This window comes from Agelaius phoeniceus, chromosome 5 (assembly GCF_051311805.1).
Source record: "Agelaius phoeniceus isolate bAgePho1 chromosome 5, bAgePho1.hap1, whole genome shotgun sequence".
Classification (NCBI taxonomy): domain Eukaryota; kingdom Metazoa; phylum Chordata; class Aves; order Passeriformes; family Icteridae; genus Agelaius; species Agelaius phoeniceus.
Genome location: NC_135269.1, coordinates 37,962,349 through 38,250,706, shown reverse-complemented (window position 1 = coordinate 38,250,706; position 288,358 = coordinate 37,962,349). Strand labels below are relative to the sequence as shown.

General features: G+C 38.7%; 4 protein-coding genes and 1 long non-coding RNA gene across 9 annotated transcripts; 4 read left to right on the top strand and 1 right to left on the bottom strand.

Moving 5' to 3' along the window:
* The first annotated feature begins 64,545 nt into the window (after positions 1 to 64,545).
* Positions 64,546 to 165,507, top strand: LGR5 (leucine rich repeat containing G protein-coupled receptor 5). Its single transcript, XM_054630778.2, has 18 exons — positions 64,546 to 64,990; positions 110,846 to 110,917; positions 125,391 to 125,462; positions 127,035 to 127,106; positions 138,014 to 138,229; positions 140,585 to 140,656; positions 143,040 to 143,108; positions 145,559 to 145,630; positions 146,445 to 146,516; positions 146,623 to 146,691; positions 146,822 to 146,893; positions 149,818 to 149,883; positions 150,080 to 150,151; positions 151,021 to 151,092; positions 152,977 to 153,102; positions 157,928 to 158,073; positions 159,721 to 159,804; positions 161,492 to 165,507. The coding sequence occupies exons 1-18, from the start codon at positions 64,773 to 64,775 to the stop codon at positions 162,580 to 162,582; spliced, it is 2,733 nt and encodes a 910-aa protein (XP_054486753.1). The 5' UTR covers positions 64,546 to 64,772; the 3' UTR covers positions 162,583 to 165,507.
* Positions 165,508 to 183,355: 17,848 nt separating this feature from the next.
* On the bottom strand, positions 183,356 to 225,037 carry ZFC3H1 (zinc finger C3H1-type containing). 4 transcript variants are annotated; one of them, XM_054630773.2, is made up of 35 exons: positions 224,366 to 225,037; positions 219,637 to 220,056; positions 216,025 to 216,089; positions 215,573 to 215,771; positions 215,163 to 215,389; positions 213,483 to 213,606; positions 211,825 to 211,922; positions 210,683 to 210,886; positions 209,878 to 210,042; positions 208,196 to 208,333; positions 207,694 to 207,812; positions 207,204 to 207,350; positions 206,099 to 206,273; positions 205,750 to 205,881; positions 204,506 to 205,054; positions 204,313 to 204,422; positions 202,947 to 203,078; positions 201,883 to 202,004; positions 201,238 to 201,339; positions 200,764 to 200,880; positions 199,678 to 199,861; positions 197,754 to 197,940; positions 197,160 to 197,351; positions 195,002 to 195,239; positions 193,738 to 193,843; positions 193,452 to 193,650; positions 192,836 to 192,930; positions 191,831 to 191,941; positions 189,721 to 189,825; positions 189,463 to 189,628; positions 188,694 to 188,794; positions 187,472 to 187,573; positions 186,841 to 186,880; positions 184,347 to 184,409; positions 183,356 to 184,221 (listed from the first exon to the last, which is right to left on the bottom strand). In XM_054630773.2, the coding sequence occupies exons 1-35, from the start codon at positions 224,952 to 224,954 to the stop codon at positions 184,084 to 184,086; spliced, it is 5,961 nt and encodes a 1,986-aa protein (XP_054486748.2). In that variant the 5' UTR covers positions 224,955 to 225,037; the 3' UTR covers positions 183,356 to 184,083. The 4 variants fall into 4 exon arrangements, with proteins under 4 accessions (XP_054486748.2, XP_054486749.2, XP_054486750.2 ...); XM_054630774.2 differs by having other exon boundaries at positions 215,573 to 215,768; XM_054630775.2 differs by having other exon boundaries at positions 216,025 to 216,083.
* A 3,155-nt stretch (positions 225,038 to 228,192) lies between these two features.
* On the top strand, positions 228,193 to 231,346 carry LOC143694052 (uncharacterized). Its single transcript, XR_013182227.1, has 3 exons — positions 228,193 to 228,262; positions 230,272 to 230,405; positions 231,248 to 231,346. It is a non-coding gene; the product is annotated as an uncharacterized LOC143694052 (long non-coding RNA).
* Positions 231,347 to 244,665: 13,319 nt separating this feature from the next.
* On the top strand, positions 244,666 to 255,956 carry TMEM19 (transmembrane protein 19). 2 transcript variants are annotated; one of them, XM_054631339.2, is made up of 7 exons: positions 244,666 to 244,789; positions 245,042 to 245,192; positions 247,901 to 248,014; positions 249,477 to 249,614; positions 249,923 to 250,177; positions 251,179 to 251,388; positions 254,175 to 255,956. In XM_054631339.2, the coding sequence occupies exons 1-7, from the start codon at positions 244,733 to 244,735 to the stop codon at positions 254,336 to 254,338; spliced, it is 1,089 nt and encodes a 362-aa protein (XP_054487314.2). In that variant the 5' UTR covers positions 244,666 to 244,732; the 3' UTR covers positions 254,339 to 255,956. The 2 variants fall into 2 exon arrangements, with proteins under 2 accessions (XP_054487314.2, XP_054487313.2); XM_054631338.2 differs by having other exon boundaries at positions 244,718 to 245,192.
* A 10,409-nt stretch (positions 255,957 to 266,365) lies between these two features.
* On the top strand, positions 266,366 to 279,096 carry RAB21 (RAB21, member RAS oncogene family). Its single transcript, XM_054632423.2, has 7 exons — positions 266,366 to 266,739; positions 273,356 to 273,415; positions 273,587 to 273,694; positions 275,294 to 275,357; positions 276,112 to 276,166; positions 276,618 to 276,706; positions 277,608 to 279,096. Exons 1-7 carry the CDS (start codon positions 266,593 to 266,595, stop codon positions 277,745 to 277,747), a joined length of 663 nt encoding a protein of 220 aa, XP_054488398.1. The 5' UTR covers positions 266,366 to 266,592; the 3' UTR covers positions 277,748 to 279,096.
* Positions 279,097 to 288,358: the final 9,262 nt, after the last annotated feature.

Below are 288,358 nucleotides of genomic sequence, written 5' to 3'. Positions count from 1 at the left end.
CCCTGGTGTGCCCACCCAGCATTCTGCCTGCTGACACTCTTGTCCTGGCTCTCACTGCCCTGATAAACTGTGGTACAAATTGCAGTTGTTTGGGTTGTTAAATAAGACCAGCTGTGTTAATTTTATCTCCACTCAAAACAAAGCAAAACAAACACACACAGAAAGGGTTTGACAAGGGGAAAGAGAAGAAGGAAATCAATAGGGAAATAAATAATAGGTTTTAAGCTTCTAAGAGGGTATTAATGCAGATTAAAGAGCAAACAAAAACTCTGAAGCATGCTGACGGTGTCCTTTTAAGTGAACATGTGTGGGTTTATACATTCACATATGCCCTACAGGTGCACTTGCCAGCTATCCAACCAGACTGAATAAAAAGTATGCATGATTTTTCCTCCCCTACCTCAACCCACCAGTCATGTTTGCTATAAAAGAAGCTGAACAAGTTTGGTTTCTTCCTAATAAAAACTCTTAATAATTATTTCAGATATACAAAGACTTGCCTCTTTTCTTTTTCTCTTAAGCCAAAAAGATTGGTAAGATGTTCTGTTTGTCAGTCTTGGCACTCCAGCCATCACTTTGATTTTTAGGCATTGTCAATAATTTTTTTTGTGGGAAGAAATAACTACTCCTATCTCTTCAAATAGTTTCTGTGAGGTTTCTCAGAAAAAATCTCTGAGAATGTTGTTGAAACTCTTTGGTGGAGTTAAAACCTGGAGTCAATTTGCCATGTAACCACTGCACAGCCTGTTGTAGGATTGAGAAAAACTTAAAAAATTTAGCAAATTATGCTTTTAGTAAGCAAATACTTGGTGATGCCCATGACTTTTCCAGCTGCCTAGACAACAGGAGAAGTTGGGGATGCAGAAAGATTTCTTTAAAGATCTTAGCTCTATTCCATTTGTAGGTGCCTGTCTCCTAAAAATTTACGTCTGCAAATCTCTCTCTCTTCCTCTATATAATCCTCATTCTAACAGTTCACTTCCACATCTCTGACAATCATTAATGTCTAAAACGAAATCCATGGTAAATTTTTCCCAATTTTTTCACTGTTCTTAACCTCTACTTCCTCTTGCCCACAATCAGGGAAAATTTTAGGTTCTCCTCCCTCTTTCAGTCACTGTATGAGCCATGTCAATTTGCCACCTCTAACATAATAGCTCACAGATTCATCCTTTCTTGCAGCAGCCAGCTAATGCTTGTAGGAGCATCTCATCTTTTTTGTCTTTTGTCTGTAATAATCTGGTCTCCAGCCATGTTTCAGCACTATTTCTGCCTTCAATTCAATCTAAAATAGCAGGATTAGAACCCTGTTCCCAGCTCATGGCTTTGGCTGCATCACCACTTTCTTTGTGTCCTTGCAGTGGTTTTGCATTTTTGAACACAAGCAACTTACCTTTGCCTTTAAGATCCTTCACATTTAGCCTCACCCTACCTGTCAAATATATTGGCCTATCAAACTGTCAGCTTCTGCCTGTGATCTGGCAAAGATGATAGCCTTGATCACCACTTCTGCTTCTTCCTTAGTCCCCTCTATGCTTTCATCTGCCCATCCCCTGCAAAAAGAATAGTACTATGGAAAATACTTAATTTCACCTCCCATCAAGCTTCTTTATCTGGGGACAGACAAATAAACTCTGTAACTCCCTTCCTGCACTGGTCCAGCAAAGGCAAGGCTGGGATTTCAGCCTGCCTGCTAAATCTTATTCAATTTGTACTTCTTGTATACTTTCATCTAACTCGCACTGAGCTCATCCACCACGACTGATGTTCAGAAGAGTTGTAGCTTTTGCTGCCTGCCTCTGACCTGCACATCACATGGGAGCCCTTGCTACTTTTAAAAGTGTTATCAGTGACTGTGAGGAATCTCTCTTTGGAATTGTTAATAAGGAATCCAAGTCATCTTATTTTTGTAAGGATAAGGGGCCATGTCCATGAAAGGTATTAGGTGCCTAACCTAATGTTTAGATGCCTAATCTGTGGAAATCAGTAACAAATTTTATAGGAACTTCATACAAACTAGGCAGTCTCCTCCCTCCAGCTCTGCAGATATGTCTTTGAGGCCTCAAGCCTCAAATGGCTGCAGCAGAGAGTGTGGGTGGTCAGCTCTGCCTACACTGAACTACAGTGCAAGGGGTTCCCTATAACTGCGCCTCTTCCCAGCAAGGGAAGCTCAGTTTCTGGGTCACTGCTGTGTTAGCCTCTGCTGCTTCATCCATTTTGTCTGTCTCCATGTACTGTCGTTGCCTTCTCATCTCTTCCCCTGCCAGTTAGTGAACACAAGCTCTACCAGTATTCCTGCCTACACCACTGACATGCTGGCCAGATCTAGCTCATATTTTCACTCATAAGGTCTTCCTCCCTTGGCCTAGTTATGAGCTAGGAAAGAACAGTTTCATGCCCTCTGCATATGAGCTTTTTCATCATGGTTGCTCAGCTGCCACATCAAGACCTGCCTTTAAGGTAGTGACCTGGTCACAGACTCTAGCATTGCAACGATTAATTTTACTGAACAAAGGTGTTTATTCTCAGCTATCATTATTATTCTGCTTGCTTAGGTCTTGGGAACCTCTTTGGGCTATTGACTTGATGCACTTTGGGAGAGGTTATGGCATTGGACTGCTCAGGACTTTGAGACAGCTAAAATGGATATTAATGACTAGACTCATTGTTACATAATTGCATAATATCAGGAGGCTGTTACACTCAAGTAGTTTTGGCCACCTCCCCTTCTTTCACAGAAGCCAAAATCTTGTACCTGGACTGTGTTGCCTAACAAAACTGAGCTTTTTCTGGCCATTTTTCATTTGCTGCTTCTACTACTATGAATTCTTGGCAATGAACCTTAGTGTAACAAGAATTATGATATGGAGTTACATGACAGGCTTTGGAAGAGGATTTAACTTTATTAACTCTTAGCCACCAAAGTGGAATGGTGTTGTATTTGGACATTTTATTCTTTTGATGTTTCTAGAAATCCCACTGAAACACTGTTGACTAAAGTTCAGCCACTCATAAAACTTTATAGATGGTTAAATTTTTTGGTTTTTCCAGCTCTGAGGGAGATGTAGGTTATACTATTTTAGACATTACTAACTTCTGATGTTACTTAATGACCAACAAAAATCAGGTCCAAATTAAAACCCAGAGATTTAGTTTAGAGGTCAATTTTGCCAGTGGACAGCCTGGAAAATAAAATTTTGTCCCAAAGAAATAATATTAATTTATGTTTAATTTCATCCCCTTGAATGTGGAAAATAGACCAAAAGTGAAGTAGAAGGGAATCATGGGTTGTTCTCAATTCCTTATAGGAGGAGATGTTTTTTAGTCTAAAATAGTAAGTTGAATTCACTTACTTCACTTTCCATTTCATAGGGCCTTGTACCGTGATTGCTCACTTTGAACACACACAAGTTTACTCTGGTCCCATTTTGGAAGAACTAAGTCCCTGAAAATCAAAATCTTTGAAATTGCTGAATTACAAATATTGTTCAAATAAATGTATAAACTGTGTTGTGCTGTTATGGAAAAAAGGTCTGTCCCATGCCTTGTGGGTTCTTTGGACAACCCCAACAAGGTTCTTGAGTCCAACAAAGGTTTTTTTCAGCAGAATGTTCTGATGAAGAAATTCTGACCTCAACAAAGGGATCCATCATAAGACAGTGAAATTAATCATTGACTTCTCTTGCATTACGCTGTGTATATATGCCCATTTTTCTCCCTATCCATAATTATATGTCATTTTGTTTGCTCCTGTTTCCCGTACTCCTCTGGTATACTGGCTTCCATATCTATGCAGACCCGTCCCAGGACAGTGCTTTGACACTAACCTTCAGCCTGTGAACTGCCTCAGCAGACTTCAGCTTGTGCTTAAATGTAATGAATCAGGATATTCAAACACTGAAATGCTGGAAAATATTCAGACAGAAGTATCAGGTAATTTTCTTCAGGCTCCTGCTCCCTTAGCGCAAGTGTTTCAGGGTAGTTATTTTTAGGTGCTGTCTGCATATAAAACTGAAAAGTGTCAGTGATTTTCCATGCTAAATCATCTTCTTGGTCAGTGGGCTGCTTTCCTTTCTCAGGTTTCAGTGGTGACCAAGATCATAGAGAAATCTTCAGCTACTCTGAGGCCAAAAGATCTCCATTGGAATCTCTAATATTTAGAATGCTCTGTTGATGCTACACTTCCCTATAGAAAGCTTTTTAAAGCTTTGCATAGTAAATGAGAGATTTACACATTGTCTGTAACTCACCCATTTCAAAGGATCTGCTTCTCAGTTCAAGAGCTGCATAAATACGTTTTTCTTTTTTTTGTAAGATTACTTTAGAACAAACACATTGTGTTATGATTGGTAATTAAATCAATAAATCTCTGAAACAATTCACAGCTTTTTGATTTATTTCAATGGTCAGTGCAACATCTTGTGCTCACATTGAGCTCTTTGAAAATTATATATGGCTATGTTGACAAGTTAATTTTTTCCATTCCATCTCTTTCTCACTTCCTAATGAGACTGAAGACTGCATATAGCTCAACTATTTTTTCATAATGTATTTTCTGGAGTACTTAGCACTTATGTTTCATATCAGCTTTTATTTTAAGTAATGAATTAGCACTTCAACCCCGAAATCCCTCTGACAAGAACTTGAATGTACATGTATTTTCCCAAGTATCACAAATAACACATCCAAATATGCACACAATATAAATGTGTGCCTATCAAGGAGGGGAAGGAAGGTCTATAAAAACATTTGGTTATTCATTTCAGGCAGGCATGCTGAATTTTGGATGTTTGTTCAAAGTCAATCCAAATGTATCTGAATCTTTTGGCTTTGGAAATCAATCGGAAATCTTGCAAGGTCAAACTTTCTCATGAGATTACCTCTAATACCTCTTCAGCTTCAGTCAGGCCAGTAAAAATACCACAAAATGCTCTCTCGTCCCCTTTTTCTCCCAGCCGAAAATGGAAAAGATGAGGAATGTGAAAATTAAACAATTAATCAAATTTTTTCCAACCCTCAGGAAAAGGTTTGGTTCAGTTCAAGTTTGGTTTGGGTTTTTTTCTTTTTTTACAAGGTTTCAGGTTTGCTCTTGTTTTATGCAAACTTTTTCAGAGAACCCAAGTCTGTATGTGAATTGTATTAATTCTCATGGTCAGAACTGCTCCTGTCTATTTAAATGGGCTTAATAACTGCTCCACGGTCTTTCAGTTTCAGAGTACAGTGTTTACTAGGAGTTTCTATCCTTACATGCAACCTCATTCCCAGTTTTTTCCCACTTCCTGATATTATGGGGTACTTTTTTTCAACAGGTCTCCTGACACATAAGGAAAACACTGATCTATAAATCTATTTTAACTGTGCAGAGGCGTAGTCAAGCCTATACATCACACACATTATACTGGGCTAATGTGGAATTTAATGTGATACAGACACAGTGTTCAGGGATGTTGTTCATCAATGTACAATACATGTTTTTGACTCAGTGATGATTTCCTGAAACACTATCTTCTGCTGAGAAGGAGTTCCAGGAACACTTTTGCTTTGATCCTGATACTGCAAAGACCTTCTTCAGAACTGGTGAGTTCCTGAAGTTCTTTTTAGTTTCTAAAGCCTGTATCTCACACAGATTAGGAGCAGTTTCAAATGATTCATCAAACAAAATGCCTTAGGATGACTGTGAGCTGTTACCTCAAAGTTACATGCAAATAAACCATAACTGTAAAAAATTACATAGCATAGCATAGCATAACATAGCATAACATAACATAACATAACATATATTATTAACATGCAAATATAATTTTCTCTTGTAACTGAGGAAGATTTTGAATAGCTGCTGGTTGTCACAGAATAATGGCAGCATCAAAGAAAATGCTTCCAGGTGGGAATTCTTCTTTGCCCCTCTTCATTCTTCTTTACACTCGTCAGTGAAATGTCAAGGAAGTTATTCCAAAATTAAGTTTTTGACAAAATGTTCTGCAGTGAAAATAGAATAAACATGCCCTTTTTGACCACTTCACAAGAAAGGAAGTTAAAACCATGAAATGACACCAATTTTATTCTTGGATTGTTAGTTTTTCGCTGTAAAAAAGTTCATGATACAATAGATGAAAGGTCTGAAATAATAAGAAAAAATAATACAGTTGCAAGTATAAATTTGGATTTTATCTTTGTTTCAACAAGTGTGAGAATGCCAAATTTGCACTTCTGAAGGCATCCATGTTGCAATATGCAAAATAGAGTTACTTTTCTTTTAGGTTTTAATGGAATTTGTTCATTTTCCCATGGGGACTGAAAATTAATTATAAAGAGAGTTGCATGTTTTCCAGTCCTCTTGCTTTGTTCTGAACACTATTGTTCATTTAATCTGGAGTTTGATGGTTAAGTTCATTTTAAGTCCTCACACACTGTAAAGAAGAAAGAAATAAAAAGGATTTATCCCAATAAGAAGCCTTCACTTTTCCAAGAGGTCTGTTGAATAGAAGGTGTTTCAGACACTCATGATGCAATTAAAATTACTCATTGTACTGAAGTCAATAGCTGGCATGAGGCAAGTAACTTTACAGGGATTAGTCCCCATTGCATTTCAATTCAGCTCCCAAATTTCAGCTGTACTGACTTATTCCTGGTTAGACAAAGGAATAAAGTTAAGGGAAAAAATGAAGGGATAATATTATTTCAGCAGTCTTGAGAGATGTCCATCAGTTGTTTTAAAAGCTACATAGATACATTTATTAAACATTTTCAAAGGCTTCCATTTATTTCTTAATGCTGTTCTTACTTGTCATCACCGTTTTTCCTCTGTTCCCAAATTACCACTAACAGGCAATATTGAGTAAGGCTTCAGTTTAAGTTAGAAAGACCAATGAGAACTCATACCACACTAGGATTTCTGTTTGCCATGCAAACCAGTTTAAGTGTACTCCTTAATTTAACGGGGTGGACTGGAGATATTTTGGACTATGTTTATGCAAGTAAAACAATTACAGTTGGGACATCAGTTTGAACATTTTCCCAGGATAGTCTGTTAAATGTAATTGTTAGAATACTTCCCAGTTTTTACATAAGACAATTAATACTCTTACAAATAATGCAAAGAGGTTAGCACCGGGCAGAGACTTTTCCCAGGAGGAGTAGAGACAAGGTTGTCCTGTTCTGAGAAAACATTTTTAGCAATCACAAAGTCTGCCATGGCACTTGTCCCTGAGTTTGCCATCTGTGACATTTTCTCTACTGTAGGTGTCTACTGTCCATGTGCAGGGCAGGGAGTCCATGTGCCTGCTCAGCATGCAGTGGTCAGTGTAGCCAAAGAGGAAACTTAAGTGAGTTGCCACAAAGAGAACTTGAACTGCATTCTCTACCAGCAAAGACCAAGATGCATCTGAATTGGACATGTCTGGAAGAGTAGTGGCAGGTCCTTTACATGTCAGTTATTTGAAAAATTATCTAAGTATCTTTACTTATGCCCAAGAACACAAATTCAGTCATAGCAGGTTAAACCTGAACTGATGGAAATGGGATTTCTTGCATATGAAAAGCAAATCTGATACTACTTTTATACTGAAAACTAAAGAGTATCTATATAGAGGAGAATGAAATTACGTAAGACAGCAAGAAGCTGAATTCCTCATGGGACTATATTTTTTACCCTGAAGACTGGCATAATGTCTCTGTTATATTGTGTTAAACAGCTATAAAATTCTTCTTCCAGTAGTTTGTGCATTCCTTGGCCACAATAAATAGTTCTTTTTCTCTTTTTCTTATTTTTCTTTAAGGGAATTTAATAATTATGAGTGGTTCCAGATTTGTAGCACTGGAAAAGGAAGATTTCAGCTTTATGGAAGGTAAGCCAGTGGGTAGCAAAAATGCAAATATATTCATGATGCACTTCCACTTTTTCACTTCACAAGGAAAAATAGTTTCTGGGGCATTCTCGTTTTCACACTTCATGAAAAGCTTCTACTATGCTCTAAATACACCTTTCTATGTGTATAAGCATGTGACAGAGTAGAGGATGGAAATATTTACGTACCCTTTCTTTAGTGTTTCCTTTTCTTTCTTCAGCCAGAATGAGTGGTTGGACAGCAGAGGAGTGTCTCCCCAAACCAACAGCTCTCTCACTATCTGGTATTTGGGGGGTTGCACCAAAATCAAAAGACTACAGGTAGAGAAACCATGGGAACTCAACATTGGTTCCCAGGTCAGATTGCAGGCAGCTTTTTTGCCACCAGGAGAGTCTGTCTATTCTTCCCTGGAACTTTCCTTCCTGATTCTTCCTGGGAACCTGCACCACAAAGGTGAAAGGCAACTTTATGAGCCATGGCAATCTCAGCATCCACCAGCTCCAAGGGTACAGACAATGGCTCAAATGGATCAACTAACAGTCTTTATTTCATAGTCATCTGTCCTCAAACCAGCTGCACAGAAGGACAGGAGGGAGGGCTGAGGCTGAAGACAAAGGACAGGACAGCACAGCTGACAATCTTGTCTCTGCACACGCAGTACAACATGTATGGCAGCCTGTATCTTACACTGGGAACTGTACCAAACTGCACCAGGAAAACTGAAATTTATGTGATGGGAACAAAAAATACAATGAATTTAAGAGCTGGACTAGAACCAGCTACATATTTCGCTGGGTAATGTCAATGATAAATTACCAGATTCGGTAACTAGATTTTACAGAAGTATGAATCTTGTGCGTGTCCAGAAGAGAAGATTTAAAGTGAAATGGGATACAGTGTGGTAGGAAAGAATTCCAAATGGCTGCCACTAGTAAAAACACAGTTTGAATCTGTTGTCTAAGCAGAAACATGCGATTTTCCAGGGTATAAATAGAGTTGGTGAATTTCTGTGTCAACAAAAGGGCAAAAATAGTTTAAGGTAAGTTAATAAAAAGGCCATAGTTCAGTGCCAATCATTTCAAGCCGGAGTCCTCTGACTGCATATCGAATGTATACAGACTGCTCTAGTTTCAAGCTAATTGGTTTGGGATTTTCCAGTGCTCTGTACTGCTTGATCGGGAACACATGAGACCATAGAAGTGTCAAAGGATATCGCTGGCAATACCCCAGTAGCAAATCTTTCCTCTTTTCTTCCATGGTCCATTTAATTGAACACTCATATCAGTGGCAGATTCATTGCAAAACACATTTTTCATTTTTATGCCCTTTTTATGAAAGCTGTAAAGTTATATGCTTAAAAGACTTTGGCTAAAAACCTATGTGAAAATGGATAACATTTACTTTTCCTCAGCTTGGGGTGGAGTAAGCAGTTCACATTTATGAATTTCCCTGAATGTGATGCATTTTTATTAACATTTCTACTTACAAGCTATTACCATATGTCTGATTTAAAATGCATTTTGAAAGATTAAATTCAAAATTCCTGCTATCTTTATGCATATGAGAAGATCCAACAATTCATACAAGATGCATTAGGGAAGACTGAAAAAAAGCCTGCTGATGACTAGTTTTTCCTTACTTTACCTCTTTATGCAACCTGAGGATATCTTAAATACATTACAGAGGCATTCTGCCCATCAATGGGTGTTTAGAATAATGGCATTATCCAAAGTGGTCCAAGCTGACAAAACAATCAGGGCCAAACCTGAGCCCCCATTTTTTATGGAAGGAAAATTCCTATTGACGTCAATGGGAGTTTTGCCTGACTACAGAATAAGGAAATTGGCCCCAAACGATATCTCCAAAGGGGGCTTTACGGCACAGCAGCTGTATCTCATGAGCCAAATCTCCAGGTTTCCATTATTCTTCTCCCAGCCATTAGTGAAATTACTAAGTGAGCCAAAGTAAGAATAATACCTCTGCTCTGGGAAGTGAGGCTAAAGCACGCACCACATATTCTGTATGTACACACACAGCTTAGAGTCATGTTCTCAGAAAGTTACAGTAACAGGCCACCGTGCTTGCTACAGTAAAACCAAGGGAATTCACTGCAGGGGCACCAAAGAGATAGAGCACCATGAAAGTTAGCAATGAAAGGACCTATGGTTAGATTCAAAATTACTTAGGCCACTGAAAAGGATTTGGTTTGGGTTTTTTTAATTCAGTTCTTTTTATGCAGTGACTTCTTGATATAATAAACAGGAATAGTTATCTGAAAGTACAGATCAAAAGTCCAGGACTCCCTCCTTCAGGAAATTGCCTATATCTCCCTCTTTTTGGGTCTCAGCTCTCTTTTTTTGCATTCACTTTGACAAAATGAACTAAGTTCACTTTCCTTTGCTTCCCCATAGCCAGGGTTTAAGGCACTCAAGTGGGAGATCTGAATCTTCATGTCTTTAAGATGAAGAGGGTCTGAATCCAGATTTTCTAGACCTCAAAGCTGAAGGCTCACACCATTGCATTGCTATGTAGAGGAGGATGGGAAGGATGACTTCATGCTCTAGCTTGATGATGAGGGTGGCACCCACAAAGTAATTCTGTGAGGAATGCCTTTGCTCATACATTTTGAGTAGATCCTGATTTCCAGATGAAGTATCTCAGTGCTCTTTGGGTGAGGAGGTGGCAAGCTTATGCACAACATCTGGCCAAGACTACTTAGTTTACAGAGGTAGTCTTCTCTCACATACTCCATTTCTGTCCCTTACCACCCCTGACCCATGTAGCAATGTGCCAAATGACCATCAGCAGCTGAACAAGAAGATTCAAACAGCAGTCCTTTCTCACCAGTACAAAGCCATGAAGCCTTGGTGAATTAGCCTATTTACATACTCTCTGTTTAATAAATTGTGCTCCACAAATGGACCATGCTAAGCCACCATGCCTGTTACATGAGATCTTATCCAATATCCCCCTGACAGAGATCCTATGATGCAACATGTGTTCTGGGCCATGCATCCAGCACACTGGTGTTTCAATGAGCAAAGTACTGAATGCAGTTTGTGGAGAATGCAGGCCACAGCTGAGCAACAAGATTGCCGAGTAATGATTTTTGGGGTTTTTCCTGATCTTGACATCTTCTGGCATCAGCAGCTAGAATAACATTAAAATAAAAGTATTAAAGAAGTGGAAAGGCAAGAGATCTTTTCAAAGGTCATTGAAAATTCACCTTGAAAATGTGTGTGCCAGGATGTTCATTATGGATTAAAGCACGGCATTCCATTAATTTCAGCAGCTGAATGGGCTGTAGCCACAGTCATGCTGGCACTTTCCTGGTCAGGAAGTGGGCCATAATGGCACAATCCAAAGAGCTAACACACATGTGCCACACAAACATGTTCAGCATTACTCTCAGGCCATCCTTGCAGAGCAGTCCAATAAGCCTGGTGTATAAGTCACTCTTCCTGGTTTTATGCCATGAATGAACTTGAGGATACACTCTGGATACACCCAGATCTCCAGAGTTCCTCTCTTCATAGGGTGAAAAAACTTTGCAGTTTTTCAAACTGTGATCTGATTTTCATATTCTATTCATGAATTATCAACTATGGCATAAGTTTAAAATAAGTTTCTAGCTAAAGTTAGGTATCTGCCAAAGAGAAAAAGCAATTAATACATAGAGTTATACTTTTAAAATTGATACAAAAATTTCCCTGACATTGAAATGAACATCAGAAATGCTGTGATCAAACTGATCTCCCAAAGACAAAGTAACAACACGTGTTTCACCTTCACCAGGCTTCTTTCACAACATGCTTCTTGCAGAAAAACAACTTTTGTCAGTTTTCTGGAGTCAATGAGCCTATACTGCAGCAGGCCTGGGTGACAGCCAGAAAGTGATTGTCTTCAGAGGATTATGGGTAATGCCTTACTAATTAACTATAATGGTAACCTGGTAATGTTTAATAGTGGGTTAGGCATTGCTTTCCCCTCCGTCAGATGTTATCCGTTCAAGGAGAAAAATATTTGTAAGGTGATTTCACTTACGGTTTCAACATATTCTAAATGAACAATCTTTGTTCTCCCACAAATGGTATTGTGTTGGATAACACAACTGACAAGGTTTCATAAATCCTTTTCCAAGTTCAGCTTAATTGCAATTCAATATTCTTTTGTTTCTATTAACCCAGGTAAATAAATAGAGTGAAATGGCAATTTTGGACTGTGATCTATGGCACAGTCCCCAATGTACTGGCACACATTGAATTCTTGCAGATCACAAATCTGCAAGAAACATGTTTGTGTCTTCCAACAAAATGTCATCAAACCTCTAAAGGAATCCATATTTATACTTCACAGGGTGTGCTACAGCTTCACATTAGAAGCCGGCAGGCAGGCTCTAAAGCAGCAGGCTTGAAACAGGGAGAGGAAAGATTCCTCCTTCGAACCTTGCCCTTCCAAGTACTAGTGTTATAACTTATTGAAACTAATGTATTGTATAACGAAAGCAATTCTCTTTTTTCCCCTAGTCTTCTCTCTTTTCACACAGTTCCTCTGTAACTTATTATAAGATGATCTTCTGTGCTTTTCCTCCACTACCTAAAGCCCCAGTTCTCTAATACAATGTATATTTTACAATTCACTTTATCCCTCTTTAGTAAAACTTCTTTCAATCCCTAACTTGCAAATTCTCACCATAAAATTTAACAGACTATGGTGAGGTCCTCTATTAAAGAATTTATAGAAAACCTCAGCTGTTGTACTATAAATAACTGCTTCAAATACACAAAGCAAAGATTGAGGCTAAGAGGTCACTTTTCATAGAAGTATATCTCTGTTGTCCTATATCAAACTGTTCTGAAATCTGTCCTGTTTAACATATTTATACAGGAACTGGATGAACAAGAAGGCAGCAGTATTTGCAGACCATATAAAATGGACCAGAGTAGCCATAATCAAGATAAATGCAAAGAATTGCAGAAGAAACATCTAGGGCTAAGGGACAAAATAGAATTTGGAGTTTATTTGACAAGTGTAAAACAATGCATACAGGCAAAAAATAACTTATGGTCCATTTATTTATTAATCGCCACTATTAAGGAGCCCAGTTCTGTAGTAATGGTGAATAATTACCTCTAAAAATACTGTAATACACACTAGTGGTCAAAAAGACAGCTAGGACTTTAGGAAATATCAGGAAAGAAAATAAGAATAAAATACATCAATATGATCCATGCTGCACATATGTGATGAATACAATAATAGAAATAGAGAAAGTACAGAGGAATTAGACTGAAACAGTTTCCGTATGTGGGCAGATTAGGAGTAATAAAACACTTTTAATCCTGGACAAGAATCCTGAAGCCTCAGAGGACAGTTTGATGGGGAAGACCAGTAGGATACATTAATTCACTGGTCTAAATAAATGCATAGAAGACATCATAATACGAAATTACTCAGAGGGAAACCTCTGGCACATGGAGGCTGTAATCTGCTGACTACCGGAAGCTGGGAGAGCATAATAAAGAAAGATAATACTTGCCTTGGTCTTACATTATTCTTTAAGTATCTTGTCTCAGGCATCAGGCTCTGGTGGCACTAAGCTAGATGGTCTGGCCTCATGTGGTAGTTTATCTCTTTTTAGCATCTCCTTATGTGAGATTCACTTCATCTCCCTTTGGATAAGGATTTTTAAAGTGAAGAAACCTACACCTGAAGCTGTCATCAGAAGCTCCTATTATGTTGAGAATCGGCCATTTTTAGGACATGATTCATGCAAACTAGTTTAGACACTGTATAAAAACCACTGTCATGGTTTAACCCCAGCCAGAAGCCAGCCCCACGACATCACTCCAAAGATCTCCTCCTTCTTCTTCCCCCCACTTTATATCATATGGTCTGGAATATCCCTTTGGTTGACTGGTATCACGTGTCCTGGCTCTGTCTCCTCCCATCCTTACACACACCTCCAATCTCCTCACCTGTGCAGCAGTTCAAAAGGAGAACGAAAAGCCCTTGGTTCTGTGTAAGCCCTGCTCAGCAATAACAAAAATTTCTCTATATTATCAACCCTGTGCTCAGCATAAATCCAAAACACAGCCCCACACCAGCCACTGTGAAGAAAATTAACTCTACGCCAGCCGAAACCAGCATAGACACCTACCTCAGAATGAGATGAATCATACTTTGTAAATGTTTGTTTCCCTCCATTGACTAAAAAGGCAGCCAGAAGTGATTATTTTTATTGTAGATGTTTATATTTAGTCAGATGAATCTCATCTTTTTTTTTCTCCACTGCTATTAGAATACCGTTTAGGAGTGCAGCAGAGCAGAAACAAGGCAAATTAAGCACTGTAGATGCCCATTCATGACAATTTCCCAAACACATTCTGAACTCTGATTTCCAGGAATTCAGGAGAAGTTAATGGGCTCCTATGGCAGTTCAATTCTTGTCATGGCTTACCCATGATAGACAGCTAAGTACCATGCAGTCACTCGCTCATGCCCTCACAGCAAGGTGGAGGGAGAATCAGAAGGGTAAAGGTGAGAAAATATGTGTTCAGATAAACACAGTTTAATTATTTGAAAAACTGTAGGGAAAAATTGACAACTGAAAAAAAAAGGTATGACACAAAAGAAACATAATTGCATGCCACCAATCTAATGATGCCCAGCCAGCACCATAGTAATGTCAGCCCTCAAGAAACTTCCACCCCCCCCAGCCTTTATTGCTGAGGGTGATGCCATATGGTCTGGAAAATCCCTTTGGTCACCTGGGGTTGACTGTCCTGGCTGTGTCCCTTCCCAAATTCTTGTACATTCCCAGCCTACTCACAGGTGGGGCAGTCTAAGAAGCAGAAAAGGCCCTGACCCTGTGTAATCACTCAACAGTAACGAAAACATCCCGATAGTATCAACACCATTTTCATCAGAAATCCAAAACACAACCCCGCACCATCCTCTATGAATCAATTTAACTCTCTCCCAACCAAACCCAGTACCAATCAGAATACTGAAAACCTCCAATAGACAACCAGGAGGCACCATCTACATAATTCTCTAAAGAAATTTTGTAGCTAAATTTCTGATCAGGATATCTATGGCACAAGGAAGCCCTTCCTACAACTCCTCCAACAGCTATTGGGGAAAGGATGAGAGCAGTCCATTTTGGCAAAACCTGTCAGCTAGCACTGGTGGCAAGCTGTTTAGTGATCATCTATCTGTCTATCTATCTATCTATCTATCTATCTATCTATCTATCTATCTAACAATTTATACTATGCATATAATGCACAGAAGTGAGAAGGCATTCTTGCCATGGACAGGTTCAAGCAGGTACCTCCCAGGATTTGCTTTTCACATGTAACACTACCTGCACATAGGTTGCCAACATGCAAGCAAAGAGCTGTAAAAATATTTTATCGTGCACATTTAAATGCAAACAACCAAAACTTCCCAAGTGCTAAACAGTCCTCTGTTTTAAGCAAAACACTTCACTAAACACTTCCCTTGTTTTTCTGCTTAAAAATATGACAATAAGGTCAGGTATGTAGAATTTCCACCTTCAGTGGTGGTCCAAATTTCTCTTGTGCTTGAGTTTAAGGCAAAAAAGATGTGGTGCTGTTTATTCTGGTTTTGATTAAAAAATGAAAAATAAATATTTTTCATGGAGTCTTACGGGGCTTTTGGCCTTCCTGAATGGCATTGTATCTGGATTTCTCCACCCTTTCATTTGGGTGGGAGACCCAAATGGAACTCACTAGCACAACCTTTGGCATCTCCAAAGTTTTGGCAATCTGTTTGGATTAAATAGATCAACAGGGTGGAGATAGCTCTTAAAGTTTCAAACTGTTCTTGAAAGTTAAAACGGCCCCAGCTATTTCTATGAACACGTAGGTTAAGATCAGAGTCACGTGAAGCATAAGTAAGACCTGCTTTGCCAATGTACAAAGGGGTCAGCAACTCCAAATTGGAGAGAGGTGGGGGAAAGATGGCCAGCTGAAGGCCCAGAACAAATGTTAAAAGGTTTAAAAGGATGAACTAAGAATGATAAGGAGAGTATTCTGGACTGTAGTGTTGGCTGCACCACTAGAGGCAGGCAGGCAAAGGCAGAAGAGGTGCGGCTGAGCCCCGTAGACATGTATGATGTGACTCCAATGTTTATGGAAAGAGAACTGCAGCCAAATATTTGGAACCTGATGAGCATTCTCAGCTGCAAATAGCAGTTATTTCGACAGGCAAGGGGTTTTATACTAGGCTTTCTGGACTTCAGGGTTCTCTGTGCCCTGTCTTACTTCCTCATTCAGAAAACCTTCTTCCACCATTAACACTTTGTAAAAACTATGCCACAAACACTATCAATATGTGAAATTTAAAAATTTCCAGATGCATGGGGGTAGGAGTACAACAGAGAGCCTACTCTTTCCTCCATCTTTAACAGTATTCTTGCAGTAATCCTGCAAAAAACCCCTATTTTCTGCGCAAATTGCAGTTTCAGGATTTACATGCTACAAGGTAGCGATAATCCAAATCATCGTGTATGCCAGCAAAATACCAACTGAGGGTAAATGACATCTGAGTAAACTTGCTCCTGTAGCATTACCATTCATCCCAAATGCCTCTGTTTTAACAAGCAGAATGAGGACTACAAGGCCATTCCAAATTTCTTCAAACCTTCATAAAAACTCTTTGTACAAACACTCACAATCTTTGTTCATCAACAGCAAGTGTGGTCACACGATGTGTAAGTTTCGTACAGCTTTTTAAAAGCTACAGCATTCAGATATTTGAGTAGCTAACAATTTTAACAAAGGAGACAAACACAGATGAATTTGAATTCTTGGATTGTAAATTATTAGCAAAATTTAAAAGAGAGGTCAGTGATATCTCTCTACATATAAATGCAAATATGTGAGAAAACATATTAATAGTAAAAAAGTGAGTAATTATGGGAGGGTAATTTTGTTTTTAAATGGCACATGGCTAAATATCATAGAGAACTTGGGATGTTCATGGGCACTATAGAATGAAGGAACTGATGTTGCTGGTATTGCTTACACTTTCAATATCATCCAACATAAACATTTCCATTTTTATTTTAAAGTCTCTGGTGTTTTTTGTCGAGAATCCTGCTGATTTTATACACTCTCAGACTTAACTTTGTTCATCTCATTTGATTAACTTATGAGTTCAGTGCTGTCACATGTACAGAATTTTGTATTGGCTGCACATGTTTATATAAATTAATTTATATTTTAAACTGGCTGTATGAACTTGCATACCTCTAAATTATGTGAGAAATCCCAGCACATAAATAGCTGTCTGAGTACATGTGTCTAGAAGTCCCAGTAGGGCATGAAAAGTGGTTAACCTACCAATATATAGGCACATACCAATTTTGTGTACTCAATATATTGCACTAAGAGTTAGATTTTCCACTCTAACTGGTCTATATTTGGAGATGGTAGAGAAAAGGGTGGAAAAAATAAAAAAGTTGATTTTAATTCCTTAACCCCAGGAGATCTGCTTTTAGAAGTAGGTCCTTTTATTTTCCACTGCATGAAGAGCCTCAGTGTTATATTAATATACCTCAGTGTTAGTCTGATCTACTGTTCACATAAGGCAAATGGCTTTTATCTATTTCAAGGGTGGAAACATGACCAATGCACAAAATGCTTCCATAATGCCATGATCTTTCTGCAGGCAGAGAACTCTATCGCAACTGGAAAAGTTCTGCTGGTTACTCCAGCAATTTTGAAATCAGTTTGTACTATATAAGCAGGCAGAAGAATTTAACCAAGCCTGTTCTAGATAAAGCATTGAATACCAGAGTGAGCTGAGGTTATGTGTTGCTAGGAGAGATGGAGGGGAGGCATATCCTCAGCTGGCACAGGCCATTCCAAAAGCTACACTCATTTAAATTATCAAAGGATATGATATTCAGTTCATTTAAAAATGGAAAACTGAATCAACTGAGTCCTTGTACAGAAAGTTCTGATCAGATTTATTAAAAATGTAATTCAGGGAACGTGTTCCCCAGCACTGAGTCATACTGCCAGGGAAGTATCAACAGGAAAATTAATGGATATAGCTCTTACTTTTAAGTGCATGCAAGACACAGATGATATGCTGTGTCGTGCAACAGGATACATGCCTGGTTCCCATCACATATTCTGATGGAGGGTTTTACAATCCTCCATTACAGCACTGCAAGAGAGTTTATTTCCTGCAAGGGACAGGAAAAAGTGTTGCCTTCAGGCAAAGGCAAAAGAAATAAGCATTTGAAGGAGTTTCAGCCAAATACAGGGAATAGATTCTTTTCCTGAGGCCCCCCAGACCAATTTGGCAATTAGCTCAATGACTGATTTTTCTAAACTTTCTAAAAGACATTTTTATTACCAACACAAGTATTATTTTTCTTCCAATCTAGGCATTGCCATCAAAAACTTAAATCTGATGTCAATGACATTATTATTTATATGGTTATTTAGCATGTTGCACCCTGGACAAAGCATTGACGCAGCCTCCAGGCCTGGTTTTCACCCTCTGTGGAACAGGCTACCCTAAGAAATGGAGTATCTCTCTCAAAGTCTCTCCAAGCAGATGTTGTACAGACCCCCAGATCAGCTCCTCGGGAAGAGCTCAGTTCTGCTTCAGTCTCTGTCCCCACTGTGCTGGGGGGCCTCTGAGTTCCTGGCTGCTGTTTCTCCAACCAGAAAATATCTGCACTGCTATTGATCTCTTTAGAATGGCCATGAAGCCAGTGAAGAAATTACAACCAGGGAATTACAGAAAATGTTAGCACAACCCAAAGTGAATAATTACTTTGTAATTGTCACTTTTATTAGAATTTTAGGATCTGGATCAATATTTTCATAGGCTCTGTAACACTCCTTGGGTTGGATGACAGGTTTTCCTTGTTCTAGGAATGCCCCAGAGGACAGAATCACCATGGACCAGTGAAGTGCCCACTCAGGCGAGTCAGGAGCTGCATCCACCATACACACACAGTCCAGGCAGGTGTCTTCTGCTGGGTGAAGCTCTGCAGCCCCCAAGCAGGTTGGTGGTGGTGGCAGGGACAGCATTGCCACCCACCCGACCATCACTGGGGACAGTGAGGGAAGGCAGCAGGGCAGGACTCCACCCTGACTGCCCCACCAGGCTCTGCAGGGCCTGAGCTGGCCACAGGGCTGCTGGCAACATGGTCACAGTCAACCTTGGGGCCCAGGTGGTGGATCTAGGGTGCTGGCTGACCACTGAGGGACAGGAACATCTGGGTCACTGAGTCCCCTACGTGGCAGACATCTTGCATTCATTAAGCTCCTCTTAAAACTGTTAGCATCTTGCCTGGTGTACTAGCAGGACTGCTCCACAATCTTGCAATTTTGTGACTAAAATGCTTCTTTTTCCTTCCCAGTTTGATTTGAACACATAGTGTATTTACCATGACATTTTCTTTCAGTCTTCTTCCTCTTTAGAATTTATTTTAAATTTTCTTCTAAGCAGAATCTCAACCCCCATCAATAAAACACCCTTCTTCTGTTTTGGGGCAGCTCACTTCCACAGGCATGCGTGAGGGCAGTTGCTCAGCCTAGGATTGCCTTGCTTCCCCTCTCAGAAATAGCATGACCTATGGTCACTTGTCTTCTCCAACTTCTGCATTTCAGGGTGGTCCTGTGATCAGCCAGTGTTCCTGATTCTTCTCAGCCCTAAGTTAGCATTTGCACATCTTTCAATGTGTCTGTTGTCTTCAACTAATGAATCCCTGGTTCAAGTGTTTAAGAAACATTTGCACATTTTCCTTGTAATATACACCCATTTCTATCTATCATTGTAATTCTCAAAGTATTTCAATCCTTCTCATATGATAGTCTGATCATGCTGAATATTGGCAATACATCTTCCCTTTATAGCATCACGAAACCTCATGATCATCTTCCAGACTTTTGTACCACTTTCTACTGTGAAACTGCTAAATAAAATCTGTCCCCAAATGTGCTGCATTGTTCTCTTCTCAGCACTGCTGGTGGTCTTACAATTACCAATAGCATTTGCTCTCCAATTTGGAGATTAAGATCCCCCAACACAACACCCAGCAAAATCATTTGTACATTAATGTTAAAGGAAACACTCGCAGCATATAAAACTGACCTTCAAGATCTGTTCATAAAATAATTTTCTTAATTTCTTCCCCAGATTGAATATCTAATGTCTTCTATGTATGTTCCTTTATCACATTATTTTTCAGCATTCTACATCTAAACATGTGTCATGCCTGCCTGGTGCATTTGCTTTCTTCTCTGAGTACTGTAAATCCTTCAACAGGTATTTCACAGCCTTCTGGATCTTCTATTACAATCCTTTTTTCTCTATAATACTTAAATTCATGTAATGTATCCACTGTTCATATTCCTTCACTTTGAGCTTTTTTTCTTTATATTATCATTGCTTTTTTCTGTCTCACTAGAAAAGATAGCAATGCTATTGCAGTTCCCTAGTTTGCTTCTCTTAAAATGCTACCTGTCTGGCCTAGTGCAAATACAGTAATGCTGTATTTTTCTCACAATAAAGACTTTTTGTCAGTTTGTCTCAACTTCTATGCATCCCAGAGCCTGAAAATCAATATGCCTTTCTGTCTTCTGGGCCTCTTCAGGAGAAAAGCCCATTGATTCTTCTCAGTGGGTAATAGCAATCACACCATCCATTTTCCACGAGGGTCTAAAGAGGATTCTTCTACTTGTTTGAAACTTATTTCATCTCATCTATAACTCTTTTTCAAATCAGATATGTATTGTCTATTTTCTCCATTGAGTTCTAGTCCACAGCCATCCTTCATACTCATATGTTATTTTCTTGCATCAGCGCTCTCTTCCTCTCTTCTGCCTTTTTGTTCCACCTTTCATGTTTTCTTTTCTGTAGCAGCTGTATTCTGTTACCCTATATCTCTTCTGGTATCCTCTTTCTCTTCTGCTACTTGTTGTTGGATGTTTCTTTGGATCTTCCTTTCCACCAAACTCTGTTTTCTACATCTTCATCATCAGAAGTTACCTGAACCTCCGCAATTTCTTGTGCCGTATTCTCCTGCTCCATCATGTCCCATCCCTGATGCTGGAATTGACTTATGGTTGCTCTTCTAGTAGTCCCAAGTTCTCTTCAAGGAGTGGGAGTAACTTTTTGGCCAAAAGTACCTTCTGCCATAAGTAGTCTGGAAGATACTACTCATCCCACAAATTCTCCAGCTGGTAATCTTTGTCTCCTCTCTTACTTGAGGCACTAACATCTTTTCATTCCCAACCCATAGCATTAGCAAAATATTAGGGCAAAATGCAGACCTCAACACTCAATCTTTTCCTGTATCTTCTTCAATTTTTTTGCACATTTTCCATTATCTAGAAGAGCAAGGACATAGAGTGGTCCCTCTGCATAAATCAAAATCTCTAATTAAATTTGGTCAAAATTTTCAAAAATAGGAATTTAAACTCCCAAGTCTGTATTCGGACAATGGCTTGAATTTCCTTAATTCATGGCTCTCCACATTTCCCAGTGACCGAACTGGAGCAAAATGGAGACTTCAGGCTTCACTTTAGGCACCTCAAAACAAATCTTGACCAAAGACTATGTGCCAAAATCCTTATAACTTAAAAGAATAAACATCCTCCATATAAAATGTGGAAGTGAAGAAGTGCCTGCAACAATGGACAGGTATAGACTTAGAAAGGATCTGTAGGAAAACACAGATCAAAAAAATGCAAAATTCACTTCTATAATATTACTGGGAAGCTCTGCATTTACAAGGACTGCAAATTAATTATACAGTCTAGCAGTAGTTGAAACTGCAGTTTACAGGGAAATGAAATATGATATGAACCTGATTATCACTGTATCCACATGATCCTTGACCAGACAAAGGTAGTTATGATAAATTTACACAAATAGCATTATATTAGCAATACCTCATTATGATGTGAAGAAGGAGTGACATTTTCAGGAGAAAATTTACCGAATATTGGAACAGACACCTTCAGGAGTTCCCAAAGTGTAATTGGGAAGCAAACAGTGCCAAAAAGACCATAAACACCATGATACAGCGGTGAGATGTCTACATTATATAGAGAAAGCATCCTACTAGGAAAAGAGGATAATCCTTGCCACAGAGGTTTATAGACACTGTATTTTTAGCATGTCTGGAGTTCCCTAGAAACTTAGTGGAAATTTCCACCCAATAAGAAGGGCTACCAGTGCCTTTCCCCAAAGAAAACTTCAGAACGACTTGGTAATGAGTAAATGTGTTTAAAAAATTCATTCTTAGTATTATTTTCTTTCCCCTAGTAGAGCAAAGTTATAATTACTTGGTGAGAAATCAGAGCTGTGAATAGCTAGTTATTGTTGGCATCACACCCAAGCACCACCACATTTTTTCCCACCTACTGTGTAGCTGGCATGTCCCTGAAAATTAATGACCTACTCAGAAACAGATATTTGGATTTTATTTTGTGAAGGCTGGAATGGTCTTTACTGCTAATATTGAGGGATAAGCAGCTATACAGAACCAAGAGAACTCCAGGAAAGACTACATAAGTGTAACCATCAATCCTCTCCATCTTTCCTTCTCCCCAGCATAGTCAGTCATTGACTCCTGACTTCCAATGTGAGTTACTAAATTTCTGTATAAAGCTAATATTCTAGTAAAACTTAAAATCAAATTTCTGGTGAAAAGTGGTGAAAAAGAAGTCTAGAGGGCCGTTTTTTTTTAGTTATGTTCGCTCACTTTTGCTTGTTTTTCCTTACTATATCCAGAATATTTTTTTTTTCACACACACAAATCCTGAGAGTAGAAAATGCTATTTAGCAAGGCATCAAAATTCTTTTTTCAGGCAGAGTTATGTTCAGGATCTTGTGCTGGTTATAGTATGATGCATTAATATTGCACAATGGTATTAACCTGTCCAACATTCTTTGTGTGAATAGAATAGCTGCCTTTGGTTGCAAAACTCTTCACAAGAACTGCAGTGGCACAGAAACTGAGCAGACAGATCTCTCTAAAAAGAGAGTGAAATAAAGAAATTACCTTCTTTCGAGGGAAATTGTTGCTATTAACATCACTACATTGAACATTTACAGAAAAACTGCATTACATGATTGTTAAATCATGTAAAATAACTTAATTGGAAATTTAAGTATTCAGGTCTCATATCCTGGCAAAAATATTTCAAATTCATTGTAACAGACATTCTATGTAAATCAGAATCTGTTCATTTACCTAGTACACCTCCTTATACCTTCAAAGCTGTAAATTACTGTATCCGTTACCAGGAAGAGGGGACCCAGGCTCAAAAACTAAGTACAGGAACATGTGAGGGTATATGCACAATCTGAAACATTTTCAAATTTTCTGAAATCTAATGAGTTCAAATAATTATGGACTTGAGAAGCAAATTATCAATCTGTTTTCTATCAGGAAGACAATTGCAGCAAGAAGATTCACTTGGAGCCCAATGCTGAGTAATAAACCACCCATGCAGTTTCCATTTTTGACTTCTTGCTTTTGGGGGAGTGTGTGAAATAAGCTGCAGATGACAGTCAAAAGCACAGACTTTGGTAGCTTCTTTCCAATGAATGTATTTTCCTGGACACTTGCTGTTCTGGATTTTTACAGTGTGAAAGTAAAAAGAAACAGTTGTGCAGTTTAACTGAGATTTCATTTGAAGGAATTGCATGATGGTTTCATTACTGAGATGGCAAGTACAGCTCAATCTAGTCAATATGGAATTTCCTTTTTCCATTCTCTGGATATAACAGGATACAACAGGCAGTGAAATAGGCACTTAGTCACTGGGTTTTTTTACAAATCATTTAAATTCCCTTATTGCCCAATCTTGCAGTTGTGAACTTGCCAACATTTTTCTTGACATAATTCCTGCAAAAGCAGGCCCTTAAAAGTGAATTATAATTAAAATAACCTTCAGCTTCTATCTGTAGACTGCCAACCATAAATACTAGAAACAGTATACATATCTATCTATCTATATATATATATATATATAGATAATGTGACATTTCTTTAAAGACATCACCTAATAGGCTAACTAAATGTGATAACTATCAGCCTGGTCCATGACATTACATCATTTTACTCCTCACAAGTCCTACCACCACAAGAAAGTGCCATTGACAGAACGTGCTTTCCTATACCCAACATATGCTTTAAGTACTTCAGGAACTAACTTTTGAGTACTCTCTGAAGGGTATTCAGAAGTCTGGTCATAATTTCCAAGAAAGTGCAGAAGCAATGAGATTTGCAGCCATAGGCTAAACTCTGGCTGCATAGAGATAATTACATGGAATTTGATTCAGAGTCTTGAAGTTACCTTCTCAGTGACTGAACATCTACTGTGTATAGTCAGGTCTGCACACCTGTGTCTTAGGAATGGATATCTGTCTCACCTTTCCCCTTCTCTGAAGAAATCTCATATTTTTTGCTGGGCCTTTTACAGGTCCTTTCACACCCTCTCTTTGGAGTTAAGTCTACTGAAGTTTTTGTCTTTGTACTTAGGTCTTTCCTGACATTATGTAAATGTACATTCAGATGAACTCCAAACTACTAGTTTCATGAATAATAAATACTGATGATGAATAACAGGATGAAAGAGAAATATAAACACTTAAGAAAAGACTGAAAAATTACTATACACAAATTTTCTAGTGGTTATTTTGCAACCTTTTCTAATGCTGTGGAAACAGAACAGACCAAAGCCAACCACGGGGGAAAAAAAAGGCAGTTATTTTTTCCAAGTAAAACTAGCAGAATTTGACCGGTAACATTCAAACTTGAGCAACATCGATGATATCGTACAAAATTAATGATTTGTATCAGAAATAGTGTGGCCAGTAGAACTAGGCAAGTGATCATCTCCCTGTACTCAGCACTGGTGAGGTTGCAGATTGAGTCCTGTGTTCAGTTTTGGGCCTTACACTGCAGAAAAGAAATTGAGATGCTGGAGCCAGTCCAGAGAAGGGCAACACAGCTGGTAAAGGGTCTGGAGCACAAGTCTGATGATGAGTAGGTGAGGAAGCTGGGGTTCTTTAGTGTAAGAAAAGGAAGCTCAGGGAAGATTTTATTGGCCTCTACACCTACCTAAAAGGAGCTTGTGTGAGTTGGGAGTCAGTGTCTGCTCCAGATAAGAAGCGACAGGATGAGAAGAAGTGGCCCCACGTTGCACAAGGGGAGGTTTACATTAGATATTAGGAAAAATTTCTTCATGGAAAATGTTTTCAAGCATTGGAAGAGGTTTTCCAAGGAAATGGTTGAGCCACCATTCCTGGAAGTGCTCAAAAAATATGTGGATATTGCATTTGAGGACATGGTTTAGTGGTGAACATGGTGGTGGTGTTGATGAACTTACAGGCCTTTTCTACCCTTAAGAATTCTAAAATTCTTTTTTTTTTTGAACAAACCAGTCATCTCTTGAAGTTATTGGGAAATTGCATTGTGCGACCTGGTACTGGATCCACAATGAGATATAATTACCAAATATAATTATTTTTAAATAGTTAATATAGACTTTCATTAATGATGTCACCAGTGTCTGTCTTTTAAAACACCATATTTCTTCTGAGGATGAAAAAGAATAGGGAAAAGAATCCTCATGCAAGAAGAAACAAGACCTCATCTCTGATTGTTCCAGATTGTTCCCCCTTTCATACATCTTTATGCTGTACTGTACCTTCTCAGCATTTGCGTTAGTTCACTTTACAGTCTATTAAAATCTGTATATTCAATGAAGTTGTACAAACACATTGCTTCCATTACTTACTCTTTTCACACCCATGTCAATGATCAGCAAGAGCTTCATCAGGATTGCAAAAGAACAGATTCATTCTCTAAATCAAAGGCAGTATTCAATGTTTATTGAATCAACATTTTAGGCCATTCTTTTTACCAATGGCAAGTTTATGTATGTTTGATTCTAAAGACAGATAATGTATGCGAGCATTCAGACTTGTTTTGCACACTCCAAATACATTCTGAAAAACAGAGTATGGAATTTTTTCTTCTTTCACTTGCCTGCAGCCCCCTCTTCTCAATCTCTCACCTTCATACATTTTTTATTAGTGCTGTAATTTAAATATAAAATGAGCTTACCATTCACCTAGGCTAATCAGATGTGACTACATATGAATGATATTTGGGATTATGCCCTGCATGAGGACATTTGCTAACTCCCTGAGGTCATAATTTTACTGCTGAGGTTTATGATCAGGAAGACTAATCAGTCTTGTGATGCAGACTTCAGGATTTCATTATTATAAGAATAAGTTTTTTCTCCAACTGTTGAAAGAAACTAGAAGTAGAATTCACTGTTTTATATCCATTTGATGGATTATCTCATATTTATTTTTCCTTACTCTACTTTAGGAGCCAGAAGTGTGTTTTAAGAAAAGAAAGAAGAAAAAATTTAAAAGATTTTATGAAGTGTAGAAAGTGCTCCAGCCTTTTTAATCATGTGACATGCACATAAGACAAGAGCATATGCCCACAAAATTTCACAATGGTAGCACAAAAGAATCTTCAACAGTAGTTGAAGTGGGACAGTTGCTTGCCTGGCTACATTCTCAGGTGATCTACATTTAGAAATGCTTGAAGAATCAAATTCTTTTTAAGATCCCTGAAGTCCAGAGATCTCATCCATGCATTCAGATGCACAGTTTTGGAAAGAGGAAGCAAACAGCTTGCATTTTCTTTCCATACTTAATGGTTGGTCTCAATTTGCCTAACAAATATATTTTCCTATGTTATGAATCCAGTGCCCTGTTTCTCCATCTTTTCCAGGGAAAAAAATACTTATTGCATAATGTCTTGTGGGTAAAGGGCCTGAATTGATAGTACACTTTTACATCATAGGATTTTAATGGCTTTTAAGCATAGTAAGACCCATGGCAGTGAAGCTCTGAAACCATGCTGACTTTTAAGCAGATGTCTGGCATCACAGCTTAGCACAACACATAACTATGCACTGAAACATGTATTGGACTGGTTCCTAGCAGTGACATGCTATACACACTTGAAGTGCAGTCTGCTTGCATGCCTTGCTAAATCTCATTTACTTATCTTTGGGGAAAAAATACTATTTCAGGGTGCCACCTGAAACCTCATTGGCAAAGAAAAATAAGGTATTTAGCATATGTGAGCAAACGTGACATATCTTCTCAGGGAGTAGAATGCATAAAAATGTTCCACTTAGATTAACTTAACAAATAGGAACCCTAGGAATCCATGGATCATGTCTGTAGAATGCAACAGAAACACAGTCTCTCCTCCAAAAACCTTACTCTAAAAGAATGAGAAAAGTGATAGAGATTTTAAAAAGGCTTGAAAATATTTCCAATGGTGATAAGTGGTGAAATGAATCTTCGCCTGCTCTACAGTTATGGTTGCACCCTAGCAGTCTACCCACTGATGGTTTTTGCAGGTATTGTTTAGAAGAGAGCTGTGAAAGAGAAAACACAAAGGGGCTGGGCTTTGCAAGTTTTACAGGGTGCTCTTCCCAACTGTATCCTGCAGCATCGCTTGACAAACTTTGATTAGAAACATTAACAACTGCAAAAGCCCTTTGCAGTGAAATTTCATAGGATGACAATTGGCGATTCTGCTTCCTTTCCTGATTAGCTATTAGTGCTGATAGCCAGCTCTATACAAGACTTAAATTTATTACAATCTTGAGGGAAATCATCAGAGAGGAAGAAATAATTTATAAAATTCACATTACCACTGGGTAATTTTTTGTATTTTTCCTGAATCTTTCAGTAACTTTCCTAACTTATTCTTCATTTGATAATTTTTATTTACCTTTTCTTTCCTCAGTAAACTCAAGTAAATTTACTTCTAATCAAGTAAGCAATCTAGCATTAATTTTGTTTTCAGCATTTTTAAGTGTAACTCAGCATGAGGTTTTTTGTACAAAAATTTACAGAAGTTGTCTATAGAACATTTATTCTTCAATATCCAAATACTTTAGCAGAAAAAAAAAATGTTTCTTTCTGGGCCTGTCAATACAGGCTGAATTCAGTGGCAGAAACCAAGCAGCTAAAATTGACTTCAATATATGAAATATTTACAGTAGAAAAACAGCACTCTTTGTTAGTTCCAGAAATAATAATAAAAGTTTTCCTCATACACATTTTTTAATTACAAACTGGTATCATATTCTAAAAAATATTTTAAAACTGCAGGCATCTGTATTTGAAATATCTCCAGGCTTATATTATGATACACAGCTTGGCAGGTTTTTTCTTTGATACATATGATTTACAAATATGCCACATCAGCTCTGTGTTCCTTGTTTTAAAATTATTTCTAGTTTTATAGCTCGTACTTACAATGTTATGCCAGTAGAAATGGCTTTCACCAAAGGGCTTAATCCTCTCCATACTTAGCATAAAAGTCAGTAAAAGACAGAAGAGCTCAATGGTTCTTCATATTTATGTATGCAAAGGCACTGAATATGCAAGTGTTCCTCACTTGAAAAGTGTTGCATAAAATTAGTTTACAGAAAGGATGTATAACGGGTCTCTGTTTTGTTCACCTGTTGGTCAGGTCTGTAGTCTGCAGTGTCATGTCCAGCAGCTTTATTTGATTTGAGTGTGATTCATGTTCATGTAAATATGAAGTTTGATAATACCAGGGCTTATTCAGAAATGTTCAATTGGATTTTGTTTCAATAAGAAAGGTGGTGGAAAAAAATCAAGAATATCAAGAGTTGGCACAAAAACTGTATATGCAAAACTACAAGTTTGAAAAGTACATGATTGAAAGGTTGGATTCAAGCTCTTTTGAGCAGCAAACCAGTTTAATCTGGAGGAATCTTGATCACATAATGGCAACTAATTTGAAAACTCATTCACTCCTAAGGATTATGGTAGAGGAAATTATTTGGGGCCAAGGGATCTTAGAGTGTGTGAGATTTTATCACCATCAGTACATATTATCCTCAGTAAAGACCAGCAGGATTTAGCAAAATACAAAGAATCTCTTACAATGTTTTCTTAGCAAAATGTATTACTTTTTAAAGGGAAAAAAAGAAAAAAGCTTTGGGTACCCAGGCAGTTTTGGAGATAGTAATCCGTATCCCAAACCCAGCTAGTAAAGTACATGGAAAGATGGAATGCAGAGGCTGACAGAAAAGATTTAGAACTTCAAACAGGAAGGTAAATGAAGCAGTGCAAGGACAGCAAAGCAATTTCCACTGACTGATCACCACAGTCTAATTAGAGCACCAGCATTGTATCCAGTTCCCTCACCTAACAGCCACTGAGGCAGAACGACATGAAAGAAATCACCGGTAGAGTAGGAAAGCAACGCAGTGGAAAGTTCCACAAAGTGCTCCTGCTGCAGATGGCTCACAGGGATGCTCAGAAATGGACACTTCACATGTATTTTCTCATAAATACATCACTCAGGAGATCTGAATTAAAATCAATGACATCTGTATTGTCATTACTTTGGCAGTAATGAGCTGCTTAGTACTTTAACCTTTAACATAGAAAATTATTTCCAGAGTAGTTTTTGGACACCAGTTCAAAACATTTTTAATTGTCTAACTAAGGTATACATCTCACAGTGCAAATTGCCAGTAAAACTGTTTTTCTGAAGCTTTGTTGTGACTGTTTCCCATTTTAATGACATGGAAAAGTTGGATTGTTTTTCCAAGAATCTGTTGCTTGGCATAACAGATAGTAAGTTACTCAATCACGCATTACATGAAATGTACATAATTACATAAAAATGAAGGGCCTAATCCACATAATGACTTATAGCTCCAATTTGGTGTCCTAAAGAGTACCATATTTTATTGGTATGACCTTGTAATGGTCATTCATGGTGATAGAATGTGGCATATTTAGGAGAAATGTATGAATGCTGAACCACAGACACAGTGGCATTTGACTTACAGGGAATTGGTTAGCTGTGCCTCCTTGTCCACTGTGAAACATGAGCCCTTCATTCTCACTTCCCTGTGACAATCTTTTGTTCTCCATCTTCCCTTTTAATGGTTGTCTTCCCTTTTTTTCTTGGTATAACCTATCTTTTGTCTGAGTTGCTGCTTGCAGGAAAAGTGTTGGGCTTAGGCACAGATCATGTAGGTTGTTGGACATGGCATGAGTTTCAGGGAGTGGAAGGACAGTGTCAGCCTTATTCTTCACCTTCTCTCTATTCCTGGGAGGAATTGTGGCACTAAGAAATATTTGGGCAGAGAAAACCACCTTATTTCCTGTGCCAGCAAAGAGACCTGTAAAAGGTCAATGGCTCAATGGCTCTATCACTACGACCCGGCCCAGGTCACTTCCACTTCCCTTTAGAGCAGCAAACAGTAAAGGTGTCCACTTTCCAGGGGTACTCTGGGCAGTGCAGCAAAAGGTATTTCAAGCCAATTCTTGCCTTGCTATGATGTTAATTGTATTTTGGCTTCCTCTCATTTTCCATTTCATCTGTCTCCAGAGCCTTACATTTGTGATTAGTTTTTGGGCACTGGTCTAAATGTACCAGAGCCAGCCTAGAGCTATGGTTTATAGAGAAGTGGAGTTCAGGTAGTAGCAGCTTTCATGCAACTTCTTGTTGCACTGCCATACAGTAAAACAGATTTTTAAATGGTAGAAGTATATAGGATTTACTTTTGAGGGCAAGATTTCTGTTTCTGCATGGTGTATAGTTCTTGCTATTCTAGCCTTAACATTAGTTCATAATAACTTACTCTATTTTTTAAATTCCTGTAGGATTAATTTACTGGATTTACTTTTTAAGGACCTATTAATTAATCCCATTATTGATGCTTATAATTTTTAATACTAGGGATTTGCTAATAAACAAGATCAAAATCTCTTGATTTTGGTGCTTTATAATGGGGGTGTCTATGAAGACCTACACACATCAACACTGTTTTTTAATTATGTATGCATAAAATATATAAAGACATAGCCATGTATATGTGTAGATACACATACAAAAGATGCTGAAATATATATATAATTTGTTCATAAAGATATCGACAATTTTGGATTCTTACTTTGTCACCAGTAGAGTCAATTTCTAACAAAGCCAAGAAAAATGCCTTTTTATCCAAGCTGGCATTTCATTTTCACAACTTATTGCAAATAACCTTCCACTTAGTATAGGAATAACATGTAAGAGTAGGGTCGAACCATCTCTACAGACTGCTCTTTATTGCTTCATAAACAAACAAATGGTTTAGTATGACTAAATACAAGGAGAGAGATATGAGGAATGAAGACAGCAAGTCAAATTGAGAAGACCAAGGTTATTATCCTAAACCACAGCATCACTGGAAGATTTGTCAAAATCATGATTATTGACTAATGTCCATTTCCAGTGCAGTGTATATAGAGAACAGTCCTTCAACAGAGGGATGCATAACTGTGTTAGAGTGGTAATTTCTGAGTAATACAGTATTAATTAGATCATTGCTGAAACACACCGCTGTCTGCATTTCTAAAGGAATCTTGGTGGTAGGGTGTCAGAAAATAACTACAAGAACAGAAAATGGTCTGGGAATAGTTTATTTGCAGTGACAGAGTGGCAGAATCTCTATTCATTTAGTTAATTAAGAAAGTGACTAGATCATATTCTACAAATATCCACGTGGGGAAGAGATTTTTGGTAATAAATCAATTTTTAGCTCAGCAAAGGAAGGCATAATAAGATCCAAAGGTTACACGGAAAATGGTGAATGGAGTTTTCCAGCCATATAGTATTTTGATTAACAGAAATCAGGTCTCTTATAATCTCCATTTCCAGCTGGTGACTTTTCAGTTTACAACAGCATATTTTCTCTATAGTACCTTTCTGAAATACTGTGTAGTTCCCTGGTTCTCAAGGCAATGCAGTTATTTCCATTGGCCAAGCTTCCCAATTCTATACTATCAGAATACTCCATTCCCACTTTTCTTTTATGACTATCAGGGAAAAGATTTCTCTTAATACAGGTAATAGTTTCCTAAATCACCTACCATGGTCATCTCACAGTTGTGCTCTTAAATTCCACTTTCTCCAAGCAAGTAAGCAATTTTCTTTTCAGCAGCATAATGAGTGCTTTGTAAAAGGACATACAGAATATGCCCCCTTTATTTCGTTTCTTTAGAAAATTAAGTCAATCTATTTAAAAGAAAAAAAAAAAGAAGAAAGAAAACAGAACAGATTAAGTTAGTTTGGCACATCCTGCTTTGGTAAACCCATATTCCACTTCCCTTTAATCTCTAGCTTTAATGGTCTTTCCCTTCAAAACCTGTTTTAAAACTACATGCACTACTGAGCCAGACTGACAAACCTGCAGTTGCACACGGCAGCTTCCTCTTCTTACACACAGGTGAAGCTCTTGTCTTTGGACCTAGTACTATCACTAATTCAGTAAATGTGATTTATAATAGTTACTACTAGGTCTGTATTTTGATGCAAGTTCTCTAAAAGGATAGCAACTGCTGTATTTGTTGCACTTTTAGTAAAATCACCTGTAATTTTTTTTTTATTTCTGTTATAGTTATTTCCATTATTTTGATCCCATTTACACTTCATTTTTCTCCTGTTGCCAGTAATAATCAATTTACTGAAAAGCAGAGCAAATTACTCTTTTGTTTTGTGTCAACAGCTATGGTTTCTTTAACCTTTTTGCCATTCAGCTAATTATTTTAGGTTTTTAGCTTTTCTTCATCCCTAGGTGTCTCTATCCTTCTGTTTAGTGCATGAACAAAGTGAAGAATTGCTGCAAAGTAATAATCTTTTTAACCTATAGTTTGTTATAGATGCTTCTCTGTGGTCATCTATGCCCATCTGGTGGTTAAATGAAAGGCAGCTGATTACTTTCAGTGAGGCTTGAGCTAGTGTGTTTTTTCATGACTGAGGTATGTTTACAGATAATTTCTGTGCTTCAGATGACAGGTGGTCACTTGTATAGCTGTTGGTGTTCACTAAATGAAACTTGCCAAACTCTGGCCTTTTGAGATACTAATTCCACATAAAGATCTAAATCTCTGCATCCTTCTAACTAATTTTCCAATTGCCCAGTTTAAAGTTATTTTTTATAATGCCTTCCTTAAATGCAAACTGCTCCATCTACTTATAAATTTATTAACTCTTTCAAATGCTCTCCAGTTGTGTCAGAAATTGTCGGTGAAGAAATGTGTAACAGTGCAGTAACAGCACAGAGATGTGATTCTGTCTTCAGAATGGTATTTTCTAAAATACAACTAAATGAAATGTAAAATGAAAGTCTGTCATAATGACATATTCCCACTTAAATTTCTTTCTCTAGTGTGCGCAATGAACCAGATTATTTGAGAAAACAATATTTTTCTGCAAGTAAGAGGGCTAAAACCCATGATTACTTGCACTTTTATTCAGAATTATGGCAATTAATGAAAAAACTCCCACACTGTTGGGGAAATGATTGACTTACATGCAGTTTTCTAAATGTTTTGACCTCCGTGTATCCAGGAGTTATCACATTGCACTGAATAAAGAACACAAGCTATAATCCAGTCTAGAAGCTGCCTCCTTTTAGTAAATACTTCCTTTTGTCACCTTTGCATGCTTGTATGTGGAGTCTGTGGAACCCAAAACTCTGAAGTTTTGAACTAAAATTCCTTGTGATCTCCTCTTGTGATCGCTCCCTGCCTTTTATTTAAGTGAAGTGATTCCAGAACAAAAGTCAACCAAACATTCTGCACTTTTTGACAGTGGAAGGTGAAACACACTTTGGGCTGCAATTTTTAAGCATAACCTTGACAATGGCTTCTGTTTATTTCCAGAACTAAAAGAACATCTAAGATTAACTATAAAACTTTATTAGTTGCCTCTCAGTTATTGACTAATACTCTCCCCAGGCATGCATTTTTTCATACTTTGACAAAAGTACCTACCTGAGTGAAACCATGGCCCTTTTGATGTCAAAGGCAAAACTCAATTTCATGACTGGATTTTAGCCTCTGGTTATATTTTCAAAATATACACTTCAACAGTATAAAATGTCCTGTAAATCCCATGCCAACACAACCAGCACCCCAAATAGTAGGACATTTTTACATTGGCATGAATAACCCTGGCCCCTCCCTTCCTGTGGGTTTGCTTTTTCTGTACACAGGCATTTCATTTTAAATTGTGGGAGGAAATGTTATTTATAATTCTATCTACATAACATCTACATCAGTAGAAACAACACTGGTAATAAATAACAATACAATTATGTTTGGTTTGCTTTTTACATTTCCGTTATGTTAGCCCTAACCAATGCTGTATTGATTTTACATTTCTTAAGTGTTTTTCTATTTTAAACCCCTCTGCAATGCAGGCCTCTATTACAGCAGAGTGCTTCTTGACCCTCATCATAATGGGCATGTTCTCAATACCAGCAGCCTTTCCAGCACTCTCACTGGAGTGGAGGATGTGCTCATCATGCATTCACTGCAGTGTGGTGAGTAATACACATTTAGAATTTGGCTTACTCCATTATATTTCACATCACTGTAAAACCCACCAGAAATAAGTAAAGTACTTTTTAATGGACATTGAATTGTTTCTACAATGTACATCCTTCTTGAGAAAAGATTGTTTCTTTTCCCTGTTAGACTGAAGGGTTCCTTTTGATGGCAATTCCCTCTTGATTTGACTGACTGTGGATTCCTACTTACCAAAAATTCTCATGGGCTTGGCTCACCACGATATCAGAGAACACAAGCCCTCTTCAATGCATTAAAGATACAGCAGCCAAGGAATAATAAAATGTAATTCAGAGAGGAAAACTTACAGGTTTGAACACAAGGATCACATAAAGATAGACCCAGAGAATCAGGGATGATGGACAGTGCTCTTTCTCCAGTCTTTTTTTTTTTGACAGAATCCTTCTACTTAGGAAAAGCAATACACATTTTATGAAAACAAGGAAAGAAAGCTTCTATTCTATCAGAAGGATTTATTTTAATAAATATAAGTTGAATAACAGGTAACCATGTTTCTTAAAGAAAAAACAGCATTTGAAAATTATTCTGAAATACCTGCCTGTGGTAAAAGACACTCATAAAACTAGACATGAACAACAGGCACAAGAGCTTTTGGCATGCATAGAACATAGTTATAGGAATAGCACTGAAAGGATTACTTGGCTTTTGGGAAAACTTGTTCCTTGCAAGCATAGGTAATCCTCACCAGACTTGAATAATAGAAAATTTTATTTAATATGCAGTCCATGGTTCCTATGTTTAGAGATGTTATCTTTTTTTACAGATCCCCTTGTGTGAGCATGAATATATGGAAAATATAGATGGAAAATGTAAAAACTGAAATGCAATATTAAACTCATCCAGTTTTTATAACAAACAAACAAATAAACAAAAATTATACATGGGATTTAAACAGATGTCTAACATGTGGAGACTGCTTATATTTTCCCACTCCCTACAGTGTTTCTGTATGTAGTTGTGCTGCATGATATACAATTCTAATATGCCAGAGAGCTGTCATACACCACTCTTGTTTTCCTTAGGTGAACAACCTATGCCAGAACTCCTTGCTCAAACACCATTCAACAGTCACACAAAATTCTATTAAACAGAACAGAAAAAACTTTATTATCAACACTCACACTTACTATAAATATTATCTTCTTACTCAACTGATCTGCTTCCCTTCTGATTATTAGGTTGGTATCAACTGACTTTATTGACATAAAAATCTTTGCTTAATTTTATTTCTATAAGCCCCACAAACCTAAAAACTGCTTATTACTAGATTTACTCACATTTGTACAAAACTAAAGAGTTGCTTGTTTGTTCTAATCAGACTCAAGTTTTTCAATTCTATTAAGAAAATAGAATTAAATAGAAATCACCAAGAGACTAACTTATCCAATTTTATAAATGTTGAGAAAATGTAGTCAAGAAAGATCTCGTTTTCATTGTTTGCTCTCACAATTTGCAGCTTTGGCAGTTTACACAATACTTTTTTTTTTTTTTACTTTATAGACTGAGTTCTTTTATTTTTGTATTTTTGGACTGTTGAGACTCAGCAAACATGAAACATAAGGATATCAGTTTTATTCGCTTTTCAGATTAAAAGTAAGCTTTAACTGTTCTTGAAAATCCATTCCCGATCCTATGGTTCATGAAGCACAAACTGCCCCCCCATGTGAGCTGTGCCTTCCTGCACACCTGACCTACTCCAGTTTCCTGGCCTATCTTCACAGCTCACGGAGAATTACAGAAGATAAGTTCTGATGCAGTCGAGTGGCTACAGGGTACTGAAAGCAGCATTAAATAAATGAACTATTGTTAGCTATCAGTTTGACTCTCTGCCAACCAGCTAAATGAATCACTTTGAAAAATTAAACAAAAAGAGGTTTAATTTGACATGACTGTTGTTTGACTTTCCGCTTTTTTCTTTTAGTGGGGACCCAAGGCTGATACCATGCCATGCTAGGCAGAGAATAAGCACCACATATATGTCCATTGCCAACCCATAACTAATGCATTAAACCCTCTTATTTTTCACTTCTATTGTTTGCTATTAGAAATCTGTAGTGCAGACTCGTAAGACTACAATAAAGGCCCTGGATATTTTTCAATTAAAACTTCTCTATCCTTTTAAAATATTTAGCTGGTTTTCTTTGCTCTTTATGTAGTAACTAAACCTGTAGGGATGCTGAATACAGATAGCTAAACAATTTTGGGTCTTTTAGCAGTTTATGTGTGCCCTTCAATCTCTTAGAAAAGGCAAAGGGCAGGAGAGGCAATAAAATGTTTTACACAGCGAATTTGGCTTGGTTGCATAAACTGTTAATGTTGGAGTAAACCACCAGTTTGGCAAATGAAGTTAGCATGAGGCCTTTTGCCTGGTCATTTACAGTTTTGTGTTTCTTCTCTTCAATAGGTTTCTTTTCCTTGTTGCTACTTACAATAAACACTCTTGGCCAAATTTTCCACCCTGCTGCAGCATGTGACCACATTGGCACTAATTCAGTAACACTGGTATAACCAAGGCAGAAGAATTTGCTCTTCACGTTTATAGTCTCCCTTTCATCTGAGGATATCAAAGAACAATCCTGACCAAAATCAGGTTCCAAGATCTAAACCCTCCAAAGCTTTGTGAGGGTGTAGAGCCAACCTTTGCAGGCAGATCCATTTCTGATCCATATTTAATGTACTTCTGCCTTGATCTGAGAGATGTGATTAGTTACAACACTCCCTACACAGAATGGGAACCTGAAGGGAACATTGAGAATTATTAAAACCTGCGGCTTATTTCAAAATCAACTTCTTGTTTAGAGACATAATTGTGGTTCTAGAGGGCATAAGCCCAAAACAGGTTGGAATATTTTATTTTCGGCTTAGTGCAAACCCAATTGCATGAATAGTTTTGCCTGAAAGAAAAAAAAGCCTATCTAAGGAATTTGAAAACTAAGTTCAAGTTGCCTGCAGAAAGAATTAAAAATAAACTGTTACTATGAAACACATTATTCCATGCCTTCTAATCAAAACAGCAGAAAACCATTTCAGTTCCTTCAGTCAATCAATCAATTCAGTCAATGCAATACATTTCCTGCAACATTCAGAAACTAAAAAATACAGAAATGTCATCGCTACAGAAGAGAAATAATTCATAATTTTAAAATAACCTGCAGTAGGGGTCATTTGGATTGAGCTGGCTTCCATTATGAGGGTTTCTTTAAAACATGCCCTGTCCTTCTTAGGGACCCTGGCTTTGCCAGATACAGACTTCACCTGAGCAGATGGCTGGGCTGATCACAGCCCGTTTCAACTTGTGAGGGTGAAAGTAACAGGCACAACTCTTTTTCCCTCTTTGCAGAAGAAGCCAGGGAGGTCAGTGAAGTTTTCTATGACCATGTTCATGAGCAGACACTAAACTCACAAGTTTTTCAAGCTACTATAAATTGTATTTATTTAAAAAAAAAAAAAAGTAAATATGAACATAGGCTGGGAAATTACTTGGTAGAAGTAAATCCTAAAATGAATTTATGGCCTTTAATTTTTCTCATTGATTTCTAAAAGCTGGGGGGAAGGCACAGGGGGCAGGGGGGGGAAGAAAAGAATAATTACTAGAAAATACACAGCTAAGAAATTTAAATGCCCCCAGCCTTAGCATGGCACAACACCCCGTCTCTACAGAGAATTCAGCTGTGGGGCAGATGAGGGCAAAACAGCATTTTTAAAAGCTGTAAGTCTGCTTATGCTGTTCTAAAGTATGACCAGAATGCTAATGGGGCAGAGCCAGGCTCTGTTTCATGGACCTCCCACTGAGTTTATGCTTCACGCACTACAAAAAAAAGACAAGTTTTGCATGTTAGACCAAAATTAACTCTCCCTTTTCCTCCCTCTAAATGAAGGACAGCATCACTATGTTGATGCTGCGGTGGGCCTGGGAATCCAGTGCCCCCAGCTGCTCTCAGCACCACCAGCCAGACTGTGAGGAGCAGCGCCACAATCAACAGCAGCTTCTCTGCCCTCAGTGCTGCAAGCTAGGCAGTGCTTCTAGTAAAAGTATTCCAGTCACAGATTTCTGCCTTATCACCCCTGTGAGCTGCTGGAAAGCCATGTCAGAGATGAATTCTTTGGCACAGGTATTTATGGATATACAACAGGCAAGTCCTCTTGACAGAGTACTTAATTCACATTAAAGTGAATTTTAATTTTGGGTTGGAAATGAATGGATGTAAACTAACATAAGTATCAGACACACTCTCTCAGAATGGGTGATTGAAAAAAGGTACCTATCTTTTTGCAGTCTTTTCTATGACTCAAATATCTGTTCCTCTACTACTTGTATTTTACAGGCTGAAATTTCTCATTGAATAATTGCCAACAGGCAACTGCTACCTTTTTATTTTCTGTGGTTTATAAAATGACCCTGAGCTGTAAACTCTTAAACTCAAATCAGCTACTTTCACCATTTCAGTGTTTAGAGTTTGAGAGCAACCTAAAGGTCGATGATAGCTGTCTAAAGGTTTAGTGCTCCTCACAGATTAACTGCAGGTTCTCTGCTTTGACAGGTGGGAGAGATTTAAGGGAAGTTTTAGGAGCAAGAATATTCTTTTCAAGTTACTGAATGTAACACATTTTCCATTTAATATATATACAGATAATTTTGAATAGTAGTAATATAATTGTTACTTGAAGTTTCCCCTGAGAAAGTACAGAACTGTTGTATTCACCTTTTAGAACATTTCTTCTAACAAAAGAAATATGTGTACACAGCTTCTAGGTCAACATTATTCAAAAGAAGGTCCCTGTGTATTTTTGTAACAACTGCCCTTTCTTTTCACTTCATTCACTCTACAAATCTCAGGTTAGTAAATGCTAAGAAATGAAGATTTTTTGGTATTTGAAATTAGATTAATTAGCTCAGACAAATAAGATTTACATGCACAGAAACACATATTATACACTCTTCTAACTTACACCTTACTTCACAAAAGCAATAATGAGACCTCAACAAAATCACATTGGAGAAACCAAAGACCTCCAAACATTTTCTTCAGAGTAGCTGATCCCTAAGCATAGAGGAAGGAGAAAACTAATTACATTTGAGATCTGTACAGACCACCATAAACTTATCAGGCTTTTTTAGTCAAAAGTGAAAAAGACACAACACATACCATAGTACAGAGCCTGAGGAACACTAAAGAATATCATCTTTTCCTCATGCAAAAGCACACTTGAACAGAGGCACTAGTGCTCTCTAAAGCCTTTATGTTATATCCAGGAGGGATGCAGACACTTAAAGCAAAGCTGAAGTTGGACCTGAGACCCTGAGACTAAAATTGGAATCCAAATAAGACTCATCAATTCTTTCAACTGTTGCCTAATCTTGAAGTTGCCTAAATTTACCCAGTATATATATATGACTGATTCAGTGCTTTTTCTGATATTTCCAGCCTATTTATGGTCAGGATCCAGGAAAAACATGTTCCACTAGCTTAAAACCTCTAAGTAACTAAATGCAACAGACATTCAGAGAGACATTTAACATATATTCATGGAACTCAGCTTTCTAGACACAGGAGTTGTGAGACATTGTGCTTATTTTTTCTGGTATTTTTGTTGGAATAAGGACAAAAATCCAGAAATATCTGTGATGTATGTAAAGAGGAAGCACACAAACAGATTTTTTCTTGGCTTTTTTGGATCAAATACTTAGAGTGCTGGATGGTGTCGCAACTTCAGTAGTATAGGCAGGGTGTAGTTTAAATGCATTTTGTGGGAAGTACGAAATTATCGTTTCCTGCCCTTGGTTATATGGAACTCCTGACTCTCTGTAAATGCCCTCCCACATCAACAACCCAAAGTGGAACAAACTGCAGCTCTACACCATCACCTTCATGTCCGCCTGGCACAACAAAACTGATGAGGACAGCCTGAACTCAAAGCCTCTGTGTGTTATGGCCAAGTTCCTGATGAGATCACAAAGAGACCAAGAGTGCAATGTTCATTTCAGAATCCAGTTGCCTGCATGCAGATTTGCCCCTCTGACAAATGACAGAGTCAAAAGACAATGGCTGTGATCTCAACTCTTTCAAGGCCTCAGATTGTTAGTCCTTAAGCTGTCAACCAATTAAGAAAGCAGATGGCTGTCACACTATCAATAAATAAGTAATCAAATATGCTGAAATTTGAGGGTCTTTCATGAAAAGGGTTCTAGACAGGCATCCAAGGTTACAAATATAAACCCTTTGAAGCTGTAAGTCAGATTTGTTCCTTCAGAAGAAAACCAAGATTTCTAATGTTTCATTCTGGCCCTCTGCAGAATGTTGCCTGTACAGGTCTCTTGCAGATGTTTTTTTTTGTTTATCCCTTCTCCCCGTGCTTAGCACAGCTAACCTTGGCACTTTGCACAGGATGTGGGATACAGTCTAGAGTGCCTAATTTAAAAGTGCCTAATTTCTGGGCTGAACCAATTATTTACTCTCATGAAAGTATAACTGTGTTCAAAAATGCTCTTTAAATAAGAATCTGTGGATAAATTCAATGCTCTTTTGTTTTGGCTTAACTAGATAGTGTTCACAGTACTCTGTGAGACTTCTTATACAAAAAGCTTTGAAAACCTTTCTATTTCAGGTCACTAAGTCAGGAACCTATCTCATATTTAAACTAAGGGAAATATCCTCACAGAGTTCTTATCTGAAATCTATTTTAAAATTTAAGTTAAATGAATGCAACTTGTTTCTACAAGCTCAGGGCACACTGCCCTGCATTTATTCTGCATATACAGACTTCTCCAAAGGGAGCACAGGGCATAAGATCCCAAGTTTGAGAACAGTCCATTCCATATAATCCCAAATTGGCTCGCAAAAAGGCCAGCCAGTGTTGGTTAATGCCATTCTGGCTATGGGTTTAGTACATGCTGTTCCCTCTAATCCCTCATTGCTCTGCATTCTTAATTCACTTGAGCACAGGGCATGCTCAGTTTTGATGCAACATTCATATATCACCTATCATGCAAAATTGCCCCTGCCATCACTAGCAGGCCTACCAGGAGATCAGGAGCTATTATAGCCCTGATTCGTAGTCCTAACAAAAGGCAGCTTGGTTTATTGCCCTGTCCCTATCAAAGTCTTTACATTGAAAGCCATTATGTGCCAGAAAGCAGGCACAAAGTGGACAGTCCTTATTTCACCAAAGAATAGGTGGCTATATGAGAAGGGAACTAAGGTGGATATAGCAAAGGACACATCCTCTTCTATGTGTCACCAGTTGTCACCCTATGCTTGCATGATCTGAAATGCAAATTTAAGATAGAAATAAAAAAATAAATGGAAATAAAAAAATCTGCTCACTTTTAAACTGAAACTAAACTCAAGTTTCATGTGTGGAATTAGGAGACTTTCATAAAACCTCGTCTGGCCTTGGATAATTCTGAGGTATTTTTGTTGGGCCCCAAACTCTATAAACTAGTCACTACTAACAGCTTCCTTCTGTGAAAGGCTCTGGTTCAAACTACAGCAAAACTCAAAGACTAAGTCCAAAATAAACAGTTCCTGTAAAAGTAAATTGATAAATAGCTCCCCTGTAATCATATAATTAGTGGTACAATGTGCTAACCACTTTTGTGAAAGCAATTTTAATGCTTGCCATTCACATTGTCAAAAATATCATTGACCCAGTTGCTTAAAAACAATTGCTGAAATGAATGTTGGTCTCTACTGTGGTTATTAATGCTGGGGCAGATCTTGCTATATACAGACAGCAACAGATCCTTCACTGGTACACATCCATGCTGTGTTTTTTTTATTATTTCCTAAGAAAATTTGGAGATTGAGGCAGGGTGGCCTGCTCTGGCCTGCTCCCTTATCCCCAGTCACTGATCCACTAGCCAAACTTCCTACATACTGAGGATCAGTAGCTGGTAAGAAAAATTGGGCGACAACAAATACAAAACTTTCGATAAGTAAAGCTTCAGTTATCCAATCATACTTCATAGAACATAGATGTGACCCCCTCCCTAAAGGCTTTCTTATCATAGACTCCTACATTCGCAAATGAGGTAAAACCCAGGGTAACAAGAGGGACTTAAGGGAAATTTTGCACCCCTTACTGGGAAATAGAGATCAAGATATTTAGAGCTATGTACAATTAGGTCTAAATAAATGTTGGAATTCAATCAATAGAACTCCTTTTAACTTTATCCAAGATCATCATCAAGACTGCAAAACTTCTGCAGTCTGCAAAATGTTTTATCTTTCTAAAAGCTCTAGTCCTTATCTGTGAAAAGAATTTTTCACTTGCTTACCATTAAGTCAGTAATTACAGAACATTTCTCATGATGTAGACCATTCCTTAGGAAATAGACTAACTTTGGTGGGCAACTTTCCTAACAGAAGCTAAGAAGACATTATTTAAAATCAAAGCTCTAACTCTTGTGGCTGTGATAGGTGCCTCCAAAAAAATGGAGCAATTGGGTCAGAAGAATGTACCTGCAGCTCTTATTCCTAGACATGCACTAAATCCACCAAATGCGAGAGGTTCTAATGCCAGTACTGCTCACTATTTCACTACTAATGCAAGTAAAAATGAAAAAGTGCCTTAGAAGGAGTTCTTAACCCAGTGATTCTGAGTCCAAACAGTAGAAAATGGCATATAATAAGGAAAAAACAGAATATACATATGCTAAGGTGTTTGAAGTAAAAAGCTCATGAAAAAGCAATGAGATTGATTGATTTCACTTTGGAAATGAGCTCAGCTTTTAAAAGACTAAGTACTGTTACAGGAAGATGTAAAGATTTTACAGTAACAACAGATGCCCAAATAGCAACAAAGGCCTACAGACAAAACTCCTGACTTGCAAGTAAACAGCTGTGCAGCCCTTGCCTATTATTTTCAGCTCTCAATTTTCAACTCCTTGCCTCCTGAGCTTAAAAGAAAATTCTTTACTAATAAACCAATAAACCTTCTTATAAATATTATCTTCCATTCAAATGTTGTTTAACCATAGTTTGACCTATATAAATGGCTCCCAAGCTTTCTTTTTCAGCACACCTAATTTCAGGACAATAAACCCAATGCTGGCAGATCACTCCCTATGAATGATACAGCTTCCCTGTCTGGGAAACACTAACCTTGATCATAAGACTTATAGAAGAATGAGCAGAAGTGTCACCACCTTCAGAAATTGGTGTATAATCATTATACCTTTCACTTTGAGTTCTCAGCATAAATACAGACACACTTAATTTCATATGCAGGTACTCAAATGTTCATTTGGCCAATCTATAAAATAAGAATCTTTTTCCTACACCCTGGACCAAGTAAAAGGAAAAAAGGAGAAGCTTATATTGGTACAGATATTTTTATTTCTAAATACTCATGAAGAACTTTGATACTTCAGTAGTGGACTAGATGGACTGTAGAACTAATTGTGCAAAAAAAAAATCATATCCAGGGCAGCAGCATCAGGGTTTGATGTCTAAATAAAACAGTATTCTGGCACGTGCAGCTCCTGTGATGGTCTTGGAAGAAGACAAACTAAATTTCAAAGGAATAGCAAGCCAAACGTATTAAATACAAACATGGTGTTGAAGCCAGTCATTCAGTCCTCTCTAGTTCAAATGTTCTTCCATACTGATGGGACTTGGAACCCAAGTTATAACAAACAAAGCCATTTAGCATCAGTGGTGGAAATAAGGAAAATTAAGACTGGAGCTGTAAAAGCAAATGGAAATATGTGATGTGAGGATCAGGATTGTCATGTGCTGTTTGTTGTGGAAAATATTTCAAAAGTAACTTTGTCTATAAAATGGACAGTATATAAACTTTTACAAGAGAGACACTAAAAAAATAGCTATAAATCAACCAGAAACACTGAGAAGGCTGGAATTTGGATTTGTATTCAGCCCTTCAATGAGTTCCATTCTACAACTGATCTTGTTCAGAACAACTCCTTTTCTACATGTCCATACTATTAAAAAGCACAATGACTCCCAAAGACTATCACCTGGAGGCTGGATGTCAGCTCCACTCACAGATCATACTGTGCAAACACTGTAATTTTCATCCAGTCTTGAGAAATGCAGCTCTGCACAGATCTAGGAATAGATGCTAAAGGCAAAACCAGCACACTGTTACATTAGGCAGGTAGTACTTCTTCTTGTTTGCTTTCTATTCCCTTTCTCACTTTGAGCACATACAGCCTTTTAAAAAAGGAGAATTAGAATCCATTCAGTCTTCATCTTTCTGTTCTTTTAAAAGAAAACAAGAGTTAAATCCCTTCATGATACAGCTATGTGGAACAGAGTAGAAGAAAACTTGATCATGTTGGAGAAGGCATGGGGAGAAGAGGAGGCAATAGTCTCTCATTGCTTTGTTCTGGACATGCAGGAAGAAAGACAAGATGCAAGGGATGTGGTTTATTTTGGCTGCAGCTTTATTAACTCAGCTCCTCTGGGAAGTACCATCAATAATTTGTACAGTACAGGTCGTCATTCTTTCTGTAATCATTCCCACCTGCTGGGAAGCTGCAGTTGGCCTCCTTTCTACCATCACTCCTCCCACCCCCACCTCCACAGCTGGTCACCAGCTCACCACTGACCACCATATCCCCCCAAAAGAGAGTAAAGGGGCTGCAAGAGACAATTTATTCCTTGCTGATACAGACTTAAGCAATTCTTACTCTCAGCTTTTTACCTTTCTCCAGTTCTTCCTTCAGTTCCATTTTATCAGAGATTCAGATCTTTGTGGAACAAATGCCTATACTGCACATCTGCCTTATGGAGGAGACAGCAACTAGCTTGGCTGAGCTTGTCCACCCCTCCATCCTGTTTCCCAGAGTGTTAACAGTGCAGATTTGTGTCTAAGCATAAAGCTGCTATCTCACACTGTGTATACAGACACAGCAAAGTCCCTCAAATAGAAATAAATGCCTTTTATCCCAAATTCTGATTATCATGATATTTACAATTGCTGTAACAGTTTGAAAATACCATTTTAAATAGCAATGGAAGTGAGTTTCTACACTGGTCAACAAAAGTGAGAAGCAGAGAACAATTTAATTTCCAAGTTTTTTATGCACACATAAGAAGATCTCTTTCACTCACACACAGTCTTTGTAAGAACGGATATAACTGCAAAGAGGGAGACCAGAGGGCTTGGAATGAGAGGGACAATGCGCTTCACAAGTGTCAAGACTGCAGGTAAGGGGGGATGTGCCTACTGACTATCTGCACACACAATCAATCCCTTGGGCTGTTCACACATCAAGTTTATATGAAATGTGTGTCTGCATGTGGACCTGTTCCCCACATTTCCTGGCAGGAAGATGGGCCCAGTGTGTGCAAATTCTGTGTGGAGGAATGAAGGATGAACAAATGCAGCAAGAATTACACTCCTACCAATAGTCTGTCTTTTGAGAAAATAGCAAATATACAATCAAAAGAACACAGAGAAAAGGTTTTCTGATACAATGCCAGCCATTTATCGGGTAAAAGCCACAAAAGTGTCTATGGAAAATTCCATCTGGTATTCCAATGTTATGACTGCTGCATCTTAAAAAGCAATCAGTCTATTTTTGTACTTCTGTTCATCTAAGATTTTTTTATTTGTTTTGGCAATGTATCTACATTTTCTATGAATTATCAGTGAATGTGGGAAAGGCTTTCTAAGACCTTCAGTGCAACAAATGTGTTTGGAAATACTTATATTTCTTAAGCCATTAAAATGCAGTTGTAAGCAGTAGCTATGCTATCACTGCCATGTCATTTTAGATAATTATCTCCTTTCTACAAATAACAGCTAGTGCAGACCCATTGACCCTTCTCCCTTCTGAACTAATTCTCTTTTCTCCTATCTTACTGCTTCAGTAACCAAATTGAAATAATTAAACACTATAGCAGTTTTAGAGGCAGTGTAAGACAAGAAATGGATCTACTCCCACTGACTTTAGAGAAAATGGAACATCAGTATGCATGATGCTGGCTCCAGGAATAAAAAATAAGAAGGACTTTGCATTTCTGCTTTCATATTTATTTATTTTTCACACAAAATTCACTAGTAAAATCAGCTACATAAACAAAAAATGCATTAATAAAAATGGAACACATTTTCATCTAGGTTTTATGTTTTCTAAATTGATTCCCTTGAAAATGAAATACATAATTGAAACAGAAATGATATATTTATTGCTCACAAAAATATATCATGTGCAAGATGTTGAATGTTGAACTACTTAGAGAAATTTACTCCTTTGCATTTTTCACATGAAATTGCATTATTGGAACTGATGGATCTTTTCTGGAATCAAGGACATTTGTCTCCGTTCCCAAATGCCGAAGAATGGAAATATAGTATTCTATCATTATGCTGTGCTTGGTCCAGGTCCATTCAATTTTTTTTCCTCATGTTTTGGAAACATACAGACATGAAAACCAATGTCTGCCTGGCCCAGCAGGAGATAGTAAAATGCTTCACAAACACCAGATGGGATTTTAACAATGTTTGTAAAACATAAAACGCTTGAAGCATTCTCTACAAACCGAAAAACTGAGCGTGTTTCATCTCATTATAAGTCTTTTTTTTCACCTAGTGGATTTTTTAACGTTTTTATTATAAGACTGACATTAACAGATCTTTGATGTTTAAAAGAGACCTAAAAATCAATTACTTTGGAAACTAATATTGATACAGATACTTATGTGATACCACTAGTGTAAATACTACGTAATCTCTATAATGTGACATGCATGGTCTCAATGCTGGAAAAAGAAAACAAACTGTATTTTTGTTTCATTCTTCTATTAAATAACAAAGGCATTTGTGGGTTTCAAGATACTGTATTATGTTGATGTTTCTAACCATCAGATAACATTTTAAAAGTACAAAAGTAGACTGCCTATCCATCATCACATCGGAAGAAATAATAATGAGCTCCTACTCCTCCAGGACTAGGAATGCTGCTGAATGGAAAATTTAAGAAAGCTGCTTTTACCACAAGATACAAAATGATTTAAACTGAAATTGTCTGGGGGAGATGAGCCAAAGGCACTGAATTTCTTTTTAAAAAAGGAAAGCATTTCAAAAGTATTGAGAATAGTTATTTAGACTATTTTCTAACTCATTTTCTGTTAGTTCAGTCTTCCTTTCTAAGTTATCATCTTAAAATGTATGGCAGCAATAGCTGAAATACTATCTTTAAAATGGAATTATATATTTAGAAACAATCAAAAAGAACAATTCATGTCAAAGTAATAGTTAAGTTCACAACCATTCTGAAATTTCAACATAGTGCCCTAATAATGGATGAACAGAACCATCACAATCTTGAAAGTCTTCCCAGGATGGAAAATAATTTTAAGCTATATGAAACAATTAAGTTAATTTTCATATCATATCATATCATATCATATCATATCATATCATTCTCAAAAAGGAGAGATTATTTGTTCTCTTAAATTCAAACATAATCTGAATTAACGAAATAGTTGAAAGCATACTGTACAGAAGTATTCTTACTTCTCTTGCTAAACATGTCTTTGCCAAACAAAGGATATGCAGCTCTTGTACAATCTGACAATTTGCTGCCTCCATCAGACAAAGCAGTTATTCCAAGCCTAGATCTGTTGCTAGCATTAATTGGTGTGTGCTCCCCTGATCGAGGAGACCTGGTCTCCCCAGTTTGGCAAGCTGCAAAGTGATGCTTTATGTTTCCCCTTAGATGCAATCTCTTGCATCCCCAGGAGCACAGGAGCACTCCCAGGGGAAGTGACAGCCAGTGACTCCAGAGAGCCTGCAGCTCCTCTTTCTCCCCTCCTGGCAGAATACTGTGAGCACACAGGACAGTAGCACTGGTGTTGCTCTAGAGGACAAGAGGCCAGGGTGCAACCACTAAGTGTCAATGGAAGGGTGGCTTTGTATGAGGCAGGAATTCCAAAGCCCTGCAAGCCAGCAGAACTCAGATGGGGCCAACTCCCACTCACTCTGGGGGGCACTTCTGCAAGGGCCTGGTGGCAACTTCAAGGCAATCAGGGTCACACTGAAGAATATTAAGCAGCACGAGATGTAATCGTGGTAATGGTGCAAAATAGCTTTTTTGGCTGCTTCTTCAGGAACTAGACACCTCATTTAATGCAGTTTCAGCAATCTTCAGCTTAGGGAACTAAGTGGTGGTAATGCAAAATAGCTTAGCTTAGAAATACTTAGTTCCAGAAATGCCTATTGCCATCTGAAGGTACTTAGGAGAGTGTGGAAGTCTAGATATTTTTGCATCAGGTTTACCAGATCCCCTCAGTTGCAGTTTATATTTATCGTATCATTTTAAAGATGTGTCAAAGGAATTGTGGCCCCTAGAATATGTCCCTTTTAGTTGTGACTCTTGGATGACTTTATGCATAAAAGGGCAGGGTGTTGAATGAAGTAAAGCCACAAATGAGTAATGCATGGTCATCTTTAAACCAGAAGTGCCTTTAAGTATTTAGTGCCTTTAAGTTTCCCTATCCCTTTGCACTGCAGGGCAGATTTTCATAAGGTGAAGCTTGATAGCCATATATTTTATGAGCATAACTTTTGCATCAGAAAATGCTACAATTGCATCCTTAAACACAGGTTTATTTCAAGAAAACACATGGATATTTGTGTGACTGAAGGACTAGTGAGGTCTTACTGAAATCAGTATGAACACTTCCACCAACTTCAGTAGGATTAATGTCAACAATAAAATCATACTTTTATTAAGAAATGAAAGATTTCTGTAGACACTTGCATAAAACAAACAACAAAAGGATGGAGTCAGATATGTCAGGATGTCTGGCTTGCTTTGTGAAAATCCTACACTGAAGGTCATCCAAGAATGATTTCAGGAGAGGCAGTGCTGGCATAACATTTTTGTTATATTTTTTGTAGAGTCGGTTGTTCATTAATTTCATAGCAGATATGGCTTTAGCAACCTAAATGTTATGAATTATTAATTCATTATTTTCATTTTCTTTTTCCTGTGGTGCATTATTGTATTTTCTGAGGATTTCATGTGAAGTGCAGTTTGTGCATTTTGGTTAAATGTTTTTAAACCAGTAACACTATCAGGATAAAGAAAAGACAAAGTAAATTCTACTCATGAAAATTTTATTTTGGTGAAGTAACATATATTTATGTACACATGCTACACATTTGGCTGCATCCATTTACAGACAAAATCTGCCTTCATAGAAATTTATGTGCTGAAACAAGGGACAAGCTTTAAAAGCTGGAACATTTCAATAGAGATCTTTTTATAACAATCCTATAATTTGAGTTACTCAGTTCCACATGTGGCACCCCCTTGACAACTACAGCAATTGTGAGTCTACAGTCACAGAATTAGGAATATTGCATATATTCCTTAGTGATAAAGATATAAACAGTCAGTGTCCTGAAGGAATTCACAGGATAAAACATATCTCACTATGCAGTCCTTTATTAAAATACTCCCTGTAAAACTCTGGTCTTTGAGTGTTTTTATTTCACAAAGACCTTGTAGATTTTGTATCAATTTTATTCAGTTTACAAGTTAAATATGCTTGTGCTTCCTTTTGTAAATGGCACCCCTCCAAACTAGGCCTAAAATGTAAAAGTCAAAATAGATTTTCTTAAGTTTATACTCACCAGTATCACCAGTAGAAGATGCTTCACAGCTGATGCTCCATTAGAAATGCTAGTATGCAGACTGAAAATAAATCAAATCCCTCTCACTAAATTTTTTGTGTCTTCAGGAAAAAAAAAAAAAAAGATGCAACTAAAAGATACTGGCAATGGCTGTGCTACCTTTGGAACAGCTGCAGGCACCACTTCTCACAAATGGCTGCAGAAGGATCTGCTGTAGGCTGCTTACCAGGGCCTGCCTGGTGGTGCCTCAGCTTGTATTCTGCCCTGCTCTGGCTTGCTTTGTGTGTCATTTTAGGCTGCAAGGTTCCTTAATCGGTGCTTCCATGCCTTCACAAACCCTGAAGAAGCCCATAACTATAGAGCATGACTGTTGTGGCCCTCTGGCTTCGATGAGAATGACCCTCTAGGGACCACACTCATCCTTAACATCAGCACAGCAAGTAGGCAAAGCTCAGGAGATAACAGAGGCAAACAATCAGAGGAAAAATTAATCATTTTTAGTGCACAATTACTGAGAATTTGAGTTTATTGACAGTCATTTTCCTCAGAATTGCTTGCATGCAGAGAAGTAGGCTCTGAATTTCAGGGGGAAATGCGAAGCTGTGTCTCCCTTTGCCTCCTTTGAAAACAGCTCTCTGTACATTGGTTTTGATGCAGCAAGGAAAAAAGTCAGCTTGAAAGAACTTTTTTTTTCCAATTTCTTTTTGGCCGTAGATTACTGTAGATTACTTTTGCTGTGTGTGTATGTGTCCAGATGCTGCTTTTCAAGTAACACATCCTACCCAAGCTCCACATTAGGACTCCATCCATGCCTAGAGCCTTCAACTGTACTAAATTCTCATTCCTGCCTTCCCTTTCTCATCCAAAAGAGAGCATGAGGCTGCATGAGTCCTGAACTACATCACTTTTAATGAACTCAAATGCTAACTGCCCTTTCTGAATTTAAAAATTTACATCTGGAAACAATAATAAAGTAACTTTGTAAGTAACTCTATCCATGCTACTTACAACTTAAAGAACATTTTATTTGTATTTCTATTTAAATATTTTGAGTAAGGTATCTCTGAGAAGCTGGCCGGTTCTCCTTGCCTTGGCTGAAGGATGCAGTGCACACTTTCAACCTCCAAATGTGATCTTTCTTTCTCTTCTGAATAAAGTTACTTAGGAAAGCCAGTGGTGTTGGTTCACCTGCCTTCTTCCATAAAACCTATTATTCATAATTTGGAACACCTACTTGATGACTGTAAAGGCACAAGCTACTGGCTGGGATTCAGTACATTTCAGCAAACATTATCCCATGTTATTATTACAGCTGACAAACACAATGTGCAAAAGAAATTATTTCAAAAGTATTTACGATGGCAAAGAAGATACACCTAATATAAAACGAAGCTAGAAAAAACCTTAGATTTCATAGAATGTAGACTGTATTTTAATGAACAGTGCATGCTTCTCACAGGATTTTTTTTCAGGCAGCATATGCATTTGCATTTTGTGATAGGACCAAATATGCTAAAACACAGATAGAACTGAGAGTGGGGTAATCATATTCATATTTTTACAACACATCTTGAAAACCCAGGATTCATGTCAACACAGTATGGTGTTCTGCAGTACATCAAAAATGTGCCAGAAAATAAAAAGCCAAATAAATCTAATGGCTAAAGCTGTGCTCCTTTTCTTGTTTCAGAAAGCAATGTCTTTGATTTTTCAGGTGCATCTCCACTCTGCAGAACTATTTAATGCAGCCACTTGGCAATTTGCACAACTTGTGGATGTGGTGCTTAGGGACATCATTTAGAGGGACTTGGCAGTGTTAGGTTAATGGTTAGACTCAATGATTTTAAGAGTGTTTTGCAATCTAAATGATTCTACAATTCTACGGTGTGAGCTAGCTCAGTTTTGCATTTGTCCTGAGAGATTTGTCTGCTCAAAGCCAGCTCAGGTATTTCAATATAGAAATACAGAGGCATTTAAACACCTCTATTCTGTGTCATAATACAGCCCTTGTGAGTTAGAATTTCCACAGATGTAAATTAAAATTAGCATAATAGAGTATGGCCTGAAAGATTGACACTTATAGAGTTAAGAAGACTATGGAAGGAAATGTTTCCTTGAACTTGCATTTTTCTCAAAGTGAGCTCTACCATTCATAACTACAACCCACCTCAGTTATTAGATTTTTTTTCCCTTTGGTGACAGAAAAACAAAACCTTGAAACCTCACCCTTCAAATTCCAGTATTTTCCATCATGTGTCTCAAAACCAGGTATAATGGCAGAGAAGTACCTAAGGTGAGGGTGCTTTCAAAGCAGATTTTTTTCTCCATTCATTGCCTGCATAGAGCTTAGAGTGGTAAATGGTGCCTTAAGGGTTTGAATGTAAGTGAAATGATTCACAGCTATCTAATAAATGCTGTTTATATGGGAAGCTTCTATGGTAATCACATAGCAGCAATGAGTTCTAAAAATCTCCAGTTTTATAAATCCATATATACATATAAGAAATGTGCAGACTAACTATATCTATATTCTGTTGTCCTGGCAACATCTGGGTGCCTGCTGAGATATTGAAGATGCAGGTGGTTTGTAAACCTGTAAACCAGTATTCTCTGGTTTCTGTGTACTATCAACTGCTATCATGCCAATTTAAGTATCAAAAGGATAAAAAATTTACAGATGTGCTATTATAACTAAAATGATTTTTAGTGCATTTACATTATACTACAAAGTCAATCCAAGAACTGTTGTGGCAGGTGTTACAACAGCATCTGGAAATGGTAATATCAGCTGCACACCTCTCTTCACGCTTCTGACAGGCTCAATTTGGGGCCAGAACTACCATAAATCCTGTAGACTACATTGTAGGTTCAGCATTTTCAACAAGTATCTCTGAACAAAGCAACATGTAAAACATACACTGACTTCAAAGCCAGTCTTAAAAATGACATTTGCAATGCCAGTTCCTCCAGGTAGATAGAAGGGTAACTTGGAAAAATAATCTCATGAGGTTTCTCCAAATTACCTCTGTATCTTCTGATTGTGATTTTTTTCTATTTTCTGAAAAACCGTCCAATAAATCAAATGTATTTTGATCAGGCTATCTGAAGATACAGTGCTCTCATCAGTACTATCATCATAGAACTACCAGGGTGTTTTCTAACCTTCCTTCTCATATCTGCTTATATTGTAGCTGGGTTCATCACTGCTAATATGTGACAGATTTAGTCACCCAGTTTGTTAAAAAGTTCAGAGCGTTCCTTCAGAATTGTCCCTTGTAGACTGGGCTTTAGTAACTTCCCAAAAAACCCATCTTGAAATACATCTCATAAGAACTGTGGTATCATGTTTGTAAAGGAAGTTTTCCAGAAGATTAGTTCAAAAAGCATGTCCTTTCTTTGACAGTTACCCTTAATGGAAATCACAGCACAGGCCCAAATACACCTGTAACCTGACATGTCCATGGCAGAATGATGGGAATCTGTTGTGTCAAGATGATCTCACTGCTTTTTCACATGTCATTCAAACTCATCAGGTGAAAAACAAACTAAAGAAATGAGAAAATCACACTGGACACTGGAGTGAGAGAAGGGAAGGAAACATTCACAAACTTTAAGCTTAGCCTTCAAAGACCAGATTTTCAAACTAATTCCATTGTTAATAGAAAGAGGTGAGCTGTACAGGAGGGAAATATCAAGAATGCCTAGATAATGCTTCTTCTCTGTACCATCTTCTCACTCTTGGTGTATTCTATGTTGCCCTGCTTTCCTCTGACTCTGAAAAGTTCTCTTTCAAACAAATTATGTACTTCTGTTCACAATTTTGGGGGAGTAAGGGTCTGCTGTCTCTCCCATGCAGTGAACAGTTGTGTCAAGCAGCTCTGTGATAACTGTTGGTCACAATGAAGGGTGTTAAAACCATTCCTTGTCATCTTGACTGTGATGCCTTTGCTCAGTGTAGAAGCATGTTAGAGACCACTACCACTCTGTCTAAGAGATGATGTGTAAGATTGATTTTAAAATGAGCTGTATGTGGTTTTCCACAGATTTATTAATAGATGGCAGTTAGTACAGGGGACATGCAGCCATTTTCCTTAATGCCCAGGGAAGTGCCCAAGTGCCTTGTCCTCTGCACTTGTATCACACCTCTCCTCTAGGAAAGGCCTGCTGGTATGTAAAGGGTCAAAGTGCAGAAAGGGGACGTGGGCTTTCTCTTTACACAAGCAGAATACCATTTTTTACCCTGGAATCTGAAAGGCCTTTCAAGATGAACATGGAGTTAAAAGCTATATTATACAAACTCATTTTCAAAAGTTTAATCTTTATCTCACGTGTAGAACAGAAACACAGAGCAATGTAGGCTGGAAGGACTTAAAGAGGTTACCTTGTTTAATCTCCAGCTTAAGGACCAAATTTGGATTAGGTTTCTCATAGATTATTCAGTTGATATCTAAAAAAAAATCAATGAATCAATGAAACATGACATAAATTATGCCTAGAATTAGGGGGTGGCTAAAAAGAAGTGAGATAGGAATATTAGTTTACTGCTAAGTTTTACGAAAGAACTAGGATTATTTAATCTGAATCCTCACTTCTCCACTTCTCGCTCCTCTCTTTTAGTGATGACCTGAAATCACAGAAAGTAAAAACTTGTTTCTGTTGAGTATTTTCTTTTCTGGTTCATCTGATGCTCTTTCACCATAACACTACTGTTACTTCAGAGCACCCGAGCATTTCAAGTGCAAGTTTTATACTTCTGATGCATTTTGAAGATTATACCTAATGTATTTTAATAGACGCTTGATTGTATTTTTGCTTCAAAGTGTAATTGGTTGAAAAAAGCTGCAACTCGAATCTTCTCAATTCTACTGCCCGGAACGCCTGGAGGCGAGGGGCTCAGAGCTCCAGCAGCAACCAGGAGAGGGAGCTCAAGCTTTTGGCTTGGTCTTGTCTCGCTGACGGCGGGAGCGGTGCGAAGGCAACATCAAGCGTACAGATTCCGTACAGATAAACTCAAGTTTTGATAAGAGATGGTAGTTAAATTACTTTTTAATTCAAGCAGAAGTATCTGTGTCTTGGGTGTGTGTGATTTTGGCAAAACAATAAATAAAATCCACAGCTTCCAGTAATAAGCAGTTAAAAAAATTAATTGGTATGAATACACAAACATATGGGAAACCATTCAACTTCTTCATGGGGATATGGGGATATGGTTGGAATGTATTAATTAGCCCTTGGCCTCATATGCCTTTTCATCTGTCACTTCTTTTTCAAAAGTCAAACTAATGACTTCAGCTACTGCTTCAACTTCTTCAGTTCAACCACAGCTTTAGTCTCCAGTGCTGCAAGAAAATCTGTGCACTTATATTGTCCATATGACTCCCAAAAGTCATACAAAGTACAAGAAACAGATTTATAATAGATATCTGTGACTTTCCCAAGAACTAGTTCATCCTTGTAATGTGTTACTGAAATCGAATTGCTTGTGCTGTTTGGTTTTAAGTTGGTTGGGGTTTTTTTCAAATACCCCTTTTGCAACACAGTCTTTGTGTAAAAGCAACAATAAACATATTTCTCATGCATTATGGGTATACTTTTACAGAGATTTATCTGAACAGTTTCAATTCACTTAAACACAATTCTAAACTTGCTAGGTTTTACTCTGGCAAGCTACTGAGATAGAAAGATTGGCTTTGCACACCAAACCTTATGGCACTACCACAAAAGCCTCTTTAATTTAGATGGACTGCAGTAAATAGTAAGTTGTATTTGAGAAACATCTATGTACCTGTTATAACATTTTCTTTGTATCTGTCAGCTCAAAGCAGCTGTAAGAGATGAAATAACTCACATTACTCCAAACTCCTACACATCAAAATAATTTTATGATAAAATTAACTTAGTGTTAAATTTAATGCAGTCCCTTAGAGACATATTCTCAAAAAATATAAATTAAGAGTTCTTACTGCATAGAAGAAGCTTCTCTTCAGCAATGCTTTTGGAAAAAGTTTTTTGATGTACTGCTGGACAACTGTAAAACAGGAGGAAATTCTAAACATTAAAGCTCCAAAATAAAATATATCATAAATAATCTAATTCAATCAGTGTAGTAAATCTGAATTTAGGATTTCAAAATACCTTTACCTTGTCTAACTTTTGAAACTCTTTTTAAGTTGTTCTCAATTTTTAATTAAGTTGTTCAAAGTTAGAAAGCAAAAACTGCTTGTGTCAAAATTAGCAGTTAGATTTTAAAAGTCCAAATAAATAGTAATACCATACTCAGAAGATTTCTGAGCACAAACGAGCATTACTAAAGAGTGGTATCTGATTTGAAACCTGTATTCACCTCTAAATTCACCTGTAAATAATATGCTTCAGTCCTAAATAAAGTTTAACACAATGTTAATATATATACATATTATAATGCATAATTGGACCATTTATCCTTGACCTCTGACACTGTATAGAAGGGCAAACAAATTTTGCTCTCTGTTACAAATGGGTCAAGCTGTAAGCTGTTGAGGGGATAGAAGTCTGAAGGAAAATAATAGGATAGTTGAATTCTGTTGCATGGACACAAGCAACACAATACCCCTCCTGCAGTCTTCCTCTCCTTCCAAATCATTTCAACTGTAATAAGCGCCCATGCCCAAAGAAATAATTCCTCAGATCATTAGCCAACAGACCTGACAATTCTTACTTTTTCTCTAATAAGATTTACTAAAAATCTGGATGAGTACTAGTAGTAGTAGTGATAGTTGTTGTTGCTATAATTATTATCATTAGTGCATTAAGTATGTGTTTGTTTTATACATAAAGATGTGTTTCCTGAAAAGGAAAACTTAAAATGGAAATTAAAGTGGAAACATACAAATACATTGTTTTTGACTTGTTGCATTCGAAATCCATTCCAAGGGGCCAAAGTGAAAAGTAATCATTTTTCAATACCATGCATTGCTCTCTTCTTTTGTAATTTTCTTTCTCTTTTTCAATTCTCAATCCCATCTGTTTTTACCACAGTTCACAGAAATATTTCAGAGAAAAAATAAACCTGACCAACTGCTCCTTTCTATAGCACTGCTGCTCCTGCCAGATTCCAAGTGACTTTAGACCAAAATGATAAGTACTGATTTACTTTCAATCATTTGTTTCACCAGTCTCAGGGGCTCATGAGTTAAAATTTCCACAGACGTAAATTAAAATTAGCATAATAGAGTATGGCCTGATGCGGTTCAAAATGCAAATGCAGATCAAAAAATATGCATAAACAGAACATACTAAACCTGAGCTTTTCATATACATCCTTGTTTGTCAGTGTTTCGTGCATGTAACTTCTCAGGGTTCTGATCCTATTGCAGCAGTAACACTAATTGTAACCAATGCCAGGATACTTTTGCATAGTGATTTAACTATCCACAAATACATGAAATCATTAATGTAGGTGCTTTGAACCACTTTCTGGAGGGGTCTATTACACTTAATCAGCTTCAGAAAGATGCCTGGGAGATTAAACTTGGGTGGTACAAACATTTTCTCCTCATATCCTACTGTCTCCATTAATTGCTAAAGAAATGTAGCCAAACCCTCAGAGGCCCAAGTTGTTAGCAGAAATAGATACACTGGTTTCTGTGGTCCAGGTCCACATAAATTTGGATTTCTTCCAGGCAGTCTTTTAAAACAAAATTCCTGCAGCAACTAGGCATTAGGAAATTTCAATTCTCATGACAGCAATTGGAGGGATATCCAAACCATCCAAGCATGGGACACTGTAATAGCCTTGAAGAGCCTGTAAGGTTCCCTGGGAGATCTCAATGGACAGAGAAAAGGGTTCTTCCAGCTTGAAGCCAGAAGCCAGAAACTGCCTTGAGCAGGTACCTCTTTGTCTTCAATGATCACAGATGAAGACAAATGAAGCCACATCCTGTTCTCTGTTTTGTGGAGATGTTAGTGTCATGGGTCTGTGCTGACTCTCTGTTGACATGGGATTCATAAATATAAAACTCTCACAAATAAGTAGCTTGCTTCAAAGACAAACACATCCCCAAACAAATGTGCCTGCCCTGAAGTCAGCTAACCAGCCTTGCCAAGGAACAGAAGAGCAATGCAATGCAAAGCATGTTATAAACGTGTTGATGTTGTGTAAGGCCCTGATTCTGACATTCAGTCCAGAAATATATCTCTACATCTTTCAAAAAAGTTTAGCCCAAATACATAGCAATTCATAGAGTAGTAACACTATCAGGGTAGCTTAGTAGAAGAAGATCATAGAAACTTGAGAGTTGTGTATTTCAGCTGACTGAATTTACTGCAGGTAACAAGGCCTCTTGCGTCTTTCTCTTGCAAGTTTTTTCAAGGTGGGCCACCTTCCCTCCTCTTCTCTGTAAAGACCTCCCTGTCATTCCCCTGCTCTAAAGCTCCTGTTTGCTCTGAGTGTCCCCATTCTCTTTTTTCCAAATACAAGGATTCATTGCACTCACTCTCATCTTCCTATCAACATCTGTGCTGCAATCTTCTTCCCTTTGCTTCATACCCCCCTTCATAAGGCTCCTTCTCTCTTCAGCTTCTTGGCAGCTGTAGAAATCCCACTTTTCCTTTCTGATTTTTGGTCTATTCAAATCCTTGACCAGTTCCCTTCCTCCACCTACAATAAAGGCTTTGCATGATTGCCAGCCATGCAGAAGAAATAGCATTCCTTGTACATCCATGTAACTCTGGCAGGCAATGTGTTGAAGGTCACAGATCTGTATTTTGCTCCTTCCCCCTCTTTGTCTCATTTTATACTACTGCAGATGGGACTGGATCAACTTCAGAGACTCAGCAGAGGTTGATAAGGTATCCTGACAGTTTATCACCATGGTACAAAGTGGATGAAGCACGTGAGCCACAGAAACAAGGACGCATCAACAACTGTTCTGATTAACTATAAAGCTTTGGGAATTAATTTTGCACTGGGCAGTATGCAAATAGTTTTCAAAAACTTCTTGAAAAATGGAGTCCCATTAGGCTTTCCATCTGATTTATTCCAGAGTTCCAGTCAATGACAGAAAAAGCTCTGCTGTCAAGAGGACAGAGATGTTTGAAATCTTTGAAGTCTTTGAAGTTTGAAGTCTTACTCATCAAAATTTTCAGAGGATTTCCCTCTCTGCAAAGAAATTTGCGTTTTCTGTGCTTACACCTCAGGTGACAAACACACAGAGAAAGAAATAAAAATACAGGCCTCTCCCTCCTCTGTAGGGAAATTTACAGGAAAACACAGTATTACACCACATCTAAAGCCTTCTGACAATTTGTCACAATTAGGTGATTCTTTCCTACATACATTTCTTCCTTTTGCAAGGCAGCTGATCCCAGAATGACTAAAGCTATTACAACCACCACAAAAAAGAAAAAGAAGTACAAAAAATATTATTGTGACCTCCTTCAAACAACTAAAAAACAATGTAATCACTCATTATACAGTATCATGCAAATACACTTCAAAACCGCAGGAACCCCAGGGTGTTTGCCACACAGACACAGAGGGGGAAGGAGGAAAGAATTGGACAGAATTTCTATTGGTGCTGCTAAGTTAAAAAATTATTCATGCACATGTACTCTTGTCTTTTACCCAGAGCAGAGAGCAGATGATCATAGCACATACAGGACACAGTAATACATCATGCCTCTCCACACTAACACATATTCAAAGGTTTGACATTTTACGAGCATTTAAGGAAAACAAAAACAATCCTGCAACCCTCTGTGAACTGGAGTCAACTTCCTCACAGAAGTGGAGGGATTGACTTCCATGGGGTGAACTTCTGCTGCATTAAGTGAGCAATACTTTAAAGACCTCCCTCAAAGTTCAGCTGATAAACACCACAGAATGCAGAGCTCTCTGAACTTAAACTACAGAGCTAAAATGCACAGTAGTGTGTTTCTAAATGTTTGGTTCTGACACTTGCTATTATAAGGAACAGGTAGTTATTGATTACTTTTGTGGGGTGAGAAAGTAGGGACCCAAGGCTATGCAATTCAGGAGACAGAGATTGTCTGGGGCTACAAGTGAGACAATCTTTGAATGGGTAGTTAAATATATTTTGATAAAATAAGATTTAGCGAGGCAAAAAGGGAGCTCTTGTTTGTTTTCAAAGATTAGTTGTTCTGGTAAAAAATCTTACTTAATGACTACCATTCTTCATGCATCTTTAGACACAACTTACATGTTGTCCTCCTTCTTCTTCTGGCTTTACCTGAGACATATAAGGACAAGGTAACAGACCAGTAAGTGCTAGAATTTAAAAGCTTCATTTAAAGTAAAGTTTAAAGCACATAGTTTCTGTGTTGGTGAAATACTCAATGTTTTTTCAGCCTGGCTGTGATTCTCTGAATGATGTCACATCCACTCCAACTCAAAATAATAGGAGGTTCTTTTCATATACCTTATTTTCACATTTTCACCTTAACACACATATTTTATTTGCTAAACAGAGAATTACTGTGACAATTAGTTTTCATTTACTCCAAAAAACATTCAGTAAATCTGCAGCCTTCATATTTATATTTTCCCCTTGCTTCTTTCTCGAATTTCTAACTATTAAAATGTGTCTGGGTAATCCTGACTTTTGCATTAACATTGCCAACTTTGTTATCAGATATTTTCAGATTAATGTTCATGCCAGCATTTGCTTCAAAATTATACATATAAGACAGCTGTCACCATATGAATTGCAACAGTAAAAATACCTTTTTTCTAGTTTTGTCCCTTCTTCCCATTAGAAACTCAACTATTGAAGCATATTTCAGATGAATCCAAGTAAATCCTTGCTGTCAGATGTTTCACCACATCTCTTCCACCACCCTGAGTTCAGAACTGCTGAGTAAAGTGTGCAGCTAGATGGCAGTATGCCAAATTAAAGAATCAATATGAAATTGACTATTTCTAATAAGGCATGATATAGGATGTTTTAAATAGCATGAAAACCTAAAAAATCAAATCCATAACGATAAAATAAAACCATCCATAATATTGTTGTGACTGAAAAGCTGTAGTCAGGTGGTAAATTGAGCCAGGGCAACTAAAAAATCCTGTATTTCATTCTGCCTCAAAGAGCCACTCTACCCTAACCACCCTACATTTCAGGTACCAGCTCTTATCACTATGTAAAACAGAAACAGTGCCATCTGCCTTGGTGTGAAGAGCATTGTATGGCTTAATAAAGGGATGTAAGTACTTGTGTTAGTTCAAGGTCCTCCATGAAATGGGACAGATAATATGATGCAAATGAACAGGAACATACACCAATAGGTAAATATGGGACCAACTGAACACAGCACATAAATACCCTTCTGCTGAATAAAAGGCCTCTAGAGCAATAAAACTTAAGGCACCATTCTCCAAGGCTAGCTGGCATAAAAGGACAAAGGAGGTCTTCTGCAAGGAGGAAAGGATCCTTCTGCTCAGATCACTGAGCAGTTGCTGTACTGTTCACCAGCAAAACAGCCTCAGGGCTGTGGAGCTGCACACTTGCCCACTGGACCCTTTCAATGCAAGGATCTCAGTACATTCGATGAAGAATTTCTTATCCCAATAGGCAGAAAAAGAATTCCCACCCCGCACAGGATCTTTGTTTTCTCCACAGTCTAAACACACAATTGTACTTACTGCCTTCTAGGAACCTACCCTAAATCCACAGGCAGGAAAGGAAAAAACATGCTACACTCAGCTATAAACTAGTTTTCTTTGCTGCTGTGCTTTTTACTTTGGCTCTGTATTGGACTTGCCTTAATATTTAAACTAGCTGCTACCTTTTGCTAGTGCAAGATCTGTTAGCACTTCTGATATAAACTCCATTTTGACTGGGACAACCAAACATTTCAGGATTAAGCATGATTTTTCCATTGTCAAATGTTTTAGCCACACTTTTAAAAAATTATTTTATTAATTTTACAATATGGAAGTAGCAGGGAATAGTTTAGATGGATAGTTTTCTTTTTACAGTCCTATATTTTAAACCCAAATTTCACATAAGTCTAAAATCTGTCATGCTGTAAGTAATGATGTTAATATATATATATATATATATATATATTTGCTGTGCATTCTCAACATATGAATTGTTACACTTTTTGTGTGCTAAGAATATATAACACAACACATAATTTTGTTTACTTGTAGGTAATATTTCATTAAGATTCTTTTTATACTGGTAAACCTTAGGCTAGAGCATCACCACATCTTATATCATATTCAAAAGATCAGGGGTTTTGCCTGAGTATCAGGAAGACAGGCTCAAGAGAACATTCTGCTGAGATCCCTGAGGGATTTTGATTATTGCCTTGATGAAAGCCAAAGACCATTGATGGCTGTACCATGGATGTCACTTCAAGTGACCAGGACATTATGGTGAGATGATGGAACCTGCAGGAAATCTTACAGTCCCAATGGCCCTTTGGAACAGTAACAGCACCTCCCAGAGATGTCACCAAACAGGCTCTTGTTTTCCTTTTTCCCTTCATGGAGAACCAGAGACCTGTGAGAAACATGAAAAGGAAAAAACTGTACAGCCTAGTTTATCTGTACAAAGGCAGGAATTATCCACATCCATTCCTACAAAATCCTTCTTTTCATTTTCAAGCTACTTTACTTTCAAAAAATCTTTAAGTAAAACTGTATAGAAGTACATTAAGTATTTTAAAGAAAGCTACTATCTCAACAAACATATTTATTCAAAACAACATACAGAGGATGACTGTTGCAGTTGAACTCTCACTACTAATTAATGTATGACTGTCTAACTTGGCTTTCTAGAACAACAACAACCACAAAAAAAACCCAAGTGTATTAAAGCCTCAAGTTACATAAATACTGTTTTACTACACTTATGAAAAATATAAACTTACAGACGTGGGCAAAAGAAGGCCAGAATTTTTGGGGAAAGAGGTCTCCTAGACACATAGCATGACACAGAATGAAAAATCCTCTTCCTGGAGAATTTCTCTCTTCGGGCACTTCTCACAGGCACTTTATGCTTTCAACCACTGTTTTTTGTTATCTTTAGGACAAGGTGATGTTTGGGGAAAAGTTTCACAGCAGCCCCATAGGCCAAAACATTCTGGCCTAACTAGCCAGACAGCAGATTCCTTTTTTACTATTTCAAATAAAACACTTGAGTTCCAGTACAAGATCATTCTTCAACTCAGATTATACCAGATTATAGTCCAGAGGTGAAAACAGGTGTTATAAACTGGGTAAAATATAAAAGCATGTATTTTGCTGACCTTTTCATTAGGCTCTCATTTCAGACTTAATTGTAGATTCAAAGAGAGTGTAGCAGAAAACCTTTAACTAATGTTCTCCAAAGCATATTGAGTAGCCTGACCAACAATTTAGTTACCTGCCTTAACAGGAATTGGGCTGGGACTGGGTTCTAGCACTCACAGCTAGTCTCAAATTTGGAGTTTGTGGCCAACTTTGTTCACAGTGAAAAGTGATTTGGAGGAAAAAGTTTTTAAAAACCTTGCTATCCTCACCTTTTCCTCACTCGTTCACAGACACGTAGCACAAAGGCAAGTTTGTGCACTCCCTGAGGAGAACCTCTGGCAAGAAGCTGGATGAGGGACATCTCAAGAGCTTTCAATGGCAGCCTCACTGTGAGCTCAGTTTCCCTCAGCAGCCAGTCTCCTTTAGAAAATTGTTGTCTGTTGGCAAGCCTGTGATTGAACTATGTGGTGAGGGAAGAGACTGGATCCCCATCAATGACCATGACTATGGTCTGCATGGGACCACCAACTAAATAAGGTCTTGAAAGATTAGATCTCCCAACAGATCTAGCCCACTAGAGCACCCAATCCTTTGTCCCATCACCCTAGAGACCCCCGCCCCCTCACCCCATGGCCTCAGGGCCATATCCCCACTTCCACAACTGCCTGGTCTCCCACCTCCTAGAAATGTCCACCAGGTGCATCCCTACCCCAAGGAAGGATTCCCCCTCAAGAAGAAAGGACTGAGAGGGCACCTCATAAATGTGTATAAATACCCAGTGGGCAGGAGGGAGTGCCAAAAAAAATGAAGGCAGGCTTTTCTCACTGGTGCCAACCACTAGGACACAAGGCAATGGGCAGAAGCTGAACAATATGTGATTCTTGCGGTGCCTTGTGAAAGGCTAGAATTAAGCCTCGATGATCCCAAGGGATCCCTTCCAACTCAGTTATTGTACGGTTCTATGATTGTATGATGCACAGGAAGTTCCACATGAGTATGAGGAAGAACTTCTTTACCGAGCAGGGGACCGCTCATTGGAACAGGTTGTGGAGTCCCCCTCACTGGAGGTACTCAGGAACTGCCTGGGTGCAATCCTGTGCCATGCGCTCTGGGATGACTGCCTGGGCAGGGTGACCCACAGCGGTGCCCCGCAGCCTGACCCGCTCGGCGAATGTGAGATGAGGGCCCGAGGCGAGGGCCGAGGCGCGGCCCGCACGGAGGGCAGGCTGAGGGCGGCGTTCCCCCGCTCCCTCCTCCCGCCCGCCCGCCCGCCCGCCGGGCCCGCGGCCGCCCCCGCCCGCCCGCTCTCTCGCACGGCGGCGCGGGCAGGGCCCGCTGCGCTACGGCGGGCAAGGCTGGGGCGGCGTCAGCGGGCGCGCGGTGCCGGCTCCAGGGCTTTAAAGCAGCGTGTAAGCTGAGATGCTACCACAGACAGCGGCGCGGCGGCGGCGGCCGCAGGAGCTCCTCGAGCCCAGACGGGCGCCCTCCTTTCGCCCCCGCCGCGCCCCGGAGCATGAGAGCGGCCGCCCCGCGGCTCTAGGTACCCCCCGGGCCCCATGGCGACGACCCGCGCTGCCCGCGCCCTGCTGCTGCTGCTGCTGCTGCTGCTGTGCCCGCCGGGGCTGCGGCGGGGGGCGCGGGGCGGCGGGCAGCGCCCGCGGGGCTGTCCGGCGCCGTGCCGCTGCGAGCTGGACGGAGTGCTGCTCCGCGCCGACTGCTCCGACCTCGGGCTCACCGCCGTGCCCGCCAACCTCAGCGTCTTCACCTCCTACCTGTAAGTGCGGGCCGGCCGGCCAGGGCGCACCGGCGGCGGCGGAGGGAGGGCTCGGGCCGGCCTCCGGCGCTGACAGGAGGCGCTCCGTGCCCGGAGAGAACACCCGACTTCAAATAAGTTTCTAATCGCTTTTTAATCAGCGGGCGCGTTGTAAAGCGTTTATAGTTGTCTGGCTATCGCGGTGCCCGCTCCGGCGCCCGGAGGATCGCTGTGTGATGTGCCGTTTGGAGGGTAATTAAAAGCGATTGCAACAGCAGAAACTCGATGCGATCCTCCGGGACGTTATCTTCACCTTTGCTTCCCGGGACAGGGCTTTGAACTGCGGCCGCTGCCGATTTAATCGTTAACAGATCTCCCCTCGGGTGGAGCGAAGGCAGTGAGTGAATAAAGCGCGCTCCCCGGGGAGAGCGCTCGGGGACCGCAGTGCCGGTGTCCGGACACAGGTGCCGGTGTCCAGATCCGGGCTCTGGCCGGCGCACCCCGCCCCTCGGGAGGCTCCCCGGGCCTCGCAGGGCCCGCCTGACAGGGCATCCCCGCCGGCACGGGCTGCGCTCCTTGCGGGCTGCGCTGCATCCCGGGCGCGCTGAGCTACAGCGTGCAGGGACAGAGCCGGAGAGAACGGAGAAACTCTGCATTAGCAAAAAATCCACCCAAAACCCTGGTGAAACTTTGTTTGCTTGCTTTTTTTTTGGCTCAGTGTTCGTCAATTAGCCTCTCGTGGTGTCGTGTCTTGAAAGTGCTGGTGCTCTAAGTGTTCCTTTGCTGTTCTCCTTACTGATTGCGTAGTTTTTGTGGTTGTTCATTTACAGCTTATTCTTCATGCCCAGCATAAAGTATGTCTGGTTTTGAACGTGTTTGTCCAGTCTCCATATTTTGACATGCTGTAAACATGCTTGCTACTATAGTTACTGTGAAGATGCTTTCACAGCATTCTGTGTCTGGCATACTAAGGTAATCGTTCTGAGCACACTTCTCTGTTAGCACCATGCTTCAAAGGACATAAAACATATCTTACATCTGAAAGACAGAATAAAGTAAGCTAGAAATTGATTTCTATGCAAAGTATAAACATGGCAACATGGACAAGGTGGAAATTAAGTGCAATCAACCAAATCTAAGTATATATTAGGTGAAAACCTAAGTTAAAGAAAATAACATACATTTATAACTAAGGTGAGCAGCTGAAAGACCTATTTTATATATACTATGCATGTAAATACTATTCTGAAATTTTTCTTAAGACCATTTTTAGCTTATTTTATCAGAAACATTTCAAAACAAAGCTATTGATAATGTTAGGAGGCGGGAGTCAGCAGTCAGCATTACTGAACAACCACTTACAGTAGAGCGAAACTTTGGCTATGTGTAATAAAGATACAGTCCTAAGACATGTACAAGGTCTGTCACTAGTTCCAGAAGTAGCAGGTCCTGATTTTGGGTATACATAAGATACAGTGTTTTCTGGTGCTTTGGAAAGCCATAAGCAGAAGGGTAGACAGTGATGGTATAAAGGCATACTTAAGCTGTACACATCCCAAGATAAGAAGTAGACACTCTAAATTCCTCACTGCTTGGAGGAATGCTAAAACCAGAAAAACATGAGACTGTTTGACTGTTTTATGAAAAAAAAGAGAGCATATGTGTGGTAATGTCAAAATACCATTGCTGGGGTTCTTCTGCCTCTGGTAACCTGCTTCATGGGAGGATTGTGATCTAGTCTGCCCTTTTGTTTCTAAATCCTTCTGTCCTTCAGAAGGAATGTCTTTCTTCAGTCAAAAATCCTCTGTTGTTCAGTGACATACACTCTGAAGTGAAAAAATGTTATTTGGATAGGCAGACTTTTAAATGACCAGGGCTGCATGCAGGCAGTATAAAGGATAAAAGACCAATTTATACACATAAGCAGCTACACTTACCATTTTCCAAATTTACAAGGCTGCTATCCTTGGATTGATTAATTATTGCCTAATTATGCAGAACTATGGCTCCTGCCTGCCTTCCCTAAAGAACTGTCAGGTCTCATTGTCTGTAGATGGCTAAGCAATGGCAAATTTTAAAACATGCCTGCTTGTTATAGGCATGTTTGCTTCCCCGAGCTTGGTAATGGCCAATCAGCTGCTTCTTGATTATTCTCCTTTCTGGTTTGGTTTTTTTTTTCCCCAAAAAACTCAAAAATATCTTTTTCTGCTGTGACAACGTTTACCTCAAATCAAACCAAGAGATTAAAATTGTGTACTCACAGTTAATCTCTTTCAAGAAAAAAATAATCTTCTTCAGTCAATTATGTTCTCGCACCATAGATTCATCTGACCAAAACCAGTGTTTAGTACTGCCTTGGATTAAGTTTGAGTTTTTAAAGCTTTGGGTTGTTTTGGGTTTTGGGTATTTTTTTTATTTCTGAACTTTTTATCTTAATTTAAAACGCACATATGAGAAAAAGGTTTTCTTGGTGTGCACTGGAGATAGTGGAAAAAGCTGAAATGCTGAGGCCATTAAAGATTTGTTTTATTTTGAAACAAATGTCTGTAGAGCATGATGTATTATGGCGACTGAATTTTACATGTACCATCATTTTTTTTATGATGGTGCTCTTGCAGCAGAGCTAAATGTACTCTACAGATGGACCTGCTACAATTTTCTCCATTCTCATTTATAATCCCAGGCAGCAATTCTTTCCTCCCATCAAAAATATTTATATTTATGATTATGTGTCTGCTGCCATGAACTGTTAGACTTTTTAAGAGCAGGCAAGGAGAATCCATGAGTTTCTTTCCATTCCTTTTTCTTCATTTACTTTTAGGCTAAGAAATGTATTTGGTGTATTCAATGCAACTCCTGTTGACATAAATGAGAATTCCATGTGCTGATGAAGGGCAGGACTGAGTCTCTGTTTCAAATTAAGAACAGGTCACTTTCCTATCAGTTCACAGTGGAAAGAAGAAGACAGAATCTACGGGTCTTTTGCACACAGGACCCTCATTAATTCTCAAACCAAACCCATGAGTTAGTGAAATATTGTTACCATTTACTGTGATGTGGAAAATTGAAGTGGAGAAGGGCTTGCTCAAAGTTAGAGGTAAAGTTTATGACAAGCCAGCCATTAAAGAAATTCTAACTCCATTGTTTAACCACAGGCTTGTCCTGCTTTACTTATATAACCCTAGAATAACCCTAATTATTTATTACTCCTTAAAAATTGTGTGAAAGTTGGAAACTCCGGGTCAAGAATATTTAGTATGACAAGTAATGAAAACAGATTTTCTTTTCAATCTCTTCTGATGACAATATAGAAGACAGCACTTACAGATTTTTAGGTTGTTTTGGGCCTGGACAATACAAAAAAGTAAATTTATTTTAACTGCCAGGGCTGTCTAACAATTTGTATACTGTGTTTGTGATCAAAACCTGTCAATAATAAGCAGAATGCTTGCAAAATAAAAGCATCATGGATTGACAGAGATATGCATGAATATAAATATTGCAGCATGTTGCCTTTTACATTATAGTTGACATAAAAAGTCTAAATTTAGGTATATTGTAAATATCATGCTAACACTTGGTGAAATACAATTCATATAATTTTTAAATTTTCATAGAAATAATTTATTACGAAAAATTATTTCTCAAAACATTGATAACATTGATATTATTGCAGTAGAACCTATGAAGAAGATATCAATGCCTGTTAAAAGGTTTCAAATCTCTCAATCTTCAAGTATATTTTGTCCTTCCACTTCATTCATTGCTATGCTATTGTATTTGATGATAACTGTTCTTGTAGAGCACAGTCAAAAAAGACTCTGAAAGTGTTTAAGATGAATAAACATAAAAAATGGAAAGGAAAAAAAAATTGCAATGAACCTGAATGAAAAGATTGCTTGCTATTTTGGAGGTAAAGAAGTATGTTCCCAGAAACTGACAATGCTTCTGAAATAAGAAATATAGCAATTTTTGTGTCAGGAATACCCAAAATCATTAAGAACAATCCTTTGGGGTAAATTTGCATCCTTTTAGTCATTCTGATCTCACAATGCAAATTCAGGTCTTGTCTGTGTCTTCATCAGAGGTATTTTGGGAATGACCATGGTTTTTCAAAGAGACCAAACAGCAGCATGAGTTATAAAGTCTCTTACACCTTCCAGATCCCTTGACAAGATTTAGGAGTTAGATATTTCATAAAATGTCTGTCTTTTCTTAGGAAGTACTTCTTTACACAGCTACAAACTTTATAGACCTTAAATTAATTAATTGGCATGTTGTTTCAGTTAGTAATCTGAATCTTGTCCTGATTGAGGATGAAGGTGAATCCAGGTTCTGGATTTAGAATTTGGTGCTAAATCTCCCTTTTGAAAAGGAAACATAACATTTCCTCTCTACTCGTGGCAATAGCACATATGCAAAGGTGAAATATACCTGACAATAAATTAGAGGTAAACAAAAACTGAAGTAACACACTATGCAAAGTATCATGTTTGCCAGTTTTCAAGAGATTTGCTTTAAATTTCAAAACATAGTATGTCAAGTCAAAGTCAGTTTCTTTGAGAAAAATTTTGATCGAAAATGTTTTTTGAACTATCATTCTTCTCACTTGAGAATACTGTGTTAAAAATAACTCTTTACACTGCTTCCTAAAGAGCCTTTTGCTGCTCTGAAAGAAAGAAAGGCTCTCACACATTACCTCTCTCCTTTAGCATTTGCTCTGTGGAAACACTGCATAAATTGACAGGGAAAAGGAAGCAGTTTTTAAGCTGGGAGAACACAAGGCGCTGACAGAGTGAAGGCACCTTTGCTTTGGTTGGTGTCTGAAGCACAGCGGACAATTGGCCGGGCAGAGGGAGCCTGACTCCAGCTGAGAACGCGTGCACTGGCCTGACCTTCCCAGTCAGCATGCCAGCAGAGATTAGGCTTCCCTCAAGGGCTCCCTTGTTAACCCAGCTTTTTCTGCAATGTCATTTGTCTCTCAAATGCTTCAAATTGCTACCAATCTTTCAGTAGTCCAGATCACTTTCTTTTATTCTGTGTGTTGGCCAAGATAATATTTCATCTGCATGCGCTGCTTTCTTAATTCTCTGTTGGCTATTTAAATAGTCATGATTAATACAATTTATGGTGTTGTCCCTGATTTCCATACTTGAACTGTCCAGCAGATCTGCTTATTTTCCCAGGAAAAATCATGGTAAATAAGGTGTGGTTCCTTTGGCTCCAAGTTAGCTGATTGAAGGCAGAACATGATGTGGTGTTTTTGACATACCAGAACAGCTTTAGACTTTGGTTAGAAGAAAATACCCTAACATTGTTAAAAAAAAATAAGATGTGATCAAAGCATGCTTACTCCTCAGAGATTTAGCAATTCATGTGGCAAATCCATATGCTTTTTTCTCTGTAATGTTTGCTGAGAAAAGCTGAGAATCTTCTGTACAATTTTACTGATCAGATGTGAGAAATTTATCACCTGGAGAACCATAAAAGACATAAATATGGCTGGGGAGAGGTAGGGCCTGAAATGATGTTACTGACACTTGCTGAAGGAGTGCTACCTTTTTCTGTCTCTCGGAATTGAGGTTTAAACAAAAAAAAGTACAAAGATAGTGAACTGTTTCAGCTGTATAGGGCAGCAACTCATGGTACCCCTGACTTTGTCCTAGCGCTTTTTTATTTCCTGAAACTCTACAGGCAATATCTGGTAATTTTTGAATTAGAGACCTTAAAATGAGTATTAAAGAAGCAGCAGCACCCAAGTAGAAATACTGTCCTGGAATGTCTTTGCCATTTAGGTGGAAAAGACCCCCAGCCAGCTCATATTATACTAAGCACCAGCAATCCCCGGATCTCTAAGCAGTAATGAAATGGGATTGCAATGCAAGTTCCCAGGAACTGGTGCCATTTTATCCAGCTTTGCTCAGACAGTACATTCTGTATCACCTTCCAGATTTATTATTTTGCTGCGTTTTTCTAATTTTTCGCTATGAGCTTTGGGTTTTAGGGGCTGTGGCCACAGCGCTGAGGTCATTCCCTGAAAGGACAAGCTATATTTTCATGTCTAGTCACTGCTGCAAAAAATAATTAATCTGAAGTGTAGTGTTATCCAACAATGATAATTATAATAATCAGCCACTCCCAAACTGGGATTTTATTGGTAACAAATGGGCTCTTAGTTTGCGTCCAATTGTATGATTTGGCTTCAGTCCTGCAAATACTTATCCAGATACTTAACTTCAGTGTCAGGAATGGTTCCACTGAAATCACATGTGCAAATGTTTGTTGATCAAGGCCTTTAATAATTCTAAAACAATCATCCCTTTCCCACATGTCAGCTCGTTTGTGGGGAATAGTTTCATTAAGCTGTTCTCCACCACTGTCTCATTGCACAGCCTAAAGCATTATGCATATCATAAATCATTTAATACCATTGTTTTCAAAAATGGACTGATTTGAATATTTATTTTTATCTGGAATGCACCATTCTCCAATGATATTAAATTATTTAGTTGCAGTGAAATAATTTTAAGGACATATTTGGATTAAAAATTGGTGAAACTTTTTGCATTATACTTCAGAGGTATAGTTGGCTTTGTACAGTGATATAGTATTGTGTGCATGGAAATGTCTGTGCATAGACAGATGTCAGACAAATTTTTAAAAATATCTATCAGTCTAAAGCAGCACAAACAACTATAATTCCCACTGTACAAAATCTCTCCCTGCTTTTGATTAAAAACACTTGATTAAATGTTTTCTATTTTGTTGAGAGTAACCATGCTTAATGAAATAACTAAACTTGAATTCTAATTACTTAAGTAATGTAGAAGTATTTTTTGGGTTGGGACTCAATGTGCATAATGATTGTGAATAAACTTAACCCTTTTTTTTGTGCTTGTGTCATACAGATTTTCCCATGAAAAGTGTACAATAATTTGATGCTGTTATTTATGAAGGGGAGGTAGGAGGTAGAAAAGTAAAGCTGGTGTTCGGTACTACTACTTGTCTTTCTTTTTTTATTCTGTTAGTTTTTTCACCTAACACTTCAGCCTGTTTTGTTTGAGGATAGAACAGTTAGAGCACTGATATTACACAGAAATAGGACTTTCTTAGCCCTCGTTTCTGCAGCAGTAGGCATCTTACAATGCCAGTTGAACCATGCCTTCTGGATCCTGTGATAATAAAAATGCTAGTGTAAGTGAATGAAAGAACAGATGTGAGATGATGTCAGCATCAAGGGAAGTGTAGCTGCACTGATTTGGCATTCACTGAGTTTGTAAATGAGTCTCTGTGTACCCTGAGGGGAGAAGGTCACAGCTGGCAAAGGAAGCAAGTAAGATAAGACAAAGTTCTCTCTCATCCACGATTGAAAGTTACATGTTCTGAACCACCTTGATGAGTAACTTGCCTTTGAGCTTGATCCTTAATCAGCTTGGTGTGGAGGCTGCCTCAAAAATTAAATATTTCTCCTGTTGGTCTCACATATGATGAGGCTGCATTTATGTTTGTAGTGGAGGGTGAGACCAAGTTGTCCAGTGTCCAGAAATAAGATTTATCCTTATGAAGACCCGGAAACCAAAGTTTCTTAAACACCCTAATTCAAGAGATTGTCATTTTGGGAGCATGAGAAAAAGACAGAAACTGCTTCTGGGAACAAAGACTATAATCAGTTAGCCATAACTGGGATTCAGGTAAAGAGATCTTAAGTCCTTCTGCTCCTGGATATAGTAATTTATGGATTCAAGTAAATCATGCGGCTTTTCTCTAGTCTTACTCCTTATATGTGATGGCTGGGACAACTACCTGCATCTGAATTTGACTAATCTGGTGGTGGCTGAAAAAAGCTGGAGGTCTGTAGATTAAGAATACTTAATTATGTGCTAATTGTGAGTATGACATGGTAAAATAAGGGAGATCCCAAGAAAATTTCTTCTCTTCAAAAGGGTATATGCCTGCCTTTCAGTTTTGCTCCTGGCTGTCTATGTGACCTGAATTCTGTGATATGTAAGTTTCTTGTTGGAATAAGTAAGCCTGTGCAGGCATCTGAGAGTAATATTTGACCTGCTGACAAGGAAATACAGGATCCATACGCTTGGTGCAATATGAAAATATTGCCTGCAATATTTTCTGCTGAAGTTGTGCAAAGACAAGGAACTGGAAGCAGTCCAAAAGAGGTGCAGGTTCAACTTTGTGACCTGACAAGGGTCTCAGGGAGTACATTCCTGTCCTAGAGTGTCCCTGCATAAAGCCTCACTGTATTGACTGTAACCTGCAACAGGCACACACAATTACAGGAAGCTTAATAGAGCAACAAAAAGTAGATGGAGAACAAAGAGACAGCAGGTTGCTTGGGAATCTGCCTGTATCTGTGCCGTAGAGTAGTGACTTGTACCTCTCATCAGGCAGCTCAACCAATTCTAAACATTGTAAACCCCCAGGAGAAGTGGCACTCTTGTCTAGCACTAAATTCTAAATTCACAATTCACATTTGTGCCATGTGTATGCAGTAAGACTTTGCAGTGTACAGTTACTGTGGCAGAGTTATCATCAGAAATGTTTGTTTCCTTAGTGGAGATAAGACCTGAGGATATAGTTATGGTGGGGTGAAGAGTAAAGGTGTGCAGTGCTGCTGGTAGGTGTTTTTAAAACTTGAGTGTGAGGCACTGTTGGAAGAGTAACTGGTAGCAGGAAAAGGGTCTTGTGGTCTTTTTTAGGCCTAGCACTGGAAAGGGAAAATGTGGAAGCTCTTGATCAAAGAATAGCATCTGGGAAGACTGTAAGCTCCTCAGCATATGGAGGCTTCACTGTGTCTCATACCTGCACATATAAAGTAGTGTGAACTGTCAAGTGCCAGAACTTTACTTCCTTCTGGCCAAGACAGAAGATGTGAAAAGAAAGACCAGGACAACCCCTTTGGAACATGCTAACTACCTGGAGGCCAGAGACAGTACAGAACATAGTTAAACACATTCTTGGAATCTTGAGGTACGTGTTTTTAGAATTAAAAAAATGTTTACTGAATATGCACTATGATCTCAGAGATGCTTGATAGCCCACAGCCTTGATGAACAGCACTTGGGCTAACCTTTTTTTCTTATCAGAAACCCTGTCTGCTCCCAGGAACTAGTTCTGTCTAATGAGCTCCTGTTTTTTAGTGAACAGCCATGGAAATTTATTTTTCTTTCTTGAATGACAATTCAAGTGGAACAACATTTTTGCTATCAAACTTTCAAAGAAGGTTACCAACCCGAATTTTGACCACAACAGAAAATTACTGAAGCCAACTAAAGCAATTACCAAAGTGACTAAAGCCAGCTCCCTTGCGGCCCTATAAACAGCAGTCCTAAGTAAGACCCTCTGAGCTCTCCATGTTCACAGCAGGCTCTGATCAGGAAATTCCCTCTGTGTGGGACACCTCTCAGAGCCAGCGAACTCCCAAGTTTGCTATACTTGGAGGATCACTGCCAAGTGCCACCCATAGAACCTGGGTCAATATCCCCACTCCTTGAGGCTCAAATCTTCACCTGTAGAGAAGATGCAAAGGCATCTGATATGAGTACTGCACTTAAACAGGAATTTTTCACAGACCTATACCTTGTCCATACTCCTTTAGGTGTTTGTGTGAATGTGCCTATGCTATAGCAAATGTGCTGTGAATGTTTCTCCCTTAGATTTTTAAGTGGCTTAGATTCATAAGGTACCTCTATAAATGAGTTGCTATTGTGCTTATAGCAAATTCTACTGAATCTTTTGACAAATTGTTTAAATTAGGCTATTAAGTGCTGCTAAATTTAAATGTGCTTAAAATCTTTAGGTGCAAGCCATTGGTCAAGTCTAGGGCTAAGATTGGCAGGCAGATTTGCTCTAAACTTTGGGACTAAGAGGAAGAGTCTCTGTTACTCCTTTTAATCCTTACCCTTTTTTTCATCCTCAGCCTCCACAGAGAAAAGTTTTGTTGATTTTTATGTTTTAGTCTGATTTTTCTCTGTGTGCTTTAACCATCTAGTTAGCAGTAGAGTGAACCTTGCCAATGAGCTTTGTCATGCTTTCACTTTAATGTTAAACCTGCTTTTGCTAGTGATTCTTTGAACAACCTAAGACACCCATTCACACAGATTTCTGTGTGCCATTCCATGTAGGTAAATTAGTAGATTTATGCCAAGGAAGATTTCATGTAGCTTCTGCTATGCTTATACTAATGGAACTAACTTAATTGTGTGGAATTTGTATTGCTAAAATAAATTTAATTTGAAAATTTTAAAGATTTTGAAAAGTAATAATTAATATAATTAAATTTAAGCATTTGCTTTGGTTTTAAAGTACCAACTCTTGACAGAAAAGCTTCTATTGTATCATTAGTATGCACACTGTCCATCTTTTTTAAATAAACAAAAGTCAGTTTTTTCTTTTGAAAAAAAGATTTTTGGCATACCATTGAGTGATCATTGTTATTGCCTTGTTTGCATCAGGGTGCAGACTCTGGCATGTGAGTTGTGTTGTGTCAGGGAGTTGTGTCAACTGTACAAATTTTGCAGGAGTTTCAAGAAGGAAGGAACTTCTTTTGTTTTTCAGTTATTTTGCGGCCATTGTTGATAGCATTAAGTGAACAGAGCAACAGGGTTTTTTGGAGGATGCTTACACAGTGCTGTAGTACATTCATTACACTCATAGTTAGAAACAACTGTCATACCAAATAGAGTTATCAGAATCACATTTCTGTACATATTGGTGCCTCAGCTGTTCTGCCTTCAATGGCTGCCTCTGGTCAATTTGTGAAGAATCCCATAAACCTGAATCCAGATGTGGTCTGTTTTCTACATTTGTCATCAATCATGGATATGGTGTCTTGTAGTCATGCAGCTCTATGTTCCTGCCTGTCTTTCCATAATGCAGTGCTGGAAGAGCATCAGATTTCACAAGGAATTTGTAATATCCAGATTTAGTGGATGGTATTATTTGCAGTGTTGTATCTCTGTGTGGGAAGTCTATAAGGAAATGCTCCCTGCTCTCAATGTGCTGCTGGTTTAATCACTTCTGATAAGGGTTTATGAAAACTAATTATGAGCTAATTTGGTCTCCAATGAAGCTAGAACTGAAGCTTCTTTCAATGATGTGGATGGAACCCCTGGTATGTCACAGTTAGTTTATTGTAGAGGATTCTGTTGGGATGTGATGAGTCTAATCTAAGGGAAATTACTCACTCTTTATCCAAATATCTCCATATGGTGAGTACACAAGCAGGTTTTTTTTTAGTATTTAGTGAATGAGTAATTACCAAAGTATCAATGATAGTAATTAAGTGTTAAAGACATTCATTAGTGGTTTGGATTATTTTAGCATGGAGAGCTTCCATTAAGTTGTATTCACATTTTTTATAGAGCAGTATTAAGATGGTTGTTCAATAATGACCAAATGAAAATAAGAAATCTGTGAATCATCATATAACAATAGGATTTTGGTAAATGAATGGATGTCCCAGCCACAGGAGAATTTTAACAGAAAAACATACAGGAAAAAAATACACCTTACCAGCAAAGGATTATGTCTATGTTTTTTTCAGTTAGTAATATCACTGCTAGTGTTATAAATAAATGGGTTTTTCTTTACCTGTAAATAGCTTATCAGAAAAAATTCTAGAAATTAAAGTACTTAGTAATTTAACATTTATTAGGAGGTTTAGACATTAACTGAGTGTTCTTCTGTGCTGCTGAGTCTTTTTACAATGGAATGCCTTGGGCCAGCACTGACCAATAGGACACTTTAGAGGATGGGTCTAAGGAGTAGACGAAGCGGCTGGTGTATCTGTACGCTGTTTAACTCTCAGAGCTGCTCCTGGATCATTGAAATCTTCAAGCAGAGTGACAAGCAAATGCCCAAGTCAGTCCCCTCAGGTGCAATTAGAGCAGGCCTGTTGCTCCTGCAGTGACCCTGGGTGCACTTTGGGAATGCACGGTCCAAGGCTGTGCAAGCTGACCCAAAACAAACAGGGCTGCATCAAGTGGAAGAATGACAGAGGACAAAGGGAGTTCAAATTTTTTCTTTATACACTATGGCACAGTTATTGATGAAGATGAAATATGAGGTGGAATTTTTCAGTAGTTTGAGTATGAGATAGAAGCTTTGAAGTTGCATCATAAGATGATTCTGCAGTGTTGCTTCAGAGCATATAATTCTTGAGCTAGTATTTTAATGATGTACTCTATGTATCTCTTCACTTGTAGTTAAAAAAGATATATTGAATGTTTTGTTCTGTGTCAGGGGAAGTATAAAGAAAGAACTACGGGGATTGATTTCAGTAACACTTGGTTTTAAAAGTATAGAAAGAAACCCCAACAACATTAATTTATGTTTTCTTTTATATCATGCACCAAAATAGAGAATACAGACCATGTAAAATTGAGAGTTTTATTTCCTGTGAATACTGGTTTTATTTCCTGTGAATACTGGTTTTATTTCTTTTTTCATATTAGTCTTGTTCATGCAGTTGTCTCTGACTGCCAATTTTAGTAAAAAATACGCAATTAAATGTTTTGATAAGAAGATAATTGTTATATTTACTGCTAACATGACATCATAAACTAACTTTAAAATTATTTTCAAGCACTCAGAAAATAAATTAACATAATATTTTGAGTATTAACATATTAATTAACATGATGCACAATATTGATGGAGAAATATTCAAACTGGACTATTGGAATATCACACTGCAACACTGGACAAATGAAAGTGCATGTTAAACCAATGGAATAATATCTTCAAACATATGACATTAAATAAATGCGCAGTTTTCTGTGAATAAATTAATAAAATGCAAGATTCCTGCTGTAGAGAAACAAGTCTGGGATGTCACTGAGTAAGTATATGCATAAGGTTGAGTGATATTAAAATGAATAAAAGGCTGATTACCAGTTTGAATACCTGTTCTGTCCCTCATGCTACTCTATCAGTATTTCACAGAGCATGTGATGCTGTTGGCTGTGCTACTCACAAAGAAGAATTCAGCAAGGGATACTGGAGTAGAGTTTATGCAGCTTCTGAAATTCAGGGAAGAGGTGGCTTGAGGTAAATTTCACTATTTTAAAATATCTTTCTCCATAGCTTACTTAAGACAGAGACACAGCTCACAAAGAAAGGCCTTACACCGCTTCTTAGAAAAGCAGTCAGCTCGTGTATAGATAGGGAATTGTTCCACTAATCAGAACTGTCAAACAGAGAATTTAAAATGTCTGTGGCTTCTGAGGAGGTTTGCCATATACCATTGTATTGTCCCAAGGGGGCTGGAGGTGGATGAGGGCTGTTCAGACTGATCCAGTCCTCCTCAGTTCTGTTAAAAATGACAGTCCGTCAGGACTGTGAGTTTAGTTCAGCTGTTTGAGTCATTGGCTGTTCTTGGATCTTAAAAAAAATTACGTCTATGTTCTTAACTATCACATGCAGAAGACATGACAATATAACTACAAGCTTTGCTAGCTCTATTTAAATCTCACCAGTAAAATTATTTGATTTTTTATACATACTATGTTTTCTGGAGACATAAGTTTAGGCTAATGCCAGTGTGTGCATCTTCAGGGTAATGATTTCTGTTGCAGTGCTTCTCTATAGTGCAGTGCCTCCACACACCAATTAAGTCCTATCTTTCAAGTGTAAAATATGTTAAGATACAAAAATTAGTGTATTTTTTCTCAGTATCTGAATCTTTCATTCTGACAAAGTGGAAATACTGCTCAGCTAGCTGTACATTAAATTTTTCCTTGGATACAAAGATATCCTGCATTCAGGGGAGTCTGGCAGTGATATTACTTTGGATACAGCTGTTAACCTAGCTGGTTTGTGTCTGGAAGGAAAGATGGATTGTGCTGTGACTGGGGTGACATCAGGCAGTCAGCTGTGAGACAATTACCCCCATATCTTCTGCTCCCTTCCTAGTATGTCTGTTTGTCCTTTGCATCTCAAAGTGCCTACACAGATTTTATGAAATTTATCCTTACAATCTTTATTGCCTTACACCAAACAACAAAGCTTTTTCAAGCTTCTCAGATTACTACTCCAGATCTAGGAAGAGACTTTTCCAAAGGTTTTTGTATCTGAATCTGAATCTGAATTAGATGTCTTATTTTTTAGACATTACCTGAGAAGATAAACACTATTTCCTTTCTAAGTTGCACTTGATAGAATACATAGAGATCTTGTGTGTGCCTGTATACAGGCTTGGAAAGAGCTTCTTGGCATATGTTTGAGCCTTATAATATTTATTTTGTTGTATGCTCTTACAGTGAATTGTTTGAGATTTTTTAAATTCCTTTAAATTAAAGTTCTCAAAAAAGATAGTGAGTGTCTAGCGAATATATTTTTTAAAAAATTTTTGACTTACCAAAAGGAAAAAAATACAGAGTAATTGAAATCAGTGCCATCATTGCAGAAGCTACCTTTGAGAGCCAATTTGTTCTTTACTCCAATTACTCTGCCTGAAAGAACAACAGAATGAAGACATTGAGGACACATAGGGTTCAGTCCAAAGATTGTAATTGAGGGTATGTAATGAAATCTTGCAGTATTAGTGCTTTAGTGAAAGAAATGAGAAGGAGGGCAGGAAAAGGGTGATTTGTATGCTTTATTTTCTAATATGTTTAATCTATATGCTTTCACTTTTGGTCCCACAAGCACAGAATTTCATCTTTCAAAAACAGAAGAAACCAAAATGAGCTCTTTCTCCAAGATGTGAAAGGAAACAGATTTAGGACTGGCTAGATCTGTGAGGAGAAAAAACTTTGAAAATGTAGATCACCAAAAGTGAACTTCCAAGGTGCCAGCATGTGTGCTGACTTCTGAGAGTCCTGGCTCAAGTGCCGTTGATGATTTTGCTTAGCAGGGCAGAGCACTGGGAAAAGAACTTGCTTTCTGCAGCAGAATTCCCTGTGTAGGAGTTACTTGTCTTTGCTAGTTAAGTTTCTGTATTCACAGAATTGGAAGAAGACAGTGCTCAAAGTTTTCTGGAAGATTGGACTTGGAAGAGGAAACTCAGGAAAAAATGTACTTCCATATTAAGAATCTCTCTGAAAAAGAGACTTGTTTAGACATTCATATTGGCCTTCCCCTCCCCTTGGAGCCAGTTGTTCCCCCACTCCTGCTCTAGGCTTCATGTCTTTCAGCTGCGCTGATTCAGCTGTTTGTTGGACTGTGCTCCCAACCAGTTCTGTGAAATCTAGTTAAAAAGAAACACATTTCTGGTTGAGAAGTATATATCTCATTTCACTGATGCACTTTAGAATGTGGCCACAGAAACAGCCAGACCAGTGGAGCTAAATGGACAGAGACAACAGACTGGGAGCTCAGTGAGCTGATGAAGGGGATCAGAAAACTTTTCAAGTGCCCTTGCACCATTCCAGGTTCCTATGCAAAAATGACCCTACAGAAAACCATAAGGACAGGATTTTCTTATCTTTGATTTAGTTGTAGTCATGTGCTCATTAACAAAAGTCTTTTCCCTTGATTAATTTGGTATATTTGATAAACAATATGTTGTAAAAATTTCATTGGGGATGCTTATAACAGACACAATATAAATTCATATTCCAGATGAATCTAGAATTTAGCAAAACTGAGCACCCAAACGTTCTCAGAGAATCTGAGTTCATTTACAGTGCTTCAATTTAGTAGTCAAACGAGAGAAAATTTTTCATCCAGACATGTCTCTAAAAGTCTTGAATACTCACAGTTCTTGAATTTGTGAGTCTAGTAAATGTGAAGTATATACACCAAATTTCAGATATATATACACAGATAATTTCAAAATAATGACTGGGTAAAAAGCTTGTAGAGCACACAAGGCCACATTTAAGAAAGTGAAAGATTCATTAGATATGACCTTACCATTGAAAATGTCACCTCACTCTGAAAAAGCCATGAAATATATCATCCAGAACAAATTATTAACATTGATAATAATTATTAACTCTATAGAAAGAAGTATGGCTTATGTATAGATACTTGATATCTTGCTACAAAACTAATTCCATTCCTTTGGATGCGATGGCACTATTATGCTACAACAACAGAACAAAAGCATTGTAAGAAGTGATTGCAGCAGCAAATTTCAAATATATTTTCTGGTTTTACCATATTCCATATGCAGAAAGACAATATTCTCTTCTGTCTTCCAGCTGCCATTGCTTGCTGTGAAAATCAACCAAATTGTACATCCACAACCAATGCTCAACAAGTAAAACAGATAAAATTACAGCAACCAACCAAATTAATAGGTTATCATCTTATATTATCCCTTTACAAAAGAAAAAAGGCAAACATATTTGTTTTTTACAAAAATCCCCTAAATCTTCCAATTTTATGTTTTGCTTTTCTAAAATTCCAGAATGAAAGAAATGGTACTCTTGGGGCACTAAAGAACATGTGCCTTTATAACTGAATCATGTCAATATGAGTCTCTTACAGTAGCCAGAAACTGCACTTTACATGAGACATACAGCATGACAGCATTCATCAGAACTTATTTTTCTTGCTAAGATTTGTACTTTAACATTTTTAAGGAAGTTCTGTATTTCTGGATTATCAAATATCAAAACCCTCAGATATGTTTTAGAATCACCGCCCTCTATATATACTTAACATTATAAGAAACTATATTAAATGTTTAACCAGGTAAGTAGAGCTGGATGTTTCTCTTATGTGGTGTTTAAAGCAAAAAAAACCTTATATATGCTTCTGTAAAAAGTGTTTATTAAAATTGACTTTGTTTTACATTTTAGCAAACTCTGCAGGTAACCTTAAGAGCCTGCTCAATTCATTATCATTAAATCAATAACCAGATCTTCTTTCTGCCATTCCCTGGCAGAACTGATGGATTTTGGCATGATTTGTGTATTTTACAGTGAAAGCTCTTGCTGGGTAAGCTAGCAAGCTTGACTAATTCTCAGTTGTACTAACTTCATAAACCTATTTTAAGGTTTTAACTTTGTCTAAAGATTAAAGATAGTGACGCATACTTCTACCTTTAAATGCATCTAACATGATTATGGTTAGTAAGTGTAACTAAAACATCAAATACGTATTGTATGGTATGTGTGACTATATGTATGTTTCAGATATTTTTCAATATTTTGTGGTTTAAAGTGAGATTCCACAAAAGAATTGATGTACTAATATTAAAACATCTGCATAACATCTAATGGCTTGAAACTTTAAATGATACTTTTTAATTAAAGAATTACTAAACTCTGTAACAGGAACAGCTCATTTTTATTTCAAAACAACTTACACCTGAATCAGAAAAGTGAGCAATTATTTTATTTGATCTAAAGCTGGCTTTCTCAGCAAACCCATTTTAAACCATCAAGCATTCCAGTTTCTATCATTTTTTTCACCTTTTCAGACAATCCTGGAATCAGTATTCAGAAAAGCTTGAAGAAAGGAGAAAAGAGAGGAAAAAATATTTTCAGCCTGTCTGACAAGACTACATAAAAAGCTTGTGATCAAAGGATCTTAAATACACGTTACTGGTGTGACAAACAACATTTTTGTCCTTTTATTAGATTTATTTTCCTTCTGAAAACTGGAATGGCCAGAGTATAGTTTGTGAAAGAAAGCCGGCAGGGTTGTATTCTTTGATTCCTAATTAACACCTTCAGTCTCAAAAGAGAACTAACAGAAATACCATAAAATGTTGCAGCTGCATTGTTATTCCGCTTGGTTGGTTTGTTAAAAGTCAGCTGGGCATTGGCAGCTGCAATAAAGGAGAAGCTCAATGGATGTTTTGTATTGTGCCCACTGAAGTGAAAAAAGGCAACCATTTTATTTTCAAATGGGCAGCTGCATAGTGATGTTTAAATGGAGCTAAATGTGAGATTTACTGTTAATTTATAGTAATTGGTTATAAATAAAGTGGCCATATAGCTTGGCTTTCATCTAAGAAAGCCATAGAACACAAACTGAAGGGGAATGAGTTATGAAGGGTAAAAAGTGAAGAGTAAAATACTAGAGTGATGAAAAATGCAGTTACTTAGAAGGAGCAAGGGTATTCAGTTTTGCAATGTGATGCAGCAGCCACCTTGGAAACAAGTATTCAAGCCTTCTTTAGATAGTGCTTTGAAAAGTAAAGGTAGACATCCCTTTGTCCCAGTGTAGAGGAAACCAGTGTTTTAATGCCATGGTTAGAACCAAGTGCAGCTCTGCCTGAAAAGCATAGGCTTGTATTTTCAGTAGTCTAATGAAGGAGATGTTTAACTCTGGTCAGATAAATCTCACTCACATTCAAAAAAAGCAATTAGGGAAATATGTAAATCTAGATGTTTCATCTAATGCTAGCTAAGGGGTTACCAGTTCTTTCCTTGCACAATGACTGAACTAAAGAACTTCAGTGTCTGTGTAAGAACCATTGTCCCAGCCCCAGAGCCCGTTGGAAACCGAGTCCAGACTGGTCGTGGGAAATACCTACATATTTGACACAGGCCCCATTTCTGAGAGAAAAGGGGGTGGAATAGAAAGTATGGAGATTTTACTGTTGCATTCTAATCAGCCATGATCTGCCTAATTTGCTTTGATCAGGAAGATAAACTAATTTTCCTATAGGCTAGATAGAAGTAATTAGCAATCCAGTGCTTTCATGCTTTTGTAAAGGGTAAAGAAAAGAATAGCAGAAATTATAATGGTGGGAGCAAAGTACCCCTTTTCGGCTCATCTGAAAACATTGTTAACTGAAAATAGGATGGTGCCATAGGAGAGAGGCCCTGATTAAGGTGCCTTTTTGGGCTGGGATATCATTGTTCAACAGGATCTATAATGTTACACAGCTGCATATTTCTGAAGACTAATTTCACAGGAGTTTTTGTATATTTAGCTTCTGTTCTCTTTTATGGAAAAAGCATATTCCATGTAAACAGTGCATCTGCCATTCTGAGAGGATGGTGTTTGATTTCACAAGGCATTTTAATATCTTTTTCCACAATTGCATTAGAATAATTCAGTGGTTTATAAATATCTAGATCTGCTGCTGCCATAAGACTTCAGGATGAAGCTTTCTGAGGCCATAATAGTGAAATCAAAAACTCTGTAACCATAGCCAAAGCCAAATTACTGGATATCCCAGTCTCCTGATTCTATTAGGTAACAATTGCATGGTTCTGTGGGCCTGAGCTGTGACTGGTAGCCTGACAAATGTGCTGTGCTGTAGTATGCCTCAGCTGAGTTTCCTGGGAGCTGTCACTCCTCCTTGGCTTTGGCCATTCTACTTCAGTATAAATCAAGATGTCTTGCAAAAGTTTCACAGTAAACCCCTTAATATGCAGACACAATGGCATGCCATCTTTATCCAGGCAAACTGCTCATTCAGATCTTACTGAATTCCATAGGCTGCAGAATCCCTCATTCTTAATATCTGTCTTCCCCTACATTTCCTCGTCTTTATATGAATTGATTAGTTCAACAGGCAGTTACAACCAGCTTGCTTAATAATTCTGTCCACCTACCTCTTTGTATTTTCAAAGTTTTATTTAAAAAGTCAGATAAGCTTAAGGACTCTACTTATCATTTATGTTACTGTTGTATTGCAGTCCACAACCATAATTGGGATTGTGGATCCACTATGTCAGGAACAGCTAAAGTATAGGGGCAGGCTTTATAAAAGCTTTCATAGGAAAAAAAAAAGAAAAGCAGCTATTGGTGATGAATGGGAAAAACATTTTATGGTGTGGATAGAGAAACAGGGGCATGTGTTCTATCTCAAAGACGCTCCTATTAAAAAAATAATATCCTTTAAAGACAGAGTTTGGAAAATTAACTTCCCCTGCCAGCAAGATGCATTGAATAGTATTTGGAGGAAAAATAAAAGCTCTGTTCACATATGATCGCAGGCTTAAACTGAAGTATATAAAAAATTTTTCAGTTGTCTTTCTACATCCTAAAATATGTTGACATTGTAATAATCTGCCGTGTTTGTATTCCAACATATGATGGCAAAAGCTATGTTAGTTTCTATGTGAAAACCTGGTAACAAAAAATTAAAACTGATGTAAGAATTATAAAAAAAGTAGAAGTATTCATTGAAATAGCACTGAGAGTTGTGTTTAGCCTGGGAATATTTATTTGTTTTGCTTAAGGAGGCAGCACTGCCTCACAGATAAAGCATTGATTTGGTATTCAAACCTATATTTTCGTTTCCTTATTGCATTGCTAAGGGCCACAGCAAAATTGTCTCCCACTCTACAATCTCCTCAACTCCTACTTAGCAAAAGTTTCTTGTGCTGTTCCTTGCAAAGTATTGCATAATTCAATATTGTTGTACAAAAAGGGCAGCAGGGAAAAGACAGCAGGCATGCAATTCCCCCCACCTGTTGCCAATAAACATCCTTCTTGCACATGGGTGGGCAGAAGTTGCTCCCCTGGCCCTCTCAAGAGAAGACATAGCAATTCTGTTTCAGACTTCTGAATTACATCACTTTTTCTGTGAGATGTGAGCTAGAGTTTAGATTCCTACAGCTGTTATTCTTAAACCTGAGGAAGGACTGGAGACTGCTTTTGTGCCTCTTTTTGAGGTACACAGAAATTAGTTTCCTAAATCCTTAGAGTTTTTTGACATGAAAAGCATGAGGAAATCAGATTATCTGTAGCTCTTACAGGAGGAAAACAATGACTCTAATTATGAATGTCTTTTTTCCATAGTGTTCTGTTCATTGTGAGGCTGAGCTGTTACCACTTTCTTGTGCTAATATGGAAATAGACAATTGGCAAAATGGTGAAGAAAAACAGTTTCACAAGTTTCACAATTTTGCAATATCACTCCTACTCCTGAAGAGCTCCACACACATATGAAGTCAGATCTATGTAGATTTTTTTAGGAAGATAGTGTGAGCTCTGCCCTTGTTCTGAGCCATCTGGAAACCATCAGCAAAGCACTGAGCCTGACCTTACCTGAGCACTAACCTTACCAAAAAGGATGGTTTTTGTCTGGAGACACCTAAGAAACTGCATGGGAGAAAAACTTGTTCCACCTCATTGAGCCTAAAGGAGTCTGAATACAAGATTGAAACCTACATGAAACTGGACTCTCTAAGCTCTGCTTTCAGGAAACACATTCTGATTTACAGAGATCAAAGATTTCAAAATTGTTTCAATTGTTCTTACAGCCTAAATCTCATTCACCTTGATTAGGGTTTTAGTAATTTTTATTAAGTCCTCCTTACTGTTTTCTGTATTTCTAGAAAGATCTACCTATTTATATTTTATAAAAGAAGGCCAAACAATCAAGTCACAAGTCTTAAAAGTCTTTACTTTGTCCTGACAAAAGTAAAGACAGCTTCTCACTTTTCCATGTAAAGAAAACTAGTTTCTTTCACTAAAAGAAAAGCTTGAATAACCAATCAGGCACTACAGTATACTTCTGATGTCAGAAAACTTGTCTTGGTGCAAATTTTGAATCATGTTTCTTCATTTATTTTCCTTGTTCTCCCTCTAGTATAAATATTGTGCATACATTTTTTCTTCTAATTTAATTGGTCATCCATACCCGCCTTAAGCCATTTAAGACACTCCAGGTTATCTGGGATGTCTCCATGGGATACACATGATATGGGCTCTACAGGAAGTGCATCCTCTACTGTGCAAGCAGCGTTGGTTGGGAGCCAGGCAAGCGATCTCAAGTGATGAACCACAGCTAAAACAATCTGGCGGTTTAGTTTACTTTTAGTCAGCCCAGAGCCATGGCATGGTTCCCCAAGAAATCTTAAAGACACACAGAGAATTGCAGTATTGTTAATACAGTAACCTTTGTGAAGGGGGAGATTTGGAGTAGAAAACACCTTTTTCAATTTGTGTGACAGGCTTCATATGAGGTTTAGAGTGAGCTGGGCTGAGTGTGGATGATCTGTGATGCCATATCCAAGTTGCAGAGAGTTTTCAAATTTAAATTACAAGGTTTCTTCCTTTGATAGTAAAAAAAGTCTGGGACATTGTGACAAGGAAGGGGAGGGGAGGAAGGAAGGAAGGAAGGAAGGAAGGAAGGAAGGAAGGAAGGAAGGAAGGAAGGAAGGAAGGAAGGAAGGAAGGAAGGAAGGAAGGAAGGAAGGAAGGAAGGAAGGAAGGAAGGAAGGAAGGAAGGAAGGAAGGAAGGAAGGAAGGAAGGAAGGAAGGAAGGAAGGAAGGAAGGAAGGAAGGAAGGAAGGAAGGAAGGAAGGAAGGAAGGAAGGAAGGAAGGAAGGAAGGAAGGAAGGAAGGAAGGAAGGACTTGACTAAGCTTCTCCCTTCCAAAACCACTAGTGGGAAGGATAATCTTTGTGTATCCTGGTGAGGGTTATCCAGTGATCCCCAGTCTATGTGTTCTTGACATTCAGAGTAAATTTTCTAATACAGTGGACAAGTCTATTTGTTCAAACAATGAGATCTGTCTGGATTGGGGGAAATTTGACAGGGGTCTGAATTTTTTTTTCTTTTAATATAAAAAAATTTGACTAGCATTGCATTACTGGCATCTCAAACTTTGCCTAGGGTCTCCAATGTGTGATGTTGTTCTGTTTTTCTTCTTTTCTTTGGTGCCTAAACATTTTGACCATACTATTTCAATAATAATAATAATAATAATAATAATAATAATAATAATAGTATGCCTTGGGCCTGTCAAAGTAGGTCATACCTTGGCTCTGGTTTAAGCTATTGGATACAAAATGCCAAAAAAAAAAATTCCCTGGGATGTAAGAGCAGCCTAAAATATGTTTGTGTGAAAGCAGCACAGGTTTTGAGGGTTTAAAGCCTGTCCGTTAGCTTTACTTGAAGAAAGTTACATTAAAACTGCATTGTCCTAAAGAAACACAAAGCAGTATGTAACATGTTAGAAATTATAAACCTTTTAATTATATAAAGGTTTTGTAAAATACCATAAATTATGAATGTTTAATAAGGATTAATATAAATTTCTTGTCTATACTTCAAATATACAAAAAAAAAAAAAACTTCTGTTTAAGGGAAATTTTAGACTGTTTCTTTAGATAAAGCAATCAAGTTGTGTTTTAATCAATTTCTTTGTTGAATTAAAAGAGACATACCTTCCAGTCTTAAAATAGTAACATAATTGTAAAGTTGTCAGTCTACGGTTTCTGTTTGAACTGATTACACTTGATAAAAATAACAAACCATGACAAATAGTGGGGCTAGGTTTCAGTAATTCACTGAAGAATGTCTCTACCAAGTCTTTGTGGCAAAATGTCTTGTTTGCAGGACAAATGCAGAGTTGAAATAACAACCCATGAATACCACTGGTGAAATGGCTATGTACACAAGGTGAATGCTAAAGTTTTCCCTTCTGAATGGACCTTTTAATCCAGGCATTATCTAGGCTCTGAAAAAGTCTTCAGTGGCCTTACGTACAGATTAATGAGAAAATCTGAGACTTGGAGTTGGGCTATTTGCAGAAACAGTTTTCAAGATTTACTGATGGTTTACAAATGCCATTTAAGCTTTCAAAGCCATCAATATGCTATTGAAAGGGATTTAGAGGGAAATCCTCCCACTATAGAGAACGAGGACTTTGAAGGATCTCGGTGGAAGCCCTTGGTCTCCCCACCCCTTCAAACCTTTCACTGGCTTCCTTCAGCATATAGAGCCTTGAAACGCGTGGCTATGGGAAAGGGGGGGTGGCCCCTTTGAAAGGCGTTTGTATATAACTGAATGTGCCAATCTGCTTTTGTTCAGGCATGAGAACTGAATAGAAGTGTTTCCAGAAAAAGTCTCTTGTGCTCATGATCAGTTTTTCAATGGGCTTTCTGCTAATAGAGTTTTAATATGGGAGCTGGAAATGGTGAAATACGAGTTTAAAAATTCTAGTGAATTGAAAAATTGCCCAAGAAAGTCTCTCTGCCCTATAGCATTTGTTAACCATGCAACCATATCCTTCTCTAGTAGTGGCTTTCAAAGAAAAGGAACTTCATACATTATACATGTGACAAGACAAATCACCTGAGTTTAACTTTTTAAAATAATGTCCTTTAATCCACAGAAATTCTAAAACCTGTTTCTATGTTATTTCTTTTCTTTGGTTATTTAAAAATTCATTTTCAAACCATATGTTTTATTTTTTAAAATATCCATTATGGGATTGAGTTAGGAAAAAAATATGATGAACCTTAGATGATCATGTTTTAGTTAAAGGAGTTGTAATTTAAGATCAGGATGGCTTAAGTCCTTGCTTTTGCCCATGCTATTCAGAATCAGCAGGATTCAAGATGAAAATTCTGAAGATCTTAATGAAATTGTACAAATGAAAAGTGGCAGAACCTGCTGCACAGCTCTGGAAAAAGGGATCTCAGAATCTCTTGTGGATTATGCAATGATATACTGGGGCTTTATCCATTAGGTTCCTGAGAGATTTGTGGTTTTCGGTCAGAACAAATGCCCACAAAATCTCCTCTGTGTTCCTTTTAATAGCAACAGTATTTATGCATGTAAAACTGTGGTGCTGTCTTCCAGTCTGTCACAAGTATGTGAAAGTTGAGATTGAAATGCCAAGGCCATGACTGAGGGGGCATTCTTCACCTCTAATCTTGACATTACTCCCCACATAGGACAGGAGAACAAAGCCAGGATGTGAGCTGCTGTAGTCTCTTTATACCCAGTATATGATGTGAAGGACATCATTGTGCATCCCACCAACTCCAAACTCCTCATGAAGGGAAAGGAAGGCTGACTGGATTCTGCAGAATGTGGAAAATAGGATAATACATCTCAGCAGAAGACCTGCTTCTGCTTAGTGCTTTGATTTCTGTCCCATATTTCATTTCTATCTGCACCATTTTGATGCTGGCATCCACTTTGCCACCATCTGGGGAAGGAGAGCAGCAGTAGAAGCATGTGGCAGGTACTATCTCATGTGAGGTGATCAGTGTCATAAGAAGCCAATATCACGTAGCAATTGGGTGTTGTGGGGCTCATCTGTGCTACTTGTTCATTGCAAAGCAAATGAAACCTATAGAAGAGCTCCCAGATTTTCTAAGGCTTCTAGTTCTTAAAAAAGGATGGTGAATCTTCACCAGAAAGAACCATCTGTTACATCCCACTCCTCTCCACAGGTTAAGGGGAATGTTGTTTGAGTCACTTTACATGATGCACAGGAGAAAACAATTCTCCAGACATTCAATACCAAACTTCTACTTGCAAACTTTAGAACACTAAGATAGAATAAGGTACTTGGCAAATTTTAAATAAACTTAGGCAACTTGAACTTATTCAGATATGGATAAGAGGCACTTACAAGGCATCGAATGGAATTTTTTTTTTCTAGCTTACAATATATTTTGAGAAGTTAGAAGAAAGAGAGAAAGAAAGAGTAAGAGTAAAAAGAACTTACCATGTGTTGATCCAGCAATGAAACTTGATTGTTGCAATTTAGATGTCTGCTGATAGAAGTGATGGTCACAGTCTTGGTCTGCCAGGGATGGGGGAAGCCCATGAAACACAAAGTTCAATGGATTAAGAAATGGTGAGGTTCAAGTGGGAATGCCCAGGTACCTCCTCTGGCGGGGGGGGAGGTGGGAATGGAATTTTACACTGTCGGATGCAACACTGTGGATCACGTACAGTCTTCTGGTGGAAGGACCTAGAAATGAGTCTGGGGGTGCTTTGGGGGTCTTTGATGGTTTATGACGCCTAAGACATGACAATTGCCTCTCGGTAGAGTAGTTGAGCCAATTATGCCCATCAGAGAAGATAAACTCCTTCAGACCTACATGCGAATGTCCCAGTATCTCTCCCCAGAGGGAAGTTTTCCACAGGAGCCAGTTGCATAAAGAAGGACATGATAAAGAGCACTCTCAGGATCTGCTTCTTATCAGCCTCTTCCAGGCTCAAATCCCAGCTTCTTGCTAAACAAAAGTTGATTTGTGGTGGTCATCCTCTGGTGCTCACACCCACTGCACCTGGGCTGTTACCTTGCACACTGTCAGCAAAACACCCACTGCTTTTTGCAAATGGCCAATTGTTTGAGCCTTTAACCATTAACATTTCAGTCTCTCACTCCATCACGATGTACATTATTCTGAGTAATCCTACTGGTTTTCTGATGGAGCTGATTGGAAACCTGAACTTGATGTTAAAGAAAAATTGAGCAAAGACTATGGAAAAGAGAGGGTGAGAAAGGAAAGTTGACCAGAATCAGCTCATCACTTTGAAAAAATACCAGGAATGAAAAGTTAAGTACCAAAAAACATTGGATCAGGCATGACAACCAAACAGAAAACAAAGAAAGGCTCTAACAGCTGAAAGTGCTACACTTTCCATTCCTTAGTGACCTACATGATATCTTGCCTTCAACAGATTTTAGAAATTATAAAATGATTAAAAAAACACATTGAAAAATTCCCCGTGAACCTATGAGTACTACATGCACTATTTCAGGCAAGCCAGTATGCTGTTGCATAATTTCCACAACCATGAAATACTGCCTATTGGGTAGAACATGGCATTAGGAGCTGATAGGCCTGGGATGATGTCTCCCATCCATGGGAGTCACTGGGGGTTTTGCTGCCAATGGAGCCAGGTGTTTTCCCCAGGCACTGTTCTAGTGCTGACATTGACTTGCTGTATTAGAGGTATTAAGACTTGTAAATAAGAGGGCAACTGATTGTTTTCAACATTTTTATAATTTGGAACAGAAAAAGAGATCTTGGAAAGTTCATTTTGTGAGCAAAATAGGCAGACCAGACAGGTGCAGTAAGGACACAATATTTCACATGTGCACACAGGTGCAATACAGTTGGCAGCAACAGTTTACATTGGGTAAAGGTTTGTTTTGGCTACTGATGTTTTGTGATATTGTCTCCAGGAAGATCCAAAACTCATATTTGAAGCGTGAATTAGAGACAGGGCAGAGGATTAGGCAGAACAGCACGAGTTAGTTGCTTGCCCTGAAAAGATTTTTTGTTGATCATCGTAACAATCACAAGAAGTGCCCTCAAAATGAGGTTGCCAAACAGTGGACTATGTAAGATCTGTGAATAAAAGGAAGGAAACAGGGATCACTTTTTCTGGATCAAGGTGCTGCCTCTGCTCCTACTAAATATTGGCTTATCCCCTGAACAGCCGAACTAAGCTCAATAGAAATAGTTCTGAAGTATTTTGCCTCCATATATTAATTGTAAAGCTCTGATCCCATTAATTTAAGTTGTAAAAGGAAATAATTTCTCAAAAGAGAACACATTTTTATACTAGAAAGAGTACAGCTCTTTCCAGTTATGATTATGCTGGTATAAGCACATGAAAAATATGTGCCAGGCCAATACAAAACATGAAGTCTCTCTACTGGAGATTTCTCCTTGTTAGGGTGGCTTAGAACATCTCAACCCTGCTCCTTGACCTGATTGTTTAAAGCCAGCTTGGGTATTTCAGTAGTCTGCCTATCTGAAGGGCAGCCAATCAGTTACGAGCAAAGAAAATGTGTGGAGACTAGATACAAGTAATGTGAGTATAAGATTAAGGATCTGGTATTTATTTATATTAAGACTGTTTTATACCAGTCCATGTGAAGGTATCTCATGATGAATATGAATTTTTATTACTTAAGAAAAAATAAATCATTACTTGATGGAGAAATACAGTGGTTTTATGTGCATTATCTTTGTGAGAATCGAGCTACGTATTTCTTGGCACTTACTGTTGCAGAAAAGTGGATGTACAACCAGTCAGGGAAAGATCTGACAGCTTTGTCATTCCTCTGAGCTCTATAGGAAGTGTTGGAAGAGACTGTCAGCCAGCCAGGAGCTGGCACATCTAAATGCTTTTTGTGTTTCAGCAAACAAGTTCTGTCAGAGACATAAAGGGAAGATGTGTATATAAAAAAAATCCACAACTTCCTATGTCTGAGGAATGTTTACAATATTTACATCCTAAGTATAAGATCAGTCTGCATTAGTCCAAGCCAAAACTTCCGACTGAAATAAACCAGTTCTGCTTCACCTTTCTTATGTGTTTCTCCTCTGTATTTACACTTGTGGAGGCACAAACACCAACATAGTGAACCAATTCAGGAAACTGGTTTCAGTTAAAACCAATTTTTTTTCCTGCTGGATATTTTTTTAAATATAGATCAGTTGCAAACTCTGGTTAAAGAGCATCATTACAAAGAATGAGCAGTTCTAGATTAGGGGAGAGATCAGGAGAAATTCTTTTGGTAGCAACATTGAATGAAACCAAGTACGTTGATGATACGATATCTGGAGCGGTGGCCAGATGATAGAGGTGCCCAGGCTAGAGAAGAGAATGTCCAGCCAGCCTCCAGCCAACAGAGCACTGTCCAGGCGCGAAGCCCAGACCCTGTGCCCAAGCGATGGTATGCTTTGGGGCAGATGGCCGCGGGTAGTAAACTCCAAAGCCGCAGGATGCAGAGGAAAGGGCGACTCAGGTCTCCGTGGGGTAGGAGGTTTTATTGGAAAGGGGTGTTGGTGGGTCGGGGAGCTGGAGTCTGAGCCCTGAGGCAAGGAAAAGCCTCAGGTTTTATAGGGGATAGGCGTGGTTGGGAACAACAAATCGGGAGAGGGGTACAAAAGATACATGGAAGATTGATAACATCAAACAACCAACAGGGAACAGTTGCGGGTGGGGCCCTGGCCCCTGAACCAATCACCCAACACCCCAGCCAGAAGCTTCTGGAAGAAGAGGCAGGGGTGCTGGATGACAGGCAGGCAGCCAGGGGAGGGGAACAGATGAGATACATTGGGGTAACCAGGACAACGTGGGAGGGGTATAGGGATTGACATTTACTGGGAACGAGGGGTGCAGGGACTGACAATTTCTGGAAACTTCGGGCAGAACCATTACAATAACAGGGGGGAGAACTGAACAAACATAGAACAAACCACAACATCTCCCCCTTTTTTGTTTAAAAAAGAAAAAGAACGGTAAAGGAGTAACAAAACTTAAACTGAAGTCTGGGCCTGCTCTATGTCACAGGGGTCTGGGCAGGAGTCTTCAGGGTCGGAGTGCTCCGAGGAATCGGAGTCCCAGTCCTTCATCTGTCCCTGGACTTCTAGGCGATTGACTTCGGGAGTGCCGATGGCTCGTAAAATCAGTCTCTTCACCAGCCCCCAGACAATAGAGCAGGCAATCACAACCACAAATAAAACTAACAGGATAGTAAAAACAGTTTTCAAAATGGAGCCCGCCCAGCCCGACAGTCCCCATTTCTGGAAGAGGTCCCCCAGCCAGTCTGATGTTTGGTGTTTTATATCATGGACAAGGCCCCTCATCTTGGCTATGGACACCCTCGCGTCCTCGGCCCGTGATGTCAAGTTCATGCAGCAGAGGCCCTCAAACTCCTCACAGTGATGGTTATGCAAGAGCAGCAAAAAGTCGATTGCTGCTCTGTTCTGGAGGGTCGCCTTTCTCGTTGTTTCCTCGTCTGCTAGGAGGTCTGACAGCGTCGCTGATGTCAAATTCGCTTGCTTAGCAACCCAACACTCCAGGTGGGCCAATTCACCTAGAGACTTGGCTATTGACACCCAGGGTAAAAACAGGGTGACAGCCACACTTTTGGGTTTGGACCAATGAACAATTTCGGAGTCGCAATCTGGGTCGAGATCCCTGAGATCTCTTTTGGCACGGGTCGAATTAGATTGCGCTCTCTTTACCTTCCAATCCTGAATTTGTGTGTTGTTGGGTGTAAACAGCGTCAGCCGCCCTATGGTGCAAGGGCCTCCGACCAGGCGAGAGGGGATGCCTGCCCATGCTCGGTCTCCGCAAATAAAAAAGATCCCCCGGGGCAGAGACAGTGGCTGTCCGGCGTAGGTGGAAGGGTTATAAATGTGGAAGACAGAGTCGCACCACAAGCCGGCGGTGTACTCATCTTTGAACTGCCTCATGTGCTCGAAACGTTTGTCCCCGGGGGTGGGGGAGTAAACAAATTGAAAGCAAAAAGAGGCATTGGCGGAGCCGAGCAACTCGAGTTGGGATGGTTCGGTGTCTAGGGGAGCTAAGTTGTTAATTGCATCCCGCCACACGAACCTGGGGTCAACGGAAGAATGGAGAGGTTTAGTGGTCAGGGCAATAAGGGGAGGACCAATAGGGTAGGGAATCTGAACGGGAGAAAGAGGGATCCCCACGAGGCAGGTCGACATCGGGTCCTCTGCTGATGCTAAGTTGAGGCAAATGTGCTCTTGGCCGAGGGCGCTCGCGAGGGTGCGCCAGACATTGGCCTTTGGCTGGGGGATGATCCAGGGGTCTGCGGATGGTGCGATCGACCCAATGAGGATGGCTGCCAGGGCGATGGTACGACGGGCCTGGTCCATGTCGGTGAATGAATAACTAAAACAAACAAGAGGGAGAAAACGTAAGAAACACAAAATAAACTCAAACTTGGTTCTGCCCAGGGCAGGGAGGGATTCAGGATGTGGATGGCTCCATCCCCCTAGGGTTTCCGCCGCCGCCGCCAACACGCTTCTGTGACCTGGCCTACGTTTTCTGCCCCTGGAGCCTTCCCAGGGCGGAAGGGCTTGACCCACTTGGCTGGGATCCACCTCGGACCTGAGGGGGTGGACACGCAAGCGTATCCCCTTCCCCAAGTCACGAGGTCGAAGGGCCCTTCCGTTTTCCAGGTCTCCGGATCCTTAATGAGGACAGGAGGCCTGGCCCTGAGTTGCAGCTGCTCGTGTCGCCCGAAGTGTCGCACAATGGGCGGGTTCAAGTTCTCAAATGAGCAGTTCAAAAAATTGATAGTGTAAAGCGCCCTTGCGAGACGGATATGGGGGGACTCCACCTTCACGGCCACACGTTGTTGTTCTAGAACTCTTTTGAGGCTCTGGTGGGTCCTTTCCACCACGGCTTGGCCTGTCGGGGAATAGGGGATGCCGGTCTTATGTTCTATTCCCCATTGCTGCAGGAAGCTTCGCAGCTCCCTGGACTTGTACGCTGGGCCGTTATCTGTTTTAAGAACCTTGGGGATGCCCAGGACAGCGAATGCTTGAAGCAGATGCTTCTCGCAATCCGCTGCCCTTTCCCCTGTGTGGGCAGAGGCATAGACTGCGCCAGAGAAAGTGTCCACTGATACATGAATGTACTGAAGGCGGCCGAAAGGTGGAAAATGGGTGACATCCATCTGCCACACCTCGCAACTGGATAGACCTCGGGGGTTAGCTCCCAAAGGTATGGACGGGAGCTGATGGGACTGGCAGTGGGGACATGTAGCCACGATCGCCTTGGCCTGTTCGCGGGTTAGATGGAACTGACGAACCAGGCCTGGGGCGTTTTGATGGAATCGCTGGTGGCTGATCTTTGCCTGACCGAATAGATCAGGGAGAGGGGCAGCTTGAACGGGAGCGGCAAGGGCGTCAGCGCGCCTGTTGCCCTCCGCAATGAACCCCGGCAAATCAGTGTGAGATCTGACATGCATCACATAATATGGTTGCTCTCGGTGGGAGACTAAATGCACGAGCTTTGAGAGCAAATTAAACAAAGAAATGTTTGATACCTCCTGCAAGATGGCATTTTCAGCTCTGGACACCACACCTGCTACGTAAGCCGAATCTGTAACAAGATTGAACGGCTCCGAGAACCTCTCAAAAGCTCTGACGACTGCGTCTAACTCAGCAATCTGAGGCGATCCTTCTACCTCAGTGATGTCGGCCTCCCACCGCTGAGTCTGAGGATCCTTCCAAGTCATGACTGACTTGTGGGATGCTCCAGACGCGTCTGTAAAAACTGTCAAGGCTTTCAAAGGGGTTCTACTTTGAACCGTTTTGGTAGATAATGTAAATTCTTGATTGAATAATTTATGGGCCGGCCGATCAACTGCAATTTGGCCGGTGTAACTGTCCAAAGCGAATTGGAGCATTTCATTGGACTCAAGGAGGTGATCAAGCATTTTTCTTTTTAGGTGGCCCGAATCGAATTTTAATGGAATGTGAATGCACTCAAAATCCACACCTGCCAGCTCCCTGATCCGCGATCTGGCCTTTCGGATCAGTTCTGCCACCAGCTCGGCGGGCTGTGTCATCCTCTTGGACCTGTGATGGCTGAGGAATACCCACTCTATGATTAAGAGGGGATCCCCCAAGCCCCGGTCCTTGCCTTTGATGGTTTTGTCCCATTGAAAAATCACCCCATGGAGGTGTGGCAGTTTACCCAAGATAATGAATTTAAATGGCAGGCCCGGATGACATCTGTGGGCCTGCCTGGCCGAGATGGAATTTTGGATTTTCTCCAGCGCTGCCTGAGCCTCTGGAGTAAGGGACCTTGGAGAACTAAGCTCCTCTCCCCCTTTCAATAAATTGAAAAGGGGGGCTAGGTCTTCAGTTGGAATGCCTAGCCAAGGCCTTACCCAATTCAAAGACCCACACAGCTGGTGGACATCCGCCAGGTTTTTAATGTTGGTTTTAATAGCCAATTTTTGCGGCACAACGGTCCGCTTTGTTATTTCGAGACCCAGGTACTTCCAGGGTGGCATCCGTTGAATCTTTTCATGCTGGAGCTCAAACCCTGCACCAACCAACGCATCGGTTGTCAGGTCAAGCGCGTGGGTAAGTAGGTCGCTGGTCGGGGCACACACCAAGATATCGTCCATATAATGATAGATGATGGTGTCTTTGGTGGCCGCACGTATCGGGGACAGCAAGGAAGCGACGTACCATTGACAGATCACTGGGCTGTTCTTCATGCCCTGTGGAAGGACCCGCCAATGGTAGCGCTTGCTTGGGGCTTCACGGTTGATGGAGGGAACCGTGAAGGCGAAACGCGGAGCATCGTCCGGGTGCAGAGGAATTTGGAAGAAACAATCCTTTATGTCAATCACAGCCAAATTCCAATTTTGGGGGAGCATTGTAGGGGACGGCATCCCTGGTTGGAGAGGCCCCATATCTTCAATGATGTTATTAATTTGGCGGAGGTCGTGAAGGAGCCGCCACTTGTCTTTGTTGGGCTTTTTGATCACAAACACTGGGGAGTTCCACGGAGACGTGGTCTCCACCAGGTTGCCCTTAAGTAGCTGCTCCTTGACGAGCTCGTTGAGCGCCGCCAATTTTTGTTTGTTGAGCGGCCACTGCACTACCTGTACTGGTTTATCTGATTTCCAATTCAGCTTCCAGGTAGGGCGCTCATCAGTGACCGCTGCCCGAAAAACCTGGGGAGCCGCTGGAAGGTCAATTCGGGCTCCCCATTGGGCCAGGAGGTCTCTCCCCCACAGGGGTTCCGCATAGTCCAAAATGAATGGGCGTACTGACGCCAATTGCCCATCCGGCCCCGTAATTTGCACAACGCTCTTCGATTGTCTTGCCAATTGCAAGCCCCCTACACCACGAACATGACCTGGCGCGTTTTGCAACTCCCAATGTGACGGCCATTCCCGGGAGGGAATGATCGTCACATCTGCCCCGGTGTCCAACAAGCCCTGAAGAGGCTTGCCTTCTCCCCCCTTTGAGATGTAGCAATTGAGATGGGGTCTTTCCCGCCCCAGGACTTGGGCCCACGCGACCGTTGGAGTGATGGTTTCTGCCGGTGGATGTTCAATGGCCCAAGTCATCTCAGGGACAGGGATCGCTTGCGCAATCACCTGTCCTTGAGGCAGGAAAATGGGGGGTTGGACACAGTGCAGCCCCACGGCGAACCGTCCCGGGTCCGATGGTAGGAGACCCGGGATTATGTTCACCTCGTGTGGTGTGTGTTTAGTGTCTCCGACAACGACGTACTTACACCTTATCCGCCCCCAGTTACCTGGGCACTCCGGGTCAACTGACACGAGCCGAAAGTTGGAGTCCTTAAGGTGGAGAGGCTCCGTCAGCTGCAACCTGAAGGGTTCAAAGGCAGAAAAGGTGGTTAGAGTCGGTATCGGTTTCGGAGTATAGGTGGAAGTCAAGTCCGGTATGAAATTGTCTCTTTTGGCAGACGGCGGTCCCTGATTTCTCCCCTCCCTGCGTGATGTTTCGTGTCCCGCCTTATTTTTGTCTTTGCGCAGGGGGGAACTGCGCTGCGCTGTTAGTTTTTTGGCGGGACTACCCCCTTTTGCCCCTGCCCCCTCTTGAATTCATAGAACTCCCGCCTCAGCGGGCAGTCGGGCATCCAGTGCCCGACTTTGCCACACAGATGGCATGGGGCGGTTGAAGGTCCAGGAGCGGATGGACGTCCTGCGGCTCCGACGAAGGCATCTTCTGCGGGTTCCATGGCGGTGCTGACTCGGGGCGGTGGTGTTTTTCTCCTCTCTCCCTCCCTAGGTGGTACGGCTCGGACCTTCCGGACGCAGACCTCGATCAAGTCGTGCAGCAAGGGGGGCGGGTGCACCGGGAGGCTGAGGATGGCGTCTCGGCATGCGCTGTTACAGTTGGACGCCGCCACTTCCTTGATTATGTGCTCCCGGGCCACTTCGTCCTCCACTTGCTGCTCGACTGCTTTCCGCAGCTTTTCAACGAAATCGAGGAATGGTTCCTCTGCGCCCTGGAAGATCTTAGCAAAGGGGAGAAGAGGAGCCGCCCCCGGCAGTGCCAGGAAGGCCTTCTCGGCCGCCCGAGCCGACTCCCGGAGTGCCTCCCGGGGTATGGTACTCGCCTGCGAGTACCCATCTGCCCAGGCCCCGGTCCCCAAGAGCTGGTCGATGGCCAGGACATTGCCCATGAGGTCCACCCCGGTATGGGGTTGACCCCACAGGCCTGGGAGAGCTTCTGTCACTCCCCTCTTCCAAGCCGCCTCCCACAAGGCCCGCTCACTGGGATTGAGCAGGCACTTGAAGAGGCGCCGGATATCATAGGGGGTGACATCGGCTTCAGAGAGTGTTGCCTGCAACACTCCCTGGAAGTACTCGCTGTCCCGGCCATATTCTTTTTGCGCCTTGACCAGCTCTTTTATCTGGGCGTGGTTGAGGGGGACCCACTGTCGGCGCACCCCACCATCTCCCTCCGGGTGGTAAATGACCGGGGCTGCGGATGGTATGGCAGCAGGCCCCGGTTCCTGGCTCCCGACCCCCCCCCCCCGGACCCCGAAGCGTGGGAACCGGAAGGAGGAGCGTGGGAACCGGAAGAGAGGGAGGCAGGGGCGTGACTGGGAACCTGGGCAGGGAGGTCCGATGTTGCGGGACCCTCCCAGGAGGTGGAGTCAAGGGGTGGGACACACTGATTGGCAGGGGGTGGAGCAACGGGGGGTGGAGCGATGGGAGGTGGTCTGGGAGGGACCATGGGAGGAGTTACGGTGGGAAACGGGGGAGGAGAGGTGGGCGGGTAGGTGGGAGGAGGAATGGGAGGTACCGAGGGAAAGGAGGGGTCTGGGAGGGAGGAAGGGCTAGAAAAGGGGCAGGACGAAGAGGCGGGACATGGGGAGTGGCTGAGTGGCAGGAAGGGGTTGGGATTTATGAAGGGGTTCTGGGAAGAAGGAGAAGGGGGTTTTCCCGCCAACTCAGCCATGTGGTTGCCTCCATCTTGTGCTCCCTGGGAGCCATTTTGAGTCATTGGAGGCAACCGGGGATAAACTGGGGACTTTGCAACAGGGGGACAAGAACATGGGGACTTAGAAACTGGGGATGGTGAACACGGGGGTTTAGAAACTGGGGATTTCGGGACAGGAACAGGGGAAGCAGGAAAAGGCGAGGAGCTCCTAGGAGTCTGGCCAGGACTCCTAGGGCAGGGGGACGGAGGATTCCGAAGGGGGCCAGGGGACGGCTGAACCTCCTGCGCCTGGCTGGAAGGGCGAGCTGCGCCCTTCAGAATCCCCGACTTGCTTTTAGGGTGACGGGAAGGAGGGTTAGGGGTAGAGGGAGCCGAACTTGAACTGGGGTTGCAACTAAACGTAACTCTTGGTCTCTCTGAGTCCCCTTTTGCTTTCAAAATGTTTTTAACTTGAGATGATAAAAACGCCAATTGTGAGAGCGAGGCATCCCCTGACTTAACCAACTCCGAGAGTCTCTTAGAGACCCTCCGCCAAAAGGCAGGATCTTTGACTAAGGCGGGGGAGACCTCGGGGAACTCAGAGGAGATCCATTTAATCAACTTCTTAACTTCCTTTTTATCAAACGAAACACCCCCCCCAACAAGGGTACCCGCAACTTGGAAGTAAAGCCCTTTCTGGGCTGCTGAGAGCTTAGCACCCATAGCTCTATTAGATGTTGTAAATCAGCAGCCTCAGCTGAGCCCTCCCCGCACCGGCTAAGGAAAACGAAAAAGCGAAAAAAGGTGCCACCCACCGGCCCCTGTCTGGATACCAAAGGGATGGTGACAAAACACCAGGGGAAGGGAAAGGCGACAGGGAGAGTGACGGAACACTCACCAGTCCGGGGGGTGACAAACGGAAAGCCGGGGCAGAGAAGGTCCTGCAGCAGGGACGACTCCGGGTGCTGGAGCTGCCGTCCGGGGTCCCCGGGGAGCGCCGCCTCAGGATTGAGGTCTGCTCAACCTCGGGGTAGTTCCGCGTCCAGGTGGATTTAAAATCCTGCCCGTGGGGTCCGTGCGCCGATGGTCCGAGCTCTACTGACCCCAACGCCGGTCAGGAGCTGTCCGGAGAGGGGCCCCACGTTGGGCGCCAGAACTGGAGCGGTGGCCAGATGATAGAGGTGCCCAGGCTAGAGAAGAGAATGTCCAGCCAGCCTCCAGCCAACAGAGCACTGTCCAGGCGCGAAGCCCAGACCCTGTGCCCAAGCGATGGTATGCTTTGGGGCAGATGGCCGCGGGTAGTAAACTCCAAAGCCGCAGGATGCAGAGGAAAGGGCGACTCAGGTCTCCGTGGGGTAGGAGGTTTTATTGGAAAGGGGTGTTGGTGGGTCGGGGAGCTGGAGTCTGAGCCCTGAGGCAAGGAAAAGCCTCAGGTTTTATAGGGGATAGGCATGGTTGGGAACAACAAATCGGGAGAGGGGTACAAAAGATACATGGAAGATTGATAACATCAAACAACCAACAGGGAACAGTTGCGGGTGGGGCCCTGGCCCCTGAACCAATCACCCAACACCCCAGCCAGAAGCTTCTGGAAGAAGAGGCAGGGGTGCTGGATGACAGGCAGGCAGCCAGGGGAGGGGAACAGATGAGATACATTGGGGTAACCAGGACAACGTGGGAGGGGTATAGGGATTGACATTTACTGGGAACGAGGGGTGCAGGGACTGACAATTTCTGGAAACTTCGGGCAGAACCATTACAATAACAGGGGGGAGAACTGAACAAACATAGAACAAACCACAACAGATATCCATTGGGTTGTCCATGCAATAAAGAGAAGATTCTGTAGATAATTATTTCAGCTAAGCAACAGCATAAAAATGATCAAATCAGTACTTCAAGTGGAACTCTAGTAGGTGTAATGTAGCATAGCATCAGTTTCTTGGCTGGAACTCTTCAATTACTGTTCAACAACACAAGGTATAACTAAGCGATAGTAAAAGCAGAAGTGACAGTGCTCTGCTAAAATGATTGGACATCATAATATTAATGGTGTTCTCCAACCTAAACAGTTCTATGATTCTGAGTCTGATTCAGCACCAATGCATAGGAAAATGGAAACTTGTAGGAGAAGAGTAGCGAAGAAACTTACCAGCATTTTACTGCTAAATCATCTGAAAAAAGAAAAAAAAAGAGCTGTTGAGATTAAAGGCATGGGCTCATGCTGAGTTTTACTTTTGCTATCTCATTTACTTAACCAGAATTTTACCCAGAGTATGTGTAATTTGCAGTGAGCTATTTTGGGAATACTCAGTGTATATACCCATGACACCTGCTACATTATGTCACACAAAGTGGAATTGTGCAGAGATCTGGTGCTGTAGAATTGGAACAGCCATAGCATCATCCTGCTGTACCTGGGATAATTAGTCTCTCTGAAGATACCTAATGTGGTAATGCATCTTCCAGCTCTGGACCCAGCTCACTCAGCTGTACCTTGGGGACCTTTGCACTGTGCAATGTAGATGTATTTCCTGTCCTGAATGCACAGATCTGTTGTGCACCGATCTTTGTATACTCATGCTTACATCATCACTGTTGAAATGTGTTTATAGTAGATGGTCTCAAAGCTCTTTGGGTTTAAATTCTTCAAATCCGTGCTGTGGAATTGAGTTGAGGCAAGTTAGGATGCACAAAATAAATTACTTACACTGTATCTTATTACAAATGAAATCAGGCTAATAATAATTAATTTTCACTCTCAGCAGGCTCACAGAAGTTGTCTTGGGTATTTTGGTGAAGATGAGTTTTAAAATTGGTTTAAATAACATATAATCTGTGATGTACATAATTTATGGTTAGCTATTCAGACCAATTCACTACTGGTGAGTCATAATAGTTAATTTAGAAATTTGCACTTTATACTTTAGGTTTATATTTTGAATCTTTGTTTACACCCAGATATATTTTGAATTAGTTTCTGCTGTAGACAAGGTGTAGCATGTCAATAATCAAACTATGCTGTGCTTTTTGTGCATGTTCTCTTCTCATATAAATAACCATAATTTAGAAACAGCCTCATTGAAATCAGAAGGATGAAATTATAGACAGGGAATTAGAAGAAAACTGGACACCCTGTTTCTAAAATGGATGAATGTGTCCAATCATTCAGGAGAAGAAAAAAAAAAACCAAAAAATAATAAAAAGAAAAAAAATGGTTTTTTGTTATTTATATAACAAATAGTTGTAAAAATAAGCAACATCTGGAGTGGCAGAAAATATTCTGAAACCAAGGATTTCTTTTCCCCAGACTTGGTTACATCTCATACATATCTCTTGTCAATTTAATTATGCTATTCTTCATCAAAATAAGATAAACAGTACTTGAAAAACAAACAAGTAATGAAAAACACAATAAATATGCCAGTAGTTGTCTTCATAAATTACAGTAAAAACTGATATTATTTTCCTGTTGTATATTGTTTCAGTATTTGAACAAGATTAATCATGTATGCAGTACTCATATAATGTGTTTGACCTAGTGCAGCAGAAACAAGCAGTAACTCACAAAGTAAAAATGTACTAATACAATCTGTGGGCATGGGTGGAAGAGGAATTCCATCCAGTCCTCTTTTAACTGCCTCTGCTGGCTTCTGTATTATAAAATACTCCTTTAGTTATTCAAGTTTTTTAATATGTGAGCTAAGTATAGTAAATGATTGGCATCTTGGAATGTTTTTGTAAATTACCCTGGTAATTATTCCTTAGCAAACTGAGTCTTCAATCTCATATGAACGGCCATTAATCAGCTTTGAAATGAAATGGTTAATTTTATCTAGTGGGCATCATGAATTTGATATTAGAAAAAAAACCCAGAGAGCCAGAATCTTTTTACCTAAAATGATATGTCAGGTACTTGTCAGATTAATTCAGCACTGGGCGTGTATCTTTGATCTTTACTTTCTTTTTTTGACCCTAATTGTTTGCTCTGACCTGCTCCCTCTGCTGGAGTCTTGGATAAACTGAATGGCAAAATTGTTTCCTGAAAAGATTAATCATGCACATACTGTTTGCTTTACAAATGTTCTGCAGTCCAGATATAAGTAAGACTTTGATGGTTGTTTATATGGAAGAATTGCCTGTGTTCAGGAATAATGCATGGTGTTTAAAATCACTGTGTTACAGAGCTTCTGCGGTAATAAGCCAAATTTTGCTGTCTGTGACATCAGAGGAACTCAGTGACAGGTGTTGGGAACACAAAAGTCTGGCCAAAGCATTTTGTTACTTTGTGTTGAATCCAGATGTGACCTATCAGCCTGTTTGCCAGGATCCAGTATTATATGTGCCAATGCACAACAGCACAGAAGAGATGTAGATGGAGCCCTCCTGACCTTGCTGGATCACCTTTGAGTTTTCCCTAAATTCAAGGTGCTTGATCCTTACCATATATATCTATTTACAATTGTGGTGGCTGGAACCAGCACCACAGGTGTGACTAGGAAGCGTATGAGATGGACAGAGGGCGTACTGTCCCTTTACTGGCATGAAGCTCTGTGAGGTGTGCAGGCACACAGGCTCACTGCATGTAACCACACAAGATCATTTGCTTGTGGCAGGGCATGTTTTAATACGAAGGAGTTGGGTCTCTGGAAGGAGTGAGCTTCGATCTCAAGTAACAAAATTTTCTGTAACAAATGTGTAACGAGCAATCAATCCTCTTTTGGCCTTATACCCCTTCCATGCATGCCTGTAGCATGGGATCTGTAGCTGTTAATTTGCTATTGCAAATAATATTACACAGGGTAATGGATTCTTTAATATTTAATAATAGCATTTGTCATTATCAATATGCAGAAGGGCAGAAATATCCATGCTACTGTCACTTGTTATTTACCTTGAATACCTTGATTGTGAGATTTCCTATTCTGTGTTATGTCCATGATGGCTCTCTCTACTGCTTCTTCCTACTAATGTACTACTTCTTCCAGAAGATTTTTCCAAATACAAAGATGTACTCTTCAAACGTGAATCATTTAGTGGAAATTCATATCTTAATCATAGTTTGCTATAGCATCCTTCAAAGAATCACAGATGAAATTTGAAGCTAATTATGAAAAGTGCTATGGTTTAATGTCAGAAAACACAGTGCTTATTTATGCATGCTCATACTCTGTCCTGTGCTGCTCTGCATGGGTATATTACACATGCAAATGCATAACTAGCAATTTTCATGTTGACTTTGAAAAATAATGTAATCTAGGAACATTAAAATGAAAATATAGTCTTTTTTTTCTTAGTCTATTGACAGCTTATGCATTGAACTTTGGGAAATTGGTGTAAAGGCCATGATTGGACAGTGTGATCTAATGAAAACAGTGCTGGACAACTCATCATCAGTGTCATTTTCCTCTATGTTGTATAAACATCTGTTTGACTGTGAACATGTCACTTAGCATTAGATGTCTTAGTTTCCTTTCTGTAAAATGATAGTAATTATTATTCTATTTATTTATTGATATTCTCAAAAGAAAACATCTATAGTAATTTATTTGTAAGCAGCTTCTATTACTACAGTGTTGGCAAATAGGCTTATGTCCTTAATGTAGCTGTAGCATATGAGGATATTTTCCATACAGGATGAAGCATTTGCATCAGTAGATGCCATGCAGTCAATAGCCAACATGTTCTTCCATTGTACCGTGGAGCTAATACTGCCTATATTCCTGCCAGTGCTAGAAACAAGAGTGCTGTGTTGAAAGGATAGGCAGAGCAAGGGAAGAGCAGATGTAGGATTCACCTGATTTCATTATTTTGTGTTACTACATGTAGGCAAGTGTCAAATTTTGTTCTAAACGAATTAAGGAAATTGTCTTAGTTTAGAAACTGTTCTCAACTGGTAACAACTAGGGGACAACATTCAGTCTATTGACAATATTTTATGAGAGTGCTTTATCTTTCAAAGACTTCCATAAAAAGAATTGTTAATACATGTTGGATGAGGCAAGCTTAGAAGAATCAAAATCAATAATAAGTTTTGATATTTTTTTTAATCAAACAGGTTGCAACTGTTTAAATAATTTGGCTACAGAATTAATTATGTTTAATATTGGATTTTTGTTTTAGACCTAGAATGGATAGACAAGTTAGTACCATTCAGTATAATAGATATTTAGCCTAGTAGAAGTTTAGCATGTATCCCTAGGCATACTTTTGTTCTCCTTTAAAAGACATAAATATAACGTGATAAACCAATCTTCCATGATGAATAGTCACTGAAATGTCTCTTGTAATAACAGTTAATAAAAGCTTAGTAATGTGGCCTGCAGACTCATCTATTATATGTTAAGAACTAATTCACTTAACTTGTTTTACTGGCTTTCTGGAATTCATTGTGAACTACTCACTGTTAAGATGGTAACTGGACGTTTTCTCAGTGTGTTTGTTCACGGACAATAAAACTGGGAGAAACAAAGACCTGCCGTATTTGCCTTCTTGGATGCTGTTTTGCAAATGCTCATTTACTCATCCACTCACCCAGAAAAAAAAACAGGTAGATGCATGGTGCAGTTCTCAATATTTTCTGGTCTTCAAAGATTTAATCAGAGCTAGGATTCCTTTAACAAGTCACCACAGACACTGCATGGTGATTGATTGGTACAGAGTATGAATAAGATATCATTATAGTGAGCCGTGTTGCCAAAGCAGTCACTAAAGCAAAGCTCCTTATCTTTTGAAAAGATGAAAGTTTCATTTGAAGGTGTGTTGCCTTTATAGTCAGCAGCTGGAATCAGGCTGCAGAAATGCTGATGAGAGAGGGGACAATGCATTCATCTCACTGTTCAAAATAGCATATTACCTTTTCAGTATGATATGGCAGCTCATGGTGGTTTTCACCAAGGTGGGGCTATGGCTGTCTCTATTCAGAGCATTTGTAAATTTAGGGAATCTTCTTACCATTTTGCTCCTACTGTCATCAGTGGAATTTGTATGCGCTGTGATGCTGGGAGATGGGTGCAGGTCTGTTACACTGAGTTATTTAAAGGCTTTGCATATTCAAATTATTCTAAGTTTTTCATCACTGTAGTTTGTAAGAGACTACCAAGATTTGATAGAAAATCAGAACCATTCCACTGAGGATAGTTAAAGTTCCAATACCTTGATTTTAATATTTTTAAGCACTATGTTGCAAATGCTGATGTGCAAGCCAGCTTTCATGACCTTCTCTTTCCTAGAGAGAGCAAATTGCTAGTTTTTACAGGCCAGCACTGAAAGGAGATATCAGAAAACCCATTTGAAGGAAAGAAACCATCATATGTGCAGGACATAGGACATATTCTCTGCAATTGTTATTGGTTTTCACAGTGATGATATGTAACCCTAGAGTTTACCACCTAGCTGTTTCCGGCTGTTAGCTGTGCTTGATCTAGCTAATGGCTGTAATCTCATCCTAACCATGTCTTCTTGGCAGGTGTAAAATGCTAGCAAGCCAAAATTCTGAGAACCTCCTTTATTTGTCTCTAGAGCACTGTGAGGAATTTCTGTTCAGAAGTCCAAATTTTACAGTATTGTTCACACAAGACCCAGTGACTGATTGCATTGCATTACCTCTTTGTTTGTCTCACCTCTCTGAGCATCACCCCAGAAGTAACTTCATGCCATGGCACTTCTCTCTCTTCTCTCACTCATTCCAGTGAACAAAAATCTGATTAAATGCATTCATGGTAATTCTGAAACAAAAGAATATTCTGAATCTAAAAACTGTGAGCACAGACGAACCACTGCTTTGCCAGTGTAAGGGATATGTGGGTTTTTTGGGAGAAATAATGTCACCTATTTAGCTAACTGGTACAGCTGGAAGTAGAGAACTTTGATTTCTGTGCCTGAAAGTTTCTCAGTTTTTCCAACTGTGTCAGCTAGCCTCATCAAATATATTACCTCTCACTACCATAGTCTGCCTTATATTCTTAAACCATTACAGCTACAAGAATAGCACATTGCCAACACAGACTGTAATGCCCTGTGTATTAGTTGCTGGTATCTTAAAAGCTACTTTAAAAAGAGGTTATTGAGTTATCTTGGGAAATAATTCCTGTTACCTCCACCATCCCTGGAAATATTTAAGAGATACGTAGACGTGGCACTTAGGGACATGGTTTAGTGATAAACTCATGGCAGTGCTGGGTTGAAGATTGGACTGGATGACCTGAAGGGTCTTTTCCAACCCAAACAATTCCATGATTCTGTGAAATATGCATAGGTAATGTTTAGTAGTTCGGTTGCACAAAAACACCTTTGTATGTTATGTCCCAAGAAAAGAATCATGTGGGGCAAAAAAATTAACCAATCTAACAGAAGGAAATTATTTAACTGGTAGGTTTAAAAAGAGTTAGAAATCGCTGCAGCGTACACTGGGAAAAAGGAGAGGCTGTCCTCCATCATATGATGTGATACACATCCTTTACCACATGAGTGGAGTCTGAAAAGGAGAATAGGACCTAGCAGTTCACTGTTGGCAAATCCACCTCTGGGGTCTAAAGATGTTATTAAGGAAAATGCACTTATTGTTGATTTTCTCTTTGGTCATCAAAGCACATAATGAAAGCCACCATCTCTTGTTCTAATCCTCTTAAAATATTAGGGTCTGTGTAGGCTGCTTCTGACTGCTTCATCATGGGGTCCTGTGGGTGATACAAGCAGACAAGTACTGCCTGCTAGTAACAGAAGTTAATATGCTAGAAGAGCAGACTTCAGGTTTGTCTCATCAGCCAGAGCACTGGTTAATGCTGGGTTTGTAGAATGCCCTAAATATGTGTGTGTCTGAAGATGAATCATTCCCATCTTCCACCAGGGCTGGCTTTTTTAGTCTAAAATGTGATTTGGCATGTTTTCAAAAACCCATTAAGACATGCGTTGAAAATATCATAATCAAAATGATCTTGTTAAAATATTGGGTTTATCTTAATATTCAGTAGTATATAATTCACTACCTGGATGAGTTTTTCTTTTGCCAAATAAATCCATGTTTTTTTTCCTTTGCCAGAACAAATCCTTTGAGCCTTTATCAAAGTGAAAGGGCAATAACCTGCTACACAGTACGAAAGAATTAGGTGATAAAGTGTTACAATAAAAAATGAATTTAATAAGTACACATTTCTCAAATTATGCTTTGATTTTTGAAGTGAATGCAGAAACCTTACTCAACATTGATTTGATAATTGTTGTAAAGTATTAACACATTTCCTTTATTTTAAAATCTCTATGTGAAGTATGTTTTTAAATTATACATTTTAAAATTCACCAAAAGATCAAACATCTAAATTAACTATGCTGAGTAAAAGCATATATTCTGTAATGTGAAACAGACTGTGAGTAATAAGAACTAGATGGAGTAGGAATAGGATGCCTACCCACCAAAGTACAGATAACTTATTTACCTTGTAAGCTCTCAACAGCTGGAAGAAATAAAGTTATCTAAATAGTACCCAAAGTAGCTGGAAACTATAAGCACTGCTACAAATGTGTAGATATGTTTAAATAGTGGGGAGTCTTAAATTACTGTATAATGCTTGCATAAAGTATGCAGGTCTCCTAATTTTGTTTTAAGAATCTACAGAAATTTTGATACAGTTGTGTAAATTGTATCATCCACACAGAATTTTATTATGCAATTTGTTTACAGTCTTGGCCCTCAGTGAAAAGCAATTATAATGATACTGTAGGGCATGGGGAAGACAGTGGAAAACAGTGAATAGGCAAGTTAAGAATAAAAGGGTATTATATTAAATTTAGTCTAAAACATAGCTTGAATGAGCTCTGACAGAGCTGATATTGGTGGTTGTTTCCTGTACCAGGAACTACCATGGAAGCCCACCAGGAAGTGTGTTACAGAGCAGGATCACATTACACCCTTGTTTTATGGTTCGTTTCACTTATTTAATGCAATATGAGTACCTGTAACAAAAGAGCACTCAAAAAGGGAATGTTTATTATTTGGAAATATGTCATTTCTGTAAGTCAAGTTGGGTTTTGGGGACACCTGATGTGCCTGTGTGAGGCAAGGCAGATCAGTATGACCATGCAACAGGCTGTATGGCAAAAGCAAAGCGTTTCCATATTCATGAAATTTTAAGGATGATGCAGGTCCTTTGTATATGTTTGCTTTTGTCTGTCTACTTTAGTAAATCAAGTGTACTACAGTGCTACAACAACAAAAAGCATAGTAATTTTCCCTTACTACTCCAAGTACATTTTAATATAGTACAGTGGTTTATTAAAATAATGTCGACTAAAAGTGTTGTTTAGTGTTCTAGCTGATTTATAGAGCGTGATAAAACATTCCAAAATCTCTGGAAATGAGGAACATGCTACAGCCTGTACTGGTCTGACATATGAAAAAGGAATGTTTAATGTGCTAAGTAGATAATGATTCATCAATTCTGGCAGAGGAACTAATTTTTATTAATGCAGTACTTAAAAATGTGTGGAATGAACAGCTGGATGCCACAGTTGTGGCTTGCCATATTAAGTCTCTGTCTGTTTTCCCCTACAGTGATCTCAGTATGAACAACATTACTAAGCTGCCCTCAAACCCTGTGCACAATCTGCGCTTCCTGGAAGAGCTGTAAGTATCATTGTATCCTTGATGGGCCTAGTCAGCACTAGACACATTCCTGTGTTTGTCTCTCCTGCTTACTGTGGGAACCAGATAAAACGGTGCAGGAAAGCTGTCAGCCTGACACTTTTGGCACATGCGGAAACACTTAGTTGAAAAAAAAAAACAATTGCTGTGATTCTGGAAATGAACTTATAAAAGAGTTACCATGAGGCTACAACTTCTCTAAGCAGAGACAGAGCCAAACAAATTAAAATTTTTAAACAAGGACTGTTTAAAAGAGCTGGATTGCTTTTTGGAAATAGTTAAGCAGCAGGATATTAAAAGTTTGAATGCTGGCTCATGTTTATTAAAATCCCAAGTAAAGCTGTAATCAAAACCAAAACCTGCTGCCTTGTTCTGCCAGTGTCAAGGACAATTGAGTCCACATTTCATAGTATGGAGGCTTCTTGCCCTAATCACTTTTAATTACTGTTTCCTTGCTCTTAAACTTAGCATCCCTGAAGGCTGACTGTGGAGTACAGAATCCTGCAAAGAGCTTAGTTACGCTATCTACTACATTCACCGTGGGGAAAAAAGAGCATTGGGAAAACTAGCTGATCAAGCACAACATCAAAAGAGGAATGTTGGCTTGAAGTGATTGTGACTAACCAAAAGTGAAAAGTATTGTGCATTCATGAGACCTGGATTTGGCAGTGACTCTAGTTATAATGGCCGAAGCTTAAAAGAAAATTTAGGTTTCTGAGGAGTGATGGAGACTCCATAAATGATGCACCATAGATCTTGTGAAAAAAAGCTGGCACCTGTATTTTCCTGAGTAGCTCTAAATATTGATTAAAAGCCTTTTATGAAATGTGACTTTTAAGTTTTTAGAACTGAAAACCTTTTTTTTTTAGCGCACTTAGCTGCTAACATGCCATAAAATCCATATAAGATGTGTGCAAAGTCATGGTGCTACCCTTCTTGCAAAGATGTTATCTGTTTTAAGCTATGAAATGTGTACAGTCCACTGCAATTTAGGTAGGTATTGCACTGACAACTTTCAGTGTCCTAGCTTACTCTCAATTGAATTTTGCCACTTGGTCTTTCAAGTCAGCATCTACCAAAAAAAACCAAAAAACCCCAAAAAAAGTAACAACTGACCAAACCAAACCAAAAAAATTGAAACCATTTTATATGTTAACTTCAGACAATACCCTATTTGCAAGCAGGTTTTCCTTTCCTGTCTTATTTCTATTACTCTCAGTACTTCTATTTGGAAAGCTTTATTTCATTTTATTCTGTCTCTCTTCCTTTACTTACTCCTTTTCTTTGGTTATCAATATCTGTCTTGCCATTAGTGCAACTTTCAAATAATGCAACAAACAGGAACACAACACAGAGGAATTTCACACACCAAGTGCTAAGAATATTAGTTGCATATGGAGTGAATCATGCCTCAAAGCCCCTGCTTGTGGAGTTCTTCATCATGTTCTTGTTTGCTTGTCCAATCTCCTGTCAGTTGTAATAACCCTACTAAAACCTGCCAACCCAATTGCTTTCTGGCCATTAAAGGAAAGAAATTAAATGAAAGTTTGGGTTTTTCCTGGAAGGAAATTCTAATACATCCAGGTTACCTTCACTATTTAATTTTATGATTAGATCACAGAATCACAGAATCAGCAGGGTTGGAAAAGACTTTTGAGATCATCAAGTCCAACCTATGACCTAACACTACCTTATCAACTAAACCATGGCACTGAGTGCCACATGCATTATTTTTTTTAAACACCTCCAGAGATGGTGACTCCACCTCCCTGGGCAGGTAAATGGCCCAAATTGTAAGAGTTAAGTCACTGCCTGGAGAACTGTTGTGTGGTGTATATCAGCTTCCTCCTAATCAAGACCTTTGAACGTGTTCTTGCCTTCTCCTTGTGCTGGGCCTACCTTTTTCACTGGAAATATTAAACCTTTATTCTTACAAGCCTCTGCTCCAAATTAAGTAATTCCAGTCTTTCACCTGCTGGTAATACCAGCAAGGTATTTATTTTTTTACTGTGTTTTGTTCTACATATATATAATTAACTCTTCCATTTGTTTCACACCAGCCAATCACTTCTATTTCTCATTAGTTTAGTGCTGTTTCATTAATTCCTTCTAGTTTGTATTCACTTTTAAAATAAGCTTAAAAAATGGAAGCCTTGGAAGATGGAAGGCAACTGATGTGAGGCAACTTCTCATTGTGCTGAGAGATTGTTTGGTGTTCAGAGGCAAGCAAGGCAATTCAGCCTAGTAGTATATAGAAAAATGTATAGACAATAGAAAGGGAATTTTTGATTTTATTCAGTTTTGAAGTGGAGGAGAACTGGCATTGTAGTTCTCATGCTCCCCTATATTAATTTTTGAGCAGTGATTATACATATGAATTTTTTTTTCCCATCCATGTGATTTTTTTTTCCAGTTTACCTGAGAAATCTGTGCTTTGTTTGTGTGGCTCAGTTAAAAGGTACTCTTGAAAACAAAACCTAGCCCACAATTCAGACATTGTTGAAGTAAGTTTTTATATGATCTTTACTAAAGCAATGTTTCATAAAATTAAAATCCATCTTAGAAATGTTCATCTGTTCTTTGAAGTACACAACAGCAGGAGCTTGAAATCCAGCTTTTAGGGTTTTTCTAGTGCTGAAAGAGTCTCATTAATCCCTTTATTAGAGATCTGGTTCAAATATCTGATAAAAGCTCATGACTGAACCCTGCATTTTAGCTTAGATGTTACATCCTTACTGCCTGGTTTGGCAATACTATTAAGTGATTATCCTGAAAGAACTGAGGTTTTGTTAAAGCAGTTAAACTAATTGTTTTGATTCCAAAACAGCAGCATATAAGACAGATCTGTTTAGCCAGTTCTGACCTTCCAGGCTAAGTCTGGTCCACTTTTACAGCCAAGGTTAGACACCTCTCCATGCAGCATTCTTGCAAACCTGATGATCATGACTGGTACTTATTCTTAACCAAAGACTATGATCACCAAAGTAAAACATATTGAAAGTGGTTTTTGGGTGCATGTTCCTCCAAAAATTTTGGAAAGCGTTGTACTTGAGACTTTCTAACTCTCAAAATAATGAATTCTGAGCAAATCTTCTATTTGTGAAAATGATGGGCCTTTCAGATTTAATTTTCTCTTAAAGCATATATGACAGAACTCCCACCAAGAAAGAAGTATGTTTCAGTTGCTTGATTATCAGCAAGTTGCTCTGCATGAACTTGTACAACACTATTAAGTCAAATTCTTCATTATAAATTCAAAATAACTGCAGATATTTATCAGTCTGACCGAATCCAAGACTCACTCTCATGTGGATTATTTCTAGACATATGTCATTATACAGGATGTGTAGAATGCCTGTTCTAATAGAGTGGTGAATTAGAGTAATGAATGGAAAAAACATTTTTTAAAAAATCTAAAGGGTGGGACTCTTAACAGTTTTAGAGGCAACTACATCTGAGTGGAGACCTAATATTTGTGATTACTTGCACTTCAAAGCAGTGCCTGAAACTATTTTATTTTAGAAATTAATGTCTCAATGAAACACGAGGAAGAAAGCCAATAATGATTTAAACCTATTTGAACCAAACCTACCTACAAAATTTCTCCAACTAGATATAAATCCACATATAAATATATATGCATAAGTATATGCACAGACACCCACACATGCACATATATAAAGCTTTAATTTTAATTTTAAACCCAGGAACATTCCACAGATAAGCAAACCTTCAAGTGATATTTAGTAAATTGCTATTTTTCAGCAACTTCAATTGGGTGTTTTAGTAAAAGAGCACCAAAAGGCTGTTGTATTACAATTATTTTCCTACAGAGCAGTACAGTCCCAAATAACCTCTTTTCTACAAAATCAAGTAATGAAGTCACCCCAAATAATTTTCAATCTACTTGCACTGCAAGAATGTTTTCTGGCACATATGGTTATTTTAAAATAATCTTGAAAATAAATAAATATATCTACAAAGTTTTTAGATTGATCTTGGCATTATTATAGCAATCTCTCAGGCAAAAGTGCCTTTAAAAGCACAGTTTACTCTAATACAGAAGTACAAAACTGCAGATACAGTACATAAGAGATGTATTATGTGCATCTTACCATGATTTGTGTTGAAATCCCTTTACACTCCAAAAATGGTCAAGAAGCCACTGTATATGTGAAAAAGTCCTGAATTATCAGGCATGATCTGTTATGAGCTGGTTGGTTTTTGTTTTTTCTTTTCACTTCTCCCTCTGTTTGCTCTTTCTTGCTGCAAAGAGGTTTTCAAAGGATTAATGAGAACTAGGTGTTCTTTTCCCCACTGACTCTGAGTCGTGGGACTGAGATCTCTGGTCATGTACATTTTTAAAGACTGAAAGCATTTGCTCTTGGAGTCCAGTACAGTCTTTCATTTTGTACTGGTGTAGGCATATTAGGACTAGCATTGAAAACAGATTCTGGACTTTAAACTATAACATAAGCTGGTAGAAAACATGAAAGTGCTGCAGCCGTAGTCCAAAACTTTTTTCAGAAAGTGGGAGAATCATGTAATTTACTTCAACAATCTTGGAACATTAACATTAAATACTAAAATATTTCCTAAAGGTTAATCTGCATACATTTAAAAACCCCTAAGGCAAGAGTAAAACTGCTGGCAATTGACATGCAGAGCTAAAATAAAAAGAGAGTATCATCTAGTGGTCTCAAACTACCCACACATTCCAATGTCACTTCAATACCAGTTTTACAGTTCTTGCACAGCAGGGTTTAGCAGAGCTGGTCCTGGTGGAAATTGGTTTGTGTCACCTCCATCAGCTAAAGTTTCAAGAACTGTTACTGCTAAATGACTTGTGATCCCCCAGATAAATTCAGACCCATGCGCAATCTAACACCTAAGTTGTGAATTCAGCTTCTTCACATAAATTGCAAATTTGTTTTCTTCACTTCATGTGTGCATCATGCAGATCAGACTGTGTCACTGTGTTCAATACATGGTGTTTGTCAGTGAGAAATATCTGTCACCAGCCCAGCAAATGGCCCACGGCACACTGTAAATTCTGTTGCTGCAAGACAGATTTTGTTCATACCTGGGGACTGTGGTTTCCCAACTTTGCTTTAATATAGAGCTGCACCCAAAGTCCTGACAGAGGGAAGTGCACCAGTTGTCTTGAAATAAGTTGGTAAAAACAGTAAGGAGATGTTTACCTAGTTAATCAGTTGGAAAGAATGACAAGTTTTCTCCCCTAGTTTTGCATGCACAGTTTAGGTTTACTAAAAAAGAACAAACCCAAGCACAGGGGATTCCTACTGTATGAGCTAACAGCTTGTAACCTTTACATCCACAAAGCAAGGGCCCTGGTATTCTGGAGCTCTCACTGCCTTTGATGCCATCCCTTTGATGCCACCAAAGCAAGCAGCAGCAAAGAACTTGCCCACGTGGATGTGTCAGCCTGACATCCTCCAAACCACCCTTTTGGCCATCTTATCAAGAATAACAAGATGATGAACAGGGAAAAAAAAAAAAGAGGGAGAGAGAAAAACAACAGAGCAAATGCCTTACTAAATCAGAGCTGCTTGCATTGCTTATTGTGTAGCTTGTGCTGACAGATAATTATTCTGGAAATGTTAATGCAAATTGCACAGAGCAACCTTGACACTGAAACTGCTCTGCATCTGTGGGGTAAAGGGGAAGAAGGGGAGATGGTGGGATAGGGAAAAGATAAAAGAAAACCAAAAACATTCAGATATGCTTGCAAGAAGAAGCAATAAATGTTCTAGGTTGAAATCCAAGAAACCTTGTCAGTGCTACTGCATTACTCTTATTGAGTGTCTGTTGAAGTTAGGTTTTGGCTTGTAGGTTATAAATGCTTTCTGGTACTGTAATTTATTATCCAGCAATATTCATTAGGAACTAGTTTAGAACATCAAAAAGAGTCATTGGAAGTGCTTATTGTGTTTTGTGATCAATACAGATAGTGACATTACACTTAATTAAACTAGGGTGAAGCGTGCTATATATCTATAGATCCTGAGGCAGGATTTTAATTTAAGTCTTACACATGCTGTGTGTGCTGCAGTAGCAAGTATGCAGAAATAATTTCCTTCTTTTTGTCAGTGGAAGTTCAGCCTGTTTGTAGACTGCTTAATTTCAGTGCAGTGAGAACTTTTGGTACCTACATGGGTCAATTTTTTTCACTTGCTTAGGATGATGGGTAAGGAATTCAGACCACATCACATTTATGTCTAATAGGTTCTCGAGCACAGTAGAACCAAATTCTTCCCTCTAAGTTGTTTATTTGAATTTTCAAAGAGACGGAATTCCTCCAGTAATTAATTGCTGTGGCCTCACTGAACCACTCAGAAGACAGCAGCAATCTCAAAACCTGGATCTACACAATTTCTTTGCCTATCACACTGAAATTACTAAACAGCTAACACATTTTTCATTATTTTCAGTTTGATCATACTGCAGGGTGCTGCAGTACACTTCAGCCAGTTCCTGCTATTAATGATTATTATTTCCTGCCTTTTCTGATGATACTGACACTACTGGGATGAAACCAAAACCAGCATCAGATTTGTAAATGACACTTGGGAGACCCAGCCTAGGAAATATTATGTATATGATCCACCATTTATTGCTCCATCTTGCTGTCACATTTAAATACTGAGAAAGAAATTTTAACAATTTTAAGATCATTCTGAGGGTTGTGATTTGATGACAACATTCTTCAGCCATAGAGGTACTGCCTCTTGATGATTGTATCCGTGAGATCCACAGCTGGGAGTCAGTGTGGGATGTCCTGGCCATGCTGGAGTCCCTCCTGACAGTTGTCCTTGCTGCAATTGGAAGGCAGGTACTTGGAAACCTGCTCAGCAGAAGGAGCTGCTGCTGCCAGTGCTGGCTAGGGACAGCTTCACAAAGGAACAGATCAGTTGTCTTTAGCGGTGATTGGATCACAACCATGCCGGATGCAGAAAGAGTCTGTGCCTTTTTTAAGTGGAGAAAGAAACCGTATGTTTTGAACCATATTCTTAACTGACAAAAATCTATGATCTGTTTCATCAAAGCCAGTTCAAGATCAAATACACACTGATTTCATTCCAATTGCTTTAGGTCTGTTGGAGTTATTCCAGTTTACACCCTGTGAGAATTTGGCACATGCATTTTAAAAGGCAATTAGGCCCTAAAGCAAGAGCAGACTGTGTTGTATTTGAATTTCCAACTAAATTCTAAGTAGCAATAAACGTAACATGCAGCACAATTATGACTTGCACACTCTTTTCCCCTTATTTAAAGAAAGGAGAATATCTTTACATTTTCTTCTTTGATCTCTCTGACCATCAGATTTTTAACAGATCATTTGACTCACATTTCTTTTTATATTACTGTAATTTTATAGTTTTAATTAACATGACAGATAGAAATATAAAAAGAGAATTAAAATACACACTATCATTTAAATTCCTTGGCTAGCAAAGTAACTCTTAAAAAACATTTTGAAATATGCTCTGATATCATCTGTGAATTATTAACACTGCAATTAATCATCTATTAATTAATACATTTCTATTGCATTAGCCTGAGAATAATCATTAATACATATAAAATCAAACTCTTAACTCAATGTTTTAGTTGACTTTGGTTAAGTGCTATATGAATATCCATATTGCCATAGCTTTTTTGATGTAAGCAGCAGGAATGTTTCATGTTACCTATTTATCGATGTATATGTAAGCTGAAGAAAATTAGAAATAAAAATATATAAATTACATATTTGCTATATATTTATATAAGTGGAGTAAATATATATGTAGTCATGTGCTTGTGTACCTTTAACAAAGTTTAACAGGAACAAAATTGAGGCAAGATTCAAGATTGGTAAATTCTTCCTTGAATAAAGGCAATTTTTTATACTGGAACAAGTTGTTCTAGAAAAAGATTTCAAAATTTATGGTTTTTTGTTATACTTCCATGTTGTTCCTCCCCAAGTAGCCATTTCCTCCATTAGAAATTGGGTTGTAGGTTTAGGATTGATAGAAGTGTTATTGGTGCAGCTCCTCAGAGAGAAGTAAATTACTGGCAAATATGATACTGTGGCAGGATGCAAATGAGAGCCCCACTTCTACTTGTGTCAGCACAAATTTTTCCCCTGACTTCAATGAGACTGATATTTCATCATGGATCTTTATCAGGTATTCAGAACAATTATGGCAGTTGGAGGAGGCAGAGCAGGCTTTTAAGAAAGAAGTTTCAAATTACAAAAGAGAGTTTCTTATCTGTACACAAGGTATAAAAGACACAGTCCATGATTACATTAATTTTAATGGAATTTTCTACATACTATTGTTTTAGCACCAAATTCAGGAAGGTACCACATACAGCAGAACAGTCCCATCTTTTGGGGTTTTTCACTGTCTCAGGCCTTGTGAATTTTCAATTTATATTCACAAAAAGAAGATTCTTCTATGTAATTTCTTTTCAATTTTTTGTCTGGAGAGGTTGTTAGCTGGAGCATATAATGGAGTAAGTGATGAGTGGAACATCTGTTTTCCAAAAATCTTATAAAGCTGACTGGATTGTGACTCTGTTGATATTAACTTAGTCATAGATATAGATACAGAAATAGATATATGGATGTAGACCTATCCATGATAACATTGTTTTAACATGTGCAGTCTTTGCTCTTATTCCTTAAATAAAATCAGCAAACCAATTAGTGAACAGAAGTAAAATGCAGAGTCAGAGACATACAGAAAGGATTTCAGTTCACAGAATTATTCTTGTAGAAATCCCTCTGTAGCTTCACACAGTTGAAGATTTCAGATTGAACTCACCATTCCATTCTGTATAACATATTGCACTACATGGGGACTGATTAAATATAATCATGCACTACTAACTGATTAAATATAATGCAACACAAGTGATGCAATGACATATAACCTAATCTGTATTAAAGGGCATGCACTGGCATTAGCCTAGAAACATTAAGTCAGTCTGGTATTCATATCATAGTTTACTGGCAAATACTATGAGTCAAATATATTTATCAGAAATTTGAGTGTGATTAATTTCTACTTAATTGTATCTGTTCTGAAATACAACAGTTTCACTTTGTAATAGTGAATTTTGACTCCTTTTCCATTGTTTATTCCCGTTATATGTTGAGTCACACTGAGATCCAGTGTCATCTATTCTCCTATGTTTCAACACCTTGCAATATTTGATAAGTAACTTGTCCCAGAAAACTCCATTGTGCTAATCCTCTTAGAACACATGAATATTGATCAATGTAAATATATGCTTTTTCCCAAGGAGACAGTTGCCTCCCTTTCATGTCTTTTCTTTAGTTTTGATACTACTAGATTTGGAAATACACTCCACAGATGCTTGATCAGCATTTGCTGGACTAGATCTTACTTAAGCAGAGAAGGAAAGCAGCCACTACCAATATTGTACTGTCAATGTCTTCTGTAGACTGAGAAGTAGATGGGTTAGATTTCCCACAGGTTCTTCCTACAGAAATGTGTTGTCTATTAAATTCCAGTTTTTTATCTGTAGAGAAGATTTTGTAGTGTTTCAAGTTCACCTTCATCCCAGAAGTTACAGAGGAGATGCTTGGTACCAGGTAAAGTTTGTCCTGGTGCAGAAAACTTCCACACAAAAAGCTGTTTAGAGCTGGCAAAGAAAAATTACTGTACTAGAAATGTAAAATTGACTGTTCTCAGTCACAACTCATATTTATTTGCTTCCTTCTGATGAATGAAGTTTTTTCTTTTCAGACAATCAAAGGAAAATGAGAACAAAGTTTCTGATAATTTTTGGAGCTTTCGTTCTCTTGTCTGGGAATATTCTTTTGACTGGATGACCACCATTTCTCAGAACTATGACACTGCAGGAGAGGTCAGAATATGTCAAAGGGGTCAACAGATGGGGAGCACTCAAAGGAGAGCCAGACACACCTTTTCTTAGAGCTGACCACAGGCCATGAACATGACCTCTAGCACTACAACTATTCCAGCAGTGAGCACTGATTGCCAGTGGCAGCTCTGTGGCATTGAAGATATTTTATAAACTACTGTCATTTAAAAGTATGGAGGTCACCTGCTTTTAGAAAGAAACTTGCAGTAGTATAAAAACTATGCATAAGACAAAAGTATTCTGACTCTAAGCATAGCAAGTAACAGGTGCTGAAGGAGATATGTGGTGGCTCTTCTCTGTAAACTTTTCCAGCCTCCATTAATTTGCAAGATTATTCAAAGCAGTGCAAGTAAAATCTAAATCTGAAACAACATAATGCAAAAAATAGGATCCTTTTGGATTACTTTTTCATTAAAGAGATGTGATATATTTAAGTCTGAATGTACTTAATGAGATATCTCTAATATGAGAGATTTTTAAACTAATGTCAGATGTGCTTAAAATAAAAGAACTTTTTAAAATGGATATTCAAAATTGTTCAAACAAAAAGAGTAAACCATTTGGTTATGTAAGTTCTAAAAACAACCGATTTCATTCCTGCTCTCAGAAATTATTAACTAAATACTCAGCTATAGAAACACGTACTGTGTCCATTTTCATTCGTTCAGGGAAAATTATGCTTACCCATTCAGACAAAAATTACTATCTGAAGTACATCCAAAATTCAGTAAAATACTGAGCAGTTTCCCTGAAGTAATTTAGATAATAGAAAACAAAATAGCTGAAGTGGATAAGAGTGTAGACACTTGATACATACTGTAGTGTCAACAATGGGATAAATTTTCCCTTATTCCAAGGCTGAGAATAGAAACACAGTAATAGCAAGAAATTTCTAAAAGGAAGACATTAAAAATTATCAGGAACAAATAAACCCAATTTCCTGAGCTTTGAGGCATGCCATAAAGGACTGATACACTAACTTTTATCCAAGAATACTAAAAGAATTAGACAACCATCCAAATGAATAATTTTTGATTATTTCTACCAAATACTGCAGTAATGGGGAATTCTAATGGGCTGGGAAGATGCTACGATTGTGCCAGAAGTGGTTTCATAGTGTGTCTTGGGGATAGATAGGTGCTTTTGCTGAGCTTGTTCCAGAGACAATCATGAAAAGTGCATCATGGAAAAGGGTTTAGCATGGTAAATGAGTCCAGACAACATTGTTACATCAAAAATAATTGTTGCCAGATGTCTGCTTTTCCTGATGCTGTCAGGTTGTTTGGTGAGACAGCTACAAGGACATACATATCCATACATGGCATTTGTGATATACTTGATGTAACCCTGTGCTGAAGTACGTAGGGTTGTACATGAAGAGCATCATCTGCTGCTGCATCAGCAGAGGAATATCATATAAGATAGCACTAATTACTGTCTGCAAAATTAGTGAGAGCTCTTTTCAAATTGAAAAATATTCAAAGCAGAACTTCAAGAACGACCTGAGGTTGAAAAACACTCATAAGGAGTAAATACGGAAGCTGTGCCTACCAAAGAGTTTAACATGTTTTTTCTACATCTATCTAAATTGTTTGTACAAGACATTTTGAATAATTAAGTAGTGATCTAAAAGGAAAAGAAGCAAAAATTTTTTTAAAGGGTTGGAGTCTGAAAAAAACCCCAAGTATCAAAAATTACATTTTGGTTTAACAGTTTGGGTAACTACCACTCAGAACAGCTCAGGAACACAGCTGTACATTTTCAAAAAACGCCAAACATTAAGGCTTGCTGTGGAGAGCCACTAAGAAGCTCCAAAGCTGGGAAAAGTGAGTATTTAGCCATTGAAAAAAAATTTCAAGCTGCACAGTGTCATTGCCACAGTCCTGCATTTAGTCAGGTGATGCATGCTTGGTAATTGGCACAGCCCTCCTCCAGGAGCTTTTAAATAGGTCTGATTTTCTCATCTAGCCCACTTTGTGAAGAGTATTAAGTCCAAACAGGGGGTATTAACATGTAGTGCGTTGGGCAGTTTGCTTTGCCTCAATTGTGAGTGAAGAAGGAGTGGAGGCCTGAAAGAGCATGCTCTTGAGTCTTCAGACAGGTGGGTTTAGTTCTCTGCTCTTTACCAAGTTTTCCATGACACTCATATCAGTAACTGAAGTGAAAATCTCAATACCTTCACCTTCTTTTTTTTCCAATAAGGTTTTGGAAACCCATAACTTTCTGGCCCATGCCAAGCTCAAGTCCAGAATTGTGTCCAATCATGTTGTTAAAATGGCAGAGCAAAATGGTGCTGTAGGGATGAAGTACTCTTTAGGTTTTCTTTTAAACAATCATATCACAAGAACTGAAATCAGAATTAAACAGGTCTCAGCCTCTTCTGGTTAGTGATCCACAAAAGGCATTTACTTCCAGGAGCACAATCTGTTGTTCCTAACCTAATGCATGCCTGCTTGATCCAAGAACAACCCAAAAGTCATTGCCATTTGTGTTCAGCATGAAAGCTAAAGCTTGCAGAGGGCCCTCACACATCTGAAAAAAGGCCCTCACATCTGAGCCTGTAAGTGCCTCCTCTTGGAGCAGGAGCAAACCAGGTTTAGTTTGCACATCTGCCTGCAGGAATTCAGCTGCATATGCCCAGTTCTCAGATGTCTGGAGATCAGACTCCACTACAGTCTGCAGTGAGAGACAAGCCCAGCAGCTCTGCCTGATGCTGATTGTCATTGCAGAGCACAATCACCTTCATGTAACAGAGAGAACTAGCTCAACATTGCAGGTTACGTAGCTCAGCAGGGATGTCTGTACAGGAAAGAACCTCTTCCACTGACTGAAAATTCCTGAAAAATCTCTGGAGCTAAGATCTAGATCTTTTCTTTTTCTTTTTCTTTTTCTTTTTCTTTTTCTTTTTCTTTTTCTTTTTCTTTTTCTTTTTCTTTTTCTTTCTTTTTTTTCTTTCTTTTTTTTCTTTCTTTTTTTTTTTTTTCAACATGTAGTCAATGTATCTTTTAATTTTCTGTATGAAAGTGGTGGCTAAAAACAAGGTGTGCACAGGACCCTGTAGTTAGCTCCAGGAAAACTCAGCCCCAAAAGATGACAGCATTTAAGGGCCAGTCAGTGCTGGATCTTTGGCACTCCAGTCAAAAGTACCTGGCCTTCTCCATAAACAGTATTGGTAAATCTGGTGCCTATTTCAGCACTGTAGGTTCCTCTCTTGCAGCTTGGTACCTAAGAAAATTCCTGGAACTAATCCTGTGTTCTTTCCTGAGGGGCCAGGGGCTGAATCAAATGTCAGCTCTAGTATCACATCAGCTGGGCTCTGCAATCCTGGTGTGCAATATCTTGGCTGAGGGAGCATACAGTTCCACTTGGCTTAACTTGTTCTGCAAAGGGGTTACATCATATCAGTTTGTGGGTTTTGTCAGCCAGGAGTGTACACTGGGGCCCTACTGACTCAAAGTAACTTTACTAGGAAGTTGTCCCTCACCAGTGAGATTTCCAGGTAGGGTACAGGTATCACAGCAAATTCAGGCAGAGTTGTGATGTCAGAAGGCTGAATGCAAGATCATAGAGTGGGTTGGGTTGGGTTGGAAGGGGCTTTAAAGACCATCTAATTTCAACCCCTTGCCATGGGCAGGGACACCTTCCACTATACCATGTTGCTCAAAACCCCATCCAACCTCGCTTTGATTAATTTCCAGGATCCTCTTGAGTTGCACTGATGGGGAACATGGAAATGCCATTATTTCATTTCACATAGATTCTCTCTTTCTTAGACACAAACCTTACAGCAGAACGATGCAGTCAGTAATATGCTTTACAGAGTTATTTGGTGTAACCTAGGTCTGTTTACCCAGGTCTGTAAAATACCTTCAGGCAATCTGAAAGCAAGATGCAGTAGAAGTAGGGGAGGAAAAGCCCTACAAATTTTAACAAATATACTTTTTGCCAACCTATTACACATGTGCTCACAGAGAAACCTGTTATTCCACCAGTACAGTAGTTTTACATGTAGTTATTTCATAATGAACTCTAATCATTGCTATGTGGATATATTTTTGTATTTGTGCAAATGAGTTAAATGTTCACAGAAATCATACATGCACAGTTCCAAAAGTTCATGCCTGTAAATCCTATGATGCTAATGGTTGTCTATGTCTGTATTTTAGTTGCTGCGGTTGTTCTAAACCCTGAAAAGAATATGAATAATTCAATTATAAACCATAAGCCAAATTTGCAATGAAATTGAATATTTTTGCTGCAGTCCAGCTCTCAGTGAATCAACAGTGCAGTTACAGACTTCTCTTTTTATGTTGTTGTCTTTTGGGGGGTTTGTTTTGGGTTTGTTTTGTTGTTTGGGGTGGGGGGGGGGGTTGTTGGGGTTTTTTTAAAGTGTTTTAATGAAAAAAATAGGCTCTTAAACTACTGCCTCTGGCATCAGTTGCTCAAACATAGCTGTGTTGCACTTTTTAGCACCCAAATTAATTCCACATGAAGAGAGAAGCTATTCACTCTTTTCCTTTTTCAAACTTTGCAGACGTCTTGCAGGAAATGGCTTGACATACATTCCTAAGGGAGCATTTGCTGGCCTTTTCAGTCTTAAAGTGCTGTAAGTAAACTGTGTGTTGTTTGATATATTTCTGATTTCCTAAATGCTCTAGGGAACTAATTAACCAGTGAAGTTTTGATCAAGTAAATTACATATTTTGATCAGCTCATTTTGAACAATTCAATTGAAGATACATATGAACATCATTAAATCTTTGTTTTTTCACATAGAAAGTATCCTAAACAAAAGTTGGAAAACATTAATAGCCTTCTAAAAACAACTTGCCCATCAAGTTGTAGATGTCTCTGTACAATATCAAAGGTAAAAATTGATTCAGTTAATAGTTTCTTTAATTATCTCAAAAGTCCTGATTTGAGCTGAATTTTTCATCATCACACAAAACTGGGGGTTTCCTTTTCTTGAGAGACATGGGGGGGAAAATGTTATTGTATACAACACAATGTAATTTAAAACAGTTTACATTTCATATATTTTTCTTTGCATTGTAATGACTATTATATAAAGTATTAAAAATATTATAAAATTGTATCATTTGGAGTAATAAGACAGTACATATAGTTACTAAAACTACTAGCAGGCTACATCTCACAGTGTTTACACTAGAGGGAATCTTTGCCCATGTAAAGTTCACAGAAACTGTATTATTAGCAAGAGCACCAGCCTCTTAAGCAGTGTCAAGCCTGGCCTGGTGCTACTGTACAAATCTCTACTGAAAAAACACTTAGCAGGAAAAGAAGTATGAAGAGATTCCTGCTCCACCTACTTCTAAGTTGGCAAGCTCTACCTCTTATTGGCCCAAGCAGATTTAGGCCTGCCAGAAATTATTTCATTTACAATGTCCCATTGAATATGCCTCCTTTTGAAGGCAGCATGTACTACTTTGGACTTATCCACATAGAATATTTATATATATAGGAGCTGGTCCAAACAAGAGTGTTAGGTAGTATGAATGAAACCATATTCAAAAGGAGGAATATTCTTTAGGAGTGGAAAGCAATTTTTCAATCTTTGCAAGGTAAATGATGTGATATTTGAGAAAAAAGATTAGTCAAGTCATTGCTAGCAACCTTTGGTTTGGGAAAATTTATTTAACTAAAAAAAAATTAGCAGTTTATTTATAGAGATAAAATTTTATTCAAACTAAATCATAAATGTTTCACACAGTTAAGAGTTGATTTGCCATTGTTGCATTTTCCTGAGTAAGGATTTCAAGATTCGGTCTTCCACAGCTTTATCAGAATAGAATCACTTCAGAAGGGGAACAATATCAGTGCATGAGAATGAAAATATCAGAATCACTGGAGGCAATTAGGAAGTTAAAAGCCCTACTGAAAGCAAATCAGATTTATTCTTTCAGCTTCCTTAGCTGCTTTGAAAATCCTGCTCAGAGCTGATATCTAGCTGTTAACAAAGCTAAAATGCTACAGGTATTTGTTTGCCTTGAAGAGAGCAGGCCTTTGACAGGGGCAGGGGAATGAACTGTTTGTCTAACTTTCTTTGTAATCTTGAAGTAAGACCAGCACAATGAAGGTAAGCTTGTAAGGCAATTTGCAATAGAAAGAAATGATCTTTACTGTGTTGATTCTGGCTTTTGTGCTGCTCACAATGTAGGATGCTGCAGAACAACCAGCTACGGCAGGTTCCTACCGAAGCGCTCCAGAACCTGCGCAGCCTGCAGTCTCTGTGAGTATCCCTGGTTAATCAATTTCCAGCCTTGCATGAGCAGTAATATACAATTACCTAATAATTATCTGTTAATATTGCTTTGTAATGTGCTGAATCAACTTTTTCTTTTAATTCTCTTTGAGCTGCTATTCAAGAGAATTGTACTGTCAATTAAACATCAAAAGCAATTGATTTCAATCCAGTAATTTCATTACACTTGGCAGCTTCTTTGCAGCATTATAGACTGGTTCAACATCTGAGAAGACACTCATTGGCTTGCAATGCTTTCTGTCAAAAACATGGCTTCTTGTTAGTATTCTTTACCAGGGAAGAGAAGGAATCCCAAATTACTCCCTTCTTTTTTTTCATTTGGTGTAATTTTTTTTCTTTTTAAGCACTATGGAAAACACTAATAACTCATGAAACAAAGTGTACTAGAGGATACTTAATTATATTCTGTGCTTCAGGCAGGCCTCTGCATTTATAGCTCTTGACTGTCCATGCTGACTCAGTCCACGAGCTTCAGTTTTAACAGAACTGCTGCCAGAACTGCTAGACCAGGAGTGAAGATTGGCTGCTTCGTGGTATGAATTAAATTATTTTGGTGTGCTTCTGCCTTATAAGAATGGTTGTATCAAGTAGTGCTAAAAGCTGACCTAGCCCAGCATCCAGCCTGCAATAATAGGTGCCAAAGGGAAACAAGAAGGTCCAGCAAAGAGTATAATACTGCTTTGGTAAACTGTTCCAGCAGCCAGAGATTTGCACTCAGGGACTCACTGAGTCTGTTGTGGCTTTGATAGATAAAGGGTTTTCTTCTACAGGTTTGTACAATTGTAGTTTGAGCCAGTGAAACACTCATGATTTTTTGTGACAGCATGTCTGCTGATCAGCTAACATGGTGAGATACCTTCTGATATGTACTTGGAACTTTTCACCACATTTGATGTTCTCTGCAGCATCAGGAGAAGGTGGAAGCAGCAGTTTGGTATTCATGTACACCAGCTTTATATACCTCTCTTGTATCTCTATTAGTCAATTTTTCAGATGTAATCTGTTAGGATTGTCTGTCATGTGGAAGCTTTTCCATTCCTCTGTCATCCTTGTCATGTTGCTGAACTCTTTTTCAGTTCTCATGTATTTAGATGAGTGAAGGAGGGATAAGCCCTGTACAGAATGTTTAAAGAGCTTGGCACCATGGGTTTATAGAGAGCAAAAATTGATGGGTTTTCGCTTGCTTTCCTACTAATTTAAAACTTCGTTTTGTGTGATTTTTTTAACCTTTACTGAATGCTAAGCTGTTATTTTCATTCTTATCGCAACTTCAGGACTTCTTTCTAGCATGCTAGTAGCTACTCAAGAACTTGTCCCATAAAGTTGGAATTGCCTTTTCCCTCAGCACCTCTCTTGACACCTGTCTATACTGGACTTCATCTGCCATGTTCCTGTTCAGGCACTTGGGCAGCAAGAGTTTCTTCTGCTGCACTTGCACTTCATTTTTTGAAACCACTAAGATGTTTTTGCTGTCTAAACAGAGGATGCAGAAAATTGAGTCAGTTTCTGAACTACCCACAAAATTGTGTTGTCACCTGATACAAAAGTAAATCACAAAATTTTCTAAAGAAGCTACTGATTTTGAATCTGCAGCATGAAATATCTAGATGATTGAAAACAGAAAAGCATTTCTTTGCTCAGAGGAAAATGTCAAATGACTCTTCTCTATGCTTTAGCTGACCACCTTATATTGTCACGGAATTACTTTCAAATAAAACTATTTTCCTAAAATGTTACAAGATCCAAATAGAGAATTCAATCTGGAAGTTCAAATAGCTTTCACAAGAAATGTTGCTACAAGGTGCACTGATCACCAACATCACAAGTAAAAGTCTGACATTGGCAGGGATAGAATGAGCATCTGTACCAATCTGGTTAGAGTTAAGATGTGCTGGTTGAGAAATGTGCTATGTTGAACAAACTTTATTTTTTTTGTGTAGGTTAAGAAGTTCCACCAGAAGGTTAATATATCTTATATATATATTGTTCAGCCAAAATCTGAAGATCAGAATTAATGAAATTAGTTTATTTACAAAAAAATCATGTCATCTCTGTATAACTTAGCACTACACAGACACACATTATACTGTAATAGCTCCCATGTTCTTATGCCTGTCTTGAACTACATTTGCCTCCTTAATAAACAAAGCATTTGTTAAGGTTTCTAAAGGTGGAAGAGCCCCAAGAATTAATTATCTTATAATTGTTATTTGGTCAGTGCTTTTTTTCTTTATTGACCAGACACAGACAGAAATATCTCAGCCATATACTTTTGAGGTTACAGTTCTTTCCTTTGATCTTTGAAAAAGTCATGAGAAAATGCTGGTCTAGTGACTATATTAGGCTTTGTTTCTGCTAAACAAACAAAAAAATCTTGCTGAGATCACATCACTCTATACACATTCTGGACCAAAACATGATAAGCCAAGCCAACAAGAGTTCCTTTGTTACTCTGAAAGAGATTGTTGAATTTTCAGTACAGTTGCTAAACAAAATGACAGTCTCACTCAGGCTTTGTTGCAGATATTTTTTTCCTTGGGTGAAGAAGTTGAAGAAGTAAACTGGAATTTGTGCAGTCTATTTAAAGGACTGAATTAAAACAGAGGGAGAAAAGGAATGGTCAGTAGAAACCTTTAGACAGCTGCCTAGCAGACCCAAGATGGAACGATAGGGGTTTGTACAGAAAAACTACTATCACCTGAAAAACGATCACTAGCAAAAGAGACCTCTTTGAGGAAAAGAAAACTATTATTCTTTTGTTTGCTTAAAAGGGGTTGTGTCTGCCAGATAAAGGTGTGCACAGATTCAATTTCTTGTTTCATATAGTCTAGCAATTTTCTGTTCACAAGGTTGTTTTGCATTGGTTTCTGATTTACAATAGGAATTATTTCTTGAAGCCTTTGAAATAGCAGGAGTCTTTTCAAGAATGTAATTAAGAGGTTAAAAGCCTTCTCAAGAGCAGTTTCTATAAGATAACAACTTCTTCTATTTATTATGTTTAGTTCTGCAGGTGGCATGATTTCTCAAAGCCTCACTAACCCTTTGCTTTAGTTAACATACATGTGGGGGGGGAAAAAAGCTGGTGTTGGGACTCAAATATCTTCCTTTTGTGGTTTTTCCTCAAGAAAGGCAGTCAAGCAAAGGGGCAAACCATAGCAACTGCCTTGATACCTTAATAAATGTGAAGAGGATTATGTTAAAATCCTTTTTGTAGAAGTATCCATGTTTTATTGTGCATGTGTGCACAATATGTACATATGCACACACAAATATTCCACATTCTCTCATAATGCAAATTCATCACAAATTTTTGCATCGAGGGTATTTCTGGATGATATCCTCTCCCTATTATCCAGTTAGAGCTAAAAAATGACAGTATAGGTGTCAGTATTGATAGAACCATTAATTGATGTTAAATGGCCTGTGGTACAAAGAATAAGAGCTGATGTGTTGCAGGAACAAGCAACAATTTCTCCCACTTTATTGTCCAAGTTGCATTGCCAGTATGTAGAATGATACAACAAGTTTGAGTGACAAATATTCGTAAATTTCTTAAGGCTTGACTTAACTCTAGATCAATCTTATTCAGACAGCAGATATGACTCAATAATTACTATAAAATGAGAAATAGGCACAAAAGTTAACCCAAAACACATAAGATTTGGGAATTTCACCTTTGACAAGAAAAATCCATGAGAAAACCTAAACAAATTAATTACATTTTTTTTTCTGTCACTGAAGCAAAAAAATAAGATTGAAACAATATTAAAATATTCTCCAATTTTATAAAAGTCTTTGTAGTTCAGTTTTTAAAACCAGCGATGTGCTGCTTTGATTAATAAATCAGCTCAGCTACCAGAGCATGGGCAATGTTTGCATAGGACTCCAGTTCCCTGTGTGGCAGGAGGATCAAGGAAATAACGGGTACATGCTGATTTTGAAATGTGGTCTTGAGCAGAAGGGTTTCTGTATTATTGTATAGGCCATAATTTTTCCTCAGAAATCTAGTGTGAGCACAAATTATCCAGGTTGCTGGTCCTAACAATTGAAATGGCATTTATTTCTGTCAAGCACAACAGACTGTGCAGATACCTTGACTGAAAGGGAGGAACACACAACCACTGATGTGTCACAACTTAGTTCTTGGCAGCAGGGTTCAAAGAGTCCCTTGAATGCTCTCATCACTATTAGTCACCTTGAGCAAATGTATTTCATTAGAACAGACTATAAGAAGGAAATCTCTTGAGGTTGCATTTCACACATCATCAATATCTCCATTCTGTGTTTAAATCAAGAAAACTTTTAGTGATTTTTAATATATATGAAGTTACAGTTCAATAACTCCTCACGTATGTATATTGATGTGTTTTTCAAGTGTCATTTTTAATTAGCAGTTTATTTTCTGTCAAACTTTTTTTCATTTAATGCAGGTATTTGTTTAAATAGGTATCTTTGTTTCTCTAGTACAATCACCTTATTTTTAATTTCACCCTTTATATAACGGAATTTACATGTAATTTCAGTATGTTTGAACGAGCGGGGCATGGTCAAAAACTGGCAATGACATATCATTAATTATTTTTTACTTTTTTCCCATATATGTTAATCTTTGATATTACTAGCCACTTGAAAAGCTGCAGATCTTCATTTTCAAATGTTGCAAAATAAAGGAGGAAAGGGTAATTGGCATTGCATATGGAAAAGCTTCTGCTGTTCTTTTATTTGGATTATTGTAACACAACCCTTTGCAGTGAATACTATAGATGAAACTTCCATTCTATTTATTTTCTTGTTTAGACATCATTGTTAATGATGTCTAAACAGCTCTTACTGCTGCATTGTCAGACACACAAATAGTCAAAATTAAGAACAGGTTGGGTGCTATCTCAGTGCCCATGCCACACCAGTCATGAAGAACATTTCAAAGCAGTGTTATTTACTGTATCACTTACTCTCATTCCTGTGACATTTAAAGGACTTTTGCTTTGACAGTGTAAAATAGGGCAGAATAGCATACAAAGCACTTTAAACAGTTGACAGATGGAAAAAATAAACCATCTTTTCTCCCTTAACAACCTGCAAAGCTGCAATTTAGTGAAGTAATTTGACTTTAAAAGTAACAGCAAAGTAGTGTCAATGAAATTTTTTAGCATTTTCCAACATAATTTGTAGATTTACTTTGATTTTATTTATTGGGTATTTCAGTATTTATAGACCACTTGATGCTGACACTAGGTTTGATACAAAATATTATCTAGAATTCATCTCAGATGTTCTCAGTAGTTGCCTGTCTAGAACAGGTCAGCAAATGGATTTTTCATTGTCCCCCTACTCTCCCAAATATTTGACATTTCAAGAGAAGTTTCCATACTTAGCCCAAAAAAGCACTGGAAGACTTTGAGGGCACATAGTTCTGCAACTCTTCTAGTTCACACTTAAAATTAAAACCCAGCACTTTTTTTCCCCAGAAATGTTAAATTTGAACAATTATTTTCCACTTTGATGCTTCTGTTAATAATCCTGCTTTTTAATTGAAAGACCAAACAACTTTGATGAAGCTACATTCTCTCTGGAGAACTGTTTTCATGAAAAGACAGGAGCCTTAGTTGTGGTTTTCCATGTCACACCCCATGATAATGAAGGCTACAGAAGGTATTATCCTTCTTAAGAAAGCTGGTACCTCAACAGGTACCCACAAACTCCCAGAGGAGGAATTTCCCACATTTGAAATTGAGGTGGTTTGTACCCATGCAGATGCCTACACATGCACAAAGATGTCTCAAAATTCACTATTGCAGTCTCCTTGGTTTATTGCACACCTTCACCATCCGGCCGCTGCAGCCCCAGGGCAGTGGGCAACAGAAGAGTGACTGAAACACCAAGCAGTGGTAGAGTATCCGACCACTCCTCTCAGTCACAGACATTTTTCTGGACTGATAACCAAGGAGAGGAAGGTAGAGGTGCAAGGTTACCTAAAATGCATTTGCTGTTGTTTTTTTTTAATGTGCAGCCTCTAACTCAACCAGTCAGTTGCTCTCAAAGTGGGGTGCAAAGAGGCTGTATTAGATTAGCAGTTCCAGGACAGCTGGTGATGTATTCTTTCATCCAATAGAAGGCACCAGGCATCTGACTCTTTCCTGTCTTATGAGTAATCTTAAAAGAGTGAAGATTTATCACATCTCTAAGACAGACAAATTTCTCAACCTCAGAACTGCTAGCCAGAAATCATCCTGCATGGCTGAAGCCCGCCAGGGTATGTGGGAGGCAAGAGGCTGCTCTTGGAGTGTTTGGCAGCACAGGGGCTTACAGCAGATTTCCAGTCAGGTCCTGGGGCCATTCAGTGGCCCACTGTGGACTGTGGTAATCACAAGCAGGGCAGGCCGTGCTTCAGAGCACTCCCAGACTCTGGCCATGGACCCCTGCCCAGCTGCACTCTTAACAGAGTCCTTGGCATGCTTTTGACCCATGCCAAAGAACATTCCCCTGAACTGGGGAATGTATTCCTGGGGTTCATGTGGTAGATCACATGCCCCTGGGACTGTCCCCAGCAGGTGACAGCTTGCTTGGGAGGCTAGGAAAGGTCACTCTGAGCCATTTGGCTGAGGACCTGCGGGTGCTCCCAGACCCATCAAACATGTCTGTCTGTGGGGTCATGATCTGAGTCTGTAGCCAGGTTCCTGGGATAACCCAACATCTGCTAGCCCCCACTTTTCCTCAGTTGTGGGGATTGAAAGTACCCAGTATCAGGGCCAAGGTTTATATCTTTGTATAAACGTAGCAATGCAGTTGGCGTCTTGTCTGTATGCAGCATGATAGCATCCATCATCTTGAATGCAGGTTTACCAACACCCCTGAGCAGCACATCTGAATGTGAAGAGAAACACTATGGATTGAGAAACTCCCAGGGCTGCAGAAACCTCCTCATGTAAAGCTGAGCAGTGGGATAGAAACAAATGCTCCTAAACTGTGCCTTGTTATTTGTCCGTTTTGGTCTTCTTGTTGCCATGCAGGGTTCTTTGTATGAGTCCTGTAAAACTGAGATATGAGAACTGCTGGACTGTTGTCTTGTAATTAAGCTTTTTACAATAGTCCTAGCATTTTCCCCTGTGGACCAAAGGGGATATCCTGCTTAAAAGACAAGGTTTGAAAAACATGGCTCACAACAGCTAGCTCTATTTTTATTACATTCATTTTTCAAAGCTAGTTTAGATGTCACTTGCCATTACCTAAATGGTACTTTAGTCAATCCTGTGAACAAACCCCTGAGAGAGTCTGTGTGCCAACACACCAACAAAGATGGTGGGCTGCAAGTGACCCTCTCCTGGCCTTTATGCCCTCCCCAGACAGGCCCTGTCCATCACTGCTCCATACTTCATGGACAAACTTGACTGAAGCTCCCTGCATTACAGAGCTGAGTCAGGAGAAGAGGAAGGTGATACAAGAGGGAGAAGCGTCACCTTCTTTAATCCACCATGCCCAACATCAGTCTCCTGTGCTCCCCCTCCTCGGCCTCCCCTACCTCTTAGGTACAGTCCCTTTTCCTTTGGTCTTACCTCTCCTACTTTAAACTTAAACATCAAAAGAAACACTTTATCCTTGACTTCTTTGTGGCTTCCCTCTTCTGCAGACCTTTCATTGTGTTCCGGCCCTTATCCATTCAAAATGAGGCAATCCATGTAATAGCTGTTCATTTCAGAGGGAAAAATGCCTTGGGAGAAATGTCCTTCCTGATCTCCTATCTAGCATTTGATTTAAACCTGAATGAATAAGCAAGGCACTCCAACAAGATATTAAGGAATTTCTTGGTTGTGGAATATACCCAGGTTGTAGCTGTTTTTGAGAAAAGATACAGAAAATGGGGAAAAATTTATATTTATATATATATATATTCCCTTAGAAACCTACCACTTCTATGAAACTTAGCATCCATTCATATCAAATTGATTAAGAAATGCAAATCAAGTCTTTTTCAAACAACTGCCTTTGTCTGTACCAGTAAATGAGGTTTTCATTTTACATGGACAATATATTTTCATAATTTGTGCGCTTGGTCACAGAATTCACAGTGTGTCACAGGAAACACTAGTGGGTTACAGTCCACACAGCTCAAGCTTTTCCTTTGAAAGGTTTAGACATTTTAAGTGAGCTCATGGTGAATTTCATAGTGGCTGCTTTATTTACATGCTGCCTATCAGAAGAGATCAAGTATTTCTGTTTCCCTAAATTAGCTCTCTCTGGAATATAATAGGAGCTTTCAAACTCACCACATGTTATCTACATATATTTTTCAGTTATAAATAGGGTCATGTTTGTGAGTTAATGGGTTTAGTTCTGAAAGTGCCAAAACTTTGATCAACACATGTAAAACAATTGGCTGAAAAGGGTGATTTTGATCAGTCCTTTATACATCAATGTGCATTACCAAAGTATGACAGGAAACATAACCACTACTGAAACCTTTTAATATCTGCAAGAGGGAAAACGGTGCTTGGAAATTTAAAAAAGATTAGATAACGAAAGAGCACTTGAGGCAGTACTTCTTATAAGTACTAGCAGGATATGTAACCCAGTTACAGAACCTGAAGCACAAATCATTGCAGCTTTTTTGTTTCTTCCAAGCTTTATTTAAACAATAATTCAACTATCTGGAATTTCATTTACAGTACAGCAGTTCTGGTTTTCTTTCTGTTCTGTGGGTTTTATTTACATAGCCAGTGGTGGGTTTATATTTGGAAACGTCAGCTATTAAAAAAAAAAATCTGTTCCTTGATTTGCTACGAAATATTAGTAAGATAAAAATCCTGGTCTCACTGACGACAGCAGAAATATTGCCATTTCAGCCACAGGGTCACATACAAACAAGTAACTGTTGGCTTCTCCACACAGCCAGCCATCCTGGGAATAACTCCCATGGAGTGAGCAGGGACATCAGGGCTGCACAGGCAGCCTTCCTATTGAACACTGAGATGTTAACTGCAATACTGCAGCACATGGAGTTTGAATAAAGCCTCCATTCTTTAATCAGGGAAACTGTCAAACTAAGGCAACTGTAACTTCTTAGTTTACATACCAGCATCACCCAGGGAAGAAATTTACTTCTGACTGAGCACAAAGAAATCTCATCTACTCATTTAAATTATACCTTATTTGAAAACACAGGAATAACATGGTTGTTGCCTGAGGAAAGGAGGAAGAAAAACATGAGTATTTCTAAACATTTCCAGCCTTACCCATTTGTTGACAGACCACTGAGTTATTTTGGAAGCTCTGTCTCTGCTGCCTGACATGTCAGTTATTATATTGAAAATTTAATTGTACAAGGGCTTTGACACTGAACCTTATAAATTTGTTCCAACTGACCTTGTCTCAGTTATTTGCCAGCCTGGCACGGAGCCTTAGCAGTCATTATTTGTTCTCATGAAGTAGGTAGGGCCAGCATGGAACAGGAGATAGAATGGACCTGACATTTTACATGACTGTAAATGAGGAAGCAGCTTTAAATAAAGAGATTAGTATGCCCACCACAAAGAGTATTGCATTTCTCTCAAAGAGACCAAAGTTAGGTTGTACCGAATTACTTCTTTGTACCCCAGGTGTGGCTGTTTGTTCTGTAGTATTTTCAAACATCTATTTAAATTTATTTCTGTTTTACCATTCACTTAATTACTCTTCTCTGAACATTTCATGAAAAATTTTAGAGCACAGCTTTCATGTTATGGAAAAGGTATAAGTCACTGCAATACATAAAAAGTAGAAAAAGTTTATCAGGGCCCACATCCCCAACTGGGTGTTTCACAAATTTTCAGAAATCTGAAGTGCACTTTTAAATCTTTCCCTGAAAGATTCACAATGCAAAAGCAAAACACAGCAAAAACAAAAGCTGGTGAATAGATCATGTTGTATTTGCAGCACCACATCTGAAAAGGTTTGCTAGCTTTAATCCTTAATTACACAAGTGTAAGAACAAAGCATCACCTGCAGACTCTGCATAGGTGCAACGTGCAATTGAGCTCCCTCTGTTGGCTCTGCAGCAGCTGAAGTGCATTTAGTAACTTCTTTTTCAAGTTGGCATTGGCAATACTAATCTCTAGGTAAAAAACATTATGTTCCGCTACTAAAAAAATGAGAACTTCAGTTCTCATTAGAATTATTAGGATAAACAATATTTGCAGTGAAACAGGCTCCCAAGGGAAGTGTTCACAGCAGCAAGCCTAACAGAGTTCAAGAAGTGTTTGGACAATGCTCTTGGACACATGATGGGACTCTTGGGGATGGTCCTGTGCAGGGCCAGGAGTGGGACTCAATGATCCTTGAGTGTCCCTTCCAACACAGCTCATTCTGTGATTCTATAACTCCATAATATTAAAGGAAAGGTAAAGCAGGAAACTCCAGAGACTCAGAAGTGAGTTCTATTTATGGGTTTTGGAATGGGTGTTTAGCATTTGAAAATCCAAATTATCTTGCAGCTCAGTGATTTGTAGATTCTGGAAGAGATTCTCTGGATGAGTTTCTTGCACTTTTTTGTTCTATGGTTTCAAACAATTTGGACAGGAGACAAAGTCATACCCAGTCTTTAGAGAGACTGCTCAAAAATGATCAGTGTGTGCTCTCAGTGAGTTGATGGCTCCAAAGGAGAGCTGTCTCTGCAGAGCCAGCTGACAAGCAGACACGTAAACATGATTTTAGATCTCAAGGATGAGTCTGCAAGCAAGATGGGAATGTAGAATCTCCAGGAAATGAAAACTGGAAGTGGCAATCCATGCCCATCCTTTGGGGTTATGGGGTTATGTTCATGGTGACAACTTCTTATAGCTATTGTGCAAAGACACTTTTCTTTTCTTGAAGTCAATTTTCTCTTTTTCTTCTTCTCCTAGGCGTCTGGATGCCAACCACATCAACTATGTACCCCCCAACTGCTTCAATGGCTTGGTCTCCCTTAGACACCTGTGGCTAGACGATAATTCCTTGACAGAAATTCCTGTCCAAGCTTTTAGGAGTTTACCAGCACTTCAGGCAATGACATTGGCACTGAATAAAATTCATTACATACCTGACTATGCCTTTGGAAACCTCTCCAGTTTGGTAGTTCTGTAAGCTTTATTGATTTCTTTTTATACACAATGTCTTCTTGCAGGGCTTTGGCCTCTTGGAGAAACAGATTTTTTTTGCATCTTGGTACAGTTTGACTAGCATTTGCTAAACCACTTGTTTTGATCTACTTCAAAGTTTCCATCTCAATAAAATATTCAAAGGAATTAAAAATCACCCTATCTGGTCAGCAAAACAAACAGGAAGGGGTGCATTGTGTGCTGTCTAAGATTGAAAGAGAGAAGATTAGAAACAGGAAATGAACGGAAATCTTTCTGGGGAACTTGGAAAGAATGCCATCTAGTAGAAAAAATATGCATTTCCTGTCATAGAAAGTGTATGCAGTTGTGTATTTGGTTACATTTGCATTACCGGTTCAACTAACTGAAACGTGCACGGCTGGCACCAAAATCGGGAAGGCGTACTATGAATCATGGTTTCAGCTTCTTACCTTCTGGGAATGTACCAAATTGAAAAAATCTAGACTGGCTGGAGAAACTTAATGGAGAAGTAATTTCAGGATGCTTTGGAAAACATTAACATTATTAAAGAGAGAATTATATAATCAAGCTATACAGGCTGTCAGAAACCATGTAAGACACTTAGCATGTGGTAGCATACTCTAGCCCCAGTATAAGCATTGAACCTGGCACACATCAGGGTTCTCCATTGACAGCTATAGTCACTAACTCTGCCTCCATGGGGCCCCAAAATTGGGGATAAACACCTGACTTGTGCTGCAAAGCCTTTGCCTTCTCTTTACATTAAATATCGATCCATTTCAAGTTAAAGAATGGATGGACTTGTGATTAATTGACCTTCTAGACTTATGTCAGCAATGGAAAAGACAAGAGGCTGTCTTGAACATTGTTCTCTAGACCCCTACCAGAAATGTAGTGGTAAGAGGACAGTTAAGAAATGCAGGATAAAATAATTTCTTTTCATACCATGCTTGCTTCTGCTCAGTTAGGTTTCCTTATTTAAGCTCTGCCTTGCTTATTTCTAATCATCTGGGCTTTATAGTGGTAAATAATTGAATCATCCCTCACAACCTACAATAGCTGATCTTTTTGGCTCATCAAAATCTTTGTGTGTGGTTCTGCTTTCATTGGGTTGCTACTCTATGCAGTGTGGCAAAGTTTCTACACAGTGGAAAAGTGCATGGTCAATTGGAGCAAGTCAAAACCTTTATAATTAAAGATCCAAACATAATTAGAATTTGAAGATGCACTCTTCATGCTAACTAAAGCATTAAAGGTCAGAGTAGTCATTAAAAATATAGAGCTGATTGGGTTTCTTCCTAGAAAAGAAAAAACCCACAGAACATTTTTATTTTGCTGTCAGAATCCCTGCCTTTGATAGACAGGTAAACTCAATTTCTCTAGGTTCTGTAGAACATTCAGAGAGCCTCTGATCTTTAACAATATTTTCAGAATATAATGAATGCCCAGGCAGCCACTCATTCACAGCCTTTCTTTTCTCTTAGAGCCCTTCTCCCTTAGTTTCCCTCTACTACAGGGGTAGGATTTTGAGGACAAAATAAAAGGAAAAATCTGGGGAAAAGGCATTCTTTTTTAATTAAATGACCTGAAGTGGCTACAAGTTGAATCTACTCACATTAATGAGCTTCACTCAGAGTGGGGTTTTTTCCATGTCAATCTGAAAGACAGAAATAGGTAGAACTCAGAGATTTGAGATGGGTGGCAGGGAGGAGGGGTTAGAATTGGTTAAAAAATATAAAAATTACTTTCAAGTGCTAAATATTTTAGGAAGTAGCTACTGATTTTCATAATTTCAAAGAAAGGCACATTACAGCACTTCTAAGATTACTTGGTTTACTCATTTAAGGGAAGCTACAACTTTTTGTGTTATGGCTTTGTGTCTTTTTGCATTCTGCAAGCCTAATGCCCCTTACCTGTCTGCTGTGTTATCCATCTCCTCAATGGCTGCTCTTTTGGGCCATACCCTCTAACACTCTCTGAATACAAATCTTTCAAATATACATCTCACACCCCACATACAGTTTTTCAGGCATGTTACCTAACTAATTAGCAATCATTGAGAATATGTCGATTGATTATGCAAACCCCAGCCTGGAGCTACAGGATACAACACTTTTGAACAGTCTAGGTGGTTTAAAAACAGATCCCTTCTGTGAAACCAAATGGAGAGGTATTGGGAGAATGGGTGGTGGTTGGTAGAGGTGTCACCTATACATGCTCCTGCAAAAGCATGATTGCATATGATCAATGCATGCCTGAAAATAAGTTAATTTTGATTTAACTATCAAAATGTTTTGCTTTAGTCCACTGTGTGCAGTGTATTTTCCTGACTGTGTGCTTAATGTTCCCCTGCAGACATCTCCATAACAATAGAATCTATTCCCTGGGAAAGAAATGCTTTGATGGGCTCCACAGCCTAGAGACATTGTGAGTTGACCTCTTATTTGTTTCTTTTTTTTTTAGAGTGTTTTCATTAATATTCTGAAAGAATAAAAATAGCCCAAAAGCCAAATGTGGGTTTTGGCTTGCCTAATCGCTACAGGATCTAAGTGATAGTTCACAATGACTCTGTGTAGTAAATCCTATTTTTGACTATAAAATTAGTTTGCCTTTTTAATAAGCATTGTCAATTGATAAATTGTTTGAAAGACAGCTGAAAACTGTGTTGAGAATAGAAAAAGGAATGACTATTCATGAACTTATGGTTGCCTAGTTTAGTACTATTTATTTGTCTTGTTCAATCAATAAAGCTAAGAGCTAGATTGGGAAACTGTCACAGTGAAAAGCTTTAACACTGAGAAACTATCTTACCACAGAGGAAAGTTATAAAATTAGATGGGTTTATTTTTTTATACCTGGAAAAAGCAAAAGTTCTAGGTAGTCAAATTATACATGTGCTTTACAAGTGGGAGAAATGTTTCAATTGTATACAAGTTTTCATCTTTTGAGAGCTCTGATAAAGAATAGCACTGGTGAAGACTGAAACTTCCTCAACTTTCCACTGTAATTCTGTTTAGATCAATTCAAAATTTTTTGAGCTTTCCAGCAAAAACATAATCTACATAAAATACCAAACAGGAATGCAGTGCTAATGTTTTGCAGAAATTATTTTGCTACAGTTAGTCAAATACAGATGTTATCTGCTGGAGTCACCCAGACCCCAGAAATGCCACAGGGACAGTAAAACTTTGCATGTGCTTCCTCTCGCACCTGCTGCAGTCAGCTGCATCATTTTTTGTGATTTTGGATGCTTTATCCAACCAGGACAGAGGTTAAAAACCCAGTTACGAGAAACAAATTGTTTTAGACATGGATATTGCTAGTCTAAAGATGACTATTTGCTTTCCCATCCACAAACCTGTTTACTGCCCACTTTCATCTGTCATTGAGATTAGGAAGCAAGGAGGTTTGGGCTTCTTGGGTTTTTTTTTTATCACCAGTTTGATTGCATTGATCCCTTGCCACTGAATTGCACTTTTAAAATTTGGGCTTTTAGCCGCCTGTGAGTTGAGAGGAAGTCCCTAAGTGTAGCACCGGAAAGGGGGACGGGAAGGGAAGAGGGAAAATGTAATGGTTTGTTTTGTTTATTTAAGTGATATTCACATGGCACTTGGTCACAAATGGGGAAAAACAGAACAATGGAATAAGTAATTGCAAACTCAGTCCCAGCCACCTGGCACGAGAGAGATGAAAACACAGAGGACAATCACAAACCCGGCAATAAATGTAGGTGCAGCCACTTCCCTGCAACAGGAGAGTGTAGCACTTGCCTCAAGCACAGTAATTGCATAATGTACAGACCAGTTCCCAGATAGTCTCAAGATAATCTGAAGAGATCTTGGTGTAAATGATGGACGCCAGCCTTAAGATCATTTGTTTGCATTGAGGCGTAGGTCTGGAAATCACATATCACTAGAGGGCAAAACCAAACCATACATGCCTGTAATCTCTTTTTGTCAATAAGCAGGAGAGATTTACAAGCAGGAAGGAAAGCCTTGTTGAGTTCAGACAGCAGTTTCCTGCCTGCATTACTTCAGCCTGATACTATTTCAATTTCAATCTATTGTAAACTGTGGCTTGGGTTTTGCCTGCCTGTTTAAAAAGGCTTTTGCTCCAGTTTTTCAGGCTGTTTTCCTCACAAAGTGTTGCCAGAGAGCATCACAGTAAACTGGCATATCTCAATTTTAGTTTCAGCCATCTCCTAAATGCTAAAGGATACATATGTCATGCTGAGGGCAGAAGTAGGATTATAATCCATTCAGCCTACCAGAATAAAGTCTAATTACTGCTACAGCATGAGCATTGCTTAAAGCAGAGGTCACTATGGTAGCTACACTATCTTTTTTACAATTTGTGTGGTTAGAACTATTCTCTTGACTGTTATCAAGTCTTAAAATTAACAATACAGCTAGCTAATATTTATAGAGAAATGTATTAGGCATGTAAAGTGCAGATCACCAAAACCGTTGAATATTATTTTGAAAGACTTTTTTCCCTGTTAATGTAATGCTAAGGGTGGGCAATTAATAAAACAGCAAATCCCTTAGTAGTACTTGAATTTACTTGCTTTTTTTTATTACAGAATAGCTAAAATGTAACTAAAAATAGAATGCTGATAAAAATAGGAATGATAATGTGCTCTAAATAGACTTTGTTGGAAAATATCCATACACTTTTGAGGATTTCCTGTCTTTTTACTGTATGTATTTATGCAATGCATAGAAGATGATAGTTCATTACACATGCCAACAATGTTATGTTATCTGTTATGCAGTGCATAACCGAAATAATAATATCTATTTTCACACAGAGATTTAAATTACAACAGTCTGGACGAGTTCCCCACTGCTATCAGGACACTAACAAACCTAAAAGAGCTGTAAGTACAGGGCTCATATTAGGAAGAAGGATGTTTTGTCTAGTATGTGATTTCTTTATTTCTTTTTTTAATGCTGGTGATTTTATCAGTAATCCTTAAAAACTGATATCCTAGGAAAAACTAATAAGCATGCCAAAATACATAAAAAATAATTTTCAGTGTTCAGTTTAGGCCATTCGAGTTCTGACAACTTTTACTTTTATGTTGCCTTGTGCAGTGGGTCTTTTCCAGGAACTTGCTTTCTGGAATACAATAAACAACAAACATAATAAATTCACTTTTAGTCCCAAACAAAAGAGATAGATTTTGCAAACTATCCAGTGTATTAGTCTTCTATCTAAGAAGGCATGACAACCTTATTAGTCCATCAAGTTTAATTAAATTTTACCAACTTCCCTCCCTCACCTCTATTAAATTAAAAGCAATTTATTTTCTATATATATAGTCATTTCTTTGTAATGTTGTTAATAAAACACTTTTGTATGCACAAGCATAGTTTGCATCAGGAAAATCAACAATGAAATTAAATTATTCAAATTTATTTTGAAAAACAATGGAATTATAAAAAACTGAAAGTAATTAAATTATGTTCATACATCATACACACAATGTACACATTAATGCATATGCTCAGAACTCTTTCCTTTGACTTATTTACCATGTTAATGGTACTATCAGCATAGATTTTTAACAAAAATAATTCATCACATACTACTTGGACATGGTTTTACCCCTGCTACATCACAAACTGATCTAAAAGCCAACTTTAGGTAGCCACCTGAGATTTTTCCCAGAGCAGGTACCCCAGATACTGTAGACTCCTGCTCAGCACCTCCAGTGTTGCCAGAATGCAGCTCTGCAAGAGGCAGCAGGGCTATGGATTTCCCAGCCCAAATGTTCTCAGCTGCTGTTTATGCCATAAAATAATTGGTATGAAATCCAGTGACCTCAAAGGATTGCCTTTTTGATGCCCTCTGGAGTCAGCAGCCAAAAATGGGTAACTCAGTTTACACCAAATGTACCAGCAAACTGCCTGATGTGCCTGAGGTTGCTACTGGCCCCCACAGGATTTCACCTCTGAGTATCAACTATGTGCAAGAAACATTTGGGGTCTGAAATTGCAACCTGCCACCCCAAATGCAGCACAGACATGAGACCATGTGGGTCTGTGCTTTGTGTGGCCCTGGAGGCTGATGCTGTAAGGAGGGGATGTGTTCCACAGACCCTCGTGGGAGCCCAGCCCCACTGAGGCTCAGCTCATTGCAGGGCCACCTTCGTACGGCTGGTTCTGGGTGGGACCTCGTGTCTCTCTCGCAGTTTGTGCTGAAAACACAAACTGTGACCTTTTTGTGCACAGCTAGTAGCAGATATTGCTCTGGGAGGTAGTAATGGCATTTCCTTGGGTTTTTTCTGCCATGCAAGGGAACCCATTCAAAACCAATCTGATTACTGGTTCTAGATGAGATGCTCATTCTGCTTAGAGCCTGTATGCAAAGCAAGCAGGGATGTAAAGCCTTGCTCTGCAGCTCATCACCAGTAGCTCAATGCCTAAACAGCTAAAACCAATAATGTGGGACCTGTTCAAGTAATGGCCAAGAGTGCTTGCCTCAGTGAACAATTGGAGGCTTAGTAATGCATAAATTTAAGCTGGGTAGCCTTCTTCATACCCGACTGAACTAATGGGAGTTTCCCACACAAATCATCATTGTTCTTTTGAAATCTTAGTTGTTCCTTTTGTTTTTCACAATGGAGAATTACTCATATGAATGAAATCCAGTAATTAATGATGAGACAAAGATTTGGCTCTCTATCCAGCAGGCACAATTACATTTTGTTTGTGTCCACATTTAAAATATCTCAACAAAAAGGTGGTTGTGGGAGGATCAACATTACAATATAGTGTACAAAATAATTTCCTTCATAAACTTGTGCCATCTAGCAAAAAAATAGTTGAAGTTTAACAAGCACAGGGTGAAATATATTGTTAGCTATTTAATTACTAATATCTAAATATTGATGTTCTTCGTTCATATACCTGTATATACTTACATTATATCAATGTACATACATGCATATACCCTGAATTTTAAAATGCCATTTTGAAGTTTTCTTCATCTGAATAGTTTTGTTCATTTAGAGGAGTGCACAATTTCAGCAATTTTGCTGTCTCTTCCTTCTCTTCTCTTCTCTTCTCTTCTCTTCTCTTCTCTTCTCTTCTCTTCTCTTCTCTTCTCTTCTCTTCTCTTCTCTTCTCTTCTCTTCTCTTCTCTTCTCTCTTTTTCCTTTACTTTTGTTTTTTTCAGTTCTGTATTATTCCAGAAAACAAGGATTTACCTTTACATACAGACACTTTTCTTTCTACAAACAGAAAACCATCATTGTGCATTGTGATTACAGACTGAGTCTTGACTTTTTTTTTCCTTGACATATAAACGTTTTTTTCTCTGTAGGGGATTTCATAGCAATAACATCAAGTCAATACCTGAGCGTGCATTTGTGGGTAATCCTTCACTTATTACAATGTAAGTGATAAGAATCTTTTCAATGACTCTTTGTATTGGAGAATGTGGAACTAAGTATCATATTTATGGCTAATTGTTAATAGCTTTTTTGTGAGTACACTTTGTAGCACGTCACCATACAAGCAAACAAGCTCGTATCTTCCCAGCTTCATGGAAAGAATGGCAGTTTTCAAGCACTGATTAAGGGAAGCAAGTAGTGGTCTCTGGCCTTTGACCTTTTATTTGAATAGTTACTTCTAAATCTCTTAGCATTACTGGCAACATAAAAGCTGGTAAAAATTACTCTTGATGGACTCCATTCTGAATTCCCATCGTCTTACATGAAAATGAACTTAATGGACAACTTCAAATTAAGAAATTGCAAAATAAGTGTAAGAAAAATAATGATTCATCTTGAGTAATATTCCATGAGCAAAAGCAGCATGACTTCAAGAGGGCAAGGGAATCTCTTCTCAATAGGGGAAGTTCTGACTTCTACAAGTGCTATCCTTACATTTGTCTCAGGTCATAACAAAATTCTTCATATGTGAAATTTTGTCTTTGCAAACCTGGGAGGAAGAGAGAATATTTTGTTGACTGGCTTTTGGCATTAAAACAGGAAAACAGTGACTTATTGAATGTTCAAAATGTGACATGTGGCTGGTGAATATAGATTAGAGGGTGAGAAAAGCTCAGAAGTGACCTCTGCTACAACCAGAGGGGCACAGTCTGTGATTCATCATAGAGAGTTTACTCATTTGATAATAGTATAATAATATATTTAGAATATTTTAAAATATTTTTCATTAAATGTCTTTTTATCCTTTTTTTTCAGACATTTTTATGATAACCCTATCCAGCTCGTTGGAAAATCTGCTTTTCAGCACTTACCAGAACTAAGAACTCTGTATGTGTTTACTTTTTATTTTAGTTTTCTTTTTATATTGTAATACTAGAGTTTTCCTACACTTCCATCACCAGAATTTTGCTGAAATTGTTTTTTTTAATTTTAGGACTTTAAATGGTGCTTCACAGTTAACAGAGTTTCCTGATCTGACAGGGACTACAAGTCTGGAGAGTTTGTAAGTGCTAGAGAAGTATTTCTGCTTTGTTTTATTTTCTTGTATACTGACTTATTGTAAAGCATGTGCTAAAAAAATTTTGGTTTTCAGTCTTCAAAAAGTAATTGTTTTTCATAAATTCTTTCTACAGGACACTCACAGGAGCACAGATCACCTCTCTCCCCAAATCAGCTTGTGACCAGTTACCTAATCTCCAAGTGCTGTACGTTTCAGTAAGATTATTAACATGACATTAATGCAAGAGATTAATAGACAAATGAAACTATTATGATTTCAAAATTACCCAATTACTGCTATTTCTGTGTATCACATTACTTCTTAGGAATTCAGCTCAGGGAGTTGGCCCCTGTGTTATTTAAAAAGTTTACAACCTACTTACCAATCAGGATTTCTCATACATTGCTGAGAAAGATATTTACTGAGTATATTTTTAGGAAAAGATAAAAAGGTTCTTGATTTTGTTGAAAAAAAGACACACCTACCTTATTTTCATTCATTCTGTCTCTCCTACAGTAGTTTGAGATTTTTTTCTCACTAAGGCAAACAATTCATTGAAGTAAATAGAAAATATAAGTAAGGACAGCAGTTTTGAGCACTTGCTATGTTCCTCTTTTAGTTTCTTTCCCAACCAGACATAAGTAGCTGACTGAAGGTTTAATAGACTATTCTTTGACATAGCTGGCCATATTTGGTATACTAAATACACAATATCATTTTAGCTTGGAAATTTCCTTGGAGTTTGCCTAATCACTAATGAAAGTAATCATTGTGTCCACTTCTTTGAGAATGAGCCAAAAGCACTTTCCTCTATGTATTACATCACTAAGAATCTATTTGGTATTAGTTCTCTGGCCAACATTGAAATAGCACTAATTATAATGCATTATTTGAATACCAGAGTGAATGTCAAGAACATTTCCAGAAAACATTAAGTTTTAGTTAATGGACTCAATATAACCATTTCCAGAATGATAAAAGACAGTCTACTGCCAGAAAAAAAGTCTGCCCACAGAATTAAGTTTAAATATGTCCTGCAACATTCAAAAACAATAAATAATCTCAAAACAGAGTGCAAACAAATAATACAGCAATCAATAACTTACAGAGTTCATAGTAGAGTAGGACTGTCCTTTGGAAATGCTCATTTTTTGGTTTTGAGTATTACCGCATATAATTCAAGCTGATACTTAAAAGAGGAGGGAACTGATTTATCAGCAATTTCTGGTACTCAAGAGCTGCTCTTTCCCCATTGCTGCCAGACTGGAATGAGCCTGCTGAGTTCCCATTTTGCTTTGCACATCAGTTCTGTCTGTGCCATGGAGGATATTGGTGCACTGAACCCACCACCCATGCCTTGCGTGGAGACTGCGACCTTGCAGGGGCTCCCTAGCTCAGACACACTCACAAACAAATACACTCAACTCACATCCAAGTGCTTTGGAAGGCAATTTGTGCATCCTACTGAGGTGAATGTGCTCGAGGCTCCCTGGATGTGTGCTCACCTGCAGGAAAGGTGTCTGTGAGAGCACAATCCCAGCAGCCCTGGAAAGGCTCCCTCAGCACAGCTGGGCATAGTGAACAAAGCCACTTGCCCTCTGCTGCTGCCAAGAGCCTCATGTATTAAGAAGGTGGGAAAAAAGACCTGAAAAATAAACAAGTAAAATATTTCCTGGAGTTCTGACAGAAACTGAAGGGAGAAGGGTGTCAAGTTTGGGGTTTTTTTCCATATGTGAGGAGGGGATGCACAAAATTCAAGCTGGTAACATATTTTTAAGAAGACCTAAGTGATAAACCTGTGGATGACAGAATAGCCAGTGTCTGCCAGACATACAAAACATCCTTTACCTTGGCCTAAAAGCCTCTAGCTCACTTGAACCCTGCCCTGTAACATCCGATTTGTACACACATAAAACCAAACCAAAACAAACAAAAACCAACCAACCAACCAAAAAACCCCACACCCCAAACATGCTGATGTTTGCCCTTCTACAGAGTAAAATCAGAGTAGAATACCTTAAAGACACACACAGTCGTTACTTGCACTACTTCCTCTAATCAAATATAAAATAGTCCAAGTGCCCATCTTGGAAAAATAACAGTGAAACTACAGTTTTACCAAGAGATTAAATAGGTGGAGGTGAACCAATTTTAGGGAATTTGAGAAGTGAGAAGAATTTCAGATAGTGAAAAGTGAATCTATTTAATGTGATAATACTGGATAACTGTGAACAAGGACATTTTTTTCTAAATCTAGGCATAAGCTTTTTTCTCTATTCTTTTCACATGCACATTTCCCATTTTGTTTTCCCTGAACAACACAAACATGCACACACACACACACACACACACACACACACATATATATATATATATATATATTGGATGTGACTCTTGGGTGGTGGGGGCTGGTGTCTGGTTCCTTTTTTTATCCCCTTCAGTTTCTGCAAATTGCCTGGGCTTGGTTTTGATTAGTTATATTATACTGTAAATCAGTCCAGATGTTTCAGTTATTCTGTAATTTGTTGAGTTTTGGCTCAAGTCTTTTTAAGGTTTTTTTTTCCTCCCATGTAGTGATTGATTTCAAAGTTAGGTCCAATATTTTTTGACCATTTCCCTCAGTTATAAGATGTAGCAGTCTAAGGATCAGAGGCAATACTGCTTAATTAAAAGTGTAGAATGGGAAGCTGATTGTGACTCTCATCAGAAAAAATACAGGATCTTCCCTAAAAAATATGAGTATATATATGCTTAGTAGATTATTTAAAATTGTTAAAGTATTTATCAGAATTTAAACATGATAAATATGAAATCTGTGATATAAATCCAGATGGCCAATATCATTGCTGTAAAACACTCAACAGAAGTCTACGCTTCAAGCAGGAAATCTTCAGACAATGAAAGGAATTTGCAAATGTGGATATGGAGTTAATAAATCTTGCCTTTTCCCCTCCTCTCTCCTCTTCAGTTAGAAATCAAAATGTGACAGATGAGAAATAAGTGAGTTTGTACACTTCTGTCACTGTGGATAGAAATTATTTTTAATTGAGCATGAAGGTATACAATGAAAGCTATTTTTTCTTTTAACATTCTTTTGATGTTAATCTATCTGTTTCTTGTATAATTCAGGGATCTGTCTTATAACCTGCTGGAAGATTTACCCTGTTTTACTGCATGTAAAAAACTCCAGAAAATGTAAGTGCTAAACCACCCTGAAAAGCTTAAAAAGAATCATCCATGTGTGTTTGAGTATAATTAACTTGGTTATTGCTGGCTGATTCGACATACCCCAGATACACTTTATTGAAGTGGATCATAAGCACAATCCAAAACACCCCAAAGTGCCTTCCAAGTGTCTTTGAAACTGAGGAGATCCTTATTGCTATTTCAGTGACTTGCATCACAACGAAATCGCTGAAATCAAAGCAGACACGTTTTGGCAGCTGGCTGCTCTTCGCTCTCTGTGAGTACCCCCTGACAGACATTCACACAGGTTCTCAAAAACATGGGCTGCATAATGTCTGTTCATGATGTACCCCAAAAGATCCTTATTTCAGTTTTTCCTCACTATGGTCTTTCACCATGAGCTCATAACTGGGAAAGGAGAGCAAACTTTGTGAGGTTTAGCACCTGCAGCAATGAATTAAAATATTTAAGCTTATAGCAATAGAAACTGTCATTTCTAAATATTTCTGGTGGAAGTAGAGAGACTGACTGGGGCAGAGCTGGTATCTGTTGTCAGGTTCATGTTATAATCAGCTCTGGGGAGTGGGAAGTCTTTTTACAGAGAGCAGCATCTTAAGATGCGGAGTCCAGTCATGTGCAGGTTTCCAGTTTCCACACAGACTCATGTGCTAGAGGAGTGATTTTGTCAAGAAATTACTAATGGTTGGAATTTTTTGCAGAATTGAAGCTGTACATTTTTTAAAGAGTTGCTTTCAGTCTCTTTGACTTTTTAGGGGTGGTGAAAATTGAGATTATGAAGTTAAGCCTATTGACCATGGGTTGCTGCTCTTAGTCACATGAGAATGTTTTAGAAGACTTAGTCCATATAACCCACCCTTTTTTCTGCTGCATTAGCAGGCTGTGAAGCAGACTGAAATGCCTTGGGCTGTGGCAGGAATTGAGACAATTTAAGCTGCCAGTTTAATAACACCACAACTGACTAATAAAAAGTTTAAAAATACTTTGCACCATGAGACATATAGGAGCTTATTGAAAATATTGGCATGTAATTGATACCTTTTTTATATTTAGGCCTTCTAATCAAGTGTTTGAAAACTTCAATATTCACTCAGTGGGTATGTAATTTTCTACTCACTTTTGTTGTAGGGATTTAGCTTGGAACAAAATTAAAACTATTCACCCCAATGCCTTCTCCTCTTTACCATCTCTGATCAAACTGTAAGTATTTGAATATCTTATACATTCAATTTTTTGCATTTTTCTTCCAAGAGCATGCAAAAGTTTAATAACTTGGTGCCCAGCAGAAATTGAGGGTTTCTCTGTTCTAATCATCTGGTCTGTTGAATCCTTTTCTAAATGCCTGCTTTCTTGTACTTCCCCAATTCACTTAGGTATTACAGCAAAGCTGCATACAACACTGTGTAATCATTTGAGGTCCATGAAGATTATCAGTGCATCTGTCTCTTATCATTCAATTTCTTAGCAGTTAATCTGTTGTAGCAGTGGTAAAGATTTTCTGTTATTCATGCTTCAGGCCTCAGGAATTGGATTAAAAATTAAATAAGAAACTTTTTTCCAGAATTCATCTCTATTTCATTGTTCCTCATTTGATGAAATAGTTTTTCCTCTTTAGTAAGTTCAGCCAGAGCAGTTAGTGGTCAAAACATCAGCAGTCAGTTTTGTTCACAAGCACTTCTCAGTGCATACTAATTTTTTTTCCTATTTCCAACTGTCACTGTAATGCTCTTTTGATATGAATCACTGAGGCATTGGCTGTATGGGGAAGATATGATAAAAAATTCCTCTGGAGTCTTGCTACATGGTTGACACAAATATATGATGCTGGGCATTTGTTCACAGATAATCCGGTAGCTACTAAACCTAAATTTGGAGAGGTATTCATTTCTGTTGATGTGCAAAGCCCTCTGAATGGTGCACTGACAAATGCCCACACAGACAATTTTGTCTATGATATCCCTTTTGGGGCCCTTCTCAGAACTTACCTACTCTGTGAGGTGAGCAGTAAATTGCAGCTTTGGACAATAACGTACAGCAGTCAGAGGGGGTTAAAGAATAAAGCCCTTGAACACAAACAGTAACACAGGGTACCAGTGTTCCCTGAAATGGGAGTCTTTAGCCTTGGTCCCCCTCAAGTCAGTGGTCACTTTTAGCATTGCAGTAGGACCTGAATTTCACCTTTGGTCTTTAAGGGTGCTGTGTGCAAGAAGACACACACTAAACCAGAGAGGTAGAAGCCCAGTCCATCAACATACCTTATTTTATGCCTAGGCCTTAGATTTCAGTGTATAGTCCAGACTTTCCTGTACATAAAAGCATTTCAACTGCATCAGACTTTGCTTCTTCCTCTTTGACTGTTGCCCATCTGAAGTATAGAGAGTAGATAATTGTGAGGAGGACTGAAAAGACTCATTGAATAAATGGGAGAGAGAGAAAACAAAATAGAAAACAGTACCTCTGAACTCCCCCTCTTTCACTACTTTGCTGTATCTCCTTGATCACTTACCACATTTTCATTCACCTGTTTTGCCTTCCCCAAGTTACCTATCTGTGTTCATCTGCACTATTCTGTCTTCCCTCAGCCACTCAGACAAACCAGCTTGGAACTGTCATCTCCCTCTGCTCCAGCCCAGACCTGTCCCTTCCTGAAATGCACATCTTCCCCACACACCTGACCTGCTCCTTGGGCAGCTTTCAGGGCAGCTATGCCTGAAAATGCCCTGTAGCATCCCACTGAATCTTTTAAACTCTGGGAAGCTCTTCAGCTCCTTTGAATTCCAACAGTCTAGGGAGAAGGTTTTAAATTCATTTGCTAGTCTCAAAACTGTCACTATGAATGCTTTGAGTCAAAATTTGGGAATAGAGACCCAACTAACTGCTAGATGTTACTGTTAGCTTCCTGCTAGACATAAAGGTGAGTACTCCTGAGCAGTGCTGCAGCTTTGCTGCATTCACTGGGGCCTCTGTTTAATACAGTCATTTTTTATTGAGTTAGAAAACTTTAACCTATTTTTTCAATGTGACACTTCTAGTGCTGAAAAAAAAATGAAAACCATAAGCTGATTTTTATTTGCTGTTACGCAGGGATGTGTCATCCAACCTTTTGTCCTCTTTTCCTGTGACGGGGCTACATGGTTTAACTCATTTAAAATTAACAGGAAATCATGCCCTACAAAGTTTGATAACATCTGAAAATTTTCCAGAACTCAAGTGAGTATATCATTAAAACTAATAAGCCACATTTGTGTTCATGTGCAATGGAAGGTGTGTCAGTGTGTAACGCATGTTACTTCGTATTGTCAGTCTTTGATCTGTGCCATTAAAACTAAAGCAAATATGATAAAAATGATAGACTTATTTTATTATGCTCACTTTCAACTGAAGAAACTATGAAGGTTTTGAAATATTAACCCCAGTACTTGCTTAGTACGAGCCACATCTGCTTCCTGGAGATATGTTTCAAAAGCTGTTAAAACAATATCGCTGGCAGCTTAGTGATATGTCCTTCTTCTGTGGGACTGTGCTCACAGAACTCCCATTAAACATCATGAGAACACAGCAAATACAAGGGAAGAATATACTGCTGAAAGACCAAAAGATTTCACCTCTTATGTTTGAACATTATTTTTGATTAAGATTCAGATAATGAATCTTTTGATTAAGATTCAGATAATGTTTTCCCAGTATTACTAACACCTTTTGATACCAATAATTTCTGTGGGTCCTCTGTGATACAGGAAGGAGGTGTCCTCTAATGACCATTTGCAGCTCTTCCACTCACTGGATGACCATGGCCTGTATGGAGCTTGAACCCATGACCTTGGCTTTATTAGCACAATGCCATAACCAGCTAAACTAATTCCAGGGTCACAGCAAAGAGCATTTTGTCTCTGACTTCAGAGTATTTGGGAGTTTCCCCTAACTCTCCTTTCATTTTTATATTTTAATTAGAAGATGCCAAGTGCAGCATATACTTTATCATGTTTTCCTGTAAAAAGTTTGGTATCAGAAAATATGAAGCAGCTAAACAGTATGCACATAGTTAGAAAATCACAGAGTGGTTGAGGTTGCAAGGGACCTTTGAGGCTGTCTTGTCCACCTATCTGCTCAGGCAGGAGCACCTGGAGCCTGTTGCCCAAGACCACACCCAGAGAGCTTTTGAGTATCTCTGAAGATGGAGAGCCCATCCTTAGGTTTTCACTAGATTTGCCTTTTGCACTGGAAAAGGCCCAACAGTCTGAGCAGCAGACAGCTCAAGATGTGAGCATTAATGAAAGGGGCTGGAGTGTTTGGAGTTCTCAGGAAGGGAATGATGAATAGAAGTGTGGAGCTGATTAAGGCTCTGTGTGCAGCACTGGAGGGATCCACCCTAGAACATTTCTGTAATGGCATGTTATCACAAACTGAGATAAGAGCTGCAAAAAATGGTTCCAATGTCAAGAAACAATGCCTTAAAGGTCTTAATAAACCCAAAAGTTGTAGTTTGTCACAGGGGAAATTAGGCAGTCGCTTCATCATGTGCATGAAACTATAACATTAGCATTCAAAGTACTAGAGGCCTTAAACCTCTTTTACATTACAGATCTTGAGACAGGTCTCAGAGGCCAAGGAGCAAGTACCATAAAAATCATGACTGAGCTAATGTCATACTTTTTCTTCTCTCATTGGCTTTGCCCAAATGCTGAGGCAGGTGACAATTCTAAAATAATTGAAATTTCTTTAAAAGAATGTAAACACAAGTGATTACTCCAACCTGGCAAATATATAGTGATGCATGTACCTTGACCTAGAGGCATAAGAGGTGCTGCAGTAGTTCTAGAATAATCCAAGATTTTTTTAGATTCTTTTCTCAAAATTATACTCTATATGAATTTCCCTTCAGCAAAATTGTGTACATTACTCAAATGAAAGTACAGTGTACTTCATCTGGGCAAATTGTTAACAAGGATGTGTCCAACTAACTTAATTCTTTTTTAAAATTTATTCAAAGTATGATATCTAGAGTTAATTAACATCCATAAGAACAAATTATACCCAGTCAGGAGAGAATAGGGTAAAATCCTGAGCTACAGTCTGCATGACTTTTACCATAAATCAAAATGAGGTCAAGATTTCACACAGGATCACTGCACAGAAAATGCACCAAGCACCAAACCTAAACAGAGATCTAAAAATTTCACCATTTGCAATTGTTGTAACTAGCCAGTGGTTACATTAAAGACAAATTCCTGTATAAAAACTCCTACTCATCTAAACTCATCAAAACAGACACATCAAAGAGCTGAGCATCCCCTTCCCCATCACCAGCAATAGCACTAGCACACTCTGCAGAGCTGAGCCCAGCCTATTGCAGCAAGCCTTGAGGAGGCAAAGTCAGGCTGCCAGCCACTCCTTCCTTCTTTATCTGATGCTTTGATTCAGTGCTGAAAAGAACTCAGTGCTTTGCTCCATTCATCATAACTGTGCCTTCCTGTTCACCATTAACTCCACACCTTTGTGAGGGAGAAAATGACCTTGTGTTCTCTGCTGCTTAATCTAAAAACAGAAAAAAGAGGCATTCCTTGCTAGAGGAAAAAATTATCAAGGATTCAGATATCATTAGTAAGATAAGGAGTATATAAAAATAAAGTTAGGCAGTGTTTCTAAGAGTTTAATTTGACAAAGTCCAAATCTAATCACCCACATCAAATAAGCACCAGCCATAAAAAGCACTGCCTCCAGCACTGTACACCTGAAAGTTCCTTCTTTTTTCTTTTTCTTTTTTTTTTTTTTTTGTGTTAAATGTAGCTTTTGTGAGGAAAAAAACAACCCCTCTGTCACCAAGAAGATTTCATACTTATTTCCCTGCTTTGTAAATTATGTTTTGTCCTCTGTGTTCTGGGTTGCAGCCATTGTGTGCAGTTGGGCTTTGCACACAGATTAAGCAGCAATTGCTAATTTAAGGATTATGTGTATATCCTAATAACACAGGCTGCAGAAAAAACAAACATAAACTGTCCAGATTTAAGAATGGATGTTAGAAATACCTACAGAGAGGATAAGAAATGGGAGTCTTGGTCTTTAAATATCATTTAAAAGCCATGGATATTTTTGGCTACATGATCAAAGTAGTGGACCAATACAATGTGGGAAGTCCACATTTCCAGTGTATGACAGGCCAGCAGGGTGGGAGGAGCACAAGATCTGGAAATCTGTCATAGAGCTGTTTGAATAATCAGAGAATAGAATACATTTCTGTCAGTCTCTTGTGCCTAAAATATCCACTAACTCTTCATTCCCCCAGTTATATCAATGTCCTTCCAAAGGTCTGAAGCCCCAAGTTGCAGGGATCACCTCGCAGAACTGTCAGCATTACTTTTGATAATTGTTTTTGTTGTTCCAAAAAAAAAGGGAATTTCTATTTGGGGATTGGGATTGTTTTTATCCCAGATGATTAGCTATGGGTTAGTCTAGCAATCAATGGGTTTAATACTAGTTTATTTAAGAAGGGCTTGTGGGAAATGTGTTCAAAAATGTTTAATCAAGATAATCTCCTTATGTTAAAGGATGGCATGCAGATGAATGCATTGGAAATTAAATATTTAAATCTGCTGGCCTGTGGTTGCTTGACAGTTGGATCTTGGTTATCTTGAACTTTTATTGAGTACCCTAAAAATTTCGTATTGGGTACAAGACTACAGATTATTGTGGTTAATTTCCAACAGAAATGTAAGGTTATATAACCTAAAAGCTCCCAAATGCACTAATTTAAAAAATCACTTTAGAACTTAGGATTCCGTTTGTTCCCCTTTGTACCGAGTTTTTGGCCAGTGCACAAGTCTAAGTCCTGTTGGCACTGGGCCTGATTCAGCTTGATTTCTCTGCAGATTTCCCAGGGGGTTAGAGGTTGCTTATTACACTCATTATGTTAATTTACATGATTAACCTGTTGAAAGTAATCTGATAGGAGGATCTAGTTCTACTTTATTCCTTTTAAGTTAATTCAGAATAACTTCTAATCACCTCTTTATCTTTGAACTTTTTGCTATATTGGGCTTTGGGAATTAAGGTGAGTTATTAGGTTTTGCTATGTGCTGTTGGTGAACTGTGCAAATTAAATAGCTTTGCTTCCAAAGCATAAAATATATCTATGGAATAGAAGTAGTCTAAAGAACTCAGAAAGTAGTTCTTCCATGCTCCCCCTGAATTTGCACATCCACAAAGGAATTAAATTCACAGCATAGCAGAAATGTGTACTTTTCTGACAACAGGAGCCTTCATAAACATTGGAACTCACTGACATATATTAGTGTTAGAAATAAAAATGGTCTTAAAATAATTAAGAATGAGTATCCTATGTCCTGCAATGACTGTTCTCCTTTTTAAGATAATTAATAAAGTAAAACCTTGCTCTCAGTGACATTTCACACACAATGCCTGATTCACTCACCTTTTGGTTTAGAACACTGTTTCTTGTGCAGAAGATCAAGAAACAATCTCCTTTTTGCCATTTTACTGTGAAATGAGTTCAAGGTGGAGAGAGGTGAATAAAGCTTGATTTCCAAAAGATCTCATACTTCCTGAAGTGGAGAAATTCAATTTTGGAAGTGTTTTGTTTTTGCCTGGTAGGCAGGTTGTGATCTTTGGATGTGCTTTTTTTTTAAAAGAAATCATTAAGAAAGTAACTGTTGGAGAAACTGTTGATTTGCACAGTAAAATCATTGAAAATCATAAAAGCAGAAATACAGTTCTAAGTAACATTCACTCAACAGCAAGACATAGATCTCCCACTTTCATATCTCCTATGAAAACACATAAGAAAACTTCAGTATGCTTTTTCTAAAATTAGCCTAGAAACCATCTGCATTTCCAATGAGGAATTTTATTTGTGAATTCTCATTTTGCATTATCATGACTAATTTTTATTCAGAGATGGGTTTGCTTTCAGTTGTGGATATTTAAACTATTTCCTTTGTGTTAACTGTAGAGGAGCAGTGCAATCCAGTAACTCTGTTGCTTAACCACTATCATGGTATGCTGCCTAATTCTTCTGCAGGGTCATGGAAATGCCTTATGCCTATCAGTGCTGTGCCTTTGGAGCTTGTGAGAACCACTACAGAATCTCCAGCCAATGGAACAAAGATGATAATAGCAGCCTTGATGACTTTCATAGAAAGGATTCTGGACTGTTACAAATTCAAGGTAACCATCATCTTAGGCTTTTAAGTCTACCTGTGAGCAACCTGTGCTTTTAAATAAATCCAAAAGTCTTTACAGTCATAGGCGTGGCCTCTCCCTGTCTCCTGCTTAATAATATGTTATTTAAGTGTTCCTGTGCTTAGCAAACTCATTATTTTAAGTCTGCCATTCAAAAATCTCACTTTCTTATGCACTCATCTTTTCATCCAAATAATAGCTATAATAATGTGGTAAATTAAATCTTCCCTTTATATGAGAGACAGGGTAGATCAGCTGGTATGTAACTCCATACAAGAGCAAGCCAGCAAAGACGTAGTTTCTTGCAAGCCTCAAAAGGGAACACATCCTAGACTTCAGGATGAGTAATAGCCAAAATATGTGGCTACTTTGACATATTGTCTTATAGAATCATAGAATATGCTGAATTAGAAGGGACCCACGAGGACCATCCAGTTCAGCTCCTGACCATGTGCAGGACAGCCCCAGTAATCACTCCATGTGCCTGAGAGCATTCTTCAAACATTTACTGATCTCTGACAGGCTTGGTGCTGTGACCATTTTCCTTTGGAGCCTCTTCCAGTGCTCTGAGTGAAAAACCTTTTCTTTATAACCAACCTACACATGGCTCAGCTTCATGTCATTTCCTTGAGTCCTGTCCCTGGTCATGAGAGGAAGAGTTTGGTACCTGTGCCTTTGCCTCCCCTTGTGAGGATGTTGCAGACACAATGAGGTCTCCCCTCAGTCTCCTCTTCTTGAGGCTGAACAGACCAAGTGACCTCAGCTCCTCATACACCTTCCCCTCAAGGCCCTTCTCCATCCTCGTGGCCCTCCTTTGGAAGCTCTCTAATATCTTCAGCTTTATATCTTTCTGATATTGTGGCACCCAAACCTGCCCCCAGCACTTGAGGTGAGGCTGCCCCAGTGCAGAGCAGAGCAGGACAATCCCCTCCCTTGCCTGGCTGTGATGCTGTGCCTGATGCAGCCCAGGACAGGGCTGGCCCTCCTGGCTGCCAGGGCACTGCTGACTCTTGTTCAATTTGCCGTGGTCCATTACCCCCTGGTCCCTTTCTGCAGGACTGCTCTCAAGCCTCTTGTTCCCCAGTCTATGCACATAACCAGGGTTGCCAGAGAGGGCATTTGCTCTTCAGAACACAAGACTACTGCATTTTTCTTCCCCTTCAGCGCCAGGTCTGTTACTAGATCTGTTACGTAGGGGCACACATACATTGACACCGCCCTGTTGCTTTCTGTGCTGTCTCTGCCCCTGCAAACCAGTAAGTCTCAGAGTTCAGCAAGAATAGAGCCAAGAATATGTGCTAGTGATGACAAAAGAAACACAGAATGCTTGACAATTCTTAGTAGTATGGCACAACAGCAGAATTCATATTTTAAACTCCTTCCTAGGCAGTCATCACACTGAAATTAGGCAATAGAGAATAATCATGTACCTGTACATGATTATTTTTACAGAAAATAAACCTGAGTACATTAATTCAAAACCAAGTAGATATATGTCTGCTTCTGCTCACGATTCAGCAGGGAAAGAGATAAGACCAGACCTTAAATACCATAGGCATTTTTGCAACTTTTACTAAAAGAGCTTTTCCTGAAAATTGCAGTAACAAGTCTGGGTTTTTCTCCCCCCAATAGATGAACGTGATTTTGAGGACTTTTTTCTTGACTTTGAAGAAGATTTGAAATCTCATCATTCAGTGCAATGCTCACCTTCTCCAGGTATGAAACTGCCAGACAGATAGGAATTCAAGGACAGTGTTGGTAGATGTTTGACATGCAGAACAAACTGTGCATCAGATACTAGGACAGCCACATGATGTGCAGTAATTTGATGAGTGCAATACAAATATATAGCACTGTAATATACAGTTTTGCATTGAATTCTACAAAACTATTCAGCCACTATGAGTGTAGCAAGCTTTGCCCAGTCACCAAGCTCTGGGCCCCTTTTCACCAGAATTGATACCCAATCAAGAAAATGAGAAAGACTCTCCTACTAACATACAGATGATAAAGGCAGCAGAATCTTTGCTCTCTCAGTCTTTTGCAAAGCTGAAGTAATTCTTCCGAACGTCACAGAGTTATTTTACACATGAGCAACTTGAACAACACCCAGTTTAGGTCTATGTCTAGGAAATACCAATCACTACTGCATTGGTGTGCACAGTCCCTCACAAAGGACACCCAGCACACTGTTATTGTCTTCGTAGAATGTCATGGTCATAAGTTTTGATTGTTTGATTCAGCAAACACTGAGCCATATCACTAGCCATTCTTTCATTGTGAAACATGAACAAAAAAACCCCAAGTGACAACTTGTACTTCAGCATTCATTTTAAGCCATGATTCTTGTTTGCAACAGCAACTAATAGCAAAGTTTTTTAAGTTTTATAAAGAGGAATAGAAAAGGCAGGAAGTCAAAGAATAGAGTTGTTTGACTGTCACATATTCCCTAATGGACTCAAGATAAGTTCTGAGTTCATTAAAACATTTCTGTCTTCAAGGTAAGTTATCGCCAGACCTGAGAGAAATTTTAGCTTGGATTTTTCAAATACTATCTTAGAAAACCTTGCAATAGATGCAAGTAAATCCTTATGCTTACTTAATGCTTAATTGCAATAGATGCAATAGATCCTTATGCTTACTTAATGGCCACAGCTGTAGTTATAGGGAGGTCATTTCAGCTGCAGGGTTTATGTCTTCATGGAAAAGCACAGGCTACTGTGAGGGGCTTGCCTAGCTGGCTCATACCAAGGCATGTAATGTTTCTCTGGCTGCAGAGCATTCTTCAGCTTCAACTGCACAGCATATGCACCTCAGTATAGAGAGAGTACTTCAAGTGTTCAGCAAGCTTCAGTCATAATGACCTGACTTCAGACACAGGAGATCCAAAAAGGCAGCACTCCCAAATGCAAAGAGAGACACAATTTTCTTGGACAATTACACAATTTTCTTGGACTGTGTAATGACATGTTATGAGGTAGCCAAAGTGCATCTCCCCGTATCCATTACATCACCAGGACTCATCAGGAACCTGTTTTAATTTAGTTAGAGGTAACATTTTCAGCTTTTTTCACACACTGACAAATATCACAGCATTTCTTGAAACTGCAAGAGTTGACATTCACATTGCAGTAGTACTGCCAGGCACAAAAGCTACTGTGATGAATGACAAAGACTCATGTGCACCACTAATGCAATATGCATCACACATTTAGCAGCAAGTTATCAAGGTCTCAGATTTCTGCAGAGAAAGAGTAAATTTCCAGCTCCCTTTTTATACTAAAACTCACTCTTTGGCTGGGCTGAGAATCTGCAGGAAGCATGAGCTTTAGGGTTGTAGAAAGCACAAGTGTTTTTTTTGTTTACATGGGCTTCCCTTACCCTTTTTATTTTGGCATTTCAGGTCCCTTCAAACCATGTGACCATCTGTTTGGTAGCTGGCTGATCAGAATTGGAGTGTGGACCATAGTGGGTTTGACCTTTATTTGTAATGCACTGGTGTCTGCTACAGTTTTCAGGTCTCCATTGTATATGTCCTCCATAAAGCTCTTGATTGGTTTAATGGCCATTGTAAATGCCCTGATGGGCCTGGCCAGCGGGGTACTGGCTGGCGTGGATGCATCCACTTTTGGTAGCTTTGCTCAGTACGGAGCACAATGGGAAAGTGGAATTGGTTGCCAAATAACTGGCCTTCTCTCCATTTTTGCTTCAGAGGCTTCCATATTCCTCCTTACCCTAGCTGCACTCGAACGTGCCTTCTCTGCAAAGCATGCTACAAAGTTTGAAACAAAATCCTCCACTGCTAGCATAAAAATTGCCATTTCCTTTTGCTTCATGTTGGCACTAATCATTGCCGTGATACCCCTTCTCACTGGAAGTGATTATGGGGTTTCTCCGCTTTGTTTGCCACTCCCCTTTGGAGAGTCCACTGCTATGGGCTACATGGTAGCACTGGTATTGCTGAACTCCCTTTGCTTTCTGGTAATGACTGTTGCTTATACAAAGCTCTACTGCAGTTTAGAAAAGGGAGAGCTAGACAACATTTGGGATTGCTCTATGGTCAAACATATAGCCTTGCTACTTTTTACTAATTGCATTCTTTATTGCCCTGTGGCCTTCTTATCTTTTTCCTCCTTACTAAACCTCACTTTTATCAGCCCAGAAGTGATTAAGTCAATACTTCTAGTGATTGTCCCACTGCCAGCATGCCTAAACCCACTGCTTTATATACTTTTCAATCCACATTTTAAGGAGGATTTGGGAAGTCTGCGAAAGCAAACTTTGATATGGAGGAGATCAAAACATGCCAGTCTGATCTCTGTGAATTCAGAAGACATAGAAAAACAATCTTGTGACTCAACACAGGCATTGGTAACCTTCACAAGTGCCAGCATATCATATGATATGCCCACCAGCAGTTCCCTAATGCCACCCTCTTATCAAATGACAGAAGGCTGCAGTCTTTCGTCAGTCGCATTTGTTCCCTGTCGCTAGTTGCAGAAACAGTACAGAAAATACCTCTGTTTACAAAATTTTTAATCCCAAAAGTTAAGTGTGAATGTGTGCATACGAGTGTAGAGTGCCTCTAAATTATTATGACACACCTCAGAAAACAGACAATGACAAAACTTGAGGCAGGCTGAAAATCCAATACTTGAGCCTGCTCAGCCTGCTCCTGAAATGCTGGGATGAAGAGAAGAAATGAAAGCTGGTAAAGTTTGTGCAGTTATGTCAGCTGCTCTCTTTTAAAGTAGCACTACTCAGTTATCAAGGTCTGATATCTATCAAGGGCATCAGTTGCTCAAGAACAAAAATAGCATATTAAAGTTGTAATATTTTTTCAAAGCATCACCTGATGTTTTCAGGGTTGGGTTATTTTTTTCCTGTTTATTGCAATTTGGTTTTAATTACAGTTTTTCAGTGCCATGATTTTTTTTTCTAAGCATTTGTGTATGGCATTTGTTCAGCAAGGTATCTAAATGGAAGAGTAGTCCTGTTCAAGCCATAAACGTTTCTGCCGAATACCTTTAATGAAGTTCATGTTTGATAAAGCTGATTAAATGGTTTAACTGGCACTGGGTTTGGATTTTGGAAGTCATCTAACTTGACAAAACATTTTTGATTGTCAGCAAAAGCTAAAAAATTAACATGATGTGAAAGAAGTTAATCAAAATCCTGTCAAGCATTTAAAATGTAATTGTAAATGGCAAAACATTGTCACATGGGTATTTTTCTAATGAGGTTCTGAACAGTTTGGTCCTGAATTGCTTTCATGCCAGTAGAATTACTCCCAGAATTACTGAAGATAAAATTGACAGATGATTTGTTTAATCAGAGGGTGGAAATACTACAGAGGAAGTCATCAATATAAAAAATTGGCATGCTGAGAACTTTCAAAGGACACCAAAGGCACTCAGACAGAAACGTTAATTTAAGGTAATTTGTCTAGGAACAAAAACTGTAATCCTGCTCATGGCATGATCTCTGTCTCATGAAATAGTGATTCTAGAAAGCTGCTAGTTCTTAGTCACTAGTCAGTTGAAGGTTTAGAGGTCACCATGTCCTTTTGGATAAGGATAGCCAATATCCTTAGCCAAGGCAATATCAAGTAGGAGTGAAGAGGTTGTGTGATCTGTGTTCTAAGCACTGATGCAAGCACTCCTGGGATATTGCAAACACCTATTGCATTCACATGTTGTAAAGAACATTGTGAAATTGGAAGGATATGAATATCATAAATTTAAAAGAACTTAAGAAATAGGTGATTTTATCACAGTTTATAAGTAGCTACTTCTGGGATACAGAAGTTTGAAGGCAGAGGACTACTCATCTGAGAGGAGAATCTGGTATGCTTAACTGGAAATTGACATTAGGGGCATGCAGCATAGAAATAAAGGTGAAAATTGTTGATAGAGATGGTCGTTAGCTAGTGAAATTACTGTCAACAAAAATTTCTAAATTCATATTGGATGTATTGCCAAAAAAGATACTGGAGCAGCTGTTGAAATCCAGGGACTTCTGATGGCTTTAGTTTAGGAAAACGCTTGATTAGATTAACAGAATTCTCTGACTTTAAATCTGTTAATACTTTGCTGAATCAAGGCATGTATGTTTACACATCAGAAGCATCCTAGTTAGAAAGAAGAGACTTCAGTCCTTGCCAAGTCTACTGTTAAAATATCTCAGACAACAAAGCCACCTAGAATATAATTCTTTGACCTCATCCAAGCCATCAGGGGATATCCCAGTATTGTTTTCTCAGAGCTGGCAGCTTTTGCTTAAGTAAGCTGATCGTTTGAGACAGAAAAATACACAAATTTACCTATTTTTGTTGTTGTTAAAAAGAGCTCCCTGGGGAGTAACATTTAATAGCCCAGTATTCACTGCTCAGTTAATGGCCACTCAGCCTCCAGGTGAATGAGACCAATTTTTTAACATTAGGAAGGTTAGGCTAGGCCCAGCAATTAAGGTAATCTGTTACAGATGATCTCTGTTGTTCATCTGTTCCTGTACATAAAACTACCTGGGACTCCAAGAATGGATTTTCACAATGAAGAATTTGCTGCCAACAGTGCAAATGCCTTAATTTTCTTGTCCATTCACACTGGCATATTTTTAGTTTTGCAGTTACAGATGGCATCAGTTGACTTTGGCTGACATGTTCATCCTTCAGGAAAAAAAAAAATGAACCAATTCTGAAATTATGTATGATAAAGTCAGCTGGGTACTTATCTTAATCCTTTATCTCTTGTGGCTTTTGAAGCAGTGCAGCACACAGCTGCAGAAACTATGCCTGAAACCACTTTGGATTAAACAGAGGATCAGTCAACCATTGCACAATACCTATTACCATGTTTACTTAGCTTTAATTTAACTGGGGTCCATCTGTGCTGCTCTGCTTAATGTCAGTGAGGTTCCTTTCAGCTTGCTATATTTAAGAAGTTTGTAAAGAAATTTGAGAAGCAAAATAATGTTGTAATTCTGAAGGCTAGTTAAAAAAATCTTTTATCAGAACTTTTCTAGCTTGCAGAAGGTCCTAAAGGCTTTGTGACTTATTTTTATAAGCATGTTTGAAATATTTTGATCAGATATTTTTAACTTGAAATTGTTAAAATTCATTTAACAGATTTTTAAAGTAAAATGTGTAAATATAGAACTGTATTTATTATTACAGTGAAATGCAACTACAGTAAAGGACATGAGATTAAGCCCTGTACAGTTTCATATTGATATTTGCTATACTTTCTGCTCATATAGTTTACTAGATTCATTATCTGTAAATAATATAATGTAAATGTGTAGTGATTGTAAATAGGTGACATGCTTTCTTTTCTATCAGTGTTCTGAACATATGTAAGTTGTAATAAAATGTGACTACACAGTAAAGAGCATTTAATCACGACCTAACACCTCACAAAATGGTGTGCTTTCTCAATTAATTCTTTCCAATTTATTGTAATACTTACACTAACCTCCCTAGGTGTCTGAAATTCTTGACAAAATATAAATTACAGGTTGTGTGCCATGAAAAAAAAAAAGAAAAAGAAAAAAATAAGAATAGTGTAGGAAAAAAAAAAGAATAGTAGTGTTTCATTTCAACACAGACTAAATCTTTTACCAAAACTTCCCTCACAGACCCTTATGAGCAGATCCCACTCCCTGTGCATGGTGCTGTGCCTCGCTGGTGACTCTCACAATTGCCACAGGTGACCCCAGCACCTCCAGCCGTGTGACAAGGGTGTGCCTCAGGTCAGGCACAAGTTACCCACAGCCTGCAGACCCTACACAAGAGAGGTGCAGTTCAGCTGCCCTTCTAATCCTGCTGCTTCTTATAAGACAGCAAATTCTCCCACATCATTCCTTATTTTCTCTCCAACCCCTAATCTGGCAGGTGAAGCCAGTGAGGGGATAACCAAAGAGCTGGCAGGGCTCATCTGATATGTGACAGGGGACAGCAGCTCCATCAAAAACTCTCAGAAAGCAATTGTTTAGTCAGGAATTCATGTGGCAAGTAATGAACTATAAAGATTTTTTTAAAAGAAAGTAGAATTCTCCTTTATTTAAATGGATTTTAGACTAGCATGCAGGTTCTCAGGATGGATGAGGCTACTTTGGGGAAGGTCATTCCAGCCAGAAGGGCCTGTGCAGAAGAAGTATGTTTGTTGGGTGAGTTTTACAATAGTCTTATTTTGATAGGACAGGACCAACAGAGAATAGGACTAAGTCACTAATTATCTTTAGGAGCAAAAACCAGAAGTATAGCAAAGAGCATAGGGGAATGCATAACTCAGGGAGGACAGAGGCCTTCAGGAGACAGGATGCAAATGGGTGGAATTTTATTAGATATTAATGAATATTTATGAGATGTTAAGAAGCATGATGGAATTTTGTGAAGAATGGGGAGCTCAGAGTGGATACAAAAAGATGGAAGTGTTGTGATGGCTAAGGACATAGAAATGGTGAGAAAACAAGCAAGTAAAGATAATTTCACATGCAAGTGTGCACTAGACAGTGTAAACAATACAGGAACCATAAGGAAGAAGAATGAAATTGCATTATTTTAGGAGGAAGATAGTATAACTTGAATAATGAAGAGAAAGAGAATACCTACAAAGGAAGAATGAGCTGGTTGGTGAAAGCCTCAATGCAGAAGGGAAAAACAGGCACTGTGGTTATACATCTTGATATGTGGAAGAAAGACTTTTATTAACTATGTACCAAATAGTGAGCAGTAGTGCCTGAGGTCACAGCTTCAGTGTTCTGAGCAATGTGCTAGCACACCTGCACAGGGGACTTCTCCCTGGAAGCACTCATCCACAGACCTGTAGTGTTCTCTGCAGTAACAACTGAAGCAGAGTTTACTGCAGGCTTGTGCAATGGGTTATTTAGGGAGGCCAGACATAGCATGCCTCTACTCAGGCTCACTAGATACATCACTGAGTTCTATTTGGGAACTCAGTCCCCAGAAAAGTTGCAGATGTCCAAGAAGAAAGAGTCAGTCAGAGATACAGTGAAAGCCATAAAGAAGGTGGGATCACCTGTAAAATAATGGATGGGAAAAAGGCCAAGCCTTAGCAGACACCAGCAGAGAAGCACAGAGAATGACACCACATAAGCAGTGCTGTACCAGGTGGGCATGCAGCTTCAGTCTCTGCCCCCAAAAGAGGGGAGAATGTCCCTGACTAATCTGGTGATCATAATTGATCTCAAATGGAGACCAGCCACTTGTGCAGTCCTTGCTGTTGCTGCTGCTCCATATTTGCTTCATCCCTCTGTGACCTACATGTACTAGACAGTAGTAGTGACCCTATGTATACTAGACAGTGAGAAAGCTGCTACCATGTAAAGTACCAAACTATCTCCTATCCAAATCACCTGTAACAGGAATTTTGGCTTATTGGGGCACCACTGTTTTCCTCTGAAATGTAATAAAAATTGTGTAAAACTGTAATAAAAATATCATAATCAGACATTTCTCTGTCGTAGCTTAGGGTGCTATATGAAAGGTAAGCTGCTGAAAATTTCATTGATCAAACATTTAAGAAGGACTCAAATAATTTTAAATGTAGTAAAAGTAATGTTTTCCTTAGGAAGACACTGGAAGACAAGGTAGTGGAGACAGAAGAGAAAGAACATGGATACAAAAAGCTGACAATATAAAAACAGAAATAGGATCACAACAGCTGCAGCAAGTGTGTCAGAAAATTCTTTCCAGATCCATGAAGCAGAGTAATTGTGCAGATGCTCAGGTGCTGCAGAAGACAGCTCTCAAACTCCAGGAGAGCTGTACTGCTTCCACCAGCAAGGGAGGGACCAGGGTCTCCACCAGCCATAATTAACACCTCATGTTCTCTTTCATTACCATGTTCCAAACAAGGGATAAGTCTGTCCTTCTGCAACAATGTTATTGTGAAAAATAATGTGAAGCTAAGCCTAGAAAACTGATTGAACACTTTATATGTCTTTGCTTGAACAGAATCCCAGCTACATGTGATTAGAAATTTTAAAGGAAAATGCAAATTTACCCATGCTTATATACAAAGCAGAAGAGATCCCATGTGTTATACCTAACCCTGGCAAATATACTGGAAAGAAAAGGCAGTATCAACATTAGGAACATCTTGTTCATATAATGAGAATCACAGACTTGTGCTCCAGTGACTCTGGAGATAAAGGAAACATGATTATATTCTCTCCATAAAAAAATTTGTTGTGGCATTTTCAAAATTATCTAAAGATCCAATCTCAGTCATAAGAGAAAACAAACATTAAGAATATTCCTCTTGAGAGCTGGCCCATAGCCAGGATTTCTAAAAAACTTAGCCACAGACAAAGAGTCCACTTAAAATCCCTATTTAATTTTTTCACAGGTGGCAACTTGTCACCTTTACTTCCACTTGTCAAGTAAAAAATATGTTTACAAGAGGAAAACTGTTCATCTGTGAATCTAAATACTTCCACTAAGTTTTATGCATGCACATACCAGAGTCTTCTGCAGGCAGCCTTGAAGGTCTCAGGACTCCAAAACTAATTCTTGAAGGAAGTTTCAAACATCTCCTTCTGCATCTGGTGTCATTCTCTACATGCAATCACTGTTTAGACAGGTGTCTGCAGTTATTAATTCAGTTCCATACATAACAACAGCTTCTCAGGACTATCTATAGAGGTCACTGCAGTTATGCTCAGCATTTGCCATTCATGAACTAACCTATTCCTGGAGGAAGGAGCTCTCCCAGCCTTCTAAGAAAAAAGTAATAGGGGAGACTGTTCTACTCAAAACAGGTGTTTCATCTCTCATAGGAAGTACCACAGCCCTCTGGGAAGTCCTTCTAGGCCTCTTTACTGGCTGACTATGGAAATGAACTCCAGAGAGCTTTGTGTGGTGAGAGAATGAATTCTGGAATATGAAATCAGTGCTTCAGAGTGAGACACTGAAATGCTGGTGGTGAATGGCTCAAACAATTGGCCATTTGCAAAAGCAGCAGGGGCTTTGCTGACAAAGACATGCAAGGGAAGAGCCCAGGTGCAGAGGGGATGCACACCCTCCACCAGAGGCTACAAACAGGGGTTTGAGCCAGATAAGGGAAGAGAAGAAGCAGATCTTGGGAGATGGGATAGTGCTTTTTATCATCCCAGAATCTTACATTACGTAACTGGCTCAGGGGTAAAACTTACCTCTGAGGGAGACACTGGGACATTTACAGGTAGGTCTAAAGGTTCATCCCTTGTGATGGGGTATAATTGGTTCAACTGTGCTGATGTGAGAGGCAGGTGTCATATCTTAGAAGGTGTCATAAACCATCAAAGATCCCTGAAGTGCCACATGATCCACAGTGTTGCATCAGACAGTGTAAATCTGCCCTGTCAGAGGAGGTACCTGGGCATTCCCACTGAGCCTGAGCATATATTAACACACTGGACTTTGTGTTTCATGGGCTTCCCCCAGGCAGACCAAGGCTGCCACCATCACCTCGACCTGCAGAGATCTAAATTGCAAGAATCAAATCTCATCACTGCATCCAAGAATGGTGACTGTATACCTTTCTCCTTCCTTTTTCTTCCTCTCTACTTTCTCTTTTTCTCCCTTTCTTCTCCCAGCTTCTTCTCAAAATATATTGTAAGCCAGACTAAAAACTTGTAGTCAGTGCCTCAGTAAGTGCCTTGTTATGTCTGGGTAAGTTAAAGGTGGCTACACTTAAGTTTTCGAAGCTAAATTTTGTGAAATTCATTACTTTGTCTGGATCTGGTTTTAAAATGTGACAAGTACCTTAGTCTGCCTTAATGTTCTAAAGTTTTCAAGCAAATTCTTGTTATTCAACCTCCTGAGAATTTTGTTGCTTCTTCTGTGCACCATCCAGAGTGAATCCAACAACATTCCCCTAAACCCATGGAGTGGATTGCAGCATAACATTTTAATGCATGAAGTGGGAAAACAGTTTCCTGACATAACAGAATGCCTTACTGTGAATGCAAAGTATGAGGAAATTTGCTTTATTTGATATATATTCGTCCCAGTGTGCAGATAATCCTCCAAATTGTTCAAATTGTTGGAATTTCTCATGGGTTTTTTGTTAGAGGGGTTTTGCTGGAGTTTGTGGTTTTTCTGTGATTTTTGGTAGGTTTGGACAACAGGACATATTATGGAAAAGCCTGTACTCTCCTGGATACACAGTCCTGCTCAACTTGGCCACCCAGGAGACCTTCTCCATCCTGTTCTGGAGGACTTGGAGAGCTAAAGACACCAAGTCCTAAGATATTGAAGAATATGTCTCTAGGGGACAGTGACATTCTTGCTGAGCTGAAATAAGGCAATAAAGCACACAGGATGGAAGCTAGGAACAGTGACAGCAGGGTTTGGCATGAGTTCATTGCCACAAAGTCAAGGAGTCAATGTGCTCTGCCAGAGAAAAATACACTTTCACTTGGCAGGAGGTGAAGTCAGAGCAGACTGGAAACTCTGGAGGATCACCATGGGTCAGAAAGCTTGTGCAATTACCTTAGAAAAATAGAGACTTCATATCAGAAAAATATTCTTTTGGAGTTTTCTTCAGAGAAAGTGCCCCAGCTCTGCAGCCCAAGCTCTCCAGTAAGAGCTTTCTGTCTGTGCAGAGACTGGTGCCAAAATATCTGCCTCAGGAAATGCCACCTCTGGAACTGAAAGCAGCCTACGTGGCTTCCTGAAACAAAACAAGCTGCTTTGCAACTGAAAGTCATGAGCCCTCATTGCTCTGGGCTTAAAAGTACCACAAGCAAAGCATTTAACATAAGTTTGCCCATCTCTAGGAGAGCAAACATAGAGAGGTTGTATAGAGATTGAGTTTCTTTTATGGGAAAAAAACACAAGAAAAGAGCTTTGAAGATGCTGGAGCAAAAGCACTTAAGAAAATCTCATAATCATCAAATTTCCCATTCAAAAAAGCAGCAAAGAGAAACCGAAATGACAGTGGGCAGAATGTGTACGGCCCCGTGTGCTGGACACAGGGGAGGATTGTACTACACCTTTTATTGGTGTTACAGAAACAGTACAAAGCAAACAAAACAATAAATAATTGTGTTTTATTGGGTTCATCAAGTGTGAGGTTTGGTGAACTGATAGACTATTCAAAATTCAAATAGCTTTACACTTCTATTCACTCCACTTAAATAGGAATAGGTAATACCAGTTTGGACAGAAATTAAATACAGGTCAAAGTAAAATATCAGTATTTATAATTTTGTTTCTATCCCTGAATACTGCTTTTCTACCTACAAAAATTGATTGGCTTTCCCTTAAAAAAAATATCTCTCTTTCCCATTCTCTTGACACTATTCTTTGTATGAGACTGTGGGTGTATGTTGACTATAGGTGTATGTAGGACTTTCCAGGTCTTTAAGCAATTTCCCCCCAACCCCCAGAGGATTTAACAGTGAGAAATCCATTTCGTGAGCCATAGATGAACTCAGTATCAGTTCTCAGTATCAGTTTCTCTCTTCTTTTATTATTCTATGTGTTAGGAGAGCCCTTTGGAGCTTTGGTTTCAGACCAGAATCTGACTGCTCTAAGCACTGCAAAAACACAAAAAGCGAAAGCCTAGTTGAAAGCTCTCAGAGATATATCCTGAACACAAGTGAGCATAAAGAGAAAGAAGAAAATTGGGTAAAAGAAGCCCACAGACCTTTGCAGCATAGAATTCAGAAGCTTTCCAAGGGATTTCTTCACTTCAGTGGATTTCAGCAAGTGTTTATTCCCATACCAAATATTCTATTTGCACAGTGGAATTTCTCACATTTGTAGGCAGTGAATTACAGCATAGTCCTAAAAGCTGTTGCTTTATGGTAGAGTGAAGCACTTCTCTTCAAATCTGGGCCCTCATAAATAAAACATTAGGTCTGATTTTTATTATTTTTTTTAAATGACAAATAATAGAGCTATTGTCCACTAAGTACCATTCTTACACCAAGAGCCTTTCATAATGACAGCAGCACCTTAAAAGTGCTTTGATCTATGAAGGATCAAATATCTTTGTTTCCTATTAGCATAGCTCTCTTTCCCAATAGAGCACAGAGCATTTCTGATAATGGCACTCTTATTACAATAATTAGAAAAAGATTGTTCAGCTCTATTTCCCCCTTAGAGCTCCCTGGCAAATTTCTCCTTTTGTGTCATTCAGATTTGCTACCCCAAATACCTCTGTCATAAGGAAAAAATTTTAAAGTTTCACTTTTTATGGCTCAGAAGTTTAGGCTGCCAATGTGATGTTAACCAGCCATTAAAAGATTCAGAAGAAGGATCCAGACTAAAAAGTAAGCCATCACCTTCTAAAAATAATGTATTTTTAAAATGCGAGTGAGATTTTCAATAAATGTCATCGATCTTTTATTAAGGTAGCAGAAATGTGCCCTGGCTTTATTTGCAAGGGAGACATGAGAAAACACTCCAGGAAAAGCTTCCCCAAGGGATTTGAGGGTGTAATATGACCAGAAGCAGAATTCGCAGGACAGATGACAGACAGAGGAAGACACTTGCTAAGAGAGTATTCCCAGACATCCTACTGGAAGCTAGATTTCTCACTTTGTGTTGCTCTGCAATACTCAGCCTTTCGCCTCTTGCATCAGTAGCTCTGAGGTCGTGGGCAGTCAGGGTGGATGGAGAACATCAGTCTTTTTTTGCCAGGCACTTAGTGCCACCATGTGCCCAAGTGTGCCTCGCTGCCACTGGGAAACACTCCTCCACAGTTTCTGGTCAGAGAGTCCTCCCTTTTCTGAAAGGCTCAGAGGGACAGTGTTGCAGTGTGATGCCATGCCCTGTTTCACCTATCCCAACCCCCCAGGTGTGCCAACCTCTCCTTTTCCCTCCCCCTTTGCCCTCCTGCTGAGAGCTGTCTCTCAATCTTGACATTCCAGCAGGGTCGTGGTGTGGTTGGCAGAAGTTCAAAAGATGCCCCTCAGGTCCGGGCTCATTGGCCTGTCCAAGTGTCTGTATCCCTTGAGCCTTCCCCTCCTCACACCTGGTTGGTGCCTCACCTGTCCCTTCCCCTCCCCCTGTCCCCGGGCTTAAAAGGCGACGGGTCCATGCGGTCTGGATTCTGTTGGGAGCTGTTACAAGATTCAGAGGTCTGTCATCCTGGAATAAAACTCTGGATTAAAACTCTACGATAGAATGCTCTCCTTTCTCTCTTCACCGTCTCCTGAACCTTTTCCACCAGAGGTAAACTGAGTTTCTACTATGCCTGGATTTGTTCCGAGTGCCCAGCTGCAGCATCCAGCCGGCCAAAGGTATCTCTGAGGTGAAACACCACAGCTGCCGCCTTTGGTCCAGCAGCAAGGGCCAGACGAGGCCAGGCACATCCCACCCGAAAATATTTGGATTAATATTCTATAGGACAGTTTGAGAAAATTCCCTGTGCAAATTTGAGGAATTCTGGCAGAAGGCACTTTTCCAGCCTCTTCAGCCTTGGTGGTGGTGGAGATGGACAAAAGGCTGGCAATGGGAGCCCTTCAGCTTCAATGGTTTTCCAGTCTGAAACAGCATCCTTGATCAGCAAGGTGGTTGCAAGTCACAGCAAAATCTTTTGCATGCAGAAAGGAAACAATCAGAGAATAGATCCATTGATAAACTGATCAAAGGACTCCAGTGTTATAAGAGCAAAGGATCTCATCAGCAGCATGAGGAAAACTACATCAGGAAAGTCAAAGGCAAAAAAAACAGACCCCAGCCAAGCAGATCTGGGAAAGCAGTGGCTAAGAAACCATGTGCAAAGGACTCCCATATCCATACAGAAGAATGGTCAGGAAATCAAGAAAACTAAGTGTATTGACACTGTTATTCACATCTGTGTATTATTCGTGAAAGGCCTATATTCCTGTTTTCTTCAGCTATCTAAAAAGGTAAGCTTTAAATCCAGAGTATTTGGAAGGCTGAAGGTAGGACAGGGATGTCTTGAATCTATTGATGTCTTACAGTTCATGATTCCAAAATCCTACAGCAGGTGGGACATTAGAAAGTGTGCTGGAGAAGTCAAAGAGATGGTCAATACTGCAGCTGACTTTGCCCCCATGTGCACAACCTAAATACTTGCACCCCAACAAGTGTGCAGGTGGGCAAATCACAGTAAGGATGTAAGACCAGTCCTCAAAAGCAGAAATATCTTAGAAAGTACCTCCACATTTGACTCCTCAGTCAAGTTGGAATCTTATTGCCATCACCACCACCACCACAGTTTCTATAGGCTTTATGGAAAAATATTCATTTTATTAAGAAAGTATCCCTTCTTTCACCCTGTATAACTCTCTATATACTTGTTTTTAAACCCTACAGTCCTGGGAAGGTTGACAGGGGCACTCAAGACTTCCAGGGCCCCAGTTCCATCCAGCAAAAAGCCTGGAGCCTTCAGTCAGTGTGCTTGGTTCTGTGAGCTCCTCTGGCTCCAGAGTCCCAGTACACAACTTGCCACCTACCTCTAGACAGAGATAGTTGCTACTTCTGTACTGTGAATTAAACTGTCTGGGGATATTGTCTGCCCTCAAAGCATCACCCAGGTGTAGCGACACACACTCACTCCAATCCCTCTTCCCCCAAAAATAGAATGGTATTGTCCATAAACTGTTTCAGGAACAGTGTTTGATCCACATATTAATTCACCAAACAAAACTGGGACAGATGCTCTATGGGCCCAACCATGCCATGGAGCCTGCTAACAGCAGGCTGAACTATTAGCCTCAGCTTAAGTCTGTACCTTGCCCAGTCACGTTAATACAACCAATCTTTCTGGAGTTTCTGGCACAAATCCAGTGGTTCCCAGGGGTGGAGCCCAGGGTATTCTATCAGTGTGTCCAGCAGAACTGGATGCAGTATATCCAAGGAAACTAGGTGTATTTCTTTACTTTGCTTAGAGACTTTCCAGTCCACTCCATTGTCCAGTTTCCTGCAATCTAGGAAACACAAAACCCAGTGCTGGATGAGGCCCAGTAGCCAGCCTCATCAGTGGGTGCTTTGTGGCTGGATCAAGGCTTCTTGACTCTAGGTTTCTATGGATGATTGTGCAGCCATTTCTACATATTACAGCTTAGGAGTTCCACTACATCAAAAATCAGTGTTCAGTACACAGAGTGAGCAAATCCTGGCATTGTACCTGCATGTCCTGTGTCCCTCTAAGTGCTAGCTGAGAAGGCCAGGCTGAAACAGTTTTTATTGCTCCATTTCCACAAAAGCTTTTCATTACATAAAGCCTCTGGACTGCTTAGTAGAATTGGGCAGAAAAAGAGGCAGAAAGACACAAAAAAAATAATCAAGCCTAACCTTTGATCTCAGTTCATCTGATAAAGCCCTGGCACAAGGCCTTCAAAAATAACTCAATATAGAACTCTGGAAGGATTATGCTGAACAAGTGATAAAAGCACATGCTTTATTTTTATTGGCACTTTACAGACCCTGACCCTCTCATGTGCTGATTTCAGACAAAAAACACTTACTTTTTGCCTCCCAGATGAATTCCACTGGTCATTTTCCTACCATGTAATTATAAAGCCTCTTACATTATATATGGTGTGGCATCTTTCTCTCTCCACAGTAATCTCCAGACAACCCACCAGATTATGCTGAGGCTTTACAGCCAGAAAACATATGGAAGGAGCAGGAGTTCCTACTAACAGAGTCAAAACTACTCCACTGGGCTGGTGCACAAGCACCACATGCCAGTCCTCCTCAGCATTTCTCAGCTGAAGCAAACAGATGCACTCTAAAACCAAGTTCTTTGCAGTCTGAACAAGATTGTTACCCATAATTCAGTCTTTGGCTTTATCCAAGTCCCCTGCATTTGGCTTCTGACAACACAGCACTATAGTACTGGACTTGGTCTAGCTATGGACCATCTTCTGCATCCATCATCAAACCCTCTGCACACACTGCATGGCAGTCTTTACACATTGCCTCAGCTATCTTACAACTTTTGTGATAATACTGTTTTTAACCATGGAGTTTGTCCTCTGAGTAGAGAGATTCTTAGTTGATGCTCTCTCAATCAGTTTAGAAATGATGACATCATACTTGTAATTGCACAGTTTGGAACCACTGTCCTTTTGAAAGCACTCTTCAGTCTTTTTGGTCTATGTCAGGTGATGCAAAGAATGTACTGCCACTCTTTCCTGCTGTCCCAACAAGGGTTTTCAAAGTTTGACTTCTCTTGACTGTACAGAGTTTTGAACAGTGCAATTCATGGTGTTAATCTCCCTACTGAAATCTATCCAATCTATCCTGGCAGAGAAAGGTGCCTTAAGGTCTCTTCTAGAAGACAAAGGAAGATCACAGAATGTTTCAAAGTTCTGATTTTAGCTGGGGTAGAGTTAATTTTCTTCCTAGTAGCTGGTATGGTGGTGTGTTTTGGACGTAGTATGAGAATAATGTTGGTAACACTGGGGTTTTTTTGGTTGTTGCCATGTAATGCCTATATTAAGTCAAATACTTTTCAGCTTCTCATGGTCAGCCAGGACAGCTGACCCAAACTGGCCAAATGGATATTCCAGACCCTATGGTATCATGCTGAACAATAAAACTGGAACTGGTCAGGATAAGGGGATCCCTGCTCAAGGATGGGCTAGGCATCAATCAGTGGGTGATGAGTAACTGCACTGTATATCACTGGGAGTGTGGGTGGGAGGTTTTGGAGCAAGTGGGTTACTTTTGTTTTCTCCCTTTTCATTATAACTGTCATTGTAATTGTTAACATCTTATATTTTATTTTAATTATTAATATGTTCCTAAACTTCAACTGTTCTTGCACCAACCCATGCATTTTACCTTCTTCCTGACTCTCCTCCTCTTCACACCGGGGAGGGAGGGGGTGTGAGTGAGCAGTTGTGTGGTACTGAGCTGCTGGCCGGTGTTAAACCACAACAGTCCTTTTGTTTTTGGTGCCCAACATGGGGCAATGAAGGGTTGAGATAACAACAAATACGATTATATCATGTTAGAACAAACTGGTTATAAACATTCATTATTAAGTCACTGATCACAGTGTTGATTTACTTGCTCTCAGAGCTGTTGTGCTTGTTATCTGAGTTGCATCACGTTGTACTTTAATGCTGGTGTATGATAGGACAGAATTGCTGGTTATGAAACAAATCCGTTACTTGTACTCAGCACTGCTGTCATCTTTGTACTTTGTGAGCTGTCTACTGGAAACTATTCATAATGATATCTGTTACCTTTTCTCCTCAGAGAGCCAATCCATGGGAGAAACATCTCCACCTGTCTTCCTCTTCTCCTCCAGGCTATTTACTAAAGCTCTTGCAAGTGTCAAATATCCTTGGGATGTTCAAACCAGCACAGTTTTATTGTTATGTCTTCTGACTGTGCTCCAGGTCTTGTTGAACACCTACTTAAGAAAACCACCCAGAGATCTGCCCTGAGATTGGACAGCTCTGAGTGGATGGGTTCGTGGGATAGTGTGGGCAAGTGCCCAGGACAGTGGGTATTCCAGCACTTTGGAACTTCCCCCTGAACAAGTGCAGGATCCAGAAAAACTAGGAAAACACTTGGAAAAAGGATGCCACCAGCCTGGCAGTTCCAGAGAGACACAAATCACTGCAGCGTGCTGGGCCCTGGCCTATGAGCCCAGTTCAACACTGATTCAGGATCCTCAAGGGAAAAGAGGATCTCCCTGGATTTGATGGCAGTGACAGGCACTGCAGCTGCTCCAAGCCTGGCCCCAGGCCCTGCAGCTGACCCAGAGCACCAACCCTGCTGGTATCAGTCACCCCTTCTCACCAGGAGAAATGGACACAAGAGAGTTTGTTTAGCAAAGGAGAACAAAGCAGGGCCATCACAAGAGCAGGAGGAAGAAGTGGAACAAGAGGGAACCACTCAGTCCCTATCCCTGAGAGAGCTGTGGGATATGCAAAGAGATTTCAGCCATCACCCAGGTGAGCTGGTGATCACCTGGCTGCTGGGATGCTGGGGAAGAGGGCTAGGAGTTAAAATTAGAAGGATAGGGAAATTAGAATTCCTCTGCAATTAGAGGATAGGGAAAACAAGCAGCTGAGATCACCTTCTAAGCTCTGGAACACCTGCAATATATTGATGATGTCATCATGTGAGGCACCAAACAGCAGAATCTTTTAAGAAAGGAAGGAAAATACTAAAAGCTATTGTTAAACATTTCTTATCTCAACCCATGGATTTTACCTTCTTTCCCATTTTTCTCCCCAACCCAATAGAAAAGGGAGCAGTATTACCAAGTGGCTGTGTGGTACTTGGTTGCTGACTGGGGTTAAACCTCAACACAGAGGGCAAAGAAAGCCTCAGGAGGGAAAGGTAAGAGCTAATGTGATTACAGATAGGTGCTGAAAATATATGGGCTATTTCCACATCACATAAAATCACAACTAAAACTTCCTACTGGAAGCTAGTAGAAGCAGTTCTTTTGTCTTCCTACTCATGTTGTATTAACCCTGGTGAATACAAGAGAAAACATCACAAGAGAAAACGTCATCTTGTGCCGTCACATCATCAGGGTGATGTGATGGCACAAGAGTGCCATCACATCACCCTGATGGCACTGCCATTCTTAAAAGTTCCTCAACCACTTTTCCTCAGCCACATAGTTTTCTCAAACTGACCAGAAAACCTAACTCCAAAGGTCACAAATGGAAGCCAGATTGAGAGTCATGAAAATAAACAGAAATAGAAATCAATAAGGATTAATATCTCACAGAGGAGTTCCTCACAGATCACCTGTAACCATCACATGCTGTGGCAGCACTGAGAAATCACTTAAATCATTACCTTTTCCACAGATAGAGTTTTCCCCAGCTCACTCTGAAGAAAGTCACTTATATAACAGCATCACTGTATTTTCTGTTATTTTCTGCTAGATCAAGCCTTCCCGACTGCACTGAAAGGCTTCTTCCCATTTAATCTTTGTCAACATTTTACAGAGCCATCATACAGTCACTGCTGCCAGTACCCCAGGTGCAGCAGTGCAAACTTTATGGTGGCATTTTATGCTCCCATTAACAGAGAACAAACAGACACATTGGTAATTCATTGCTAACAGCTTTACAAGGTTTGAGTTTCAGTTACAGGCCCTACTCTGCTTTATTATCTGCTACTCTGGTAGGACAATAACAAATAGTTGCATGCAATAAAAAAGCAGCAGTTAACGTTTATATCCTCTTTTAAGCTAAATTTTGATCTTGGGCTCCTTGCAAACCTAAAGCTACCTTACAGATAAGGATAAGCTGACACTCCTGCTCTGTTCTGGAAAACAAACCTTTTCTGTTCTCACCTCCTTTTTGACTGCTCCTTAAAATGCTAGGATGTTTCCCAGTCTCAGGTGAAATGGCAGGTCACGTAAGGACACAGTCTAGACTCCCCAGGTAAGATGCAGCTCACTGCCCTGTAATTCTGAATGACATTTAATGGGATGTGAACTGAAATTACCTGTGAGGAGGATAGGGCTTAGTCAAGGTCTGACCAGCATAATGAGAGATTCAAGCTCCTGAGGGAAGTGGTGGAGTCACCATCCCTGGAAGTATTCAAAAAAATGAGTGGACCTGGCAGGGTGATACGGTTTAGTGGGCATGCTGGTATGAGGGCAAAGGTTGAACTTGATTTTGCAGATCTTTTCCAACCTTAACAATTCAATGTGAGCTCTCTGGAGCCTCACAGAAAAAAAACTCATCTCACAGAACATTTATAGCAAAATCCAAGAGAAAGGGAGCCAAGGAAAAACATCCTATCTTTCATGATCAACACAATCTTGACCTTGGGTATATTGTGAAAATGGATCCAAGCATCCAGTTGGACACAGCATACATGCAGAACAGCAGCACAGACCAGTGAATGTATGGGAGTCTGGGCTGTATTGGGCTCTTCAGGGAAGCTGCAGGATGTGGAGGTTTTCACAGGGACTTTTCACATGGCTGAAGATTATGTGAATTTCTAATGTTTGGAGGGATATTGCCACTTTGCAAAACTAGCTACCCCTTTGAGTTGTAGTTACTGAGCACAGCAGTAGCAGCACAGGTGCACAAGGAATATGCCTGAAGGATTTTGAAAGCAAGCCTGTCCTACACCTTCCCCTCTCAGAGATGAGGCAAGGTCTCACCTGCTGCACAAGATCAACACAACTCCCTTAGCTGTCTCCATTTAAACCATCCATTCTTCAATTTCTGACAATCATCTTAACAAAAACCTACATAAAATAAATTTTTAAAAACCCTAAAATATAACTTTCATCCAGAATAAAGCCAGGCATGAAGTCACTATCAGTAAGTGCAATCAGTGCACTGACTATACAAAACAAAAGGTGCAGTGGGAGAACACCTCAATAAAAACATTAAAGACACTATGAAGTCCATAGCTACTTCTTCAGCTCCTGTATAGAGTAAGGCAAGAAGTATTTACAAAGTTAGACAATGCAAAAGATCACACACTCAAAGCTCTGCCTCAGCCAGAAAGGTCAGAAAGGACCAACACCGCTGGCCTGGCCCTGGGCTTTCTGCCCTTGACTAAAGGAGCATGGAGATAACCAGGGTGGAAGGTGAGGTTGATAAGACAAAGGTGGTGAAAGCACACAGGTTAATGGACACCAGGAACGTGACAGCACCACAAAATCACTGCAGCGGAAGGGCTCTCTGGAAGTCACCTGCTCCAAAGCCCTACTCAAGCAGGGACATCTAGAGCCCATTGTTCAGAACCACATCCAGGCAGCTTTTTAATGTTTCCACTACCTCTCTGGCCACCTGCACCAGTGCTCAGTCACTTTCACAGTTAAAGTGTCTCCTGACATTTACCCAAAACCTCCCACATTTCAGTTTATGCCAAATGGTTCTAGCTCTGCCACTGGGCACCACTAAGAAGAGCTTAAGAGCTTGGCTCTTTACATCCTCCTTTTGTACATGTTGAGAAGCTCTTCCTGAGGTTTCTTCAGGCTGAAAAGTCCCACCTCTTGCAGCCTTTCCATATGGGTGGGATGTTCATCTGTGTGGCCACTCAGTAGCTCTCTTCAGTAACTCCATACCTCTTTTGAACCGGGAAGCCAGACTAGGATGCATGGCTGCAGGAATGACTTGGCCAGTGCAGATGAAAAGGATCACTCACCTGCCTGGGCTTGCTGGCCATGTTTTACCTAATGGAGTATGGAGGGGGTAATGGCCCTTGCCACAGCTGAATGTAAGGGCACCAGCTGTCCCGTGGGAACTAGCAAGCACTAAAATAACCAACACCAAATGAGTAGATTCAATGTAGACCTGCATGAAGATAAACAAAAGAAGCACTAATTTCCATTTATTCTTCCTAATAAATGCATCTAAATGTTTTGCTCATACTAATGTGCCTTTGCAAGAGCCAGGAAATGAAAAATACTGTAGTGGGAGTAGTTTGGTCCAGTGCTGTTAAAGATCTACACTCTTATTTCCACAGAGACTTAAACTAAATACCAAGTAATCAAACCACCTTTCATAAAGCAGCCGTTCTGAGCACAGAACAAGTAGCAGCATAACTTTTTATGGAACAAGTTACTGTGCTTTCCCCTTATTTTTCCTCTTAAGCAACTAGTGGTTTGCTTGATTAACTAGAACTATCCTTTATTCACAATTCTTCACCACCATTGCCTGTAATTGAAAGTTGCTTGTAGAACCAAAGTTCTTAGGAAAGATCACTAAATTGAAAGACTAGTATGTAGATTAAATTAATACCCTTGGTAAATAATTAATTAAGTTTTAGAAATGACCACTAGAAATCCCCTAGTTTCTGGAACAGAAAACCCTCTTAACTAGACTATCAGCCTGGAGACAATTCCATGCTAGTGCAGATCTGTGGAAGCACTAACTCTTTCCTGGAACTTCTACATTACCCAGCAGTGCATTTTTCTTCTTTCTTGGTAAAAAAAATGAATGTTGGTGCTGCTCTGAAGACCATACAGCATCTTCATACTCTTTCAATTCAGTTTCTAATCAGTCACTTTTATATATACATCAAGTAAGACTGGGATTGGGTCAAAGGCCACATGCATCAACCATGAGTACTTTAATCAGAACAATATGGATCAAGGCCAATGGAAATCAGAACATTGTGGGCTTTTGGTTTCCCCTTCCCTACCTCCAAGTATATTGAGAAGCCATTAAGGCAGAGTATACATGATTAATCCCTGATGAAAATGTGAAGTTTAATGTCTCCTTTATAAAGGTCTTCTGCTATAAAGTCACTATACAGCAAAGGAAGAAAGGGCTGTTACTTTGTGACCTAAGTGCAATATGAGACTAAGGTAAGGATCACACAGGGCAGCATTGCAAGTGCTCCAGCCCTTGACAGCTTTTCCATTTTTAACAGTGGAATAGGTAAAATGGTATCCCACTAAAAAAACACTGCTGCAGAAAAATATCAACTACTTATCTGGAAAATTTTAAAGACAATCTATGAAAAAATATTTGGCTAATCTATGTAAAATAGCATTCATCAAACTTAAGGGGGTTTTCAGTAGAATGATTGAATACTGCACTTGTGTGGAGTGTGCCACACTACATAAGTGTGAAAAAAATCAGGACACCACCCTACTTCAGTAAAGAACAGGTCTGAGTCAGTTTCTGAATACTGATTGTATAGTCTGCAAGAAAACTTGGCCATAAACTGAGTACTTGAAGTTTTATACTTAAGCATGAATTATAAAATTAAGTATGAGTTGTTTAAGAGGACTTAAGGTGCAGAAACACTCTCCATTCCCCTGGATGAAAACCAGTATTTCCCACTTTTTCCTCCTTTAAGAGAGCTGCTTCATGTTCAGCTTCAGATAAAGTAAGGGGTTTGAAAGCTACTGGAAATGATATGTCTAACTACTTTGCCCCATTCTCTACCATGAAGACCACTCATTTACTGGCATCTTAATGAAACACCTATGCAACAGGTACTACAGCCACCTTTTGGTATGACTTGACACGTATTTCATTTCTCTCTACAGTGTACATGTATCAACTTCAGGAAGTGGGCCTCCTTTCATTAAGGGCAAAAAAGACAATATAAAATGCATTTTCCTTTACTGAAGTAGTATTGTTGATAGGAATAGCTGTTATGGGACAAACAACTGTGTACCTGAGGCAAGGGGATGAAAAACCTCCAAGGGGACAGTTATTCTATATCCACAATAGGCAGCTCAACCATATTTGCTTATCTCTTGATCAAAATAACAAAAGACAAAAGATTTTTTTCTTTTTCAAGGTCAGCTTGTATTGAAAATCTCTGTAAAAACACCTGTAATAGTGTAAGGTAGTACCAAAACAAAACAGATAAATATTCTTTTTCTTTAAACTGTTAAACTTTATTATAAATTAAAATTTCTTTACAAAAAATTGCACATAATTGACCACTCTTAGGTTCTGATGCACTGGCATTTGCAAAAGTTTCTTTAATCTTCAAGTTTAATAGTCTCTGCCATGAGTCCAATGCAGAAAAGGGCAGTAAGCAACCCTCTTAGAGCCTTCAAGTGCAAGAAGCATACTTGTGGCCACGGCAGTTACACTTTCCTTAAGAGCGGCTGCTTTTGTTTTAAATCCTGTAATGAAAAAGTCTCAAAAAAGGTTTAAAAAAGGAAAAAAACCCAAAATGGACTAGTTGTTTTTTACTGTAAACACAGCCCAGTAAATTAATCCCAAACACAGATCTCTCAGGCATCAGCGAGAGTGTCAAGTGAATCAGGAACAGCAAAACAAAGAAAACAGTAAATAAAAAAAAAAAAAAAAAAACCCATAAAAAAATAAAGTCTGTCATTTTGATTAACTATACTTACGTAGATGATGTTATGAGAATCTGGCAGGGCCCAGAAGCAAGGCCAGACAGGGAGTTCATGTTTCCAGAGGAAGGTCATGTTAATTGTTTCCAGGTTCAAGGAAAGCAGACTGGAGACTTGATATGCTCAGCAATACTCATCTGCCTTACATAGATCCTAGGGCATGGATCAGCCTGAAGAATCATTCAACTGATTTTGGCATTTTATAGGACTTATGGCTGACCATACCCAGCGTTCAGAGATTCTTGTTTTCTGTTCTGTAAGTGTTTAAATTTAAAAGCTCATCTAGGCTGACTCCAACCTCTTGGCACTTGGAAACTAGTTTTCTCAGGTTATCAGTTTTACCTCCTCCTGATGCTTCAAACAAGAGTTGCTGAAAGAGATGGGGAAGCAGATATAAGATTTAGCCAGAGCCTGAGCATCACCACATCTATGGATATGGGATATGCAGAGAATTTATATGAAACCTCAAACTTAATCATAAGGAGAAAACATTACATCTTTCCACAGTGTTGCACATAGAGGTAACTTCTGAAGGGCTCTCTGATATAAATGATGGACCTGTAAAACAAAGGCAAGTATTAAAAGTCAGCACAATTTCATGCACTCAAAATGAATTATTTGAAGCACAAAAATCTCCTGCAATAATTTTTTTAATAGTTTTGAAGTGAAGCATTGAACTGGTACTAAAAGCAAAGGCAAGTTTATGTCTGACCTTAATTCTGACCCTTGTATGAATATGATTAGTTACATGAGGACCTGCTATTTTTCTTCACAAGATTCTTGCTTCATTCATTGCACAGGATGGAATACATTCAGGGAATGAAGCAGCTTACTGAGTATTTCTTTCACCACTCAATATGTAGTCTCAAGTCTTGTTTATTGCATATCATCACAATCCTGCAATGAAAATGACTGTTTCATGGGCTTTTGTCCTTCAGCATCTACCTATCTATGCTTCAACAATCAGTATGAGTCTTTGCAACTCTCAAAAAAAAAATGGTTTTACCATTTTACGGTTCAAAATAGAGGACCAAAATATTTAATACTAGTACTTACTCAAGTGTCCTTCAACTACTGGTATCTTAAGTCCCAACTTCAATCAGAGTCACTAGGGGAGGTATTTGTTGGCATTTTAAATACTTGTACCCATTTTCATATTCTTTTAACAAACCTTTACATGACCTCTGAAGGAAATAAATGACAGGTTCTCCAGGAACAGGAAATCCAGAATCTGAATCACAATTCAATTTTAAAACAATATCCTACTTGCTTACTAGAAAATCCAGTTATCTGGAACAATCACTGATTTGTGTAAACAGTTTTAAGTGCTCACTACATCCCAGACCAAAGACCCCCACAAAAACCCAACTGCACTGTGTGTGACTACTTAAGTGATTTTACCATATACAGTATAATTAGTGAGGTGGTTGCAGAAGAAAACCACAAGATTTCTTCTGGGTGTAATCCAGCTACAGTGTTTCACATATGCCTTCATTTTAATTGGTTCATTTTCTTTAAGGGCCCTCCTTTTATGCATTTGACATATATTTTTCTAACCAAACAAATCAGAGCTCTTTTCAGTCACCAGCCTTACTACAGGCAGTGTTATAAGATGTAGTCCATCTAATACAATGACTGAAGCAGGGATCTGTGATTAATTACAGATTACACCAAACCATCAACACAGAGACAGAATTAAGGTTTAATAGGCAATCCACCCTTTGATATCTCCTGACTTTGAGCTATTTGATCTAACAAACAAAGTAATTCTGCTTAGGGGATGTTGTTCTTAAACATTCTAGGAGACCATAGAAAAGGAAAGAAAACATTTCATATGTGAGTCTAACAACAGCCATGCTACCCTTTATGGATCAGTTAAAGCTTTAATATTGATTCAGAAGACCACTGACAAAAAAGAAGGATGCTAAGAGTAAGTCACTATTAAGATGACACAAAACCAAATACAGCAGCGAAGTAGCTCAAATACCACAAGCAAGAGATGAACCATAAATCAAGGGCCTCATGACAGCCCCCATCCTCAAATACACAGCATCTTTTCACAGATGGAAGAGTATTTTGAAGGTGACAGCTACAGTACCAGGAAGATAATTCTATTTGAAAAGTGATGCAGTTGCTGTGCCAAAAAACCTCTTTTGTGTTTCTACACAGAGTGATATTTCCCTACTCGAAGTACTAGTAAGTAAACCTATTATTTTGGAAAAAAGGAACTGGACTCTTGTGTGTGGTCAGGAATTATGGAAACTTTTTTCACACATTAGTTTGGCAGACCCCACCCTTCCAACTACTTCACAGAATCAGAGAATGGTTCGGGTTGGAAGGGATCTTACAGATCATCTAGATAATAAACCCCCTGCCATGGGTAGAGACATCTTCGACTGAACTAGACCAGGTTGCTCAAAACCCCACCCAGTTGGGCCTAGAAACCTTATCCCTGGAAGCAGTCTGCAACTTCTCTGGGCAACCTGTTTGTGTCTCACCACTTCAAAATAAAGCTGGTTTTTCTAATCTATCCAATCTACTTCTCAGTTTGAAGCTATTCCCTCTCACCCTAGTATGACATGCCCTTGCAAAAAGTTTCTCTTCAGCTCTCTTTCTTGTCCACTTGTAAAGATAGTCGCTATCATTTTCCAGCATGAGTCTTGCTAGAACTTAAATTACAACAATCTCCTCCAGGTAAAAAGCAAAAAAAAAAAAAAAAAAAAAAAAAAAAGAATACAGCCTTCCCAGTATGGGAAAGATACACAGAAAGAGCAAAAGAGCATGCACTCATTATATAATCCATTCTACCTCAAGTACCAAAAACATTTCTCACACCTGAGGCACATGTTTTGGTGTCTATAAACAAGACTATTTCAACTAACTAGAAATCCTGGATTTACAAGATTATCATTTATTTGGATAAGGCCAAGGAATGAGAAGTTTTACAGCATTTCATAATTACTCATTGTAGTACACTGTGTTGACTTACTTCTCTTTGTCCCATTAGAAAGCATTCGGCAGCAATGGCTCTGAGGAAAAGAAATATATAAAAACATTTATTCTTGAATTATTTTAAATGCCATTAATGGCAGAATACTGACTGTGGAATCGAATTACTAATTCCTTGAGAAGAAACTAACTTCCAATGAGATTAATCTATTGTGAAAATATAAAAATAGCCATTTTTTTAAAAACAACCTTACATGAGCAAGACATTTCAGTGGTTCCCCATTATGAACAAACACTGAAGAAAAAGATCAGTTCAGCATCACTGGATAATGGAGAATACTGCTATTGTGATATATAAAGGGGAGGGGTAGAGAGGGGGAGACAGAAGTCAATAGTTGAATTTTAAAAGGCAACTTTTAAATACATAATTCATATTTATCTGCAGCATATCTATTCAGTTAAGTTTCCCCAAGAGGGAAATTTCAATTCTCATTTTAAAGAAGTGACAGTACCTCTGTCTGCTGTAACGAAGTTACTCTCAAAATAAGCTTATGAAAGAGAAGCTTCGAGTACAAGCCCAATTAGAAGGACATTTCAGATTTACCTTTGTGAAGTAAACCTTACAAACAAAAGCAATAGCTATGAAAACAGATGTATGACTGTTGCATTACATTTTCCAGATGGCCAGGCAAGTTGGGATATTATATGTAAACATCTTGGCTTGTAGTTTCAGAATCTGAACATTGCTCTCCTCCCAGTATCGCAGAAGCAGTCTGTAAAAGGCATTCATGAGAAAGGACCAGTGCTCTAATCACTTGGAATAGAAAAGCTATCCAAAGATAGAAACACATTAAACAAAATACATTACACCTAATCTGAGTCAAGAGTTGCAAGTAGGAAAAAGCCCAAGCCACCATACACAAATTTGATATTTTCCTCGGAACAAAACAAGTTAAGATATACTTTCAGAGAATAACTAAAAAGTGTGAAGTCAGAGAGAAAACATGATCTTGGCATATTACAAGTGGATTCACTTTTAGCATGCACAAGGTAACTACACATTTGAAAAGAGACAAATTAGTTTTATGGTAATGGGGCTAGGGATAATATTCAGTCAGTTCTGCTCACCAATTTCATGCAGTATCAACACTGTCTAAGGGAGCTGCAAGTTCCATCTAGACAGAATCGCAACTTGGTTTAAAATGAAGCCATTCAACTTCATGTGCCAAAGGCAGGTGTGTCACACTCTCCCCATGCCCACAACCACATGTGAGCCTTGCTTTGAGTTCTTTGGGGTCACTGCTGATGACGAACAGTGTTTTGCGACTTCTCAGTATTACTAAAATATTCATGTGTTCAGTGCACCTGAACACAGTAAAATATGGACTCTCATCCTGGAAGAGCACATTTTGAAACACTGTTCAAGAGCCTGTGCAATGCTTACATTAACTGGTTGTTTCCCATCAGTTTTCCTTTAAATTATGATTTATCATTGCTAAATAAATGTCAAATTAAGCCTTAAGCTAGCACTGTTATAGACTGGTATATCCATTTTTATCTGTTCTGGAACTATACTTGTAATAGATCATCAAGTAACAACAAGATTTTAATATATATCTGATGTTTCTCTACCCACTTGAAATTTTGACCATTTGAAGTCATCATGTACAATGCAGAGTTAATTTCTGTATAATTATAACCTGTCTGTAGATAGAACAGAACATTGTCAAATCTGAGATTGAGGTGACGTCAGAAGGCACAATATGCCTCAAGCAACAGGCAGTCATAGAGGAATAGCTTTACTTCTGTAGTAGAAAGCAAATCATGCATATCTTGCACAAAAACCAATAGTTGTGTTAATCACCTGCCTTAATTGAAAGTATTTTTACATACCTCAGTGCAAGTCCAGGATTAGTAGGCATGGTAGAACAAAACCGTTCCAAGGTTTTGGAATGCTGAGATTTTGGAATGCAGCTCAAATAAAAAAGAATTACCTGTAGAATTTGAATTACAAATATTAATCCACTTTATAGTCTTATTCTGCTAAGAATAATGGTATGACAAACTATGAACACTATGACTAAAATGAGTTGCCACCTTCAAACCTTGTAAAGATACTCAAGAACACATAAATCAATTTGAATAATATTAATTTAGTGTCAAGTTGGTAGCACCACCTATTTTAGTCCTTCTAGCCTGCATTTAATACATAAAGATAAATGTACTGCTTGCTAGCAAAAAGGGATCCAAGATTGCTGTAAGCTTTATTCTGTCTGTATAAGTGCTCAACTTTTTCCTCCTACCTAATTTCTTCTATTTCTCAACCATTATAACTTCTGTGATCAAAACTCCTTCCATCCGCAGACCCCTCTTGTGTAACCATATCTTCCTTCCCTCACCAATTTTCTCTTTTCTCTAGAAAAAGATCATTTTTCATTACCATGTCATAAAGTTTCACTTTGCATTACAGAACCTTTATTTGAAAAGGTCACTGCTAGATACTCTTCTGCTCAAAACACCACCACACTCAGACACCTCATTCTTTTTCTAGCTCTCAGTGTTCATATACTGGTGCTGGACTTGAACAAATAGATTACAGGTACCTGCTAACAGGTCATCAGCCACTTTGTTTAACTAAAACTGCCCACAGACACATTTTTACCTTATTATGAAACTCATAATTGGTCCAATAATCAGCAGTACTAAATGGAATTGGATATTGTGTGGGGACTGTCACCAGACATCTGTTCACTAGATCAGTAAAAAGCTTGAATTCTTGAACTTTGTTGCTGGATTCAACAACTTTGCTATTGAGAAAAACAAGGTAACTGGAAGAAAAAAAAAAAAAAGAAAAAAGATGGCTCTGGTAGTGTTCATTTAATAGTTGAGATTAATTAACTTTCTTCCCTTAAGAACTTACTCCAACCAAATGTTCTGAACAGTTTCCTGCTGCATCACTGCCCCCAGAGCTGCTTCATAAGCATCCAGTGCTTCACCAACACTTGCATGAAGAGACTGGCACAAACTGTTTATAATAAAAGATAAAAACTGTTGTGTGTAATAATGACACAATTAAGAATTTCCCATTCTCAGATGCAACAAAAAAACACCAGTGTTTTCAGCTTAAATGTATCATGGACTAATTTATCAGTCAATTTATTAGAATGGGTAAGTCTCAAAAGCAGGTAACAAGTAATACCATGAAGTTTGAAATACAACCCTTAAAAATAAGTATTACAAACTGTCTTCTACTCCTGTAAAGTATCCTTTACTAATACTAATAGGAATGCTCTAATTGCTACAGAATACAGAGACAAGTCTTGAGTTTCCATTTAAAGAGCTCCAGAACAATACATTTTGAAGTCCAATTAAAGCCACTTGAGAAATAGTATCAGTCTCTGGCAACAAAGTTAGTATTTTGAAACAAATATTACCGGGATCTGGGGTAGAAACATATTGATTGTGACAGAGGGAAAAAAAAACTGACAAGAAAGGTCAAAAAACCCCCCCTTAATTCTCTTCAACAGTTTCTCAAAGAAACAGAGTTAGACCAACACACAAGACCTAATCAAAGACAGGAGCAGACACATTTTTAGATCAAGACACATAAAAACTCCACATTTCAAAGTGTAACATGAGAATGAAAAAAAAATTAAGGCTTGCAGTAAGTAATGAGGGGGAAAATCTAACAACCTCATAAAGGAGTACACAGAAATATATAAAGTGTAAGATAAGGCTGACCTTGCTACCAAGCCCTCCTGACTAAAGCTACAGAATCTGTGGGTGATTCCACTCCTGCTTTCCCCAGGAATTATTAACTGAATCACCTATTTGCTACTCTTTCCAAAATAGTGTGTGTATGCATTAGTGTGCAAACATGCGTGCACACACAAATGGACTTTCGAAGTAAAACATTGTTACAAGACCTTTAAGGCTTTGCAGATTTCAATCTATTTTTACTTGGTAAAAGTGAACTTTTATGTTTTTGGTTGTCCATACCTGAAGAAAGGTAATATAGGTAACACAGGCCCAGGTACCTAGATACCTACTGCAGTAAAACTCAAAATGAGAAACACTCAATTATTAGCTCTGAAAGTAATTTAGGTACTCCCTCCTAGAAGAGGGTGCTAAAATACAGGAGAATCTGAGCTTAAGTTAGCATACCTTATGACTAAATAGTGACCTAAAGTGTCTTAGTAACAATGCTTCTATTGTATGAATGGCAAACCCAAAACTGAGCTTGTCAAGAGATATTTTGCTAAAAATCAAAAATTAAGAAGTATTTAAGTTGACAGTAATAGACAATGCAAAACAAAAATCCCATAAAGATAATCTTTAAATAAGGTTTTGATCAAATTTTCTTGAAAACTATACATTTTACCTGTAAGTTGTCCACCAATTAAAAACAATAAGCAATAGTGTTGACAAAGTACTGTGGATTTTCACTCATTATGTGAAGCAATATCATCCTTGCCTTTTACTTATCTGAAAAGCCAAATAGCTACTTGTGAAGACTGACAAACCCAGACCATGAAATGGTAAACTTCTTAAGCAGTGTAAGCCAGCACCTCAGTAACCACAGTTAAGTAACTGGTGTAAGACATGTTCCTTTACAACCTCTTGTGGAGGAATAAGTTACCCTCCTGCATTACTTTGCTCTGGAGCTTCTCCATTTCTCCATGAACAGCTAAAACAATGAGTCAAGAAGCTGGGGAGATGAGGACTAAACAGAATGGAAACCTAAACAAACAAAAAAACGTTTTGAGATGAACACACCTATTACCATTCCTATAGGTCAGAATTTCTGAAAGATTTCTCAAGTGGAAAATTTAAGCTGACATGCAACTCAGTTTCATAAAATTATCTCCATTGTGCAGCAGACCAGTATGTTCTCTAAGGACTGGCCAATCATTTATTCAGAGAATCCAAAGTGATACACCCTCAGGCAAGTAATGAATACTCTGCTTTTGAAAATGCAATTTTACTCAGATACAATAGCTCTTTCTCAGAAATTCCTGGGGAAATCTCACCAGTAGATCTGCCACAGATAAGGAATTTGCTGGTTAACAACATCATCTGTAAGATGTTCTTTATAGAGAGGTGATGTAAATTCAATTGGCATTGGAAAATTCAAGAGATATCTACAAGAGAAAAAAGTAGTAGTAAACAAGAATAGCCTTCTACATGGAAGAATCCTATGTAGGTGTAACACTCAGTTACAAAGTCCAGTTCATGAAAAATACTAAAAAAATGCACTTTTCCTAGATTTCAGTTTAATTCTACCCAGATAAAATCTGTTCAGAAAGCATTTCATAGAAATATAGAAGTAATTAATAAAGAAGGCATTCACTCTTTCATTATATACGAAGTTAAATGTTGCCTTATGTGATAGACTTTCCTCTTCCTTCATAAAATGCATCAAGTACGTAAACAAATGTAAGAAAGAATAAAATCTAACACCTAACTTAGAGATAAAAACATTTCAAAAGCTCATCTGAATAAGCTTTAACATGGAAAGCTTTTGCTTTGAAGACCTTCACAGGCATCATAGGGAACTTGCAGATTTCAAAACTTCTGTCTTTCAACTAGGTGCTAAATTTCCAGGGGAAAATCATCAGGCTACATATGAAACCTGTATCTTCTCAACAATAATCTAATTAATAACATGCTGGACCTCTTGATGAAGGTCTTTTTCAAGTGCCTAAACAGTGTTATTTTAAATATGTCATTTTAGGCATCTAGCTTTAGGGGGAAAAACCAAAACCAACTTTGGTATATATATATATATGATTGATTTTCATTACCCAAGTCCAGACACTCAACATTTTTACTGTTTAATTTTTAGATATACATGGCTCTACAAATTAGTGTCTATGCAAAAACAAGTGTAAACCTTATGCCAAATCACAATTCACTGAAGTTTTGGCAAACATGCCATGCTAAAAAGTAAGCATTTAAAAGTTCTAGATAATCATGCAATTCAAGAAAATGCCAATATTTCCAAAACTTAAATTAAAATATTATTCTAAACATACCTTAAGAGATCCATGGGAGCATGCTCTTGGCATGTATTCTCAAAGAAAGCTGCCACAAAATCTTGCAACAGTGGAAGAATACTGCTTGACCTTTCCTGTTTTGTTGTTTGCGTTTTTGAGGTTTTTTTTAAATGAAAAAAAAAAAATCAAACATCAAACTGAATATGGTGAGACTAATATAAGCAAACATCAACCTGAATATGATAAGACTAATATAAACAAAATAAACTACAAGTGGTGTGTCTATCTCTGCAATGCTCCATTGTCATCGTTTTCACACAAATGAAGTTGAAATGGGGCAGTCAGCAATAGAAAGAAGCTGAAAAAATATTACAGGGTGTGCTTTTACTGTCTGTTTTCTTTCTTAAGGATATTACTAACACTGAATTAGAACAACACCAATTATAAAACTATGGTTTTATGTAATTGCTAAGATTTTCTTTTATCATGTCACTTGTCTTGCTAATTATATTTTTCCTGTTTATAGGAAGGTGTACTAGACATTACAAAAATATCACTAAGTTGAATCAATTTTGTAAGATTTTTAAACACCACACTAAGCCCAAACTTTGCAGAGCTAGCAGACCACCAAGTAAGTTTTGAAGTGGAATATTACCTGTGAAACAAGAAATTTACACAACCGATAAAAAATTTCTGCATTCTGAGGATTCTTCTCAAAAGCTCCAATCCACACACTTTGGGCATTTTCGTTCTGCTTCATCTGCAAATACAAGGTGGCCAAACTCTCCAAGAGCTGACAGTTGTTAGGGCAGAGCTCCAATAAAGACCTACAAAGTTCTGCAGCAGACTCCCACCTTAAAGAAAAGTAAAGGTTAAGTTGAACAAAAAAAAAAAAAAAAGGAGTCAAATACTCCAGTTAAGAATGTCTTGAAACAACTTACCTTTCAAGAAGTTTCAGCAAAGCTATCATGTTCCTATAGAGAGGAAAGCAGGTAGCTATTCTTTTGTCAGCCTCAAGGCTTTCATCAGTACATGTTTTGACTGCATCTACAAAACAAAAGTAAAAAACAAAGCCTTTACACCTGAAACAGTGTCGAAGTTATGTGAAGCCTTAACATAATAAAATGTCTCCTTGAACATAAGGAAAATACGTAAGTGTGAAAAGATATTTCTGAGAGTGCTTTTTTTTGCAAATTCTTAGAAATAGATGATCATCTTTGGAAAAGCTCTCATTACTTATCACCACAGTGCAAAGACAAAGCTTTCAGTTTCACCTCTTACTCCTTTTAAAAATAGGAACCATCCTACCAATGAAACACTAAAGCAATGTTACAGACAGAAGTATATCTCTAGATTTAAAATCACATTCCAGGATTTTCAGCATAGCTGCTGAAAGCTATTGAGGTAAAAGCTAATGCAGGATATTCTTTTTCTCCTCAGCATAATAAGAAGTCATCCAACAATGAACACCCCATTACCACAGCTAGACTGCCCTCACTCACACAGCTGGGCTACTCCATTAATCCTTGAGTATTTCAACACTGCATTACCAACAGCAGCATAGATATTTTCTCAGTGGAAACTCCATACTGCTACTGGCTAACCACTAAATACTGACATTTAGAAATATTATGTAAAAGTATTTGTCTGCTACTATGAGGTCTACCTCTGGCAGCACTACCATAAGCTAAGAATTCAATTTCTTCTATCTTCATTTTCCATTTTTAAAAAAATTATTCAATTTACCTGAACTGTGAATTAAGATAAACAAATGCATTGTTCTGTCTCTTTTAAGGAAATACACTAATATTCCAGGAAAGTAACTTCCCAATACACATATCCTACCTGAGGGGAAAATAGTAAGAAAGAATGACAGCTGAAGTTTGGTTTTATGCTTGCATAAGCCCAAGAAAACCAATGTCATACAATCACAAGCCACTGACTGGTCTTTTTCTCTGAACTATCATATTCTGCCAAGATAAAGCTGAGCTGAAACCACAGATGAAAAACTCAAGAGTGTTGGTTAAGCACCCAAGAACATGGATTTTCCTCGCTATTCTGGTTAAATCAAAATGCAATATCCACTGGATTAATTCAGAGGCTTAACATAGTCATCAACACTGACTTGAAATTCTGAAGGTGAATAATACTTCTTGAATTACAACATGTGAAGAATGTATTAAGTCCTTATCACCTTAATCTTACCTTCAAACATAGCTAAAAGTGTATCAGGATCAGTCTTCACATCTTCAACTGTCTGCCATGGTATTAAAAATGGCTCTTTGTGCACAATCCTTGAAGGACTGACATTAGCTGGATCATAGAACTTGACTGGGAGAACACCAAATTCAATTAGATGTATATAAGCCAGCCAAGCCAAGCAACGGTCACTTGCAGTAAGGTGGTCTGATATCATCTTTTCATTTGCTGATTTTAAAGCATTCTGTAAAGGTTGAAAGAAATACATTACATTTCAGTCAAAGAGTCTAAGATTTAAGAACAGGAAAAGAAAACAGGAAGAGTAGGTTTTAATATTCTCAAAATTTTTCCAGAAAGCAGACAGGAACTAATTCTTTATGTAAATCAGAATCATATTCAGCTTATGTGAATGTCTGGTTATTCAAATTATGCACAGTTTGTAGTAAAAGGTTCAAGAAAAAACACAGAAGATTGCTATTGCAAAAAGTGAAGAGACACTTTGAAAACACACATCTCCCAACATGTGTTCATTCAATTTTCCTGCTGTATTCTCCTATTACTTCCAGTTCCATAAGAAGTAATACAGTAGCTCTAGATACAACTCATCTACAACCTGGATTCAACTTGCTATATCCTACTAGGTCTTGTGCATTTGGGGTTGTTTGTTTGGCTTGGGGTTTTTATTTATTCAATTTTTGTTATAAAACTACTAAGTTACACCTATTAAAGTCCACCATCTCCAGACATGTTATAAAAAATGTTTTGGCAACCTCACTGACAACAAGGATACTACTTGAAATTTTTCTACTAGTCATATGCAAAGATAGAATAGTCCAGTTAATCTAGCAGATACTAAATAAAATAATTAGGGCATGCAATTAAATAAAGTCTAAACACAATTTCTTTCTAAAACATAACAGAACCTCATGACTAGCAATGTGTCAACATTTTTCTGGACAAATACAGTATGATCAAAGAATGCATTTTTCAAGAGAACGAATATACTTGCAAATTTATGCAAAATTCAGCAGAACACATGTCCTGAAGTTGGTGAAAACTGGTGTTTCAAAAGCATTTCACTTAATACTTGAAAAATAAGTCCACAAAATACTTGAAAAAATTTGCTTTCAAGTTTTCCAATACACATTGTTATTTACTCTGAAATAGCAGTTACTCCAAAATTATTCTCTCTGAAATACAATTAAATAATCTCTTGCCAAGTCATTCTTTTGAACTACATACTTCAGACTCACTTGGAAAAAAAAAAAAGTTTGACTTTGTGATGATGATGCTTTGAAGAAAGGTGAGGGTAACCAACCAGTGTAATTCTCCTTGGATTTCCATGTTGATTTGACACAAACAGTTTTTTTCTCCAGAGCCCTCCTCTTTTTATGCATTCAGTTACATTTCTCAGTACACTTGGGGAAAGCCAGCACAGCACTGTGCTTTCTCATTCCAACTGGAGCCAGACAAAAGCCTGAGGTTCTCAAACTCTGAGGGCAGTGACAGGCTGCAGCAAGCAACAAGTGGCACCTACTGGCAGGAATGAAACAACCTGCAACTGAAAGGACAGAGCTCCCACTCAGGGAGAGGGTGATGTCCATTTCTCACCCTCAGCCACCACTTTTATCATCAACACAAGAGTTAACAGTCACCTAAATGACTTCTACAGTCATAGCTCTGGCCTGAGATAACTCAATGACTTCAGGGTTGACAGAAGCAATAAAATCTAATTTAACAGTCTCCAGATTTTATAGTAGGGCAATACTGTTAGATAACTACTATGTTCTTTCCCAAGAACTACTGGTTTGATAATTTCTGTAGCAATTTTGAATACCTGAGGCAATACTCTCAGACCTTTCACTGCAAAAACCTGATCTATGGTTTACAAGAAACCAAAAAATAAAGTATCTCCCTGGGAATTATTTTGAGATCTAGTAGTCTACACTATTAGCTACACAAACAAAAAAAAGTAGGCAACAAAACCCTCAAAGCTACATCCAGGTTTTACAATGGTATCATGGCTCAAAGCAGAAGCCTCTACTTGCTGAAGAAATTCTCCAAAAGGAAGGCACAGTTCCACTAAAGTTCAAACTACCACAGTCACACAAATTAAAAAGGTGAAGCTATGAAAACACTCCTGGGGTGGTAACTTGGAAGTTACCTGCAGCAGAACAAGAGCATTCTGTTGTCTTCCTGTAAAGAGGCTTAAATGAACCCTGTAGAGGAGTGTCTCCAGCAACTGAAAGGACACAAGATTTGGGTTTTCTCCTCCTCCTGTCACTTGCATTAAGAACTGCAGCATCCTCCCACATACATAGTCTTTTCCATCGAAGGAATTCTCCAAATTCAAAAACTAGAGAGAAATAATATTAACAACAATCAAAATGCAAGTAAAGCTTCTAGGTTAAGGTTTAAAAATTACACAGATCACAAACTTCAAGTAATGCCTTTTGCTATCTTATCACACCAAATTTTCATATTAAACCTCTAAAGATACCACTTTTAATAGTACAAGAACACTCATGTTTTGCAATCAATTTAACACATTGATTTTAAATAACTTTTACTACCTGAGGAAAACTGATGATTTCTATAAATAACCTGCAAGAACCTGAATAGCTTCATTTTCAACTTTTGAGTTTTCAAAAACAGTACTTTTCATTTGACACTTTCCCTGTCACGCTCACTGACTTTATAGAGTAGAAAACACACACTTACAGGAACATTTAATATATACTTTGGAATTTTTACTTACTGTCCACCAAATTTGATAAGAGGGAGCATATTCCACTGCTGTTTCACACATTTCCTGTATCTCCTCCTTGGTTCCTCTTTTTGAGAAAAGTCTGAGGTAATGACACCAAATTTCAGGATTTTCTTTGTTGCTCTCCAGGGCTCGAGACAAAACATTTAAAGTAGAATCTAAACACTCAGATGACGAACTGTAAAAATTAAATATTGAAAAAAGAACTCACATCAGCTATGCTGGTATTATGACTTCCACTGTATCAAATATGAAAACCGATGTTTTTAATTAGAATGGAAGACACACGCAGTATCTTTTCTTAAACATCATCCTTTACTATCAAAGCTTCAGCAAGTTTTCAAGTTTCAGAGGTTAGGAGGTACAATTGTTATAGTGCACAAAAATAGGTATTCTATGAAGATTGCTAATTCAAATAAAAGAGTCCAAATTAACTGAAAATTGGTAAGATTGATCTCTAAGCAAAGTTCTCAAGCTGCAAGGATATAAAGGCATTTACATCATAGAGGCCTAAGAACTTTAGTAGATACCTCAGAGGTGGATTAAAGTAAGTCATATTTTTGTCAAATATTTAATTTACTTTCTACAGTCATTGTATATAAGCCTTTATTTCAGCATATCATGCAGGTTCTGTCTCTAAGACATTAAAAAACCTGAAATTTTATTTTTTGAAATAAAAAAATTCATGAGATAATACCCACCAAGTAATATAAAATTAGCTGAAATAACTGGCTATACTGCAAGCCACAGAGAAAAGCTTTAATTCATAAATACATCTTCCATAAAACCACAGAATGCTTCTGAGGTCCCACTTATTCTGAAAACATCTTCAGAAATTATTTTGCATGGACATGTATGAAGAGAAATACACAAGTCTCAAAAAAAACCTAACACAGTTAATCATGCATAAATCTGAAGATTTCCCAATCCCACTACTTTCACTTACTAGAGCAGTCAAATTTCTTCAGAGTACTGAAGAAGTAGGAATGGGAGAGGTAGCTGTTTTAAGAAAAGGATGCACATATCTTCCACTAGGGTTTCTCCCTTTTCTTGACTGCTTCCCAACTACACTTATATTTAGAAGGCATGCTCTTCTCATGCTGCTACTTGCCAGTAATACTTTGATTACTGGCCTTCCCAGTTCTACTCCTTCTATTGTTCAGGCACCTACTGATACAGTTGAACTGGTTTGTTTCCTAATTTCCAACTATCCACAGTTTAAACAAGGCTTTTAAAGTAGAGCTGCTCTTCTCCATTCCCCTTGCTTCCTGCTACAGTTGCTCAGCTGTACCTCACTATTAAAATTGAAGTCAATCATCATAATGGATGAAACCATCATGACAGAATTCCTATTCAAGTGATCTGATTGCCAACAGAAACTTGGTACTCTGCAGCATAATTTTAAGGAAGAGAAGCTAGAGAAACTCAGGAAACTGAAATTTTAAAAAAATATCACAAAATAAGAAACCAAGTGCTCAAGTGGATGATTTCTACAGAGATAAAACCAACTATCAAAACTGTCCTTGTAAGAAAGATGGCTGATGAAAGTAATTTCAAAAATTATTGCAACCATTCAGTCCGTAGGGGAGAATGATTTGAGTACATTGGCCCACTTTTACTGCTGGAAGTACAACATTCCACTGTAATCTTACACACAGCACTTTTCAAACATGAACAATTACTTCTCCCACACTACTTTCCATCAACTTCCATTCTGAAAAAGAACCTACCCAAAAATAAACCATCAGTGTAATTTATTACTCATATACTGCACTAAATATAAACTATTTTTTAACCTGCTTAAAGTAATGCATTATTTGTGGCATTGTTGAAGAAAGTTGTTTAGTATCAAATAGGAAACTTGGTCATAGCAGCAAGGGCAAATGTAGCAAGGTCTCATATGTAACAGACATACCCTTCATTTTGATTCAAGTATTTATATGCAAGTTTAATCCAAAGCTGTACATCACAGGGGTTTTCTTGGACACTTGCTTCCAAGTTGGAAATGTCATCAGTCTCACTTGTAAAATACCGGACATCATCTGGAGTCACCACAGTATCAAGCACTGGAACTCTTTTTTTATGTTCTGTGGGATGGGCTGTAAACAATAGACAAATTTTTTAAAAAGAAAATTTCCTTTTTAAGACAGTAGTGACCAGTAACTCTCAGAAGAGGTGGCATTTACATATTTCAAGTACTCCCATTGATCACAACTAAATAGCATTATCTCAGCACTCTTCAAACTGTATTGCTTGTAGAGAACTGGTTATATTCCAAATGTGAAGGAATGAAAGAATTAGCTGTGAAGTTTGCCCTGATCAACAGACACCAACTGAGGCAGTTCATCAGGCAGCATTACGAACTAGACATATTTGACAAAGAAAAATTTATCATCTCAACTATGAGTCTCAAAAAATCCTTTTTAGAGATTTGCTAACAAATCCTAAAGCTCCTACCTGCAAGAGTCACATGTGAAATGCTATCAGGTTACTGATGCTCTAGCAGCTTCAAAGTCTCAAATGCTGTTTAACTACAGATTTTTTTACTCCTGACCTCACACCAAAGACAAATTCTGTACAAATGTAAGGTAATTGAACACTGATGTTTTACTATTTATAGTTCAGGGGGAGGGGGAAGGAGAAAGCAGGGCTGTTGAAGCAAAATAAAACTTTTTTAAAATCCTAAAAAGGATTTTAAAAAAGGCTGAAACATTCTAGAGAAACAGTTCCTTATGCTCCTTTTAAGAACAGGTAATTAGACATTCCACTAACTTCCAGTCACATTAAAGAAAAAACCTATTAGAATTATAAGTGTAGGTCAAAAACTTCACCCAAAAATTTATGCAAAAAAAAGTCTGCATACAGGAAGTAGAAAGTAAAGAAAGCTATTAAATAAAGCCCTGATTTTCTCAAAAAACCCTTTAAAAATCAAGTGTTAGAAAGAGGCGGGTGGGTTTTTTCCTCTAGTACTCATTTAAAGGGTGCCACACATCCAGATTACCATATTTAATAGGTCCAACAAACTGTTCCTCTTCACTGCTGCTACTATCTAACAGAGGTTTCCTCCAGTACTTTGGTCTCCATTTCCTTTTCTCTTTCCAAGTTGTATGTGGAGGGGCTGTAAACAAAGTAGTAAAAATTCTTTCACTTTTCTGTGTTCAAGAGTAAAATATTTTTCCTAATAAGGATTTTAGATAAAAAGATTCTGTGAGTTCAACAGAAACAAGTGCATAAATTTCAATACTACTTACTTGAAATTTATTGTGTTTAAGTGCATAAATAAATTCTACAAATGGAACTCCAAAACTGTTGTATTATTGCCTTAAACTCTGTAGACTGTTACCATAATCAGAATTTATAATACTGAGAGAAATAAATTATATTAAAATATATTCTCGGTTTACAAAATCATCAAGGTACTTATATAGTTTTTACCCATTTATATATATTGTATTTAATCTACCAAGCTGCTTACTGTGACTTTTACTCTCGTTGACGTTGCTGGCCAGAAGAACAGCCATCTGATCCACTGACATACGATCTTGGTTTATACCAAAAAGTTTTTCAACATATTTTTCTGAAACAAGAATATGTGCATCTTAGGTAAGCATATGGATTAAACAATTATGTAACTTGACAGCAATTTAACACAATCTATGATAAATTTATGAAATACGACTGCTGTAAGAGGCGTGGTAATTTAACACACTAGCACAAAAAAGTGAAAAATAAGCAAGTTCTGTTTGGCCACTTGCCTATATGGCAAAGGCATGGTTATAAAATATCAGCTCCACTGAAACAGGTCAGTCCAGTAGCTACAGAAAGAACTGAGGAAGGAGAGAGGTAAAGATTCCATGCTCACTGCTCCCCAACACCCTGAATCCCAGCAATACTTTTTATTGAATGAAATGTTCCTCAGACCAGTGATTCTGTTCTTTCTGTAAGACACCAATGTAACTACCCACTACAAAGGGCTGAAATGGACAGCTGAAGAAACTTCATATAGCTGTATCTTATATATTGCTTCACATCAAAGTCCTTGCACCTAGAGCTTTTAATGAAACTCATTCCCTTCAGAAAATAATTTTTAGATACAAAAGAGAACAAAAGACTCAATAACCTGTGGCAGTGCTGATTTCCTCATCAGTGCTTTTTTCTGAACAGCCAATCAGTTCTAAATTGTAAGACAGAATATCCTGAAAGAGCTGCTTACGGTTAAGAGTGCAATCTTTCATGTGCTGCCTAAAACAAATAAATAAGCAATTAATACATTTATCATAGCAACAAAATATTAAGAAAGTTTTAGTACACACTTGGGTGAGGCATAAAGAAAACAATACCCACAGAAAAAGTACTGTTTGCTTTGGAAGTTGGTTAAATGTATTTCTACATTTAACTTTTCTAAACTTTTCTTTCTAGGCTTTTTCTAAACTTTTCTTTCTAGGCTTTTTCTAAACTTAAGCGTACAGCACAGTATTTAGAACTTTCCAGTTCAAATAAAGTAATTATAAGAATTAGATATCACTTTATATCTTAAAAAGTCAAACAATGGTCTGATGACAGCAGCTAAAAGCTGATCCAGAATAAAGTTCAGTCCTGTTTTACCAGTAGTTAGGTTTCCATATTGAGTACATTCCGAGCCAGTTCATATCCACTTTTAAATATACTGCACAAGATTGGTAAACAAGTTATTTTTCAATACAATTTAACACCAGCCTTTAAAGAAACAAACTTAGCTAGTACTTTTCCAGGAAACTAGAATTACACTACAGTATTATTGGTTTTTCACTTAATCATTGATTTGGTATACGCTTTTCCAATCAAGGGTGCTTAACAGTTTCAACCACCAAGTGAGGTTCTATGAGTTGATGTTATGTTGAAGTTGTATGTAACCAGATCCATTTGAATTACTAGAAAAATGTTAGCTATTCTCTATCAGGCCATACTATTTTTCTGAATTCACATCTCAAGAGCCTCCTCCTTCTTCATGGCTTAGTTGAAAGGGGTTTTTCTTCCAACTAAGTATCTGTAATAGAGTATTAAAAATGACCTTGTCTATAACCTGTGCATAGGATCACATATCCAGATCTTTCAAAGAAAAGAAAACCGTACTTATTTCAGACTCAAAGTCAGACATCTAGAAGAGAGGTTTCATTTAAGCCATGAAAATAAAGAAGAACTTACCACTGACAGTCATCATCATTACACGTGCCTGTTAAATCAAAGCGGCAGAAACACTGTTTTGGCTCAATCATATTGCTGTATGTTATTGAACTGAGGTACAGCTTCTCCTTGGTACGGAAATAAGGACTAAACCTAAAATGAAACAGCGAATTATGGTCAAAAAGTACACAAGGCAAGACATCAATTTTCTAAAAAAAAAAGTAATTAAAATCACTCACAGTACTAAATCTCATTATTTCCAAATCCCTGCTACTAACCAAAAGCATCATTAACCTGCAGGCTAAGAAAAAGGCAAAAACAAGGGCAAGAGGAAGGGAACAATGGAATACTTCTCAACCTAATTAAGTTTTCCTCTAGCATTCTCATCTCCTTTAGGTGCAGAACTTCATTAATATGAAAACAGGAGTGGAGTAAAAACCCAGTATGGAAAGCAAACTACTGAAAGTGCATTTCAGTAGTTTATAGAAAATCTCATGCTCTAATCAGCATTAAGACCAACATCAAATAGAAGTGTGAAGATAACTGTTAAAGACTAACTTGAAGAAACAGTAGGAAAGAAAACATTTCACCCTTATAACACAAACAAACAAAACCAGTCTTAGTCTAGCAGACTAACACTTCTTTTAAATCTTTAGCTGAACTTTGACTACATCAATTTTGGGATTTCTAGCTCCTTCAGGAATTAACATCATAACCTAAAAGTTAAAATGAATACTCCTGTAAAGATAGTTTCCTCCATCTTCTACTGCTTAAGTCCATAGCAATAAAAAAGCTGAAGCACATGGTAGGATACAACTTCTCCAGTTAAAATTCAACTTTTGTTGTCTACAATTGGACATGTAGGAACAAAGTTCTCTTTAGTCAAAAGACAGATGTGCCAAATTGATTACACTTGCAGCTATTACTGTCAAGTCAAGATGAATCACTGTGATTATGCCTCTTTCCACTGAGGAGGAATCCAAAAATAGATGACTGAGCCAATTTTGACTCAGATTATGTAAATCCTAGCCAAGTTCAAAGACTGCATAACTGAAAAAGGCTTCTTGGATTTACATTGTTTCATACTAGATATAAAAATCCTGTTTTCAAACACTTAGCCATGTTTTTAGTTTAGTTGTACCAAACAATGCACAATACAATGTAAAAGTAGCATATTGCACAAAACCAAGGGACATGTGCATTGCAGGAAAAAAAAACTGAATAAAATAATTATATTTTCTAAACCAGGCAATATTGTTTAGGGATAGTCAAGTTTCTCACTAGGACTTGTCTTCCTGTACACATCTGGGTATCAAGGAAGAGCACTGAAGACCATATGAACAAGAACACATAAGCATAAGTCAAAAAGCTGCTACATTCTTCATACCTGTAGGATTTAAATAGCAGAAGAGGACTACGATACGGTCCAAACGGAAGTGGTTTCACTTCAGCTTGTTTACTTTGTGACGTAAAAAAATCCATGTCCACTGAAATTTCCTAGGAAACAGATAAACAGATATACAGCAGCTGCAATAGCACCTAGTAATAACAAGCTTCATGTTTAATTGTAAAACATTTACCTGACCACACAAGAGCTCTTCCTTAGGCACAATAAAGGCAGTACTTTTCATTAGCAGTTCTTTCAAGCTGTCAGCTTTAGCATAAAGTTTTTTCAGTTCATCAATATTCAATCCAAGGAACAGCTCGGGCTCCTCGGAAGCCTTTTTAGAAAGTTTGTTTATAGTTTCTTGTTTTGGAGTGTCCATGTGTTTAAGATTTGGCTTTGTAAAAGAATTAGATTCTCTGAAAGATCTCCTTCGTTCTCTGTTTGAATTAGACAAAACTTCATCATCAACATAATTTTCTTCACTGTCCAAAGTCAATTTGTCCTGTGTAAGATCATGAAGTGATGGCTGAGGTAATGCAAATTCAGATTCCTCTTCTACATGAGGTGTGGTATTTGATTGTTCCTTGGTTTGAAGTGCACGGGCCTCCTTCAACTTCTGAATCTTTAGAGCATATTCATATTCTAGTTGCTGCAGTCGTTTTTTCTCTAGTGCAATCAATTCTGCTGAAGGTTTTTTTGGACTTGATGCAGGGGAGGAATCCAATTTCAACATTTTGCTTGGCTAAAAAGGAAAAAAAAAACTCTTTATTTCAATTTTCTCATCTACTGATCTATTGATGGGAAGGAAAAACATAGCCAAAATATTTAATTCAGAGTTTATAAAAATGTATTTTAAACTCTTTCCTGAAGATTTCAACAAACAGCAGAAAAACAACTAAGGTTTGACACAATTCAAGTGGCAGATTTGCATGTTTTGCGATAAGAATTACCCTCTATCATGTACAGGGAGGGAAGGCTTCAACAGAAGTTCTGGCCCAAATTAAAAGTTGAGCTATAAAACAAGTACATACAGTGATGTTGGGAATAGGAGGACTAAAATTTAGAAAAATATTTTAGTCTTGTTTTTGTATATTTTGTTTTTCAAAACAGTATCAGATCCACTCTGCAGCAACTTAGCTTGATAGTTTAACACAATTGTTGATGTCTACCGACAGAATTTTCTTTTTTCACAGCCACACGGCTCCTCTTATTACTTACTTATGAATGCCACTCCCCTAACATTGAAATGTAGGTTTTGAAGAGTTTTCTTCCTTAAATCATTAATGCCTTTTTTTTGAATTCTCAAAAATGAACAAAACCAATAGGAATATTCCCTACATTGTTTCTGAAATGTTTTCCTGAAATTCCACTTGAACTTTGTTCATCAAAATTCATAATTTTTTCCAAGTAGTTTGGTTTAAAAGCATGCTGACTTACACCAAGATGATCGCGCTCTAGCTTTCGTTTCCCAATTTCCTTACTTGCTACTGCTTTTGCTCGAGCAAGTTCTTCTCCGTATTTTAATGCCAGGGCTTTTTTTACTGTAACTCGTTGTTGAACTTTATGTATCTAAAAAAATAAAAATAAAAAGTAAATACTACAGCAAGATGCAAATTTACAGATATGATCATATAATAAAATATAATTACATGGAATTAATGAGATATAAAATAACTAGGTGGGAATTAGTAAGTAATTCAAAGAAAAGTCTACTGCCACCAAAAATCAGGCATCCCATTTTAAGATTTCCAACTCTAGGAAACAAGCATTTCAGAGTGCCAGTTACATGTTCCTGAAGCCTCTTGAGAAATGCCTTGTTAGCATTCAAGATCTTCTCTGTTGCTTGTAGCTGTTCAGCCAGTTTGTTAATTTTATTTTCAGCAATTCGAACGTTCTCTCTCTTCTTGGCCTGTTGTTGCAATAAATTTTTCAAGACAGACTCATCCTTTATTAACAGCATTCTGAAATAAAAAAGGAATGTACACAATTTTTTCCAAAGGTAAACTACTTAGAGCAATTGCTGCTCCTCCAAAACCCCAGTTATTTAAAAACATAGCTCTCCTCACTCACAAAAAGACTACAAATTAAGCCTCTCCAAACAGTCCTAACATCCAGAAGACAGTAAATACCGTCAATATATACAGCACATTTCAGCATCCCAAGTTCAGCAAGTAAGTAAAATGCAGGAAAAAACATTCTAGTTACAAGGACAGGGGAAGGTAAGAAAATGCTCTATCTTTAAGACTGTTTTTAAGAGAATGACAACCAAAACACACATTCTTGCCTTCTATTAAGTAACAACCTACTTCCATCTTAGGGCACATGCACACACTTCCAGATTACAAGCCATAATATTATGGCATAGCAATAGAGTAGACAAATTACAAAAAGCTATGCATCAAGAGAAGATAAACACTTAGATAGATTGGTGTGGATAAAGAGAGGACGGAAGATTGTTCTTCAGTTGATGACTGATCACAACCCAGTTTGTTCACAAGACCATACAGGAAATAATCAAGGGGAAAAAGAAGCTGAAAAGAGGATGCAAAGCACTTCTACTTCCAATTACTTTGTAATTTGAAATTGAAGTGAGGAACATGGAAGAGGCATACCAGAAGAGAAAAGCCATATTAGGTGGCACAAATCATATTCTTGTCACTGAACATAAATACAGCTGAAAACACTTAGTATGACAAATCATACTTAAAAGTTATCAAACACCTCACTGGCAATACTACACAATTCCTTTTGCACAGCAATAGAACTAAAGGCTGAATAGTTCAAGACAACAGGAAAAATCGTTCCTCGTTCTTTAAATGCTACACATTTGAAAATATTTTCTGTTCATCCTGTTAAGCAAAAAGTAGGACTTAGGACACTAAAATGCATACCTGTTTTTCTTCAGCTTTGCTTCTGCTTCTGTGACTTGTTTGGTCACTACTGCTATTCTCCCAATTCCATCAACTTCACCATCAGAATTTGCAGGGGACGAATTGTTCTTCACAGGATCAGACTTAATTAAGCGCTGTTTCTCACGACTGAAACAAATGTCAAAAACAAAGCTGTTCAGTAGCTTCAACAATCATTTTCATGTGTACTCCCATGAGTTTTTAAATTTTTGAAAATAGTAGTAGGACAAGATTTTAAGTTAAAAGAAAAAGTACTTTCCACAACTGCAATCAGTTACTCTAAGTCAATTCAAATACCAGGATTTTCTTTAGACCTCTATGTAGTCTTACAAAAAAACTGCATGGGGGGAAAAACCAGAGGGTGATGCCAAGGTTTTTAGACTCAGATCTTCCTTCAGGTTATAAAAGTAGACTAGTTAGCAAAGGGCTACAAATAAAACACATTTTATATTAACAATTAAACTAAGATTACCTGGCAATCTCTTCTTTCAGAAGTCTGTATTCTATTTTCTTATCTTCTGGCAGAGCCTCTGGAGTTCTCATTGGATCATTCTCTTTTTCTGATTTTGGAGGGGCTTTGATTTTTGATGCCTGTTACAATTAGACTCAAGTCAGTACCAGTCATGCTAGATTAAAATACAGCTATCAAATAGTATTTATAAGAGGAATTTCAGCACTAACATAGCTGTTCAAGGCTAGTAAGATCTTTTAAGCCACTGTCTTTTTGCCTAACAACGCATTGAATTTTAATTGAAAAAAATCAAACCAAAATATATTCCAAGTTCTATCCTCAAGATGGCATCTTCAACAAAAAAATTTGATTAGCTTGTGCAATCCAAATTACAGTGTAGTTCTCCAGATGGGACTGTTACCCCCTTCTGATGCAATTCAGTATTTCTTGACTGAATTCTAAAGTTTAAATTCCATATATAAAGAAAAACAATTAAAATTTTTAAAATTTTGACAGCATTTACCTCAACATTTCTCCTTGCTTCTTTTATCATAGATTCTAGTCCTCCAAACACACTGCTAGTTGAGTTAGAGGGCTCTCCATCAGACTCACTGTCATCTGAGTCATTTAATGTAACGACAACAGACTTGTGTTTTGGAAGCTGGGGTGAGAATGCAAAAAGTTTTACAGTAAGAAGACAAAGTTAGAGACACAGGTATAACAGAGAACATACTTACAAGAAAAAGAAGGTTAACTCCTTTTGTTACCACACACACCAATCCCACATTGTAAGAAAAAAATAAGCATTTGTACATCTCCACAAGACAGTAATATTACACATACTCTTGATATTGTAACATGAAAGTTACTCCAACATTTTCAACCTACTCCCAAGTATCTGCAGCACATTTATTGGTTCATGGTCAGAGCATACAAATCTCTAACATCTAACTACTATACTTGATTAATTAATTTAATTGCAATTAAAATTATCATCTGTCATTTGCAAGGAATTTTTTCAAGTAACTGAGAGGTAACAGCCAATCAAATCTGCATCAGAATTGGTGTGGCAGACCAGCCAAAACGCCCTTATCTTTCTGCTACACAGTTGCAATGTCTCTTGTCCCACAGTTGTACTTAGTTGGTCTTACAGTGAGCTGCTCAGGCAGTTTAATTGGAGAACACCAACAGAACATAATGAATAGATGAAATCATGATTAATCATCTTTTGCCAACACAAATTTAAAAAGTTCACTGAAGATCAGGTGACTGCCAATTCCAGCACAACGGAAAATGCAGAAACAAGCAGACAACCGAGATTAACCTCAAATGCTCTGGAGTTACAGCTTCGAAAAAAGTAACTTTTATCACATTTCCAGGACTGCTCTTCTGATCTCCCACTGTAGATCTGGACAACTATAGCTATACATTACCCTTCATCTCAGAATAGAACCTTGTCAAAACTCTAAGTGTCTTTTAAAGCATTAACCCCATCAAAAAAACACCATTTTTTTAAATGAAAAATATTCAAATTTCCACAACCAGTTCTTTTTGATACTCTGGGCAATTCTCAAGACATGGGTTTTATCTACTACTGCTGAACATACTCCAGTTGCGTCAATTTTTCACCACAACAAGATAGGCAGGAGAAATTCCAGTTTTTGTTGGTGCATAAACACTCCTCACAAACACTCTCTTCCAGCCACACTCACAGACATGCTAACTGATGTACACACTATTCACTGAAAAAATTCAACTCCTCCTAGAAGGAAAAGTAATTTTTTTTCCCACAGAAGTTAGTTTTCTAACCAATTTAGCATGTGAAGTATGTTCAGCAATGGGACTGATGCTCCAGACCCCCTCTAAAGGAAGGAAGACACCAACTGGCCCGGTGCAGAAGGAAAAGCAAGACTACCTCTGTTTTGGCAGTGGCATCTGTGCTAGTCTGGATAAGAAAATAATTGAACTAGATTTACAATCTCCTAGTTCACTGTATGATGGCGTATCTTGATGCTCTCTTCAGCTATAAATTCTTGCCTCAAAGTCTTTCTAGAAGAGCATATGGATTGTCAAGGTGACTAATAATTCAAATGCTTAACTTAAGCTTCACTCTTCTGTGCTGTACCACTAGAAAGTCTGCTCTTCACTTAAACTGAGCTCAGTTTCAACTCATAGCCTTATTAGAAGGAAGCAGTATTTCCTTACTGTGATCACTGCTCGCGGAAGCCTCGGTACTCTAACAAACTTTGTACTTTGCACCCGTGGCTGAGACACAGTATTAATACTGACAGCAGACAGATTACTTCTTGGCACAGGCTGCAAGGTGTCTGGAACAGGAGGGGAAGGTGGACCACTGTTACTTGATGTTTCCTAAAAAAGAGAACAAAATATGGTCTTAAAAATGCACACTATACCTAGCTGTTTTTAAAAGCATCAGTATAAATGTGACTGGTTCATACATGTCTTGTGACTTGAAAATGTGATTTAGCCAGACTACTGAAATGTACTAGACAAATGTTGCAATTCTGCAGTAATATCAAAAAGGCACACAAGAGCAGGCCAGTTATTCACAGGTCAACTGACGAAGACCCTTTAAGAAAGGTCAAAACTAATATTTTTTCCAAAACCACAAGCTTAGCTTCTCACTCCAAGAGAAACCCTCAAAACAACAACAATAACCAGTGAACCTCCTCCAACATCTTTTCCTAAGAGGCTGAAACAAAGTTACTTGTCTTACTTTTTAACTGAAAAGTTCAAAAGTAATAAACGTTTTCTGGCAGAAAACCCCCATTCCTTTGACTTACTCCATTTTCAGTACCTTGAAGTTTCATAATTCCTTCAGAAATAACAAGAAAGGTGCAATTTACAATTCCAGAATAGTTCTTGTTGATTGTTAAGTCTCTAGAAATGCAGCGTAATATCCCTAGTAAGCCTCACTTACAGCAGGTCACATTGAAATTTTGGTCAGGACTGCCATCTAGAGGCTTACATTCAAAAAACAATAGAGTACCTCAGCTCTGAAAGCACGCTTGTTGGCTAGAGACTTGAGTAATTCTTCTCTTAAGAGCATCTCCTCCTCCTCTTCCTCATCAGCAAAGGGAGGTTTTGGTGGCTGCTCAGGCTCTTCAGGGGGAAGAGGGGGAAGAGGTGGAGGTGGCTCAAGAGAAACACAAGGAATACCCTCCATGTAAAGATGGCTCAAAGATGGTACGGGCTGAGAAAAGAAAATAAAACAAAGGTTTGAAATGTGGAAATTACTACTCCTTTATGATTACTTAGCAGAGGTTGAGACCAAGATTATTCCATGGTTTAGAAGTAATCTAAACTGTGTCCTTTTAATTAACATTCAAACTACACTTACATCCCTGTCAAAGGCTGTGATTGAATAGTAAGTTATTTCTCACAGAGGTTAATGGAAGCAATAAACTTAGATTTAGATAGTGGAAGCTGTGGAGAAATACAAACTAAATGTGAGACTCTGAACCAGAGGTCATTTAGCCAGAGAAATATAGTTAACCAGCACTCTTTAAACAGTTTTATGAAAGTGTCTTAGCTAACACAATTACAATTTCCCTTAGTCAAAAGTTCAGAAGCTGTCATGAGAAGAAATGGTACCTTTCTATCGCTTTTCTGAGAAGAGTAACAATCATTCACTGAAAAAAACTCTGCACTAATTGAACTTCATGTGGACTCTTAGGTGAGAAAACAGAAAGCACAGTCTAAAGGCACAAAGTTGGAATGACTGATGAGCTGTATGTCTTGGCTTTTCCCCCCTCTAGGTAACAAGTCAGAGATCAAGCCTATCTACCTACCTACGTGGCCTAGAGATAAAGGGCAAAGTTGCCTTGTGCTAATAGTTCCAATTCTTTCTTTTTCCTTATGTGCTTCAGACAATTTTTTGTTTTTGTATGAGAAAGCACAGCTCTAGCAATGAAGTGAATTTCAATTCAATAGGGAAAACCTCTATTAACCAACAACTGCATCAGCCAAGAGGCAGCTGAAATAAAGAGTTTTTAAAAAGCAACCACGAGTCTAACAGATAGTTCAAGGGAATCATTAAACAGAGTATAATACCCAAAACAGAATCTAAATTTAATCCTAGCTTTAGCATTAGAAATTGGATACAAAATGAGAATTATCAAGGTTACTTACTGGAATTGGAGGAGGTGGCGGCAAGGAAATTGGTGGTACTGGAGGTGGATAATATCCTATTGGACACTCAAAGAAAGGAGGTTGAACTGGGGAAGAAGCTGTAATTAAAATACTGAATGTAAGATATCTGACAGATATTTATTAAACAACTCATGCTTTATGCTTCAACTGATCTAATGGAGCAGAAACATTTTTACAATGCACTAATTTCAAAGGCAACACCAGGCACAGCACAGTGCCTTTTTTCACATGTATGTGTATTTTTTTAAAAAGCGTAGTTACATTTTCTTTTCCTGTTTTATATACAAAATGTAAGTACAGCCAACCAGTACTGCTAAGGTAATGCAGGCCTCAAACTGAATTTAAATCGCAAGAATTTACCTTCTCAAATAAGATATCTCAGTAGCCTCATTACAGGCTACCAAAAACATAACACAACACAAGGTAGGACAGAAGCAGACCCAAAGCACTACTGATAAATTCTGAAACACTGAACATGAAATTGAGATGCTTTATCAAGAGAGATTTGTGTAACTTGCACATACAAAATAGCAGGTGTACTATTTTAACAAAGTTATATATAAGGAAGGCGGACAAGAAAGGAGAAAAAAGAAGCAAGAAAAAAAGGGTGGAAGATGAAAAGCAAGAGAAAAAGTATCCAATCAAGTACTATGCTTGATGAAGTTTTCTCAACTCTCCATATGTTGACATGGAACACAGAAACCCAACTACCTTAAATGCACCTCAGACTCAAAAATCAATAAATCATGTAGGCTGGAAGAGACTTATGGAAGGTGTATGACCCAGCACAAGTGCCCAAAGCAGGGCTGCCCCCAAAGTCAGGTTGTCATGTTCCAGCTATATTTGATCATGGAGATTCCACAACATTTAAACCTGTGCTAGTGTTTGACTATCTTCTATCTAAGCAGAATTTGTTTTGTTACAATTCAAGTGTTGCTACCTGTCCATCTGCTGCCATCTGAAAGACGAGCTTGGCTCTGTCTTGTCTGCAACTACCCACTAAGTAGTTGAAGACAAGAGCAAAATCCTTCCTTAGCCTTCTCAACACAAATGCAGCTTTCTCAGTCTCCTTCTGTAAGCCAAGTGCTCCAATGTCTTGATGAACTATATCAAAAACAAGCCTGAAACAGTTTTCCTTAGTCAAAAAGGTGTTTTGCTAGGCTCATTGTAGATGTCACTCTCTCCCACTGTGAAACCAGAAAACTGGCAATCTCATCAGTGATCAACAGGCCCCTCCAGACAGTGACCCACAACAGTCACAGTGCCACAACCCAAGCTATGGCTCACCTGTCACCCAAAGCCATACTGCCAACCCATTAGTCACTTAATGTCCAATGGGACCCCCAGGCCCTTTTTTTGCAAAGCTGCTGTCTGTCCAGTCAACACCCTGCACAGCTGATTGGGAAGATACAAGCATAAACCTACAGTACTGCCATGAGAAAAATATACCCCGAAGATCTTAAAAATCCCACTACAGGAGAGATAGAAAGAGTCAGCGTTAACACAATTAGCTCACCTTAAAATGTTAGTTCTATAATTCAGACAGCTCAAAACACTTTCTCTCTAGAACAGTGGCTTATTTCCTACATTTTACCTATTTTTACCAACCACCATATAAGAGAACTGTAAGTTCTTACCTGGTGAGTTAGTTTCACTGTCTGTATCCATAGCAACTTCATCGTAATTGTCATACTGATATATGCCTCCTGCACTCTCTGTAGATTGCTTATCCAAAGACCATCTCAAGTCTGTATCTGATGACTAAACACACAAAAATGTATTTTATTTACCTGGTCTTACATCATTATTTCAGAGTAAACTACTAAGAAATAAATTCTGAAAGAAGGCCCTTAGATTTTTTTCTTCTAATTGATTTATAAATACAATTTACTTATCATGTACAAGAAGAAGAAACTGAATACTACTTTTTAACCAAATCCACTGCAAGTAGTAACTAGACAAATCCACAGTCAGTTTTAAAACTGTATCTCTTCCAGGATGATGGGGTGGGGGGGTGTTATGATACATGGAAACAATTTTTAAATACCTTTTAGGTTATTATTTATCTGGTAAATGGACGTAGTTATATATTTCTGAAGATTGCATGTGAATTAAATGCTTTATTATTTCTGGTAATCTGCCATGATGACTACCAAGAATGCTTGAACTACCCTTGCCAGAAACAACTCTCAGGTGAAGAATCTTTTTATTGTCCCAGAAGGAGCCACATGCCACACTGAGACAAATCCAGAGACTGTCAACTCATAAATCAGATTGTTTAAAGATCTCCTAACACTGTATGGATGCCAATCAATGCTCAGGACTGAAAACATGCAGAACACCTAAGTATGACTTCTCAGTCTCCTTAACTTGTATCTTTCAGAAGACATTTTGGTAGCTTCTAGAATATCTACTGTTTGCAGTCAAACATTTTTAGTCTCCATTTTCCACTCAGTATTTATATTAATATGATTCTTCTACAACATGACCTCAAACAAGGAGCCTCAATTCCCTTAGATGCTGTTTCTTCTCACAGCATTAGTGGCTCCAAGCACTTGAAGCATGCAGCTCCAGTGGCTGTATTGCTTCCAGGCTGAAAGAATGATTGCTATAGAAACAGTAATTTTTTTCTGTAATGTACCAATGTTTTAGAGACAGGCATTAGTTACTCAAGTGCCTTTTGCTAATCTCAATATGAGAGAACAAGAACAGCCACAAGGATAGCAGGATGACTACTGCACTAATGCTATTACCTCATCAATTTGACACTATGTAAAGTAAAACTAATTATCTTTTGTCTTGGCGTATCTTGTGTCTCAACAAAATAGATTAAATACTACATTGAAAAAATACTACAAAGCAACACTGACATTTTGAAAGAAGCAACTCACTGAAGTTGTATACACAGAAAAAGTCTGAAAATGTGGAGAAGAAAACCTTGAAATCTAAAAGAAAAAGCCAAAGAAGTTTCACTAATTGGTTATTGTTAAATTACAGGCTGCTCTTTGATCACTATGTTCAAAATGTCTTTAGAAGAAAAATGCTTTATCATTGACTTGCAAAGGTACAACTCATAGAAAACTGATTTTCCAAATCCAAGAGGAATGCTTCTCTAGCATGGGATTAAAGCACTGTAAACACTGCAGTACACTGAGCTTTTCTTTCATTGCTATATTTTGATTATTCTAGGGGTGGGGGAAGCAGGGAGGAGAACAGGGGGACTCAGAAAGGATGGTGACACAAAACCAGATGAAGCAAGACAAATCATTCATGAATCCTAAATGTAACACCAGAACACCATGTAAGAAATTTCTTACCCGGCTTCTTGATCTCCTCTTCCCTCCAACAAGCTTCATAAATCGATTATACTGCTCTTCTTGATTTGAGAGGTCCCTAATTTTTCTTATTTCTTCTTCTCTCTTTCTTCTCTCCTCCTCTTCTTCTTGTTTCCTCTGGTCCTCCTCTTTCTGCCGCCTGTCTAGTTCCTTTTGCTGCTGCATCTTCTTTGATGTCTTTGTCTGTTGCTTCCTCAAAGCTTGCTTGCCTTTAAATAAAAAAGTTTGTGATTAACACCATCTTACCTAATTGGTTTCACCTAATCCTAGATTCTTCAAGAGCTTTGAGTAAATGTGAGAGAGTTTAGAAAGACTAAAGGCTCATTGCTCATATTTGCTTTTTTTTTAGGCCACGCCATTGACAGCCATTTCAGTAACATCAAACTTATTACCTGTAGTACTAGGTTTTTTTGTTGAATGTGCTTTTGTACTGGTTTTGATTTTCTGTGTAACACTTTTCGTTTTTGTTAATTTTTCCTTGCTTTCCTTCATCACCTGTTGTTCTTTTTGCTGCCATTTTTTACTAGCAGACTGAAGTGCAAGAAGCCTAAGTTGCAATTCAGACATCTCCTCCTCATCATCAAGCAGCTTCTTGAGAAGAAAACAGAAGAAAGGACAAGACAAAAAGTCAAGAAACATAATTTAGCAACTTTTTCTTTGCAAGGTCTTTTGAAATCTTTCCCCAATATTTTTACTAAAAGAAAGCTCAAAATCCTACTTTACTGGTGTCATTTATTAAAAATTGACAGTTCCTACAACTGGAATGCTTCTGGACTGCCATTTGGAAAAAGCTATCAAGTACGATAATGCAATCATGCCTCATCTATTGAGGAATATTTCTTACCTTTTCAGATGCAACATCTGAACTGCTAAGCTTTCGCACTGATGTTTGCTCTTTCTCTTCTGTACCTTCCAAGAGAAAAATACCGTATTTTTGAACAAGCTGTTTCTCCTGAGACAGAGCTACATTAAAATGATACATGAATTTTAATCTACATACAATCATATTTTATCAGTATCACTGATACACAGTATAAAACAATAGCAGTGGTACATGCAAGATCACATGAACAAACATTCATATAAATTTGGCATGTCTGATAAAATCATGACTCCATAAGCCTAAGGCAAGACTTGTCATTTCTTACTAACTCAATCTTAAGGTTCACATGTACTTTGTCAAGAAACAGAGAAAAACAGATTTGCAAACAAGGGGAAAAGAAGACTTATTGTCATGTGTTTTATACCACCATCTCATATCAGCTGCTGTCCTGAGCATCTCATATTTCCCTGGCAGCTATTTTGAGTAACTGGTCATTCTTTTGCAGAATTAAATATGAAGGCCCAAAGCTGCAGTAAGAACACTTACTCCATTTCACAGCAAAGGCAAACAGAAAAAAGTTATCATGGAATGAATAGTGGAAATGAATAGTACAGCACTGTTTTTCCATAAACATTTAGTTGCTAAAATATTAATTTGTTAAATGTCACAAAATATAGCCAATTTTCATAATGTATATATAAACGCATCTTAACATACTATATTTTACACATGTATACATAATGCTGTACATATTGCAGTATTACATAATTTATTATAGCAAATAGTCAGTAATATAATTGGCTGAGAAAAAATTATGCATTTTTATATAACCATCCATGCTTATATGCATCAGACAAAGGAAAAACTTCAGAGAAAGAGTAATATAGCAAAAGAACTCCAAGCTTCTCTAAATTTTCTTTCTTCAAAGGAAGATTCCTTCCCACTATTCAAAATGGTGAAAAATAAATTCCGATTCTGTACAGCCTTAACTCCTCCTAGCATTTCATAAAAATTACATTCAGAAAGGCACTGTTTAAAGTACACCAACATCTTAAACGCCAACAAAAATGAAACTTAAAAAATGCTGAATGTCTTCCTCTTTGCACAAGCATGCATTTTTTAAAAATGCACTTACAAAAAAAAAATAGTAATATCTAATACCCATATGAACTAGAGAAAAGATTTTAAAAAGTTAGTATACTTATGTGAAGTTCCTAACCACCCACTTCACAGGATGAAAGTAGGAAGACAGATCGTACAGTAGGATTTTTTTATGCAAGCATACGAAGGGACATTCTATACAAGTACAAATGCTCTTTCAAACCAGAAGGGGACAACATGACACAACAGGCTAATGCACAACGTGGGAAGTAAAGTAGGGAATATTGTCAAGCCTGTCAGAGCACCTGAACCACAAGGTTCAGAGAACCACAGAGAATTAATATGAGACTGAAACTTTCCTAAGTTTTCAGACAATTTCCTCAACTTTTACAAGCCTGCAGAAACACCTAGTACAGTATTTAAAAATACATAAAATGTGAAAATCAAATTTTGCCTATTTCTCAACACATGTAGCAGGTATTGTGGCAGTAAAGAGATTAATGTAGTATAGATTCACTCAATACATGTGAATCTGCAATAACTACAATTAGCTGAATTTTTCTGTGGAAGCCTGCCTTACGTTTTTATAAACATTCACTCATACATAATCTGTCTGCTTTCAGATCATTCATATATCATAGATTTGAATATCATGCAAAAATTAAATGCTTTTAATATGCATATTACAGCATCTATTTCACTATCATATCAACTGTATTACCAACTTCAGTGCTTTTTAAGTTTGGAAATTGAATTTTTGAGACTATTTTGCTTTTTAAACAGCTGTTTTACTCCTGTCCTGCTATGTACTCTTCCCACAGACTACTAGTTTTTCTTTTATTACCAAAATTAGTTTTACTCATATGTGTCAATAAAACCTGGATGACTCTTAAAAGAAGACAAAAAAAATATTATTAACGGGAAACACACAAGGGGGAGAAATTACCCAGAATGAGGTGGTTTGACTAATAGTTATCAGTTTTCTCTTTTGTTTTCTTTACAAGACCTGTCTTCTTTCTGAAGTCATACATAAATCATTCTGACTTTTAGTGCTCTAGTCCTATCTTTCTTCATATTCCATATTCCTGTCAATTACTCACCTGCATTCTTATTCAATCCATTAACTACTTTGTCTCTTCCCACTCAAATTGACAGTTTACACACACTGGCAAATTAGTGAACACCAGATGACAAGTGATAGCCTCAAGCACCACCCTCAACCACAGCAATCACCTACTAGAACGACATGCAGCCTTTTAGAGTAGGAAGCTTACGTCAGCTGCCTTATTTTGCTGCAGACAGAAGTAAGCTCAAGTGCTCTTAGTCCAGGCCAGGTGGACATGATCACTTGTTTTTCAGTAACTGGCTAATGCATCTCAGCAATTACCCTTTTTAGTCAGCAGCCCAGAACTATCTTAGACAAGACATTAATATTCTACCCTTGGGCTTCATTTTGTCTACAAATCCTTTCCATTTCTGGCCTATGATTTCTTGACTACTCGTGAATACCAACAATGATCAAAGTAATTCTTGTGAAAACACCTTATGGTGTTAATAACACCAAGGTTGTGGGTTTGATCCCTGTGTGGGACATTAACTTTTAAGACTCAGACTTGATGATCCCTGCCTTCCAACTCAGAATACTCCATGATCCTCATCTTACACTTAAGCTAACACAAAAAGGTGAAATGCAGAAAAGGGGGTCTCTAAATGTTCTTTTCAGATTAAAAAAACCCCACATTTTGCTTCTGCAGAAAAGAAACAAGGCAAAAGCAGAAGTAAAACTTTTAGTAGACAGTCAATGATTTCTGCTGTGAGCAGCAATTAAAACCTTCAAGTCTTGTCCTTATGTTTTCTGCCAAACAATCAGTCTAAGAAAACACATTGTTTAAACTACAAATCCAAAGCAAAAGCATGCTTCCAAACATGTTTATGTAATTCAATGAATTAAAAAACACAAGACTTAAGTACATTAAATCTTTAACTTGTAACTTCTAACATTTCAATTACAGTAAAGTTTTCCCCAACACCTATTAAATACAATAGGTAACAGTGATGCCTTAAGTTTCTAGCTTTCATATTTTTCAGATTCTGTACTGCCTTAGTGTGCAACTGTGAACTTCATATAAAGTGTTACCAAGTTGTCCTCACAGTTCAGTTAGACAAAACAATCCTTTTCCAGCCAAGAACACTGTTGCAGCTTCAGGCCCAAAAAGTGTAAACAGCAAATGGAGGAGAGCAATCTAGGAGGATGGGACTTCAAAACCTGAACCTGTAATTGGGTAATTAACCCCAATTCATAAATGGACCAAAAATAAAACTGTTAACACTCGGGACCAAGCGTCCATCTTAGGTGGAGCCACAGCCGGGCTCTTGTACTGCCTAAAGTGTATCCTTTGAAGGCCTTTTTAATAAATATCTACTTTATTCCTTTAATACTGTCTAGCCTCTGTTCTAGGTAGCCTCACAAGGCATCAATAGCAAGCAAACAGAAGTTCACAAGCTAAAATAACTTGACAAGTATTTCTTTACCTTGGCCAGATTCGGTTGCTTCAGATTTTTGCAAGGACTGCTTCATTCCTTCTTTGCCTTTTTTCAATCTGCTCCTCTCAGCTGGAGTAGGCAGTTTTTGTCTGAGAGGTTTCAGTTCAAATGCCTGAAAGCCCATAACCGGATTTTTCTCCTCAGGAGGTCCTTCTTTTACAGAGTCCGTTTTAATACTGTCATTTTCTACAGTTTTTTGGTCCTCAGTGTCCACTGTTTTTTCACCATCTTGTTTTTCATTTTCTTCCCTGCTGCTCAAAGCCAGTCTTTCATCTTTATTAATGTGTTCAAGTTCTAATTGTATCTGCTTATACTTCAAGAGCAGATCCTCAAAACTTTCTTCCACAGAGCTTTCATTTTTAGAAGAGTGGTTCTGCTTTCTAGATGGGGACCTTCCAAAAGTTTTAGCTGAAATACGGGTCAAGAAATTCAAGACAAGAACTTGTATAATCTTAAAACAGTATCAATATTACCACTGAAGACCCAGTAAGACAAATGTAACTTATGACCATTCTCATATATTTTACCTTAAGGCTAGTTTGAAAAATATCCTGAATAAATACAAGCAGCATGCAAAAGCTGTAGCCATTATTACATACTGACAAACATTTTCTCAAACCAACAATTTCAAATATCCTACTTATGACAAGAAGCTCATGAATTGCTGAGAAGTCTCATCTCTTACTCATACCACCCTCCTGGAAACAGCTATAATGCTGAGATGGTTCCCTATCATGGAAAGTCAAACTTCCAGAATTCATAGTACTGACTTGCCATCTGACATTTCTGAAAAAGACAGGTTAAATTCTTTCTTACTCATTTTAGACTTCCATAAATGCCACATCTAGCCAATACTAAGTCTGGCCATAGCACAATTACACACTGCAGTAAATACAGTTCAGCAAATCAAGTAAGGCACAGAAGAAACAATGAACAACTGAAGGGAATAAAAAAAAGTAACAAAGACTTGAAACCAAAATATTCAGAAATGCTGAAGACAACTGAGAATTACTAATTACTCAGAAAAGTTTACCTATGAATGTTCAAGGCAAGCAGTGGAAATATTCTTAGGCACCTCCACCCAGAACAAAAGTTGTCACTATTTTGTCACTATCAACTCCTCCTTAACCTGAGCCTCGAAAATGATCATGTAAAATAATCATGCTCAAGGGGAAATTTTTCAGGATACCAAGTCAGGTTTTACTCATTTGACTCACAGTATCAACCCCACTGTGATAACAGCTGACTCACACACCCAGTTACACAAAACGCTTTTTGAACATCATCATCTCTTAAAACAATAAACAGAGTAAAACCAGAGGCTAAAATAGGTGTCCTCTGAATGCAGACATACTGAATCCAAAGGAAAACTTTGTCTTCTGCTCACAACAAGCATTGACTACTTGGATGTTTCACTGTGTTAAGTTCTAACATTAGCATGAAGAATCTCTGTAAGTATCCTGCAACAGCTACTTCCATAATACCAGGAAATGTTTTGCTTTACAGCGCTTTCTCAAGTGTCAGCACAAAAAGCAGAAACCAGCAAAGATAAACTATATAAAATCCAAAAAGCAATCAAAACAGTCTATAAATATGTTTAAAATGCTAAAAGCTGTATGCAGTATAACACCAAATTATGCAGTAAGAATATCTGCTAAATTCCCTTCCAACACATATCTACTTCCAAAGAGCCAGCTATGTTCATAACTTTCTAAGTCACAAGGAATTTTGAAGCTAATAAGTCTAACTGCTATTTGCTATTGGAATACTTAAATAGCTTCCCAAGTCATCTGGAGATGGATAACAAGACAGTTTTGAGATGTTTTTTGGTGCTCAGGATAATACAATTGCTAGAAGCTCCCACCAGAAATTCTGTGGTTCACATATGTAGAAAATTTTTTTTAGTGCTTCTACACATAGAATGCAAGACTCCATTAAGTGCTGTGTAAGGTAGACAAGCATGTACGTATTGAAACAACTGTGCTTCAACCAACTCAAGAGAAACTTCATCCAAGAACCAAAAAGAAGAAACTGGGAGTTAGAAATGAAGAAAAATGTACACTGCGAAGAGTTCAGAATTTAATGGAAACAGGAAGTTCCATAACGGTTCTGTATTTCAGACTCAAATTCCACAATTCTCTACGCAAGAATTCCTGGAGAATTACTATATAACAGCTTAACATTAAAGTTGCCAAGAATTGAAAGAGAAAAGCCTAATAAAAGCTAACATCCAATAAGAGTAACAGGAATTCTTTAAGTGCTCCATCTTAAAGAATGTCCCTTATTCCACTTAGATATATATTCCTACAAAACATGGTGCAAAGCACAAGTTCCAAGGATAAATCAAGTAAACAATCCCTGTCTTACCAGACTGTCATGGTTTACCCCCGCTCAGCAACTTATTACCCCGCACTCTCACTCCTCCCTCCCTTCAATGGTGGAATGGGGAAAGAACTTGGAAAAGGGAAATGTGGGTTGAGGGAACATGGACTGAAAAAAGAACAGTTTAATAACACAAATCAAGTAAAATAGTAATAATAATGAAAATGGAGAGAACAAAAAGAGTAGAATAATGCCCAAGGAAGGAGGGTGATACACAATACAATTGCTCACTACCCACTGAGAATGCCCAGCCCAGCCCCAGGCAGCAATCAGTGGCTCTCAGCTAGCTCCCCAGAGTTTATACACTAGGCATGACATTCTGTGGTATGCAACACCACTCTGGCCAGGTTTGGGTCTCAGTTTTGCACACTACCAGCTTCTCGTGCACCTCCTCACCGGCACAGCATAGGACACTGGAAGTCCATGACTTAGTGTAGGCACTTCTCAGCCTAACACACTTCTCAGTGTATTATCAACATTATTTTCACATTACACCCAAAACACAGCACTGTACCAGCTACTAAGAAGTCAAAATCAGGACTCAAGACACTTAAAACATTTTATTTTCCAGGGGGAACTTCAGATACCATTCCAGGCCACAAGCCTCCTTGTACCAGTTGATATGAAAAGTCTCCTCTGAAGTCACATGCCAATGAACTACAGTGGTACTCCACTAACGTTACCAACATGGAGGTACCTTAGTATTTATTAATTCTCTAAAGTTGACTGTATTAGGTGGCAAGGAAGTTTAAAAAAACAGAAAGTAACTCATATTGAGGGAAAATCATGGACCTTCCTTAACTATAGGATCCATAAACAACTGAGTGGTCACTTATTAAAGAGCAAGAGTAACAGAACATCCTGCATCTACAACGTTTCAACAGATGGGTAAACCTTAAGTGCCAAGAATAAGAATACTTCATCCTCATTTTCTACTTTTGGTTTGAAAATGGAATTATTCGTTTCTGAATCTCTTTTAATTAAAAGAGAGAAGGCGACTGCATCAGTCTCATTAAGAAACATTCCAAGTTCTGTTTTGGACAATCTCCACATTTGTCCTGCTAAACTCCTTATACAGAAAGTAACAACCTTCAGGTACTCAGAACAACACTGCAAAGAGACTTGAAAACTATTTTCAGTATTAGAATTGCCTCACTGTGAAACCTTGGGCAAATCACATCTTCACTTGCCTCTCAAGATGAAACCCTTCAATGAAGGGCTCCAACGAAGCCTTCAATAATGCCATAATTTGAGACTAAATAAAATCATCTCTATTGCTAATTTATACATTCCATCTACATTTAAACAAATAAATATTAATGACATAAATAATAATCCTGTATCTAAAACAAGATTCAAGAGACCCAAGAAATCAACCCATGCAGTTGGTTCTAGCAAAAACACATCCTTTGACTATTGACATGAAGGACAATAGAACACTGTAAAATTCTGGAGAATAGGATTTAACCACCTTCTCTCTTGCTCACCGTTTTTTACACTCATCTAAATTTTCAGTTAGGCAACAATGCAGCCACGTCAAGTAACCAAGGTGCCCCAAGCTACACTCAGCATCAGTTCTTTACTTTACTTCCTCTAGCAGATAAGAAAAATTAGGTAAGCTTTTCCCACCACTTTTGTAATTCCTGCTCCGAAATGCACAAAATAACAGAATTCTCGCAATGAATCACCTAAACTCTTAAGGGCAATCAGTGGAGAACATCCTACAAGAAATGGTGGGTATGGCTTTCATCTGAATGCCCATACAGACTACAATTTGTGTGTGCAGATCCACTCCAGCTTAGCTAAAACTGACTAAAGCTAAACCTATGTGTAATAGCCTCTGAAGGGATGAAAGTGAAAATGAAAAAAACAGTAGATCCTTCATTGCCCAATACAGTAAATTAACAAGCTTAGGGTTCTATCTTTACAATTGTGAGACTAATTATACATATTAAAATTGCCGCACCAAAGACTGACCCCACTTCACAATATTCGCACTTGGGGCTAGAAAAGCGGAATCCAACCGACAAAAGCTTCCTTTCAGGCTATGCTTTTCCTTTTTCCCTACACCCGACGGATCGGCCAAGCCGCCAGCCAGGCCACGGCTGTAATCCGACTTCCCAGCAGCCTCTCCTTAAGCAGGGCCGGCTGCCCCGGCCAACCCCCAGGATTAGCTCTGGAGCTTCCCTCTCCGTTACCGCTGCGGGAATCCCACTGCCAGCGCGGAGGGAAACGCGTCCCTTCCCACGGCTTTCGGCTTCGTAGCGCGGCACGGCCACACCCAGGCCCACCGCAGCAGCACGGGCCCCCCACCCCGCTCACGTCTCAAGGATACATTTCCGAGGCGAGGGCTCCCTCCAGCCCTGGCTGCTACCGAACCCGGCACCGCCTCCCCCTCCGGGCGGCCTCGCGGGAGGGTTGCCCGGCCGATCGCTGCAGCCTCGGCTCCGGCCCCAGCGCCCACCGCCCCGGTAGGGACGGCCTCGGAAGCGGAACCGATCCAGGGCGTTGTGGCTGCGCTCCCAGAAGGAAAGCCGGGGGCCCGTGTCGGAGTGCGACCCCGGCGGCATCCGCGGCGCCGGCGGGTGGGAGCGGAACGAGTCCTTAGGCCGGTACCCGCCGTGGCCGTGCACGTGTCCCGTGTCGGGCGGAGGCTGGTGCCGCGAGCGCGGGAAGGGCCGCCCGGGGGAGGACATGGAGCCGCTCCCGTGGAGCCCGGGGGGCGGCCGGCGCCTCGAGTACGGCCTGCTACTGCTGCTGCTACTACCGCCGCTACCGAGGCCGCCGGCATGCTCGGAGCCGCCGCCATAGGGCCCGAAGCCGTTGTTGTCATCGTCGCTGATCTCGCCATCCTCCAGCTCCCCTTCCTCCTTCGGGGAGAGCCCGCTGGGGTCGGGCGCGGCCGCCGCCTCCGCGGCCGCCATGGGCCCACGACAACGGTCGCAGCGCGCCCGACGCCCCCTCGGCTGGCCCGCGCGGACTCTCGCGAGACCACGCCCCGTCCCTCCCGCCTGGGAGGGGACAGAGCCGAGATGCGTAAGTGAAGAAACAGCTCCGGGCGACGCCCCTGTTGCGGGGTATCCTGGGTAATGTAGTTCCCCTCTCGGGGCGAGCCTGTGCAAAGCACGGCCGGGGGAAGCCGGCGCCTCAGCCAATCGCGCGGCGGCGGCGGGCGGCGAGCGCCAATGAGCGCGCGGCCCTCCATGTTGGTAGAGGAGCGGGGGGACGAGGAGGGGGCCGCCATCTTATGGAAGGGAACGGCGCTGTGTGGGAGTGGAGCGGTTGTATGGCGGCGCCGCGCCCTGCCCTGCCCTGCCCTGCCCTGCCCTCCCCTCCCCTTCCCTCCCCTCCCCTCCGGCGAGGGACCATCAGTGGCAGCTCCCTTTAGCGCCGTCCAGGCTGTGGGGGCTTGGGCCTCCTGGGTGCTGACTGGGGGTGTTGGATGCGATTTCTCTGTTGGTGCGGCCTGTGCCCTGCTGCTCTCCCCAACAGTGCACAGGCTGCTAGAGAAGGGAAAGCAGCGGGTGTTCAGGCATTAACCCCCAGAACCCTCCTAGTAGCTAAACTAATGTTAAAATTTTTAAGAAGGAGGTTTCTGCAAAGCCTTCCAGAGCTGTAATTGCCTAGAAGTGTAATGTCCTAATGCCTTCAGTGATCAAAGTGACAAGTGAGCATCAGAGAATGTAAAACTTCATAAGCAACTTCAATCATTTGTTTTATTTTCATATCTCTAAGTAGCATTGTATTACTACCTGGTTGGTTGTTGAGGGATGCAACATCCTACCAAGACTGCTGACTAGAGAGCAGTAATGACTTGCTTGTGCAGAAAAAAACTCATTTTAAATAAGCTTTTCTAAGTCAGATTGGTGTGTCCTGTAAAACTCACAAACCCTGACTTTAACTGGGAAACCTGAGAGATTCTTTTGAATTATGTGTGCTAAATGTCTTTGCAGATTTGCCATGGTTTTCAAACTTGGAGAAAGATGGCTGCGTCTTCATGCTTTTCCTGAGAGTGAATTATTAAGATGTTTTGTAGGGTATTTTTTAGTGAGTAACGTGCCATGAAATCACAAGCACCAAAATAAAACTCAGTATCATGTTGCTGTTTATTTCCCCTTGCCTTCCTGTCTAGACTTTGTTTAAATCCAGCAAGAATAGAGTGGATAACGCATATGCTTTGTAAAGTCCAAAATGTTGTGCCAAACAAGCTTACTTTTCTTTGTTCAAAACACTTTTCACCCTCTTTTTTTGATTTAACAGGACAAACTATATGAGTCAAAATAGATACCATTGCAGTGACTTCATACAAAACAGGATAGAGTAATGGAAGATGTATATCATATCCTAAATTTCTCAAATTTTTTTTCTGTTTAAAACAATATGCATTCTTTGAAGATGTTTACAGGGAAGCAAGTTAAAGGCTTGCTGTTTCACTCCCCCTCCCCAGCCCACATATACATCATTCTACATTAGTATGCTGTTTTGTCAGTACTTCTACTCAAATTGTTGGTGTCTCTAGGAATCAGGCTTGCATTATTTTACATATCCCACAGGACTAAAAACATGCAAATATTACATAGGACATACTGAAAACTTTGTCATGTAGCAGCTGGAGGTCAAGGAGGTTTTTAAACATTGCTAGGTGCCTATGTCCATGTCTGATATCTAATCCACTGTAGTTACAAAGCAGTTTCAGTATCACTACATGTCAGCTGCAGAAATTTCCCTCCCAGCACACGTCCTTACTTAGGCATCCCAGAGCTTTGCATATGTCTGATTCCAGTTGCATTTGAACAGTTACCTTTATTTTTAAGTGTTTTCACGCACCAGTAGGAAATTACTATCAGTATCTTTTAGACAGGAAAAGAAAACATTTCTAGAACTGTAAAATATTGGCAAAATGTCAGCTCTTTTATGGGAAATTACCCTGACATCAGAGCAATTGGATAAAAATCAGTAGAGTGGGTATTCCCACTCTACTGATTTTTATTGTATGTTTGCTTACTGTTCATCCAACAAGTGTGCTGAATTTATTTAAAAATGCCATGTGATCTGTATTATAAATTTCTGTCTAAGAGAAAACTTAACCATCTGTACTTAACCATCTGTAAAAGAATACCCTGAGAGTCTCCCAGTGGTTTTGTATATCCTGTAGTATCATATGTCCCTTTCTTCATTTCAGTCATCTGATATTCCTAGCTTTTTGCTATCATCTAGGGTTATCATATGAGTAATTTTAAATTTTCAGAAACAAGCAGATTCACCACAGTTATTAGAGAAATTGATAGCATTAAATTCTTTTCTGTAAAGGGAATAAAAAGGCATGTGTAAAAAGAATGTGTTTTTCTGATGGTTTTGCTACCTACACATTTGAACAAAGGTCATAAACATTTGAAAACTGCAAGGGAGCTGCCATTCAAAACATGAAGAAACTTCCTTGCTTATGACATGAGTACGAGATAAAGAATTTTTTGTAAGGTTTCATTGAAATGTGTGAACTTCAGAGAAAAAAGAAAGAAATTTTATTTTAGCTGCATTTGACTTCATGCCTGTAAAACAGATTATATTGCTGCTGGAGAAAAAAAAATGCTTTAAATAGTGAATATATTTTCAGTAAAGGACAAATAAAATAATTTAAAATATAGAAGATAGTACATTTTAGTACAGGAGCACAGAATTTAACTTGTTTCAAAGTTTGAGGCAGGAAATTAGTTACATGTTTACCATATAAATTAAATTCACTGATAAAAAGTAAAGTGGATTTTGTTTTTACAGATAAAAAGTAAAGTGGATTTTGTTTTTACAGTCTGAGTTACAAGAACTTGGTCAGATTTCAGACATATAAGACATTCAGTGGTTTTTGGTACTATAATATTTGGCTTAGGCTAAAATTATTTTTGCTCTTCTTGCTTTGCAAGTGTGATTACTATCATAGGTTCAGGGTAGATCCCCTAGTTGGTAAGGTAACAAAGATAAATATATTCTTTGCATTTCTTCCACAGTTTTGGTTTTTTTCCTGTGTTCTGCCTGTGCCAGCTGACACAATGTCCAGTTAATCCACAATTTGACACTGTTGTGCAATTTGACATAATTTTGTTGTTCTGTTTCTTAACTCATTTCTTCTGGATTATTTTTATTTTTGTTTTTGTTTTTTTTTAACACAGAGTTGGGTGAAATCTTCCAAAGAAGAAAGTTTCTATCCAATTAGGAACATCCAACTTCAAAATAAGCAGTAAGTGTAGGTAATTTCTTACTGAACACAGTCTGAACACATTGCCTTCAAAATGTCTTGAACAAAATACCTTCAAAATATATATGAAAGTAAAAAGAAATAAAAATTAGAGGAGACTGTAAGATTGAAAAAAGAACAAAGAATCACATTCAAATAGTAGGCAGAGCTGCATAATGATAGAATTAAATACTCGCCTCATGACATGCTTAAAATTAATTAATATTTTATCAAGAGATATATCTGAGCAAATTATGTTAAATACCTAAAGGAATCTTCCCTTGGATGAGGTAAAAGTATGAGATATTTATATTTTACAGAAGATATTTATAAAAGCTTTTAAAATAAAAAAATAGTCTGTAATTTTTATTTTGTTATTTATGGTGAATTAATGGTAAATTACAAATCAGTCACATTGTTATGGTCTCAGACGTGCACTTGGTGATGAGAAAAATCTCCTTTTTATGACTGCAATTATTCAATACCTATCAGTTACTAAAAAAGATGTTTTTAAAATCTGGAAAATGTCAAAATGCAATTTTAGCTTTTCACCTCAGGTATTAGTTGTCTGATGGAAGAGCTGATTCTAAGAGTTCAAGAGTTCTTCCCAAAAGACAGAAGTCTTGCACACAAGAAGCTTTTTTCTTTTGCAAGAGATTTTATTTTTAGGAACATAAAATTATCACTGCAGATAACTTCAGATGAACACACTCAAGTAGCAGTTAACTCCCTCCTGCTAGATGTTGCTAAAAGAATGGAAATTTCCTCTCAGACACCTCAGCATCCTTTCCTGTATCCTCAGAGGTTTTCAACTGAGGATCCTGCATTGCTACTTGAGACCTACACAAGCTTTTGAGCAAGGGCTCCTAGAAGTGGGCAACATGTTGAAGAGAAGAAAGGAAGCAAGGTCTGAAACTGAACCACAGAACTCATGTCCTCTTTAGGGCAAAGAAGACAATAGGCTTTTTCTGTTGAGTTTGTACTTGTATTGGACACCTAGCCCATGATTAACCCCAAAGACTGTGATGAGTGTGTAATGCTTTTTTTTTTGCCCTTTGATGGCACGTTTGTTGTTCCTTAATTCTTCAAATTCTGTACAGACAGGGTTGATCATAGTTATTTATAGTGTTGTTTATAGAATGCAGATGCTACAGCCAAGTTAGAGATATTTAACAGATCAAGTGTCTGTGGTAATTTTTTATGCTTGGATAGATCTGCAAGTACATACATAGTAGATTACATGCAGCACTTTCCACTATTTTGGTATTTTCCTCAGTGATTTTTAAATACTTCTGATATTCCTCAAAACATAAAGTCTGAAACTAAAAGCTCAAATTAGCATGATTCAAAATAATATAAGTGTTGTGGTTTGTTTTATGTTTGTTCGGTTCCCCCCCCCCCCCCCCCGTTGTTCGAGTTGAGGGTCTTGCCCAGTTTTCCAGTTTCTGTCAATCCTCAAACCCCTCCCCAGTTACCATAGTTACAAAATGTATTGTCTCGTTCTCCACCCCTGGCTGCCTGCCTGTCACTCGGCACCCCTGCCTCTTTTTCCAGAATCTTCTGGTCAGGGTGTCGAGTGATTGGTTACGGGGCCAGGGCCCCTCCCGCAACTGTGTTCAATTGGTTTCCCTGTTATGTCAATCCTAAATGTATCCTTTGTTCCCCTCTTCTGATTTGCCAACCTTTACCCCTCCTAGTCCCTTTATAATCCGAGGTTTTCCCCACCTTGGGGCTCTCTCGGTCTCTTCTCCTTTGCTCTTCCTCCCCTCACCCAATAAACCCTCCTACCCCAAAGAACCAGAAAGTCGCCTCTTCCTTCTCTCCTGCGGCATTGGAGCATCTCTGCGGCCAACGTCCACAAGGCACAACATCGCCTTAGGCACACGACCTGACTTCGGGTTAGGGAAGTGCCCCACTGGCTGGAGGTGGGCTGGACAGTTCCCAGCCTGGGCGTTCTCATTCTACCGGCCTCACCGCTCCATATAAGCAATTGTAACTTTTCTATTTGACAGGTAAATACTGCAATGGATTTGGTTCCACAGAGAATGATGGAAGGAGAAAGAAGTGAAGAAATAAACTTCACAATAATTTCCTGAGATTTTTTTTCCTGAAATTGTAATGTAGCGTTGTCATCTATGTATGGAATGTACAATTTTCTTTTTGTTAGAAACACTGTAGAAACATATAGAAGAAATACCCTATCATGTCCTGCAGTTTTGAGAATTACTCTGTCCCATGTAGCATGTTGCATTTGCCTTCAAATAACAAGTGTTCCCAGGTGCAACCAATCCCAGGTGATGGGTTGAAGTTGGAGCTTCGTGCATATCTCTATTGGATGAACTTGGATCAGTTCCCATCTGTGGCCTTGGACAAGGAATTTCTGCCTTCAGGGTTTTCCAGATTGGTTGTTTTACTGACAAATCACATGCTATGGGAAGCATGATGACACCTTCACTAGAGTGAAGAGGGATATTGAAACACACCCAGCATTTTGAAATATTTAAGTCTTTAGCATAATGGTAGGCCAACTGAAGAAAGGTATTTTAATAGTTTATGCAAAGATACAAAAATTTTCAACTGTGTGGGGGCAGAGCATGTTTATGGATCTGATGCTGTTGATATTGAGTCCTATGTGTGTGTCACTTTTGTGTAGACTCAGGTCTGGGGTCCACAATGGTGGTACATTCAGAGGCAAGTTCTGGAAGGATTTTTTTTTTCAACCTGTAAATGAATAGTCTTGCCACTATTAGAGCTCACCTGTAGCTCTAATAGTGGCAAGAGTAGCTTGGATCTATGTGGTGGATTAGGTGAGCTATGCAGTAACCTTATGGGCTTACCTGTTGCAATTTCCCACAGACACAGTGTATATTTTTATTCATAGGGATCTTGATGTATATTAGGGCCAAAGGGAAAGCATTTGTCCCTTTTAGGCTGGTTTATTCACAAAGTTTGGCCACTATAATTCTTAAACAGATTTCTTCCTTTCAGCCACTTCAAAGTGTAAATGCCCTTGGGTTCCTAGGGCTTGACAGATCCTCTGGACAGCAGGTCCTGTGAAATGAGTCTCCTGGTCACTATGTGGTACAGTGAGTATTCCAAAATGATGCATTGTCTGAAAAGTTTCTTAGTGACAGTAGTAGCATCAGCATTTCTACATGGACAGACCTCTACCCATCCTGAGAAAAAGCTTATGATTAAACAAGTGTATTTGTTGTTACATTGTTTGGACATCTGCATAAAATCCACCTGCAAATTTACAAAGGAAACCCGTGTCTAAATGTGTCTAAAATGTGTCTAAATGTGCTGCATCTTTGGTTTTGACCCTTCATCTGATGTTATGGACCAAACAAATTGGACAAGTGCTGCAGTATTGCTGCGCTCTTACAGAAAATTTGGGGCAAACCAAGCTTGTACTGATGCAATCACATCCCCTTGCCAGGGTGAGCCATCAGGTGATGGCTCCAGCAAAGTGAGGAGGAGCTGAGGTGCAACAAGGTGGTCATCTGGGGACAGCCATGATGACTCAAGGTATAAGTGGCACTCCTGGCACAGCCAGGCAATGTTTTCATCTCCAAGGGCTGAGTCCTGCAAAACAGTTCTGAAAGAGAAGCAAATGGTGACTGCTGTGTGGAAAGGCTGATGAGAGCATTTACAGGAGTGTGCCAGCCAGAAAGACCCACTGTCCTTGTTGATTGATCAATTAAGGCCATTTCTTGTTTGGTATCATCATAAGGAAAAACATGAGTGTAGTATTTTACTATTGCTAAGAGCAGGCAGTACTAATGCTTGCAGAAGAGCTTCAACATAGCAACAAGGCACTTGCATTGGAGTGCAAAGTGATGTTAAGAAGCTGAGTTGCTTTCAAAGTTATCCACAACTGTGCATGGCCCCAAAGGCATATCAGGAATCGGTGTAACACATGACTAAGGAAAGCCAATGGCTCTTGTGCAAGTACAGAAGTGCTAATCAGGACAGCATGTCCTGCAGTTTGTACTGGAGAGCAATAATAAGCTTCCACTACTTTGGTGGAAGTACAGACATTACATCCTGGAGCTGTATCAGAGGGCTGGAGCACCTCTCCTATGAAGAAAGGCTGAGAGAGTTGTGTCAGTTCAGCCTGGAGAAGAGAAGGTACAGGGAGACCTTTTAGCACCTTCCAGTACCTAAAGGGGCTGACAAGAGAGCTGGAGAGGGACTTTTTACAAGTGTGTGTAATGATAGGAAAAGGGGAAACAGCTTTAAAACTAAAAGAGGGTCGGTTTAGAAGCAATACTAGGAAGAAATTCTTTACTGTGAGGGTGGAGAGGCGCTGGGACAGGTTGCCCAGGGAATTCATGAATGCCCTATCCCTGGAAGTGTTCAAGGCAAGGTTGGAGGGGGCTCTGGGCAACCTGATTGAGTGGAAAGTGTCTCTTCCCATGGTAGGTTGGTTGGAAGTAGATGGTCTTTAAGGTCGCTTCCAACACAGACCATTCTATGACTCCATGGATGGCCTGTGGAGCCACAGGGAGCCATCTATAAGAGGGTTTATGTCTGGCTTCTGTAGGAGAAAATCTCTGATGTCATGGAAGGATGCTAAGGGAGTTCTATGGCAGCAGGGCAGTCGTGGCAATCTCCACAGGCAGGGCCATGATGTAATGCTGCAGGGTTAGGGACAGAACAGCAAGAGTCCTGGCTGTTAGCAGGAGTTTTTGCTGGAAAATGTGTCTGTGCTAGTTGGAAATATGCAGAGTTTTCCCTTTATAAAAGACCTGCAACAGGGTGGGGAACAGCAACAGTTAGGGGATATGCTAGAACTAGAGTATCAGGGTGGGTTTTTTTTAAATTAAAAAAAACAGCTGCAATGACTTTTCATAATTTCTTTTGTTTAGGTTTTATTTAGTTTTTTTTTTTCCATTTGATGTCTTTTCACACCAGCCAAAAAAGACATCCCATTGGACTGTGCCACCAGGTTGCCTGATTATTTGTACTATTAAACATTCCAACAAGGGACCCAGACTTTAAAAAATTAATGGCTTATAAAAGTGATATTACAAAAAAGGAGTATGCATATTACTCCTCAGTTGTAGCTGTGAAGTGTTGGAACTGCAGGCCCAGAGAATTAAACTGATACTTAAAGAGGCGTGACATGACCCTCAATGCCGGGACAATTTCTCAGCTTTTCTTGCAGCAGTTCACTGTTATTTTTAAATGTAATCTGAATATGAATATGTAGGAAAATTAAAGAATTTTAAATGTTTTGTCCAGCTCCAAACAACTTTTCTTTACACTATTTTCAGGAAAACTCAGGAATCTTAACTTGGCAAGGAAACAAGTTGAAGGGGATGGTAGTCACAAAGGCACAGAGGGTTGATATTTGACTTTGCCTGTTCTGCTAAATAGGTGGACTTAGATTGAATCCTTCAAGACCAGCTGGTGCTTAGGACTAGCCCACTCTCTAGGGACTTCCTGGAATGGTGTCCTCAGAACAGTCCAAATACATGTGGAGAGTAGCAGTACAGTTAAGCAGTGTCAATTACTGAGAGGTCAGTGTTTCAGCTGCATGCAGCTGCTATTTTTTTTTTTTCATTTAGCAGTATAAATATATAATCAAAGTCTTGTCTCTTAGTTAATGCAGAAAGAAAAATTGTTGGTTGTTTCAGTTCCCCTGAGGTAACAGACTTCAGAGGGGTGATACATTGCAGGAATCGCCTTGTGTTAATTAGTAGGAGTAGAGTGACATCCATAGGCTCAAATTGACTGTATATATGCAAATGTCCTAAGGCAATTTTAGAACATCATGTCATGAGCCATTTCTGTAAAAGTTTCAGTACCTTCTGTCAGCCAGCAGCTACCAGTGGCCTGATTATTGTACAGAAAATTTTTCATTACTAGCTATATTTGCATGCGAGCCTTTTCTAGTAAAACTGTAAGACCAGTTTTCAGGAAAAAAGAATAACAAATTCAGAATCTCTCTGTGTGGCAGTTCTGACTCTGGAAGAGTTCTCGAGTTTCTTGTTTTCACAGTCTTTGACAAATGTTCTTTTGGGTTTGAATCTTTAGGGGAAGGGAAAAAAACCAGCTCCAGTGTACCTAAGGCTGACACCTAAATCAGTGTCTGACATAAGAGAAATAAAACATATAAGATGAATTCCAGATAGTTGGACATATTTACAGGTGGAAGTCTCAAATAATTAACATAAAAGCAGGCTGGTAAAGTCTCAAGACAAAAGTCTGCAAAATATATTTTAAAAAAGTAATAAAAAGTCATTTTTTAAAATATATTTTAAAAAAATAGTGGTACTCTACCAATATTAATGAATGTTTAAAATGTTCACTTTTTATTTATTTATTGAGATTTCTTCTGAGAAGATTTTGTTTGAATCCTAGTCATTCTCATTTCTGTATCTATATTATCAAATGTCCATGTCATCAAGAAAAAATAAATGACTTGCAAGACTTGGCAGCTGGGAGATAACCTCCTGTTGTTATAGTGATGTTCTAGAGTTCACAGAACTGAAGAATTTAATATCTTGAAAAGCAGAGCACCAAGTTTTGTTTATGTTTGTTATGAGAAAGGCATAAATAAGGCATAAATGCAGATTCCTTTCACAGATGAAGAAGGTGCTTCCACACACACCCCTCCACAAACCCCCCCACCCGCCCTCAGCTTGTCAGAACTTCTTTTTCAGAGATTAAAACCAGTGCTACCTTAGAGCGTTGTGTACAGTGACAGAATGTTCTGGCACTTCAATACCAATTTCTGACACTGGGTGGATCTCTGAAGTCAGGAGAACAAGAAAATGAATCTTTAATTGACACTGTTTTGGCATGAGAAGAGTGGATTGGGCTCCGCCCTGTTTGTCAGTGTCTTGACTTCTCCATTTTCAATCTGCTTCAGGACGGAATGATTTCCTGTGGCATCACTTTACTGTTGTTGACTGAACGAATGGGAATAAATTATCACAGCAAAGCAGCAGAATAGGCAGTGCAATAGTCTTTCTGATGAGAAATTTCAATTGCTGAAAACATTGGGAATCTGCAACTCTTTGTTATAGGACTTAAACTCATCTTATTTTTGAAATACTTTTTCTACACCAGCTCTGCTGAATCTGGACTAAAGAGAAAACGGTAAGGGATATTTCTGCCTTACTTTTGAACATGTGTTGTTATAGCCACCTCTTTTCAGTAAAACTTTCCTTCCTCATTCTGTAGTTTATTTTTCCAGGATATTTTCACATTTCATACTAAATTATCCAGTTTCTAAACTGAAAAAGTGTTCAGTTCGATAGCAGAGTTTGAAGTTGGATGTGTGGGTATTTGCCCTGGGAGAACCAGGATGAAAATTCTCTACTGCCAAAGTAAAAATATTGTATTTGCATTACTTATTTTTTTGATTTAATAAATATTCAATGATAAAAAATTCATTCTTTATTACCAAGTAGATTTCCCAAAATCCAATTTATTGATCACAGAGTACTTGCTGCTTTTGTCTATCTGCAAAATACAGCTAAATCTGTAGTGCACTTGGCAAGTGCATTATCCTCCAATATTTACTTCTCCTAGGAAGTAATAATTATCTGGTTTTACAAAAAACTGAACATTTGCCCAGGTAAGACACAATATATAATTTTTCAGATACAACCTTACAAATACAAATTTACAATTTGCAGTAAATCTAAGAATTATGAGGTATAATTTATAATATAAAACATCATAATTGCTGCAGTGTAAGTAAGAAAAATAATTCTCTTCAAAAACATAAGACACCACTGCTGTCCATAGTAGTTTTTAATAGGCTACTACTAAAGTGTAGGGTCTTCTGTGGCACAAGACCAAATCAGTACAAGATTTCTACATTGCAATAAATGAGGAAGGTCCATTATCCTGTGGATTTGAATTTGCATTCAACCCACAGCTGAATATTTCCCTCATGGATTTTCCTTATAGTTGTTATATGGGTAACAATTGAAAAATGATTTTATAATTTATCTTATTACAGGATCCAGAGACTCTGCTTAGGGCTCAAGGCAACTTTTACAAACTTTTGATAAAATGTTCAATAAAATCTTTCACTGTGTATAAAAAAAAGTGGCAGATCATCTGTTTTTATGTTGTTGTTAAGTTTTTCATGTGATCTGAAACAAGGCGTTGACCAATATTACTTCCCTTCCTCAAACTTTGCCCATTTGTGAAGTTTTTTTAACTTCTTATGATTAACTGCTATAGAAACATAAAGTGCTTGTTGCTAATTCAGAGAGACACAATATCCTCAGTATTTAAGCTGTGTCTTCATAGCTGATGCTTGTGCCTCTCATCTGTATATAACACCCAGACATAGGTGTTATATACATAGGCACTAATAGTGCCTTTATTCAGTTTTAATATTCATATTAATTTTGATACTTCACTTTCAACTATTCCATGCTTTTAGTAACATAAAAAGATGAAATAAAGTTGAAGGTGATTTAAGAGACATCTTACATGCCTTAGTAGATTGCATATGGATTATAAATGTAAACTGAGAAATATAACTGCAGAAAAGAGGTATAGCAAATATTTTTCTATACTTCCCTAGTCAGAACTGAATTACATAGTTATGCAGTAACCTCTGCTGTGCCTCCAGTCTTAATCAACTGGAACAGACATAAATGAGGACTACATTCAATCGTGGATGAAGTGATGTTACTGTATTTCTCCTATCAGAACTACCAGAAGCCCATCAGTATTCATCATATGGTTTGATATAATCTCCCTTGAGTTTTTGGGTCAGTCTTCTCATTGTATCACCACATCTTCCCTGGCTTGCATGGCATTGCAGCATCGTACAGCCACTCCAGAATGCATGAAGTCTGTTTTGTTACAAAAGCCTCCCACTCTCTTTACATGGAAAAGGCAGAGAGCTGGAGTCACTATGGCCTAGAGCAACTGAAAACAATGTTGGGAAAAGGCAATGGGGAAGATACAAAGTGTGTCCTGACTGGAGACCCAACAGATGAAACACTATCACCCATTGTTTAAACTGGCAGAGTTTGCCCTTCAAACAGCCATTGTGTAGCTTAGTGCCCTTTTATTTCAGATGCAGGTAAAGACATTTTGAGCAACTGCTTGGAAAGTCTCAGTCAGAAACTATTCACATAGACACAGCATCTGGGTACTTGAGCCATTGTTCAAAGAAAGGGTAATTTACCATCCCATTAAGGAGATTATTTTTGAAATGAGCCACATATTTCCATTGCTCTTCATCTTCCAGTGGCTCACCTGGCTCAGTGTGGTCTACACTTTGAACCTCTGCAATGAAATATAAATTCACAAATAGTTGGACGTGATAGCATGTTCATGTGGTTTCTTTATTAGGAAAAGTTTAGGAATACTACAATTATTATTTTCCTTTTGCTAAGTGCTGCTGAGCTAATATCAAAACATACCAGTTGTAACTGATTTTTTTGTTTGTTTGTTTATTTTTAGTTTGTTAGGGGTTTTTTGTTTGTTTGTTTGTTTTTTGTTGGAGAGCTTCTAAAGTCAGTACAGAATACAAACTGTTGTAATACAGACAAACTTTTGTAATACAGACATCCCCTAGGAAATCCATTAGTCTGCTGGTTGGAATAGTCAGTTAAAAATAGTAAATCAAATTTCCATCTTTGTTCTGCTTAGTTCTGGCAAACCAAGACTAGTAAGCATTGGTCTTCTACCTGCTCAGTGATTTCCAAGTCATTGATAAAACTATCATGTCTGCATTCAGACATCTCTTTTTGAGCTCATGACATTCAATCTTGACAACAAGACACACAAAAAATTAAAAATATTTGGCAAGCTTGTAAGAATCCAGGCCTGGTCACTAACAACCTGGAGGCAATATTTTTTTATTAAGATTTTATTCCATATGTAGATGTAGCTTTGGTTGACCCCCTCACCTCCCAGTATCTCTTACAAATTATTTTAATCACAATGAAAGTTAGTAATCTTAAATCTTTAGCAGCATTTACAAGAATTGTCTGCTAAAGAACCTAAATGTACATATGACAGAGCTCTTGAGCCACACATCTGTCCTGGTTTAGGCTGGGATAGAGTTAATTTCTTCTTGGTAGTAGTGCATTGCTGTGTTTTGGATTTGGTATGAGAATAATGTTGATAACACCCTGGTGTTTTGGTTGTTGCTAAGCTGTGTTTATCCAAGGACTTTCTTGGTCTCTTGCTCTGACAGTGAGGTGGAACACAAGCCAAAAAAAACCCAAAAAACAAAACAAACAAACAAAAAAAACAAAAACCAAAACAAAAAACCATAGACAGACAAAAAAAACCTAAACAAAAAAACCAAAACCACAAACAAACAAACAAAAACCCCACCAAAAAAACCACAATGACAACAAGAAAACCCAAAACAACTGTGAGGCAGCATACCTTGAACAGCTTACCTGAACTGGCAAAAGGGATATTCAACACTGTCGACCATCCTGCCCTGTTACCTAAACTGATGGAGTTACCTATAAGAGGGGCTAACTGTGGTTCAGGGATGGTGTCTGGCATCAGTCAGCAGATGGTGAGCAATTGCTTTGTTCGTCACTTGTTTTTCCTTTTTACTGTCATTATTATTACTCCCTTCTTCTTTTTTTAAATTTCAATTATTAAACGGTCCTTATCTCAATCTGAAAGTTTTGCTTTTGATTCTTCTCCCCATTCCACCAGGGTGGGGAGGAAGTAAGTGAGTAACTGTGGGGTTCTTAGTTGCCAACTGGGTTTAAACCCCAACAAGACCCTAAAATCTAACTTTGACCAGTGTGGGAAAAATATATATGTGCATAGTTCCATCACTGCTTCTCAGTCTGCCTAAACAAGTTAAACTGCTGATTTGAATCATTATATATGACAAGTTACACCTACTTGCTGTGACAGATGTGGAGGACATGAGTTTTCTCAGGATAAAAATGTATGTAACAAAATGATTCTGAATAATTTAAAAGTTATCTCAATCTGAAATCCAGCCAGTCCTGTTCTCTGCATAGCTATAATTCTGCATAGACAATAACATGCCTAACATCATACAGCAGAGATGCAGCTCTGATGCCAGTCAGTGGTACTCTACCAAGCCAACCCTTGGTGACCAGCTTCCTCTCTTGAAGACCAGGGCAGTGAGCATGCTGTGCACCCTCCTTGCTGCCCTAAGTATCTTGAAAGCCACCATTCCATGGTCACTCACAGCCAAAGCTGCCCTTGAGCATTATGTGCTGCAGCAGCCCCTCCTTGTTGGTGAGAACGAGGCCCAGCGAAGAGCCTCTCCTTGTTGGCTTCTGTGTCACTTGGAGAAGGAAGTTATCATCAACACACTTCAGGAACCTCCTGTATTGCTCATAGCCTGCTGTGTGGTCCTTCCAATAGATATGGTTATGGTTGCAGTCCCTTGGGAAGGTGAGGGCTTGTGAAATGAGGGTGCTCCTATCTGTTGCTGAAGAGATGCATGCTTCTGGTATGACTTCATTCTAACACCACTCACAGAAGCCATCCCACCATCTCCATGGTTCCAGTAAGAGTGTAGCCCTGCAGCCATGTGCAGATATCTCTAACTCCCTGTTGTTTATTCCCCATGCTGTGTGTGTTTTCATAGAGCCATTTAAGTTGGGACCCCCAATGAAACCAACTCACAGGCTGGAGTGGCTGGAATTCCTTTGTGCTGCTCTTCAGGTGCTCTCCTGCTAACCAATTGCTGCCTAAAATCAGAAGCAAAACTTTCCAAACAGTATTAGAATGGATAGCATAAAGAGTAGTCTTTCAATGAATGCTTATCCCTATGTGCACACACAGCATCAAATTTTCACAGTTTTTACAAGTTTAACTAACTAGTATATCTAGCTAGTACATCCAGTGGGAGACTGGTTGTCCTGGTAACCCACCCTTGGACCTGCCCCACTGGAGTCACTCCAAGGGGTTCTTAGCCCTGCATCTTGTTATATCTCCCAGGTGCTGGTGCGAAACAAGCTGTCCTTGTTGGAAATCCTTTTCCTTGAAAATAAGACCAAATAGCATTTCAAGAAGGTGACATAATGTGTGAGAAAGGGTAACTACTGTTCTAAAGTGTAAGAAAGTGCTAGAAACTATACAGTTACATATTAAAATCTACAAAGCTACAAATACATAAAGAACTAAAAATCTTTAGGCATCACTATGATCCTCCTCCAGGTTCTGGGCATCTCTTGTGGGGGCACTGGCATCAAACCAGTGGGACTGGGATGAAAAGAGGTTCTCCTCCCCTGGCAACTTTAAAGCCTCTTTACCATCTTGGCAAGTCTATGACTGAAGATGGTCATTCCTTGTGCATAGTCCTTTTAGATCTTTACCTGTCTTGCTTACTGTTACCCTTCCCCATTACTGAATTACCCACTGCTGAACCCTTTTTTTTCCATTAACACATTTTTACACTCTAGTTTAATTCTTTAACTTCATTCTCTGTAGAATGCAAATATACTAGAGATATCACAATCTTGAACATATGCCACTTTCACTATGTTAGTTCTTTCCTTTATCTACTTGATAAAGTAGAAAAACACAGCATAAACACATAGTAAAAAGCTGGGTCATTTGTAATAAATGACCAGAAAAAGGACAATTAGGCTACTAGAAATAAATTTAATTGGTGTCATTGTCCTTGGATACATTCATTTAACACAATGCAAAAGCCTATCCACACATATTTAATAAATTTGATACTTAAAGCTTCATTCTAGGTTCTCTTCTTTTTTGGTAAGCAATTTGGATATTTATTCTTCATTTGCTGCTTTATAGTCCACAATCCAAATCCTGGTATGAATAGTTTTGCTGTAGTGTTAAGCACTGACATTTTTAACTGCCTCAAAAATGTTAGGAATTCATCTGTATAGCAACTCCCTCGGTATGAAAATTACTGTTTGCAATTTGGTTGGTATTTTCACAGGTGACTACTAATTATGAATGCTCTACTTAAGATGAATATTTATCTGCAGTATAACTTTTCCCCTTCTGTTTATTGTAACTATCTAAATACACTATCAGCATGAAATTTTACAGTCTTACTATGTTGTGTTTTCTAAGAGTGTGAATATTATTCAAGGCCCTTGTGAACAGCTATACTTAATGCAATGTTAACAATTTTTACAGATTTTTAATTTCATGTATTGAACAGTATTTTGTCTTCAATCAAAGAAGAAACAATTGAGAAAACAAGATTATTTGTTGTTGTTGTTCTATTGAGAAAACAAGATTAACAAAGGAGAATAAAAGATGTTTAAATTAGTATTTAACTTTCAAGCTATATTATTCATAATGCACTCTATCAAGCGTAAGTGTGAATAATGTTTTAAGCAGTGAAGACAGCTGGAAAGTTCTATCTCCGAGATACAAAAAAATAAGTCAGAAAGTCAACAATTCTAAAATTGTCATAAAAGTTTAGAAATGTTATGCTGTATTATGGCAAATCTACTAAATTCCTAGGAAAAGAATGAGTGTAAAAGAGTTATTAGCATGCTGTGTACAGTAATATCTTCTTATCTTCTTTCTGTTGTGCTGCTTTTAATAATCTCACATTCCTGCCTCTTATTAAATCTTACTTTTTTCTTTTTTTTTTTTTCCTCCTAGAGACTGCACTGGCAGTGCTTTGTATCCTATACATTTAGATAAAAGGTAAGAAGAAACTCTTCTTCTAAATATTGGGTAGCTTATAATTCCAATTTTTTTATTTTAAACTTCTCATGTTTTTCTTATTACACATATGAATTTGGATGGGAAAGTGTGAGGAAAAGCTTTCAGGTCTATTTGTTGTAAGCAACTGTTTCTTGCTGTTTTTTAAATTCTCAAGCTTAGCACTACTATTAGGTGTGAATAAGGAATGGGGGGAGGGTTATAAGTAAAAACTGACTATGAAATGAATGTATTGCATGTATTAAATATAATACAGAAAATATTGAATATTTTCTGACTGTTTCAGGATGGCTTTTTAAATACATTCATTCTGTATTCACAATATTGTAAGCATCTAGATGGCAATTTAAGTTTTTTAAAAATGCAGCTTTTACTAATTAAAAATGGTGGTGGTGGTGTTATTATTATCATTATTACAGGACCTAGTGAAAAAAGGGCAACGTCTAGAAAAGAGTAGTTTAAACACAATATATGGGGCAATTACTGAGCTGTTGTAGACATTACTTTCAAAACTGTAGCTACTTCTTTCAGCTTCCAAATGTAGAAAGAAGTCTAATTTTGCGTGCCTTTCTTCCTTGTTTTCTAATCTACTTGCAACATTTAATGTGTACCAAGATACTGCAGGAAAATTTGTTGGCAATCAGAAACACTGGAAGAAGGATGTATGAAGCCACATTTAACAAAAGACTCAGAGCTGAAAAAGGAGTCAAAGCTAACATTTATCATGCACTGGTTGTTAGACATTTCCTGACCAGAACCACCTTTCTCACACCAGGAGTGGAGAGCTGTGGTCCCTTTTGCTGTTCTTGCTCAGGTAAACTCCAGCAGCAGCAGCACCTTTGGCTTTAAGCCAAGAGACAAGGTCTGTAGATAAACCGGTGCAATAGTCTGGTATGTCCCTAAATCAGTGCCAAGTGCTACTTCACATGGGGATGGGATCTGTGAAGGAAGCTGAAGAGTCCTTTAGAGCTCCACAAACTTGCTCCCTCTTCACACCAGCCTGTGTGTTACCATTAATCACAATCCCACAGTTTTACAGAACCACGCATAACAGCCAGGGCTCTAGGATTCCTGCAGGAACATTTGTTTCTCCACCAGATATTCCAGTATCAGTCTGTTACACTTTAGAAAACAAAAAGTAAGCAATAAATTACATTAAAAAAACTTATTACAGTTAAAGATGTATTTGAATGAGTACGTTTATGGGAGTTCATTGTACCAGAACAAGCCGCTTCTTGTTCAGCCATCAGTTTAAGTAGAGTTGATCTTGTTCTGGTTGAAAATCTCAACTAGTTAGATTTTTGCAGAAGAGCCTACGCAATGTCACGTCAGTGCTATTCTCGAAAGGTCCTGTTCTTACAAAGCAGCCCAGCTACTGAGTGTCTGATTGTTAGATCTCAAATTCAGACCTCAGATGGATGTTTAATGAAAATTTGGGAGGTAAGAGGGAAGACTAGATATATCAAAATCAGTACTCCTACATTAGTATTACTGTTTTAGGTATCTCTACTTGAGATAATTATGGGTGTTACCAGTATTTGTTACCAATAAATATAGCAGAAAATAAGATAAAGCCTTGTCTACGGCACCTGATCCAAGTTTTGTCTCTAATTGCCTGGAGAAAATACATTGTAAACACCCAAGTATTAACTTTAGCCTCTGGAATAGGCCTACTTTCTTCAGCTAAAATCAGGTAGGTCTTTAAGGAGTAAGTTTCTTAGTTTAGACAACATTTGAAGAAGCAGCTCTGAGTCATAACTGAGTATTTCCTTCACAACAACATGAAAATATATCCAAGTTTATGAGAGAAATGAATCATGTTCTTTTTCTGAGAGAAAAAGAACACATGGACTGTGTTCACACCTTGATAGAAAGCTACTCCAGATACTGAATGGAAAATAAGAGAACATGCTTCAAAAATAAATGGGTTCCACAAGCCAGAATTATTCCCAAATTCAGTAAGGAAATTATCATCTCCTAAATCAAGATTGCTCACTTGCATTTTCTAGCTTTAAAACTACTTCTCTTGTGTATCAAAGATCTTTTCCTGTCTTTTTTTGTATTACTCTGCCTCTTGCTGAATATTTAAATAAATATTCTGTTCTGCTGCTGCTGCTACAAGTCCATAGGAAAGAAGCAGCCGATGTTATTTATTGATGTTCATGAGGTGACTCATCTGTACCACTTGAAGGTTTTGGTCTATGTTCCACTGATCAAGCACTAAATGCTTAAATGCTTCTTCAGCATTATCTCCTGAGATGCCTGAAGTCTTATTTATTTCATTTATTTCTCGTTTATTTTGAGGCTGCTGCCTCAAAACAATGGATTTTTGCGAAGTTGTGAAGTTTCACCTCTTACTGTGCTTTGTTGGCAAAGCTCTGATGTGTGGAAGTGGGAGCTGTGCAGTCTGTCCCGTAGCTAATGTCAGCTTGTTTTCAACTCGAGTGTTTTGGGAGTCATTCTGACGTGCCCCAAGAAAAGCCACCAGGCAGGTTTGGCATGTTTTCAGCCCAAGTCAACTTTAGGAAACGTTTCAAGTCTCTTTCTTCTGCTGTTAATGAACTTCGAAGTGCTCCAACAAGTTTCAAACCTCATCCAGGTACTCATTGGTCTCACTAATTATCCACAGACTTCATGCCTTTCACAGGCGTGTCGTTCCTGGTTTTATTTCGCAAACTGGATCTCCACTGGCAGCGTCTGTCGAAGGGGCGCGACCCCATCCCCGCCCGAGGGCAGCGAGAGCTCCTCACGGCGCGGCCGCAGCCGCAGCGCCCCCTCGCTGCGGCGCAGGCGCGGGCGGGCCCGCGCGGCTGCCGTCGGAGCATGCGCGGGGAGGCCGCGGGGCGGAATGGTGGCGGCGCCCGCGGCCCCCGGGAACAGGTCGGTGACGAGGCCGGGCGCCGCGAGCGCCTCCGGCCGCCCGGCGCCGCGCAGCGCAGCCCGGCGTGGGCCGGCCGAGGTGGCCGCAGCAGCCTCTCCATGAGCGCCTCGGTGCCTCCCGGCAGCGCCCCGGGGGCGGTGCGGGCCGGGCCCGGCCGCGGCTCTGGCCGGGCGGGAGGAGAAAGAGAAGAAGGTGGTGGTGGCCGTGGTGGTGGTGTCGCTGATGCCCTGCGCCTTGTGTTTTCCCATCAGGTGTTGTCCTTCTTGATTCCCATGTCCTATTACCAGGAGGATTTCTTCAGAGAATACCTCAAGATGATGGCGAATATGGTCATCCTGAACTTGCTCATTTGTATTTCGCTGGCGTTCTGGATCGTGTCGATGACTGCAAGTACGTACTACGGTGAGTCCAAAGGCCGGGAGAGGCTGGCATGGCACCGCCACGGGAGAACCGTCCCCTCCGGCCCCTCTAGGCAGGGGACAAAAATGGGAGGAGGGATGTGCACAGCCACTTCCTTCGTCAGTAGAGCTGATAACTCACCTCTTACAGTAGGTGATAGTGCTTTAGAAGACGCTGACAGCCGCTTACTTGCAGCTCTGCCCAGTGATCATGTACAATTCAAAATGTTGGTGTCCTTTGTGATGTCTTTCTCCAAAAGAAAGCAAATAAAAATTAAGAAGTGAAAGGAAAAGCTGAGATGACAGAGGTCTTTCTGTATCAGGGGAAATACGTGACAGCATGGGAAGAGTGTGACAGCTTTCAGAACTGTTTTAGGAATCAGCAACATCTGCAACGTGCAGAACAGGTCATGCAGGAAGACTTCCTTAGTCGAGGAACAGAGAAACGGGAAATGGTATAAGAAGATAGGGATGTATGGATGGAGTGGCTGGCTGAAGTGTGTACTGTCAGCTCAGCTTTCTGCTCAGGCTGGCTGTGACTTAGTTGTGTGCAGTTGCAGGGACACAAGTCCTCTCTGTAGTCTCTCTTTTTGGCTCTGGGGCTACTCTTACAGCAGTGTGCAAAAGCAGCTGATGCTGCCTGCAGTATCAGTTTATGCCTAGAGGAATTCAACTGTGTTTCTAAGACAGGTAAAGACTTACCATTCAGACCCCAGCTGGTTTGATGCTGGAAGAGCTCCAGTGTCATTGCAGTATTCCTGAAAGTGCATAGAAGATAGAGTATGAGCACCTTCAACTGCCTAGTAGCACCATGGGTTCAGAAGAAACTACAATAAATACCCCACCAGTATAAGCTGACTTTTGTAGAGGCAGTTGCATGTCTCTGCTCAGTGTTTTTCAGTGATTTAGGATGGGTTACTTCTGGTACAGCATTAAATCCGTGTTGTCTGCATACTTCTGGTTTGGCTTGTAGTGAGATGCCAGATGTGTAGAAGGTATGCAGAAGCAGGCTTCACAACCAGGTTTTATTTGTGTCATTTGTCAATACCCAAGTGGAATTTAAACATGCAACTTCATTTATGTGTGTCTGCTCTCCAAAGGTAGAGCTTTTCTGACAATTAGGATATCTAGTCCTTGTTCTTAGGAGTGATTGGGAATTTACAGTATAGCATGGAGAGACCTGGTACCAGCTAAATCAGGACAGGGCCTGATAGAAAGGAGAAGACTGTGGACAAATCCTCCTTTTTGTAGGGAATGGTTATGGTACAAGAAGGACATAGAACTTCTGTTATTCATTTGCCTGAGACTGGAAAGACCTTGGCTTTTCAAGGAGGTAAATTAAACATACAGTAGTTAATGGGCTTAAAATGGTTCAGCCCATAAAAGTGGTGAATTCACAGCCTGTAATATAAATACAAAAATAGTACAAAAGTACTTTTATTAATGTACAGTTTATAGTAATTCTTAAGCACCAAACAGTGGGCCAGATGTTAGTGAAGCCAGTGTCAATTAATTGTTTTCTTATAGATCTTAGTCTTACTTAGTAGTAATTTAATACAAATACTTTTCTCTCCTACAAGCAAATCCAAAAAGTTCAGTTTAAAAATGACCTTGAAGATATGAAAGTTCTGTTTGTTAGCCAAAGAAAAGGAACTCCTTTGTGTTCCAGTACTGCTTACACTCAAGTTTGCACCAAGAGCTGCCTTGGTTTGTGATAAGCAATACCAGGCTACAGCACTGGAGGGCTCTTAGTACCCGGCTGGTGTTCGTCTTCTGAATTTCTGACTCAGCCCTGGGCTGCAAGACCCCCCCTTGCTCACCTACTATGGCTTTGAGGCTTTTCAGTACACAGAAGAGAATTTTTTTCTTATGAATCTTTACAGTGCAATGAGTGTTTTACTGTGTCCTGCTTTGCACCAGGGAGCCAGTGTTTGTGCAGAGGTTGGGGTACTGATGACACAAAAGTTCTTGCTGAAAACCATCATGTTTATCTTTCCAGCAAGACAAGCCTCTGTGCCTCTGTGAAATCTTTGTTTTACAAGATTGAGATTTACTTGAGTGCAAGATTTTTGATGTCTTGTATTTGTATAGGAGATATAATAACTTCTCAAGATTTTTTTTTCAAAACCTACATTAACTATTTGCTTTAGCTTTTAGAAGTTTCTGTGTGTTTCAAACTGAAACTGTCACTTCAAATCTTGCTGAGAAAGTAATCAGCTCAAAGTATATTTTAAAGAGCCTTAGATTAAGAGCCTTACATCATCTTTCAGAAGAACTGACAGGGCTGGTGTTTCATAAAGTAGTCACACTACTTTCACCTAGCAGACTGGCTTGCTTGGCTTTTTTTGGTAGTGGAATTTTGTCACAGTAAATTCAGATGTTAGTTTTTGAGGTTCATAAATCCCTTCTAGAATGGAAAATATCACCATATTTATTTCTTGTCACATTTTGCTATTTTTTGGTAATTAATTTCAGTTAATATTTAATTTCAGTAAATATATTTTCTTTGATAGCTGAATGGCAAAATTGAGTAGATAACTGCAGATATATTGTCCTTCTGTCCATATGAATATCTTTCCTCTGAAGGATGAAAAGTTTTAATCTCTATTAAGATCAAAATTTAAGTATGTATCAGGAAATAATGACTTTTCAGACATGAAGACATAAAGGCTTTGTGAGGATCATGTGTAACCCTGTTATTTGATTTATCAGGTACTTTACGACCCATTTCTCCATGGCGCTGGCTTTTTTCAGTCTTGGTTCCACTAATTATTGCTACACAGGGGTTTAAGAAGAAGAGTCTAGATCACAGTGGTGCATTGGGAGGTATGTTTTTTCTGAGACTTAAGCTGAGCATTTGGTAAACTAAAGGTCCTTTTTATTGTTTGCAGTTTAAGACTTCACATAGTTCTATTGTAATAAAATATAAATGTAAACATACATACCCCAGATTCATACTGGGCTTTTTTTCTCATGCCTGTTTAAACAGTCAAGTTAACCCTGTGCTACTGTTCGTAATTGATTTGATTAATACTATTATAGTTATATAAACCTGGAAGATTCTTTTAAACTTCAGTACAGTATGCAGTTAAATCACATGGTTTGGTTTAACATATAGAAGGATTCACAGAGAAACAAGGAAATGGCAGAGGTAGTGGTAAAGAAAGACCCTAAACTGATCATGTCAGCAGCCTTCCTGTGTGGAGGGAAATCGGTTCTCTTTTCTGTATGGTTCCCCTTTTGGTAATAGAAGCAGTTCTAGACATTTTTTGGCCTGGCAAAAATGAGAAAATTAAATCTGTACTTCACTAAGAACAAATGACTGTTTCTGAAAAGTTTTTCTAGACCACATGATGAAAAGCCCAGTGTAGTGTACAATAGTGTTTATTGAAATCTGATGCAACGTTTCAGAGTGAGGTGATTCACCCTTGTCTTGTGACATTGCCTGAATTGATGTTCAGTGGAGTAAAACAGGGCCTCAAGTCCTTCCTTCCCTTGTCACCCATTTTGCAAATTTTCTATCTGTGAGAGTTAAGGGAAGCATTTTCTACACTGACAAAAATCTTTCTGACTTTTATGTTCTGACCTCTTAACAGCTCTGCTAGCCGATTTATACTGGCGTTTGCTCTTAAATGCAACCATTTTTCTTTCAGTCCTTTAGAATTATAATCTCATGGTGAGGAGTGAAATTAGGCCTCCCCTGTGAAAGGGGACATAAAAGTGAATTGCATCAAGGAGATCAAATACTTTAAAAAATTACAGAAATAAAGAGGCATAATAAAAATCAGAAACTAACAAAGAAAAGAAGAGAGAAATAGCATCTGCTAAGATTTGGAGAAGGGTTTTACAGGTTATCTTGGAGACCTTGGATGTGGGATTCAATACCTAAATTGATGATGACCTAAACTGATGATTCAATACCTAAACTGATGATAAACTTGCTGATAGAGGCACAGCCACAGATATATATTTGCTCCTTATAAAAATAATAACATTCTTCAGGCAGAGTACTTGAATTGCAATTATATTTTCTTTGGATTCTGGGGATTTTATTGCTTCTCTTATTTTTGCACAGTATAACTGATTTGTGGCAAAAGGTCTTAAAAATCACATGCTTCAGCAGTTAGAATAAAATTAGTAATTTTCAATAGAATCCCTTATTGTATGATTGTTCTTACGTTTATCAGGAAGATACTCTTCATATTCAGAAAATTTGAAGTACTTAATTGCTTTGCAAAACAACCATTGTTACATGAAGGAACTTTATATACTTCTTTTTTCTTCATAGGACTGGTGGTTGGATTTATCCTTACAGTCGCAAATTACAGTTTCTTCTCTTCTTTGTTTGTATTTTTTGTTACTTCTTCAAAACTTACCAAGTGGAAAAAAGATATAAAGAAACAAATAGATTCAGAATACAAAGAAGGTAAGCCAAAATACTTTAATTCTTTTAGATCCCTTGTAGAGAATAAATACCGCATGTTTCTTGTTCCTTTCAAAGGGTCAGATGAGATGTAACATCTAGAATAGGGAACACTGTTGAGACTCCCCTTGACCCTATCCCTGTGAATATTAGCAAGCCACTTTGCTTTTGCTTCTGTTCTGTTAAATAAATTGCCATAATGTGTCTGTTTTGAATGTTTGTCTTTTTAAATTTAACTTTATATATGCGTCATTTTGGTTTTGCCTCATGCTGTTGCCTGAAATGACTAAAATTCAGTTTCTGTACTTCAGGTGGCCAGAGGAATTGGGTTCAGGTATTCTGTAATGGTGGTGTTCCTACTGAGCTGGCTCTCTTATATATGATAGAAAATGGACCAGGTGAAATTCCTATTGACTTTTCAAAGGAATACACAGCATCATGGATGTGCTTATCCCTTTTGGGAGCTTTGGCATGCTCTGCTGGTGATACATGGGCTTCAGAGATTGGTAGTGTTATGAGTAAAAGCAAACCAAGATTGATAACAACCTGGGAACAGGTTCCAGTAGGTAAGGTGTTACCTCTTCTACATGTTCTTAATATTTTGTTAATCTGTTTTGAATTATGCATCCAACTTGAACAGTTCCAAGAAAGACATAGAAAAACAAATATTAGAAATCTGGGATTTGAAAAGGTAACCAGGAATGCATTCTCTGAAATGGAATATAGTCAACTGTGTTTCTTCTGATCTTGTTGATGAGATGCATGAGCATAGCAACCACGGAGCAAAAATTCTGAATGCTGTCACTTCTAATCTCTGACAATAGTAAAAGAGTTTATACTGCTAATATGAATAATACAAGTTATCAACTGATATTTTTCAGGCATTATTTTAATCAGTAGAATACATATATATTCAACAGAGACAGTACAGAAAATTCACTTCATAACCAAATCACTCATTTCCTTTAATATCCTACCAAGGGTGAATAAAGTGAACTTTCTGTCTGTCAAACGTTGTCTCCATGGTGGATGTCATTGCTGCTTTAAAGCAATATGCCTTTTTTGAATCTTGCTGACAAATTGATCAGAGGTACAGATCTTGTTGGATAGGAGTTAAATGCATGGGAATTTTTTTTTCTTTATATGCATTCCTCAGATTTTTATTCAATTAGCTCTCAAACATCTCTGTTTATGGATTTAGTTCTTTTATCTTTAAATGTGCTGGTAAAACATGTCGTAGTATACTGTTTCTGAAAGAGGGCATTGCTTTAATGTGTACATCTCAAGGTCTGATTTTCTTGAGCAAATCTCTTCTTTGTGTAGTTTTATTTAATTTAATGATGGTGAATATTTCTAGAGAACTAGCCCTAGAGACAGGAAAGGAGTAGTAACAGGCAGTAATGGTGAAGGCTAAGCTGCTCAACAGCATAATGGGAATTGTAAAAAGCTGCAGTAGATGTAAAGGGAGAAGGTCACTATAAGCAGTTTGGATTTCATGTAAAACATTTAAGTTATCACGAGTCTTTTAAAATCAGTTTGTAAATCAGCTATACTTTATTTGGTTTAGGTACTAATGGAGCAGTTACTTTAGTGGGCCTGATCTCAAGTTTGCTTGGAGGCATGACAGTAGGTATAGCCTACTTTATAACTCAACTCCTTTTTGTGAGTGATCTGGAAATATCTGCTCCACAATGGCCCATCATAGTGTTTGGTGCAGCAGCTGGCCTACTGGGATCAATTGTTGATTCGTATTTGGGAGCTACGATGCAATACAGTGGTAAGAGTCTTCTTTTTTTCTTTTTTTTTTTCCCTCTCTCCCAGTGTAACTTAAAATTTTACTTGAACTTCAAGAAGGGCTGAGGATATGATTTTTAAATAGAAAGATTACATAAATAGCAGCGTGAAGGACAAAGGGAGCAAATGGACATAGTAATGAAAAGGAGCGAGGGTGGTTGGCCCTTTTCCACATTTTGATTTGTTTATTGTAGCTTCTTGTCATGTTGATGACTGAAAGAGACACAGATACCCAACAACTTACCTTGGAAGAAGCAATTGGTGCCCTCTCCTTTTCTATATGTCTAATTATAGTAACATTTTATAGGAAAGAACGTCAGTTTAATATTATCCATTTACTTGGATTAAGTTGTCACTGCAGAAGCTCCATTCCTAATTTTGAAGTCTTAGCAATAGGCTCAAATGTAAGAATTAAGTAAGAAAAAGTGAACAATAGTTTACCTTCTGTTTCACTGCTTCCTGTAGAAGCTCTATAATACAGAGCGCTGTATTTTCCTATAAGTTAAGCTTATCACAAACTAGCTGTGACTTTAAATAAAAAGACAATATGCATTTTTAAAAAATAGGTTGACTGACTGGTTCTAAATTATTTCAGTGTTTACTCATTGCCTGTGAATAAACACTACAGACAACCTTTAGGCTAAGCTGTAAACTTATCCTATGTTTCAAAATTGTTTAGAAACCATATGTGACACTGTTGTGTTTACCAGCTTGTTTACAGAGAGAACTTAAGTTTCCAGGTTTCATTGTTGGTATACTTATTAATTGGAAGTCAAGGTGTGAATGTGCAGATGAACTGCCTCAGAGACACAAATCCTTTAGGTCTGCCTTTACAGTGAGATCCACCAACTGTTGTTGATGCTCTGGATTTGGCAATACAGCATTTTTTATGCTCCATTCTTTGTAATTCCATTAAAGTTCAAAATACAACGGAGTGTTTAACTATTTGATGAATTTTTAGATATTACTGTCCTGAGCAAGAAACACTTAAGCACTCAGACAATGTTTCAAGCTCCTAATGAGGCAGATGCATTAAGAGAATAGAGTAAGCCTAGCTAATGCATGCCTGCATTTATCAGCATCTATTTCTTCTGCATTTCATGTATTTTTTCCATGCTCAGCAACTTACCTTTTTAGCTGTAGCAGGGACAGCATGCAAGTTACACAGTTTCTTTTGCGAATTCAAAAGCATTGCTGGAGTATGTATACTATGTTGTGCATGTACATGCTGTGATATATATGTGATGTGATACAGTGCTGCTCATGTGTGCTGCTCATTTGTGCCTCTCCTTCAGCCCACTTTTTTGTTCCCTTTTCAATGTGGACTCAGAAAGAATACTCTAGTTTCTGCAGCATCTTGAAAAACAATAAATATGGCAGTGGGAATAAAGAATTGTCTCTCTTTTTTTTAACAGTATGCTGCTAATCCTTTCTGTCAATGTTTTTTCTTTTGGTGATATTCCTAGATGTGGTGTATCTAATAGCCTGTGATACCCACTGTTTCTGAAAGAAAATCCACCCCTGAGTACACAGTTATTAATTAAAACTTTGAGTAGCTGTGAAGAATAAGATTCAAAATTGCCCATGTTATCAGTCTATACCTATTCTGTAAATAGCAAAGCAAACAAAAGGACTGTTACTTTACCTACTTGTTCATGATTGGAATATACACTTTATGTACAATTGAGGCATATATTTAGAAAAAGATAATTCCAGTTTTTCCTCAAAGAAAGTACTACTCTCTAAAACATAGCAAGTGTTGAGAGTTAAGCTATTAGACTTTGAAGTTTGATTTTTCCATAGCTCTTTTGCATTATTTAAGGCCAGGTTTGAATGTATGTTTCAAAACAGTATTACCAACTATATCCCTGCCAGGGAGGTTTGTAGTGGGGGTTTTTTTAAGTTTTGTCTGAGATGCAGAATTTTTTTTATTAAAGTAGCAGCTTTCTTTGAAATTTACAGGTTGTGAGTGTTGAAAGTAAAATCTAAGAAGAAAAAAATTATTATAAAATATACTGATTTCATTTGGAATGTTCCAACGTTAAGCTTGCATGTGCACGTACCCAGTTACACTTCACTACAGTGTGAGTTAAGATCAAGCATTCTAGATTGGTTTGGTTTTATCAGCATACAGAATGGTGCAGCTGGACAAAACATAGGATAATGGTGTCTGTACAGTAATACCTAATGAAGTAATATTAAAGTATTGATAATACAAAGGCAGAGCAAAAAATTACCTAAGTACTACAGAAAAAACTCTAGCTGCTGGTAGTATAAAATTGCTGTGTAAATAGAATTTATAAATTCAGCCTTTGTTAGGAGCTTGTTTTCTGTCAGATTAAGTAATAATGGTCTTTCCATAATTTTTTTTTAAAACAAACATGTCTTCTTGCCAGAAAACATGTTGCTAATAAGTCGGTTTTGTTCAAAACAGCATCCTTTGCCTCAGAGTGACTTGGAACAGCTTTTTCCTCTTCTAATTTAACTTGTTTCATTCCTTTCTTTGCTATGAAACTACATAAAGAGAGAAGATTTGACAGAAGTGTAACTTCTCAAAAGAAGTAACTTCTAATGTAAAATACTGCATTTATACCCCATTCTTTGAAGGTACCAAATTAAACTAACTGTAATTTAGCTTAGTCTGGTATCTTCTTACAGAGATTTAACACTGTTACAGTAAAATAAATTTAGGAAGGTGTATATATTTGGTTATTAAGTTTCTCTTCATCTCAGTTGGCTTTGTAAAATGAAGTTTTTATCTTTTTCCAGGTTTTGACCAGACAATTGGCATGGTTGTTAACCACCAAACAAAAGACTCCAAGCACATATCTGGAAAACCTATATTAGACAACAACGCCGTAAATCTTTTTTCTTCTGTAATCATTGCTCTGGTGCTTCCAGGCATGTCGTGGTTTTTCTGGCCAAGAGGTTGAAATGGTTTAAGGTTTTCTGCATGCAAATTATTTATGTTCAGTCTTGCTCAGAGACTCCAAAGAGATCCAGTTGAACTCTCTGTAAGAGATGGATCTTAAACATTCAAAGAGCCGAAGGACTTTCCATCTCAACTTGTTAAGGCTGTAAACCTCATGTGGCAATCAGCATCTCTCAGGAAGGTGCTTTGTCAATAATGCTCTTGCTGCTCCTCAGGTGGATGTAGGTCATTGCCAAGTGAGGTGAAGCACTTGATTCATTTATTCTCCATTTATGGAGCTGAAGTGTTGGTGTCTATTCTCTCCAGTTCCCAGCATCTGGAAAGGCAGGAAGCTGGAAATAGAAGTCTAATCCATATCAATCAGTGTGATGGAGTCTTGTGGCTATTATCCAAGTTAGACACAAAATACACTGCAGCTTTATATAGGCAATGGTAACATGGATGGAGTGGGTGAATTCTGGTATTTCTCATTAACTACAGTTTGTAAGGTCTTTTGGAAGTATTTGGGCAGGGAAGAAAGAATTCCGCCTTATTGCCTATTCTCTATCCTGATACTATCTCCACTTCCCTGAGAATAGGTTTGATAAAAATGATCCATACATAACATTGGAAACAAAAATCTAAATTTAAAGTAGAAACTTTAAGCTGTTCCAGTAAGAATAATAAAATTTTCTGTGCTTTTTTGACATATTTATTTCAAAAGTAATGATATTTATGAAGATTTGTCGATACTGTGGTACTTATCAAATACTTTAAAATTAAAGATGAGAGTTGTGGATTCACAATCATCTCTTTAGAAAATTAATGCTTTTTTCTATAAGTATAGAATTGTTCCATAGTGTTTGGCATTCTAACCAAACTATACTCCTTGGTTATTTCTCAGCAGTGGAAATGTTTCCCATTTTGTCTGGGGCTTCTATTTAGAGATGATGACCTCAGCAAAGAAACTACAGACGTTATCCTTGTTGCAAATGGGGGAAATCACACATATAAACCCTTTAAAAATAGAAATTTAATTTTTGATGCTCAGGTTCCTGTGTTAGGTAATTCTTTCTTCCATCATTCATTTATAAAAGTTGCAGAAGTAATGTAGCCAGTACAGATTGTATTTAAACTTTAGAGATACTCTCATAACTTCTCTGCGTTGACATTCAGAAGTGTGGGCCCATACTTTTAGCTTAAGAAAAGCTTTTCCTTTTTTCTTAAACATAGATTAATATTTTGTATTGAACATCTGGGTTTTTTTACAAGTGTCTTGTGTATATTGCCTGTCTTAATTCAACTGACTTTTTTATTTTGTCACCTTTTATTGGAATATTAAAAAACTTTAACACCTTTCATACTGAGTTTACTCTTTAGAAGTCTAGTCTATATAGATCTGGAATTCATCACTGGAACTACTTCACTGTATTACCCTATTATGAAGATGAGAACTCAAAGTAGTAAAAGCTTTTTGAAAAGAACGAATTGTGTAGCTGCTCTATGTCTGTTCCTGTGGAAGGGCACAAAATTATGGAAGTAATATATGCACTTAAACTGTAACAATAAACACTTGGGAATTTTATGCACTGTTTGGACGTATGCTGCTTCTAAATAAACACTGAATTCGTTGTCTTCTATGATTTTATTAATACTGTTGTGGTTTCTAGAATTGAGCAAGTAAAATTTTTGTAAGATACTTTTTTTTTTAGATAAATGCCTTACTCTTATATTCTTTGTTTCCTGAAGTGAAGTGTACTTTCAGCCACTGAAGCGGACATGGTCAGCTTTTTTCACTATTTTTTGAGTCCATTTGAAAACCAGCTTACCATGGTGAGAAGACATCTGATTTCATATTCATAGCAGCATGAAATGCTTTGATCTGTGATCATATGAACAAATGTGATCTCACTGAATTCCTGTAGTTAGCATCTTCAAAGGCCATAATTTTGGATTTTTTTTTTGTCATTTCTTAGTTATGATACTTGAGTTACTTTTGAAATTTCCACTCATAAGTTTCCAGTGTACAGAAAGTTATGAGCACACTTAAACTCTGAAAAGGAGGGTGTTAACTTCATGTGCATTGAGTGTAGCTTAGGCAGATATTGTTACATTTAATTACTCAGTAACTGTAAGCTGACAAGCTTTGGGAGAAGGTGGAGGTGGGAGTAGGGGGATACAGGGAAGAAATAGCAGAATGTGACAAACTGCCTACAGCTTGGTGTGCGTCACTAAGACCAGTTTCTGGGCTCACAAGGCAGCAGATGGATAGCCCCTGTCCAAGTGCTACTTGGAGAGACAAAAAATGGAGGAAGTAAAAAGAAAAACGGGGAGTTAAGAGAAAAGCAGGAAGCTGATCAATTGGAAATTGGAAAATAGGTTACTCCAGTTAACAAATTTCATTCCATTCTTAAAGACTTGAATTATTCTTTAGCTTCAGAACCATCGGTACCCCTAGTATATACCTCTGTCACTGATTTTGCATTATTAATTAAATGGCATCAATATTTCCACAGCACCAAGGCAACACACTCAAAAACATTTTAATTGAAGCACTTACAATTGTGACTTACAGGTCCTCATGCTTTGCTTGATTGGTGGATGTGATAGACGTTGAAGTAAAATTTTGACAGAATTGCATGCATAATCTTTAGCCAGATCTCACCCAGACTTGGTGCTGTGATTGTTGAAGTATACTGGTAGCAGAATCACCAGTATCTCTTTTTTCATTTCTGTTTCATTGTTATGGGTCTGCACATGCTGCATCATTACCCAGTTTGCTGGGACAGCAAAATAAAGTGGTGTAAAAAACAAAGGGAATATACCACCTGTCTTGGGTATTAGAACAAGCTGATTCTGCAGATTGACTTTTTCTGACAGTGAAGGGCTGAAATGTCATGAAATTCTGTTGGTATTTTACAGAACCATCTTGGGCACTATTCACATTGTAATCTCAGATTTGTAAGTAGGATTTGTTTTCCCTGCATTTCTTCCAGCAGTGCTTTGGTCCCCGCACAGCCTTTTCTTTACATCTCATTATCTAACATTTTAAATTGGCATTAAGTCACTTTTCTTCAAGCAGGAGTTAACCTGTTTTACAGGAAATTTATTCCCTTAAAGCTTTGTAGGTATGCTTCTGGCTATTGCTATAACTGGATAATAATTTTTAATTTAAACACTGCTTCTGGTGGGGGGTAAGGTGCAGCTTAGGGATACAATTATGTGCCTGTTGTAATGCATAAATCAGAGAAGGTACATGAATTCACTCAGACTATGTGGATCCCTGCAGCACTCCCAAGCCTGCAGCCACCCTTAGTAAATATTGATGCCAATACCAAATGAGGATGAAAACAGAAATGTGGAAACAAAGCTACTGAGAAAATGGCAGCTTGTACTTGGGTACTCCCAAGTCTGTAAAACTTGATTCCAATTGCAAGAAATTCCACCAGGAATATTCAGTAGCTTTTCTACAGCATTCATCTCACAAAGTCAATTTTAATCTCTTCCTACTACAACCACTAATTAAATCATAGAATCACAGAACAGCCCAGGTTAGAAGGGACTTTTGAGAGATCATCTGGTCCAACCTTTTGTGGGAAAGAGATCTTTGGTGAGATTATCTAGCAATAATCAATCTGTCCAATCACATTTTAAATAGCTTTGATGATAGGCACTCTACCACAGCCTTATACATCAGAGTTTTCCTTGAAACACAGTAAGGTAGATGCATAGGAAAGTATATGATCACCATTATGATTTCTGATCAGGAAACATTTTGTGACTGACTGATGGTATGAAGTGAGTGTCATATACTGTATCCCTTTGAAAATATCTTCATATTAAATGTATCCTCCTACAGCAGACCTTTTCCTTGAAACACAGTAAGGTGGATGCATAGGAAAGTATATGATCACCATTATGATTTCTGATCAGGAAGCATTTTGTGACTGACTGATGGTATGAGGCGAGTGTCATACACTGTATCCCTTTGAAAATATCTTTATATTAAATGTATCCTCCTACAGCAGACCAACCAGCAGCATTGCTTGTGCTGTTCTGGGATTTGCCATTTTAGAGCAAGGACAAGTGTTTGCTAGTCCAGCTGAGATTCAAGAAGTGAAGACTGGATTAACCGAAATGTGGAAGAACCAGCCTGAGCTATGCTGAGGGAAGGAGAACTGCACCAGTATGGAAACAACTGCCTGTTTGCAGGGAGCTACCTGGCTGGACCTGCTGAGTCACCTGGGAAGCCTTGCATTACTTGTTTGCACCTCTCTTGTCTGGTGGCTCCTTTTTTGTGGCTTTGTTCAAACAAGCATAAAGCAGAGTTAAATACTGCAATGTGATCACTGTCCAAATTGGTCTTGGAGGTTCAAACCCACACCATCAGCAAGGATGACAGTAGTTTAAAAAAACAATGCATCCTGCAATTAGAAGAAGCATCAGTAGAAAGTAGTAAGAAGTTTTCTGGTGCTCATTTGTTAATATCCTTTAGTATCTTCAGTAACTATTTTTGTAAGGTCTTTGCAGCTGCAGCCCTAGCTGCAAAGCTCAGAAAATAGAAGGACATCATAAAAAATCATGTGACTGTGTTCTGATGTTCCTTGGTAAAGGGCTCTTGCTGCATTGTCTTATGCAGAGTTCAGCCCAGTACTAGAAAAGCAAGAACTTCTGTCATCCTACTCTTTTGTCACTATTACTTGTTTTCCTGATATTTCATTGTTTCACTTGTTGACTTCCTAAGTCCTGAATTCATTCCACTGTCAGAAGCTGCTACGATAGAATGGTCCCCCAAAGCAGCAGCAGTCTCATTCTGCCTTAAACTGCCAAATGTCCTGGTTATGGTGCTCCCAACAGGTGCACATCATCTCATTCCATTAGGTGTCCCATCCTAATATAATTTTAAATGAAAAAGTGAAAGGAGCTGATTCATGATGCATTGGGGTGAGAAACATGTGTATTACTCACCTCTGAATTCTGGAAACTCTGTCTTTTGGTAGGTGCCATAAGAAAACAAAGACATGGGTGTCAGCATCTGACCATTGCACTTGGTGGTGTCTACTTGAGGAGCTCTGTAGTGCACTTATTTAGCTTGTGCCAAACTATGCCAGAAAAATAAAAAGCATCCCCCATCAACCAAACCATAGAAAGTGCCCAAAGCCCTTATCACAAGAAAAAAGGAAGTGTAATATTATTTACTGTTCTTTAGAGTTTGAAGTTAAATGAACAAAAATATTTTCATGTTGTTTGCCTGCAGATTTGAGTAATAAACCACTTACATTCAAATAGGTTTGGTGTGGAGTAGATTAACTAATGTTTCCCTTGGGTTCAGAACTTATCTGAAATAAGAATGTAATCTAGATGTTAAATTCATATGCCTTAGCTTTTTCTTTCCTCTCTCTAATGAAGAAAGTTTTTTATAATATATCTTGGGGTTTTTCCCCAGTGGCAAAAAAATGGATGCCTACACATCGGTCTGTGCCCATGTCATGGAGTCTGCAAGTCCAAAAATCACTCTTGCACGTATGCAGGAGATTTTGGGATTTTTGTCCCTAGTTCTTTGCAATTGTAATCATTAAAGGTCTTTTACAATTGTTAAATATCCTCTTGTGTTTGTTTTCTGCCATTATTTGAAATAAGCAGGTTGGGTTTAATTCCAGTTTTGTTTATCTCTTTCTCTGTTTTACCACCCCGACTCCTGGACTGGAGTCCACAGCTCTGCTCTGATACTGACTGTGAGTAAGAGGAACCACAGAACAACAACTCTTTTCATAGCAGCAGGTACAAAGTCAGTCTAATCTTCTGGGGATGACACAGAACTGATCTATTTTGTGCAATTATTTTTCTTTGCTAGTGCAAATAGTCATATAAAACTACTATTTTATGTCCTCTGGGACCTATAATGTTTCCCTTCCCATCCGGGTTTAGGGAGAAGTGAAATGTAAACCCACAAAAACTGACAGCTAGGGCTGAAAGTTGCAGAAATCTGAGCTTCACTTTTGCATTAAGGATTCTGAGGAGTGCTATGGTATCCTGATATATATGAGAGTTTAATGCAGAATTTACCTTAAGGTTAGAAGGCAGTTCTAAAAAAATCAGCGCAGTGTCTTCCCCAGAATCACAGCATCAGTTCTGTGTGAGGCCATATCAAGGCACAACAGAGACAGATGCACACCAGTATTATTTTATTACTCTACCCAAGAGTACCTAGAAGAGCTTTCTTCCCAATTTTTTTCAGATGGGAAAGCTGAAAAGCAGAAAAATAACCCCGTGTTGTCAGACAGCCCGTTCAGGGGTACAATGCAACTTGGTGTAGTGCTCTCACTCCCAGGAGGCTTTGGCCAGAGAAACATCACTGCTGCTGCTTGTTACAACATCGTTCTCAAAAATGTAATCCTAATCTAATCAGGCAATGTGCGACCCCACGGGACCATTCATGTTCAGAATCTCTTGGCAGCACAGAAGATTTCTTTTTTCCTGCAGAATTGAAAAGACACGGGTAACCCCCCCAGCCCCTCACAATGCCCTGGGGCATCACCTGCTTCAAGCATGGGGGCAGGAGTCCTCTATACTTAAGCATTTTTCTATACAGAAAATGTGACCAATATTTCTATCACTACACCTCACCATTTCTAACTATAAAATACAAACATTTTAAAAGAAAATATTTCATGGGTCAAAGCAGTAAGAATGTGTTGGTTTTAGGGGAAGTATTCTGCTGAAAGTAATATGCACTTGACCTTGATAAAGTCTTCTTTGCATTTTGTCTATGTGACTTTCTTGAAACTGGGTTATTTGGTGTAATTAAAAGAAGCACTTTTTAAGGCTTTAATTTGAAATTTCTAAAGGAAGAAATTATGAATAAAGGAATAGGCTAGCTGATTCAATTCCATTTGTTCAGTCACAGAAAGGAAAGCACTTGCTTTAAGAGTTTACACGATCATCCCAGTGTCCAGTCACTTGTCCTTTAGACAATATTTTAAAATGCAGGACTGAGAAAGGGTGATAATTGACAATGTAATTGTTGTTGCTGGTTTTTTACCTGCTCATCACCAGTGTCTGCTGAGCAAAACACTTCAAGGAACCCTTCACAAAGGAAAGTGTCTGTAAATGCATATGTATTTTAAGAGCGCAGCAATATATTTTATATCAATGGTAGGAGTTGAATGATAATGTTAAAAAATGGTTTATTAAGTCTTTTCCTTGTTTTAAAGGCTACTTTAGGATAACTTGCTTCAATTTAAACCATACAGCGTAATCTTGGGATTTCTCCATTAATTCCCATGAAGTATATGTTTAGAATACAAGTTTTCCTCTAAATGTTTGAAGGCTTAGTTGAAGGACCTACATTTTAGTGAGATGTGGTTCTCATTTGGGCCATTAATAATTCTGTCTTTTTTCAGCAGTGAATATGATGAATACAATATTGAAAAAATAAAATTATTTGAAATTGCTGTTAGATGTGAGAGCTGGTAGAGATAGTCAATCTCCTGTGAACTGGGCCTGAGGACTGCCTGAAATGCAATCTGTATCAGGCCAAATTAATGCAATCTGTATCGGGCCAAATTCATGTCACCGGGCTACCCAACACCCCTCAAGCAAAACTGTCAGAAAATAAGGAATTATTTGTTTCACTTGCTAATTGGTCTTTAAAAAGTTGTGTTTCATTTTGAATCTGAATGTGTCTGGCTTTAGATTCCAGCTATTACTTCTTTCCTTGTGCCTGTTTCTGCTACAGCACTGATGAGCTGACCAAAGTGAGCCCTTTCCTTTTCTCTGCCCTATTTTTAAACTGTGGGCCAAATTCCAGTCCAAGTTTTATCAGTGCCATGCACTGAGATTAAAAACTTCTTCATTAATTCCTTATTTCATATCCAGGAATTACCTCTGCCCTTTTGCTGCAGTCATATACTTAGATACCTGCTAGGTTTTGACTATCTAATTTGTTACATGGACTATGAAGGTAACACTTTTGTATTCCTTACAATGTTTCCACTTTTCATTTTCAGACGACAGCTTTTTATACAGTTTTTGCTGGATACCACATTCTTGTCACTGTGTATTACACTGACAGTGCCCTATTGCTTCAAGTTTGATTAGGATTGATTTTACATTTACTTTACAGGCCATTTAGGAAACCCAAAAGGACCTGAAGGAAACATCAATTTTCAAAGACAGCTGTCTCACCAATAACTACTCTGAACTGCTCATCTAGTTCTTGATGCAATGAATTTGTCTTTCATTGCATAAAAAAATATTTTTTTCCCATTGTTAGCATATGGATACTAAGTCAAGCTCCTGAAAAAATTAGTACAGCTATGGCCTTACCTTTGGACAGCCAAAGACTGTAATGTCATCTTAGGTTTCTCTGATGAGACCTAATTTTCCATTAGATTCTGTTGACTGGCACACATAACATTTGAATTAATAATTCATTTAATTATTAGTCTTTCTTTTGTGTCATTACTTTTCTTTGTGTCATCATCTGCTCCTCCCCACAGCTGAAGCTGTGACTGCCATGGTGAAGATGGGTGGATCAGGGCTTTTGTGTGTACAGAAGGCTGTACAAGCCTGTGTGCAACAGGCAATTACCATTGCCAAAGAGTAGGTCTATGGACAGGCTGGTTGCTGTTACACAGAAGATGATTTTGATGAATAGGTGATTAAGTAAGCTTTCTGTGATTCCAAACAGGCCCATTTTGCTCACAGCAGCTCATTTCTATCCTCTCCTCACTGCTTAGCTGAAGCTCAGTTACACTGAAACTGGTAGCGTTTAGGATGTCCCTGAGGAACCCTTTTGGCACCCACGCTTCCTTTCTATGTTTCCATTCCTTTATAGAAGCTCTTGGAAAATATGCTGCCTTATCAGCCAGAAAATGAAAACTTCCCTATTACTGCTGTGGCCCACAGTCAGCACCCTGCAAGATCTTGCTTGCACTTCTCTCTCACCCTGAGCAGAGTCTGAGGAAGCCTATAGTGCCACTCATGTCCCCATCTCCTGCTGTACCACACAGCAGCAAGTTATTCTGGTGCAAATTCCATTCTTCATATATCCCATGAAGTGAGCACAGCCCTGTTGGTCCATTCTTGAACCTGCCTGCTTCTGTGTTTGAAAACATTGGCATGACTGTTTAAACAAGGTTTGCCAATGACTGGTATTATTCTAGGTAGTTTATGATTGTGTGGGTCCCATTGTTACTTTTTAAATTTTAACCAGTTCTGCCCTCCTCTGGAATTTCCCTGGTCTGCCAATTTGTGTTTAAAATGTTTAAAATGTTCATTTCTGTCCTTTTTTTCTTCTTTTTTTGGTCATTTTTTAATGTTTTCATTCTTAATACTGTTATAGCATACATGTAGTAAACAGACTCCTGCAGAAGGGAAGTTTTGTCTTTTGTAACTCTGACACTTTAAAACTATTACCTTTATAAGCCATTGGTTTACCCTCTCTTAGAGGGTTAGGGCCTATCCTTTGGAGCTGGAACATTGCCCTTGCTCCTGAAAGTAGAAACACCAATAGCAAGGGGTCAATTAATGGTAGAGCAGCATGTTTGCTGTTCTCATCAGACATCCAGGATGCTGCTTCTCAGGAAGGGGATCTGCCTGGATTGCATGAGGATGGTATTCAGCATTGCTGTGGCTGTATGAAAACCATAATACAAATTGGCAAAGAATTCAGAACTGCTTATCCTGGGGGGAAATGACATTTGCAGACAATGCCGCTTCAAGATGGAGAACTGAACTTTTAGAAAATAATACTCTTTCTCTTTACAAGAAAAACTAACATTGTTCCTTGCTGGCATGGTTTCTTAGGTACAAAACACATTCTATGTTTTATTTATTTCTATAAATCAGAAAATCCTTTCCTTTCCTTTCCTTTCCTTTCCTTTCCTTTCCTTTCCTTTCCTTTCCTTTCCTTTCCTTTCCTTTCCTTTCCTTTCCTTTCCTTTCCTTTCCTTTCCTTTCCTTTCCTTTCCTTTCCTTTCCTTTCCTTTCCTTTCCTTTCCTTTCCTTTCCTTTCCTTTCCTTTCCTTTCCTTTCCTTCCCTTCCCTTCCCTTCCCTTCCCTTCCCTTCCCTTCCCTTCCCTTCCCTTCCCTCCCCTTCCCTCCCCTTTCCTTCCCTTCCCGTTTTGCTTTTCACCTTTATTCTTTCTTCTTCTTTGTCTTCTGAATCTTTCTTTTAGACAATATTATTAAGTTCATTTTAAGTGGGTTTTTTGTTGTTATTATTAGGTTGGGGTTTTTTCCCCTGGTCTGATTTCTTGCCTTTTTGGACATCTTGTACTCTTATGGACATTGATCTTATACGACTGTACATAATTTGGCTGAGATTTTGTATTATGATTCTTTTCCAAGGAAATCAAATAAATTTCAGAACATTTTTCTGCAAGTGTATCAAATTATGCTCAGAAATATTCTCCAAAGGAAAAAATAGAAAAAAAGACTGACATTATCTGCAAATCAACTCCTACCCTTATAATATTCAATACATAATGGTCCCAGAAATGAGTTGTGTGTTGGAAGCTTGGGAGGTGCTGTTTATGCTGTTGTAGGTTTAACCAACTTAAGTATCTCCACTGACAGCTACTGCTTTCACTTAAATTCACAGTGGAATTAACACATTTAAAATTTTTGTAAGGAGATCTAATAATGCAAGCTGAAAGAAGAACATTATTTTCACTTTTAGAGATGACACCACCTGTGAAATAAAACACTTGAGTAGTTTTCAGAGAAATGTTCAAAGGTCATGACAATGGATACAGTAGTACAATTTGTTTTGGTTTAATAACATACAAAGTATTGTAGTATCTTCATGAAATATAAAATACATCTTGAAAGGCATTTCTCATGCAGATGTGTTCAGCAACACAGAAGGTCTGTTACAAGTGTTTTTAGGAAGCCCTGTAAAAAGGGGAAGCAAAATAAATTGAAGCTAAATTGAAGCTAAAAGCTCAAATCCTCTGAAACAAAATAAACACTTCCCAAATTAATACCATTAAAACAACTTGGTAACAGTCACAGATAATTAAACCTACAGATTTTACAAAGTTGTATATGAGATTACAGTGAAACGTGACACTTCAGGTAGCTCTGACAGAGTTTCTGTTCTCAGCCAGATCAGCCTCTTAGTTTTATCTAATACTAGTGACTGAAGTTTTGAAAGTACAGGACTTCTCATACAACAAAATCAGTAATCACAGAGAGAACAGAAAGGATGGAATACTGTAGTTACTTGCAGCAGTCTACTGTCAGTGGGAAATGCATTGTTTGACTCTGCACCATGTCAGAGGTTTGCTTTCCTTACCTCTGGAGGAAATGAAACCAATCTATTTTGTGTGAATGTAACACTGTTCAGTGGCTTCCTACTCCAGGAAATCCAGTCCTTGTTCTCCTGGATGCATTCTCTGTTCTTTCCTCTTTTCTTTCTCATACAACACAGCATTAATACTATCTGACAGAGAAAGAGGAAATTGCACTATGAAGCCTTTTCATAGCCATCGTTTTTCTTACCACCACTAAATGATCACTAGAGAGAGGTTGCCTTGCAGTTGTTTGGATTGGTTTGTGAGGATTGCTTTTAATTGAGGAATGATACCCAGTTTTACAAGGCTGTTATCCAATTCTTGTGTATGAAACTCTGCTGGACCCCTGCAAGCAAGGAACTCGACGTGAGAACATTTTTCTCCTGTATTTTTCTTCACCTGCTCCCACATCCCTGTTTTAAAGTACTTTATTACGGACTTTCATTTTGCAAACATTTAGAGACTAGTGTAGCTTAGTTCACGGGAACGAAAATCACACAAAATCCGTGCCGGTGTTTATGGGGGCTTTCTGTATCCCCGGGAACATGCGGGTTCGTGCGCTGCAGGAGGAACCCTCGGCACGGGATTTAGGGACAAATCCTTACGGGCGCGGGATCCCTGCCCTGGGCCCCGCCCCCTGCCTGCACAAGCCCCGCCCCTGGACCCGCCCAGCAGTCACGGAGAGGGCGGGGCCTCCCGCCGCCGCCGCTTCCCCCCCTCCCATTGGCGGCGGGGGCTGCGCGTGACCGGGCGGTGCGTGACGTAGGAGGAAGAAGCCGCCATTAGGGGCAGCGGGGCCGCGGCCGCCGGGCACGTTCGGTTGCCGTGTCCCTCTCCAGCCTCTGTCTCCGCGGCTTCGCCGGTGCCTCCCCATCCCCGCCGGCCCCTCTCCCCCGCAGGCCCTCGTCCCGGTGGGCGGCGGCGGCGCCGCGGTGCGGCCCGTTGATGTGAGGCGCGGCTCGGCGGCGGGGCGCGGATGGCGGCGGGGGCCGGCGCGGCGGCCGGGGGCCGCAGCTTCTCCTTCAAGGTGGTGCTGCTCGGGGAGGGCTGCGTGGGCAAAACCTCGCTGGTGCTGCGCTACTGCGAGAACAAGTTCAACGATAAGCACATCACCACCCTGCAGGTGCGGGCTGGGGCAGGGTGCTGGTGTGGGGGGTCCCGCTGTTTTTCTTCCCTCACCTTGCGCCTCTCCTCGCACTGCTGGCCGTGTCTGGTCTGCAGCTTTAGGGGCAGCCCGAGGCACCGCCGCCGCTCGCTAATGGTGCCTGTCCCCTGCCGAGTTTGCTGGAAGCCAGTTTTCTCTTTATTTTCACGCCTCAGATTCAAGCTTTCAATACGTTTAGGCCTCGTCTCTACTCTGCATACTAACTGCTCCGTTTTTTCCAATTACGTATATGAATGTCTTCATTTGCATCTTGGAAAGTATGATGCAAAAGTAGTGTTGTTATTGTAATCGTTGTTAGTTGGCTGATGACTAAGTGTTTCATACGTGCTGCGTTTCTGTTAATCATAGTCTTCCTCGTGTTCTCAAATCCTAGCATTAGCACTATCTGAACGTTTCTGTTTAAGGAGAACAGCTTACACAAAATGGTTTATGAGATTAGGGCTTATGATTTAATAATGGGGAAGATTCTTAAAGCTAAACTGCTTGTCACGACAGCTCCCTGAATTTTGGCTGGATTCTCAGTAGTACTGTCTGTTGTTATAAAGAGCTACAACGTGATGTTCCACACATGAAATGTGACAGGCTGCCTGCTGGAAAGTAATGAGTTTTTTCATGGCCTACTAGTTAGCGATGGATGGCATGTATGCCCCGGTACAAAATGAACTGCTTGTACTCTACGTGGTCTCAGAAAAGATGTCTTGAAGTTCTTTTTGTGAGTGGTATGTTAAGTCTTTCAAGATCTCACCTTGCATAGGTGGAAGTGTGGATTCAATGTATGCCACTCTTAATATTTCTTTTTTAAAATAAAGAAACAAACCATGTCCCTTGGTGGACCAGTAGTGGGTTTTGAACTAATTTTGAATTTCCTGAAGTACAGAAGTAATAGTAGGTGGTGTTAAAAAGAAAAGAGTTTTAAGGTAGTTATGTGCCATTCCCATGCATTTAGGGGACGCTTCTTGAATTGTGTATCTCAGAAGTAATTAATAGTGAAACTTTCCCTTAAAATGAAAGCAGCATTATAGATGCACTAGAAGCAGTACTGGGAATGTTTCATAAACAAATAACATAACTCCATTTTTGCTGTGAAGAGGTAAAAAGAATATGATTTAGACTTTGTTATCCTGTGTTCATACTCAGGTTTTGGGTTAAGCTATTGATGGGTTTGCTAGGCAAGGTATTTATAGGAAGCTAATTGTAGCTATCATGCCACAATTGATGCTTGGTATGCCACAGAGCTACCTGGTAGCTTGTAGGTGTCAGAGGTGCAGCAGAAATGTAGCACTGAGCAAACAATCAGTTAAAGTGCATCAAAATGGTCATGTGTAGCTGAATTCTCATATCCCATGTTTTAAGAATAGGTCCTAGTAGATTGTTATGTGGTGATGCTTATGTTTGTTGTTTGGGTGTTTTTGTTCTTTAAATCTGTAGTGGAAAGCCTAAAATTACAAGCAAAAACTGGGTTGGAATACAGACTTGGGTCACAAATATTATAAAACACACTTTTAAATTGCTCCAAAATGCTGATAGGAAATGTCTGTAGATAGTGTGGCTCCAGAGCTTTTGGGTTTGACTGTCTGCAGAGGGGTGTGTTGAGGAGTGGAAGCAAGTGCTTGCAGTTCCTACTGAGCTTTTGTTTCTCCACCGTAACCAGGTTTGTGGTTGCTACCTGTGTCTTTTAACTGACTGCTCATTGTTTATCAAGTTGTTTGCTTTTTTGTTCTGAGCCTCCTTGGCCACATATACGTCTAACTGATGCTTATGTCAAATACAATGTCAATTGCTGTTGAATCTTACCGTGCATCATGTGCACTTGTGAAGTATTATCTTTATTATTTTTATTTCCTTACATCTTACTGTTCTAGAAAAAAAAAAAATGAAGTGAGTTCTTCCACTATCAAATTAAAAGATTAGTTTAAAAATAAGATGAAGAGAAACTAGGGTATCTGATTAAGCAGTGAAGTAACATGTTTGCAAAGCATCCTTTGTTGATTTTTTTTTTGGGAGATAAAAGTCTTAATCTGATAAGGTTGCTTTGTTTCATGGCAACAGTTCAAAGTAATGCACCAAATTCCTTTTGTTCCAATAAAGTCAAAATTAAATAAATACTTTGCTCCTGGTCCAGCAAAGGAGTGACAATGATGAATTATATGAAGAGATCACTAGATATTGAGACAAGAGGCTCTCCATCCACAATAACTTAACTTAAAAAAGAAAGTATTGCATAGTGCTTTCTTCCAGTATGTTTGCAACAAAAAAAGGGTGGTGAGACTGCAACCTTCTGGAAACTTCACCTAGTGATGTTATTCTACTGTGAAGTAATTTTTTTATACCGAAATAGGTAAGCTTCTTTGGTGCTAGTAACAGAAGACTTGGACTAAAAGGGAGCAGTTTCTCCTCCCTACCCACTCCCCTCTCTCAATGCCAACTGGAGTGCACTGGAACCCCCTCTGATCTAGGGGGCTGCTGGGATGTGTTGCTGTAGTTGTGTTAGCATCAATCAAGTACTTAAGTTGTTTATGACCTGCATGTTGAAGTGAAGGTAGCTACTGATTCACAGAAGAAAGCATCTACTTAGAACATTGTGGAAAATGCAGGAAAAGTAGGGGTTTTTGCACACAGTTAATATAATTCATAACCTGTAGGTAGACTTGGTGGGGCAGTTAAAATTGGTTCCCATTGTTTGAAATACTGAAGTAAGTGCCCTCATACAGTAATTATAAAGATATAAATTGATATCAAGTGAACTGTGCTGGAATTACTCTAATAATAAACCTACTGTCAAACTATTGGGCTTTTTAATTTGGTAAATCCTTTTTATAATTTAATTACTCAGGATAAATACAATTTCTGAATACTGCTCTCTTAAATGTGTGGAGGATTGCAGAATATCCAACCCAAGAGAGCTGCTGATTGCTTTGATGGACTTGGCATAACCTGGAAAAGCTGTCTTGGTTATCAGGATAGCTGGGGGGTGAGTGAAAGACAGTGTAAGGAAGTTCAGTGCTATGTGCAGTGTTTGTATGCCTGACCTGCTTCTGTTGAACATGAAGCACTCAAGGCCAGATGCCACACACCTGCTTTTTTTCAGTGACTTTTGGGAGACTCTCTTCCAGCTGTGTCTTCCTTGTGTTCTACACAAGCCCCTTTATCAGCTCCTGGCAGGGCCTGGTGGGCATACAAAACTGAGGTCATAGAAGAAAATTAAAAGAACGAAAATATTTCCTACAGCCACATCAAAAGATTGGAATTTTAGCTCTTATAATTGCATTATTCTTTTCTAAGCGCCTAAGTATTTTTCAAAGCAGTCATAAGACAGTAGAGTCAAAATATGAAAATTAGAAGCTTCGAAGAGTTGTTTGAAATTACTTATATTTAAGCATGTTCCTGTGAGTTTTTGAAAGTCCTAGCAAAAATGAACTGTCATAGTAATTAGAATAATATGGAGAATAGTGGAGAATAGCTACTGATTGTAAATTGAGTCACAACTCAGACTTGAGTACTTGTAGTACTCAATTCAGTAATTTTTTTTGGAGATTAGAGAAATTGTTGAAGCTTTTTCTATGTGTAATTACCTAATGCCCTGTAGGTAGTCAAAGGCTTTGATTTTGAGACTTGACGAACTTTAAAATCTTGGCAACTGACTTTTTCTCTAAAGTATCTCAAAATAGAAGCTGAGACTCAGACTCTTGCTTATGTGTTGGGTTTTCCCAAATTTCTAGAAACTGCACAGTCCTGCTGTTCTCCTTGTTTGGTTTTTTTTTTTCCCTCCCTCACTAACCTCAGAATGGCTTGGGAGGGGTATATGTGAGTTGAAAGGTTAAAAGGTATTAGTTGATTTGTCTTTGGTATGTTTGCCACTATGGATGTAAAAATGTTTTATTGATAGTAAATGCACCAAACTTACCCATATCTACTAATTCATGAGCAGAGCCTGCTAACTGTGTTCTTCAAGTATATGAACAAAATAAAGAAGAATGAAGAATTAAATCTGTAGTATAGTATTGATGGTTTCCTCCAGCATGTTCACAAAGCTTTCTGCTCATTACTAACTGTGACTGCTTCAAGTACCAAGTTCCAATCTTGTTATCAGAAAAACCTGCTTGTTATCAGGCTATCTGATAGAGGATACTGTCTCTCCTTTTTTGATTATGGGCCCAAGACTTTAGATAGACTAAAACTTAATCATTACAAATTCATCAAATTTTAATACAAGAGCAAGAGCAATATGATAGCCCAGTGCTAAATACCCTTGTCGCAGTCTCCTGTGGTTATGGATGTTTTTGCAATACAAAAAAGCATGCATGTAGGAGTATTTTAGTGCTGGGCTATATAACAAATGAAAATCTATATCTGAGTGATAAAAGACAGTATTCTTAGCAAAAGCTGTAGTACCTGAGGGACAGGTTATACTGAAGCAAAACTTACCTATGTAGATAAACCTACTTTAGTTTTTGCTCTGTCAGATAGGAGATATACTTGTGCTATTAACTGGGTCGTTGTCTAAAGGTACAATGATATATCTTTATGGATATGGAGTTCTCTGTGTTTTTAAATATAAATCCCCTTTCTGTGAAAGATTTTTCTGCTCAGAAATTGATTCTCAAACACTTGTGTGGAATTCACATCAACTAAGCGGGTTTGGATTGTTGGTGTTATGAAAAAAGCAAGCATTGCTCAGATGAGCTTTTCCTTTGAGATTTGCAGTAGAATATTGAGTACTATAGTACAGCAGATCAATAAAATATTGTCAGGTAAGCTTGATTCATTGTGCCTACAATAGCTTCTCTCCCTGTGGCCCAAGTGTTGGTGAATTAAAACTTCTGAAGTTGCCTCCAAGCTTCTGGCTTTTAAACTGTGGTGTAATACAACAAATGAGGAAGACTACTGATGAGTTAATCCTCAGGGACAGCTGTTTGAAAGCCATCAACTGCCTTCTCTAGAGTTTTTAATTAAAAAATGAAAAGTTTTCTGATGTTGAGGATTTGTTACTCTTCTGTTAAGCTGTTTGTTACAGGTTGCTTAGAGGGCCAAATCCATTTAATGTACTGTCTGGAAATTTTCCAGACTTTTGACATTACAGTGAGTCTCCTCACTGTAGCCTGAGAGGGTAGTGTAGTATTAATGCTTTAGTTATGTAGAACACAAGGATTGTAGTGATCAGTTCTTTGCTATCTGTTCTTGGAAAGTGTTTGTTTTTCTTCTGGTTTGTTCTCTTTCTCTTTGTTCTTTTTATCAGGCTTTGTGGAAAGGTTTGGGGGAAGGTACAACTTAAAAATGGAAAGGTTTTTTTTAATCATCTCATCTTGGGTCATACAGATGCCAGGGAAGTAGCTGAAGAGCAGCACTCCAGAAAGACACTTTGACAGCAGTTTAGGCTGGTGTGCATTGAACTGCTGTGGTCTCCTGTGTGCTTTCTGGCTGCTTGTGTAGTTAAGCAGCAAGCTGGTTCAAGCAGCTCATCCGGCCCATGACACTTTCCACACATGTGAGTCTTGATTCTGTGGCTGGTCAGTGCTCGTACAGAGAACTCCTCTTGTGCTGCTGCAATCCAGCCTAAAATAATCTGTGATGAATGTATCATAAAATACCACTGAGTACGTGTTTGAACCCAAATGCAAACTGAGGTAAAACTGAAATGAACACTCACTATAATTTAAGGCAGAATAAAAAAGTTTGCCCTTGGTGACTGAATTGTTTGATATAGCATGTTACTGCTAGTCTTTAGAATGGGGAGAGCAGGTTCCTAATGCATCAATACCTTGAGACCCTGTTCTGGTCCATTAAACTTTTGTTAAATTATATTCCCTTTTTAGCCGTCAAATTACAGACCTGGTAACAGAGGTGGTGTCTGAAAATGTGAATCATGCAAGTTTGGAGGAAACTAGACCTACTCAAGTTACTGAAATTAGATTAACCTTGCAATGTGCTCTGGTCCTGTAAAATATTTCCAGAAGTTAAAGTAGTAGAATTCTAAAGCAGCTTTTATACTTATTCTGAGGCTTCTCAGCTCAAACAAGCAAAAATACAGAACCAAAAAACAGATGAGGGTGAGTTGTAGGCTCATTTCAGCAAAAAAGGGAAAAGTTACAGACAAGCAAACTTGTGAAATACTCATGTTCCAAGATATTTAGTGATAAAATAAAACAATTGTTTATGGTTCTAGTGTCTTAGTAATAGTGAACTACTTTGCCTAATTCCTACAGCTTAAAAATCCTGTTAGGCTTGTTCCTACCTGAACTTCATAGATTCTTGTGAAATGCTTTGAGTTCAGCTTAGACTTATCAGTGTTGTGAGTTCAGAGTCTTTCCACACAGCTCATCCTTCCCAAATCATTCAGAACTACTGCAAAAAGATGTAGTAAATGATTGGCTTAACTCAAATTTATTTAGAATAGACTGCTGGCAAACTACAGTGAAATTACTAACTGGCTTAATATTGACTTAGCCTTCTTGCTTACAGAGTCTTTTGATCTGGAAATTTGTCTTTTATTGATTCTGATGCTTTATTAATTATTTTCAAGTCAAATTATGTGTTTGGTGCGTAAAACTTAACTCTAATCTGTTTTACTTTCCAGGCATCTTTTCTTACGAAGAAGCTAAATATTGGTGGAAAAAGAGTAAACCTTGCAATATGGGTATGTTTCTATTTTTTTTCTTCCTTAGCTAATTAGAATGTTTTTCTGAAAAAAAAAGTTACTTGGGCTTATTATATCACAAGTGTTAAGCACTTCTTAATAAAGTATTTGGAGTTCTTTGAAGTATTGTTTGCTTTGTCTTAAATGCTAACAAGTGTATTTTAAATGCAGGATACAGCTGGTCAAGAAAGATTTCATGCATTGGGGCCTATCTACTACAGGGACTCTAATGGCGCTATTCTAGTATATGATATAACAGATGAAGACTCTTTTCAAAAGGTACTGGGCAGCTTTTACATCTGAACTGTAAACTGCTTGAAAGATAATCTGTGATATGTGTAAACAGAAGTCTTCTGTTTTCAGCAATATATATAATATTTGCAAATGTAGATCGTGTAATGGAAGTATACAGTTTATTAGTATTCTGTTGAAGACTGCCTTCCCTGCTATCAGCTTATTCAAAGAACACCAAAGCATTACCTCAGTTTCTTAGAGCACAGTCCAAATAATGCCAGAGTTGTGGGTTTGATCCCTGTATGGGCCATTCATTCAACAATTGCACTTCATGATCCTTGTGGATCCCCTCCAGCTCAAAATAATCTGTGATGTAGCTGTGCAAGTTACCTGTAAACATAAACATGGACTGTTGTCATGGTATGTCATTCTGATCTTTACTGTATAAACCAAATTACTAAAAGATACTAAGTGATGTGACCTTTTATAGATCTGAGAACTTTGAAATTGCAATACGTGATAGTGGAGCCATTACCTCCTCTGTGATAAGTTATTTTTTGTCAAATCCTCATCAAAATGTGTCATTTGATGGCTAGTTATTTTATGGCTCTATTAGTTGATCAGTTTGATCATGTGAGTTTTTTCCACCCTGTGTCACTCTGTGCTACCACTCTATAGGATTTTTCAGCTGAAAAGTGGTGACACTCTTTTAAGCAAGTTTGTCTCTGACTTTCAGCAAAACCAGTCAGACTTCTGTGTAGAGAGAAGTGAAAAAGTGTGGTTGCATGGGCAAGGCTTGGGTTAGCAGTGATGGAAATAGTGTGAGGGTACAGATCCACAACAGTTTATCTAATTTAAATAGTCTGGTGAAGAGCAAGTAAAGTGCTTGTGCTAGCAGTTAAACATTTGTGGCCACCTGCAGAATGATGATGACTTGTGGGTGCTACTTCAACTTGTGCCTCTTCGTGTGGAGTCCTACATAGTAAAACCCTGTGATACCAAAACATTTAAATGTGCAGAAAAAAAGAGGGAAAGCTGATTTACAGAAGTTACTGCAGAAGTACTACTGGATCATGTAGCCTAACTTGTTTTTAGATTCTTGAAGTGATTGCCTCTCTTCACAATTATTCCCTTAAAATAGCAGTTCCTAAGTTAATGCAGTGATCATACAACTTTCAAACTTTTCATGACAACATACCTTACCATCAGCTGACTCAACATGCTTGTCCCATTTGTTCTCTCATGAAGTAAACATCTGTTATAATCTAACCTGAAAAACTTAGTTTAGGTGCCTCTGCTTCTAAAGTACTATTTGTGGTCTGTCAGTAAGTGTCCATTGATAAAAGATCTCATGTCTGACCTAAAGTGGCCCATGCAGTGAACTTGCTATATTGAATGTGGTGAGTTATATTTTTGGAGTAATTGAACCATTTTATCTAAGTAATTTGCTCTTAATTTCACCTGTGAAATAAAACCTGCTGAACAAAGGCCATATGTAGCAATCTAAATCATATTTTCTCATCTGTGTTGCTCTAAACATTTTTGCTTTAAGTAGACGGTTAATCAAGGAAATGGGATGGTTCCACACTGCCTAAGATAATAGTATGTTGAGTGAAAACAAACTCACCTCTGTTCTTTTTGCAGGTAAAAAACTGGGTTAAGGAATTAAGAAAAATGTTGGGAAATGAAATCTGTTTATGTATAGTAGGTAAGTCTTTTTCAACATGACTGAATTGGAAACATCTCTTATCAATAGCATCTTCCAAATGCTGCTCTGACAGCTTGTACACGCGAAGGGGTGAAGCTTATGTTAGATATTTAAAATTAAACTGGAGCTAGAAGTTTAAGCAGATCACATGGAGAAAAATAAGAGTTTGATTAAAAAAAATAAGCTAATTATACACCATTAGAAGTGCATGGTACAGACACCTGCAGACTGTAGTTTAACAAAAAAATGTACATTTTCCTTCTTTCAAGTACTCAAACTCATGGCTTTTCTCAGTGGCATAGACTAGGTGCTTGTCTGTTTTGATAATTAAGTGCTTGCAGGTTGGAGTGAGTCTTAAAGATTGGAAATTTTAATGCAATTGGAATGCAACAGAAGTGATGGGTTTAGATTTAAATCTGATCTATTTATTAAAACACTTCCATGAGGTTACATATGTGGACATTCTACAAAAATTACCTCTGCAGCACATGGAAGGCACTAATAAATCACAAAAAAGTGCAAAAGGCTGAATTGGGTGGGGGCATTTAGCTGTCCTGATCTCTCTACAGAACTAGCACCTTATAGCATGTAAATGCTTGGTGAAAGGAGATTCTCAAATCATAGTGTTCTTGAAAGTGAGAGCTACTCTTTACTGGGACAGCTTGAGAAAATGGAGTGCCATGATTACATGTTTGTTTTCTTTTTGGGTAATTTTAGAGTACAAAGACTTAAAAGATTAACTTGTTTCCAACAGGTAACAAAATAGACTTGGAAAAAGAGAGACATGTTTCAGTGCAAGAAGCAGAAATGTAAGTCACACCTATTACTAACAGAAACAGTCATTGCAGAATTATGCTGCAGTAATAAACTCGTGATGCTGTTAACATAGCAGCCAGCTAGGCACTGCTGGCTTATGCCTGCCAGTTGTTGAGTGTTCTGTTAGTGTCTGAGTCACAGGGTGTCCTGGCTGGCCAAAGTGTAGTTTGAGAGTTGTTTGTGATTAAAGTCAACATTTACAGTTTAAATCCCTTTCTAGACATGAAAATTTCTTAATTTCAGCCAGTGTGCTGCATCAGTTGTGGCAGTTTTAAACACATAACTCCTTTTTTTGTATACTCCTTTTTTGTGTAAATAAGCATGTGTAGATTAACTCTGAGGTCAGAATAAAACTTCTTATGATCATCTTCTTCCTTCATGTAAAATGGCTTAGAAAGATTGAGTCCTTTACTACAATGAGGCTCCATAACTTCATTTCTACAGGTATGCCGAATCTGTTGGAGCAAAACATTATCATACATCAGCTAAACAGAACAAAGGAATTGAAGAACTGTTTCTTGACCTTTGCAAAAGTAAGTATTATGTAGTTTATTGGTAAGGAGCTAATTCATAAATGCTTCAGGCTTCAGAAATGTTTTTCAGGCCATATAGAAAGTTTGAGTGTTAAGTGCTACTTACAACTGACTTCATTTCAGTCTACTCCAAACCACTTGTGTTCTGTAACAGCTCTGGAAGCTTCATGTATGGATGCTTTCAATGCTGCAAATTCACGCTCTACTCCAAAAATGTCTTGGTCTTTTGTTGGAGCACTGACTGCTGTTCTACTTACCACGCATAAGTAGTAACCCAAATCAAACTTCATGTTCCTGGTCTCACCACTGCTTGCTTTAAATCCTCTGTTTCATACTCTTTCAAAAATTTTCTTAAATTATGTTGATTACAAATCATAAACTCAAAACTCTAGTGATGCAGATTTTACACAGAAATCTCGACAAATGGTAAAGATCATGGTATGTGGGATGAAAATCCAACATAAGCAAATCATCCTATTAGTTGTATTTATGAGATAAAAGAATTTAAGGAAGAGGTCTTGTGCGTTTCTGAAGAGGTAGTTGCTTGGGGTTTTTGGGGGGGTGGAGTTTCTTGTTTGTTTGGTTGGGTTTTTTTAACAGTGTTACTGATATGGGTGTGTAAATCTAGCTTTTCAAGTTGCTAACTCCAGGACACCTGAGGATCACTACGGTCTCCCTTAGTTACCAGGAGCTCATGTATGTTGGGTGCTTTAGAAAAAAGATTTCATATGTTCTTGCTGTTATACCATGTGATACCTGAGTAGTTAGTTCTGCATAACAAATAGGAGAACCACTCTTGCTGAACTTTTCTTTCTGTGCATATAGTTCAGAGAGATTAAGATAGCAGAGTCTTAATGTAAAAATACAATGGAATGTATCTAATACACATCTTTCTTTACAGGAATGATAGAAACTGCTCAAGTGGATGAAAGAGCAAGAGGCAATGGCTCCAGTCAGTCAGGAATAGCAAGGCGAGGTGTACAGATCATTGATGATGAACCACAAGTACAGAGCAGCGGAGGGTGCTGTTCTTCTGGATAATTATAAAACTGTGCATCACTGCCCTCTCAATATGAAGACTGCCATATTCCAAGTCACACATTCTTTACCAATGGAGTAATAGAATTAACAGTATTTAAAAATAATCACATGTAACACTGCAGAGACCTTAAGTGCTAAACTAGTGGCGTCTGTGACCAGAGAATTGGCGTTTTCTACAGTGGTTAACAAAGCAATTACCAATGGCCTTTTTACATATTTTTCTTTAATGAGGAATAATATGCATGTAGAAAAGACCTACTTAAAGGCTTCATTTATATTCTTTTAAATCAGATCATTATTTAATAACTTATATACATTGTTGTTGGAATGGTATACGTTTTTGCAGCTCTTTGTACTTTGTGGTAGATGGAATTGTATCACTTCTAAAATGCAAATTGATTTTTTTTTTAAATTAGCAGATATCTGAATTAATATTTTTGCAGGGCCTCTACAAGCCTATAACTCAACTACTTTGATATATTCTGTTCATCTGTATGCCAAGCTGATAAAATACATTGTAAATTACATATTAAATATTTTATCTGCTTTTACAGTTGCAGGTGCAGAAATATGTACATCAGTCTTGTCTGTGATCGTGAAGTGAATAAGTCAGTGAAAGATGCAAGCTTTTCATGTGCACTGTTAAATTGCTCATTCTATTCCCCTACCTGAAAACAGCTTTGTTTTGGGTACATCCATAGCTACAGCAATTCTTTAATCCATTTCTGGCAAGCAGCAGTATTTAGAGTATCCCCTTACTGGAAGAGAATGCTTCTGTAAACTGCTGTTTAACATTGAGGTGTTTGACTTGCAGCTAAAACAGTTGGTGCATGCACGTACCTTGCCTCTGCAGTTACTTTGTTCTCTCAGAAGATCCCCAGAAAGTCAAAGCAACCTTAGCCCTCATCTATCTGGTAGCCAGTAAACCAGATGCATGGGAAACTCTTTAGCTGCTCTAATACATTTGTTTCCAAAGACAGCATTATAAACTATTCATGAGCATATTTTTCTTCCCTGTAGGGCTTGAGTGAACAATTAATTGACATTAACTAGAACTTCTAATTTGGAGTGATTAAATTGAAGATGTGAAACTTGCCAGATGTAGCTGTAACTAAGGGGATTCTAGGCAGAATTGAACTTATTCCTAACTTGCTCTTTCTCTTGTAAAGTGTTTTGAAAAAGCCCATTTAAGTTTCAGGAGGAGGGTTTTCAGAAAAAAAAATGTGTGAACTACTGTCACAAAAGAACACAAGTGGTGGTAGCTGAAATTTCAAAATGTTTTGTGCTCTGACTTTTTTTACTTAAGTTGTCATGCTTGGAAAAACAGTAAAGGTGATGTCTATGACAAAGTAGAATATCCTTGGCCTTCCTTTTTCTGAAAGGTAGATTTAGTATTGCATATGAATGCACTGAATGGTGTGGGTATGTTCTGATAGACAAAAAAGTAGTAGTAATGAAATAGTCTGTGTAAGAAGTGTGCTGTCTTCAATCTGATTTTTATTTTCTCTGAAATACTAGAGGGCTTTGATACAGACCGATCCTGGTGCATTTTCTCCTTTCCTGCCTTAACTGTAGTGTAGATACTTTTTCTTAGACCACCATTGCTGTGTTCTTCTGACGTGTTTGTGTGCATGATGGAGAAAGGTAGAAAGGTGGTCTGTTCGTGGTAGTGAAGATCAAGTTTCTTGGCTGTGCAGAGCTTTGGTGTGAACCTAAAATCTGTGATTATATGTGTCAACATGTAGCAACACTGTTACCTTTCACATATCTAACGACAGTGAGCTCTGACAAAGTTGAAAATCAGATCAGTTTGATCTAACACTGGTATCTGACAATCAGCCTTGTAAGTGATACAGTATATGAAGAGTGAAATTGTCAAGTCTTGACGTTCAAGAATGGAATTGCCTCAGAATAGGAGTTTCAGGTTTTTTGATTCAAATTTAGTTTTTTCCATCTCTGCAACTAAAACCCTGAACAGCCCAACTTCAACTAGACATAGTTGAAGCAGTGTGTAGAATGTATCTTTCTGCCTGCAGCTAAAGAGTTTTTTAGTGTATTGTGTGGTAGGGGCATCCCATGTGACTTCTGTCAATTACAAAACTAATGAAGGCATGTTGATACTAGCTCTTAAGTCTCTTATGGAATTAAAACTATTACTACTGGAAACTTAGGTGGGGATAAAGAAGTCTACAATTTTGTAATACTAAAAAGGTTCTGGTTGCTATTAGTGAAATATTTTTAAAATAAATTCTCAAGTTACTTTTCTTACTTAAGCTACAACATAAATATTCACTGGAAACCTTCCTGTCTAAGCTGTGGTTTGGTTGGACTTGATTTATGAGACTTAAAACCTGTGTTTGCAGGGTATCATTGTATAACTGGATGAAAGTATAGCTTTGTGAAGTCAGGGAAGCTGGTTGAAGATTAGACAGAAGTTGAAAACATGAATTGTTTAGACTAATTTACATAAGACTTCAACTATTCATTGTTAGCAGACAAAATACAACAGTTCCAGGAAAAAAGCATCTTTGTCAAAGATACCAAGAGTGTTCTTTGCACTTGATATACAGAAAAGCACAAACAGCTTGGTTTGCTATATTTGAGCAGGATCTTACTCAAGTAACCTGGTAACTAGTATGTGAGTTGTTTTTCAAGAGTCTTGAATCTTGCATTTGATCTGGATTGCCTGGTTTGTGCATCTAAAGGAGAACTGTTTTCTTGTTGCTGATTTCTGCGGCTGTAAACAAGTAAGCTATTTTTCATTCTTCTGAGAAGTGAAAGAGAAGAGGCTGCCTGTCTTTAGGAAGTACCTCTGTTGTGGGGCAGATAGCCAGACGCCCACTACAGCACTGTAAATCAACACTGAGCACACTTCCTCAGGGTGTATCTTGACAGAGATTACTCACATACATACTAAAATAAAATGTAACTTTGTACAGTACCTTTCTAAAACAACTTTTAAGTGCTTGCTCACAGTCTTGATGCTGCTACTATGAATACATGAGCTGCCTATGAAACTTTATCACTTGCTGAAATAAAATCCAACAAGCCAAAGTCCAACAGCTTTAATGCAGCAGTATGTATCTCTGCTGAGTGTTATTTATGGGCACTGTATACTGCACTTAGACTTTACTTCAGAAGCTATAAAAGATGGGATAGACTGATTCAGACAAGGACACACAAATTCAGATGTATCATATTTGGACATGACTGTAACTAGCTGCAAAGACTGGGAGAGATGGCTTTATCTGGCTAGCAGTGATCTTGCACATGATTCCAAAATGGGGGTATCCAATGGCCAGATTAACTGTATGAGATGGTCTTTTGAAGCAGTCAAGTAATTGAGTGTTACCTTGATTATATTACATGCTTTCCTTCAGTGTTCACACATTTTGTGGACAGGTATTTTTGCATTCTACCACATAGAAAACTGCCTACAGTTCTTAAAGAACTTAGTGATTAAATTTCTACTTTGGTTTCCAAACAAGATGAAAAAGGCTTTGCAAAAAGGTATGAATTATGGAAAGTGGTTAGATCTCAAATGGAGTTCTCAAAAAATGTTGGATGCTGTCAGAATGAAAAATGTAAAAATGGAGGTCAGGAATCTCCATAAGCTGAAAGCAGTTAAGTGATATGAATAGTAGAGTATGGGAATAAGAGTTGGAGCCAGCCACATCCCATTTTTCTGCTTTTAGTGGAATGAAAAGGAGAAGTAGGAAAAAAAAGGAATGTTGGAAAAACTGAGGTTGGTGGTGGCAGGCTGCTGAGTAAGATGCCGAGTTAACCTTTTCTTTGAGTTGCTAGAGAGTCTCAGGAATGGCAATATCGTACTCAGGACTTCTGATAGCACTTCTTGGGTTGTTCCTGCTTCTGTGAAATACTGTTTTTCCTTCATTAAAGAGAATGCAACTAACTTTGAGCAGGCTTTCAGGCACAATACTAACCTGCTTAAAACTTTTTAAATTAGAATATGCTCATTTATTAACTATTTACATTTCACTGACTTTGTTAATCTTAGTCTGCATCATATCCTAGGAGTTGTTCTTGAGAAGTTGGAAAGTAAGTCATGCCATGAGGATAACTTTTACTGCAGTTGTGTCAAGGAGTTGCAGATGATGACCAAGATCCTTTGCACTACTTACTGTGCAAGCTCAACAAGGTCCCCAAACTAGCTCACTAGCTCTTAACAGTGCTGGGCACTTGCTTCTGCTATTCTTTGGAGGATTCTGCTCAACATCAGGTTTTTCCTTCCATACAGGCAGGCCTGTACATCTCAATGATGTAGCTGTCTAATAAATGTAGGCTTTTTCTATCAAATAACAATGTATACTCTTTGCTCCTGCATTTTTTGGAGCTGTCATTGGCCCCTGTATTGAGCAGAATGAGATGGAGATGATTTTGAGAGTTGTGGAGAATATGGAATGTTTCTCGTCCTGAGATGGCTTGAAAAGTGAGAGTCCATGAAAAATTCAACATTATGACAAAGTATTATTCTGCCCAAGATAACAGAAAATAGTTTGGCTCAGATAAATTTTTGCTGTAATATGATCAAAATGATAAATTGCTCTACTTCTAAAGTGAAAACTTATTTCAAGCTGATCTCTCTAGTCTTAATTTTTTTTTAAGACTTAAGTTTACTTAACTTGGCCAAAGCCTTAAATTGAGTGCCATGTTATACAGCCGTAAACTAAACTTTGATTGTTGGGAGGAACAGCATACTTGTTCATATTCCACTGGCCAGTTTAGATCTAAGATTGTGTTTATTCAATACCAGGATGTTAAAAGATAGATTAAAACTATTTTTCAGTCTATTTCCACTGCTTTGTGCATTCAGGTAAGTAACATGGATGTGATGCAGCTGCAGGGTCACTGTGAAAAGAGGACTTCTCTTTCTTTTCCTGCTTCTTGGCTGCATTGATCTGTGTTGCTAAATTCCTCCTACAGGAAACAGTGCTGTGCAAGAAGGGAAGTGCACGTTTGCTCCTTGCTTCTCTAGCTCCTGTAGTCAGTGATAGGCACTACAGCAGTAATACCCAGTTCCTCTCAGTTTGATAACCCTTTTTTTCCCTAAGTGGAGCTTTTCTTACGTCTTGACAAATAATTCTTTTTGTGTATCTAGTCTCACCGATCCCTTCAAAGGATTTTAATACTTTATTGTAGGTTACCCAAAAGATGTTTAATTTGAAAGCATGACAAGGAAGGATAATGAGTAGCAATTTTGCAGCAGTCTTCCCTAACAATTGGCCATATCCCATCTCTAAAACAATGAAGAGAGAATATTCAAAGTTTAATGGTGAGTCCTTGCTAGCTCTGTATCTGACTCCTGATTCTTGGATATTAGAAGTGACTTATAAGAAATCTCAGTTGAGAGGATTTGAGAGAGCAAGGACTACTTCCTCATCAGATGCAAATAGTTGATACCCTGTGACAGATCCAAACTCATGGTTTTTTTGAACTGTTGAAACTGTTAAATTGCAGGCCCTTCTTCAAGTTAACCATCACTCCATTCTGAAAAGTCAACAAATTTGGGACTTGCAGTGGAAGAGAACAAGTATTTTCTTTTTCAGAACAAGAAACTTTAAACTGACTAATCAGGCTTGTTTTAGTAAAAAGAGAAAAACCATTTTGATACCTAAATCTTTAAGTGCTGTCAGTGCTATTTGATCATACAGGCATTATAATCATTATCTTACTAGATTTTTCTCATCAGATAAGCTCATTAAGCTTATCAGTCATACTCAGATAGAAAGAAAACATTAGCAGGGCAAATCCAATGCTGAAAAAGATGCAGCATTTTTAAAGTTGAGTAAGTTAACATTGTCAAATGTTATAAGAATAATCTATTTGGCATTTGTGGACAAAAGAAATTTTGTAAAAACATACTAAAAATATCTTGCAGAGGCTTTACGAATGTTAACTTTCCCAGTGCATTTCTGCAGCTGGAGTTCTTAAATACATCTTCATATATTTTATATACCAGTGCATTTACAGGAAGATAGTCCTGTGATAAATTAATGCCAAATGGTCAATTAACTATAAAAACAAGGATTCTTTTGTCATGACTGCTGCTTGATCAATACTCATATTAAAAGTGAAAATGCATGGAAATGGATCAATAGGGGGAAAAACGTGTACTGAAAATCAATGTGGAAAGAAAATATTGTCACTTCTTACATTTACAGAATGTTACAGAATTTGAAACTTGATGACAGTGTATAATAAAGTGGAACTGAAAGTTACTGAAACTGGGGGCAGTGACTGACACCAGAGGTTTTTTTATGTTACATCTATAATATTTCTGAACTCACTTGACCATGATGTGTCAAAAGATGGCTTTAAGATGTCAAACCAGGCTCACTGAGGTTACTGTGAATTATCCTAACATATACCCCAGAGACTGTAGTGTGAGCATATCCCAGTAAAATAAAGCTTTGACTCTCAACACTGGTCTTTGGCATCTCAGAACAGAGGAAGGAGCAGTTGCAGTTGAACCACATTTATGTTTAATAGTAGCCTCAGGGATGCTGCCTCTATGCAGCAAAACAAAGTCAAACATGGAATCAAGGCTAGGGTGGGGATTTTCCACCAGCTGTAACATGCTGCTGTCCTTTCTCCACCATGAGTGCTTGTTCATGCTTCCCTAGTGAAAGCTGCTGGCTGGCTGATGCTGTGGATTTGAACTGGGTGGACATTGTGAGTGAGAACAGCAAGCAACAGGAAAAGCACAGCAAGATGACAGCAAGTTGCATGCTTCTGCTTTAGCTGTTCTTAGCCCTTTCACTTGCAGTTCTAAGAAGTCAGCAACTCTATCCTACTATCTTGTCACAGAATCTCTGAATGGGTCAGGTTGGAAGGGACCACAGTGGGTCATCTGGTCCAGCCTGTCTGCTCAAGCAGGATCATCCTAGAGTACATTACATGGAATTGTCCAGGCAGCTCTTTAGTATCTCCAGTAAGGGAGTCTCCACAACCTCTCTCAACAAAGGTGTATTTTCTAGTAAGTGAGAGTTTTTTGTTGTTCAAGAAACTAAAATCCAGAGTTTTTTATAGTAAATGTAGTTCCTTCACAATTAGTTTTTCAAAATATGTCAGCATTTCTCTAAAGGGGCTATATTAAGTGGTGAAGAGCAAGTCTACTACTTGTAGTTACACCCTGCAATCAGAGTCCTAGGGTGAATACTTCAAATAGCAAGAGGCAGCACGGTATCTGATATACCTCTGAAGTCCATCTACTCTCCCACTGTTTTGTGATGTAGAGTAATTGCAAAACAATCCTCAGCTGTAAGCTGTGTCCATCCTGAAGTTGGATTGAGGCTTAAAATGGCTCCAAACAATGGCCTGCAAGGAATCCTTTTCAGCATGTGAATACTGCAGTGTTTAGCACTATGTGCACCTTTTCTTTTTCAGAAACTTAGGGATTTCAGCCTGTAGGGGAAATGAAGTGATCTCTGAAGATGAGTTATGGTAGCAAATTAAGATCAAGCAGTAAACATTGACTGCCCTTATGCTAAAACAATTGTTCTCTTACTTCTCTGCTCTTTCCAGGAAATGTTGTTTGTTGCTATTATGATGTATATGTAGAAGTGATAGGGTTACAACAATTTGTCTCCCGTGCTGCATTCCTAGCTCTGGCAATACTGGTGTGCCAATGGCAAACAACAGATCAGTTTCTGTTTAGTCATCGCTGTCGGATAGCTTCCAGCTACCCTCTCTGGAGGCTGATGCAATCATGAATTTCTCCTTGCATGACAAATGCAGAGCATTCAAGTTAGTATCTGCTCTGCTTCTTTTGTATTTACAAGCCCCACAGTTTTATACCCCACTGAGAGAAAAAAGCTATTGTAAAATGATGGTCGGTTACACCAACCACAATGTTTTCTTATGTGACAACTTCTGTATGTTTTGGGTTGATTCATATTCTGGAATTGTACACAGATAAAAAATCAAGTTCACAAACATGAACTCAGTGCTGTGCTTAAGGATATTCAAAATGTGATGCTGCAAATGCTTCAAGAAATCTCATCACCCAGCATACGTGCCTTCATGTCTTGTTACATCTCCATGCCTTCACACTGTAAATACAAATAAATGCCACTGGGGTATGGCATTTCCTTCCTTTTAATTTTGGTCTATGTATACTTAGTTTGTCTCCATTCTTGTCTAACCTTGTTGCAGAAGGTAGCTAAGCATGGAACAGTACTCTATCTGCATGCTCTACTTGTTCAGGTTAGTGGGGTTTTTATGTTTTCTTTGAGGAACAGGTTAGAAAGTCTATCCTATCTTTATCTCTCAGTTTCTGCTTTGAGGTAGAAACAATTGGTAAGTAGAGAAGGTCCTAAGTGGTCCCAGAGGCTACATTTTCTGGCAAATAAATTAGGCCAGAGTGCATAAGGAGCTCTGGCCTTGAGAGCAGATGGCACAATGCAGCTTTAATCCAGGTGCTTTAGTCCTCTTCTGCCCTTTAAATCATATTTACATGCTGCCAGCTCGCAGTGGCTGTGCTGTCCCCAACCCCGTCTCTATGTATTAGCCTGAGAAACCGTAAGTGGTATGGTCCATAATTACATAAAAGAGCAAACTAAGAATAAAATACAAAGGCTGACTATACCCCAGGGGCTTTCTTGGTTGACCTGTATGGATGTGGGCAGGAACTGATCTCCCTCCTGCTCTCCTAATTGTGGAATAGAATGGGAGGAATTTTTAAAAATCTTTTCCTCTTGCATGGGGAAAATAAGAGCATTTCACAGCTAAATCCTTGGATATTTCATTTATTGTCCACAATACAACTAATGCTGAGGTAGAGTACCTCTTAAAATCTGAGGAACTTGAAAAGCCTAGTCTGCAGCTATCTCCTGGGTGACTTGCTGCATCCAGAGTCCAGGACAGCACCCCATTTACTATCTCATTGTGGTCTGTGATAAACTGGAATAGCCTAGAAAAATTGTGGGTTGCATCTGTCCATGCAAGGCTTGGAATACATCCATTTCCTATGAGGAGAAATAAAGATCAAAGGGAAAGTTATTTTTGGTACTGTATTTTTTCTTTGTTCCTCTGCTGTGGGGTTGTTTGTACAAATTAAGCCTGTGATGGAAGGACTTGACAGAACCCACACTTGTCTTATGTGGGCCAGGTTTTCATGTGGTTGAGCATGTGGGCAGCTGACACTTCTGAATACAGGAAAGTATCTTGGAACTCTGCTGAAATAGCTGTGTGAACAACAACAATAGCAGCTGCTGCAGCTTTTGGCACAGCAGTAATAGCTATGCTTGCAGCTGTGACAGCAACAGAAGCCACGGGAAAGCCTGGAACACTCTGGCTGCACACTCAGTGCTGGCTGCTGTGCTGTGACCACCTTTTATGTGACAGAAGTGTTAGAGCAGATGGTTAATTAAAATCCAACAAAGAGTGGGCCCCCAGGCTACAGATACCCTCCTCCTTAGATTCCCATCTGTGTAGTGTGTGAAAGGTTGGACTTCAGCATAGAGCTACAGACTGTCCCATTGTTTCCTTAAGGGGCTTATGGAGGAGGGAGAGGGACCTGCTAGCACCATGTCAGCCTATGGAACTTGCTGTTGTGTATCATTCAGGTTTGTAAAGTACAATAATGTAACACACCAATAATGTAGGCTGGGAAGCAGCCTTGCACAAAGGTATCTGAGTGTCAAAACCAGTGCACAACAAATCAATCTTGAGCCAGAAAATAAAGCCATCCTGGGCTCCATCAGGAAGAACACTGCCAGCAAGCTGAGGGGTGATGATACTTCCTCAGCCCTCATGAGAGAGTTCTGGAATGCTGGGTCTAGTGCTGGATTCCCTGGTAGAATGGAGACACTGACAGCCTGGAGTGAGACCTTCAAAGGGCAATCAAAGGCAATTAGGAGACTGGACCATCTGTCATACAAAGAGACGCTGACAGATGTGAGACTGTTGTCTCTAGAAGGCTCAGAGGATCTTTTCAATGTCTAAAAATAGATTATGAGAGGAAGTAAAGAAGGCACTGGTCTCTTTAGTGGTATTCAATGACAAAATGGACCCAAACCGAAGTACAAGAAATTCCATTTAAGTGTAAGAAAAACCTTTGGCATTCCAAAAGCAACCAAACACTGATGAAAGAGCTGGACCGAGGAGGTTGTGGTATGTATATTCTTGAAGATTCTCAAACCTCAAACTTTATAAAGCTCTGAGCGATCATTTGTGATTTGCTCTGGGCAGAAGGGTTGGATTAGATGATCTCTAAAGATTCCTGCCAACTTCAACTTTTCAGCAGTCCTTTGATAGAGCAGCCTCATAACAAAGAGTAATTTTGCTGCTCGAGTAACAATATACACATTGTTATACAATGAAAATTTGCTAAAGAACAAGGGAGAAGGCCCAAGATGGATGTCTAGAAGATTGGGTAAGTAGCTAGAAGATGGTCATATATATCTCATGGACTAGATTGGTCTGTGGGACTGAGTTCTCTGAAACATACCGGCCTTCTCGACACTGAGGTAAGTGGTGACTGGCACACTGAGAGCAGCACAAATGGGATTTATCTTTTCATTTTTTACTTAGTTGATAGCTCCACGAATGTCAGCTTGAGGAAAAAGCCTTTCACACAACTTGTGTGCA

What these genes read in the sequence shown, in the direction of transcription:
- LGR5 (XM_054630778.2), top strand. Translation starts at nt 64,773, where the DNA reads ATGGCGACGACCCGCGCTGCCCGCGCCCTGCTGCTGCTGCTGCTGCTG. An exon ending in ACTACAAGTCTGGAGAGTTT is followed by an intron (nt 146,692 to 146,821) that starts GTAAGTGCTAGA and finishes TTCTTTCTACAG; the next exon opens with GACACTCACAGGAGCACAGA. An exon ending in TTACCATCTCTGATCAAACT is followed by an intron (nt 151,093 to 152,976) that starts GTAAGTATTTGA and finishes GCTGTTACGCAG; the next exon opens with GGATGTGTCATCCAACCTTT.
- ZFC3H1 (XM_054630773.2), bottom strand. Translation starts at nt 224,954, where the DNA reads ATGGCGGCCGCGGAGGCGGCGGCCGCGCCCGACCCCAGCGGGCTCTCC. An exon ending in GGAGCCCTCGCCTCGGAAAT is followed by an intron (nt 220,057 to 224,365) that starts GTATCCTTGAGA and finishes CCCGTATTTCAG; the next exon opens with CTAAAACTTTTGGAAGGTCC. An exon ending in AAAAAAACCTAGTACTACAG is followed by an intron (nt 215,390 to 215,572) that starts GTAATAAGTTTG and finishes TTTTATTTAAAG; the next exon opens with GCAAGCAAGCTTTGAGGAAG.
- TMEM19 (XM_054631338.2), top strand. Translation starts at nt 244,733, where the DNA reads ATGCGCGGGGAGGCCGCGGGGCGGAATGGTGGCGGCGCCCGCGGCCCC. An exon ending in AGATTCAGAATACAAAGAAG is followed by an intron (nt 249,615 to 249,922) that starts GTAAGCCAAAAT and finishes TCTGTACTTCAG; the next exon opens with GTGGCCAGAGGAATTGGGTT. An exon ending in AGCTACGATGCAATACAGTG is followed by an intron (nt 251,389 to 254,174) that starts GTAAGAGTCTTC and finishes ATCTTTTTCCAG; the next exon opens with GTTTTGACCAGACAATTGGC.
- RAB21 (XM_054632423.2), top strand. Translation starts at nt 266,593, where the DNA reads ATGGCGGCGGGGGCCGGCGCGGCGGCCGGGGGCCGCAGCTTCTCCTTC. An exon ending in AATCTGTTTATGTATAGTAG is followed by an intron (nt 275,358 to 276,111) that starts GTAAGTCTTTTT and finishes TGTTTCCAACAG; the next exon opens with GTAACAAAATAGACTTGGAA. An exon ending in TCAGTGCAAGAAGCAGAAAT is followed by an intron (nt 276,167 to 276,617) that starts GTAAGTCACACC and finishes TCATTTCTACAG; the next exon opens with GTATGCCGAATCTGTTGGAG.